The 288,358-nt window shown below is 43.3% G+C and overlaps 1 long non-coding RNA gene across 1 annotated transcript; it reads left to right on the top strand.

Annotated features, from left to right (window-relative positions):
* The first annotated feature begins 82,037 nt into the window (after window positions 1–82,037).
* Window positions 82,038–265,022, top strand: LOC144767050 (uncharacterized). Its single transcript, XR_013598041.1, has 3 exons — window positions 82,038–82,141; window positions 82,693–82,860; window positions 264,962–265,022. It is a non-coding gene; the product is annotated as an uncharacterized LOC144767050 (long non-coding RNA).
* The last annotated feature ends 23,336 nt before the right edge of the window (window positions 265,023–288,358 follow it).

Below are 288,358 nucleotides of genomic sequence, written 5' to 3'. Positions count from 1 at the left end.
CATTTGCCCCTTCGCTTTGGCCTCCTCTTGTCTCTCCATCCTACCGAGAGACAAGATGGCGGCCGCTACGAACTGTTTGGAATGTTTACAGACGCCGAAAAACCAATCAGCTTCGCAAACCTCCGTAACGCGAAAAGTACGCGAAGCGGAGCGCTGTTACAGATATATATCTTTTTTTTAACGTTAATTTCTCAAAATCCACTGGAGCACATATATTGAGACCTAGCAAAGGCACATCGGGCTACCAGTCCCTACAATTTTGCCAAGTTTCGTGCAAATCCATTCAGCCGTTCGATTATTATTATTTTTTTTTTTTTTGCCCCGCGGGGCCCTTTTAAAACCTCCACATCAAACCTAGGGGGTCAGCGAGGATCTACTATTCCCCCTTATGGTCATTTGCCCCTTCGCTTTCGCCTCCTCTTGTCTCTCGATCCTACCGAGAGACAAGATGGCGGCCGCTACGGACTGTTTGGAATGTTGACAGACGCCGGAGAACCAATCAGCTTCGCTTCACAAAGCTCCGTTGCGCGAAAAGTACGCGTCCTGGGACGCTGCCAGGTCCGCTGTTACAGATATATATCTTTTTTTAAACGTTAATTTCTCAAAATCCACTGGAGCACATATATTGAGACCTACAAAAGGCACATCGGGCTACCAGTCCCTACAATTTTGCCAAGTTTCGTGCAAATCCATTCAGCCGTTCGGGCTAAAAGTGAGGCCAACCGCCCTATGGAAATTAACATGGGAAAAACGCGTTTTGGGACCCCCCTTTTTTCTCGGCCCCCCCTTGACGAACCCCCCCAAAATTCTCAGGGGCTGCTCAGAAACAAAATGTGCCATTTTCCTGAAAATTTCAGCCAATTCCGTCCACAAACGCCAAAGTTATTAGACATAGAATTTTCAAAAATCCCATAGAGAAAAAATCCTAACTATATATACCTACTGGCGACCGCCAGTAGGTAATATATATATATATATTTCTCGAACTTCGCCCGATGAGACTGCCGTCTCACCCCTGTCCGTTTTCCTTACAAACAGTTCTCAAAGAAGACGAACAGAACAGACCCAGATTTCTTCGTGCATTTAGTGGTTTATTTAAAAAAATAAAACCCAGCAAGTCCGCATGACGCGTTTCGCCTCCGACACGAGGCTTGGTCACATGATCGCGTTGCGAAAAGCAAAGAGGATACTTAAGCATTTCCGTTAAGGGGTTTGGGAGGAGTCAAATTACATCCGCCCTGTTCATTTTAACCCCCTAGTCTCAAAGGCTGTGCAAAAACGAATTACAATCAATTAATGCAGAATACATGGCATAGTGCCAAACAGTTGTTGTGTTTTGAATATCATTGTCCCGACAATCCACATTTCGTGCAAATTACGCTTGATAAAACTTCTATACACTTAATATACAATTTGATAATGTACACAAATAAATATATCCATATATATACAGCTAATGTTATTATCAAAAATATACAATCTATCTAGAAAAAAAAACATAAATATATACCCAATAGCAAAACTATACATTTAAATTCATTTTATACTATCTACATATTATATACAGCGATCGACATGTGTCAGAACATGTAAAATAAAAATGCTTCTATTGTATATCTACAATCAATGCTTGCATGTGTAATATTATGTCGAAACAAGGATTGCGGCTCCTTCAAAGGAACCACTGCACAATTAATGTAACAACAACTGAACATCAAGCCTGCCAATAGGCATAAACTCATTTTACTAAATCATATTTCCACATTTCATTTGCAATTACCGTAAATCTAACTCCTAAAGAGCAATTCTTATTCAGTTATGTATCCTCTGAAAGACTCGCACCCTTATGTGTGTGAACCAATATAAAGTGCAAAACATAATTTTCCTCAAATTCAATACAATTCTTAATGAAAAGTTAAAAACTTACATTGATGAGTCTTAAGGAGAAGGACTAGATTTTATACGACCTTATATTACCACTGTGGGCCTAATGAGCACCAAAAACCCACATCTAGAATGACTTATTATCTCAGTTATTATTGGCTTTACACCAGGGAACTATATAGCCTCCTGGAATTGACCACTCCTTTGTAGATCATATTACCGGCACATTATACAATCAGTATATATATCATGGATTAGAGGCAAGTATACAGATCTTCACTCGCGTTCATACCTTGTGGAGTTTTGCTATCCAATTCTAATATATACCTTGTCTCCAATAGTCGAAGCTTGGCATTTCTGTCACCCCCTCTCTTCAGAGGGAGGACACAGTCAATGGCATAATATTCTAAGAAAGCGGGATCACTTTTGTGTACACTCTCAAAGTGACGGGCTACTGGGTATGACTGGTCTTTGCCCACAATTGCCCTGATGTGCTGCAGAACCCGTTTGTGCACCGGCAGGCGAGTGCTACCCACATACGGGAGAGCACATGGGCACTGCAATACATATACTGCAAAATCTGTCTTGCAGAACATTCTCTTTCTTATTTTCACTGGTTCTTTTTTGAAAGGTACAACATATTGTGTCTTATTGCAGCCATACTTACAGGCTTTACAGACTGCACATTTTTTGAAACCTCCTCCTAAGGCACCCCAAGTATCCGAGACTTGTTTCTCAAGGAAGTTGTGTACCAGCCTGTCTGCCATGGACCCTGATCTTCTAAAGGTTATATCTGGTTTATCATGGATATATTTGCCGATAATCGGATCACCTGTTATCAAATTCCAGTTCTTATAGAATATCTTACTAATTTCTCTGTGTTGTCTGCTGTATTTTATGATAACCCTTGGCTTAATCACTGTTTCTTCCGTATCGTCAGTCAAGGACTTAGCTTTAGTTTTTATATATATATATATATTTCCACCGACAGTCTCCCTTCTTAAAAGATAGACAAGGGGGCACGCCAGATTCAATAAAAGGTTCTTTATAGGCTTTCCTCGGATGCACTTCCTTGTTCATTGCCACTGCTACTGCGGTCCAAAGTTAAAGAGTTTTCTGGCATCTAAAGTAGATTTGTTTGCGCACATGTGTTCCAATTGGAAGGAGCCGCTCAGTACCCAACACGTAGAACTGCAACTCCCAGAGTGCAGTGTGCTTACACCAGCGTGCTGTGGTTTTGCGGTCCAAACAGCCAATTTCCTTCATTACCTCATGGTTGAGCCTGGCTGCAACTGAAAACAGGTAAGGATACGCAGTATCTTTCTGGGCGAGGTTTTTCATCCGTTTTGTTCCCGTACTATATATGTGTGTATTTATGGATATATATATATGGGTATGCCCTCTAGTGGGCAAGGAGACGTCAACTCTTGAGTAGAAAATCCAATGCAAATAATTTATTATTAGGATAAATCAGTTTACACTTGAATCCCTCACAACTGACAGACTCAAAAGAAGAATTATCCAACACCAGTAAAAAGTGAAAATAAATGGCATGTACAAAACCCACAATAAAAATGAAATGTATTTGGATTCTTCATGAACGATTGCATGATAGAGGCAAGCAAGGCTCAAACACGTGTGCCTCTATCATGCAGCCCTGAACCATGAATGCGACTTAACCATGCATTTCTTAACCACACATGCCTTTACCATTCAATTTTGTGGTAAAGGCGTGAATGGTAAGGGAGTAAGAGTGGCTAGGTTCACCACTATTCCTACCCGCCCTAAGTCCTAAATTACAAACTACCAACCTGCCTGACACCCTGAGCCCTGAATTATCAACCTCCACCTGCCTTTGCCCTAAACTCCAAATTACAAACCCCCTACCTGCCCCCTACCCTGAACCCTATAAACACCCCATTCCTAAAATACTCCCCCAAACCCAGCCCTTAAATCTACCTCAACCCCCTACTCCTGCTCTGAACCCTAAAACCTTCCCCTCTACTTAAAAGTACCCTGTCCCCTCCCTGAGCCCTAAAAACTTGCCACCGATCCCCCCCAAAGTGACCCCCGATCCAGCCCCACTTTCCTGTCCATTTCCGCTTCCCGTTATGATGCTTCTGTTCCTGTTTTGAGGCCCCACCCACCCCAAACACTAGAGCACATTTGCCTTAACCACGCATATGCGTGGTTTATGCAAATACATTGTTCGGAAAAGCATGGTTATGCTTGCAGGCTTCCAGAATGCGTGGCTCTGGCCATGTAGTTCCGGTTGTTTCCCTTTGTGAACTACTACATGTGCGATTTATCAGATCATAACTTTGGACTTCAGACAGAGACATTAAACAGCATATTATTTCAGGAGCTCCTCCAGGATGTCGTACATTACCTGATTATGGATTTTGGAATTCACTGGTTTCATCACATTGGAAATCTACCGCTGTGCAAAAAAGAACCCCCTGGTCTTGTTCTGTAGATCCTTTGTTCTGCTTCTGGATATACAGGATGATTTTCAGTTGCTCAGTAATCCTTGAAGCTTCAGCAGCAGTTGGAGAATATGTGGCTTTTGCAGGAATGATGTCTGTGAAGGTGGGATAGTGTCCAGGCTGATCATTCCCTTGTACTGCCAACTCTGTCATTCTATACGGATACTGTTCACTGATAATTCAGTACCCCCAATATGGAGGGTCAGATGTTGCAAGGACCAAAGGGACCACAATCGGTGATACGTGTAGCAGCCTTGGAGAAAATGCTGCAGGCATTAAGGAGGTGACTTAAGACCCTTGTGTTCCCTTACATCAGAGCCCACCTGTTGGTACCCCAGTAGCTGTCATTTTCCTTCACCTCCTGTTCGTGTGTACCACCTGCAATCAGGAGGTATGCCCTTTTTCATACCTGATATGCTTAAATAATCACCAGGCACAATCTACCCCCTGTGTGACGATTATAGGGGGTCAGTGGCCAGGCAAGCTCTGATAGATGCATATACATTGAGCACTTTATTTGGTGTAAGTGTACTTTTTGTGTATCAGTGTCATAAAGCAAAGTAAAATAAAACAAATAAATCACTTCCTCCTCTGATACTAGTTTTCTTTGGATGGCATGTTATCCCATTGTTTTTGCATTTATTTGATTAGGTTTTACTTGAGCATTGAGTGACATGGTAAGTATCAGACTGTCCAACAGAACATACAATGACTTTTGACATACATATTTGAATCAATGTAGATGAGTTTATTATCTCAGTATTAAACCAAATAATGCTGATACCAGTGCTGATTGGGAGTTTGGAAATTTTGACTATGCCTGTCCAATGGGGCTCTTTGTCTATGTTGAGTTGTACCAGGGAGTTTCACCGATGTTGGGTGTTTTGGGGTATTGTTCACCCAGCATTGCCATGGTTCTAGAGAGCAAGTTCACACCTCAGATTCCCTGATCAGCTTATGCATCCCTTTTCAGGGGGCTGCAAATGTCATTTGGGGGCTTTCATCATCTTTGTTAGCCAATTGCAGGAGAATGCATCGCATTTCATTAACAACATATTGCACCACAGCCATCAAGACGCAGCAATTCCCTCTTCTTCTGCCCATTTAGATAACTCTTTTTTCCAATGTATCAGCAGATACATTGTATCCATTTTCTACAACGTGGATATGTGTGTCTTAGCTACAATCAAGATGAGGTCTGTAAATTTGCAAGGTATCTAATTTTGTCATCAGCAGCAGGAGAGTGCTGTATGTGAAATTATGTAAAAACAAAAACTGAGAAACCACATTGGAGGAAACCAAATAATAGTAAACCAATTTCTAAGGAAATATTATTTTAAGGAAATATAAATAAATCAAAAATTAAAAGAAACATTTTCAAGTGAAGATAACTTTAAGGAAATATCCCAAATCACACACTTGGGTGAGGATTAGGTTTAGAGAGGGTTTTTGGGTTCAGGAATGGTGAATGGTTATGAGGGATAAAAAGGTTTTACAGTTCCAGGATGGGTAGAGTGTAGTGGTGGAGAGAGTTTTTGAGATTTTGTGGTATGATGGAGTATAGGGTTGTAGGAAGAAGGATCCTTCTGCCTGGTTACACCCACGTTTTGCCTGGTGCTTTGCTGTTTCTGACTAGTCTGACTGGGATCCTGCTAATCAGGACCTCAGGCTCTGAGCTTTCTCCCTTAAATTGGTTATGGTAAGTACTTAAGTATCTCCCAGATTGAATACTGGTGCACCCTTAGAGGTCCCTAGTATATGGTACTGAGGTACCAAGGCCAGAGGTACACCAGGGGTCCTCCATGGGCTGAAGCATGTATTAGACCGCGCATGGGAGACCACTCAAACTGTAACTACAAACCTGCCATTGCAGCCTGTGTAAGCTGGAGCTAGCACCACTTACAAAAGATATAGGTTTCCATATATCTAGTCACTGCACTTTAAACCTATAAGTCACCCCTAAAGCAGGCCTTTCAATCCTGAAGGCGGAGGGCCTGGTTCTAAGTGTAAGGGTGCCTCTGGATTGGCTGGACACCCCAACAACCTTCAGAGTCTATTCTCCCAGGTCATAAGTGCATCAGCCATTATGACACAGAGTGGCCATGCATCATTACGCGATGACCATCTCTAAACTGGCTGTGACGATTCCTGTCATGTTTGGTATCAAACATGTTGGATCATACAAATCCATGTACTGCAAAGCTCCTCCGAGAGGCCCTCAGTGCTCCCGGTACCAGTCTTCTAGACCCGGACAGCCCACCATGGCCGCTGCCGACCAGAGACACGATTTTGCTCTCCTGCTGCTGAGCCAAGCTCGAGCAGGGGAAAGCAAAACAATAGGTATCCTGTCACAGGAAGGTGTGACCACCTCCCAGACAGGGTTTAGTGTGTTGGAACCAGGTGGGAGCGCTTGCCAGTGCCACGCAGTCTGCTTGAGGGGCACATTTGGTGCCCTCCTTGCATAGTCCAGTTCAAATCAGCTCGAGGAGCCATTAGCTCCTTCTCTGGCTTGAAGCTGGACAAAGCACATTGGAGCATCCTCTTCACTGTCTGCCCCCTCCCCTGGGAGGGAACCCTGAATCGTCCCAACCCTTTCCTTAGGGTACTTAAGGGCTTACCTGTGTGCGGGTCCCTAGATTTTTCATGGGACAAGATTCAGATCAAGACATCACTTCTTTTTCCACCATCGGGGCACTCCCGACTTTGTTGGACTTCACTTTGGGGATTTAGGCTGCCACTGGGAAGACTCCTGCTGCTCCTGATGTCATTGCCCTGCTCGTCTGCTGCAATGTCCATGCCTTTGCTCCATACAGGAACCTTACACAGCCTGCGGACATCCAAGTCACCTGAAGTAATCTCCATTGAAGTGTAGGAGTCACATCTCTGCATCTGCAGGCCCCGCAACGAAGCTGACCTGTCTGCTGATCCTGGGCTCCCACGGACTCCGAAAGGCACAGCAACACAGGTGGTAATTATTCACATCCCTTGAGGCCTGCCCTGCCCTTCTACCAAGTTTGAGGCCAGTGTCCCTCATCGGAACCACAGGAACCGAACCCCTGTGAACTGCATTGACTTGCTGTTGCAATGGCTTTTTGGCTTCCTCCCACCAAGATCTTCAGGCTCCAAATAGCCCCAACCTCAAGCATCTCCTGTGACCAAGATCTTTGTCCTCACCACATCACTTGGTTTTATTATGTTTTACTTAAGCGTTGAGTGACATGGGAAGCATCAGACTATCCAACTGAATTTGGAAAGAGCTTTTTAAAACAGTTAATACCTTAGCCCTCCCAAGCTCCCCTACCATTCCAGCAAGTAAGAGCTATGCAACAAAATAGCTGAATTCTTTTTTGATAAGGTTAACAATATCTTTTTAACTTTCTCCGACTCTACAAACAGAATGACCAGCAACCCAATAACTGGCTTGAAGGGAGACAAAAAAGATACCCCTAGATTGCATAGTCTCGTCCCATTAACAGAATCAGACACCTTCAATATTCTTGCAAATATGTAATCAGGCTCCCTGTGCGACCCATGCCCGATAGCTATAGTAAAACTAGCTGTGGAGCCAGTGTCACATAAACTGACATCCATTATAAATAGGACTCCCGGTTTTATGGTATTTATTTTTTTATCATTTCCGTCTGTATTTATCCATATTTATTTTTTGTTCATTTTTCCTGTATTTATCCATATTTATTTTGTTGCGGGCAAAAAAAAGCACTGTAGTTAGTATTTATTCACATTTATTTAAAAAGGGAATGCACGCTTGGTTGTTATAAGTTCAGATAGATTTATGCAAATGGGTTACTGCTTATAACAAAGAGATCCTTTTGTTACTTGCTGTTAATAAATTGCAAACCTTCTAATATAAGACAGTGAGCAATGAAGGGCTTTGTAAGCCTCGCTGTCTTATATAACGTATCCTATACATTGATTTACACATGATTTATTGTATTGTAACTGCACTTATATAGCGCTTACTACCCTTGACAAGGCATTGAAGCACTTTTTTTATCCAGTAGCAAGCTATTCTGGAACTAACTCACAAAATCAGGGAGTGTGTATAGCATGACTTTCCGTTGGTGTCACGAAAACAACCAGGAAAACAATATTATTTGACTAGAGGTGAAAGAATTATGATTTAGACTGGATAAAATCATTCTTTGCTACTAAAAGAAATGCAGTTTTCTTCATAAAAACATATTAGATATGTCAACATAAAGGCTCATTATGAACCTTCGGACTGATGATTCACATCTGCTGATTTCACCTGCATCCTAAGATTGATTGAATAACAGTGAAGAAACTGTTTCTGGGCGCAAAGATAGGTAAGTGACCTCTCAGTAACCAATAATCTAAACTCTCTCACATGAGAACCTTATTTCAGTGCAGGCACGCAATGCCCAGTGTCCTCAAGGGGCTTCTGCCTCCCCCCCCCCCTCCTGTCATGTGTGTCAGGCTGAGACAGCCCGGGCTGAGAAGCACCCGAGTACTTCACAGGTCTTTACAAGACCATTTACTTTTTTCGAGGCTTTGTTGTTCTATTACCCCTTCTTAGAGCCCCTGCATCTGCACTCTGCCAATTGCTGGAAAAAGTCCCCCCACCCCGAAATTTTTATTAGCCCCCATCCCGAAATTTCACTCTAGTTGCACCTCTGTTTCAGGGTCACTGAAGGATATGTTGGTCTGACACCCCCATGGAGAAACCGGAGCGAAAGAAGGCGACACTGCAGAATGAAACTGAATTAGAGAAACCCGTATTAAAAAAAGAGATTGGAGGAGCACTACATATCGAAATGGCAAGGAGGACATTGAGTAAAACAAACATTAGTTAAACTGTGCACACCACACTATGGGGCCTATTAGGATAGCGGACGGACCTGCGTCCGTCCACCACCCCCGAGGTGGAGGGACCGTCCGCAGGGGCAGCGGCGGTCCCTCCGGTGCAATTAGGATGTGACCGCCACCCTGGCGGTCACATCCCGTATCTTTAACCTTGCGGCGGGTGCTGCTTAAGCAGCACCCGCTGCAAGGTTAAAAATGCATGTTTTACATTTACATGCACAATGCGGCAGGCACCTGCGCGGTGCCTGCCGCTTTCTGCGTGTAAATGCTGGGGGGTACCATAGGTACCCCCCATGTGCAACCCCACCCCCCGACACCCTTGGGGGCCGCAACGGGCCACCAAACACCAATGTCCACATGCTTTTCCACGGCGGAAAAGCCGCCGCGGAAAAGCATGTTTCCCTGCACTTCCTAATTTGGCTGACGGTGTCTTGCAGACACCGCCACCAAATAGCCCTCCACAACCCGCGGATCAGCGGCGGACGGACCTGCCGTCCGTCGCTGGTCACACCGCAATCCCACCGCCATCCTAATCTGGCGGTGGGTGTTTCCTGTGGCCGCGGCGGTGAATCTGCATCCTCCAGGCCGGAGGTGGCTTCCGCCGGCCCGGAGGATGCGGATTCACCGCCATCCTAATCGGCCCCTTGGTGTGCCACACTAACTTGTGTTTATTGGGAGCCAGAGAGCTGACAATCTTTTCTATAGTAAATAGCAAATATTATTATTAAACCAGGATGTGACAAGTAAAAAAAGAGTACTAAAATGATTTTCCAAACATTACACCATTTGAAAAACATTTTATTCTGTTGACTCCCTCATACTGTTTACATACATGTACGTTTAACCACATCGATGCTATGCATTTTCCCGCTGTGTGCTGGAAACAACAAAAACACATGTTCCATGACGAGCTGGGCTCGTCATCAGCGTAGCAGGAGGCTACCTCATGACGAGCCCAGCTCGTCATGAGCGTGGAAGGGGTTAAAGTAGTTCTCCAGTGCTACCGAAGTTTGTTTTGTCATTCGTGCTGAACTAATAATTCAGGTCTCCAACAGTTGTTCTAAAACTCAGAACATGAGTATTTTCTTGTCATATTTTTGCAGGTAGCAAACTAACAGGCGTGCTGCTAAGAATCACTTCTCCCTATTTTACCCCTAAGTGCACTTGTGATAGACGTATCCTACACCAAGCCCTTCTTACTGAAAGATGATGAGACGAAGTAGTGTAATCTTCCCTGCCCCTTTCATCCTTTATCTCCTGGGGCCATGTAATCAACGGACCCTTTATTAGCTCTTCAAAATAATTTATAGAGGAGGCCACACTGTGTGCATCCAGCCGCACCTCTGCTCCAAGCCAGGATACTTAAACAAAAGGAGGCCTAATGGCCCCTTAACATTGACCTTTGCATTGACCCGGCTGAGCCCTCTCCCCGTCTGCGCTCGGACTCTCCGTGAAGACCACAACAAAGTTAACCCTATTTATTGGCATTTTTCCGTTTTTATATATAAATGCAGACAAAGGAAAAATATTTTTCCTTCTGCATTTATATGTAAAAATCCGTTTAAACGGAAAACCGGGAGCCTTAATTATAAATACAATATATTTGGAAGGATATTTCTCTAGAGACTGGAAACAGGCTTCCATTCTGCCCCTGCTGAAAAAAAACAGTTTAGACGCCAAAGATCTGAATAATTTCAGACCTACCTCTACCGGCGAAAATCATAGAGAGAAACATGAATGCCCAACTCAACCAGTTTCTGCAACATTCTCAGGCGCTGGACCCAACTCAGTATGGTTTCAGAGAGGGTCACAGCACGGAAACCGCGCTCCTCAAGTCCACAGAAGAGATTAGGACCATTCTTGACTGGGAGGTTGGGCTGAATTGATCATGATGGATCTCCCAGCAGCATTTGATACGGTCCATCATGCCCTTGTGATGGACCGATTGGATGAGATAGTAGTCAAGGGCACGGCCTGGAAACTACTTATATCCTTTCTATCTGACAGAACTCAAACGGTTATCCTGGACAAATTCGAGGCAAAAGCATTCTCTCTGCCTTGTGGAGTCCCACAGGGATCTTCATTGAGTCCGACGCTCTTTAACATTTATGTGTCGTAACTGGCACCCCTAATTAAATCTTTTGGCTTTAGTCTGACGTCCTACGTAGATGACACCCAAAGCGTGATGGCAATATGGCCAGATGTATTCCAGGATAATGCATCCAGGTTGCAGGACTGCATGAATGCTGTGGGGGTATGGATGGCCCAAAATTTCCTAAAACTAAACTCCGACAAAACGGAGGTTGTGCTGTTCCGTAACAACCCTAATGTCTGGACCCCTGACTGTTGGCCGAATGCATTAGGCCTGCTCCCCACTCCTACTAGGATGGTGAAGATCCTAGGAGTTTTGGCTTCAGGGACCAGGTGAACACCGTGGCGTCATCAACATTGTGTATCCTCAGATCGTGCAAAAAAGTAATGCCACTACTACCTAAAGATGAACAACAAATTGTTGTCACTGCGTTAATAATGTCTAGACTGGACTATTGAAGCAGTCTTTACCTCAAGCTACAGGAAGGATCGATGAACAAATTACAGATCCTGCAGAATGCAGCAGCCAGACTCCTTACGGGCACACCTAAGTCTGCATCGGTCACTGCCGAGATAAAAAAACTTCACTGGCTGCCTGTCAGGAAGCGCACTCAGTTCAAGGCTTTATGTTTGGTCTTTAAAGATCTCCAGGGAGCCGGCCCAGACTTTTTAAAACAACGTTTCAGCTGGTACATACCTAAAAGAGCGCTGCGGTCATCAGATGCTTAATTGGTAATAATGCCCTTTGTGTAAAAAAAGCCAACTGGGGTGGCAGAAGTTTCATAGCCAATGCGGTTAAGGCTTGGAACACCCTCCCAATACACCTGAGATGCATGACCATTCTACTTGGCCTTAGGAAGGCAATGAAAACTTGGCTTTTCATAAACTAAGTTGGTCAATACCCACACTATTTGAGCCCCCAGCAGGTCTTCACACAGCTCCAGGACACCTTCAGGTAACAATATACACTTTACAAATACAACTGACATTAATATTAACTTGCATTGTGGGCCTGCATCTTTAGTGAGCTGCTCAAGGTCCTCTTGAGACTCCAGTACCTATAACCTGTGGGTCCTCTTGAAGGTCTTGTTTGATTTCAGTGGGCTCCCCTGATTGCTGTGGGCCTGCTCTGACTCTCCTGCTGGTGATGAGAAATCTGGACGTTGCTGGTCCCGACACTGCACCTCCTTCACATCTATGTTGTTTGCCGTTGCCAAGGCTTGCTGGTGCTCCCGCCGGAAACCGACCCCTAAACTCATGTCATGCGATGTGGGATACCTCATGAATGGCTCCTGGTCTTCCACAGTATCATCTGGTCTGCACAGCTGCAGCTCCGAGGTCATCCTGCAACACTCGACTTCGGTGGGCATTCGTCTTCCGGGCCTCATGGTCACTCCCAAGTGGCATAGACTCTGTTCCCTCTGCTGGCACGTACTTCTCATCTGAAATCCACCTTTGAGTTTCACCGGACACTTTCACCTTCTCCAGCAGCGGCATCTTCCTGAAGTCCTCCATTGAGTTCGACAGCGGTTTCTGACGTCACTTCACACCTATTCACCAGGCTTCCCTGTTGTACATATCCTGGTCCCTAGGGTATCTACTGGTGGGGTGGCTCTAAAACCTTCTGTCTTTCACAAGGTTTCTTCAGGGTCCACTGGGATGGGTCCTTCTTCTTTAAAATTGCAACCGCGACTTACCCGTTGACTTGTATTGAGTCTGCGGTTGTGTTGCCACTTTGTACACGGCCTCCGTGGCGTTCCTGGTTAGAGACCTTGGGTGGTTCCTTTGTTCCCCAGTACTTCTAAGTCTTCTGGGTATAGTCTTGTATTGAGTGGTTGTTTGCATACCACTATTTTAATATATGGATTGGTCTCCCCCTAGTGACAACTGTGTATCTGTGTTACTTACCTGTTTCTATTGCAAAGTATTGCGTGAATTGTGTATATCTCCTGCTTGGAAATATATGCATGTGTTAGTGAGTGTCTTATAATAAATATAGATATGTTACACTGTGTGGGTATTTTTCACTTAATCTATACCAATAAGATTATGCTCTGGTAAAACAAGCTGCTTTACACTCCTTCTGGACTAAGCCTGAAGGCCTGAAGGCTGCTCTCCACAGCTACCACTTAGCTTTCTAAGGTGTCTAAGACCACTAAAATCACTGTACGGGTTGTCTGGATTAGTGCAGTGTGCACACTTACATAAGTGTGCACCATATACTAAGCCTGCTTCTCACAAGGGTGGTGAGGGTTTTTTAGGGCTCATGGACGAGGGGAGTTTAGGGGTGTTGAGGAGTTTGTTGGGCTTAGGGAGGGATGGCATGTAAGGTGTTGAGATTTTTTAGATTATACAGATGGGTGGAATTAAGGGCTGGTGTATGTTTTTAATGTTCAGTGATTGTTAGAGTTTTGGGGTGATGAAGGATTTTTAGCTTTCAGGGAAGGATGGAGTATAGGGTGGTGTGGGGTTTTAAGGCTTCAGGGAGAGTTCTAGTGTATGGGTGTTTAGGGTTTTGGGTTGGGGAGTTATGGGTGGTGAATGGTCTTTAGAGGTCATAATAATATGGTTTTCAGGGGTGGTGATGGTGTTTTAGGGTTCAGGATTGAGTGGAGTTTAGGAGGGCTGCAGGATTTTAAGTCATCAGGGATGGGTGGGGTTCAGGCATAAAATATTTTTTTCAGGTTCAGAAATGTGTGTTGTTTAGGGGAAGTGAGAGGGATTAGGTTAAGAGATCTGTCTGGTTTAGGAATAGAATGGGCTTTAAGGGTTAAGGGATATGTGGAGTTTAGGGGTCGGAGATGGGTGTAGTTTATGCATGGTGAGGAACAGATGGAGTTTTGGGGTGGTGAGGGTCCAGTGAATTAAAAGCATCCAAAGTACTTGTATGACAATATAAAAGATATACATCCGAAATAGTGTCCTTTGACATGAAGGACTTAAATAAATACCTTTAACAAAGTTTTCCTGAAAAGAAGAGTTGCAATGATTTAATTAACAACTCACAAATAAGTATACAGAAGGCAATTTCGAGAAAAAAACATTATATGATCTGGTTTCCTGTGAAATGGTAAATGTCATTCTTACCGGAAATCTCCATTAAACTGCATGGATATAATGGTTTTTCACAAATAGTATTCCATGAAATCAATCTTATATGAAATCACACACAACCGTAGGAGATACATGCTTTAAATGCGGTCTACTGTGTCCAGTCAAGTGTACTGTGAACTTCTGGAAAATTATGCAGTCAGTCACAAAGTAGGAGCAAGACCAAAATATATGCTGAAGATCAGTATATCCCAATCTGCACCTAGGGCATGTACATGGTACAGACAATAATCATCTTGTGTAGGCGGATGGGTGACAGGTATGTGTGATATAGGAAGATGTATGGTAACAGTTGAGCATTGTGTTCCCAGATACGAGTTTTAGGTAACTATGGCCCAGATGTAGGTAATAGCAAATTACCGAATGGTAAATACCGAATGTTATCGATTCGGTATTTACTATTCGGTAATTGCTATGTAGGTAAAATATTCGGTAGAAATACCGAATCGGTAAGATTCGGTATTTACCGATTCGCTAAATACGGAATCGGTATTTGCTATTGAATCCTATGGGCCTTGAAGCCCATAGGATTCCATAGCAAATACCGAATTGCAAAGGGGACAGGGTGTCACTTTGACACCCTGTTGCACCCCTGTAACTGGCTTGTGCGCCATGTGGCACACATGCATGCCCTTAGGGCATGTCTGTGTGCCACATGGCACAGGTGTACATGCACAGATGTGCATGTACACAAGAATTCGTTATTTACCATACAATTGTATTGCATGGTAAATACCGAATCCTGAAAGCCCTGTAGCAGTGTTAAAAGTGCTACCTACATAGGAAAATACAGATTCGGTAATTTTACCGATCGGTATATTTACCGAATCGGTAAAATTTACAGATTCTGTAATTTTACAGAATCGGTAATTTTACCGATTTGGTAAAATTACCGATTCGGTAAAATTACCGAATCTGTATGTTTTCAGAGCCCCTACATACCAATGTCAAAATACCGGTCGGAAATGGCCTGAAAATCGGTATTTTCGGCCGATTCCGACCGGTATTTTGACACCTACATGTGGCCCCTAGTACCCTACACCATTTCCCCTCGGATGTTTCCACCCCCAGATCATCTGCCCATATCCACCTCAGTGCCATCAAAACGTTTTTCGTGATGACCACCATGCAGGGAATAGCTCTCTTACCCCTGCCTCTTGTTAGCTATGTTGGCTCGTGACTGTCTCCAAGAGCTTTTCTAAACAGGCTAGTCAGGGTTCACTGACAAAATATTGGCTATGAAAATATCCCCATACCAAAATATTGTGACTAAAATATAGATGTAAAAAATATTGCGATCCAATTTTTATAATGGTAAGTACACACATATTGAGGAAAAAATATTGTTGTCATTATTATCGCTATATTAAATATAGTTTTTTTAAATGTATATATACATTTAACTATTTTAAATAGCTACATTCATTTAATTGAAACATAGATTTAGTATATATTTCAACAAATAAACTTATTTTTCCAAAGTTAAAGAAACATATATATTTATATATATTTACATATATCTAATTAAAGAACTATTGTTAAACTAATCATTTTATTTATATCATAATTTCAATTTTTTTTCAAATAATGTAATACTATACCAAATAAATGTGAAAAAAAAAATATATATATATATAAATATATCAATAACATAAAATATTTAAAAAACAAACCATTTTATTTAAAATAAAAAAGAAAACAATATATGTTTCTTACAAATGTATAGAAATATTTTACTCATTAAAACATTATTATTTATAAATATTATAATTTGAAAGAAGCAAAAACATTATAATATAAATTATATAATTTTACCTTTAATACATATACTATTCCCACTACAATTGATACAAAAGTAGGCAAAGGGTTCTACTCAAGCTGTATAAAATGTACTAATCCCACTTCACACAATGGAACAGTAGGAAAACTATTACATCACATAGGGGCAACATTTACTGTTCCCACTTAAATCGGTAGAACAGAAGAGAAAATGTTGGATTGCTTAGGGTTTAAATGTACTATTCACACTTCAGTCAGAGCAACACTAGGGAAAATTTTGGATTGTGGAGGCATAAAATGTACCATTCCAACTCCAATACCTTCAACAGTAGAGAAAGTGTTGGATTACGGAGGGGTAAAATGTATTATTCCCACTCCAATGAGTGCAGCAGTAGGGAAACTGTTGGACTGCAGAGGGGTAAAATGTACTATTCTCGCTCCACTCCATACAACAGTAGGGAAAGTGTTGGATTGCGGAGGGGTAAAATATACTATTCAAACTCCAATAAGTGCAACAAAAGGGAAAGTGTTGGATTGCTCGGGGTAAAATTTACTATTCTCACTCCAGTCAGTGCAACATTAGAAACGAACAAAATCTCTTCAGCACAATAAAATAATTTTAAAAACATAGTAAACAAATAAAAATATAAATATTTTAAAAAAACATATATTTTATATTACAAATTATATAAAATAAATACATATTGAAATATTACATATATATATATAAAATAACTACAAATATAATCATAATTAAAGAGAAAATATGTTTCATTTAAATAAATAATTGCATTTAAATATAATCTATTTTTTTTGTAAAATTTTTATTTTAATTTTCAGTTTGCAAAACACAGTAAACAACAGTACAACAAGCGACACTGCTGAATACAGATCACCTACGGACAGCGCACTTTTAGTAGGAAGAGTCTCAACGGCATCGTAGCACAGATAATTCAAAGTCAGGGCCTGAATTCCCGTCCAGGCGGGCAGCCGGAGTGGAGGCAAGGTGTCATGTGTCCAGATCGCTGAACCCATCTAAAGGAGCGATGGATGTCGCACAATAGGATCAATCCACAAAGAACCCCCCTCCCATCCCTCCCATCCCACCCCCCTGTGGTGATGACAGCCTTTCATATACACAGACATACGTCTCACAATTAAAGTTGAAATAGGTGGAGCGCGGGCACCGAGGAAGGGCAGACTGCCGAGGGCAATTTGAATTTGAATTTGAATTTAAAAAGACTTATAAAGCGCACGTACACTGAATCAGTTTCATGGCGCTGACGAGATCACTGAGTGAGTACAAGGAGAGAGCTAGGAGCCGAAAGCCTGCTGGAATAGGAACGTTTTTAGTGACCTCCGGAACTCCATATAGGAAGAGGAGAGTCTTAAAGATAGAGGGAGGTCATTCCAGTGGGTGGGTGCAAGGACAGCAAACTTCTGCCCTCCTGACCGTTTCTTTTTAAAGCGAGGCGTAGTTAACAATGCCAGGCTAGAGGAGCGAAGGTCCCTGGGGGGAACATAGGAAGAGATTGCCGAGTTGATAAAAGCAGGGGCCGTGCCCGCTCTTGCTTGAAAAGTCAAACACCCCAACTTAAACCTGGCCCGTTGTTTTATAGGCAGCCAGTGTAGGCTTCTGAGCAAAGGGGTCGAATGGTGGGACCTGGATAAACCAAAAACCAGGCGGGCCGCCTGATTCTGTACCAACTGCAGACGTTGCAGGGCATAGGCAGGAGCTCCATTATATATGATATTGCCATAGTTGATCTTTGACAAGACCATGGCCATTAGGATCAGCTTTAATGCAGAGGTGGTAAAGAACCTGGCAACTTTCCGAATGACTCGTAGTGTAAAAAAACAGGAGGACACCACCGAGTTGATATGTGAATGAAGAGTTAGTTGATTGTTGAGCGTGATCCCAAGTGTTTTAACTGAAAAAGAAGGGAGAGGAGGGGACCCAAGTGAGAGGGGCCAAAAAGAGGGGGACCAGGGGTTGGCAGCACCGCCCGTCACCACTAGTTCTGTTTTATCCGTATTAAGTTTTAACTGATTGATGTTCATCCAGTCTCGGATAAATAACATGACGGACTGGAAACTGCCAACTCCTGAAGGGGTGGATAGATCAAAAATGAGTTGTAGGTCATCTGCATAGTTGTATACAGTGACCTCCATGTCCTGTAAAGCAAACACCAGTGGAAAGATATAAAGATTAAATAATAACGGGGAAAGAGCAGACCCCTGGGGAACACCACAGTTGACATTACACAGAGGAGCCGAGAAGGTGCCTAGGTGGACTGTCTGAGTGCGGTCCATCAGGAAGGACTCGACCCAAGCTAATGCCGGTCCCCCTATCCCCGCCGCCCTGACACGTGACAGAAGAATGTCATGGTCCACAGTGTCAAAGGAGGCGGATAAGTCCAGGAGGACCAGAATCTTGGGGGTGTTGGCGTCGAGTCCCTCCCTAAGTTGGTCCATGACCGAGATCACCACCTTCTCGGTTGAGTGTCGTGGACGGAACCCAGCTTGACACGGGGCCAGGTAATTGCTGTCCTCTATAAAGGAGCTCAGCACCTGAGAAACATGCGCCTCAGCTACCTTTCCCAAATAGGGGAGCAAGGATATGGGACGGTAGTTGACTAAGGAAGAAGGATCAGCCCCGGGCTTTTTTAAAATGGGGATAATGGTGGCAGATTTCAATGCAGTGGGGACTAGGCCATTGGCGAAAGTGTCATTTAAGACAGTGAGGGCGGGAACAGGACAGGCCAAGAACACCTGGGCCAGAATGCGAGCCGGGCAAGTGTCAGATGGAGACCCTGATTTTACGCGCTTGAAGAGCGGAAAGAGGGACTCACTAGTTAGCTCCGGGATATGAGTAAGGCACTGGGTGTTCTGTGGTGAAGAGCAGTCTAATGAAGGGTTTGATGGGAGAGGGATGTGTGCTTTTATTTGTGCAACTTTGTCAATAAAGAACTCGTTCAGTGAGGTACACAGTGACTGAGAGGGCATGATCGTAGGCGAAGGCCTGTCTGATAGAGCTAACTCGTGAACAGTTGCAAAAATTTCACGAGGCTGGCATTCTGCTGCCAGTATGCGTTGCGAGAAATAATCTTTCTTGGCCTCTTGGATGGCCTTTTTATACTCTGAAAGCAAGGTGGTGTAGTTAGTTTTACTAACAGGGCAGTATTTCGACCTCCAAGCCCGTTCTGCTTGACGATCCGTTAATTTCATTGCTCTCAGAGCAGGGGTGAACCACTTATTAGCGTGGTGATGGTGATTGATGGGAACTTTCTTCAAAGGAGCCTTTTGATCATGGAGGTGGATTAGCCAACTATCCAGAGTGGCCAACTGAAATTGAGGAGGCACATCAGTGAGGTCAGGGCAGGTGGCAGTTAAGGATTCGCAAAACGCAGGGATATCAACACGATTCCAGCTCCTAGCCCAAAGGGTTTTGGAACTAAGGGGGGCATTTCGCAAGCGAAGGTCCAAGGAGAAGGACAGTAAGTGATGGTCGGACCATACGCAAGGAGTAATGGACAGGTTGGTGGCGGGTAGGTTAAGGGTCCATATTTGGTCTAAGATGTGGCCCCGGGTGTGTGTAGGGGCACGGACGTGTTGAATAAAATTTAAACTTGATAGCAGTGAGGTAAAATCCTTGGAGGTGAGGTCTTCTGCGGGATCACTAGGCCAGAAGTTAAAATCGCCAAGCACAAGTACAGTAGCGTTGTTAACCACTAAAGGGGCCAGCAGCTCCGAAAAGCAAGGATAAACTGGGAAGAGGGTTGGGGGGGGCGGTAAACCAACACACAGGTTACGGGGGATTTGGATAAGACGGGAATCCACGGGAAAGGAATCGGACCAGAGGGCCCCAGCGAAAGATGAAGTTCTTAAAGTTTCCCAGAAAGATGTCTGCCACTCTCTCCATACTCAGAAGTCTCCACAGTCTCGCATGCCAGAGGGAGATCGCCGGGGCATCTGGCATCTTCCATGCTGCAGCAAGGGTGAGTTTAGCCGCCCCAAGGCAGAGCCAAAGAATCTGCTTGTCGGCTCTCGTTTGGTGTGCAAGATCTGGGTCCCGGAGCCCGAGTAGGACATGTTCCAGTGAGGAAGATATTGGATAGCCAAGTATTTCTTTGAGGTGGGACAAAATCTCCTCCCAGTAAGGGCGGATGATCGGGCAGTCCCACCAGATATGGCGGAAATCCCCCAAGAGACCGCAGCCTCTCCAGCATCGGTCCGATGAGGACGGAAAGATGCGGTGCAGTTTGGATGGGTACAGGTACCAGTCCATCATTGTTTTGAGGTGGGCTTCTCGTAGCGCTACCGAGCGATTGTGTGCTGCGATGTCCCGCCAGAGGCCTGCCCATTCGGGATCGGCGATGTCCCTCCCGAGCGTTTCTTCCCAATGTCCCATATAGCGTGGGCGGGGCGATGCCGCTGTAGTGAGCAGTAGCTTATAGAGAAAGGAGATGGCCTCTTTCATGGCGGATGTGCAGAGAAGGAAGGCCTCGAAGGTGGAAGGCGGCCTCGTAGCCGCATCGCCCGTTCCGGCAGAGGTAGCCCAGTGGAGGAGCTGGAGATGGTGATACCTCTCAGACGCGGGGACCCCATAGTCTCTCATGCAGTTAGCGAAGGTGAGGGGAACGGTACCATGGAAAAGGTGAGTAAGGGCTCGACATCCCCCCTCGCGCCACAATCGGAAGGGAGCCTCTTGCAAGGCCGGGGGGAAAGCCGGGTTAAAATAAATGGGAGTGAAGGGCGACGGGAACGTCGTCCACCGATTATCACCCGAGACCGTGTCCCACACCTTGAGCACCGTGCTGGTGGGGGTACTGATATAGGCATTTCTGGGTCTATCCCCCTTGGGCTTCCAGGCCAGATCCCATATGGACCGACCAGTGACACCCCTGTCCATATGCAGCCAGTGTTTTTCTGAGAGTTGCTGGGACCACTCCACAAGAATTCGTAATTGAGCCGCTTTATAATACAGGTGCATATCAGGAAGACCCACTCCCCCCTCCGACCATAATCGACGCAATGTAAAAAAGGAGAAACGGGCGCGCCCATCTAGCCAAATGAAGCGGAGCATCAAAGTTTTGAGGCGTCTAAAAAAATCCAGATCTAGTGGAATGGGAAGGGCCTGAAAAAGGTAGAGGAACTTAGGAAGGAGAACCATCTTAATGGCGTGTATTCTGCCGAGCCATGAGATGTATTTGGGCCTCAGGCGGGCTAAGTCAGCCCGGATGGACGTCAGAAGAGGGGGAAAATTTGCAGAGAACAGGCCCCTTACGGTAGGTGTCAAGTGAACCTCCAAATACAAGAGGGAGCCGGTCGCCCAGGACAGGGGGGGTCAAAAGCCGCACCCGATCTATTTCAGCCGGTGACAATGTGAGGTTTAGGATGTATGACTTCCCAAAGTTCACCTTAAATCCGCCTACCTCCTCAAACTCGGACAGGACCATCTGGACGTGTGGAAGCAGCGGGCAGGGTCTTCTATGGACAGTAGAACGTCATCTGCGAAGAGTGAAATCTTGTGTTGCTCTCCTGCGAAGGGGAGGCCCCGAATCCCCTCATGCTCCCTCACCACCAACGCCAGTGGTTCAATGCTAAGCGCGAAGAGCAGAGGGGAAAGTGGACAGCCCTGCCGGGTTCCGCGGGAGTGAGAGAAAAAAGGTGACAAGTGCCCATTAACGGTTACCCTGGAACGGGGGGTAGTGTAGTTCGCCCGGATCATCGTGATGAATTTATCAGAGAATCCGAAGGCTGCCAGGGTACGAAACAAAAACCCCCAGTCCACCCGATCGAATCCTTTTCCGCATCTAATCCCACCAACACCACCGGGATGCGGAATCTATTGGCCTTTTCCATCAAGTGGATCACCCGACGCAAGTTATCGTGGGTCTGTCGTCCCGTGATAAAGCCCGACTGATCCGGTTGGATAAGGATCGGCATCAGATCCTGGAGGCGCCGTGCAATAATAGCCGAATACAATTTCGCATCGATATTCAAAAGGGCAATCGGTCGGTAGGAGGAGCAGCTAGCGGGATCCTTCCCGGGTTTAGGAATGACCGAGATCACTGCCTCGGCCATAGAGCCAGAGACGCAGCCAGTCTCAGCCATCGCGTTGAAGAGATCAACTAGGTAGTCACAGATCTCGGTGGAGAAGGTCTGGTAAAAAAGAGCGGTATAGCCATCTGGCCCCGGCGCCTTGTGAGGTTTCAGGGCTTTGATGGCGTCTAGAATTTCCTCCCGGAAGAAGGGGGCCGCCAAGAGTTTGTTTCGGTCCGCAGAGACTTGAGGTAAAGCTAAGTCCGCTAGATATCGCTCCTGCGCTTCAGGGGCGTGAGCGTCGCTTCTATAGAGGTCAGCGTAGAAGCGGCCAAACAAGGCCGCCTTTTCCTCGTCTCGGTGGAGGGGGTCCCCCGCTCCGTCTCGCATGCTCCCAATGTATTCTCTCTCCCGTTTGTCTCGAAGTTGTCGGGCTAAATGTCTCCCCACCTTGTCACCCCGCGCATAGGAGGTTTGGCGTAGTCGTAGGAGAGTAAATTCTGCTCTGTTGTTGTAATGGGCCCTCAGCTTCCCCCGTATCGCCGTAAGGGGGCGAAGAGTGAGTCGGGAGGGGTTCAATTTATGCGCTGATTCCAGGGCAGCCAGCTCGGCTTCTAGCTTCTCCCGTTCCGCTCTCCGCAATTTGTTAAGATTAGCGTTTAGTGCAAGGCACGTGCCCCTCAGGGAAGCCTTGCAGGCATCCCAAGTTGTGAAGCTAGAGGTGTCCGAGACCGGGTTGAGGGCCCAGAAGTCACGGATGGCCGTACGCAATGCTTTGCATGAAGTGTCATCTCGGATCAAGGCGGTAGGGAAATACCATTTACGAAGTCCGTCACCCTTCGCCGACCAGCGTAGCCCAAGGACCAGCAAGCTGTGGTCTGAGATAGAGAGTGGAAAGATGCTGGAGTCGTGGACATCGTCCCGAAGGGCCTGGCTTAGAAAGATATGGTCGAGCCGGGAGTAGGAGCGATGGACAGCAGAAAAGAAAGTGTAGTCTCGGGATTGGGGGTGCAGTGCGCGCCAACCATCAATCAAACCCAATGTACCTATCTTACGCTGCGTAGCTGAGGAGAACGAGCCGGCATCGGCTCTAAGGGTGCCAGAACTATCCAGGAGTTTGTCCCACACTAAGTTAAAATCACCGAGAAGAAACAAATGACCCTCAACAAAGTTCTCAGTTTTACGCAGCAGGTCCTGGAGAAAACTATTCTGCCCTGAATTAGGAGCATACACCACCACAAACGTACAAATCTTTTCATGCAGCAAACCCTTGACCATCAACCCACGGCCCTCCCTGTCACTTTGCATCCCCAATGGTTGAAAATGAAGGGATGCTCGAAACAAAAGGGCCACCCCCCTATGTTTGGTGGAGGCCGAGGATCTATAAATAATCGGAAAGTGCCTATGTCTAAGTCGGAGCTCATCCTTACGCGCCAAGTGGGTTTCCTGCAGGCCCACCACATCTAGCTGATGATCAATCAGGTATTTCCAAATTTTTTGGCGCTTTTGTGGTGAGTTCAAGCCTTTCACATACCAAGTAGCAATATTAAGTGGCATAGCGACAAAGTAGATCCACCCGCTCTGCAGTCCTCACAACCACCCACAACCCCGAACCAGCCAGCACCACAGCCCAGCTCCCCCCTTCCTCCTGGCACTCAGTGCTCCTCACACCAGCAGCAGCACACACAACAATCCACGCATTCCTGTCATCACCACCCCGCTGAACAACCCACCCAACCACCCCAACCCCCAACCCCACCGTCCCCCCAACAACCCCTCATGCAATTAACACATCTGAATCCCAACCTCCCTCAAAAGCAATCAAACAACCCCTGATCGCAACAGGCCCCCCCCCACATTTAACCACCAAGTCTCTCCCAACCCACCCCGACCCCAACTCCATTCCAAGAACAAAAAAAATGTACTTAGCAATCCCATCGGGGAGTAAGTTGTCGTGGCCCTCCTGGGCCGGGGGTGCGGAGTCCAAGGAGGGACCCCACAGGCCACGGTACGGGGTGTCTTCTCCAAAAGTACACTGAAACCCACGATACCTGGCAGCACGTGCCCCTCCGGCACCAACCGGCTGGCGGCTCAATGATTAAGCGGCACCGGAGCTTTGCTGGGACGATGCCACAGTGACCGAGGCCACCGATGCCACTGCATTCCCCCTCTCCTGTAAGCTAGCCACACGATCAGGCCGCCCACGATCCCCGGCCGGGCCTACTCTCTGCCATGAGGAAGAACGCCTGCGTCGTCGCGGCGGCGACCCGCCAGGCCTTTGCGAGGGAGTCTCATCATCCAGCCCCAACAGGCCTTTTGCTTCCTGGAGAGATCGAATCTGCACCAGCCTGTTCTCCCAGTGGAAGATGATGCGGAAGGGATGACCCCACGAATAGGAGATGTCGCGGTCCCGAAGGAAGGTGGTCACCGGGCAGGACTCCCGTCGCTTCTGGAGGGTCGATGCCGCTAAGTCCTGGAACAGCAGCGGACGGTGTTCTCTGAACTGCAAGGAAGGGATAGTCCGCGCCCTTCGCAAGATCCTCTCTTTCAGCTGGAAATCGTGCACACAGGCTAAGATATCCGGGGGTGGCCCCCCGCCCCTTCTAGGGAGACCGACCCTGTGCACCCTGTCCATTCTGATCTCCTGAACATCAGCGTCTTCTAGCACTTGCAAGATAAGAGCCTGGACATACCCCCTCAGATCGCCTGCTTCTCCGTCCCAGGGCACTGCCCGAATACGGATGTTGTTCCGGCGGGAACGGTTTTCCAGATCCTCCGTATGGGCTTGAAGATCCAAGTTCTGCTCCGTGAGCCTAATTATATCTTGCTGCAGCTGATGGACATCGTTCGCCACGTTCAGGTCGTGGTCCTCCAACGTGGCCACTCTTTCTCCGAGGCCATCCACGTCCCTCCGCACTTCACAGAGGTCCGACGCTAGTTGGGCGCGAAGTTCTGAGATGTCCTCCTTGATAGAGGCAAAGAGTTCCGTCATAAAGGCCTTGGTCGCAGGCGCTTCATCGTCCGAGGTCTTGGGCGACGCACTGGGTCCGGGAGACGGTGGGTATTGAGAGTTCTTTGCTGCGCCATCTTTCCCAGGCTTCCCCCTGCGCAGTGTGGAGGAGATCGCGTTACCTCCGGGAAGAGTAGCAGTTACCTCCACGGTATTCACAAGGCTCCGCAACCCTGGTATCGGAAGAGCAGAGCTGTAATCAGGCCCTCCCCGTCAGGCGCCTGCCCCAAGGCCCGGAGCTCCACCGCCCCAATACCACCTGCACCTCCTTTTCCACCTCGTGCTGATCTCGGGGCCCAAGCCCGCCAGGCTCCCAGAGCCCGGCAACACAGGAATCGAGCTGCTAGGGAGGGTGCTCTCTCTTCTCCTCGCACAGCTCCCCCTCTAGATGGCAGTCCCTCTTCTGTGGGTCCACTCCGCCTCGCGGAGCAGGGAGCTTGGTCTCACAAACAATACAGGCCGGGGATCCCCAGGCCGTAGGCTGCTAAGTCTCCTCTGGGCCCTCCAGGGCTCCCGTCGGGCACCAAGCCAAGCACTCAGTTCAGGGGCCCACGACGGGACCTCGTTCGGGAAGCCGGCGCGGACAGGCGGCCCCGCGTGACCGGGCAAGTCAGAGGCGGCGGGGAGCAGCACCGCGGCTGCCGTACCCGCCGGTCCCAGTCGGCCTCCCTTACCGGCACCTGTCCGTCGACCGCCGCGGGGCCCCCAAGGCAGCTATCTCTCCCCAGGCGTGTGCGCAGTGTCCGGCTGGCAGCGGGACGAGAGCCGGGAGCTCCGAGTCCGCCGCGGCGCGTCGCTTGTGGCCGTGTGGCGATGACGCAGAGCAGGAAGTCCGGCCCCTCACCAACGTGAGGCCGGGGCTTGCAGGGCCGCAGACCGTCGCCGCACTTAGGACCGCCTCTAGGCAGCCTCCGCTCCCGGTTGCAGAGCCGGACCCTACCCCTCCGTTCCAGGGGACTACTACTGGGCTCCGGTAGTCGAACAGCACGCCGCTAGCAATGCTGGACAAGGCTAAGCTGGGTCTGGCGCCGGAGGGACTCGAAAGAGCGTCTCACTCCGTCGCCATCTTGGCCACGCCCCTAAATATAATTTATTAACAAAAAATATTAATTAAATGATTTTCCTTTTGTTACTTCCCACTATATACCCCTGCAGAACTCACATTCCCACACCTAAAACTTAACTTTAAAAAGCAAATTAATTACACTATTAACATAATTATTCATCAATAATACCAATTAAAATGAATTGCAAAAAATGATTACTTAATTGTAATTATTGTTATGCTCCTTGAAAGGCACGGAATTTGTAGAGCCTGGAAGGACCCAACCCCCCCCACCTTTACTAACTGTCTGAGGCATATTATCCTTACCAGCTAATCAGACATGGCATGCGATCCCACAAGTTTGGTTAAAATATGGGCGGCCCTTGTGACATGGCAAGACGGATGATTGGTTTTCCAATGATTTAACTGGGGCCTTGCTGGTTCCCTTGACCTCAAAGTAGCACAGGGCGCCAACTAGAGTGTGAAATGGAGTAGAGCTGGGAAAGCAGTGGCTACTTGAGGGATCAGGCCTACCACTTCGCTATTGGCCGACAAAAACCAGGGCTGGATCAGGATGACCAAATGCTTTGAGGATGACAGTTTCCCATCAAGACTTCCGAAGGAAAAAAAAAACCAATTAAAAAAAAAAAAATGTACCTCCCACAACATACCCCCACAACACACTCCTAAAAACAAAACAAAAAATGTATTGCACACTTAACATAATTAATTGTCGATTTAATAATTATTATCAATTAAAACTGGGAGCCCTCCCGCTCAGCCACTCTGAAACTGGTTTTTCCAGCCCTCCGTATGCTTAGGAGCATGCTCTGGGGAAAAGTGAGTGCTGCTGCCGGACGCACGAAACACTGTGCGAGGCTTGTTGGTGCTTTCTCACCATTTCTGTACCATGTTTGGAGCCGCTCTGCTTGGCGGGCGGTCTCCTTCAATAGCGGAACATTCGTGGCCGGTAGCAGTGCTCTCCCGGCCCCTATCCATACAATGCCTCCAGCCAAAGCAAAAACAAAACCAGCATGGAGACTGGGGCAGTTGCTAAGAAATCTACAGTTAAGATAGACCAGGGCAACTCCGCAAAAGGACCTCCTGCCGGGGAAATGGGCGTAATTTCTTTAAGAAACTCCCCCCTCCTCCCCGCACCAGTATAAGGGACTCAGGAAAGACCACTAACAAAAAAACTCCACCAGTGCTGGATCAGCCCTCCCCCACAAGCCTGGCCCCATGACCACAAAGTGGGTATCTCTGCAACAGAATGGAGTTGAGCTATCTATCTGGCTCCCTATTAGGGAACAGTGAGGTTTAAGGCCCTCTGCATAGGACATCGTATCCTAAACGGGAAAGGCCCTAGGTACTTGCTCAACTATCTTAAGCGGTATGAACCCACACGCCAATTGAGATCATGGGGCACGGGACTGGTGCAAGTCCCAAAGGTAAAAAGAGTAAGAATGGGTGGAAAATCCTTTAGAGTCTCGACCGCTAAGCTGTGGAACAAGCTGCCAGAGAAGATGCGACTGGAAAAATCTGAGCTGACTTTTCGCAAAGAACTGAAAACAATCCTGTTTCCCAACCCTTAAGGCCTCATATAGGGCTTCGAGCCACAACCAGAGTCCCACTACTAAGGAAACAAACAGCAGCTTCTAGCGCGGGGACACACCAGCAGGTGTAACCAAGCGCTTTATAAAATTTATAATTATTATTATTATGGCAGGAGGAAATGAAATATCTCAACCGGCTAGTCTTTCTGCTAAACAAGATGGGACAATAGGAGAGATTGTTGTCAATCGAGGGTCGGAGGCAGAAGTCGGAGATACATTTTTTTCCTAATCTGACATCTCAGCCTGGTCTAATTCGGACAGCCAGGGTCAGGTATCAGATTCCAGTAACTCCAACAGGGGGTAAGATGAAACCTCGGCTGCTGTTGACACAGTTAAGAAGGGAAGAAATCCTCATGATAGAGGTAGCAAAAAAGAAAAGAAAACTCGGGTCTTCTTTGGGATTACTCTGTTTCCCCAGATTTAGAAGGTAATATGGCCAGAGCTGGAAACAATTCAGGTAAAATTGAACTCACCTCCTTAGATTCTATATATCAAAGTATCATGGCCCATAGAGATGAAACACACATTGAAAGTTGGAGGGCCCAGACAGCGTGCTGGAAGATGCAGGGGGCCATATTGAAGATCTCAAAGGCTGGTTCTGAATTTCTGGGAAGAATGGATGAGGTTGGACGTAGAGTTAATGGGCTGGAAAATGAAGCCTCAATCCATAAAGAGGTGACAGTGTCACTGGAGAGTCAAATGTCAGACACTCATTGGAAGTTGGAGGTCTTCTAAAATCGAATGAGACGCAATAACTTGAGGGTCTTGGGCATTCCATAGGGGGCGATGCTTTAAAATTCACTGTTTATCTCTTGAAAGGGGCACTTCCTGAGCTGGGGAATTAGGAGTGGACTCAATATATACAGCTTGATCGTAGGTTCCCATTCAAGCATAGAAAACCCTCATCATCAGCAGGGAATAAACTCCTTGCTAACTTGATTTATGTAGGGAACTTTCTCCTTCACCAGGCAATTTATGATCTAGCCCTCCCAGACCGACTACTTTCTTTTAATAGCCCTCCCTTTTTTGTGAGGCCCGATTATTTTCATTCAACAGTAGAACGTTGATGGCTACTCCGCCAGTTGATACAACTGTTTCCTAATAAGGGAGCTCAGGTGGTTTTATTGAATCCAGCCAAACTTAAAGTAATTTTAAGGGAAATCCCTCACTTTTTCTCATTGGAGATTCTGGCTAAAAAATATTTGCAAACCCTTGAGTACATTTTACATATGTAGAAAGGAATGTTTTGGTTTTTCGCTCTGACCATATATTTGTGGTGTTTCTTCTTATCTGTTTTATTTTAAAATATTATGGGCAATAGCTTTTTTTTTCTTTTTCTCTCTTTTGGCTGGGGTGGGAATGCGGGAGGGCTCCCTCTCTATCACAGCACGTGGTTGGTCTAGCCGTTGGTGGAGGGTGGTGGGGCTCAAGGGGAGGGGAACATGGGAGATAGGTCAAGAGGAGGGGGAGGAAAGGGGTAGGGTGTAAGCAAAGGCTAAGGTGCTTATTGTTTAATATATGTCATGATGTTTATATATTGTTAAGGAAGACTGAAATGATTTCTATTGTTAACCGTAATTTACAGTACTTGATGGTGAGATTTTATATTGAGAATTGCCAACACAAGGATGATGGGTAAAATTTGTATTTGCTCATTAAATACATGTAGCCTCGGGAGGCGCTAGGGGGCGCACAGCGGAATGGCTGGGTAGCTACACAGCTCCGCCAGGCGACTCGCGGACATGCAAGATAAGTGTCCGTGTTGGCCACCCCAACTGCTGGCTGACACAAAATCGGATTTATGAAGATCCCGGGCTCAGTATAACGCAAACGCCGACTGCGGAGCGGAGCTGAGTCGCTCATGCGACGGTGAAGAACGCGGCGGCTCTGGGCAGGATCTCGCAAGATGGCGGCGGGCGCCGAGTGCGCTGGGCGCTTCATGAACAATTAAGACCCCCGCAGCCCTGGCGATTGCCTTTCCTATCCAGGCCAGGTGAGCGATTAACGGGGTGGTGCAGCCCAGATGAACTTTGGGGAAAACGGGAATAATAAACGCACTCCACTGGTGCGCATTTCGGCATGGCCCCTTTAATGACACAGGATCGGCCGAGCTCAAAATGGCGGCGCCCGTCTACCAGACGCGGTGCTAGGAAATGGACCGCGCCTGCTCTTGTCTGAGTCTGAGACGCCCTGCCGCGTATCCATACAAACGGCAAACGACTGCGGAATGAGGCGGGGGAGGAGCGTGTCGCAGCGGTCGGATTGAGACACGCACAGCAGACACTGGTGACTGACCTCGGCGGACCATCCTCCCTCCTTGCGGGTTACAGTGTCCTGTGATCCTGGGTTGGAGGTGCAGCGCATTCTCTACATGCTGGGGCCATAACTGGGGGAGAGGATTGGCGGGACAGTGCAAACGGTGAGACCAACGACCAACACCCGCAGCCCTTGGCAGATCTCAGAGGCGGATTAGCGGTACATCCCACAGAGGGATAGACAAGCGGATTTTGCCGGGCACATCACAGAGGGATTTCAGCGCGGTCCCGCCACAATCTCCCGTGGTGCGCCTGGTGGTCGTGTCCTGTGACGGCGTTACCAAAGGTGGCTCAAGATAGCTGACAGGTGGGGTGCTTGCTCACGGGTGGAATAATCACTTTCAGCACTGCAAAGAGAAGCGGTTTCCCCACGAATATTAGTACCCACAAGTGTACCGTAGTCTTGCCGGGATACGCGATGAAGGTAATCGCAGTTGCCACACAGGTATAAGCAACGGCCCTCAAGAGGGAAGACGACAAACACGGTGTTGCACATCTGGGATCGAGTGTGAGGGGTGCAGGGAAGCTGGAAACCCGCGGACCCACGAGATCTTCCACAAGGATCACTGCAAGGAGTACTGCCGCAGCGGCGTTACTCAGACCTATAGAGCAAACGACGAAGCTGCAGAGTAAGCAACCCCAGGCAACACCGGTAATGGGGAAACCTGATAGACAACAGCCGAAAATCTCTTTTGAAAACAAGAAAACTTTGAAAGGCACAGACCAGGCGCCGGAAGGAGAGGGAGCAGTGATGGCGGACACTACCTCCACCATGGAAAAAATATTGTTGTCCATTCAAGCTAATGTGCAGGATATCAACGGTAAATTAGACAGTCTTACTTGTAGAATGGACGGGATGTCAAGCAAACTGGAAAAACATGATGAGAGACTGGATGAAGCCGAATCAAGAATATCAGCGGTGGAGGACGAATCGCACGCCACGACCAGCAAATGTAACGGTATGGAGCGTATTCTGGAGGTGATCAAGGCACGGGAGGAAGATTTGGAAGCCCGCTCCAGACGTAATAATATACGCATAGCTGGCCTGCCGGAGACGACCAACACGGGTAAAATGGAGACCTACATAGAGCAGCTATGCAGAGACATTTTCGGGGCTGATGCCCTGTCCCATATCTTCATAGTTGAAAGAGCACACAGATCGTTGGCACCCAAACCCAAAGTTGGAGCGACACCGAGACCAATTGTGGCGAGAATCCTCAACTACCGCGATAGGGACACCATACTACGTCTTGCGCGCGAGAAGGGCAAAATCACACACCAAGGAAACAATCTGGAGTTCTACCCAGACCACACCGTGGCGGTCCAACAGGCGAGGAAAGAATTTGCATCGGCAAAGGCTAAACTCAGGGAACTAAACGTGAAGTACTCCATGCTGTATCCAGTGAAACTCCGAGTGGCATGGAAGGAAAAAATAGTGATATTACAATCACCGAAAGCAGCGCAGGACTTCGTCAAAAAAATTGTCCAGCACAATAAACAACGAGTACGAGAGGAGCAACTTGAGGACTCGGATGTAGCGGAGTGACCCTGCACGAATACTGGCCCTGCTTTGTGGACGGGTATGCAGTTCCCTCTTCGTGCTCCGGAGGCTCCACCTACGACGCACATGCTAGTTGCAGCCTTATGATCTGATGGGGCGCGTATAGGTGCACTGGACAAGCTTTGAGAAGGGCGGGATAAACATTACATGCACCTAGATACCCTACTGCGTTCGGGCCCAGATTATGAGGTCTACGGTTATGCGCATGCAAGACACCTGTGGACATTGGGTGTGAGACATTGAACCAGCGTGTGTTGAACCTGGATGTAGAGATACAAAGACTTCACAGGAGTGAGCTTGAAGGGGGTATGAACCAGAATTGTGGTAAGAATGTTCCTCTCTCTCTTTGGGTGGCGCTATGGGGCCTGCTGCATAGCAACTGCTGGACGCTGACTTCTGTATTTAATGGCGCGTGTGCGGGTGAACCACTCGGACTATGGGAGCGACATGTAGGACATTGTCTACACGTGGGCATTCTAGCCTTCCAGGGCTCTGGTACTTTTAATTTACGGATGTATATGTGCGAACTACATGCAAAGACTGGCGAGGGTTACTGAAACTCCTTGTTAGATTCATCGCTGAAAAAATAGGGCTTGGATGTCGCACAAACACTCATTATGGTACCTAGCTGTGTGGAGTGTACGGGCTGGGCAGGTCACACGAGTACAGGCTACCTGGGAGGGTTATGAGAAGGTGGTCAACTGCTAACATGTCTAATGGGAAGTGGGCCGGGGGTTGGCGGGAGGGTGGCAATAGGACACAGATGACTTGCATGGAGATATAATGTCATTGTGAGTCGTCTGCACCCAGGCATGTGGGTGTAGAGTTGTGCCCCAGGCGGACCTCTAAAAGGGTAACACCCACCAAAGTTGTTCATTTAGAACGGTTAATTGTAGGAGTTAAATATGGGTCTATGGCTTCGGCAGAATTGGGTTGCTGGAGTGGGTGGGGGTGGTGGGCAGGGGGGGATTGTTCTTGTTTTGAGACTGACAATGATTATGCGAGTGCATTTCTGGAATGTTGATGGGGTGGAGAAGAGGGAGACTCCACAACTCTGCAAGTGGAAATCGAAGTATTGTGTTGTGACCGGTAGACTCCGGTTGGCAGGAAGGCAATTACGCTATGATATATGGCACTGGTAACGGGTCGCAATAGTAAAATGCATCTTAACCTCTTAACGTGGAATGTGAGGGGATTAACTCAACCCAAAAAGATCAGACAGGTATTCGCATATCTTAAGAGGTGGGAGGTGGATATAGCAGTGATTCAGGAAACACATATTGCACCACACACACGTACGCTACTTGGTGACAGATGGGCGGAATCCACGTACTTGGCTAACTACTCCTCGTACTCGAGGGGTGTGATCACACTGATACGGAAGGGGGTGAACTTTGAAATCAATAAGGTGATATGTGACTCGGGTGGCAGGTATGTTATTGTGTCAGGCATGTTACGAGGTCAGAAAATAACATTGCTTAATGTATATGGTCCCAACACGGATGCCCCTGACTTTTGCCAGGAATTGTGGACGCATCTTCAGACACTGACAACCACACACATCATCTGTGGGGGGGACTGGAATGTGACATTGTTGGACGGGGTTGACCGCTCCTCAAATTCACTGGAACCACACAAACAGGCCAGGATTAAACTATTGCACATGATTTCCGACCTTTCACTGACCGACATCTGGAGGCACAGGTTCCCAGAGGCTCCGGGAGCGACTCACATTTCCGCAGCTCATAACAGTTGGTCACGCTTGGACTACTGGCTGGGCTCGGATGCCATTGCACTGTGGACACAGGAAGTTAAGATCTTGCCACGAACGCTATCGGATCACAACCCGGTACGGTTAACACTGGTGATACCCAATTACACTACACCTCCCTTTCATTGGAGATTCAATTCCCGTGCACTCACGGACACGATCTATGCATCCACTATACACAAAGCGATCAAGGAATACTTCCTACTTAACGGACCTACTGTGGACGACCCGGGTCTTTTATGGGAAGCATTCAAGGCCACAATCCGGGGTATATGCATGAGCACTACGATAGGCATTTTAAAGGATATCAGACGGCAAATCACACGCTGTGAAACACGGATGAGGGAACTTGAGCAAGCTTATGACACCACATGCGACACAGCGCATCTAGGCGAGTTGCGGACTTTACACTCCGAACATCAGGCATTTGTGGAGGATGAGATCAAATATCTGGATAAAAAAATAACAGGCAGGTCGTTCGGGGAGGGTGGTAGGCCTGGCAGTAGATTGGCGGCTAAAATATGTGATGGCAAGGGACACAACCCGGTACTACGCATTAAGGCAAAGGATGGCACAATACACACACAAGCCGCGGACATCTTAGGCTGTTTTACTTCTGAATACGGGGAACTATATAAGTCGAGGCCGATAGCGTCGAGAGAGGATACATTCGCCTATCTAGAAAATGTGGCGATAGGATGGCTCTCAGATGGGCAGAGGGAAATGTTAGCTTCACCCATAACGGTTGAGGAAGTGACAGACATAATAAAATCCCTACCGAACGGGAAGGCGCCGGGCCCTGACGGGTTTACTAATGAATTCTACAAACAGTATGCTGACCTCCTTGCCCCACACATGGTGTGCATGTTTGGTGCAGCGTTCGAGAAATCAGAACTTCCACCAACATTGCGTGAGGCGGCTATCATAGTGCTCCTCAAACCTGGTAAGGACTCGGAGATTTGTGAGTCTTACAGGCCACTGTCCCTTATTAACACTGACTCAAAAATACTAGCGAAATTATTAGCGGTACGGCTGAAACCACTCATGACACGACTTGTATTGCCGGATCAATCTGGGTTCATCCCTACCCGCTCTACGGCCCACAACACTAGATCACTGTTTGCATTGTCCCACTATCTTACGCCGTCAACCAAGGCCGTGGCGGTCATGCTAGATGCCGCTAAGGCGTTTGACTCCATCGAATGGGACTATTTAATCACGGTGTTGCTCAGGATGGGATTTCCCAAGCGGTTCGTACAATGGGTTACACTCATTTACACTAATCCAAGTGCGAGGGTGCGAATTAACGGGTACATCTCGGAAGCATTTAGTATCAAGCGCGGCACTAGGCAGGGATGCCCACTCTCCCCATTGCTGTTTGCGCTGGCACTGGAACCCCTAGCTTGTGTAATACGACAGAATTACAAGGCCTCAGCCTTACAGTTCCCGTCCAGACCGTTGCATATATCACTCTATGCGGACGACATGCTTCTGTATATACGCGACCCTGACACTCATTTGAACCCAATAATGCGAGAGTATATAAAATTTGGAGGCCACTCGGGGTTGACTATAAATTGGTCCAAGTCCTCCATAATACCTTTAACGGAAACAACAACCTCGCAAGCAACAGACTACCCTTTGGAATGGCAGTCGGACCCGATACGGTATCTAGGGGTGTTATACCACAGAGATCCAGAGGTAGTGATTAGATCAAATTATGGTACGGTTATATCCAAGCTGGAAGATAAAGTGACCCGCTGGGTACAACTGCCTTTGTCATTAGCAGATAGAATAGCGATCGTTAAGATGAATATCCTGCCTAAACTACTGTACCTCTTCAATAATATCCCTATTGAACCACCAGCTGCAGTCTTCCGCAGCATTAAATCCCTGGTTTTGCGATTGATATGGGCGGGAAAACAAGCACGAGTACCTTTACAAACACTCACACTGCCATATCACAGAGGGGGCTTCGGGGTGCCGGACTTTCTGCTGTATTATCTATGCGCGCAGGCACAGTACGCAGCGTACTGGTTCCACGAAATACCATATTTAACGCACACAGCCATTGAGGAGGGAGATGCTGCACCCATACCACTAGCGTCAATGCTCTCACACACTCGCCAGCCTCTACATAATCAGGACATCAATACAATTGACACCACTGTTAAAGCTTGGAGGAAATTGGCCAGAGTAGCACACAAAGAGCCATTATATGCGCCAGCAATGCCTCTCCCGCACCACCAGGCGCTCTCCGTCACAGGGGAGAAAGTGGGGATGTCGCTACTGCAACAAGTAGGCATTGAAAAAATGGGGGACATGTTCCAGGAGGGCAAGTTTCTAACTGCAGCGGACTTGCAGTATATTAAAAATAAAACTCCGCTGTTCCTATTTACCCACTACCGACTGCAACGCGCTGTGCAGGCCTTTTACCCGACGTTTCCGTTGGAGCCGGAAAGCCTGCAATCACTACAAATGGTCATCACCTCGCCGGACACCTCACATCTGGTGTCTAGACTGTATGCGGCAGCACAGGCCGAGATACCAGTAGCTGGGACCAGGGCTAAGGAGAGATGGGATGAGGCGATGGAGACTTCGCTCACGGAAGAGGAGTGGCAACAAACATGTGCACTTACACAGATCCTCACACCTAACGGTAATTTACGTATTATCCACTACAAGTTTATACACCAAGCATACTACACACCGGAGCGTATGTATAAATTTGGACTGCAAGATAATGACAGGTGTAAGAGATGTAATGCGGGGGGAGCAGGGTTCATACATCTGGCCTGGTGCTGCACAGCTGTACAGTCTTACTGGCAGGAGATCACTACCGAACTATCTGCCATGTTGCAGGTTGAGATAGAATGTACACTTAAGGTTTGCTTATTGGGAGTGGTCCCACACCTTAGGGCTACAAAACGTAAATTTTGTGCGATAGCGCTGCTGCTGGCCAAGAGGCAGATTGCACAATGCTGGCACAGCAGGCAGACGCCCAAAACAAGTAGATGGCTCCTGGATATGTCAAGTTGCAGGGATAAACTACACACCTACGAGGAGGAGTTGCCTGCCAGGGCTCGGCCCAAAGATTTCTGGTACTATCTCACAGACTATTTACTGTCACGGGACACAGGAGAAGAGGGATCGCCATGAGTTGGCATCAAGGGTAGACACTGGTATAGGAGTGGGTCCCGGGAAGTCCGACCCATCGACACCTAAATGCATACTTTTATTACATACGCAATACTGAAGAAGTCTCAATTTGGTTATGTTGTTACTGTGGTAAGTTTCTAGATCCACAACTGTCATGTTGCTGTTTTCTTTCGAAAATTTCAGACCTTAATAATGACGAAATTGTATAAATGTACGATATACAAGAAGCAGGGAATGTATGTATGATACTTCAAATAACGTGATTATGATGATTTAGCAGCCGGCCGCAGGGTTGTAGGCACGTTGCTGTGTATAACTGACATCGTACAATAAAGGTCTTTGTAAAAAAAAAAAAAAAAAAAAAAAAATACATGTAGCCTCAATGATAGAAAAAAGGGACATACTTGTTAAGAACCTTTGCCACATACAGATTGATGTAGTTTGTCTTCAGGAGACTCACATACCCTGGAGCAAGCGTTGGTGGCTTAGGACTTAGGTTTTGATATGTTAGCGTGCACTCAGCAGGGGATAACCACAATCGTGGCAAATACTGTTTGGATCTGTGCAAGATAGTTAGGGAAGATAAGCTGGGGTGATGGGACAAAGTGGAATACAAATTCTCAGCTAATACTGATTCTATTACAATCTGCTCCATTTATGGGTCTAATTTAGATGATCCAGATGCGTTACATTATCTAAGTGATGTACTTTCCCTATGGCCACACCCCTTGATCCTTTGTGGAGATTTTTATATTCACTTAGATAGTAATTTTAGTGAGAGAACAGGGTCTGATCGATAGCTGGCACAAGAGTAGATTAGCGGAACCAGGATTCACCTTTTATTCAGCTCCCCAATTAGTACGGCTGGATTATTTTTTTATCTCTGACCAACTAGTCAAAATAGCTAAAGTGGAGAGCTATCCAAGGACCATCTCAGATCATAATGCTTTGGTAGTTGAAGTCTCACTGCCCAGGGTTACTAGGGCTCAGAGGCCTTGGACTTTCGAAAGGAAACTTTTGGGTGATCAACTAGATCGGAATCATATGGCTAAGTGGATTGTCAAATTCTTTGATACTAACAGAGGTTTATCCTCTGAGACTATAGTTTGGGATACTTTTAAGGTGGGGATTCCCTGAGATTTTCCATTTCTCAACAGAAAGCTCTGTAGAATGAAACAGGGAAATGGTTCAAGCAGTTAGAAAGGGCGGAGCTTGAACTTATGAGGTAAGTTAAGTAAAGGGCTTGATAGCAAAGAGTGCCTACAGGAAATTTCAATTATTAAATCCAAAAAAGATCAACATTTTGGCTCAGAGATGACAGCTAAATATGTACAACATAGGGCTGAGCTATATGAACTGGGGGAAAATACCGGGCGGATCCTGGCAAAATGGCTTCGACAAGGAGAAGTGACGAACAAAATCATTTAAATTAAAGATCATGTAGACCAAATTCAAGAGTCCCCAACAGAAATATTGAATTTTTTCAAAAAGTATTACGAACAATTGTATACTGAGGGAGGGACTCCACCAGATGACATATCTTTGGCAGACTTTTTGAAGGATCTAGAAACAATGGAGGTCACAGACGCAGAAAATGAAATTCTTGTATCACCGATTACCCAGGAAGAACTGGAAACAGCTTTACCCTCTCTAGCTCTCAGTAAGGCCACTGGCCCCAATGGCATCCGCATGGAGTTCTATAGGGCATTCTCTAAATCATGTCAGCAAGAGATCCAGCAAATATTTCAAATGGCCCAAAGGAGATATGCCCCCAGATCATGGCAGAAGAAGGCCATAGCTGTGTTACAAAAAGGGGGAAACCTGATCTGATACCAACATTGTATCAACCCATATCACCTATAAACTGTGATAGTAAAATTTGCTCTAAAATACTCGCAATCAGACTGGGCAAGGTCATCATCCCTATGGTTTCACTCCATCAGCAGGGATTCATTCATGGTAAGGACATGACAGACCATGTCTGCCAGGTTATATCCCTCTTAGACTGGGCTCAGTCCACCTAATCACCACTTGGGATAATCCTGTTGGATGCCAAGAAAGTGTTTGACAGGGTCTCCTGGTGGTATCTGTGGTCTGCCCTATTGTGGAAGGGATTTTGTGGAGAATTTATCCAGGTGATCATGGCATTATATTCCTTGGCAAAAGCTGTAATCTGGATATCAGGGCAGAACTCAAAGGAACTTAATATTCGTAGAGGCACATGGCAAGGTTGCCTGTGCTCTCCTTTGCTCTTTGCCCTTTATATTGACCTTTTTCTACGGAAATTGGAGCTGGAAATTACCATCAAGGCGGTAAAGGTCAATCATATTTACTAAAGAGCATTGGCGTATGCAAATGACACCGCAGTGCTTACAACAGATGGTGTTTTAGCAATTTCAGAATCAAAGCTCTTAGCTGAACACTTTGGATTCTTTCAGGCTGTAAGCTAAATATCACTAAGACACAAATTCTTTGCTCTGGACCAACTCAAACTACAGATCTCCCGATCTTCCAAGAGGCAATATACCTGGGGGTTAGGATTACAGCTGCTATAAATAAAATCCCCGATATGAACATTATTCCAATAATGGATAATGTGAGCAAAATATTGAAAAGGCTAGAACATCTGCACCTCTCTTTATGTGGTCGAAGTAATGTTATTAAAATGTTGGTCCTCCCAAAGTTTTTATACATTTTTAGAATGGTTCCTCTAGAAATCTCCTCGTCCACCTTAGCAAAGATTGATAGGATCTATCAGAGATTCTTATGAGGGTACAGTAAACCAAGAAAGGCAGCCAAATGGATGACCCTCTAAAACAGCGGGGAGGCTGGGCAATTCCCAGCTTTTTTCTCTACTATTGGGCATTTTACAACACATGTGTATCCTATTAGTTGGGGATAAGGCTGAAATTCCAGAGGAAGCCAGACCAACAATATATGAAGTAGGGTTTGGTCTGAAGCTAAGGATAGTCAGGTCTGGATGCTCAAACCCAGCTATTATAAAAAAAAGCTAAATTTAAAATGTTGAAAGCAGCTTACAGGGTCCGTAGACAGGTACGGCAGAAATTGAAGATTTCAAATCTGAATGCATATACTCCACTTTCCGCTCTGGGTTTACTTCCACCAATCTTTCAGGACCAAGTTACTTTTAGAATGGGGAGAAAAGGCGCCTTAAGTGATCTATGTAGGGAAGGCCAGCTTTTGTCATTTATGAATGTGCAGGAAAGATTTGGGGTGGATAAAGGGATCTTTTAAAATATCTGCAGATACAGAGTTTTCTTGGTGATAATGAGAATAGGATAAAGTGAATATCTGAAAGGATTCCCTTGGTTGAGATAGTGAGGAGTAAGTCCATGATTGAGAAGATCTTTCAAAATGTAATTCGATCTTTCCCTTTATGGAAGCCCAGAATGCTAAATGGGAAAATAGGCTGGGAAAGGATGCAATCTATATTGAGGACTCACTGGAGCTGGCAAAGCAGGTGCTATTAACAGGTAGCCTAAGAAGCCAACATTTTATGTCTGTTTCTGATTTGTATTAAACTCCGTTAAAAGTAGCTAAATGGGCTAAAGAGAGGAGAGGAGGAAAATGCAATAGATGCGGTCTAGCTGCTGATGATACTTTACACATGTTTTCTTCTTGTCCAAATATGGACATCATTGTGCAGGACCTTGAGGCCTTCCTAACTAAGGTCTTAGGGTTCCCTGTATCAATTACCCCAAATATATTTATTCTGGGACTATTAGATAGCACAGAGTTAAACAATAGAGCTAGGCCAGAGATTGGTTTCTTGTTCCTTGCTATGGCTATTGCTCGCTCATGTGTTACTTCTCAATAGATAAGCTCTGTCCCTTCTACCTTCTCCAACTGGAGGTCTAGGATGCTGGCGATTTATAATAATGAATCTTCAGTGTATGTGCTAAGGTGTAGAAGGAAAAGGGAGTTTGGGCAAAAGATATGGGCCCCAATTAGAAATTTGGTGAACTAGTCCCTTTTCTATTTTAAACTAAGAAATCTGTAAATATCAACTTATTTATTGCACAGGCCCTTTTTTTCTTCCATACTATCAAAGGTAACCCATAAGGTGATTCAAGCTGCTATCTCTTGATGCTTCTTGTATATTTGTGAATGAATACTATTTTTTTTATCTCTGCTCTCTCCATATATATCATGTGTTTTTTATTACGTATCTAGAAAATGTCATGACATGCATTAATCTTTTTTCTTTAAAATAAAAAAGGAAAAAATGATCAATTAAAACATTCATTGTAACTTAATTGAAATTAATGTACCTCCCACCCTACACCCCTACAAAACACACAACCCACACCTAAAATTTAAATTAAAAAACTGTCATTGCACAATTAATATTTTAATTATCAAATAAATAAGTATTATTAATTTAAAACGTAATAATAATTACTTATAATTAATTTTATTCCCACTCTGTACCCCTCTAAACCCCACAACGCTCACCTAAAATTAGGCAAGGGGAAAACAATAAAAAAAGAAAAAAGTACACTTACCTTCCTACTACCAGCCACCGCCTCTATGATCCTCTTCTCCCATGCTTGGTCTTGTGCTCTTCTGTTCCTGGAACTGCAAACTGCAGTTCCCATCAGCACAGACTCCCAGACTCCCCTATGGCCAATACCAGCCGCTGGGATTGACCTGAGCGGGCTTGTTTTCTGCTCCAAAGGGGACAGGTAGCCTACGCCTGCTTTTCTCTCTGCCCAGCAAAGCAGCTTGGGTTGGGGAGAGGTCAGTGCACGTGTCGGTTTGGCCATTCTGAGATGGCTGGCCAACTCTACATGCTCACTGACAGCAGTGCCCACCACTCCTGATGCTGATGGCCCCGCCCCAAGACTCAGGTGACATCTGCGATTTCTAACCCACTCCTACAAAATGATAATGAAGCTGTTTTATTAATTGCTTTATTGTCATCTTATTTTATGTTTTCACGAGATGCTTCCAGAAATAGGACGACGCTCCTCTGCCATAATGGAGGAACGGCCCCTGGGTGGCTGCAGTTTGCATTATAAGGTTGTTGTACTTGGCCCTTTTTGCAGGGTTACCTGCAAACCTTTTGCTTCTACCTCCTATTTTTTTCCTGACCGGTTGTTATTGGCTATAGGACTCTGGGCACTTTACCACAGCTGATTAGTGCTAATGTACTAACCCACTCCTACAAAATGATAATGAAGCTGTTTTATTAATTGCTTTATTGTCATCTTATTTTATGTTTTCACGAGATGCTTCCAGAAATAGGACGACGCTCCTCTGCCATAATGGAGGAACGGCCCCTGGGTGGCTGCAGTTTGCATTATAAGGTTGTTGTACTTGGCCCTTTTTGCAGGGTTACCTGCAAACCTTTTGCTTCTACCTCCTATTTTTTTCCTGACCGGTTGTTATTGGCTATAGGACTCTGGGCACTTTACCACAGCTGATTAGTGCTAATGTACATATGCTCTCTGTATAAATTGTTATTATGGATTGGTGTTTCCTTGATTGGCATACTTGATTTACTGATAAGCCCCTAGTAAAGTGCACTAAGGGTGCAAGGGCCTGTAAATCGAATGCTACTAGTGGGTCTGCAGCACTGATTGTGCCACCCACATGAATAGCCCTGAGAAGATATCTCAGACCTGCCACTATAGTGTCTGTGCACAGTTTGTAACTGCCATGTCGATCTGGCAAGTGCACCCACTTGCAAGGCCCTCACCTTCCCTTTTCTTACATGTAAGGCACCCCTATGGTAGGCCCAAGGTACCCCCATTGGCAAGGTGCAGCGTATGTAAAAGGTAGGACATGTACTGGTATGTATGACATGTCCTGATAGTGAAATACTGCCAATTTTGTTTTTCACTATTGAAACGCTATCTCGCTCCGTAGGATAGAATGGAAAATACTTTATAACATCTTACAAATATAACTTCCCATTGGGACCAGATGGAAAGATGGGGAAATAAAGTTTAGGCTCTCAGAACTCAGATTCTAATAACAGATCTTTTGGTAAAAACGTTTTTTAAATTGTGTGTTTGAAAATGGCACTTTTAGAATGTAGACATTTTCTTGTTTAACCATTCTGTGTACCTCTGCCTGTTTGAGTATTGGCTGTCTGGTTTTGGAGTGTTAGGGGCCGGGGATGTGCATTCACTGTAGACATCCACTGGGGGCGTGGGGTGGGGGGAGGTTGAGGTGTGCCCTGCCTGGATAACTCAGAACTGAGCTAAATGGAGCATGGCTGCATTTAGAGCAGTGGGAGGCGATATCCTTGCACTTGAACAGGGCCTATCTCCCTTGCACAATGCTATTTCCAACCCCTGTGGTCATACTGCACCAGTGAGGACAGAACTGGTTTTGACTGTGCTCAGAGACCATTGCACAAAGAAAACAAAGACTTTCTGGAGTATAAGTATTACACCTGAAACCCCAGAACTTTAAATTGCCTCTGGACCGAAGAGGAACCTTTGGCAAGGAGAAAAGCTGACCTGCCAGGAGGTGTCTATTCCAGTTTTGGGCCTTTCGAGGTTGTTCCTCCTGTTGGAAGTTTGAAGAAAACCAAATGAAGCAATAAACCTGTTTTCGACGATGTCAATGATGCCGCTGTGACCAGAGGCACCGCTCATGAAGTGAACTACACACACCGTCCGCCTGCACCGCAGCTCCGATGCCCTTTGATGTCCGCCGACACCTGCAGTTATAGGCCATTGCCGATGCCAGCACTCACATCGGCTCCATCATTGCCAGCGCTTGCACCCTGTTATCGCAGCGCCAATAACCGCTGAGGGTGAATACATGAACTCGCAAACTTCCACTGTCCAGGCCACGTTGCCTCCTTGCGGACACGATGTCTCAACTCCCCCATGGCAGCCAGAGAGCCGGCCTCAACCTCAGCAATGATGTCTCACCTCCCCAACTCCGTGCATCGTCATAGACTTTGTTTCCAAGGTACTGTTTATTTGCTATCACAACGTTATAATAGCCCCAGGTGGAGCTATCTGTTTTCTATAAGCTTTCTTTTTGCAATAACTGTTCTAAAGTCATATCCTATTACATGTATGTTGGATTTTTGTTGTTTTGGTCTTGTTGAGTTTAAATAAAGATACTCTATTTTTTCTAAATTGGTGTGGAGTCCATTTGTGGTGTTATCACTGTATTACTGTGTGCTTTGAGTGCAAATACTTTACACATTGCCTTTGGGATAAGTCTGTCTGCTCGTGCAAAGCTACCCAGGTGGTGACCAGGGGTTATCTAAAGTCTGTATGCCCCTTACCCTGAATAGAAGCAATGGTCTCTATTTGGACAAAGGTATCTACCTCTGCCAACTAGAGACCCCCATTTCTAACATAGTTTCTATGCCTTTGCCTGCCCATTATAATATCTGCTAACATGCTGTTGATGTCAACTTAGAGATTTCTACGCAATTACCCATTGTTGCCAAAAATGGGTGTTGCTGCTGCAAACCGGTGTTGTGTCTGTACATTATATATTTATATAATCCACAGTTGCCATTACTCATGGCCACACGTCGTCATCCATATAGAATCCCATTGTGCATGTTTCATATTTACTCCTTCCCAGGGTATCATAGTAGCTCTGTTTTTTGCCAATACAAATTACTTTACAGCCACACAAGTGTTATTGGATTTTCTCGCTCCAACAACTCTGCATTTAGTTCATATTGTCTTAAGCCTGCAGTAGACCATGGAATTAAAGCATCAGCATGGCCAAATTTAGTGATACTGCCTGCAACCATTTTTTGGAACTCATTGGGGTATATTCTCAAGAATGTGTGATAATTATCGCAAAATTAGCTAAACGCAACTCTTCACATCGCAGTCTATCGCGGTAAAATATCGCTGTGTTAAAGTTGTATTCTCAACACTGCTGTACCATGCAATAGAATCACGATAACGTGTCAAATGTCCGTGTTAAAATAATGCGGCGCCTACAAAATGTGAAACGCGAACGTGAAAAAAGTGGTGATGTCCCAAACCGCGATATAAAAATCAGAAATAACCAGCAACAGGCCTGCAATTCCCACGCGTCATGGGGGAAAATGCACCATAAAAGCAGAGAAAAAAACTGTGAGATGACAATATTCAAGAACAACATCACATCGGTGATGTAGTACAAACGTCCACTGTCGGGCATCAGATAAGTATCTCCTCACAAACAGTCGCAATGTACATTGTCATGCAGTCTGTATGTAAACTTCGCCAATGTGTAAACATACATGGAACACACTGTGAAAATTCATCTCCCCTTTAGATTGCAGAGGGACAATCAACACCTCCAGCAGAGCAGACCCTACATCACGTCAGTGACGATGGAGACGACCCCCAGCACAATGACTATGACGAACTCCAACAGTTAATGGATAACCTCCGCACCCCAACTCCAGTAGCAGGGCAGCCCAGCACCATCGAGGTGAGCCCCCTCCCTGCACAGACCACACACCAGGAAGCACCCACCACCCTGCACCTCACCGAAGAACACATTCTAATGCTGTGTGTTAGACCGCCAGAAAAAGCTGGCTGCACAGGTGCGGTGGGGTTTGACCTCATGGCAGCCAAACTAGATGCCATACATGGGTGTCTAAGTCCCATCAGGGACCACTTACACTCCCTACCGGACACTCACAGTCCGCCCCATATCCTCCAACAATCCATGGCTGGCGTCACAAAGGGAGGATTATTTCAGAGAGGCTAAAATCCTCCAATTGAAATTAAGTGCCAGACAATATCCCCATAGACTAGTGAAACGGGCTCTTAAACGTGCATGGTACTACGATCGGACAGCACTTTTAGATGAGAACAAGGTAAAGGACAAGGCTGAAAACACTTTTGCCTGTGTCACTACCTTTGGAACGGAGTCCAACCAGATCAAAAAGATCATATCGAGGAATTGGCATTTGATGCAGAAAGTCGAACCACAGTTAAGTTTCCCTCGTTTTGCTTTTAAGAGAGCTAGGAACCTACGCGATCATTTGGTGAAAACCTACAGGGAACCATGCGTTAACACCTTACATAATCAATGGGGACTGGCACCGGTCGTGGGTCATTACCCATGTGGACAATGTGCAGCATGTGATACTACTGCAGTGACAAAATCTTGTGTTCTGAATGGGAAACAAGTGGTGCTGAAACATCATTCTAACTGTCTGACGAAGAACGTCATTTACTGTATACAATGTCCCTGTAGTTTGACATACATTGGAAAGACCACACAGGAAGTGAAAAAGAGAATAGCTCAGCACCAATCACGAATCAGATGCAAGGTACTGACAGCACCTCTAGTGGAACACTTCATCCACAAATCACATGGTCCGAAAGACATGAAATGGTTTGTACTAGAGGTTGTTAAGGGTTCTAAAAGGAGGACCAATGTAGATCGTCTGCTAACATTAAAAGAAAACAAATGGATATGGACCAGTGGGACGGTGGAATATGGATTAAACCAATACGTGGAATGGCATAGTTTAGCGACCCTGCGATTGTTTCATACGATAACATGTATGATGAGAATTCTGGCTATGATGAACTTGTAATTTGAATTGTAAATATTGAGGTATTCTTTGACTGGTCCCCTTTAGAGGGGGTACGCCCTATGCAATTAGCCAATTAATGTCCCATACATATACTGGCTTCAGAACGGTGCTTGAAAAGAGGCATCAGAGAAAGGTAAAATATATTTATTCATGTGACATTTGTGTGATTTTTGATTTATGTACAGTGAATTTGGCTGATGTATATTCCTTAATTTCACCGCTCCTATTCGCAAGTGGGGTTTACGATCATCACGTTTACCATTCCAATATGGCCACTGCAGGTTCGTCCAGGTTAATTATCATATGCGCATGCGTGAACCCTGCGCGAGTATGTCTTTCACCCTCACGCAGCTGTTGAGTGTAGACGCGGACTGAGAAAGACGAGGATTGTTTCCCGTCGTGAGTGGAGCATACGAGTGAGTACCTATACTGGGCATATATTAGCATTAGAGGTGTTTTGAATAACCTGGATTTGGTTGTACAGGTATCTGATAGTGGACGCCCTGGTTTTTGTTTTGTAGGTAAGACGGTATGCACATGGAATTATTTAGCGGACTTATACCCGTTTAAACCGTACTACCTTGACAACAGTGTGGAGGTAAGCTCCCGATATCATGTTGGTATCATATGGATAGTCAAGAGCATGTTTAAGGGCATACTGATTGGTTACACTGTGATTCTGTATCTGTATAGGAGCACGACTAAACTTGATTGGTCTTTATTGAGAAGCCTGAGTTCGATCTTGAAGACTTGGGAAATTTATATCTCTTCAGTGAGTATTGGACACCCCGATGGGGCTTGATTGAGTTTAGTTTGTCACACTGGGTGTGGTGACGGTTGGTTTAATGTTAGCAGACAATCGATTATATTGGACATAAGGAGTAGGTTGTACCTATACTGATTGTGTATATATTGTATATTTTTGTAGATATCTTGTGCAACATTTAGTCCTGATGATGGTCTTGGTGTGAGTTGTACGATAAAGACCGAAACGTCGACGCCTATACACCATTTGGTTTACAATCACCAGCAACAGGATTTGTTAAATGAACTGATGAATTAAGCTGACTGATGTCTCAGAAGCACTTTCTGTATATATATGCTTAATACATATTGTACCAACGGTGTAATGCACTACTGAAAATTTATTGAATATGGTAGTGTTTTTTGTGTTGCCTAGTCTTTGTATTAATTTTTGTAACAATTGATGAAATATATTTGTTCCAGGTACGATATAAAGCCTAACAAAGGATACCACGTCTCTTATGTTCCTTTCAATCAATGTACATATATATGACTTGATGTAAAATGAGTAATGATATGAAATAATTCCTCAAGGCGCCTTTTTCTATAAAACTGGCGTCACTGGAGTCATGACTCGGAGACAACAATAACTGTCTAGTCAAAGTGGCTACAGCGATGTCACCTGTGATTTGGCAAACATAAGGAGGGTCATGGAGCGGATGCAGGCACAAAGAATGGCTACCATGGCTGCACATGAGAAAGCTGAAGATGGGACCCTCCATGCCCTGCAGATCTTCATCAAGGGAGTGATGCCAATAGACATTGCGCAGATGAATGCTGCTGCTACTTCTACATCCACATCTCCACAGTGCTGCAGACCAACACTACCACCCACATGTGAGGCACATGAAATCTTGTTTATGCTTGGTTCTGCCCTCTGCATCATGCCCTGGAATAACACCTTCCACCATCCCCCGATACACTCTGCAACACTAACCTTGGACCTCAACATGGACTGCCATATTTTGTTTGCTTAACAATGACACAGCAATCAGCCTGCAGACTGGACTCTTCCCCTTCCGAGTAACTTGTCAGTCTCAAAGGCCTCTGTCTGGCCCTCCATGGGGCAACATTGTAAAGTGTTGTCTGCATGGTCCAGTACTAAGACTGCTTTAAAACTCCACTGAACGTGAATAATACATACTAATACACACAGACGTGTCATGTCTATGATTAATCAAGCATGAAAGCATGGGCGAATGTAGGGGCAGTGAGTTCCCCTTAAGACCATGTTGCTCATGTTGTGGGACTTGACTCACAGGGTACATCCCTGCATCGTGGTGGTACATATTTGACCCCAAAAGAAGCCCTGTTGTCACTTGTAGGTCACAAATGACAGCACATATGTAATGATTTAGGACAGATGTGAAATGCTGATGAGTGGGATTCCATACTATCTTTGACACACAGAAATGGCATTTAGAATGCGTGACACCCTATACAGCCTCTCTGTACAGAGGTGACACACCCACCATCTATTTTTAAATTATGAGATTGTTAGCACTACATGTAGCACTTACACTTGTCAGAGTGATGTGCTTGTACAGAGGAGTGAGATGCACTCAGGGAATGTGTGTTGTAATGAACTTGTTTGCACATGATGTGCCTGTGGTCATTTTGTACTGTCCCATGATTGCTAAGGACTGTGACAATTTGACGTGCTCATGTGAAGAAATTGTCAATGATGGTGTTCCTACGGGCTATTCCTGCTGCAGCTGCAGTGGGGTGTGGTCCACCTGCCTCCTCTCCCTCATCATCGTCCAGTGCATCTGGCACTTGTATCCATGGGGCATTGTTGCGTACACATATGTTGTGCAACACACAACATGCAACGATCATCTTGCACACAATGTCTGGGCTGTACAGGACCCTTCCACTTGTGATGTCCAGGCACCTGAAATGTTACTTCAACAAGCCAAATGTGCGTTCCACGATGCCCCTGGTGCGTTTGTGGGCCGCGTTGTACTGCCTCTGGGCCTATGTGTTCGGGCTCGGAGGGGTGTCATCATCCAAGGGCAGAGAGCATATGCTTGATCACCTGTGACAGTGCAGAGAGACATGAGTCAATAGTTGGTTCTGCATGATGTGTTGGCAGGCTCTCTGGTTTATTGGTGTGTGATATGTGTAACTTAGTGATTCCTGTTTGACATGTACTACTTGTAGCAAATGAGCGGAAACAATGTGTATTACGTAGCCTCACTGCTGCTCCTCCCTCCCCGGAGCCTATTAACTAGTGTGCGCAGCGTGGTTGCATCACTTGCACTCCTACGGCACACCATTGTCATGCCGGTCTGCGCATGTCCACAAGCCTGACAACGACACTGTGATGTTGTATGTTGAAGGTGGGCGGCCACATGAGTGTTGGCCTATGGTAAGGATAGAGTGGACACAGATGTAGACTTCATGGCTGGCTGAACTTGCGATGCAGTTGAGGGTAGACCGTTGGCTTATGCTGTGGTATCAGTGAAACACACAACAGTTTGCATGTATGATCCCCGACCCCGAGCCGGGTAGCGTCCCTTCCTTTGCCCCTTCGGCTGAGCCCGCACTCCAGGGGCATGCTACTTTGCAATATTGTCCATTGCAGGATGGGTGGGACACATGCATTAGTTACTGCCTTAGCAAGCCCAAAACTTGACCATGCTCAGGGCCCTGGGTAGATTTACCAAACCCCTATGCTGGACTGTCGTACATCAGCCCACTCCGCTTATGCTTACGGGGGGTAAGACACAGCTACATGTCCCAGGTCTTCCCCCACAGCCTTTTTTGTGTCAACGTTTTCACCTGTAACTTCTTCTAATTATAACAGCTGTTTGTAAGCAATATACTGTTACATCCGCTAGACCTTACTGGTTGTGGGGATATATAGGACTTGTAGGTTCACCAAGAACCCGACGAACCCAGAACCAAAAACTTAGCAGCAATTTGCAATGTTTTTTTATTATGTACCGGGTATATAGCAATTATTGTGGGAAAATCTATACATGGAAAAATCTGTATGAAAGACACCTATGTATTTTTGAAATAGGAACAAAATATAGGGTTTAGAAACAGTAGATATTTGCACACTTCCGAAATTGGGAATACTCATACTAGCATGAGAATTATTGGTCATTTTTCAAAATAACTTCTTTTTTACACATTGTCTTTCATTTGGAAGGCAGAAATGCATCGAAAGTCAATAGGTAATAACAAGTGCTTTACAAATCGGAATTACCCTAAGTCTCCCAATAAAAATGGTACTTCACTTGTGTGGGTAGGCCTAGTGCCCGCGACAGGAAACGGTGCAAAACGCAACGTGGACACACCTCAATTTCACAGTGAAAAATGACCCTTTTTTGGCAACGTGCCTAGCTGTAGTTTCTTAACCATAGCTCTGCCGGCACCTAGGGAAACCTAGCAAACCTTTACAATTTTGAAAACTAGACACCCAGGGAAAACCAGGGTGGGGAGAGTTGACTGGCTCTCACCAGGTTCTGTTACCCAGAATCCCTTGCATAGCGTAAAACAATTGTCAAAAAAGCAAATTTTGCTCACATTTCTGGGGTGGAAACTTCTGGAATCTGTGTGGATCCACAAATTTCCACACACCCTGCGTTCCCAAAGTCTTCCAAGAAAAATGGTACCTCACTTGTGTGGGTGGGCCTAGTGCCCGTGACAGGAAAGGGCGCAAAACGCCACATGGACACACCACAATTTCACAGTGAAAAATTCCCCTTTTTTGGCAAAGTGCCTAGCTGTCGTTTTTTAACCCTAGCTCTGCCGGCACCTAGGGAAAACTAGCAAACCTATACATTTTTCAAAACTAGACACTCAGGGGAACCCAGGATGGGGTGACTTGACTGTCTCTCATCAGGTTCTGTTATCCCTTGCAAACTTAAACAATTGTCAAAAAACACATTTTTCTCAAATTTCTGTGTGGGAAAGTTCTGGACTCTGTGTGGATCCACACCCAGCGTTCCCCCAGGTCTCCCGATAAAAATGGTGCCTCACTCGTGTGGGTGGGTCAAGGACCTGCGACAGGCAAGGGCCCAAAACCTATTGAGGCGACTTCAAAATAACCTATCACAAACCAACCTGGTTTTGCAAGGGGGGTCCCACGAGTATGTGGCCCGGGGCTCGGCGACCAACTTGGAAAACCTATCAAACCCACACATTTCTAGAAACTAGACACCTACGGAAGTCTACTGAGGTATGGCTTGCGTGGGTCCCCCAGAATTCTCCTACCCAGAATTTGCAAACCGCAAACTTCACTGAAAAAAATCACCTTTTTCTCAAATTTCTGTGTGGGAAAGATCTGGAACCTGCGTAGATCCACATATTTCCTCCCACCCAGCGTTCCCCCAGGTCTCCCGTGGCTGTCCAATGCAAAATTGGCTACAAACCTATTTTTTTTTTTATTTAGTGCTTAGAAATCTGACTGCTTTACCGTTATTCCCTATATTTTGGGCTCTTCCCAGTCACAGGCATTTGCCCCACTCACACAAGTGAGGTATCATTGTACTCAGGAGACTCATGGGAACGCTGTGGGGTAGGACATTTGTGCCGCCATGGTGATTCCACCCAAAAATATGTGGAAAATATGGTTTTTCAGCTAAATTTGAGGTTTGGATGGCATTCAGGGTAGGAAAACGTTGGGGGATCCACGCAAGCCATACCTCATTGTACTCCCATGGGTGTCTAGTTTTTAAAAATGTTTGGGTTTGGTACTTTCCCAAGATGGCTGCTGAGACCGTGGCCAACATCTCGGTGCCCCCCCCCCCAAAACCAGGTAGTTTTCTTGTAGGTTCTTTTGAAGTCTCCACAGTACGATTTGGGACATTTCTGTCGTAACCACTATGCCTACCCACACAAGTGAGGAACCATTTTTATCAGGAGACCTGGGGGAACGCTGGGTAGAAGGATATTTGAGGATTCCACAACTTTGCCACTCAGAAATTTGAGAAAAAAGTGAAATTAAAAACAAAATTTGCAGTTTGCAGGGGATTCTGGGTAGGAGAATGTTAGGGGACCCACGCAAGCCATACCTCGCTGGACTTCCCCGGGTGTCTAGTTTCCAGAAATGTATGGGTTTGGTTGGTTTCCCAAGATGGCCTCCGAGCCCTGGGCCCAAAACCTCATGGGACCCCCCTTGCAAAAACCAGGTTGGTTTGTGATAGGTAATTTTGATGTCGCCTCAATAGGTTTTGGGCCCTAGACTCACCCACACGAGTGAGGTACCATTTTTATCCGGAGACCTGGAGGAACGCTGGGTGAGAGGAAATATGTGGATCCACACAGATTCAGAACTTTCCCACACAGAAATTTGAGAAAAAAGCTATTTTTTCCAGCACAAATTGAGGTTTGCCAGTGATTCTGGGTAGGAAAACATTGAGGGAGCCATGCAAGCCATACCTTGCTGGACTCCTCCAGGTGTCTAGTTTTTAGAAACGCATGGGTTTGGTACTTTCCCAAGATGGCCGCCCAGCCCAGGGCCAAAAACCCAGGTGACTCCCCTTGCAAAACTAGGTTGTTTTGTGCTGTCATTTTGATGTCTAAATAGGTTTTGGGTCCTTGCCTGTAGCGGGTTCTTGACCCACCCCCATGAGTGAGGTTTAATTCGTATCGGGAGACATGGGGGAACGCTGGGTGGTAGGAAATTTGTGGATCCACATAGATTCCAGAACAGGGGTCTCCAACCGGTCGATCGCGAGCTACCTGTAGCTCGCAGAGGCCCTTTGAGTAGCTCTCCCCGGCATTTTGATTTTGTAACCCTTTATTCCCTTTTGCCGTTTTTGGCCATTTTTAATAGCTGTTTCCGCCCTCACCCAAATCAGCTGCTCTGATAGGCTTAACTGAGCTTAGCTGGGGAGTAGGAGGCGGGCTGAATATGACGACGTTGTTCGTCATCTGAGTTATCACTACGCCACCTGCCTTTCGCAGCGTAGCACCGTGTTTTCAATCTGCATGACATGGGTCGGTGCAGAAAGAGGCCAGAAATCTTGATAGCATGGGCAGTGACGTGGCGCAGGCAGTACTGAGCTGCTAACCTACCTAACCTTGCACCACTTGCCTTTTCCAGCCTGGCACAGAATCTCTTATCTGCGTGGGAAGCAGCAGATCAATCGGTAAGCCACGTCGTGAAATAGTTGTGTATGCTTTTTAGTTGTGAACAGTGGCAGATGGCGGGGCAGAGCCGGGGAAAATAACAAAAGCAGTCTGCTTGACCTCAAAGGGTATTTTCCCCTGCTTGGTGTTCCCTTGCCCCGTGATTCTTACGCTCATCTTATGAACTGTTAAAATTAATTTGCACCAGGTATTGACAGCAATCGAGCAACAGAAATATGTATTTACATATTAGAGAAGACCATTATTCATGTATTCCCGGCAGCAGGGGACAGAAAATGCATAATTAGCCCCTTCTACAAATAGTTTGGCAAATAAGCACTTTTACATTCTAGGGACCCTTGTTATGGCATTTGGGACTTCCCTCAACCAGATGTGCTTTGGTTGTGTATTCTTGGTAAGAGGCTTGTTAAGCGCCTGATCTAGTATCAGTGTCTGCTGGTCAATGTGAAAATAAAATGAGTCCGATAATTTTAAACATGTGTAGTGTGTCTTGTGCACGGATGGGTGTGCCCCTTTGAGTTCCATGGGTAGTCAGTTGTCCATTGTGTTTCCTGTACTGGTTGTTTTCGATACCACAGGCAGTTAGCGCTTACGTAATATGTTTCGCCTGCCGGTGTCATATATTTAGGTAACTTTATTTGAAAGGTTCTTAGATGTATGTTGGTGTGAAGAAGGAAAAGTACTTTTCAGCAGGTCAGCTGGCAGTACTGTGATGAGTATGGCTTCAGTGCTTGGTTGCATGGTGAGGGTGTAAATTGGTTTGTTTTTGAAAGGGGAATGAATAAATACATTGCACAGAATGGTGTCATGATACCTTATCAGTCTACCATTAGTCGCCCAGGTAATGGTTTGCTCTCAAAACTAAATTTCAGCTGGGCATATCAACAGTAGAGGGTTCCTGCGCAGTACACACTCTGGATTACTTATTGGTGGGCCGAAGTTGTTGAGGAGGATCACGGCAGAGAAGAACAGTGGGAGGTGCATGACCCAATGTCACCCCAGTGATATGTGATACAAAAATGTATCATCAGGTATTATGCTCCATTAATTGTCCGCAAAGCTTCATCTGGCATGCAAATATGAGGCCCTTGCAATTATTTGTCACCCGTGGCATCCAGGTCCAGCACGTGACTGGCAGTGTAGCAGCTCTTCTCCCTGAGGGCACTTGAATCTCACACACACAGCCATATGCTGTGTCAGGTAGGCACTTTCATCTGTGGAGCTAAGAGGCTCTTGGGGCGCCAGCAGCAGGTTTGGGCGACATGGCAAAAGAGACACATATATAATAACCCCAGCCTCAACAACAGCCCCAGTTGCTGTCAGCCCTCTGAGACCATGCACCGCCAAGTCACCAAGCAGAGCTCTCAACTAATTCAGAATCACTAGATCACCATCCCCAGGCACCACTAGCAGCAAGTTTCAATCACAAGGAATCTGCTGTACACCTCACAGTGTGTACAAACTGATTGGTTGAGCACTGCTTTCATGCAGTCATCATAAATTAGCGCCAGAGTCCAGATTCTTCCACCCTTTATGTATGTTTTTTAAAAGGTCCAAAATAATATTTTGTGTACTAACACAGAATTTGTCAGATGTAATAGAAAGAAAACAAGTGACAATCAATAATTGCTGAACTGAATTTTTCATTTTGCGGTCCACGGGGAATCAGTTGACTGCAGTGCATGTTCAAATCACAGTGTGGTCTCTGAAGAAATTAGGCTTAAAGTCAATGAAGCTGGGTATGGGGGGTGTCTCGTAAAAATTTGCAATTTGCTTGGCATTTAGTAGCTCACAATGATTTTTACTGATCAGAAGTAGCTCTCACTACAGAAAAGGTTGGAGACCCATGTTCCAGAACTTTCCCACACAGAAATTTGAGAAAAAGGTGTTTTTTTAGCTAAATTTGAGGTTTCCGGGTGATTCTGGGTAGGAAAATGTTGGGGGACCCAAGCAAGCCATACCTCACTGGACTCCCCCGGGTGTCTAGTTTCCAGAAATGTGTGGGCTTGGTAGGTTTCCCAAGATGGCCTCCGAGCCCCGGGCCCAAAAACTCATGGGACCCCCCTAGCAAAACCAGGTTGGTTTGTGATAGGTAATTTTGATGTCGCCTCAATAGGTTTTGGGCCCTTGCCCGTTGCGGGCGCTTGACCCACCCACACGAGTGAGGTACCGTTTTTATGCGGAGACCTGGAGTAATGCTGGATGGGAGAAAAGTTGTGGATCCACGCAGATTCCAGAACTTTCCCACACAGAAATAGGAGAAAAAAGTGATTTTTTAACAAAATTTGCGGTATGCAGGGGACACTGAGTAGGAGAATGTTGGGGGACCCACGCCAGCCATACCTCGCTGGTTAACCCGGGTGTCTAGTTTTCAAAGAAATGTGTGGGACTGGTAGGTTTTCCTAGATGGCCACCGAGCCCCGGGCAACAAACTCATGCGACCCCCCTTGCAAAACCAGGTTGGTTTGTGATAGGTAATTTTGATGTCGCCTCAATAGGTTTTGGGCCTTTGCCTGTTGCTGGCGCTTGACCCACCCACACGAGTGGAGTACCATTTTTATCAGGAGACCCGGGGGAATGCTGGGTGGGAGGAAATGTGTGGATCCACGCAGGTTCCAGAACTTTCTCACACAGAAATTTGAGAAAAAAGTGATTTTTTTCAGTGAAATTTGCAGCTTGCAGGGGATTCTGGGTAGGAGAATTTTGGGGGACACACGCAAGCCATACCTCACTGAACTCCCCCAGGTATCTATTTTCCAGAAATGTGTGGGTTTGGTAGATTTTCCTAGATGTCCGCCGAGCCCCAGGCCAAAAACTCATGGGACCCCCCTTGAAAAACCAGGTTCGTTTGTGATAGGTAATTTTGATGTCCCCTCAATAGGTTTTGGGCCCTTGCCTTTGGCAGGTCCTTGACCCACCCACAAGAGTGAGGTACCATTTTTATCAGGAGACCTGGGGGAAGGCCAGGTGGAAGGAAATTTGTGGAACCACACAGATTCAGAACTTTCCCACACAGAAATTTGAGAAAAAGTGATTTTTTCAGCAAAATTGGAGGTTTGCCAGGGATTCTGGGCAGGAAAACATTGAGGGAGCCATGCAAGCCATACCTCGCTGTACTCCCCCGGGTGTCTAGTTTTTAGAAATGTGTGAGTTTTTTAGTTTTACAAGATGGCCACCGAGCCCAGGGCCAAAAACCCAGGTGACTCCCCTTGCAAAAGTAGGTTGTTTTGTGCTAGGTCATTTTGATGTCAACTCAATAGGTTTTAGTTCCTTGCCTGCAGCGGGTACTTGACCCACCCACATGAGTGAGGTTTATTTTTATTGGGAGACATGGGGGAATGTTGGGTGGTAGGACATTTGTGGATCCACATAGATTCCAGAACTTTCCCACACAGAAATTTGAGAAAAAAGTGTTTTTTTAGCTAAATTTGAGGTTTGCAGGGGATTCTGGGTAGAAAAATGTTGGGGGACCCACGCAAGCCATACCTCGCTGGACTGCCCCAGGTGTCTAGTTTCCAGAAATGTATGGGTTTGGTAGGTTTCCCAAGATGGCCTCCGAGCCCCAGGCTCAAAACCTCATGGAACCCCCCTTGCGAAACCAGGTTGGTTTGTGATAGGTGATTTTGATATCGCCCCAATAGGTTTTGGGCCCTTGCCTGTCGCGGGTCCTTGACCCACCCATGCAAGTGAGGTATCATTTGTATCCGGAGACCTGGAGGAACGTTGGGTGGGAGGAAATTTGTGGATCCGCCCAGATTCCAGAACTTTCCCACACAGAAATATGAGAAAAAGTGACTTTTTAACAAAATTTACGGTTTGCAAAGGACTCTGGGTACGAGAATGTTGGGGGACCCACGCAAGCCCTACATCGCTGGACTGCCCCAGGGTGTCTAGTTTCCAGAAATGTGTGGGATTGGTAGGTTTCCCTCGATGGCCGCCGAGCCCTGGGCCAAAAACTCGTGGGACCCCCCTGCAAAACCAGGTTGGTTTGTGATAGGTAATTTTGAGGTTGCCTCAATAGGTTTTGGGCCTTTGCCTGTTGCGGGTTCCTTGACCCACCCACACGAGTGGGGCATCATTTTTATCAGTAGACCTGGGGGAATGCTGGGTAGGAGGAAATTTGTGGATCCACGCAGGTTCCAGAACTTTCTCACACAGAAATTTGAGAAAAAAAGGGATTTTTTCAGTGAAATTTACAGTTTGCAGGGGATTCTGGTTAGGGGAATTTTGGGGGACCCACGCAAGCCATACCTCACTGGAATTCCCCAGGTGTCTAGTTTCTAGAAATGTGTGGGTTTGATAGATTTCCCTAGATGGCCGCCGAGCCCCGGGCCAAAAACTCATGGGACCCCCATTGCAAAACCAGGTTGGTTTGTGATAGGTAAATTTGATGTCGCCTCAATAGGTTTTGGGCCCTTGCCTGTCCAAGGTCCTTGACCCACCCACGTGAGTAAGGTACCACTTTTATTGGGAGACCTGGAGGAATGCTGGGTGGAAGGAAATTTGTGGATCCACACAGATTCAAAACTTTCCCACACAGAAATTTGAGAAAAAGTGATTTTTTTTCAGCAATATTTGAGGTTTGCCAGGTATTCTGGGAAGGAAATCGTTGGGGGAGCCATGCAAGCCATACCTCGCTGGACTCCTCCGGGTGTCTAGTTTTTAGAAATGTGTGGGTTTGGTAGTTTCTCAAGATGGCCGCCGACCCAGGGCCAAAAACCCAGGTGACTCCCCTTGCAAAACTAGGTTGTATTGTGGTAGGTCATTTTGATGTCTACTCAATAGGTTTTGGGTCCTTGCCTGTACCGGGTACTTGACCCACCCACATGAGTGAGGGTTCATTTTTATCGGGAGACATGGGGGAACGCTGGGTGGTAGGGAATTTGTGGATCATCATTTCACTGAAACGGGGGCGCCTCATGAGCTGGGTAAGCTCTTCCCCAGCGTCTGAGGTCACAGTGGAGAAATAGGAATCCCTCTGGTGCCTGCACAAGAGGGATTTTAGGGGCCATGTGCCATGATGGCCGGGAGCCGTCATGAGCACACACCCACTGTGTCTCATTATGGGCTCCCAGTCGTCATGAGCACAGAAGGGGTTAACATATGAACTAGGCCATCATGATATCAAGACTCAATTCCATATGTGTTACCTACCAGACCACAGTGTAGGCCGGAGGCAGCGTTGGAGTACGTCAACGAGAAAGTAGTGCTGGGGACCTGTGTCGCGGACGCCAGCGGTGGCCTGAGGAGGCTGCCAAGGTTGCGAGCCTCAGGCTTGGAGCTTGCACCGGCACGTGATGGACCCTCTTTGACACACGCCATTGTTGCCAGGTGAGAGGTGAGGCCCGGGTGCGCAGGGGCAGCCAAGATGGGTCTGGGGACCAGTGACTTTATGTGCAGCAGGCGCACAGGATTGCAGGCACCATCGCTCACTGCGTTGGCCTCGCGGCGGTGTGAGAGGCACCGCCCTGGCAGACACATTGGCCATTACAGAAGAGAACCATGCCCAGAGCAACTGGCTTTTTATTCTCACGCCTACGTTGGCCTGGCGTACACTGAGCCAGCCCACTCAGCTCACGCTTACAGGGGGGACGTAACAAGCTACATTTCCGCGATCTTCCCCACTGCTTGGGGTAACATGGTTGTGTCCACTGTCCACTGCACTCCAAACACCAGCAGCATATATCGACATGGAAATGTTTGTGGTCTCCATACTGCAGTCTGGTCAGCACATCCACGCCACACTTGGCATTGTGTACATCCTTATTCATGGGTCACTTGCCTCCTTCGCACAAGCCTGGTTCCCACCTCTTTCGACATTCTGCTATTGTGTGGCTGAGGTGCCATGCAATTGATGGCTTGTGTACATGGCTAGCCCAGGTTACCACAGAAAGTTGTGATGTTGTGTTTGGTAGGTGGGCATGTTGTTTGGCATGTTGTATGTGAGTTTGTAACGTGTGCATTCCCAGAGTTGTGAGTTGCATGATTGTGGAGTTAAGGTGTGTGGTGTGTTCATTTGGTACTTACAAATGAGCAGTGCATTTCCATAGGTCCCATCCTTGAAGCGCTGGTTGATGATGGACAGTCGGAAGATGTAGGAATCATGCACACAACCTGGGGAGTTGGAGACATTGGTGAAGAGTCCCCGGGGGTCCACTAGTGCCTTCACATTGATGGAATGTGTGTGCTTTCTGTTTCTGTAATTGTGTGCAGTGTCGACAGGGAGCACAAGTAGTACATGTGTGCAGTCAATTTCCCCAACACGTATGGGAAGCCAGCTATGGCATAGAAGCCTTGCTTGGTCTCCAGCTGTTCCTGCGCAGTGTGGGAGAAGTGAAGGTGCTGGGGTACCAAGCTGATGATGGCATCCAACACAGTTGTGATGAACTTTGATAGGGCTGGCTGTGAGACTCGTCCAACTCTGGCAGTTGTTGGTTGGGAGGTACCAGAGGCCAATAGATGCAAAAACAGCAAGCAGCTTTGTCTGCGGAGGGATGTTGGGTGTCCGCTGTGTAGGTACCGTCAGCCTGTGGGCAATGATGGTCAGGATGCGGAGGATGGTTGTCCTTTCAAGTCTGTAGTGGGCAATGGCATCCTCTGGTGTTAGGTTTGTGAGGCTGGTGTGATTTCTGAAGGTCCGCTATTTTTGTCTGTGCTGCCTCTGTGGCAGTCTAAGAGGTGTGGGGGGTGCTGGGGGGTGGGCCGGGGGATGGTGGCAGTGGGTGTTGTGGCCCTCTTGGGGCTCCGAGCTGCATGATCAGTAGCTCCATGGCATCTGTTGTTCTTCAGGTGTGGTTCTTGGCTGGGCTCCCTTTTATGGTGCAGGTTGTCGTCCGACTTGACACCAGGTAAGAGCAGGTGTTAAATCCGTGCTGCTAACGCGCCTTATCACCTGTTTTGGGATCTTATCGCCAATCTGGCTGGTTGTTGAGAATGTTGCAGAGTGGTGTTGTCGCAGCTTTTTGCACGGGAACTCCAACTCTGTATATCATTAGCATTAGTTGCCGGTGTCATTGGTGGCGAAGTTTTTTGCGGCTGCTGTCGCAGGAAAACTGGTGATATCGGCTGTTAGCAGTAGCTCGTGAATAGGGGGATGACTTTATCGCCACTTTGGCTGTGATAAAGTGCGGATAACTCGGCGATAAGTCCTTGAGAATATGCCCCATTAAATTGCTGTAAGTGTAATAACTTCCCTTATGCACATATCAAAATCTCGAGTCAGTCATCAATCAATCAATCAATCATAACATTTGTATAGCGCGCTACTCACCCGGAGGGTCTCAAGGCGCTGGGGGAGGGGGGTCCGCTACTGCTCGAAGAGCCAGGTCTTGAGTTGCTTCCTAAAGGAGAGGTGGTCTTGGGTCAGTCGGAGGTGGATGGGGAGGGAGTTCCATGTCTTGGCTGGCAGGTAGGAGAAGGATCTTCCTCCGGTGGTGGCTCTGCGGATGCGTGGAACGGCGGCTAGGGCAAGGCTGGTCGATCGTAGCTGGCGGGTGGGAGTGTAGAAGGTCAGGCGGTTGTTGAGGTACCTGGGGCCCAGGTCGTGGAGGGCCTTGTGTGCGTGGGTGAGGAGTCTGAACGTGATCCTCTTGCTGACCGGGGGCCAGTGCAGGTCTCTCAGGTGTCCGGAGATGTGGCTGTGTCGGGGAATGACCAGGATGAGTCGTGCGGAGGCGTTCTGGATTCGTTGGAGTATTTTCTGAAGTTTGGCTGTTGTTCCAGCGTAGAGGGTGTTTCCGTAGTCCAGTCGGCTGGTGACGAGTGCCTGGGTGACCGTCTTCCTGGTTTCGGTGGGGATCCACAGGAAGATCTTTCGGAGCATGCGCAGGGTGTTGAAGCACGAAGATGAGATGGCGTTGACTTGTCTGGTCATCGAGAGGGAGGAGTCCAGGATGAAGCCCAGGTTACATGCGTGGTCCATTGGCTTGGGAGTGGTGCCCAGGGCAGGGGGCCACCAGGAGTTGTCCCAGGCGGAGGGCGATAAGCCCAGGATGAGGACTTCCGTCTTGTCTGAGTTCAGTTTCAGGCGGCTGTTCATCATCCACTCGGGTACGTCTTTCATCCCTTCGTGTAGGTTGGTTCTGGCGGTGGCGGGGTCGTTGGAGAGGGAGAGGATCAGCTGGGTGTCGTCGGCATAGGAGATGATGTTGAGGTTGTGTTGGCGTGCGCTGGCTGCGTGGGGGCTCTTGTAGATGTTGAAGAGGGTGGGGCTGAGTGATGATCCTTGTGGTACGCCGCAGAGGACTTCAGTGGCCTCGGATCTGAACGGGGGGAGGCGGACTCTCTGGGTTCTTCCGGCGAGGAACGAGATAATCCACTCCAGTGCCTTCTCTTGGATTCCGATGTTGCTGAGGCGCTACACTAGGGTGCGGTGGCAGACAGTATCGAACGCTGCGGAGAGGTCCAGGAGGATGAGGGCCGCTGTTTCCCCGTTGTCGAGCAGGGATTGGATGTCATCAGTGGCTGCGATGAGGGCGGTCTCGGTGCTGTGGTTGGCTCGGAAACCGGACTTCGAGTGGTCGAGGGATCCGTTCGTCTCGAGGAAGGCGGCAAGCTGTCTTTTGACGGTCTTCTCGCTGACTTTGGCAGGAAAAGGGAGGAGCGAGATGGGGCGGTAGTTCTTGAGGTCGGTGGAGTCCGCTGATGTTTTCTTCAGGAGGGCGCTGAGCTTGGCGTGCTTCCAGCTCTACGGGAAGGTGGCGGTGTTGAAGGAGGTGTTGATGATGTCCCGGAGTTGGGGTGCGATGATGGAGTCGGCCTTGTTGAAGACGTGGTGGGGGCATGGGTCGGTTGGTGATCCGGAGGAGTCATTACTCCACCTCCTCTGTAATTTTGTTAAACCGGACAACATTTACCAGGGTAAATGCCTTGTAAGTCCTGAATGCAGAATTGAATGCAATAAGCACCAAATCGCGCATCTTACGCCCTATATTCCAAAACAATACTCGCAAAAGAAGGTATTTACCACATCTAATAAATACCTAACCCTGCTGTGTCACTTTTTTTACAGGGTGGGGTAAATACCCATCCCTTTTGCCCCACTTGAGATTGGTGACAAAGTGTTCTAGCCCAGAATATACAGTTCATCACATCAAAGCTTTCCTTTGCTTTAGTAGACTGACAAGGATGCAGTCAACACTTGTGTACAGTTTGTGCAGCCAGCCAATGGCATAAATTAACATGAAAGGGACCCCTGCATAATGTAAGGAGGGACCCCTGAGGGACCCCTGAGTCTCCCAGATATCGTAGATATTCATTGGCCTTGGCCTTGATGGCGAGCCCCTGAAGGCGTGAGGGAGTGTCGCAAAGGGGGTCGTTGCCTCCTGCGCCACAGAGGCTGAAGGAACTTGTATTATACCACTGGTCTATGTGTGTCTATACCATTAAGAACCTGGGGAAAGATGTCAGAGAATTAAATGTGAACAACAGAGGCGGACAGTAATTTTACTGGGGTGGGCACACACACACCTCACTTACACACATATATTTACACACACAAACCCATGCACAATACTCATTAACAAATACACATATATACACATACACATGCACCAAACATAAAAAAGCACATAAAACTTATCTTAACTGCAACTCTCTGAGAGGGAAGCCTCAGAGTTCCCTGGAGGGTTGTGACTGCTGCCTTCCCTCATTGGCTGACATTAGGTCAACCAATTAGGGACGGCAGAAGTCCAAGCCTCGGAAGTCCCAATAGAGTTGGGACTGCTGCCTTCCCTCTGCTGGCCCAAGCCTAGAGGCCCTAAGAGATTTAGAACTGCTGCTTTCCCTCATTGGCTGGTCAGCCAACGAGGGAACGCAGAAGTCCCAACCTCGTCACAGAAAGGAATGGGGTCAGTGCAGCCAAGGCCAGTCCATTTGGGGCTGAGGGGTCATGCCCCCACACCTTTTGCACCTCAGGAAGGGTGTCTGTCAGACTGAGCAAAGGTCAGCCTGACAGACACTCCTATTTCAGGTCAGGCAGCCAGGGGCTAGACAAACGCTCCTGGCTGCCTGAGCTGAGCTTTGCTGGGCTAAGAATGTCACACTCGGTGTGACCTTCTCACCTCAACAAAGGTCCTTTGAGGCCCCCCCCCCTCAGTGAATAGAAGTAGCGTTACTCAATTGTCTTGCACCTAGACGCTTCAGTTTCAAGCCCTGAAGCGCCTAGGGTCGAGTATCAATCAGTGACAATTTGTCACAGAGTAGGGTCGGGTCAGCAGTCCCATCCCACTCTGTGACGACATAGGGAATGCTGCCTCCCCTCATTGGCTAGCCTTAGGTCAGCCAATGTGGGAAGGCAGCAGTCCAAACACTCCTGGGAAAGGAAAAGCTGCAGGTAAGTGTGATTTTTTTTAAAATAAATGTTTGATGCCTGCGTGTGTGTATATTTGAATATTTGGTAATGTGTGTTGTGAATGTATGTTTGTGAGTGTGCGAGCGCGTGTGTGAATGCATGGGTGTGAGTGTGTATGTGTGTGTGTGTCCCATCTGCCCCCCTCCCTCCTAAAATTACTGTCCCCAATTGGGTCAGTGAGACTGCAAACCCCACTTCACTCTGTGACGAGGTGTCACTGGTTGACACTCGGTCCTGGGCACTTTAGGGCTTAAAACTGAAGTGCCCATGTCTGAGGCAATCAGTGATGTTTTGAGGCACTGTTGCCAGGCAAGGACAAGGATCTGAGTGCACTGCTCAAGCGGTGGGAGTATTCTTACGCACTTGTTAAAATGTCATCAAATAACAAAGCTGTCAGGAAATGTGTGCTAGCTGTCCAGGCAGTATACTATTTGCACCACACTGACACAGGCACAAAAACATGCATCAATGATGCTGCTTACATGTGCTGTTCGTATAAACTCAAGACACACAGATGATGGACGGAATGCAGAGCGCATCAAACATTCTTCCCCAGTCAACAGATCTGGGTTAAATCCATCATTCTTCTGCTCACCATTCCACTCCAGTTTAGACCCGGCAATAATAATAATAATAATACAGAATTTTGAAAAGCGCGTACAGTTACCTCAAAAAGAGGTGTCCCGGCGCTAAGTGTGCAGGGCAAGTAAAAAAAGAAACCGCGTGATGAGACAGATGGAAAAAGAAAGCTCATTACTTAAAAAGCCACGTTTTCAGTAGCTTCCTGAAAATAGCTTCAGATGGTGCCCACTGTATAGCCAGCGGTAGGGTGTTCCAGAGCTTTGCCGTGCTGGCTGAGAAGGTCCTGCCCCCCAACCGGGCACGCCTAACTCGAGGAACACAGAGTTGGAGCAAGGAGTTGGAGCGAAGATGTCTCGTCTGTACATATCTAGGGAGTCGAGCCTTCAGGTAATAGGGACAGGTTCCATGTAAGGCTCTAAAAGCCAAGGTTAGGGCCTTAAATTTGATTCTACTAGCAACCGGTAGCCAGTGTAATCTGTACAAATGCGGAGAGACATGCTGCTTGAATGGAATATGCTTTACCAGTCTCGCAGCCGCATTCTGAACGGTTTGTAACCGTTGAATCAGATATTTTGGAAGGCCCAAGTATAAACCGTTAGCATAATCCAGCCTTGAGGTGACCATAGCATGGATTACCGTTTTACGGCATCCCTCTGGCAGAAGCCGGAGAAATTTCCGTAAGTTACTCAACTTACTTAAACATCCTCCGACCACCTGTTGGATGTGGGGCATAAAAGATAAACTATCATCCCACTGTACTCCCAAGTTTTTAGCCTTAGTGCTGGGGATAGGCGCCGTGCCCATCTCTGTAGGCCACCAGAGCTCCGCAGAGGGGTGGGGGCCTTTCCCAAAGAAGAGCACCTCCGTTTTTTCGGCGTTCAACTTCAGTTTGTTAGTGTTCATCCAACTAGCCACGTCACGTAGACACCCCTTGAAATTAACAAATGCTGCCTCTGACACCTCCGAGTAAGGAAAAACTAACTGGGTGTCATCGGCATACGAAATTGCCGTGACACCCCAGTTAGAAATTAAAGTAAAAAGTGGGGCTAAGTAAATGTTAAAAAGCAGCGGGCTGAGTGCCGAGCCTTGTGGTACCCCGCAGTCCAGCCGCCTAGAATTGGACACAAAGGTCCCCAATGCTACCTTCTGGGACCTATTAGTCAAATAAGAATGAAGCCAGCCGAGTGCCTGGTCCTGTATTCCTACCTCCGCCAATCGATGCAGAAGCCTTCCGTGGTCAACCGTGTCAAAGGCGGCCGATAGATCCAGGAGCACCAGCATAGCAGATGCCCCTGATTCCAACGACCACCTACCTGACTCGGCCACCTCAATCAGGGCGGTCTCAGTACTGAAACCTGCCCTGAAGCCCGATTGGGTTTCATGCAGGATTTTATTGTCCTCCGTAAACCTATTTAGTTGCCGTTGGATCAATTTCTCCAACATTTTACCAGGAGCTGCCAGTTGTGAAATTGGTCTCAAGTTGCTAAGATCCTCCGGATCTCCATTCAATTTCTTTTTCAGAGGGAGAAGTGAGGCATGTTTCCAACAGCCCGGAAACACTCCCGAGGAAATCGATGTGTTCCACACATGCTGGAGAATGGGCGCAATTGACTCCGCCATCAGACTCCAGAGCTTAGGTGGACAGGGATCATCGGGAGAACCGGATTTACACCTTTTTATTTCTTGCAGGGCGTCAGGTAACGAAATCACCTGGAATTGACATAGGAACACAAGAGGGCAGATGGCCTCGGCCGCATCCTCTTTTGTCGTGGGTCTTGGCAGGGAGAATGAACCGTAAACTTTCTTAATTTTATTATCAAAAAATTCCGATATGCTATCACAGAGTGTTACCGAAGGGACAACCTCTATCACGATACATTTGGGTTTAAAAAAGGACTGTACTATTTTAAAAACTTCTTTGCTTGAGTGATCTGCTTGCTGAATGGAGGTGGCAATAAAGTGTTTTTTAGCCTTTCTTATTGATTTGTGGAGTTTACGAATGGCTGCCCGGTAGCGGGCACTTGCCCATTCACAGTAATTTGCCCTCCACTGCCGTTCCAGTCTTTTACAAGCTGATTTTTCTGCCTTCAGTTCCTCTGAGAACCAGGGGGCCGAGGGGGATTCCCTTCGTGACAATACTCGTTTAACTGGGGAAACTGCCTCCACCATGTCACTAATCCATTGATTCACAGCATTGGCATCAGTATTTGTATTGGCGGTTAGGGGCGGGGGGTTCCGGGCTAAGGCTGGACCAATAATTTCTGGTCTCAAATTTTTCCACTGTCTCTGCAGAACGGAACGTTTTCCCCCCTCCAACCTCTCTCCCAGTGCTATAATGGTGAAAGGAATTAGGGCATGATCTGTCCACAGCAATGGCTGTGGTGCCTCCACTGACATATCCCTGATGTTGGAGAATATTAAGTCGAGCGTGTGACCTGCTATATGCGTGGGTCCAGTAGTCATGAGTAACAGGTTGGCTGCGCTTAGAGTGGAAATTAGCTGCTCCGCTCGAGGGCAATCAGTTCTATCAACATGCACATTAAAGTCCCCTACCACTAAAAAATGCGGGTGGAGTAGAGAACATTGGACAATAATACCCATAAGCGCAGTTGAGTTCTCCTCTGAACAATCCGGGGGTCGATAAATAGCAAAGCCCGCCAAGGATTGTTGAGGGGAAATTTGGAGACAGAAGTGCAAGCCTTCCACCCCTGCAATCATAGTCGGTGCGGAAGATGTAAGTTTGTACCAGTCTTTAAGAATGAGGGCCACACCCCCACCCCTTCTGTTTCCATCTCGATTAGAAAAACACATTTTAAAACCTAAGGGCACAGCTAAGGAAATGGCAGTCATGTTATGATCATTCAGTCATGTTTCTGTCAGAAACAGGGCGTCCCACTCCGCACTTTCTAGCAGTAGCCAAATGTCCTCAGCATGTTTTGGCAGCGATCTGCAGTTCAACAAGCCTGCTTTAAAACTACAGGCCAGAGGGCCAATTGGGACTTTAGGTTTGTGTGTACCGAGGGTCATCCCACAATGCAAGCATACCTGAGATAAGGAATCTTTCGATAACTCCACCCTACCGGCTTCACATGGCCGTACCGGCCTCAAAGACAGTAGGTCCTCACCTGTCCAAATAATCCTTTCGATTTCACTCCCCGACCGGGCAGCATAACTGGCCGAGGCCGTATTCCGGTCGTGGACGGGCGTAGACGGGCTTGCCTTTGGCGCGCCTTCGGTGCGCCATCGGCGCGCCCGCTGCGCCCGTCCGCTGAGCTTCCGCATCCCCATCTACCTTTAAGGGCGGAAACCCGGATATGAGACACCAAGAGGAGGAGGAGTCGCGTCCCTCCGTTCAAGCGGCACAACAGCCGTGACGGAACGGGGACCGACCAGGTAAGTGCAGGGGGAGACAGTGTAAAAATACAGTGTGAAGGAAATCTGTCAATCGACTTCACACACGCAGTTTAAAAAATTATTCCGAAGCTCCAAATGAGTCCCAGCAAGTTAGCATACAAATTGTTAAAAAGAAGGTCTCGCAGTTTTCAGGTCAACCAGCTGCTGCCAGATTACGCAAATCACCTCTCACTCTCAGCGCCTAGCTTGCGCTGCTCACACCAGCGTGGCCGATAACCTTGGCGTTTTTATAGGAAATGAGGGGGAGGAGTCGCGTCCCTCCGTTCAAGCAGCACAACAGCCGTGACGGAACGGGGACCGACCAGGTAAGTGCAGGGGGAGACAGTGTAAAAATACAGTGTGTAGGAAATCTGTCAATGGACTTCACACACGCAGTTTAAAAAATTGTTCCAAAGCTCCAAATGAGTCCCAGCAAGTTAGCATACAAATTGTTAAAAAGAAGGTCTCGCAGTTTTCAGGTCAACCAGCTGCTGCCAGCTTACGCAAATCACCTCTCACTCTCAGCGCCTAGCTCGCGCTGCTCACACCAGCGTGGCCGATAACCTTGGCGTTTTTATAGGAAATGAGGGGGCGGAGTCGCGTCCCTCCATTCAAACGGCACAACAGCCGTGACGGAACGGGGACCGACCAGGTACGTGCAGGGGGAGACAGTGTAAAAATACAGTGTGTAGGATGAAGGATGTGTGCAATATGCAAATCACTTGACCCTGTGCCTCATGGGAACAGACCAGACCAAACTGCCAAGCCAGGTGCTCCTTGGACCGGACATCCTGGGACAGGTTTTGGGGCATCAGTCCTCATCAGCCAGGCTTGCTTGAATCCAGTGGCACAGTGAGCCCAGGACCTGGCCTGGCTGTTCAGGCTGGACTGTTCCCATCCGTCGCAGAGTCAAGACTGATTTGCATATGGCTGGGTTCACACTGGATTGGCGTGCAGAGCAAAAAAACTATGCATTTAGGCCCAGATCTCTGTACTGGGGTGAATGTATGACATTGTTCTGCATTATGTTCATCAATTGTTGTTTTTGCATTTGTCTCCCCAAGTGGGACGGGTATGCCCAGACGTGCGTCTTGTACTCTCCATGCCCCTGGAGTCATGCTATCCTGTCTGATGAGGGGTGAAACCCAGGAACCGGTTCCACAATGCTTGTTTCCAGTCCAGGGAGGATCTGGCATGGTAGGTTGGGCTGGACTGTTCCCATTGGGTGCAGGGTCAAGATGGATTTGCATATGGCTGGGTTAAAAATGGAATGGCATGGGGAGTAAAAAAACGATGGATTTAGCCGAGATCTCTGTACTGGAGTGAATGTAGGACATTGTTCTGCATTCTGCCCATCAATTGTTCTTTTGCATTTGCGACCCAGAGTGGGACGGGAATGCCTAGACGTGGGACAAGTGCACTCCATGCCACTGGAGTCAAGCTATCCTGGCTGATGAGGGGTGAAATCCCAAAGCTGGTCCTAGTAGGCTTGTTTGTAGTCCAGGTAGGACCTGGCTTGGCAGTTCGGACTTGACTGTTCCCATAGGGCACAGGGTCTAGAATGATTTGCATATGGCTGGGTTCAAACTGGAATGGAGAAGGGAGCAAAAAAGCAATGGATTTAGCCCAGATCTCTGTACTGGAGTGAATGTATGACATTGTTCTGCATTCTATCCATCAATTTTTCTTTTTGCATTTGTCACCCTGAGTGGGACGGGAATGCCCAGACGTGGGCCCCATGCTCTCCATGCCACTGGAGTTAAGCTATCCTGGCTGATGAGGGGTGAAACCCGAAACTGGTCCTAGGATGCTTGTTTCAGTCCAGGGAAGACCTGGCCTTGCAGTTCGGAATGAACTGTTTCCATTGGGGGCAGGGTCAAGACTGATTTGCATATGGTTAGGTCAGGACCGGACTGAGAACCAAAACCGGCCCTGGCACAGTGCTCGGCCAGCCCCCTGGGGGTGCGACCGAGCTCTTTGCCGAGGTCGGTTTTCAGCCGATTTTGTTACAGGGCCGATTTTGCAGCAATGCTGCAAAAAAGGCTCTGTAACAAAAACGGCCCCCAGGGCCCAAAACCGGCCCCCACCCTTGCGGCGCACCGGGGGATTGCCCGGTGCCCGCAACGGCCAGTCCGGGCCTGGGCTGGGTTCAAACTGGAATGGTGTGGGGAGAAAAAAAACTATGGATTTAGGCCCAGATCTCTGTACGGGGGTGAATGTATGACATTCTTCTGCATTCTGTCCATCACTTTTTCTTTTTGCGTTTGTGTAAACAGCGTGCAGTAGGCATGAGTGTCCCAAATCTCACTTGATCATTATGAGCTAAAAATCTACTTTTTTGTAAGAACTATGAATCGGTGATTATTGTGAATAAATGTATGCTCATTACTCTGAATGTATTCAATGATCTACTTGAACACGAAGAAGAAATTCATTTCCTTAGGTTTACTTTGTGTCTTGCAATGAGATATGGACACATTTAGCTTCATCCCTCTTATTATTATTAATGCAGAGCACAGAGAGCAGACACCATGATTTCGCGAACACATGATATTTATGGAAATTTGAGAATAAAGGGATTATATTTTAGCGCATTATGATTCAACAAATGTTTAAAGATCACAGCTGGAATGCCAACTTCGCCTGAAGCCTGGCAAACTGTATACCAGCGATGGCATTTAAGATGCTTTTCAAAGTAAATTCTACTTTGAACATATTTGCATCTCTTTCATCACATTTAGATAATGGTCGCTAGCGAAAGTCGTCTGTTGTTCTTGTCAAACTGTAAGCAGTTTGAACTTCAGACGGATCAGCGAAAGAGTTCTGGAGCTATGGGCCACTGCACGAACATCCATACATTACATAAAGTTTACTTTTTATGCATCTTGGGAAAAAATACCTACCACCTATTCTCTTATACCTCGTGGGGGGTCACTGAAACATTACTGATTCTTCACTCAATGTCAAGATCTGCTATTTATATTTTAAGCTAACTGTTAGTATTTATTGATTTTATTTCTTCTATTGTAATATGCTAATAATATTATCCAGTAAACGACTCGTTTCATCATGCTGTTAGACATTGCCTTTGCCTATTCTAAACCTATAATGTTCTGTAATTAATTAATTTGTGCTCCTTAATTCATGTCGTTTTCAGTTTCCTAGTGGAACTCCAGTGGGCTTGCTGCAATGGTTTCTACTGGATCCCTCTACTGCAGATGATTTTTTGTACATTGAATTATACTGTCAATTATGCTGCCACAGAGAAAAAATTTATAAATTCTATGAGTTATTTCAAACACGAAATTAATTTAGAAGAAATTAATAAACAGCTCAAAAATATAGGATGAATCATTTTGAAGTGCTTTCCATGTACAAAGTGACACTGGTGTACATGACCCTGTACGAAAAATACAGCTGGATAAATAGCCAGATTGGCTCAACATGCTACAGGTCACGTCGGCCACATTGACATCTATAGGCTCACTTGGTAGGGGGTTCGATCTTTACTTATCCACAGAGCTGGTTGTCCTTCCAGCCTGGGTTTTGTTGTTTCTAGGTTTAAATGCTGAACACTAGGCTGAAGAGTTTGGTCTCGAAAGCCATGGAAGGGCTGCAGGGCAAGTGTGACAATTGGCTGCTACACTTCCTCTTCTGAAACCCCGAAGGGTTTATGCAGAAAATGTATGGCCAAGATTGGCTTAAATGTTTGGGACATGAAAACTTTTGTTGCTTTTAAGACATCTGTGTGGATACTCTCCCTTTTAAGCCAGCTTCCCTTAAGTTTTTTTAAGGGACCTGTGAAAGATGGTAAAGCTGGACAATCAGCAACCAGGTTTGATGGTGATTCCATTTCCAGGCTATGAACATTACAATTGATTCACCTTATATCAAGTTATCATGGGACAGGTCGAGTATATGGCCTATGCTTTAGCCATTGTAAAACTGGGGGTCCACCTCATGTTGTTATATCAGGCTCACAAAAACAAGGCGTTAAACCGAGTACTTGATCCTGAGGAGACAAAATGGCAGCACAAGGAGTTGGATCCCAGCTCCACGCTGAATGTCCTGCTACCCGCTCTCAGGATTAACAGTGGTTTCAGGATAGCCTGTAGGGAAAGGGAAATTGGACGAGAGAAAAGTAGATGGTTGGGCGGTCGGTTCTGAATTCGAGGAGTTCTGACTGTGGTCCTTTCTTCGCTGTCTATTCAGCTAGAGCTCCATTAACCCCACTGTATGGAAACAACAGAAGTAGCTATAGATAGAAGTGCCCTATTTTTCTCTTAGAGATCTCAAGTCACTCTTGACACCATCCCTTCCAATTGCCTGTTTTTCCTCTTCCCCCTCTCCGAGTTAAGAAATGTTTAGTGTGGGGACTTACTGGGGTTCGCCCTATTGGGGAATCAATAATATCATTGTGACTCTCAGGTTTTACAATTTTCAAAGCATGCCTTTAGACATACTCTGTATTATTTTTACTAAACTTTTCCTTAATTGACAAGGTGGGACCCTCTTCTAATGATTCTCTTAATGACATTTGCTTTTAACATTTCAAACAGACAATTAACTTCTGAACATGATTCTTTTTCAGAAAAATTCCCTGTAATGTTGCTTTGCCAAAATCTGCTAATAAAATAGTTAACGCCTTAGGCTTGAGGAAGCGCGTTACCAAACGTTCTGGTGGTGAATGTTGTTCTTTTCATTTCTGAAGTGTTTGACTTTGCCACGGTGCCCTTCCTGAAGCGATGCTGGAGTGCGAATGCTGCAGGGAGCTGTCCAGTTCTGAAGACCTTGACTGCGACGAGTGGGTCGAGGTGATGCTTTCAGGCAAGTAGACAAATATCTGGCTGAGGGTGGGCGTGGTCCAAACATGGCCGCCGCTCTCGTGAGACTATCTCGGGCTTGCGGGGCATGGCACTGGAAAGATGATTTCCGATGCACGCGTCGGTCAAATTCTCTTTAGTCTGGAGAATAATTTCTTGGGGTAATAATAATACAATTCACTGAAGAATACACTACGGCATATTATCATTTCTTACTGCTCTGGGATATACACCATGATGCTTGAGGAACATAATATAACCTATAGTCCTACATTACCTCTTGAGAAATATTCCAAAATGAAGAGGCATTGAATTGAGCGACAGAGTTAAGTGTGTAGGTTATTTCGGTGTCTCCTGGACAGGCGAAATGCCTTATGTTGATAAATATATTATTGGTAAGGCCGATCTTGGCAAAGGAAACATCAAAGCATCCACTGATAGTTGTTTTGGTGAATTAAATGACCCTTGTTAAGAACACCCAGGTGAGTATGCAAACCTAAAAGAGCATAATAATTAACTTTAGTGACTTCCATCTTCGACAAGTACTGTCCGCATAACAGTAATTAAGACGAAATGTCAGTTGTTGCATGTAACCTGGGTAATTGGCTTTCCTACCGTTAAGTGCCCTCGTGTCTTGATTGTGACCTTCCCTCACAAATGGATCAGGATGCTGTAAAAGCCATATTGATTAAAATCCTCATCATATTGATCATTTGAATGAATTTACTTGCCTTCACGACAGCAAACGTGGCATCCTAGTATTATTTTATTCGAAAAGCAGGAAAGCACAATGACCAACAAGTAGTTCAGTTAATCGGAGATTCAACAATTATCAAAGACGTTTAAAATGAGTGACTTACTCTCTAAATCATGAAGTAATAACGCTGGGTGTAATATAAATTAGGCAGCAGTAATCAGAGTAATCAGTAATTCTGACTAACTCTTTGATGCAGAATTACTGGTAATAATGTGATTACACCTCGTTGGACTTGGCATTTTTTGCAGGGTCATCTCAGAACTATTTGCCTTCCTCCTGCTTTTTTATGACTTGGTGTTGGTGTTTTTATGATTCTGGGCACTTTATCACTGCTGATCAGTGCTAAAGTGCATGTGCTCTCTATTGTAAACTTGGTAATATTGGTTTACACCTGTTTGGCATATTTAACTTACCTGTTAGTCCCTTGAACAGTGGTATGCTAGCTACCCTGGGCCAGTAAATCAAATGCTACTGGTAGGCATTCAGCGCTGTTTGAGTCACCCATCAAAGTAGCCTTTCAAACCTGTCTTAGGCCTCTGCCACTGCAGGGCCTTCGCACGCAATTTACTGGCGCTTTAACGTGGCACATTAAGTGGTCACCATGTCTGCAATCCCCTTTTACTACATACTATTCACCCCTAACTTAGGCCCTAGCTAGCCCTATGGGCAGGGTGTGGTGTAGGTAAAAGGTAGGACATGTATATTAACTGTGTGGCATGTCCTGGTAGTGACAAACAGCCTATTCGGCTTCTCACTGCTGTGAGGCTGCCCTCTCATAGGGGTATATTGGGAAACCCCTGATATGTGCTTCAGTGGTAATTCCTGACATGATAGGGGTAGCATGATCAAATTTGGTATGTTTGGAATAATAGTGATAAATCCTGCTTATTGGTGAAAGCGGATTTATTACTATTTTTGAAATGCCACTTTTAGAAGTGGGCATGTCTGTGTGCTATGTGTCTTCATGCCTGCCTGATGTGTATTGACCATCTGGTTCTGACTGACAGGAGAGAGGGGAAGTGTATTCACTTCAGCCAGTCCTTAAGGGCGTTTGAGGTGTGTCCTGCCTGCCTGAGTGGCTCAGCGCTAGGCGGGATAGACCTTGGCTGAATTGAGAGTAGCCAGAGGGGTTTCCCTTGGCACCTGAATAGGCCTGGTCTGCACTTGAAGTGGTGGGTGAAGTAGCAATTGCACCACAATGATGGCTCCACCCCCCTGTGGTATGTCTGGAGCCAATGCTTACACTAATAATGGAGGTGGTTGTGCACTTGAAAAGATATGCTAAAGTGCCCCCAGAACTTTTTTGGACTGGGCTCAGTGCCCTGTGACAGGGGGAAGAACAAAGACATATGGACTATAAGCATTGGAGCTGGGACCCCATGAAAGAGGAACTTTTTGAACTTCAGGTACTCAACTTGAGCTTGCTTGTGACTGAAGATACTGCATGGGACTTGTGACCGTAAGGCGGCTTTAAGCCTGGAGGAACTGCCTAGGGACTTTGCCCCTCTGGACTGCTGACCCGCTGCCCATTGGGCTTGGGAGAGGACTGCAGCCTTGCCCTGAGGATCTCTAGTGCTGGCCTACCAGCCACACCTTGCTGGTCTGTCCCTGGCCTTGAGGAGGCTTAGCGCAGGTGAAGCGCTTTCAGTGAGGGTATCTGGGAGTGCTGATGAAGTACAGCCCCTTTCTCCTGCAAGCGGAGAGGCAGCATGTTGAGTGCTGCTTATTTTTCATCCCTGCAGTCCCTGAGGTGCCGTGTGTACACCATGTGTCTAGAAGAAGAGAAAAGAGGAAGCAGCCGCTGCGCGTGTCAGCCACCTTCCCAAGAGCGTAGTGGGCACTCCATGATCCTAGGTGCCTGCGGCTGAGAACCGAAGTCGACGGGGACTTTGCTCTGTGGCTGCCGGAAGTCAGGCAGGGGAAGCCTGGTTGCGGGTGGGGCTCCCGTGGGGAAAAGGAGAGCCCCGCATGTTTCCCAAGCCTGGTTGTAGCCTGGTTGCTCAGGTTGGAGCCTCACGGACTCCATGTGCATCAGAGAGGAGCCAGAGTTGATGGAGACTTCGCTCCGTGTTTGGACCGCTCTTGCGCTTACCACAGTTGTTTGGAGACCGCGGCAGCAGTCCTGCACAATTGCAGGTAGCTGTCCCTTGTGAGGGGTGCCAGAGGAGAACGGGGTGCGACCTTGATGGAGGCTCCCCCGGGTCAGGATCGCTCAGCATTGTCAGGGTTGCACCACCTGATCGCGGGCTGCTGCTGCTTTACTTGCAGCATCAATGGCATTTTTCAGGAACAGAAGCTTATGAAAAGGACATCAAGTACCCTAATTGAGAGCACAGGTGTCGCGCTTATTTGGGGTGTTCATGCAGTAGGATGTGTGCATCTTATATGTGGGTATTGTGGCGCACTGTGGCTAAGAGTTATACCGACTGCTTTTTCCTAATGTGCGCACGGCTGCAAGTGTATGTGGTGCACTACTGATGTTGGTGCTGGATTTCTCTAGGGTGCACTGATGATAATTATGATCTGCATAATGTGTGGCACTCAGTGTAATATCACCAGTAGTTTTTGGTCAGCCTTAATGTAACGTATTATGACAAGGGCATGTTGTGCTAAGAATCTTGCGCTAAGTGCCAGGAATTAGCTAAGATAAAATCCTCCCAAGTGCACATTGAGTGAGTGCAAGCAGCTGCTTGCACTTGATGTTCATGTTCTGTTGTCTCTAGTGTTATTTCTTAGTGCATAATGCATCCTCGTGTCCATTTTGGATGTGAGGGCGAATTTTTGTGCTAAGAAAATAGTGCTAAATGAGGAATTACTCTTCTCCTAAACCTGTGAGTAATCTTGCACAACTTTTGATGATTCCACAGTTTATGTTACATGGAATTATGTGAGTTACACCCACCCCTAGAAGTTTTTCTCCCCAAACCTTTGAGTCTTAAACTACTCTTGATGTGATTGTTAGGCCTGGGATCCTGGGCATGGTTTCTCCTGTCTTTCTGTCCCTGCCGTCTGTGTTCATGCTGTGTTCTGGATTGATTTTTGCTGGTCTAGATGCTTTGGGCTCTTTGTTTCTGTTGATCAGTGCCAAAGTGCAAGTGCTCCCTATGATTAATGTGTTTCCATGATTGACTTATTTGATTTACCTTTAAGTCCCTAGTACAGTGCACTGTGTGTGAACAAGACCTGTAAATCAAATGTTGCAAGTGGGCCTGCAGCACAGGTTGTGCCACCACACAAGCAGCCCTTCAAAGGGTTCTCGGACCTGCCACTGCAGTGTCTGCGCACAGTTGTGACTGCCATGTTGACCTGGCAAGTGCAACTACTTGCCAGGCCCTAACCTTCCCTGTTATTACATGTAGGGCACCCCTCAGGTAGGCCCAGAGTACCCTCAGGGGCAGGGTGTCTGCATGCAGTTGTAACTGCCATGTCAACCTGTCAAGTGCAACCACTTGTCAGGCCCTAACCTTCCCTGTTCTTAGGTGTAGGGCATCCCTCAGGTAGGCACAGGGTACCCCCTTGGGCAGGGTGCAGTGTATGTGAAAGGTAGGATATGTACTGGTATGTGTAATGTGTTGTGATAGTTAAACACAGTGTATTTCATTTTTCACTATTGAAAGGCTACCTGTCCCATAGCAATTAATGGGAGATGCTTTGTACCATCTCACAATGCGTAACTTCTCATTGGGACAAGATTGATAAATGGAGTCTGGGCTCTCTGAACTCAGAATTTAATAACCCGTCTTTTAGTAAAGATGTTTATTCAATTTTGTAGGTATGAAAATGTCACTTTTAGAAAGTAATATTCAGAAAGTGGTACCTCTGTGACCACTGATTATCATACTTTTTGATCAGCATAGGTTTTAATTTATTGCCTATGCCTGTTTTCACAAGGCTCAACAAAATACATTACTTCATTTCACTACTATGGTAGACAGACAAGAACTACATTCCTTTACTTATTTAGCAGTAGTCAAGCACAACACATGGAAACATTCAATTTATACTTTTCGAACTTTTACTTTACTTCATAATTTCACTTCAATTTTAAAACACAAAATGTGTGCATTACTTTTACAAAAATTGGTACAAACTATCTTTTACATTAATTTCTCTGAAACTTGTGCACATGTCAAAGAAACCAGCACAAGAAATGTCAAACAAAACAGTGCAACATATAATCACAACATATTATTTTTAAGAACTCAACAATTTGGTAAGTCCTACTTGGTTTTGCTATTATATCGAGATATCTAGTTATCCTCAATAATGTATAATTGAGTGGTCCTAAAATATATGTGCTCAGAGATGTTTCTCAAGCTTCAACGGTTTAGCCCATCCTTTGTCTGCTAAACTTATATGCAATTTCCACTTCGCAGATTTGTGTATTAATCCTCTGAGTCACGTGCAAGAAAAAAACAGTAAGTGGTGGTGGTGCCGACACGTTTCGACCTTTGTGCAAGGGACCGTGAGGGTTTCAAAGAAGGTCTTCCTCAGGGCTGGGACTGTAAGTGTAGGACTTGGAACTCTGTTATAATTGGGAGGGAACTGAAAAAACAGTGCTTTTTAAAAAAAAAAACTTGCCAATAATAGAAACTGTTGTTACTATGCATACTGTATATGCACGTTTGTATTCGTACCTCAATGTCTTGGATGGAAGAAGTGTGGATTTTCTTGTTCTTCTGGTCTTCATGGCCAATTTGGAATGTGTCTTTTAGGTTTTCTTATTTCTGTGGGTCGAGAAATACCTAGTCAATGGCCTCGGTCTTTCATTCTAGGCTTAATCCTATTCGTCTAATATCAATACCCTATCTCGTTTTGTCTAGAAGGGCCTGAATGGTGTTCGATATCATGCATTATTGATTGTTGTGCTTAAAAACACTCTGGTGCCTTAGTTCGGTAATAGTGTTAAAGTTTTGACCTTACATCATATTTGATAGTACCTTGTGAGGCATCAGCATGCAGTTCTACTTGAGTGAGGTGCGTCGATGTTCTTTTGTGGTAGTCTAGTTAGCCATCAATATGAGAAATGGAGTCGCCACTGTGATACCTTGGTTCTTTAGAACTGTTATGAAAGTGACCTGGCGGCATGTTGGATATTACACTTTGAAGCTTCGACATACGATTGTACCCATGTGCGGTGTGTCGGTGTTCTTTGTGTTGCCTATTTTGATATCCTGGAGTGGTGAGAAAGTTTGTACGATTCCCCGGTGCATTGTTAGTTCGAAACATGCGGTATAACCATGTTCTTTAGTTTCATACAGGTCCTACCTTTTCAAGTGTAAGGCTGGATATCGGCAGTCTCTGCCGTCAGCAAATGCGGCGCATTTTCTGCATTTCTTTTCCGCATTTGCACCGGGGAATCGTACAAACTTTATCACCACTCAAGGATATCAAAATAGGCAACAAAAAGAACATCGACACACCGACACACCGCACATGGGTTCAATCGCATGTCGAAGCTTCAAAGCGTAATATCCATGTTTCCCCATGTTCTGAAGTCTCAGGGACACAATGACTTCATTTCCTCTGTCTTTCTGTATCTGAAACTGCTGTTTCAGCTGCCATAGAGGGAATTAGCAACTCAGACGCCAGCGAGCGAGAACACGGCCCACAATGAAGCCGTGGGCACCGCTCGTGAAATGTATACCACACCACCCCAACTTGCACCGCAGCCCCGGCACCTTCCAACGCTGCACCGTAAAGATTCCGGTGCTGTCAGTGAGGCCGCAGCCTGCACCAGAGCCAAGGGCACTGCTCATGATGCTCACAAAGCCCTGCCCCAACTCGCAACGCAGCCCAGACCTCATCGACACTGGTGCTTCATCTTTGTATCTTTGTCGTTCGTAAGGAACCGACGCTTCAAAGCCACCACAACTTCACCTCCCCAGCACCAGTTAGGAGCCGACACCGCCTCTCCACTGCATCGCAGTAAGGAACCAACGCCGCACCTTCCCTGTGGTCACAAGAAACCAACACCGCCCGGCACTAACGAAGCATCACCTCCCCTACACAGTGCACCATCATTGATGTCCAAATTTTAAAAGTAAAAAACAATAAAGGATATATTTTGGAATACATTTGAAGCTCACGGACTTCATTCTGGTGCACCATCCTTCCTCTTATGGATTGATTTATCTGGTTTCCAGTGGAGTGAAAGTTCGGCAAACTCCAGATGTGGTTGCACAGAAAATTCATTCATTTGTTTACTTTGAAACTGAGGTGCTGAACCGTGGTCAGACGCATTTTGTTTTTTCAACAGTGCACCATCTTTGTTTCCATAATTTGAGATGCGGTTCTGTGGGGTCTGTGTGACTCTGGGCTAAACACCGCGCACCTCGCGGTCGGCACCGTACTTTGGGATTTTCATCTGTCACGATGTCATACTAGCCCCAGGTGGAGCTATTTTTTGCTACAAGCTTTATTTTTGTGAATAATATATTTTTGGTGATATCTTGATATATGTATGGTGGATTTTTGTTGTTTTGGTCTTGTTTGGTTTAGATAAAGATTTTCTATTTTTCTAAACTGATGTGTTGTACATTTGTAGTGTTTTCACTGTGCTACCGTATGTGTGCACAAATGCTTTACAAACTGCCTCTGAGATAAGACTGTCTGCTCGTGCCAAGCTACCAAGGGTGTGAGCAGGGGTTGTCTAAGGGCATAACTTGCTTACCCTGAATAGAAGCAAGTGTCCTTACTTAGACAAAGGTGCAAACCATTGCCAACTTGAGACCCCCCATTTCTAACACTGATGAATTATGGAAAATTCAGGAAGGTTTTATGAGGGAAATATCCTTATTCACTACTTGGCCTTGAAGGAGAAAAAGCTTTGACTCGAAACTCTAACTCTTGGCACAATAAAGGGTGTTCGATTGTGAAATGTAGGTTCCTATATTACATGCCAAATGTAACATACTAGTGAATGTTCATATTTAAGTGCTGTCCATGAGCATACTGCACATTTACATTACAAAGAAAGAAGGGCAAGACTCATAATATCTGAAAAACACTACATGCCTACAGGACATAGTTAAAAATAGAGATTAGAATGATTTTTAGAAGATCATTTCTCACGGTGCCCAGTACAATGTAATTCATCTCACTAATTAGATTACAGATTATTAAGAGATGGGAGAGTTGATTCCAAAGTGCACCATGTGACCATCTCCCAAACTGCAGCAATGGCCTGCTTGTTGCTATTACCTGGAGAAGACTGCCGGTTCTGAGGGCCTGACTCAATAAAACCAACTTAATAACTGCAAACCAAGGGATGGGGAGAGCCTTATAGAGCTTTCATCTGAACCGCAAGCCCTCATATTAAGAGAGAAGGGCAAAGAGATAACTTCCCAACAGGGCCCCCAGGCAAATCTGCCCATGAGGGTGGATGCAGGGGGCACATGATGTGCTTACCAGCAAGTGCATGTTTGTGCGTGCACTGTGTGGCACCATGCATGGACAAGCATTCAGTGCTGTCATGGAGGCATATGAGCCTAACATACCATCGCTATCTAACTGATGCAGCAATACACGCCCACCCAGGATATTCCTTGTAATCCGGTGTGCGGGATCACCATGGCCTTGGTGATCTTTCTGAGACCTCAGTGGTGGCAGGTACCGCCAAAGACCACCAAAGCCCTTAGTGAAGTGAAAAATCACTTTTATTTGATCTGGTTTGAATCATAAAAGGCCGGTACAACCACCAATATGCATAAAATTCACAAGCAATTATTTCGATACATGAATTAGCTTGAATCACATTAAAATTGGCAATAAAACAAATTCGGAATGTGCACACTAGTTTCCTACAGACTTATTGGTAGCCAGCTATGCTATAAAAAGCGGGCTTCTTATGGAATTCTGCTTGAGCCGTACCCCAGTTTGAAATCTAGCCCTTTGTGGTTCCCAGTTCCAAAGTCGGCAGCTCTGGCTGTAGTGCCCCAGGCCTCTGTGTAATAATAATGTTTGCAGTCATTTTAGGTTTCGGGTAGTGCTTCGTAGTGGGAAAACACACCAATCACTGCTATCGCATTCCCTTGTGCTGCTTTCCCAAGCATTTATGTAAAATTATCGACCAGGCCGGCATGGTTTACTGTCCAGGTTATCTGAAATATGACTATGAAGATTCAGCACGTCGTACCTTTATTGCCTCGCGTTTATTTGTAGTAGTTATTTTACTACCTTGAGCTTTTGACTTTACTGTAAGTGTATATCCATTGATCTTCAAAGCTAATGTAAATGCTGCATTTCTTCATTTATGTTTTACTGCATGATTTTTTGTTTGACTGGTTGTTCTTTTTTGCTTATTAAGATATTTTTTTGTGAAGAAAAATCCCCAAATCATCAACTTATTGGTGTGGATAATTGCGTCTCTTTTCAAGAACACAGTACATTCATGGGTGTCTTGCCTTTCACGAATTCATGTCGAGCTCTTGGTCAGTCAGAGAACGTAGCGCCGAGCTAATGACCTTTTTTCAAAGCACTAGTGTGAAAGAGCCTCGTTCTCCTTCAGCGCGTTCGCAGCATCACAGAGCCGGTGGATTTGCTTAATGCAGTTTGAGCCAATGCAGACGGTCGGCCGCGTGCGCCTCCTGATGTGACAGGCAGCCGCGGATATTCGCACCTAGAGCGCCCGGTCTCAGGGCTGTCAGTCTCCAGGGACCTGCTACGGCAAGCCGCACGCGCCGCCTCACGGGCTCGGGCTTACAGCTCGTTTCTAAAGGAGCCGCTGCGCAGGAATCGCCTTCAGTTGATCCCGTCGGTCACAGCAGATGAGCCGCCCCGGAGCCGCTCAGCAGTACCGCTTGCAGGGCTTGTGCCGGTCATCCACACCGGTGTAGAGAGCGGCTGCTCCCTCAGTCTGCAGCAGCGTGCACGGTCTAGCAGTTCCAGCCTCAGACCGGGAGGGGGCGCCAGATAGCACCCTTCAGGAAGCCTCAAAACCACATAGCTCCCAGCTTTCCTTGCAGCAGAGCATCGGACTAAAATCTCCGAAAAACAACGGGCAAGACAAAGGAGTAGCGAATACCAGACCTGACAGGATCTGCCAAAAATGAAGGTATCGCTTATTTTATTATTCATTAAAATGTTTTTCGTATAAAAAGACTGTGATGCCAGTATTTGCCGCCCGTTCTTTTTCGTCTGCGTTCCCAGTGTTTACACATCTCAGGCAGGTGCAGGAATGAATGGAAAGAATTCAGAGCATGCTGTGAACGTAAACACTGTTTTTGGAAGTTGCCGGCTTCAGCGCCCAGCCGTGCGCGCGTTAAAAGCCTCGCCGGTGTGCATGGCGGATTTAAAAACATGCTTGTGTGAAGTGCCGAGTACTCCAGCATCCGAGAGGTGCTTAACCGCGCTTTAACATTCCCAAGTCTCTGAGGAGACTTCTACTTCGAGCAGACAGAAACAGCGTGGCTTGCACCGTTATACATGCCCAAGAGCTGTGGCATTTTAATGCTATTCCACATATTATAGATTCGAAATTGAAAGTGACAGCCTTGAAATATTTCCTTGATTATAAGCGTTAAAGTCCCACATGTTTTCTGATAACGATGCATCGCGGCTGTGCGTGAGCGCCCGTTCATTTTTGCGTTTTATTGTCCCCTCCAGGCGAATGTGGTGTTTGTGGTTTTCGCCTGGTGCTGCCTGCAAGTGAGAGCCAGGCACCCGGAGATCGTCGCCGGCACTAACAATAAAGGGCATTTCTTGGACAACGACAAATGGCTGAGCTCCGTGTCACAGTACGACAAAGACAAGTACTGGAACAAATTCCGGGATGTGAGTACTTGCACGTTTATGATTGGCAGGTGCCTGTTCACCGAGGTGTGGCGCGGGAGCCGGGGCAGGGCTGCACAGTGCGTGCTGGTGCAATCCTGTAGTTTACCGACATTTGATAGGCAGTACGCACCTGGGGACACGCAGCCGCAGACTGCCTCCTATTAGGGTAATTAATGCACGTAAGAAAAGGCAATCAGGCAAGTGTAAAAGGACCTGGCCTTCAGGACCATGGTTAACGTCGAAAGAACTTTATGCAGTTTGTAATGGTGGCTGCTAAAGCAGGAAATCAAGCTTTGAAGAATTGTTAACATTATTGACGTTAAGGACTGAGCGCCAGTGATTTTTCTAGAAATTCGGCATGGGTGCCATTTTTTGGGACTTTTCCTGTTTCTTTTTATAAAACAAGCATGCAAGCTCCAGAATGCGAAGATAAAGCTTGGGCTCGAGCAGCAAGTTAGTCATTGATATTGGAAACTTGGTGTGTCTGGGAGCATTGTTAGTAAACACGGGGAGGGCTCAGAGTTACAGGAGGACCAGTGCAGTGGAACTAGGGTGCAGCAGGCGTTGAAGCCCCCCCCCCCTCCAACAACTTTGAAAGAGTTTAGAAGGACAATAAACATTAAAAGGCTTTTCAAATGTTTTTTTCTTCCAGTACTATGTGTTGCGTTTTGGGAAAGTGCTTTCAAACATCCCCAAAGCCTTTAGTGTGGGGGCATTGATGTCCAGAGCCCCCTCTTTAAAAATTGCTCCAGCACAACTCAGGATGGTGTTATCATTAGAGACACCATGTTTCAGGTCTGTACTCATTTTGCTCAAATCACAGTTTTCACGAGTGTTAGTCCCATTAGTTCAGTTGACTTGGACCAGAAGTACAAGTCCCAGATGCAAAAGGCTGTTAAGGGAAAGTCCAGAGCTTAAAAAGGGTCTTCCTTATGGCACAGAGTGTTCTGGTGGCACAGTAACTTGGCGCTTCTCTGGTCTCAGAGTGGACATTAGGGAGGGTATCAGATGAGTCCATGTCACTAGAGATACCATGTTTCAGTCCTGGCCTTTCCTTTTACAAATCATTGTACTTATCTATGGCTGTCCAATTCATTCAGATGAAATAAACGAACACAACAACTCACGGAATGCACTAGTGTTGTTTCAAGATAAACCCCAGACTAGAAAATGGTGACGTCTGGTAACGTTAGTGTATATAGTTTGAAAAAAGATTCTGTAAACTGCTGAAGCAGTCAGAGTTCAAATAGACAGATGACTACAGGCTGCACAGGCAAGGATAACGTGAATGGAGATGCCACCCAGATGCATACAAAGTATCCGCTATTATAAAGCAGTGATCACTTTCCCATTTTCAGTTGATGTTTATTTCACTTACTCCAAACTGATAGAATGAAGAGCAAAGCTCTGAAGACACTATAGAGTGGCTGCCACGTTTGCAGGCGAGCTCGGAGGGTACAAATCATTATCACACTTCTCCGACGGGGATCAAAGATCCTTGACACTGAGAGGCCTGTCAGCTTAGCTGGTTCTTGTGGGATTGTGAGCCATGTGATGACCCTCAGCCTGTCAATTGCCTTGTTCGTCGCCAAGAGGTGGTGTTAGCAGTGGTCCTTGACAATATCCATCTGGCCATTGACTCCAGCTGCTGTGGCAGTGTCCTAACTTTATGTGATTTGTCATTAGACACTGTTGGCTAAGGGGTCTTGATCTCCAGCTGCGCAGACTCTGTGTGACTGGCCAACCAGATGAATTTGTTTTAAATTATTTTCGTCAGTGTGCACTCAGAAAGTGACAGTAGGGCGATTCACCACTAATGCCTCAACCATGGCCGGTGGGGTCCTCGGAAGATTGGCAAAGTGACACTACCTACTTAGCCTCTTATGTTATGTTATGTTAATATATGTTAATATAAGTTTTGTATAGCGCTCAGCTACTCCAAAGAGTGTCCCGGCGCTAAAAACCCAAGGAGGTGCAGAGCAGGAGAGATTGACAAATGTTAAGCCTTTAGGTCGCATTCACTTCCATGATTTCTAGGTCTGTATACATGCTGACGACACACTTTTTCTACTTAATATGAACATCATATAATCAGCTGACAACCAACTTACAGTGTACCATGCTCATGGACAGGGCTAAACACAGCAGATCTGGCTTAAACTAAACATTGACAACACTGATGTTGGTGATGGGTGGAAGCACAGACCCCTGGGCCGCCTCTCTCCGGTCCTCTTATATAGGGTGAAACACAACGTTTACACTTGTGGCCCAAAAGTCTTGGAGGTAAAATTGATTGAGATCAAAAGCTTTTCATTCAAGGCTCGACAGTCGCAGCACCCTGCACTATCAATCTTTTAGAAATAGAGTGACGTCACCTGACTGTATCATCCTTGATACTAGCACACCTAGATTAATGCTATGCAGTTTATCTAGGGATCAACCAAACTTTTTATCAACATAGTCGAGGTCTGCAACATCAGACAACTTGACTTAATATCTTTGTGCCCATTCTTTTTAGGGCTTTATCTATATTTTATTAGCTCAGTTTTCTTGCCAATGACTCAAGCATTATTATTAAAAATCATTTGCTTAGTTCACCTCAATTGAGTCTCAATGGGTTTGCCTCTATGTTCCTGCGAGAGCCTTTCACTTTCTAATGCCTTCCTGTTGAAAAATCTTCAGTTGCATGAATCAACAAATATTGGTAAAGAAATAAGTCTTCCCTTGGCAAGCTAGTACATTGGTTATATATTTTTAATTTTATTACAAGTACAAAAAAGTAAACACGCCACCACCCATACATGGCTGCCTGGTGCTGGGAATGAGAATGTAATAGTTAAAAAACATACACTGATGTGGATCTATTATGAGTAAAGTTATTAGGTAACAAGTCTTTCAGATGTGCCATGCATTTTGTTGTTATTATTTGTAAAGAAAGAATTCGGATTTCCCTTTTACTTAATGGTTCCCCTCACTCACCCGTAGGTGGCATGATTCATCATAGAGAAACCTCCTCACATCACATAAGAATATAGAAAAACACATATAGCGCACGCTATATGTGTTTCTCACTATTCCCTTGCAGGTAAAACAACCGCCAGTTGACCCAGGTCAGGGCGAAGATTCACTTCAAACACTGGTGGAGTATCTCATGTTTAAAGGTTGAGAATTGTGGTGCAATATTCGTGTAACTGTTTTTCCCTTTTTCTTTCTCACACTTTATTCTCACCCTCTATTTTTTTGTCCTGACGGAAGCCTCTGCACCTTCACGGAGAGCCTTAGGCGGAAACGTGTTGACTAACACACATGAATGACAGGTTGAATTCCCTCCTCTTATAGCACTTATTTTTTATTCCTGACCTATGGAGGCCCCATTAAAATGTTCTGGCCTACCCTAGAGTTAGTTCTATCTCACCCCCCCACTCCCACCTTCTTCTGTTAGTGTTCACCACACTCTGCCTACATCATTGGTTTTAGGAAACCTCTTATGAACAAATTGAAAACATCCCTGAGCTCCTCCCTCTCAGAGAGGGGGTTGTAGCCCATATTGCAACTAGGTTGCGATGTGAGGAGGTTTCCCTATGACGAAGCATGCCACCTACGGGTGGGTGAGGGGAACTGTCCTGTAAAAGGGATATCCCATATAGTCCCAGGTGGCATTTCGGTGTTTTTTGATATTATTATTTGGGAAGTTGGACCTTGCAGGTCTTTAAACCTCCTCAAGCCCTCTTTTTGTATGTTATTATATTATTTGTAAAGAGACAAGAATAAATACTAACTAACCAAGTTATTTTCAGATTGCTACACTGTTACAATGTCACTTTAAACACTGTAGAAAGAAACTTAAAAAAAAGACAGCAAAAATAAATCACCACCATAATGTGTGCCCAAAATGCAGGCTAAATAAATAGTTGGTATGTTATGTAAAAATACATAAAATAAAAAATACACTTGGAACCACCTTTCTTTTTGAAGACAAAAGGAAGTATTTTTGTACGAAGTGAGCAATGTGCACATGCTTTCAGCACTCAAAGTGAAGGGAAGCAGTAGGAAAATTGGGCTCATCTACTGTTCCATGACTTATGCTGTGATGGGCAGGAGCAAAAATGTGAATGGCAATTCAACAGACCACTGTCCAAAATCCCCTACATGTATGTAGGTATGCATGTTGACTATGTATGAAATTGTTTGCCAAACAGAAAATTGGTGATACAGCTAAAGCGATCTCTAAAGCTGACCCTAACATGGGTAGCTATTCCTCTTCTTACCTCATGCCTTGCACATGGAGCACACTCCCTCCTGAATATCAGAACTATTTCATCACAAATTTCCTCTGAGAAACAACTCATAACTCACAATGCCATACCCATCATTCTGCACTACTTTTATCCATACTTATTTAGTATAGAGTAACAGAACACGAGGGGTATTGGATTAATGGATTAATTGGAGGCAACCAATGCCTACAACTCCCAGAACACAATGGGTTGTCTAATGAAAGCCAGTACTGAAGACATGGTGCACTGATGACATGGATATGGGTGATAACTTTAATTACTTTGCAGAGTGTTTTGTTTTCTATTTTATTTTTCAGGCTCACAGTCTCAACATAGCCTGATCTATTGGGGAAAAAGTAGGCTCAATTCCAGTTGCGGACGGCATGGCTCATGGGTGGGGGCAGGCACCGGTTCACCGGTTCGCGAGGGTCGCATGTGTGAGTGGGTCGTAATAAAAATAAAATAATTACCTCAAGGCCAGGTCCCACTTCTTCCTTGCTCCTGCTTTCCTGCCTCTGACAGGAACAGGAAGCAGGCAGCCAGGATCCCTCCCCAAAGCAAATTACAATGCTGCAATGGAGAGCTGGAGAGGCGGGCATATTCTCCATGCAGGCTTCAATGCAGCCTCAATGGAGAAAGGGAAAGTTTACATGACTGGTTTGGGCGGCCCGAGAGGTCTGACCAAACAGTCATTGCTCACTCAGGAGTGGGCAAATCACTCCTCCGATGCCCTGCTTCATAAGCAGAGCAGCTTCGCCCACCCGCTCACTGGCAAAGGTAACATAAAATAGTAATAACTAAAAGTTATTACCAATTTATGTATTTGCCTCTTGCACTGCAAGAGAGCAGTGGGGTGACGCTCCTCCACCATAGTGGAGGAGCCACCACTGCTCAATGCCGAGAGATCCTATCAAGTTAAAAGGTGACTGAAAGGTTTGGATAGATAATAAAAAGTTTATTAGGACAATTATCCATAAACTATTGCAAAACAATACCAAAACTATACATTCTAAAATTGCCTTAAAAACCTGTTGGTCCCCTTAAAACAGCACACCCTATGCACACCCATCCCTAAATCTCTTTTTGTCAGTATGAAATTTGCGATTCCCACTGCCAAATAGAATAATGCATTTCGGACAATAGAAATAATGCATTTCAGACAACAGTTCCATTGCCTCCAGCATTTGATATGTTTAATATTTTAAAAAACAAATGGGCTATTTACGATGGCGGGCAGACATCAGTCCGCCCGCTATCATTGTGGTGCTGTGACCGCCCGCCAGATGTGCGGCGGTACCACCAGACATATTAGGATGTGCCCGCCATAGTGGCGGGCGCCTCCCGGGCCCTTAACATTGCAGATGGTGCTGCAGGCTGCAGCACCGTTTACAAAGTGAAAACGGCCAGCACTGCATTTCCCTGCACTGCGTGGCAGGCACCACACGGTGCCTGTCATGCAGTGCAGGGAAATTCAAGGGGGTACCATGGGTACCCCCCAGTGCAGCAACACCCCTCCCCAACAAGGGGGGCCGCAGCAGGTCCCCAAACCCAATCCCTGCCAGCCTTTCCATGGCGGCAACACCGCCATGTAGACGGTGCATGCTAGGCAGCGCCACCATTTTAGGAGCCATGCACTGTCCGCCAGACAATCTTTGCGATTGCCTTTGACGCTGAAGCGGCGGACGGACTTTGTGTCCGCTGCAGTACTTACCGCCATCGTAATTGGGCAGTGGGTAATATGCTTAGTGATGGCGGAAGGACCACCACCGCCAGCCTGACAGTGGCGGTCTTTCCACCATCCTAATAACCCCTTAAGGTCTTAAAAACTTTGAGGCCGATTAGGATGGAGGATTTTCCGCCTCCTCCGGGCCGGCGGAAGCCACCTCCGGCCCGGAGGAGGCGAAAAATCCTCTGCGGAGTCACCAAAGACCCACCGCCGCATTACGATGGCTGGTGGGTCTTGGTTTCTGTCCGCTGCTTTTCCGCCGCGGTCGGATTACAACCGCGGCGGAAAAGCTCTCATTTGGCTGGCAGTGTCTATCAGACACCGCCAGCCAAATTAGGATGCATTTGTAAACATGCTTTTCCGCGGCGGTTTTTCCGCCGTGGAAAAGCATGTGTACTTTTAAATTTGGGGGCCCGTTGCGGGCCCCCAGGGTGTAGGCGGGTGGGGGGTGCACATGGGGGGTACCTATGGTACCCCCCAGTATGTACATACACAAAGCGGCAGGCACCGCGCGGTGCCTGCCGCTTTGTGCATGTAAATGGTAAACATGCACTTTTAACATTGCGGCGGGTGCTGCTTGAAGCAGCACCCGCCGCAATGTTAAATATCCAGGATGTGACCTCCAGGGTGGCGGTCACATCCTAATTTGCACGGAGGGACCGCCGCAGCCCATGCGAACGGTCCCTCCACCTCTGGGATGGCGGACGGACGCAAGTCCGTTCGCCAGCCTAATCGGCCCCTTAATATGAACAGAAATATAAAAAACACAATCCATAAGTACACGAGACAAGAGGCATTTTACATGCAGAGGATATGTACAAAATCCATTGCCATTCCTTATCACATTGCGCCATTTACAGGATGAAAAGACTGGGTTACACCCCACTCTCACTTTTAAAATGTTGTCTCATAAGCTAGAGTCGGGAATCTGGGACAAGTAGGGGAAGGCCGTGTCCTGGCCAAGGGTATTTAATGAGAAGCTTAACAAAGAATTTCCCCTTAGATAGGCCAGGTCCAGAGAACTGGCAATCATTCCCAGAGATTCTCTGAAAGATGTGCACGCTGCTAATGGTTTCTTTTAGAAAGTGATGCTCTTACATTGTTAATGCTGGGCTGTTCAGGTTAGAGTCAGTTGTATCATTGGAAAGTGCCTCCAGGTCTTTGACTTCTTAGTCAATTGCATGTTGAATTCTGGGCCTTCTCATTTCATTTTTAATATTGCAGGATTGGACTCAGCAGAGCCCAATCATATGCACCCTTGGCTAAGCTGAATGTGTCACATAACATGCGACCAGGCACCTATTGTACCAAAACAATCGTGCAACACACCACGCACTGGGTGAATAAGATGCATTGTGGGTCCAGCTTGCATTTCTGCGAAATGTAGATATATCCTTAAGGCAAGCTCGCGTCTTAGCCAAGAAAAATAACAGGAATATTAGAACCTCTGTAATGTGTATAGTTCTCATTTTGTTGTTGCATTGACTAATTTCTATAAAACGAATATGTTTTTGAGGTTCCAGCTCTTACATTTTCTGGCATGGAATGATGCTCACTTTGTATCTTTGTGTCCTCGCTGTCGGCATCCATGCAGGAGTTTCTTGCCCCAGTGTGTCCGGCTTCTTATCCAGCATGTTCGAGTTCAGCTCGTCTCACTGTGTTGCAATGCTCACCCTTTGCAGCTCGTTCGATGCACCTTCACACACGCTGGTCTGAAGAGAAGGACATTGATTTGAGGCCCTGACTCCCGCGCCTCAGCAGGGCCGGGGCAGCTGGCCGTGCTGTGGGTACGGGATGCGGCCAGGGTCAATAAAGGCAATCTGCTGGGAGGCGCTCTCTGGAGCGTCGGCAGATCTGCCGCTGAGATTTCTTTGAAATGTGTGGCCAGACATGGCTGGGTGACCTTTGGGGGCTAATGAAAGCTGCCTCAGAAGTCAAACGGGCATGTGACTTCCATCAAAATATCGACCAGGCGCATACCAAACTACCAAGACAATGTTTATGCTAATTTGACAATGAGTATGCTAATTTGCTACGGCTGTGCAGCTGCTGTGGGCGGCTACAGTCTAGTGAGAACACATATTGAAAAGTAGAAATCAGCACGTGCTGTTGTATGAAGAGGTCACTGCCAGTTAAATATCCATACGTGTTGCTAATTTAAAATATGTTGTGCTCAAGCATGTGGTTGGTTGTTTCTTTTAGTAGCTCATTAAATGTTCGAGGCAATGTGTGTGTTCCTTTATGGTCTGCTGAAGTTTTTTTTATTGATCGGAGCTTCCTTTCAGGGCAGAGGCTGAAGTGAACATTATTAAGGACACTGGCATTTTGTGGTAGCGGAGAACTAAATTATGCGTCATTTTTATTTACATTATATGGCAAGAAAAGGCAAATTATGAGGCAGAATGTGTCACATTCTGTAACAGTATGAATTCACTATTTGTATTGCTTTAACACCCCTTAATACTGCCCTGGTAAAGTTCTAGCTCCCTAGAACCAGTTGAACACCTGACACCGGAAGTAGCAGCTGGAAGGTGTCCAGTTAACCGAGTGGAATAACGTAAAATAATGCACCCCCTGCAGAATGTGAAGAGAGACCCCAGAGTCTCCCATACCTCACAGATATTTATTGGCTTTAGACAGATTGGGGCCCCTCTGAAGGGTTTCGGGGTTCCTGAAAGGTTGACCCCCCCCAGACACAGGGCCCTGTGTTCTGCCCCCGACTTAACCTTTGCAAATTGCCTGCCACTGCACAGCACCAACTGGTCCCCTGCCCCCCCCTTTTTAAAGAAAAATAAATACACCTTCGTTCTCTTTGAGTTGGAAGCACATTTTGTTGTTGTTGAAATCTGCAATGATTCCAGTAGATGACAGATTGTGTGGTACATCCATAGTTATGCGGAAAGAGTAACATTATTAAATTGCATAATTCCAGTGCTCCTGCCCATTGTCTACCTTCGCTAAATTGAGTGTGCTGAAAAAATGGCATCTGCCATTTTGCAAACCCTTTGGGGAATATTGTGCCAATTTATTTCTGGCTCCACACTTTACATGTGGAAGATTGACCTAGTTTCATATGGAGTGCGAAGAAGCAATTATAGAAGTTCACAAATGTAGTGGAGATATTTCATGTGGCAACACCATAGAATGTTGGCAACCCCTGCGTTTCTGTTCATTCCACGTGTCCGGCCTTTATGGCGTATTCCACCTTGCTGCAGATAGCTATGAGTTAGCAACACGGAGATGTTGGAGGAGTGCACAATAGTCTGTGTCCCTCCAATTTCTGCTTGAAGAGTCTCCTTTTTCTCACCTCCCCCAGCCCTGATTAAACATTTGACCTAGCGCCATGTTGGCTGAGACATAACAGAGTTATCAGTGCTCTGCAAGTAAGGGGTACTGGAGCTAGGGAGTGGAATTTGGTCTTATTTCAAGTAAAGTGTTTTTAATTTCATTTATGACTTGATGTAAGAAGCAGCTTTATTCATTTATAGCTGGCTGGGAAATACATGCTAGATTGCATCAATCAAGCTTTTTTGGCTTTGATATCCAAGCTTCTCGATGCTTCCGCAGGTGTTGGGTAAGTGTGAAACAGTTTGCAATTAATGTAGTCACAACGGGATCCCTACAGACACCTAACGTGCTGATTAATTCTGTGGTGCTCCATGTGCACACTAGGAACACTGGAATTCGCAGACCAAATAAATATGACATCTAAGGCATACAGGGTGCTGGGAAAAATGGGAAAGTGCAGAGCTTCACAAGGGGAGCGCCTCATTGCGTGTATGCGCCCGTGGCCAAATAAGAGTCGCACATATGGATGAGCCAGTGGGTAGAGACCAGCGCAAGCAATCTTCCTTTGATTCCAAAACCTTAACTTCTGCCTACCACTGATATCCCAATCTTTTTTTTCTTTTTTAATGACTGTTTAATTAAATATCTGGTGCATACAAAAATTAAATAAGACATATATATTCCATGTAAACATCGTTACATTTCAAATATGTTACATTTGAGAATAAATGCCATTAAATTCATTCAAAAACGCAGCAAACACAACAATATACCCAGAGTCTCGTTATCCACAGATGATTAAAAGACATAAAAAAAATACTCTATCTTCCCTCCACTTTTGAGGGGGGGCCATATATTCTGCCCTAGCTCCCTCATCCTGTTGCCCCTTCGAGAATATAGAGATGCTTCGATGTTATGGATCCCTAACAATCTTGACAGCCACATCGGAAATGAGGGTGGCGAAAAGTCTTTCTAGCCAGTAGCCAATAATATTTTTAGCACTGCAACACCGATGAATACAAATGCTTCCTCCTCCTTTTTCAACCTCAGATTAGCATCTATTCCCATTACCATCAGGACCCATTCTTTTTTTTCAATCAGTACCTTAATTCAAGATTGTGATTTAGTCATGAATGATATAATGCTTCTAGAACTGAAGGTCCTTTAAATATCGATTATAGGTGATAAATTAAATGATTCCATAACATGTTTTTATAATCCCCCTTGGCTGTCACTGGCATAGATCCATGAGATGGACGGAGAACGTCAGTCATCGGCAGAGGTAAAGAACAGTGCTGTGCTCCTTGTGAAAGGCTCTAGCATAGGTTCCAGCACCACCTGAAACGTTGACCCCTCTTGTTGTCAGGCGGCAATCCCCCATTTGCTGGTAGAAGCATTTGAAGTGGTCCATGAATGCCTAACCTCATTCATCTCAACAGTTGTTAGCCCTGACAAATTCAGAGTCAGGGGAAAGTTCAAAGAAATAAAGATGAGTGATAAAAAAAAATCTGTATCATCTAAAAGGCAGTTGACAGATCAGGCTAGTAGCCAAGCGAGGTGCTATGAAGTAAAATGTAGTCTGATCAAAGGATCGGTTTGATCTAAACATTATCTGACTCAGCAAGCTAAAAAGATGGTCAACTCAGAAGATGGATTAACGGGCAGGACAAAACAACTGACTATTGAGCCACCAAAATGAAGCAATTTGCCAGAAATCTTATGGCACCACAAAGAAATGGAAAAAACTGTCAAGTTTGAAGCTCATACTGGACCCTGTGTTTCTCTTTTAGCCTAAATGAATTGAATGTAAATCTTTCAGGTGTTTTACCCTGGTTCTTTGACCAGTGATATATTGTAGGAGAACTGGATTGAAAATGATCAGTGGTCCCCCTTTGAAGTTTGAACTCACCATTGATTTATATTTTCTTTATCCCTAATCAGCTCAAACAACTTAAGTAAAGATCTGTACATTTTATTCCTGATAGTTTGCTCTGTGATGGAACCTGAATGGCAACGAGGAGCCTTTATTTGTCTCTCCTTTCTCTTAACCTATTCATTTCTTTTTTATTTTCATCAACATTCACCCAAAAATAGATAAGTATACAGCTGTACAGTTTCTCTCTAATGCTCCGGCCAGTGTTGAGATTCAAAAGAAGTAGATTATGCTCTGGGGGACTCATTCATTATTGTACTTCTTTGTTTTACGATTGTCTTCATTTTGTCAGCATTGCTTAGTCACTCAGAAAAATATTATGTTGGGTTTGGGGGAGATCGTTAACAGCAGCCTCTTTCCTAACAAGTCCCTGGAATGGTGTATCTGTCAATAGGGTTAAGTAACCTTACGAGTAGAAGCGTAAACTTTTTTTCTGTGCATTGACTGATTTGTTGTATTTCCGTTTTTGTGTGATAAATGTGTTCAACCTTGAGCCTGAATCCGATTAAATTGATTCATAATTTTGAATTCAGTTGGTCCTTCTAATTGATATTGTGTTTGAATTCAATGATATTGGTTAAAAACAACAGCGACCTGTCTATTCTTGATTTTCCTTTACTGCCTTTTGTTGTCTAGTTTCATTGCCACAATGAAACTAGACCCCAGTCATCCCTCCCTCATCCTCCCACTCTCACTCTTCTTATTCTCAAACTTCCATCTTTCTCCTGTGCACTTGAGTCTTCAACTTGATTCCACTCCTGGCACATCCTCTGTGGAGAGTGTTTATACACAAAAAAGGCTCTGGATTTTTTCATCATTGTCCTAGTACATTGTTAACGGTCAGACTTTCTAAAGTTTCTTCCAGGTGTGCGAGGAGGGGTGGATGTTGAGTACCATTGAACCGTTTCATATTTGTGTGGTCTGCCTACTATAGCTACAACGGATCCCGATAATACCATTCAAAACCTACTAAATGATAGAATCATTGGTGCAATGTAAAAAAGTGTTTGGTAAATAATATAGAATGATATTGCATAGTCTCCCAGGGTCAGGTGTGTCAGATTCTATATTTGGAAGAATGATCTTGACCCAATTTATGGTGGAATTTATTTTACCGAGTGTATTGGTTGAATTATTTTTAATTTTTAATGTTAAGGCTCTGATAATTTTGTAACATGAAATATATGAAACAATACTTTCCCTTCTCCCGGTTTTATTGGTAGATATCCTCAAACGAAGTCCCCGAATACGATACGCTGGTAGCCACTAGGTGAAATGCAGTTTTACTGCAGTCTTATGATGCACAGAACTCTTGATATGTTCAGCTTTAATTGGGTAGGTTCAAAGTCCTGCAGCAGGGGTCCCCCTCTTTTCTTTAAAACGATAGTACAGTGCAGCAAACACTGGGCTTCCTTTATATGAAATGCCATAAAATTATTCTTTAAAACCCTAAAGATCATTGTGCACAGGTGAGGCAGTGGCGGCTCCTGCCCCACCGCTCAGCGAGCAGTGCAAGAAAAGAAAATGGTAATAAGAGTTATTATCATTGTCTTTTTTTTTGTTGGTCTCGGAGCCAGGTCGGGTGGGGCGGGGCTAGGCTCCCGCCATCAGAGCAGAGCGAGAAGTGGTTTGCACTCCTTTAAGTGTGCATGATGGTCTAGCCAGCCCTCTGGGGCTTGCCAAACCACATATGCACTTACCATGTTCTCCACTGGGATGTGTTGCACAGCCCAGTGGAGAACATGCCCAGGCTGCCAGGCACTGCCTGAGCGGCCTGTTTTGCCCCTCAGACCAATCATAACGCGGCGTTGATTGGCTGGGAGAGGCAGGGAGCCTTGGTGCTTCTTGGTCTGTGACGGAGGAGAGGTGGCGGCAGCTGCGACGTCGACATGTACGTTTATCTTGTATTATATTTTCCCTGGCCTCAGGATAGTGCACCTTTACAGGCAATCGTAAGGCTGCTAGGGGTAGCCATCCCTATCTCAAAATGAATTTTTCCATGGCAACTCCTGTGATTCAACCAATCTGTCTACAGCTCAGTCGCCCAAATGACCTCTATTATCTGATTCACAAAAAATTGCTGAATTCCTTTTATGAAAAGTCTGCACTTTTTCCCAAAGATCGTGTGACATTCAAAGGCCAGCACACTCCCCTCAGCATGTCTGTCTGTTCTACTTACAGATGCTGACTGAGAGTGTTGTGCTGAGGGGTGGGATGATGGCACACATTCTGGTTACCTCTCCCATCAGTGCTCCTTCTGCTCTTACCTCATGCTGGAGTGTAACTCACTACAGATCCCTCAGCATGTCTTCCTCATCCTTGGGCAATGGGGCAGAATTGCCAAGGAAACTCCATCAGCGATGTTCCCTGGGCAATTTCAGTCAGTCAAAATTTCTTTATTCGATTAATTAAAATCATAAAAGAACGAGCAATACATGGAAACATTTAATCATGACACACAATAATACATTTCAAAAAATCTATTAAAATTTATATCAATTTTGTAAAAAACAAATATAAAAACCCTAAAAACACATTATACACGAATAAAATTGTACCAATAAAATCAATAAGATATAGAGGGTAATCATTAATCGGGGACAAAGTGCCTAGTGCTAAAGCGATGTTTGTTTATACGTGCGCCAGCAACCAAGAAACTAGCAACATGAAATGCCACTTTTAAATTGGGTAAAAGTTGCAGGAATAGCATAGCTGGCTTTACCTGTGTAAAACCCATATCGCACAATATTGGCAGCAAAAATTTTTTCCTACTCTCTTTATAATGGCCACAGAACAGGATAAAGTGCGTCGTGTCTTGAATAGAAAAATAATCGCAATCACAGAGATCAGCATTTTCAGGTCTAGTCCATTTTTTAAAATTGCCCAAAATAAAAGGAATTAAATCAAGACGGAACCTTGTTAGGAGAAACCGATGGTATGGTTTATGTACCGAGAAAAGGTATGGTTCCATGCCTAAAACCGATGTTATCGTACAATGTTTCCTAACTGTATGTTTGTTCAACTCTGTGGCTTCCCTCTCCAAGACATAGTGATCAGTCAAAAGATTTTTGACTATCTTTATGTCTTCTAAAGTTATCAAATGTGGGGAGGAGAAAAGTTCAGGACGGCCAACTAGAGTTAACTGCGTCTTGACATATTTTAGCCAAGGGATGTTATGTACATTATCCAGGGCTAAACAATCTTTAAGAATATGATGGTTTAGAGTGAGCTCCTGATTAAGCCACACTTTCAACCAACCAATAACTGGGGCAACCTTTAAGAGGTCGGTAATGTAGCCCAGACCAAGCTCTGTATGTGTTATGTATGTAGAGGTTGACTGGGGGACAGAAAGCAGAGTTCTCAAAAATTTATTTTCAACTTTCTGGATTTTATCATACTCATGATTAGTGTACCCCCAGATAACAGAGCCGTATTGGGCAACCGATAAACATTTGGATTTATAGACCTTTATAATGCTTTCCATGGGGCGAGCACCGAGCTTTTTAGCAAAGCCAAGCAGCCCAGCAGCCGCTCTAGCTACTGCGTTGCTTTTTGCCATAAGCTGGGGACCCCACTTACCTTTTTCATTAAAGATCACGCCTAAGTAGGGAAAAGACGGAACTCTCCTAACCTCCTTCCCCGAACAAAAGAAAGTTTTAGACTTTCTTTTCCTGCCTGCGGGTCCTGCTATCATTACATGGGATTTTTCTACATTAGTTTTCATGTCCAAAGAGGACATGAATTCCCCAAAAGCTGAGAGTAGTTTATTCAGTGCCACTCCAGAGCGAGCCAGAAGGACCGCGTCATCCGCGTACAGGAGAACAGGTATCTTTATTTCTCCTGCACGCGGAATGTCAGTATGGGACCCTGCCAAAACTGCCTCAAGACCATTAATATAAAGTGTAAAGAGAAGGGGTGCAAGGATACATCCCTGCCTAACCCCTCTCCCTGATTCAAAATGACAGGTACATCTTCCTTCCCTAGTCACTCTGACCGACGTCTTGAGGTCTCTATGTAACTCTGCCAAGTATCCCACCAAGGGGACATCAAAGCCCATGGCCAAAAGGACCCCCCACAACTTAGCCCTGTTGACCAGGTCAAAAGCTGAGGAGAGGTCCATAAAGGCCATGTACAGAGAGCCCCCCTTGGCAGCCACATATTTACTTATGATCAGTTCTAAATTCAGACACTGATCTAAGGTTCCCCTTTTGGCTCTAAAACCATATTGTGCGTTTGATAAAATGCCCTTCCCTTCTAAATGCTGAGTCAGTCTACCTAAAAGGACTCTTCCCAAAATCTTAACACTTGAATCGATTAGGGAGATTGGCCTATAACAGGCTGGGTCTGTTCTTTGTCCTTTTTTGAAAATTGGTATAATAGTAGACTTCGACCAGCTAGTAGGAAAAACAAAGTCTCTTGTGGCATTAAAAATGTTGGTAAGAATCTTGGCGCTTAGTTCAGGGGCGCTCTTAAAAAAGTCAGCGGGAACCCCATCGGGGCCCGGAGCCTTTTTAGAATGTGTGTCGCTAATAGCTTTTTTTACCTCTTCTATAGTAAAAAGGGAAATGGGAGGGGCAGTTTGCGTGGATTGCATTCCACAGCCTGAGATATTATCAGGACAACTGTAGATATTACTGAAGTGTGTGACCCACTGATCGTCCGGTATAATGCAATCTGCTCTCTGCTTATCTAGATCGACAAAAAAGGGATGATTTATTATCGCCCAGAATTTTGAACTATCTCTCTGAATATCGGGCGACAACAAGTCATTCCAGGCCTCACATTTAATCTCTGATTTTCTCTTCCTGATAGCGTCATTATAACTTTTCCTTAACAACGCTATCTGTGCTTTGTCTCTAGGCTCAGCTTTTAAAGCCTTTAGGAGAGTTGAGTGAGCCTTTGAGCAATCTGAGTTAAACCACTTTTTGGCCCTAGATGTCCGGGCCTTATTCCTTACAGTCAGATCTAGATCAACCTGTTTACAGATAATGTTAAATGCTTCTATCAGGGTAGTGGGCAGATTATTATTATCCAGACAGATTGCAACCTCGCCCTCAACCTTGGACAAAGTGTCCTGTATAAAAGTGATCGGGGTGACTTGATCCCACTTCAGCCTACGGTTTTGGTCTCCCAGGACTAAATTAGTCGCACATGAGACTACAGCCTCTCTTTTTCCAAAAACTCCCTGAGATAAAATCTCTAAAATTACTGGGTTGTGATCACTGAAGACTGAGGTTACTACCTTATAGGTTGAAACCTCAGACAAAATACTAAACGACAAAAAAATATAATCTACTATTGTGCTGGAATTGTTACCCACAAATGTTGGTAGCCTCGGAATACAAGGAAGGGAGGAAAATCTTCGTATTCCTCACGGCAATTCATATTACATGGGTGGATATTATAATCTCCCAAGAGAATCACCTCATAGCCGTTAGCACTATTTTCGGTATGGGTGGACAGGAAATCCTCTAAAGTTACCAAGTGCTCGTTAAACAATTGACTGGCAGGAGAATTATAAAAATTAACTAATAAAATAGGCTGTGAGTTAAGTGTAGTTAATTCAACCGCTAATATATTTGATGAATTAGTTTTAATTTGTCTTGGCTTTCCCTGAACATTTAGGGAAATATATATAGCCAAGCCTCCCTTGGCCCTTCCAGATGTGCTAGAAACAGCAGGTACGGAGAACTGGGAAAAGCCGTCTAAGGCAAATCCATCCGACGTCTCCCAGGTCTCCTGAAGTACAAGAATATCATATGATCTAACCATTTCCAACCAGTTCTTATTACTAATTTTAGAACTAATACCAGCAACATTCCAACTCAAGATGGAACAAACCCTGTTACTGATAATTTTTGAATCAGAAAGTACAGGGACAGATAAAGAAACAGGTAAAAAACCCTCGTTGTTGGTATCTTCTGGGGGAATGAGTCAGTCATTCTGATCCATGAAGGACAGTGGGGCAAAGCGATTGAATAACTGGAGAGGTTCAGCAAAAGAGTTACGCTGTGGTAAAAGGGGATATTGGGCTACAGAATTATGCCTTATATCCTGCCCCCGTCTAAAGTTAAAATCCCAGGGTCTATCCCATCCCAACGCTGGAGTCCTTGGATAAGTAACATTATGTTGCTCCCCATAAAAAAACTTCAGAGTTAGAGGAACAACAGTACCTTGTCTGCGTTGGGGGGGGAATAGATTTGCCAGTATGTTAGGGAGAACATCTTGATTCGAAAGGGTCACTGCCACACAATCCTCTTTAAACTTTTTCGGGCGGTTTCCCAGCCAAGGGACCCTTGACGCAGACTTAATGACATTTGCCAGATGCTGTTTCCCCCCGGGTGCTAACCGCATGTTATTAGTTAGCCAGTGCAGAGCCTTACTTGTTAGAGAAGTAGGGCTTTCAACTGTTCCCCCTTCCAAGGGGGGTACATTTGCAAGCACCAAGACCACAGGGGTGGCCTCGACTAAGAATTGGAGGGGGGCCGTGGTATGAGTAGTTGCTAGGGGTGGTCTGACGGAGGGGAGATCATCTGTTGAGATGGTAACTAAGAGAGAGCCCTCAGTGGTGGTAGACAAAGGTATTAATGGTTGGGGCAACAAATTTTCAACAGGTAACTGAGTCCCTTCATTGTCACAAAAAACTTCGTTAGTCACATCTCCACGTGTGTTATTGGGCAAATTTGTGACCAACTTGGTAATATTTTCCACCCCATCTACAACCAGGGTAGTTAAGCCCCCCAACCTCTTAACCTCAGCTTGCAACTTGTCTAATTTAGATATTAGGGGTTTAACAATGGCATTAATTTTTTGTTCCAAAAAGTCAGAGATCCTTTCAAAAAAAGCATCCTCGGAAATGTGACTCTGATTGTCCTCCACGACGTTTGCTTGTTTAGTCTTTGGAGTGGTGACCCTTTTCTTTCTTGCCCCTATACGCGGGCCACTCAGCTTAGGAGGATTTTTGGTGCATAAACGTTTTGGCCTTGTTGCACGCCCTTTTGGTGTCATCTCCTCGGGTGCAGCTTGTGCATGTCTCTCTTGATCAGAGTCAGTGTCAATATCAATACCACCCTCGATCTGTATGTCAGGGGGCTCATTAGCCATAACTGCATTTTCCGGTGCACTACTAAAATCTAGGAGAATGGGGCCGCCATTTTCATTCTCCTGACCAGTTTCCTGCAGAATAGTGTCATCAATCATAGTAGAAGCAGTAGGTGACAAACAGCGAAGGTTTGGTGATTGACTTAGCCCAAGAGAGTCTCTCCTTTGAGCGTTAATTTTCCTAACTGTCTGGACAAGATAATTATCGAGGGTATTCTGTGGGGGTTCCTTTGTTTTCACAGGCATGCTGCTCAATGTACTCACAGCCAGCGTTAAAATAACTTAAAATACTTAGTTTTGTTTAATATGGAACTATATTGCTTACTTGAGCAATTTGATAGAGATCTTATGGTGCAACAAATAAATAAAAAATAACCTGTCATGTTTCAAGCGCATAGAGGGCCTTATGTTTCCACTAAGCCTAAGTTAATTGAATCTAAATATTTGAAGCGTTTCCTTTGGTGTTTTGCTCAGTGTTGTTTTTACGAGAAATGGACTAGACTGAAAATGTGTGGATTACTTACCGATAATCTTCATTACTCTAATTCTTCCTTCCTCATCCCAGTACTTCAATGTTTAGTTAGGTCAAGCTTCTGCCAGACAGGTATCCCATATTAAAAGACTTCACATATTAAGAGGTCTCTCTGCTTACAAAATTAGCTGAAAAATGAATTTTACCATCATCCCCAAATATGACCAATGCCTCACTTAGGGTACAACAGGAAAAATGCCAAACAAAAGTCCAAGATTGCCAATGAAACTCCACCAGGTATCGGTGTGGAGGAAGAGATCAAACTCCAGCTGCCTCCGTCTATCCTTCCTCCTTTTTCTCCTCCTCCACCCTGTTCGGCAGCTGCCTCCTCATGTCCGTTCCAGGCTATGACAGCCAAGTCAAGTGAACTAGTCTAGTGGAGTCAGGACACCTACTTGCTTTTCCTAAGTCACAGCTATCCAGGACTGAATCATCTTCCATTCAATTATGCTGAACCCATCAAAGAAAGATATGTCTTCACCGCAAACACTGCACCCGAGTTCCTATTACACAGATTGCCCTGGAGGTGCAACTGGGATTTGCGCCCACTTTGTGCGCCCCCTGGTATTACAAAAGGGGCCACAGCTGCCAGTGCAGCCCCTTCTGTAATACAAATGCAGACAGTGCTGGTGCACATGTAGTGTCAGCTCTATCACTAGAGGGTGTTTCCTCATTTGCACATCACTTTGTCTCTGTGCCTGCGTCCTTTCACCGATGTTGGCACAGAGGTAAACATGCCTTCACTGTGCCTCCTAAAGGCAGCCCTATGTAAGAGAGAAAGTGGGTCCCATGAACCCTGAGACATCCACTTGCAGGCGGGTGCAGTCACTCACTGCACTTGCCTGGAACGGCATCTCTAATCCCCCTTAAAAGTCCAGGCCGGTTGCTGTCTGCACACTGTAACACGGAGCAGCTTATAAGCAGCTGCTCCGAATTTCACTTCAATGGGCTGTCCTGGGGGCAGCACAAGCTTATGGCTGCCCTGGGGGCAGAGCATTCATTGTAATGTGGTACACTTTCCATGTTTGCTCAAGGGGGGCACCTTTTGAAAGGTGTACCATGGCCAAAACAAGGAAATTGCACCGTACCTGTAATACGGCCCCAGGATCTTTAAGGCACCGTTTTACCCCTGGCACTTTCATCCTAATATCTTCAGCTAGAAACCTTTGTGCATACTTTAGTCCTACAGTGCACCTGAAAACTATCATAACTGCTGCAGCTGCCGCCAGCAGGTACCAATTAATGCCTATCCACAGCATCAGGTCTAATAGTTCCTTCCACACAGCCAAAACATTGATCTATGCACTACTCCACCATAAACTAGACTATTGCAACCATTTAATAGTATATTTCACCTGTACTCATTCTCTAACATTAAAGTTACAGGGCTGGATGGCCATCACCTAAAAACCAAGATCTATAAAGTAGGGCGGCTACCTCCCTCCATGTCATTACATACACTGTCTCTAGTCCTGAACTCTTCACCCACAAATCATTGATTTAAGTCTAATTAGTTTAGTGAAAGCAAAAAAAGACTACAACACCCATTATACATTTGACTATAAAAACAAACAAAGTCAGGGACTGACGACCATGTCTGCATTAACATGGAGGGAGGTGGCCACCCCTTCTATATGTTACTAATCCTTGTGCTTAACTCTATGAACAGATTATCCCCCAGCCATGTAGGTGATATCCTCTTCAAGTATATACCTCCACCACAACCTTCAGTAAGCAAACCAAACCCTTTTGGGCACACAGAAACTTACTTTCTTGGACTCAAAGTTCTGGTTGTTGAAACCTATTTAGAACTCATCAAGGAGTCTGACACCTAACTGACTTGCGCTTTATCTCCTGATGTCACACTTTCAAGACCACTCTCAAAACACACCTTGACAAGTAAGAAAGAGATGACGAATCGCCCCATTCTATATCCATTTTCCCTTCCCATTGATTATGTCCTCCTATAAATATGTATTTCTGGTATGGAATGCATGCACTTTCATTGTGAAACAATACCCTGTTGTTATAATATATAGACTATATCATACCCAGTGAACACCTGAGATTTGTTAAAGGAGATCTCAGGACCTTGAAATTGGTGACTGTGACGTGCGGTTTTGCAGTAGTCTGTGGCATGGGTTTCAACTGCAATGCGATGGTAGATAAATATATAGCATAATGGAGCGGAGCGTCCTTTCATGTGCCGCAAAATGTCATTTGCTGTGGAGCAGAATGTGTCTATGCACTCTGCAGGACTATTGTGCTCTGACCGATCTTTTACATTTGCTACTTTTGTAGCAAGTTGTTTGTGGCCTGACTTTGGTGCAGCACTTTGTCAGTCACTGGTAATTACTATGCTGTAACCTCGAACTTCTATAGCGCCTGTGTAAGGATTGCCTTCATCTGCCTCGTCTCCAGGATCAAAGTTAGGGTGGGTTCTCTTCCTGTGTCTATTGGTCACTTGTAGTAAGCATACAGCTTGATTTACTTTCATAAAATATATGTGCTTACTGTATTATCTTTGGGTATGTTAAAAAAGTTATACACGTTTCTGACATTGGTTTTTTAACAAACCCAGCAGCAAAATGTATCTTGGTTAAAATGAATATTCTGCAAGGCAGTAACATAAGCGGAATTGAATGATGTATTATTACTAGTAGTAGGAAATGACCTCGGGTGTTAGGTTAATGCTTCCAGTGTTACGTATAGCTGAGAAGTAGAAGTCGCAGCGAAGCACACACTTTCTAGCAGTTCAGGGAGTAGCTATTATTACTGTAGTATGTGCTGTGATCCTCGCCCCCCAGGACCGAATGGCACCCTTCACCCCTACAATGACTGATTTTAATAGCCAATCAGAAGACAGAAGCAAACATCTTCCTTGTATTAGGGCACCCTACACCACGGGTGCAGTTACAACTCATAAAATACTGTTTGGCCTAAAAAAAAATGATACAGAGTTGAAAAAATACTGGCAAGAAAATATTTTGAGGGTTACCATTGGATAGGTTCCAGCAAAACATATTTACTATTAGGTTACTTTTCTTGTTGACAATGGTTTCATGCACTTACTTTTGATATGCATTCAGTTTTATCTACAGTAAGCACATGGAAGATGGATACCCTTAAAATAGAATTCTCCATAAGTGGGGAAGAGACACGGATTTTGGGTGCTTCAGCACTTAACTCAAAACTATGTGAGTCTGGGCTAATCAACTAATCTCTTTGTGGCTAAAATATAAATAGATGAAATGCAGTTCTAAATATGCGAATTGCACTCAAAAGTAGACCCTGGTAATATTTTAATTACGCTGACATATTTTCAGGAATTTTGCAATATGCTTGCTATGCAAAATTCCCCAAATTACTACATTAGGCCATGTCACTGTTCACAACAAAATTATATCATGGGAACAACGCCAAAAATCAGAATGTGACCAACTGTCTTTTGCAGCAGTTGTGCTTTTTGTGATTTTCTTCATAGCTCAAAATACATCCTCGCGTCAAAAATTGAGGCAAGGATGCATTTCATGATAAAATTTAGTGCTAAACGATGACTTTGCATGTTGCATATTTATGCATAAATTCCCCCAAATTTTGCGTAATTACGCAAAATCAAATTATATTAATTTGTCACACTCGTAATTAACATTTTTCAAAAACGACTTACCTTGCTCCTGGAGAGTAGCCTTGCCTCGCGTCATCCTCTTCTGTTCCTGCTTGAAGCAAGAAGCAAAGCAGGCTCCCCCAGCCAATCACAATGCTGCAGTGTAGCGTTGTGATTGGTCGAGCACCGTGGTTTGGTGCTCAGCCAGGCAATGGGAGCCTATGCATGTTCCTCCCCAGGTTGTGCATTACAGCCTGGCGGGGAATATGCACGCCTGAGTGGCTGGTCCAAAACGGGTGGCCAAGCAGTCATGCCAACTTAAGTGCCCACCATTCCTCCCCTTGCTGGCTGTGACACAGCCAAGCCCCGCCCGGAGACCAGAATTTTTTTTATAACCTAGAGTTATTATCAACTTTTTTCCTTTTATTCGCTGCTCGAAATGCAGTGCGGTGACGCTCCTCCGCCTTAGCGTAGTAGCCGTCGCTGCATTGCGTATAGATTTATTCACAACATCCTCCCTAATATCTTGTGCTAGGTTTGCGCTGTAAAAATATCCATACATACATGGTACCACGTAGTAAGTTAAAACTGGGTCAAAGCAAATGCACTCATTTCTTGTCTAGGGAGTAAGATATTGCTTTCTATTTTCATTCTTGTAATATGCAGTTTATTACTTGTGCATTCAATCTGACATGGATTGCACTGAATAAAATCCTTGAAGAGAATTTTATGGAGTGATATGCCCTTTGAGTTTTAGTTGTTTTGATGTGGTAAATAACGCAGGCATAATAAAGCAAAGCTGAATTTTTACAAGCCCAGAACAGAATAAGTATGTGGCAGACATGTTAAAATTAAATGTGTATACATTGCGTCACAAGAAATGCATTTTTCATACTCGTGGGATTCAGCAACTTTGGCTATATTTGACAATTCCTGGGTTCTTGCTGCCTGTACTTCTTGATGCTATATATGTTTACGTTTGCTAAGCATTGTCGGTATCTGGAGATGTGTACTTTTTAAGACATAGACTTATAGAGGCATTAAAGAGAGTGTGGCATCCCTCTTCATGACCAGGAAGGACACGAGGAGATGCTGGCTCATGTGAAGGGTTTATGGATAAGTTTGTTCGTAACCACAATGTGGCTAATTAAAAACTGATTAGATGAGTTCTATTTTGTGTCACCTGGAGTCTTCTAATCTTAATTCTCTAAAACCTCAATTGTAAAAAACACAAAAAGGTTATAATTAAAACGTGTAATATATGCACTCAAACTGCAAAGAATAAGAGGTTACTTCGGTCCCTTGATTTCAAGGAATATGGGCCAGAAGTAATGAAATGAAAGATGTTTTTGTATAGCGCATGGCTACCCGGAGGCATACCAACGCTGCTGGAGGTGGCTAGAGGGCAGATGGGATTACGGAAATAGCCATGTTTTCAGATGTTTGCGGAATGTCAAAAGGTTGGTTTCCTTGTGGATGGTGAGAGGGAGGGAGTTCCAGAGTTCTCAGGAGGGTTTCTGATCCGGCTGTCTTCAAAAAGAACTTAAAAACACTATTGTTCTAAGCCCATTCTTTTAGAGGCTCTTCCTGCTTAGCTGGTGGGTGGGGGTTTCAGGGTAGCAGCGCCGGGATACTCTGAGTAGCTGTTCGCTTTGGAAATGCAGTATAACATAACATAACATAACATAACAGAGTTTGGAGGGGTTATAGGAAAAGAGGCGGCCACCTGTCCGTGCTTTCTTAATTCTTGGGGTGTCGGCCAGGTAGAGATCGTCAGAGCGAAGCTTTCTATTGGCTTTATATGGTTTGATCAGGTTTTTTATAATAGGAGGACCCTTGCCCTGAAAGATTTTATGCGTGATACAAAGGGCTTTAAAATGAATTCTCTCCTGTATCAGGAGCCAGTGGAGTGATCTTAAGGCAGGTTTAGTAGAACACCGTTTTTTTGTGCCTGTGAGAAGTATTGCTGTTGAGTTCTAGACCACCTGTAGCTTAGCAATGACTGATTTGGGGGCACCCAGGTAGAGGGCATTGCCCTAGTCTAGTCTGGAAAGGATAAGCACCTGAATTAGGAGCTTTCTTGAGTGGCAGGGTAGGAGAGGCAGTATTTTCCGCATGGTTCAGAGCAGACCATAGCAAACAGCGGCGTTTTTTCTTGCTTGGGTTCTGAAAGAGAGGTCCTGTCGAGCCAGATGCCCAGGCTTTTTATCTCTTTTTTTGGCAGAGGAGCCGGTCCCATAGAGGTAGGCCACAGGGTGTTGGGGTTAAAGGTTGATTGGTTGCCCAACAGTATGAGCTCTGTTTTTTCGCTGTTAAGTTTAAGGTGTGATCTGCTCATCCAACTAGTGAGTTCTTTGAGGCAGGAGCACAGATCCACTGGGGACTGTTCCGCCTGTGTTAAGATTAGTTGGGTGTTGTCTGCGTAAGTAACCAGTTTAATTCCGAAGGGGGCTACTATTTCTGCCAGTGGGGACATGTACACATTAATAAGTGTAGGGCTCAGAGACGAACCCTGGGGAACCCCACCGTGGCGCGGTACTGGTTGGGACCGAATGTTACCTTCAAATACCTGGAAGGTTCTCTTTTCCAGGAACAATTTCAGCCAGGCTAAGGTCGCGCCTGTCACTCTTACTTTTTTGAGACGTATGTACAGTTGCAAACACTCCGAATTGCTGTTTGTGACCGAAATAGCGATTGTTTTATTTAAAGCAGATTAGGAGTCCATTCGTTTCTACGACTCCTAAAATGGTTATGAAACACAATATCATATTGCCATTTGGAAGGGAGATGTGTCTCTTCTAAATAGTCATACGGTACGATATGGGTTAGTAAGGGCCTTGTCTGCAGGGTCACCCCCAAATCTTTTGCCTTTCTCCTCCCCTTTTTGCTGAATTTGGTTTTCTTGGCTTTAGGACTGTGGGCACTTTACCACTGCTAGTCAGCGCTTAAGTGCTTATGCTCGGTACTCAAAACATGATAACATTGGTTTATTCACAATTGGAATATTTAATTCAACTTATATATCCCTAATAAGGTGCACTATATGTGTCCAGGACCTGTAAATTAAATGCTACTAGTGGGTCTGCAGCACTGATTGTGCCACCCACTTCAGTAGCCCTTAAAATATGGCTCAGGCTTTCCACTGCAAAGCCAGTGTGTGCAGTTTAACAACTATTTCGAGCTGGCAAGTTAATATACTTGCCAGGCCCAAACCTTCCCTTTTATTACATATGTCACCCTTAAGGAGGGCCCTAGGCAGCCCTGTGGACAGGGTGCAATGTATTTAAAAGGTAGGACATGCACTTTTGAGCATGTCCTGGTAGTGAAAAACGGCTAAATTCGTTTTCACTGCTGCAAGGCCAACCTCTGCCATGGGTTATCATAGGGATTGCCTCAAAATATATTTTAAGTATAATTTCCAATTGGGAAGAAATAGAAATTTTAAGTTTGATGTCTCTGGACTCCCAATTTAAAATCACAACTGATGGTGAAGTCAGATTTTAAATTGCAAGTTGGAAAAAATGGCACTTTTAGAAAGTTGGCTTTTTCTTACTTTAACCATTCTGTGCCTCTGCCTGTTTCTGAATACACATCTGAGTTGTGTTACAGCTGGGCTTTGTACATACCCTCTAGGCAGTCACTCAAAGGGAGCAGAGGTGTGACATTTATGCCTTCATGGCCCATCACCAAGATGATGTGCCTTCATGAGGTAGATTGGGAGGGAGGAGCTGACACTTGCACCTGAATAGGGCTGTGCCTTTCCCCACAAAAAGAGCTACATCTTTGAACCCAAGTTTCTCCAAGGGCTTGCTGGCTTGTCCCCTGTTCTTGAAGACTCTGGACTATCAAAGACATCTTTCAACTATGCTTCAGATGCGGGCTCAGCTATCTGCGAGTACTCTCTTGCTTGAGGTGTCACTACAGTCCTGGGTCTCAGAAGTGGGTTTTGCAGCTGTTTGTGCTTCAAATCTGACACAGTGACGACTTCATGCTTATCAAACAAAGCAGTGCCATTTGATGCTGACGCAGTGCCAAAGACCTTCGAGCATAGTTCAGCAAGACGTGGGTCCCGACTGTTAGGTTCAACGCCTGCGCAATGCTGATCAGAATACAACACCCTGAGGTTCGATGCCGAAGACATCACCTCAATGACTGCAAGGCTTGACAATGACACAGCGTTGATCAGAAGATACAGCTGAGAGGCTCGACTTCGGAGCACCGACCTGACTGTGTGAATCGGAACTAACGCATCGAGTCATCGGCTCCGACTCTTGCTCCATCCAACATACTTTGCGTGGGTCCTGTATTCAGTCCACCCACCATCGTGGTAGGCCTGGAACTTTGGATTTACCCCAGTTGTCTGGTGCAGTTTGAGTGGCTGAGGGGCTCGGTCAAAACGTGTGATTTCTTGACCTATCCAACTGTACAGTGTATGCAATATTGGGAATGTTGTGTTTTATGCTAATGTGATAGTGAGAAAGTGTAATACCTCTGAGCAGCCTGCATATATATTTCTGTCGGCTCTTGATGTGAGAGGGATCGCTTGGATCATGAACACCTCGGTGAAGTAGGCACATGGGTTTATGTTGCTTATGCGGCTGAGGGGCTAATGGGGCAAGTGAATACCTATGACTGCTCAATAAATGTTTATGCCGTTCTGCTGCTAATGGGAGAGTTAGACAATTGCATTTAACTGTAATATATCCAATGTTTTTGTCAGTTTGATTTTCATGTGTGTGTAATACAAAGAGCAGTGTTTTATACATAAGGTGTGGTGTCTTTTTGTAGTGTACTCAGTGTGTTGTGAGGGTGGTGTTGTGCCAATACTCTACACTTTGACCATGAGGATAAGCCTGACTGCTCTGTGCCAAGCTACCCAAGGAAGAACACAGGTTCTCAGACAAGTGTATCATACTCATCCTATCTAGGATGGTGGATTCTGTCTGGCTTCGATGCATCCCAGCCAGCCAGAAATCACTGGGTCTAACATCATGGTAATACACTTGTTCTTTCAAGTACACATACATTGAAGTTTAAGTTTTTTAGGGCGTGACTTTCCCAAATACCCTGAAAACTCATTTACTTCCGCCTTTTACTGGGAAAAAGTATTGATAATTACCCACAAAATTGTGAGCTTCTGGGTGCTGAAATACTTTTCTCTAGACCTGTTTGCCCATAAGCTTGTCCGTGTATCTAGACCTGCTTCGAGGAAATTCCACTATAACCAGATGTTTCACCAGACAAAATCTAATTTGTGATAATATCCCTACATTTCAGATTCAGTGAAGCACAATGGCTTTGACCCTCACAACTGACGTTTTCTGATCTGATAACAGCATTTAGACTAAAAAACATTTAAGAACTGGACTCTTTATTTCATAAATGTATTTTATCAACCCAACTGCCTTTAAAGTGTTTTTTTTTGTTTTCATTACTGGTGACCTTGAACACAGCTGTTTTGGTTAAATGAATATAATGGGGCTCATTCACGAAAAAGATTAGACTTAATTCTATATTTGTCATATATATGCATCTATATCTTTTTCAGATGATTTTTAGACACCCATCATACATAAAAAAGCTGTACTGCTTATTGCACGCAGGTTTGTGCTCCAGACTGTTATACAAATATATATAAGTGGAATCCATAGGTTCTTTCACTTGATTAACAGTGGATAGCATTAAACAAGACCACCGCCTTGTTTAATTTGTTGTTAAACATACTTTAATATGATTTTATTATAGGTGCCCCAAGCGATTGCCACCTCTATCATTAATGGTTGCTCATCCGTTTTCTCAGAAATTGATTACATTTTGTTAGTTAGCGCCTCAATTTATTAAAATTAGACTGCCCAAAGAAATAGCTCCACATCTTTGCAAACAGAAGCCATTCTACTTACATTCCATTGTTATTGTACAATTACCATTTAAAGATTGACAATAAAATCTTCAAATTCAGAAATTGCAAGGTCTTGTTCTGTAGCTAAGAATGTACTACCCACCTACTTCACTAGAATGTACATTTCCATCAGAAACACTATCTATTTTAATTAGCTATTGATTGTAATACATCTTTTCCACTGTACATTTATAGTGACTTCCTTGCAGATGAGTTTTATCATATACCCTTATAACCCGCTGTTGAGGGTTATACCAGTTGTTAAAGGCCCTGAACCTGAGTCATCGGCCCAGACCGCAGGAGACGAAGGATCTATAATGTGGGAGAGGGCCTTTAAAAACTGGTATAGCCTGAGGCATAAGAGCTTTAAGGCTATTAGAACATTTCCCCAACTAAGGGTAGAATGTTCTAAATTAAAACGGGAGAAACATGAAGATGAACATTGGAATGTTGGAGCTCTGAGCTTATACCAGACATTATACGCCTGGAGCTACTCCATCGTCTTCAGTAGAGCTCTCAACAGTCCAATATTCAAATCTGTGTTATGCCTTCATCCCACATTCCAGAGAGCTGCTTTGCCCATTTTGGTACTGTAGTCTAGTAATTGTAAATGAAATTTACAACTACATGTCCCAGGGTTGACAAAAGGTATTGCAAATGTCACCACACAGTCAATATCTGATAAGAGGTGCAAAAGAGAAAGAAGAAGGGTGGTATATTTTTAAAACGCCCAACCCAGTCATTGCAAACAGAGCAAATTAAATTAATAATACTAATTTCTGCTTGTTTTTAATCATAGCCCTAGTTTACCTTAGCATCAGCACCTCTAGTGTGAAAATGCCACTTGCTGACCTACAAAAATGTAAGTTTGAGGCCCGCTTTATGTTTTTTTGGCTTCCAGTGCTGACAGACCGGAAATGTTCTTGTGAGTTGTGGTGCAGTCATCAGTAAGGTGGGGGAGGGAGGTGAATCAAATGGGAAGCAAAGTGACACAAGCTGCTCACAGGCTTCATTCAATTCCACAGTGTAATCACTAGTTTGGGCGGGGGCAGTGGAAAAGTCTACATTCTACCATTATTGGCCTGGCAAGAGTAGACCAGCACTGTCCTATCTCTACATGCCTTCAAGGTCATTTACTTATTACAAGCATTTTCTAAAGTATAAAGCTAGTTGTAATAAGAAAATAATTGAAAGGCATTTGTAGTACAATTATAATCTCCCTCCCATTCAAATGCAAAACATTTGAACCCAACAGTCATTTTTATATATTTAGCCACAGTTCTCTAACCAGTGGGCCAGAATGTCATACACTGAAAATCTGAAAATACAGCTGGATGATCACATTGATGTTATATTCTCTCTTCAAGCATATTTAGACTCTTGATCAGGTAGAAAAGCATAACCGAATAGGTGTAATAACCTCCCAGATCTTCTCGATCAGAAGAGAATAAAACTGAACTAATGTTGAACAACGTCCTTCCAGGGTAGGCTTTTACAATCTCAAAGAGCTGCGAGGGGTTCATCAAAATCTCAGCTCGAATTGCCACATTTACATTTTTAATGACCTGAGAAAATTAATTATGACATTTCTGAGAGAAAATTTATAAACGTGCACCAACTACACATTCAACTAACATGACAAGATAAGAGAATTTTTAGTTACTGCAACGTAAAAGCATGCAGGAAAAGTGTAGTTTGTGTTATATCATTAGTACATTAATATAAGCAGTGATTTATTATTCAACAACATACTATATTTTATTAACGAGTGATAGAAATGTGCAAATGTTGAACTCACACGTTATGCAGTATACCACTAATCATTCTTTATTTCCAGTTTTATGTGTGCATAACTAATGGCAATTAATCAAATATTAAGATTTAACCAGAATATGATGATGAGTCCAGTTTATCTTTTATGTGTAAATGTGTGCACCTTAAAGACAAAAGGAAATAGGTGCTACACATTCCTAATTAATGATGTATTCATAAAACTTTCTGTGATTTTATTTCACAATTGTACTAATGTTACACGTCTAAAATGAGTTTTTTTAACATTTTAATGTAAATATTATTACACGTTAGTACTTTCAAAAGTAGTAGTGTATTTTACTGACACATTGTGCCTCGGTAGAACCGAGGCACAAGAAAACAGAAAAAGAAACACGAAAAACAAGAAAAGGGGGCAGGGCAGAAACACCCTGACCCCCTAGGCCTGCTTAGGGGGTCCCATAAGGACCCCCAAGGCCTAAAAAATAAATTTTATTATTTTTTTTAAATCGCAGGATGCGCGTAGGGTACGCGTATCCTGCCGATCCCCCAAAACAATTAAGTGCGTCTCCCGCGCTTTAATGTTAATTAGCCCCCGTGGGGGCCAAATCCCGGGGGCTTTATAAAAATAAAGTGTGGGGGGGCCCAATCCCCCCACACTGCCCCAGGGACCGCAACCCCCGGGGCAAAGTATGTATTATAGTGGGGGGCACAAGGCCCCCCACAGCCTCGGGGACCACCACCCTTAAATGTATAACAAGGGGGGCCTCTAAGGCCCTCCGAGCCCCGGGGACCGCCACCCCCTGGGGCTTCTTTAAAAAAAAATTAAAATAAAAAAACCTGTGTGGGGGGCTCAAGCCCCCCACACGACCCGGGGACCGCCACCTCCCCGGGGCACTACATATTTAAATTAGGGGGTCCATGACGGACCCCCCAGCCCCGGGGACCACTACCCCCGGGGTTTTTAAATGTTGGGAGGGGGGATGCGCGGTCCCCTTCCTGGAGCCTTGTGGTGGCCCTGGGGAACGCCACCCCCCAGGTCCGGCTCCTGCAGTGTCCCGTGGTGCCCACCCCCGGGACACTGTAGTTTGCTATGGTTTTTGAAAGAGAGAACAGGAAACCTCTCTCTTTCAAAAACCAAAGGCGATTGCTTTTCTACGTAGGGAGCAGCATGTTAGCTGCTCCCCATGCAGAAAAGCAATGCCGGCTCCCGCAGGATGCGGGGAGCCGGTAGGGACCGTGGAGGGCTTGGGGACCCCCCCACTGTCCCCAACGGAGAGGGCCAGGCCCCAGGGGATGGGGTCCCCTGGGCCAGAAGTGGCCTGGGATGGGGACCACGTGGCCCCCCTCCCCAAATAATTAAAAAAAATAATAATTTACGTGGCCTGAGGAGGGGGGCTATGCAGCCCCCCTCCTTAAAAATATTTTTTAAAATGTGGCATGCCCCAGGGAATGGGGTTCCCGTGGCCTGGAATTAGCCACGGGAGGGGGGCCACGCGGCCCCCTTCCCATTAAAAAAATTAAAAAATAAATATTTGGGGGTCAGGCCCTGGGGGATCGGGTCCCCAGGGCCCAAAAAAGAAAAAAAGGGGGGCTACACAGACCCCCTTCTTAATTTTTTTCTTCAAAAAAACGGGATCGGGGAGGAGGCCAAGCCCACTCCCAGCACCATTCTGCAAATGCGCCCCCTGGCACATTTGCAGAGGAGGAAGTAATTCCCCTTCAATACTGGGGGTCCCTGGGGGCCAAGTAGCCCACCAGGAACCTCCAGTATGTGCCAGGGGGCTGCGTTGCAGAGAGGTGTAATGAAGCCATGCCCCTTTTTACACCTCTCTGCAATGCAGCCCCCTGGAGCATAGTGCAGGCTCCTGGTGGGCTAGTTGGCACCCAGGGACCCCCAGTATTCAAGGGGACTTAATCCCCCAATTTAGAACGCACCACAGGGCGTGTTTGCACACATGTCACCTCAGGCCCCACCTCCTTGCTTCACTATTGAGCAAAATATTCCTCTAAACTCTGCCAAACTACGAATTCCGATTCACTCACCTGTTATCAGGAGAGACCTCAGTGCTACATCTTTCAGGCCACTACTGATCCTGAAAAGTAATTCTAACAATACTTACAGTAACTTGAATTTCCTTCCATAGGCTAACATTGACTGGTTTCACTTGGAAATTCTTCTAAGTGTGGAGTTTTGTAACTTTAAAAAATTCCTCCAAAATCAGCCGAACTACGAATTCCAATTTACTCACCTGTTATCAGGAGAGACCTCAGTGCTGCATCTTTCAGTCCACTACTGATCCTGAAAAGTAATTCTAACCATACTTACAGTAACTTGAATTTCCTTCCATAGGCTAACATTGACTGGTTTCACTTGGAAATTCTTCAAGTGTGAAGTTTTGGAACTTAAAAAAATTCTTCTGAAATCAGTTGAACTACGAATTCCGAATTACTCCCCTAGAATCAGGAGAGACCTCAGTGATGTATCTTTCTGCCCACTACTGATCTGGAAATGTAATTCTAACCATACTTACAGTAACTGGAATTTCCTTTCATAGGCTTATATTGATTGGTTTCACTTGGAAATTCTTCTAAGTGTGAAGTTTTGGAACTTTAAAAAATTCTTCTGAAATCAGTTGAACTACGAATTCCGAATTACTCCCCTAGAATCAGGAGAGACCTCAGTGATGTATCTTTCTGCCCACTACTGATCCGGAAATGTAATTCTAACCATACTTACAGTAACTGGAATTTCCTTTCATAGGCTTATATTGATTGGTTTCACTTGGAAATTCTTCTAAGTGTGGAGTTTTGGAACTTTAAAATATTCCTCTGAAATCAGCCGAACTACGAATTCCGATTTACTCACCTGTTATAAAGAGAGACCTCAGTGCTGCATCTTTCAGCCCAGTACTGATCCTGAAAAGTAATTTGAACCGTACTTACAAGTAACTTGAATTTCCTTCCATAGGATATCATTGCCTGCTATATAAAATATATATAAATTAAAAAAATATATAAAATTAAAAAAACAAATATTACAATTTCAATATTTAAAAAAACATATTTTTTTCAATTTATATTAAAAATATGTAATGTAATTAAAAAAAATTATTAATCTAAAAATAAATACTTTAAAACAATGTAGTAAATCAGTATAACAAAATATAACAATTAATACATTTAAAAATTATCATTTACAAAACCTTTGAAATTCACTGAAAAAACCATAGGTTTCAGCAACGTTATAGTTAGGAATTAGCATTTAAAAAACCTTAGAAATTCACTCAAAAAAAACATAAGTTTCAGCCACGTTATAGTTAGGAATTAGCATTTAAAAAACCTTAGAAATTCACAGAAAAAAACATAGGTTTCACACATGTTATAGTTAGCTGGACATTTCACTCATACAAAACCATTGAAATTTCCCCATTATAGTTAGTTCAGCTAACTATATATCGCGCGCCAGCTGATGACGTCACATATTACATCACTCATGACATGGTCAGTGACATCACTCATGACATCACTGATGACATCTCAAATGGCATCACGGATGACATCACTGATGACACCATCCTTGTGAAAGAGTGGCAGACCTCCTCTCACCGTAATATAACCTTTGATACACACATTCAAAAATGGAAACAAACATTTTCAAAAAAATGGAGATACCAATACCAGTTACAACAACCTATTCAGTAATTCCAACCTCTACATACACATACACTCATTCACCAACAGTTCTATATAGTCACTCATACATGTACTCACTCATCATATGTACTCATACACCTATACATCCTGTTACACACCGATACTCATCCATAGACTTACTCACACACATTCTCACACATGCAAATAAGCTATCAAACATCCATTTACTTGCATATACAGCTATACACACACCACTACACTTACTTCTACAGAAACGTACACATACTTACTCTCTTAAACAATCACTTAAAGAAACACATAGTTATTTATACAGGAACTCTTCCAATCTCTCACTCTCACATATACTCACTTATATACATCAATACTCACATATACTAGTTTAAAACTTATGTAGTTACTCATAAAGATACTATTGAGACCGTCATTACCTAGCTAACACACCCATACACACACCAATACAGTGCTGCACACATGCTGTCTTCAAAACACATACACACAGTGAGTCAGTCATTCATGCATCTGTGAGCTAAGTAATACCCCCACCAAACCATGCAGACACTCATACTGATACTCAAAAAAACAACTAATAACCCATATAGACACTCATGTAGCTACTCACCAACCCATGCAGCCACTTATACACAAAGTGAGACACTGATACAGATATTTACATATTTAAACATTACTCGCTAATACAAGTATTTACTAGGATACTCTTAATAAGTCAGTTATACAATCAATTTTACAAAAAAACCATCCATTTAGACACTTCTTTATCCATTTATTCTTCCATCGACCTTTAGATATACATATATAAAAAATATTTATTTTCCAGAAAGACACACATTCACTGGATGATGTCATCAGTGATGTCAGTTGTGATGTCATCAGTGATGTCATGAGTGATGTCACTGACCATGTCATGAGTGATGTAATATGTGATGTCATCAGCAGTGCATTGCGGGCGGCGAGTTATAGTTAGCTGAACTAAATATAACAGGGGAATTTCAATGGTTTTGTATGAGTGAAATGTCCAGCTAACTATAACATGTGTGAAAGCTATGTTTTTTTCAGTGAATTTCTAAGGTTTTTTAAATGCTAATTCCTAACTATATTTTGGAGCTATTATATATATATATATATATATATATATATATATGATATAAATATATATAATATTACGTTAAATTAGCTCAATTTAACGTAATAGCTTAATATTGTGGGCCTGACTGAAATGTGAAATTTCTCGACTAGCTGAGTCTACTATTTGTGAGAGAATTCCCTAATATAACCAATAACGTTAAACAATGTTTTCTTTCCTGAGTTCTCATGTACTGTACAAGACATTTTGTTACGTTTTTCATTACAATCCCAAACAGCTGCCTGAGAAACTGTCCTCTTGAACATTGCTTATATGGTCTTGCTAAAGGGGTATTGTTCCAACATGTCACTCACTGGATTGCTTACCCGCATGCGTGCAGTGCAGATTTCCGCACTGCGCTGAAGTTCGCAAAAACCAGCGGTTCATGACGAGCTCAGCTCGTCATGAGTGTACGAGAGGTGTACCTCATGACGAGCTGAGCTCGTCATGAGCGTCGAAGGGGTTAAGGGGACTGCTTAACTATCCCACCTATTGCTCCACATTTTGTGTCTTCTTTGAGTCGCCTGACACTCACCGTATACAAACTGACCAATGAACAGAGTGGTCTGATCCAGTGAGTTGACTCCAGGAGGTGTCACCCCCCGGAACTCTAAGAATTGCCTGATTGAACAGAAGTAGAGTGGATTGGCAGTTGCTGGTTGGTGCGAGCACACATTCTAATGGTGATGGGTGGGTTGCTGATTATGCATTACGTAGATTTCGCAAATCTCCAACTGTGGATACCTGGTTTTGTCTAACTGGGATAAAGTCACAAGTTCAGGCCAACTGCAATGGACCACAGGTCTACAACAGGGACCCAGTTAACCTGCTAAACAGAGAACATTAAATCCTGATTTACGTTGGGTTGTGAGAATACACGTCAAAGATGCGTCGTGCAGCTTAAGCAATGCGTCAGTTCCGAGATGTTGCAATGCTACAAGGGCCATATTGTTATTGAGGATCCTGTTGACAGGGCTTGTGATGTGAAGTCTGACATTGGTGATGCGGCACGCAGGCATGGCGATGCGTCGGTTCCGAGGAGCTGCGAGGCTGCGATGCAGAGTCCTGATTATCATCAAAGCTGCCGTTGACGAGGGATATAAGGGTTTGTGCTGAGGATGTGTCATGCAGCAGCAGTTCTGGTGGGACTGTGAAGATGATGCAGGTCTTTGTAATGGGTCCAATCCTTGCAGCAAACGGCGGTGCTCGGGTTTGCGCAGCAGGTAGATGCATCAGTTCCGCTGGATCCATAGAGGCACCACTGGACTTTGCCATCTGCAAGTGCAAAAGTCAGCCAATGAGGGAAGGCAGCAGTCCCTCACTCGTGTCAGAGTGGGATAGGGGTAGTGCGACTGCTGACCCCACTCTGTGATGAGGTTTAAGAGATTGACACTCGGTCCTGGGCACTTAAGGGCTTAGAACTGAAGCCCCCATGTCCAAGGCAGTCACTGACGCACCCCCTTGCCATGATGGGGAGGGCCTAGAGGTGCTGTGCCAGAATGAAAATGTCCCACCAACAGGAGCTGTGAGTTCTACAGCCAGGCAAAGTTCAGCTCAGGTAGCCAGGAACCTGCATCTTTAGCGCATGTCTAGCTCTTGACTGCCTTTGCTCAGCCTGACAGACATTCTTTATAGTGGCCAAAAGGTGAGGGAGCGAGGAGCTGCCCGCTAGGAAGGGTACGGCTATTTGTGTCAAAGAAAAAGCTGAGACATTAAATTAGCTAATAAAGCTTGTGGATCTGCACACAATTACATTGTTGGATGTAGGATAACTTACTGTGAGTCCTTACATTCTAAAAAAAACCAAAAAACAACGATTTGTTTGTATTTAGTGTATTACAGCTCACACCTGCTGTTTCCAGCAGGTGTTACTATCACCCAATTTATTTTGATTCTTTTACTGGTCTGAGAAAGATGTAAGGTTGATTCTGGCTTGCCTTTGACCTTCCGATCACCGGCGCATTTGTGAACAGAAAGGGTTCAACACACAGACTTATCCTGCCAACTGGAAGAGGGAGAGCAACCATGGTACAGTACAGGTGGTGTAAAGAAAATTGATGGGGGCTCCATGCAAGCTACGTGGAGGGACCCCCTCCAGACTCAATCAGGAGCTCTCTGACCAGGGTACTATGCTGAGGAGGGGGCCGCCTGGAATTTGGGAGCCCCCCTGCACCGTGGGGGCCGCAGGGACCTATGTTGCGTCACTGTCATTCAATCTTGAATGGCTGTTTGAAATTGATGGCAACCAATTCTGGGCTTCTTGAGAGTGTTACAAAAGAAATGTTTTATTACCAGTTGCATCTATACACCTGTTCAAGAGAGATGCTTTTTTTTCTGCTGCCCATTTTCTATAGTTAATGAAAAATTCACGCTATACAGGACCTACTGCAACCGTGAAGGAGTGAAATTATGCACTGACTATGAAGTTCATCTGGCAATGATTGAGTATCGTGATGGGCAAGCAACAGATGATATATCCATTCACTCCAGGTCTCTCACAGCCAAAAATGAATTGACTGCCATGGCATTAAATCCTCTCATAGGCAGGGAAGTATCAATATTAGAATGCCCTTGGGTGTAATAAATATTCATCTGAGTTTATTTGTGACTCGATGTGCTGTACAAGTACGCATGACATGTTCTTAGGTATAAACTTCTCACAGAAATGCAAAGACCTAGCTTACATGACAGAGTAAGTGAGCAGTGGTAAACACAGTAAAATGGTGCGAAAGGCCAATTACAGGGTGGAATGTAATAAATGAACCCCTTTGCCTTTAGCAGCCAGTTGACCTGTTCCAATAAATCTTAGATGAATTACTGATAATAACGGATTAGCTTCAAGAGCCACTAAATACGTTTGGCAGAAGTAGTCCAATCAAGAATCTCACAAGCTATTTTGGCCCACTTTTATACTTTAAAAAAAAGAAAACCTGACCACAGAAAATCACTCTTGCTCAAGATGGGTTAGGGTTGTGCGATTTAAAGCATTCGGGTACAGCTTTGCACACGTCTCTAGTTCCTACTGAGAACAAAAATAAATCAAAATAGCAATATAAGCAACTGCAGACATAATATAATGATCATTAAGTACTTAATCGATAAAAAACCGAAACTCCTCTGCAGTCTTACAAAGACACAATGACGACCAAATACTAACATAGCACAGACATAAAATAACTGGCAGTCTTCCATTCATCACCTTCCCTTATATGGCTACATTCTGCGCTAGTTTTATTAAAAAAAGCACAAAGACCAATGATAATGTATATCCACTTTTCATGGCTATGTTGTTCAAGGCCTCAAAATCCAGGTCTTGCAATCAATACATATTAGTAATTTTACATTGGCCTTGTGTGGAAAGAGCAGTGTTGAAAACGCCAGTAACTTTGAATCGTGTACAAACATGTTTGCTAACTAAATTACCTGTGAAGGCCAAAGATTTGTTCCTAGAATCTCTGTGCAGAGATGTTTCTACAAGTTACAGTACAGCTTCGACTCATATATACCAGACAGTCCTATAGATGGAGATGCAATATATTTCAGGAGTTCTTTTTGTTCATAAAAGCACTGCAGCAAAATGCTGATATTTCTTTGTGAATTGTTAGACCTTATGTAGCTAAAAGGGAGCAAGGAATTGATTTTCCATTCCTCTAGAGGTTTTCTGTGCTGGTATGGCAAATCTATCAAAGGTGAGGGAAGAATACCCTTAGGGAAAATAGGTTCACCAAGATGGGCCCTGGTGATCAGGTAGTTTGGGAAGCTCAGCTGCAGCTCACATCTATACTGCAACCTTATCTGCAGCTCACATCTAGACTGCAACCTTATCTGCAGCTCACATCTAGACTGTGGCTTCTTTCCCCAATATCCCTCTTCTCATATTCCTATAACCTATCCGTTTCTGAAGTCCATATTAATTAACACAAATCCTATTTTTCTGTGGTACTTGCTGCCACAGCTCACATTGTTGTGAAAAATTGACATTGCTGCTATACCCCGTGTAGGTATTTATTTTAGGAACCTAAAATGGATGGCGCTGAGTTGTACCCTCTTAGATCCAACCAGTTTACTTGTATGCTCACCAGCCAGAGGGCACGTGTTACACAGCTATTCCTCCTGCTTGCTGAGTTGTGATTTGAAATACTAGGGAAACAGCTTGTTTCATACATCCTAAGCTCATTATTTATATATAAATGAGACTAGCCAGGTATCTGTCGGCAAACCGAAAAAGTTCAAATCAAAGGTGGTGTTTGAATATATTAAAAATCAAAGAAGAAGGAAAGATTAATTGGTGGACGGGAACAATATTTCCTAGCTTGATTTAACAATGTCTTTTCATTATCTTTAACTGGTATACTAGACAGTCGATTGTGTAAGTGAATAACTATCTAGATTTAAGTGACCAGTCAGATAAAACACTAGTTATGTATTCATGGAGCCTGCCTTTAAGTTTAATTGGTCACGTGGGATCCATTACCTGCATACTAAAGGAACCCTTGAATGTTTCTACTTCTGCTACGCTTTGGAGAGGGGTGCTACTATATGCTACTATTTTTTTAATGTATTGTTATCATATTTACATCACTTTGTTGTTAATATAGTATTTTACATATTGCAAAAATTGGGTTTATACCCATTCTTAAATTAGTAGTCCAATTTGTGAGACTCAATTGAACAAAAAATCTACTTAAAGTCGGTGCAAATTCTTGTAAATCACATAAATAAAATTGTACTTTAATCCGGATGTTTGATCTTAAATGCAGCTATTTAGCACTCATTCAGTCTTATTTCATTTTAAGCAGTTGCATTCATTTTTTATTAGTTCAAATATGTCCTTCTTGGACTTCGCTTATCATAGTGTAACATTTCCCTTTTCTCTGTAAGCATCTGTCAAACAGCCTGCTGATATTTAGGGGCAATTAAGTTAATATAGATGGAAACTTAGAAGATGAGGTCCTATTAAAGCATGTTTTATTAAGTAAGCTGCAGGAAATTAATTATTTCATAAGCAATGCTTGCGGTATTAATACAAAATGTATTTTTTGTCATTAAATTTGCCAAAGTCTTTGTGCATTCGGGACAGAAATTATAATTTGAAGACGACTGTGTATTAGCAGGAGAAATTGTTGAATGTTTTAACACAAGGCAAATGCTTGAAAAACCAGAAGCTGCATCTAGGATCATTTTTTTCACTTTTGTTTTTATATATAAGTATTTTCTTTGTTTTATGTGGCCCAGCTCCTACTGGGAAGGTGCTTCAAGCAACATCAATGTGTCGCAAATGCAGTTCTTTGTGCTTGTTACAAACGAAAGAAGTGCATTTCCTCATATATGATTTGATTTTAATAATTCCTTCTCACACTGTTTCATTTTATGTAATTATAGTGAAACCACATTGTGCAATTAACTTTTGTTAATGTGTTCTGCAGTACTGCTTCACTCTCTCCTTGAGTGCTTAATTTGAAATCAAATAAGTGCTGGGGCTCTCGTCAGGTGGCCACCGCAGTTTGTGCCACACATTGCCACATACTAACACAACTACTGACCATTACACTGCTACAAGTGTGAAAATTCAGACTGGTCGAGGCTGGCAAAGCTTTAAGAATAGCTTGGGTGGCAGGTATTAGTTGTTTTTCATGCGTGTTAAATTAACAAACAACAGTTTTTCTGTTCGTCTTTAAAACTGCACATACAGTGCCACCATGTGGCAGCTGTCATGAGTAAATGTAAATGTAAATGTAGTTGAGCTTATATAGCGCACAGCTACCCGCAGTGGGTGTCCCGGCGCTTGCTTAGGGAACCCTTCCTGGCATTCCCCTGTGAGATAGCAGGGTATCCACAAGGTGAAAGTCAGGCACCCCGCCGCGAGGGGCCGTTGTGGAGATTAAGCAAGCTATTGCCCAGAGTCGCAGAGTGTGAACCCGTGAGTCGAGGAGGCACCGGGGCGAGAATTATCGAGTCCGTGGAATTTTTAGCCCAAGACCCCGCCGAGGCGGGGAATTGAACCCTGGTCCAGGACCGATCTCAGCTACCGGGTCTGCTGCCTCTAACCCCTGAGCCACACTTCTCTTGAGTGCAGGTTCCAGCAATTAAGTGTTGGCACCTAGCACCGGAAATCACTGGCTCATATTAAGCACTGCCCTCCTTGCACGTAAGGTGATGTTACCTTAAGTACGTAAGAACAACAAGCAGATGACGAAAATGAAATTGTCTGTGAGAACATCATCTGTATAGTCTGTAGTTCGGTTGCACTAAACAGAAACATTAATATAACATTAATGTAGGACCTCCTTACAAGTGGCCGGTAATACCGATGGGTCCAGTTATGCAAGTAACCACCTCCAAGCTAATTGGAATTATAATTTTTTTAAGAATAAACCAGGTCTGTTTCAGCCTGGAGTCGTCAACTGCTTTAAGCATGCAAAGACCTCAGGTAACATCCCAAGGAAAATCATGCAGGAATTGGCATGGTAATCCATTTCCTGCATGCTATTTCCAAAAAATTATCAATTACTGTTATTTCCCTTCCCTTGAATTTCCAGGAAAAGTAAAAGGACCTTTAGGAATTACTTTCTTAATCCATCCACTATCTACAAAATATAAAATATACAATATTAGCCCTGTAGCATTATTAAGCAACATTGGGTATACTAAGACCAGATCTCCCCTTCTTTAGACAGTCCATGCTCTGATTTGCCACGTGGTTACTTGACTCCCAGGTTCCTTTCTCCTTCCACTGAAGCTATCTACTCCCTGGGATCAGGATGTATACAAATCTCACCTCTGTTGGCACAATTGTTTCTCTCAAAACTATTAACACTTAATTAATATTCTTATGCACTTCTTTTTGGGCTCGGCTACCTTGTGTAGGTCTGAAAGCAAGATGATCATATGATATAGATAAACTGTATTAAAACACTTAAGACAAGGTTCAAATTCAAAACCATGAAGTTTAATTAAAATGTATAATCATTATAGAAGGCAGAAATAGTTCAAATCAGGAAATCTCAAAATACATATAGAAGGGAAGTATCATAAGGCTCTGTCTCCATTCTAATTGTACACCAGAACTAAATACATTCTAGCAAAAGGGAAATAACACATTAGCAGAATACAGACAAGAAATAAGCACAGTTTAACAGCAAAGGAAAGGTCCTGAAATATTCCAAACGTGGAGTATGTTCTCTAAGGAAAGGCAAGATGTTCTGGCTCACAACCCCCAAAAAATATGTAATACAGTTTTCAGATAGAGAAATAGTTATTTCCGCATGATGTGAAACAAGGTGCGCAGTCAAAGTATTGTTTTTTTTATATCGACCTACATTTTTATTGAGTTTTAAATATCGGAGGGACAGAATATCGACAGCAAAATATCGGTGACCAGAATATCGACCTTAAGGTAAGTAATATTGTTTTTATTAATAGTAAATAATATTGTTTGCAATAATATAGATATTATTAATATCAAGATTTATATTAGTTTTATGTATTTTAGTATGTATTTTATATGTTTAACATTTATTTTCAAATATACGTATTACAAGTTCTACCTTTTTAAAAAAAAAACTTTTTCGTTTTAGTATTGTACCGGGTTGTGGGTTTATAGGGGATTAGGGTGGGAAGTAATTTAATTATAGTAAATTAATTAATATTTTTTATGAAATTATTAATTATGTTTAATAAAATTTTGCGTTTTAGTTCCGTAGCGGGTTGTGGGTTTATAGGGGAATAGGGTGGGAAGTAACTTAATTATAATTAAGCAATTAATATTTTTCATTTATTGGTATTGATGATTAATTTTTTTTAATTATTAATTGGCAATTATTTATTATTAATTGATTAATAGATGATTATATTAATAGTGCGTACATATTTTTCCGGAGTGGGTTGTGGGTTTATAGGGGAATAGGGTGGGAAGTAATTTATTATAATTATTTTGTTTTATTTGTTATTTATTGTTATTGATAATTAATTTTGTGTTCATTATTTATTAATTGTAATTAATGTTTAATAAATAAATAATTAATAATGATATTAACTGTTTTTTTACGTGGAGTATGTTGTGGGTTTAGAGGGGAATAGTGTTGGAAGTAATTTAATTAGAAATAAGTAATTATAATTTTTTTATTGAATGGTGTTCATAATTAATTTATTTTAAAATATTTGTTAATTGGTAATTATTTTTTACTAATTGATTTTCTTTTTATTGTTATTTATGGGTAATTAATTATTATTTTTTTACTTAATTTAAAACAAAAATATAACTAATAAGTATTTTAATTTAAACCCCCTGCTATCCAACACTTTCCCTACAGTTATACTTTCTGGAGTGGGAATAGTAATTTTTACCCCTACACTGTCCAACACTTTCTCTACAGTTGCACTCTATGGATTGGGAATAGTAATTTTTACCCCTACGCTATCCAACACTTTCCCTACTGTTCCACTTTCTGGAGTTGGAATAGTAATTTTTACCCCTCCTCTATCCAATACTTTCCCTACTGTTGCACTAACTGGAGTGGGAATAGTAATTGTAACCCCTAGGCTATCCAACACTTTCCCTACTGTTGCACTCTCTAGAGTGGGAATAGTAATTTTCACTATTACGCTATCTAACACTTTCCCTACTGTTGCACTCACTGGAGTGTGAATAGTAATTTTCTTCCCTTCGCTATCTAATATTTTTGTATTATTTTAGTTAATGTAGTATATCATTAATTTGAAAAAGATTAAAAATAATTTTACTTTTTTAAGTTTGCTATATATATTTATTTAATTTTTATTTATATTATTGTTTTATGTGTATTAATGTATTTATAATTCATAAGATATTTGTTAACAATTATTAGCATAATTATTAAAAAAGATTAATAAGTAAGTATATATATTATATATTATATGTGTATGTTGAATTTTTAAACATTTTAGAATATTTTTAACTCTGTTTATTTAAATTAAATGTATTATATACTTTATTTTACATTATTTTTTAACTTTAACACCTTCGATGCTGGTGACGGAACTGTTCCGTCATCAGTCACGGCTGAGCTGTGCTGATGACGGAACGGTTCCGTCACGACCACGCCCTGTTCTGGAATGTCCAGCACAGGGGCGGAATCGGCGCCGCGGTCAAGGTGTTAAAAAACAGATATTTTTAACAGCGATATTTTTGACATTGATATTTTTTTCAATATTTTTGTACTTACCATAATGTAGATAGGATGTCGTTATTCTTGACTTCGATATTCTTGGTTTGATATTTCTGTAGCTCAATATTCTGACTCTCGATATTCTGTCAATGATTCATGAACCAAATGATACATCACAATATCCAGTGGTAAAAGCAAAAACACATCGCTTGCAAAATGCAGCATTTTGTAAGATCTGAATTTTGTTGATGCAGTTTTTTTTTTAAGTTGACGAAAACGGCATTACAATAATCTATTCTCAAGAGATCAAGGGAAGTAGTCACTGTTTTCAGCAGATCCTTAGGAATGAAAGGAAAGAATTTCCTAAGAAGTTTGATAATGAAGAATGAAGCAGATGTGATAGAGTTTGCATGGCACTCAAAGGAAAGTTTACTGTTAAAGACCACTCCTAGGTTCTTGACCTTAGAGGAAGGGGTAGGAAGAATGGGAAGTTCCGCAGGCCACCATGAAGGGGACCACAGGAAAGTATTCTTACGGAAAGGCAAGACCTCCATTTTACCGGAGTTAAGCTTTAAACAGTTGTGGGTCATCCATTTCCCAACCTGGCGCATGCCATTATAAATATGCAAAGCCGTTTCCACTGGGTCGCTTTCCTTGCAAACCATGATTTGGGTATCATCGGCATATAATACTGCTGAGTACCCAGAGGACCAGACTAATTTGGCCAGAGTTGCAACATAAATGTTTAAAAAGGGTAGGGCTCAGGTAAACATGTGCATGTATGAGCTACATGCACTGGTAGTGAATGGCACCGGACGGTGTGTTCGGTACAGGATGGACCGCTCCTTGCTTTGGATTGACATGAAGGATCTGTGGAAAGGCTATAGAGCTGTACTTCCTATATGCAGAAGAGTGGCAGTATAGTGTTTGATATCGATGAGTTAGTAATGACAAATCCTCTCCGGTGGTGCGAGTGGATGTGACATTACTAATGTGGAAATACCACTTTGGAAAGTTGGCATTTCTGTGCTTATGGCTGTGTGTGCCTGCCAGCCTGACATCTGGGTGCTGGGGAGGCAATTACATCAGTTCATTCCTGATTGAAGGCCAATAACTAGGGGATCAAGGGAAACTCCAGAACTCTGACTCTGAGGGGCCATTCTGGGATAGATACGCAGGTGTGGAATTGGCACCTACCTTCCAAGGGGCAGGGTCTTGGCCCCAATAAAGATATTGATTAAGACTTCTGGGATAGGATGGCAGACACAGCAATGTTTAGAGCTGACCCGTGCATTTTAAAGGTGGCCTTTTGAACTGATCTTAACTTCAAAGGCCATTGAGGGTATAACTACTGGGTCTTTGCCCTCAGGAGTTAGAGACACTTTTGGAATTTGAACCATAGTACACTGGTTCGACACTGGGACGTCAACAAGAGGAACCATTGGGTCAGGAGGGAATGCAACTGGATTATTCGCAGACTTGTGGTGGCCTGGGGCTGGTCGTCCTCCAGGAAGGGGACTATTACTTGGTGGATTTTGCCTTGATGATGCTGGACAGAAGCTAATTGCCAACTGTCATGGCCTGTGTCCCTAAGCACTCTCCAAGGGCTGGTTGGCTGGCCTCCTGTCACCGAGATCCCAGTGACAGAAAGGATCTCATCGTTTCCATGCAATTATAAGGACCATGCAGGGTGCGGCAGAAACAGGAGGAAGTAATCACACTGTTCAGAGGAGTGTGCTTGTAAAGATCAGTGGCCCTCCTGGTGGGCTTCAACATGAGGAGTGCAGGGGAGTGCTGGGGATGTTTGCCGAGATCAAGGGACCCATGCTTGCCACCAGAAATCTGTTCTCGCTTGCACTCCGTAACGTTTGGTGTCCAAATGGTTTTGGGGGATGTTTGCCGGGACCTGAGCTAGAAGCCTAGACTGTCTCCAACCTCCAAATCAGGAGGATGATGGGGCCTTACATTGCAGGCTCCGTCCAAGACCACTAGCTCCCTGTACCCATGCCCATGCCACAAGCTACACTGTTGTGGAGAATATCATGACGGGACCCAAGGAGTTTCGGGGGGCCTAGTGAGCACCCATGGCTGGCTGCCTGGAGCAACTGCAGCTCGCACCTCCACCAGAGGGGAAACCTTTCTAGAGTTGGGAAGCACAGTAGGTTCTGGTGTCACAGTCTTTTGCCTCCCTCGGAGATAGTAATCCCTCGCTCGTGCAGTTGTCGCTGGGTGCCGGAAGGTCTAATCTGGATTGACAAAACCCAGTAACTGCGTCCTTCCGCTTGTGGTGGTCCCGATAAGCTAATCAAAGTGTTATCAGCAGTGGCAATGTGTATCCTTGGCTGATGCAGTTTAAGTGACTGAAAAGCTGGATCACAAGGTGTATTCTAAACCTGTGATTTCATAAACATTGGAACTATGGTATATGCGATATTGAAAATGTGTTTTATGAATACCTATGAATAGTGAATATATGTTCACGCAGTTCTGCTGCTAATCGGAGAGTTCTACAATTGCATATAACTGTAAAGTATATATCCAATGTATATGTTGTGTTGATTTAAATGTGCGTGTGAAATACAAAGACCAGTGTTTTATACTTACAGTGTGGAGTATTTTTGTGGAGTACGCAGTGTGTTCCGATGGTGGTATTTTGCCAATATTGTACACTTTATACTGAAGATAAGCCTGACTGCTTTGTGCTAAGCTACCCAAGGGTGATCTCAGGTTATCGGATAAGTGTATTATACTCAACCTATCAAGGACTGGGGATTCTGTCTGGCTTCAATTCGTCCCAGCCAGCCAGAAACGGCTGGGTCTAACATCAGGGAAATTATGACAGTAAAATATCTTGAATTAAATGTATCTTACAAAATGCTGAAGGACACTATTTAAACTCGAGCTGAACAAAAAGAGAAATGAGAAACTATTTAAAATGTAGAAATGCACAGTTGAGAGTGTATTTGTGACCTAGTCATGTAAACATAAAGTGCTATGTTATGTCAAGTACAGCTCAAACATATCATTTATGACCCATTCATGTTAACACAGCACACATTATGTGTTAATTCTAAATGTGCCTTCTCATCTCATGTAGGATTCAATTCAATAAGGCCTTTCAGTTAAACCTTACTATATGGTCCACAAACCAATGTAATCGCAAGGTTCAAATTAAATGCAGAAAGCACAACATTATGGAGCAAAGAATCAAACACAGTACCCTAGTGAATGATTGCAAGAAGTCCATCCAAGAAAATAAAAAATGTGTCAGTTCAAATGCCAGATCTGCAGAGCAACAAAGTGCATCGCACATTGCCGTAAAACTATCTTAATTTAAAAAAGTAATTTTAAAAAAACAATAGAGCGCTGTTCTCTTTTTATATCTGACATGTATTCTACTTCTGAAAAACATTTGATTGACCCAGGAACTCTGCGAAATTATCAACCTATTAGTGCTGCTATTTACTGCCTGTAACCCTGGCTGCATAGAGATTAAGCTTGTATGCCCTTCAAAGGACTCATTAAAGCATACATAATTTACACATTGATCTTCTGTGGGATGGCATAGTGATTATTCTTAAGAAATAACTCTCTTTCCAAAGTTACCATCCTGTGCAGAGACATAATAGCTGGAAATTTTTTTACCAGGCCCCCATCACTAACAATCAACAATAGTTGGCATGCTAGAATGTTGCCTGACTGGACGGCCCCTTTAATCTTTACCTATAGCGCCTTTTTTTCTATTCTGCAACGTTTTGCCCATCATGCAATGACATCAGTCACATTGGAATCCAATATAAGTTAATCATTTACTATGCTGTCCACAGGTTACCCGCTAACCTGACAGAAGACCCTAGTTCAAAGCATCAAAGCAGAAGGTGTTATCCTAGATTGAAAGAAGCCATCAGGGTGCCTTTCCTCGCCATGTACTAATGCTTATTTGCAGCAGACTTAAAAACCTAGGCTTTCTTTTCAATGCCAATATCCTTTCCATTCTAATGGTTGTAGTAAGGAGCAGATGAAGCAATAAGGGTGCAGGGGGGCTGTCCGCCCAGGGCAGCATGAGTTTTGGGGTAACGCCCCCCACACTTATCTGCGGCCGTCACTGGGCGCGAGGACAGAAATCGCTACCACTCCCCCCCCACTCCTACATTCATGGGCAGCAAAAGGTCTTGCTACACCACTGAGCAGATGTCCCTTACAGTTGTCCAATCTATAGAAAAATTAATATATGATGGCACAATGCAAGGAAAGACATTGCATGCCTTAACCACACATTTTTTACCCCGCATTGTATATACCAAGGCCTATGCTTTTACAACGTATGCCATTAACACACATTGTTTATATAAATAAAAGCAATGTATTTGTGGGGGGAGACAACCCGTACCCCAACTCACCTTAAATGCATGGTAAAGGCAAGCTTAGTAAAAAACGTACTCATGGTAAAGGCCCCATGTGGTAAAAACCTTGTTGTGAAGGCTGTTTCCCTAGAAAAATAAACCACCGTTATCTGCAAAACAGGGAACAATCGTAGTTGGGATTGTAGTTAATTATCTCTCATTTTATCATAATATTTTCTTTCTACTGGTTTCCATGTGCTTCAGCTGCCACTAATGCTGACTGTTGATTTCTGGCATTCAGAGGCGGTCGTGCCTTCCTTGTGTCAAGACATTCTTACAGGCTACATTTGTGGATGGTTCACTTTAACATCAGCGGTCTGATATTTAGATGCCAATATTTATTGTCTTTTCAACCTCTTAAATAAAATGAAGCTCTACACCCCCACCCTTTTCCTTTGGTGTATGGGTCAATCCCTGCCTTTCATTCCACTTATCATTGATCGTCCACAGGGGCAAAATGATTTTAAGGCAAGGATATCAACACCTGGAACTCTATACCCATGGAACTATATCCACCTTCTCTGTAATGTCCTACAGCAATTGGCTAACAATCCATCTTTTCTAATAAGCATATCATACCCTCTGTTCCCAGAACATGTTTGAGGGAGTGTGCACTACATAAGTGGAGTTAATTAGACTTTACGTTCTTCCAACACTAAGCAAAGAGAAGGGGAAAAAGACATGTTTTAAAAAAAAGTCCCTCGCAACACAATACCCATCCTAAAAATAGACTATGCAGGGTTTGAATTGGCCATCCACATAGTGATAACACTGATTTTCCTGGCCAGTGTATTCACTTGAGAATGAATGGTTCTCCCACTTTACATGTGACAATGAAAATCGCTGTTTTATATATGTTGATCTTTACTCTGCCTTCCCTTTTCTTTCTCACTTGCTCAAACTCCTTTAATTTAATCTTTGGCAATTAATTGTATCTCATGAAGCAACCAAACCAGGCCTCTTTCTGTCTGTGTGATGCACTAAAGCAAAAACCTGCATGTCTGCATTTTTCTTAATTTAAAAAATATTTTTATTAAGATTGTATATGAGCAAAAGAGTACAGTACAATTAAATACAGTATTATAGGCTTGGCAAGAAAGACAACTAGTAAAACAGTGGGTGTTTTAACCATAAGTGTGTGTGGGTGATGAAGAGGGTTCTACTAGTGTTCCTGTGGAGAGAAACAATGGGGTGATTGGAGGAAGTCAGGCGTGGGATACCCATCTAATCTCGTATTGTGAGTGAAAAAAAAGAACAACGGATAGAGAAGGGTTAGGACCGGTGATAGGAGAGTAAGTGCAGATTCATGGGAGCCATATGTAAGTGAGGTATATGGGGGGAATGGAGTGACAGCTACTTTGGGGACAAATTTTAAGTTTTTTTCTTGAGGTAGTCTTTACGTAGGTGTTTAGAGAGTTATCCGCCCCTCTGTCCAATCGTACCCATTCCCTTCAAATGTGAGATGAAAGTTTGGATAGTTCTTTCCATTCAGAGAGAATGGCTTTAAGGCCGGTTGAGACAAGGATGTCCCTTGAGAGGCGGTCTTCTGTATTTAGCATAGCGTTTGTATCAGGAGGGAGGACTCCCAAGTTAATGAAGGCTAGGTTCCATGTCCAATTCATATTTAGAATTAGTTAGAGGGTTTTACCTAGTTCTACCCAAAAGTTAATTTGGCATTTCCACAGAGCAACAGAAAATGCCCCCCAAATATGTCAATCTTGTGAACTTGCAATAAATTATTAGTTTATTGAATAATGTATTTGAAGAGAAGATCTAACCTTTGTTACCATATTGATAATGTTTGCAGCTTTACAAATGTTGGAGGGGTCCATATCTACAGTGTAGTAGCTAGCCGTTCAGAAGGGACCACAGTATAGGAAGTAAATGAAATAATGCACTGGAGCAGAATGATGTAATAGAAAAACTATGTATGCTAATAAGACTGATTGCCATAAAAAAACATTGATCCTCATTAGGTGAGCTCTGCAAAGTTAGGGCAGACCTTTTTCCACAGGAAATCAGACACAATCTCTAGGGAAATGGAGAAGTGTGAAAAATTGCCTCGGGAATTGGCCAATAACTGCCCATTTCCTCAGGATTCTCATTACTCTACCCAAAATCCTCATTAATTCAGCACCCACGGAGTTAAATGGACCCCTGAAATTGTGAATAGTGGAAGTGCATTCCCTGCTACCGGGCTCCCTTATTCAGGACTTTAATGGCCTACTCTGAGTAGCGTTTATACGAACCAGATACCAACTTTGCTGTGTTCTCACATGAGTAGGTCTTTCAAAACAAGTAGTGAGTACAACTTAGATCCTAGATGAACTCTGTTGCAACAATAAACCCATTGCCGGATTGGTCCTTCAATATTGCGGGCAACAGATTGTGAAGTGATTAGGCAATACACTGAAAGAGATACAGTCCAATGGGACATGAAGGCGAGGTAATGGTGTGTTAAAGTCACAAATTACTATGTGCAGAAAAGGGGGGAGGTTTGGAACAGTGGTGATTGCATCAACAGTATTGGATGTAAGAAAGAAAGTGGGTCCTTTACAATCAAACATGCTGGGCAACAAAGCTAGTTTGACAGCACAGGTGTGTGCCAGTAAAGGAGATGCTGAACTAGCAGCCATCTGACTCTTGAGATGGGCGAAGGTGTGTGTGCGTAAGAATGGAGAGTGCAGCAAAGTAAGTAATGTAGGCAGGGGAGTGGTGCAGACATGAACCATGAAAGTGGAGAATTTAGAACAATAAAGTGAGGAGACTCCTGCCAGATCTCTGAACAACAGTGGACCAGGAAGACCGTGTTCTTAATCTGTGTGAGAAACTGAAAGTTGAGGTAGAACACCCGACGATTGTGGATGACAACAATGGCAAACATATCCACATTCAAAGTGAGAAACTTGCTGTATCATTTGATTTTTTCTATCCCATTTCTTTTTACAGTAGTGGTGAACATTACATTAAAACCTCAACAGGGTTGTGATGGCACATTACCATTCCCAGTGCTAAAACTCAGCCTAATGCTCATTTTCCTCCAAAGCACAAACTAAAGTATGAATTTATTCTAAAATAAATCAGAATGATCAGTGCTTCATCGCTTTGATGTGCACTTTTTATTCTGAAATGCGTTTTCTCATTTGTAATAGACACTCAGTTTTCAGACACCTCTTGAAATATGCTGGGGAAGATTCTGACACATAAATGTCACCCCTTGCAATCTTTACCTGATCTTTTGATTAATTAGGTCGATATTCTGTCACCTAATAAATCACCATATATAGTATGCTTGTTACGTTGTCAGGAAAATTCTTATTGCCCTTAGTATTACAGTTTTTTCATTGAAAAAAATGTCTGTGTTTATTAAACAAAGACAAACAACCACCAGGTCAAATTGTGCTAAATGTGTGTGTTTCCGATAGAGAAGTCCCCTCAAATTATCTGGTTAGGTTCCGTTCCGAAGGGCGAACTTTTTAAAGGCAGGATGGGCTGATGATGTTGGAGCTTCCTACTAATAAAAGAAGATATTTAATGGATCAGGCTATGTGAGTCCCAAAGGACAAGGGACCTAGTCAATCATGGAAGATATAATCCACAGAGGATAGTCCACCCAAGACAAGTCTCAATGTCCAAACCACGAAGGTTTATTAAACAACTATAATTCTTTACAGAAGGCAAATAATCAATTCAAATAAACACATCACTAATATCGAGTGAAATAACACACTGTCATCAAGCCTGCTCAGTTAAACAAAAGTCAAGGAAAGGTCTGGCCACACATCCAGAAGACAAGTTATAATATAGGTTTTAGAGATTAGCAAACCACATGAACCATACTAGTAAAAGTTACATGACAATAATCTACATTGCAGAAATTCTACTAGTTATCACGGGCTTACTCTAGAAGCCTCCCAAAATTAATAATATATCAGCACCTTTAACCTACATGCAAGGCGAAATGGCGTTCAACTGCTGGAGGATAAACCACTGAAAGACAGAATGGAGCACTGTCTGACCAGCAAAGTGCATCATCCTTCAACACTGAAAGATTACAAACATGGTTCTTCCTAAGCAAATTCGTTATTACAAAGGGAATAAACAGTACTATGGGAGGAGCAGAATTGCATCTATTTTTTGAGAAGGAAAAACACAGAAATGAGTGAAGTCGAGCAAGCAGTGCAACTTTTTAGAAGCCACATTTCTTCATTTGCAAGTGAGGCTCAATATATTTTTTCTGTGGCCTTCAAATGCTAACCTGAACACCGAAATTAAATGTAATCTTTATTAATAAATACGCGCGCACAATGGCAACTACCATAAAGGTTTTGAGCAGATTGCAGCTACCATGAAGATTTTAGTTACCATTTTTATATTCGCACACTGATACTCATTTTAACGTCTCCCATCGTCTGGCTGTGGCAGAGACTCGACATTTCACCGAAATCACATTCCATCCATCCCTGAATGCAAATGTATCACATACATGGACAAAAGACTGCATATGTGCTGAGGGAAGTGTTTCAGAACTGGCAGATCTTTTCAACTAGGAACACATCATGTCTGTGCAGTGTATTTTCTCATTCAGGTTTCCTAATTCATGGGCTCCATGATTCAGTAAATGCATAGCAATGCCTGGGAATCCAGCCCTGCTACTCCATTTGCTATATACGTGATGCCAGCTCCCAGGGAGGCTTTCTTTTTTCCCTTGTCTTTTAAGAATACGTGTGATCCTTTTCATTGGATCAAGAACACCTTCCATACATCAACAGAGAGACCATGCAGGGACAATTTAGAAACCGAAAGAGCATGCTGAGGCTTTCATCTAATTAAGGTTCTGAATTGAAGGCTTCCTGATATATAGATTCACTGCTTGCATACACACTTCATACCCATTACAGTAACAGAAAAGGCTGTGGAAAATCCAAGATGCCGAACAGCTCGAGATGAAATGTGGAAAAAAGTGCTCTGCTCTGTGGCATGGGTTGCCAGCATGTGGTGCATCTGTGGTGCATTTGTGAAGAGTCCTTGTGTGCCTGAGAGCTGCAGCTAGAAGTACTACTAAATAAAAACCATTTGGTCAACCATGTGGTAGTCCAGAAAATACCCATCAGTGATGATACATTAATTTCTGTCTGTGTAAAAGAATGTCCATCATTTTAAGAACTCTTCAAAATCTGTTCATCCCTATAGTTTGTTATTTGGAATTTATGGATGTTTTCCTCTGCAGTGACACATGCCTTCCAAATTTGTCTCCCCAAGCCTCCAATTATACCATGGTGAATGTTTCTATCTTCTATTGCAGTTTTTTTCATTTGACACCTTGCATGCGGGATGAGCTTGCATTATAGGCAGTTTTGCATGCAGTTTCAGTACTTGAATACAAACTAGAGCCCCCTCCTCCCCCAGTCGAGATAACTGTAACTGTGGAGAATTCAGTCTGCTACTCTTAGCTTACTTAGCATTCTCCGACTATCTTCAGTAGTGATGCATGAATTTAAACCAACCACAATTGAATCTGTCAATATAACATCACTCACAGTGCTCTTATTGGCCCATAGGCTATAATGAATGTCCTGTGGCCAAGAAGGTAGCTGGACTTGTGCTAATGTGACCTCTGGCCTCCTAACCCCCATTGCATTTATTCTGGGCAATGAGTGACACCACCTGCCGGTTGGCTCAAGGGACTGACCGTGACAATGCTTTTGAGCCGTGGCAGCATTCCTTAGGGCTTTCAGGGCCACAGCAGACATTAGGGATGGCAGCCTGGTAGTGTCCTGCAGGTTGAGATGCTTGGTGCTACCCCGCCTGAGCTAAAGAGGCAGCGCAACAAGAAATAATGCCCTGGAGCTACTGAGGCCTCCTCTGCTGAGACTGTCAAAACCTGCAGGGATGCTTGCCCACTCCCTGGTGTGAGCATATGATGCAGGTTTGCCAGGTCTGTCAGTTCTGAGGGACCAGCATCTGAGAAGGGCTGACAAACTGGAGACGAGGAGGGGGCGAGAATTGTGGGTCACTGCCTCCGAACAGATTGAAGCACCACAAACGCATGGTCTTCCAGCAGAATCAGTGGGGCTGGTGTATTATGGTAGACAGATCCGAGCCCTGCTCTCTCGTGACTTCAAATTGCCTGCAGGGACTCCAGAAATGTACCTGTAAGTAAAAGCTGTGAGCCCAGTGCTGCCTGAGACTGTTAATAGAGAGGGTTTTTTTTTTTGCTCCCCCAGTGCCCTGCAGCGCAGCTTTGGATGGCCTGGCTTCGACGAGATCTGAACACTGTGGGGGTAAACAGCCTCAGTACCGGCCTGTAGTGTATGGGTGAGGACTCCATATGACACGTGGTGGAATGGACACTTGCCACAAACAATATATTGGAGGTGCATGCAAAAGACCTTGGGCCACTGAAGTGGACACATTTGCCCAATCATCTTGCTGTGCACTGGTTCTGTGGCCGAATATCAGGCCTAGAGTGGTTAGCTCCTAACCATAAATTTCAACATTCACTGGCCGGGTGGGAGGGCCCTCTTGCTGGGGACCTTTCTTGATAAGTTGCCTCTGGAAGTCATGGAGGAGTTGGTGTAGCACACAGGTTCTCAATCCATTTCCGCTCACATTCCATTATATCTTGTTTTGCTGCTGACACTGCGTCAGTGGCAGATCGAGGAATGTCCACACCTTGGTTGTTTGTGCAACTTTTGAGATGTTGAGACCTAAGGGCCCCTAAATAGGAAGTCCTCCTGGGACACATCACGATTGCACTGAACTGGTCATGGGGACTGCAACCTCTTCACCCACGGAGGCTAAAGCCCTTTAGGAGCACACAGCAAGATGTAGCATACTCCAGCAGGCAGCACAGGATATCAAGACTACTTTTGAATCTAAACCAGATGTGAAGGCTTGCTACAAGCAGATCAGAAGAAGCTTAAAGAATGAGTTGAGATGACCGAATCCACATTGGCATAAGTGAGGCCCTCTGTTTTGGACATGAGACCAAAATTAGTGATGTACAGGGGGAAGTACGCCTTCTGAGATGAAAGGTAGAGAACAATAAGGGGCACTCTCGATGCAATAATATACGTGTTGTGGTCCTGTCAGAGGATGCAGAGGGTCCCAGCATCAATGTGGTTTTGGAGGACTGGTTGGCCATAACAGTGTTGGAGGGTAATCCATCAACTTTCTTCTCAGTGGGAAGGGCTTACAGGGTCCCTTGTAGACCCCCACCACAGGGCTCCCTGCTTAGGCTGGTGGTGTCTCAGTTGTTCAGCTATAGGGATTGAGAGCATTTTCTCCACGGTGCAAGAGCAAAGGAACCCTGGTCAGTGGAGAAGAGTTGAGTTAAAAATTTTCCTAATTACACTGCAGAAGTGCAGAAAAAATAAGAATTATTACTAGAAACCAAGGCACTACTCCAACAGCTGAATATCCATTATGTCCTCATGTTTCCAGCCAAGTTGAAAATCATGGATGGAGAGATGATGTGACTCTTCTTGACATTACACGAAGCCTGGGCAATACTGGCAATGGGTGTGGCTGAACTTAAGCTCCAATCTGTCTCTTCTGGGGGCCCCACTTCAACAGTCTCAACGTGCTGCTGGGTAAAGAGGAGGAACTTGGTCATCACTCTGATGACCGCTGATATTATCAGTGTGTATGGAAGTGGTCCAGAGATGACAGGTTGGGGAGGTGGATGATGGTGAGGTGCAGTGAGGTGGATAAAGGGATGGATAATAATGCTGTAGGGGTAGCAGGCTACCAGCTAGGCAGTTGCACTTGTGCGCATGTTCCCAGGCACCCCTGCAGGTTCCAAAAGGGAAAAGTTGTAGGCCTGAGCTCAAAGTGTTCTGGTTTTGGCTTTAGGCTACTCTTCAGGGAGTAGTTTTTTTTTAATTGTTTCATGTTCATTCCAGGACAAATGCAATCTGCTTACAGGTGGTTTGGCACTGTGGAGGTATCAGACGTGTTCCTTGCTCCCCCTCCTTGGGCCTTCCTATTGCATGGCACACCACATTGAGGCTATCCAGATGACTTATATATATAATAATTTAACCTGGAATATGTGGGTATGGTGTCACATGTAAAGAGACACCAAATTCAAGCTATGTTCACATGTAGGCATATACACCTTCCATAGTGGTGACTTGCTACTCTGGCTATGCCAGAGACATGTTGGTTTGGGTATCACCAGGGGTCCCCTTCCCAGCTCATTACTCTAGGATAGATTGGGAGAGCAGGTAGTAGGAGTGTTGAATGAATACCCGCTGTTACGGGCGGTGCTTTAATCACCCGATGACTGGCGTCTGGTAACTTTGCAATGGTGGCCTCCAAACATTTGAAGCAATGGGCTGTAAATAATCTGATCTCGGAGAAATGGCTCTTTATACACCTAGAGGCCATAGACAATTTATTCTGCTCTGGCCTACATTCTCTCAAGACTAGACTTACTTTATTGTAACTCAGCAGTGGGTTCAAGGGTGGCATACCTATAGTATTGGGGACTCACACTGTCAGGCCACCATCCCTGAAATGGTCCCTTGATGGGAGGTTGACATGCCAGAGGATACTGTGGAGGTTATCTGTAGAAGCTCTGCAGGATCTGTTATTCCGCACCACTATAGTGGAAAACACAGTTGTTTTTGCCTTTGCCCTCCTGCTTTCTGCAACAGTTTTTGTCGGGTAATACGACTCTGTAATCTTTACCACTGCTAATCAGTGCTAAAGAATTTGTGCTCTCATCTTTAAGTATGGTAAAATTGGTGTACACCAAATTGGCATACTTAATTTAATTGTAAGTCCCTGGTACTGTGGTAAACCATTTACCCAGGGCTGTCAAATTAAATGCGACTAGTGGGCCTGCAGCCCTTATTGTGCCAACCATTTAAGACGGCCTCTGTAAAACATGTCCCATGCCTGCCATTGCAGCCTGTGTGCGGTTTTAAGCTGCCATTTCAATCTGGCGAAATAAAGCTTTTGCCAGGCTTAAACTGTCCTTTTTAATACATCTACATCACCCTTGTGGTAGGCCGTAAACAGCCAATGTGTATTTAAAAATATGTACTGAATGAATTTTTCACTGCTGTGAGAGCTACCTCTCCCATAGAATGATATTGGGTTACCTTATTTCATTTAAAAAGTGATAACATTTGTGTGGGAGCAGGAAGAAATGTCGTGTTTGGTGTCAAAGGAATTGTTATTTAAAACCTTCTGTACTGGTAAATTCAGATTTTTAGTCTCAATTCTAATAATGCCACTTTTGGCATTTTGTTGTCCAAGCCATTAGGTGACTTCAGCCTCTTTCCTAGGTCCCATGACTGGGTGTAGTTGGCACTTAGCTTTGTAAATTGCTACCAACAGTATCACAATAGAGGATGTGGGTGTTGGCAGGAAGGGGCATCCTGGCTTGATGAAGGGGTGTCACCTTTCACACTTGTACTTCAGACACATTGTGTCAACTCACACACAGAGGACTTCACACTAGCCAATTAAGCCTGCAGAGACACTGGGACCAGGACAGGGAGGCAGGACATTCCAGACACTTCTGTAGGGGGAATACTACAGACATTTCTTTCACTTCAAAGGGGGCACCAGGTATAAAAAGAGGGTCTTCACACCAAGTCTTTAGTGCACCTGTGAACTCTACAGAAGAAAGACTGCCCTGCTGCTTGAGGCCTGTCCTGCTGTCGGAGAAGGGGGATTTGTCCTGCTCCCTTCATCCTAAGCTACCTGAGTGATTCCAAGGGCCAGTTAGCTGGCCTCATGCTCTGATCTATAGGGACCCAAAAAGCTTCAGAGGCCTATCTGCAACTGGCTTGCTTAGCTGCTGTACTGGACATGCCTGGTCCCTGCTGGCTCCTGAATATCAGCCAAATGTGCCACCCAGCTCCTGGACCCATGGTGTGGCATCAGTTGAGCTCCTCCCAGAATAAAAGGAGTAATCCTTAAGATTTGGCATCTTCGCGCTCACAACCAGCCCCTTAGTGCCAAGATCTTACCACCAGTGCTGACTGCCAATATGAAGGTACAGTTACCCAACTCTTCACACTACAGTTACCACTGACAACATAAGATCTGCACTTCATGTGACAGTATTGTGACTGCCAATGCGAAGATCCAGCTACGCCCGACTGTATTTACGTGCTACATCAAACACTGCAATGCCTGGCCTGCTCTTCATGCTAAAGCAATGACCTTCCACAATGCTCTCCTTGTGGCCTCCTCCACTGCAAATGGACGTCTTCCCGCTGGACTTTAGGTGGTAACTTTTTCAGCAAGACTAATCTGGTCCCTGTACCCGGCCCACATTCTGTCAGGATTGGCCTGAACTTGCGACTTTCACTCAGGCTCGCAAGACCAGCTAACCATGAGTGGTGCTTTGTGCATTTAAGCAGTATACTTACCTTAAATCTTTGTAATTACATATCTCCAGTCCTATTGATTGGATTTCTGTTGTTTTAGTGTCAAATAATGTATTCCATTGTACTCTATTTTTGAAAATTGGTGAGAGATTATTTTAGTTTTTTTTCTTTATTGCTGTTTGTGTATTACATAAACACTTTGCACATTCCCTCTATGTTAAGCCTGGCTGCTTTTGTGCCAAGCTACCAGAAGGTTCAACACAGGCTAGTTTAGTGATTGTTTGTGGTTCACCCTGACAAGGATTGTGACTGTTGCCTGAGAAGGGCTCACACTCCCTCAACCAACAACTTCATTTCCCACAATAGACCCCTATTTTACTGATAATGATGGTGCTGCGTATGACGCCATAATGGAATGGGGCGCACTTGAAGTGGTTACGAGGAGTTTAAATGTTAAAACAATATCTGAGATAAAAATGGCATTGTTGAGAGAACGGGGGAGGTGGGAAATAATGTCCAAGGCCTGGTATTGAAATTGTCCCAGGACCCCACTCTAACCCAACTACTGGCAAAATATAGATAGGATTATAAGTCATCGCTCCATAAATTGGAGTGCATTGAGTATAGGGAAAATGTGTCTCACCAACAAACTGAGGGCAAACTGAGGGCAACAAAGCAGGTAGGATCATAGCCTGGTTACTCCATTCAGAACAGTTCACAACCACTATACGTGCAATACGCACACACAAGGGGATAATAAGCATACTCAGGAAGGCATAAATGGCATGTTTTGAGATTATAACAGCTGCTTATATGCAGTCCCACAAGTGGAAACAAAGGGCAATAGTGATGGAATATCTAGATGGGATCATACTACCCTACCTTGACACAGGCATCAACTAGAGAAACTGCTTGCAGTTGAGGAGCTAAACTTGATGCTGATTCAGCTTGCAAGAGGTAAAACCCTGAGCATCAATGGCTTACCCAATGAATTCTATGCCACCTATAGCGCATGTTTAGCCCAACAATTATTGCCTGTCCCAAAAGTGGCCAAAACCATGGAATCACTACCGGTGTCAATGAAGGAGGCCTGATTGGTATTTCTTCCCAAGGCAGAGAGAAATCACCTAGAGGCGGGCTCATAATTCCTCTTGTGCCTGCTTAACCTCGACGGCAAAGTGATGGGGAAGATCTTGGCTAACCGCTTCATGCTTGTTATACCAATATTAGTACAAAATGTGTAGAATGGCTTTATCTCAGAAAGGAATACTTTCCTTAACTTAGGGAGGCTCTTCATGGTTATGGAGTGGGCCAGATGGGGAGTAGTCGACCACAGAGCTCCCTGGATATTGAAAAGGCATTTGAAACACTAGGCTGGCCATACTCATTCCGCACAGTATCTCTGGCAGGTATGGGTCCGGTGCTTCTGACCTTTTATTCCATCAACCATTTACCCAGTGGGCCGGAGCTATTGGTAGCCAGTTTTGAAATCCCTAGAGCTGCTGGCGGTGCCTTTGTCACTTTCCCTAGCTTCCCAAGATTATTTGCAGCAGGCACATTGTGATTGATGAGATAAAGAGAAAGAGAGGAAGGGGTGAAAGGAATAGAGAGTGAGCAATCAGAGAGGGAAAAGAGAGTAGGTGAAGGAGAGGATGCATGAATGAAAAGAGAGCTAGAGTGAAGAGAGTAGAGGAGCAGGGTTGACTTGAACATTTTTACCAAGAATGGTTTTGGTTTCTCACTCCATCCTGATGAGAAGCCACTGAGCTCAGCAACCTGGCAAAGTTTCCTGCCAGGGCGCTGCTGTAAATATGAGTGTATCAACAGGTTTAGGAGCACATTTCGCATCTCTTGCCATGATTTGTGCAGTCCCAAAGAAAATTACACTTTCGCATATGTGCTCCCTTATCCCTGCTGACTACACCCCTACATTGTGCTCACTGTAATGTGGTATTACCCATGTCCAGCTGCCATCTGAATTCCTCTCTACAGGCCCCATGTATAAAGCCTTTTTGCGATAGCAAACCCAGTGATTCTGAAAAATTATAGAGTTTGCAGCAGCAGCTAAATAGCTTTTATTTTTGTGCACAAGCCCTTTTATGAGTCTGTATATTCTTTCCTACTCATAAAAGTATTTCTAAGACCCTTTCAGAATCTCACCTAGGAGAGGCATGAAAGGGGCTTCCATCTCCAATTTCGGATTTAGAAAGCAAAGTATCAATGACTTTCTAAATCAGAATTTTTGGATCCGCAATTGTAGTTGCAAACCATTGGTGAGAGACTGACCCCGAGCTGGGGTGGAAATTGAAACTCACAAAGGGCTAAAGATCCCCTCATGATCTCTACTCGTTTGGGAATCATGTTGGCTGCTTCTGTGGGGCGAAGGCAAAAACCCAGGGGGGCATTGCCTGCTTCCCCTGAAGAGTCCCATAACAGAATTGGATTTCATTTGAATAAAAACAGCATTAGTTCATTTACGTAACATTGGCTGTTCCATTTTGGAATGCAGCAAATCACGAGGTGTTGCAACTTGGGACCTGCCTAACGGATATTAATTCTACAGGTCATTCTGTGACACCCCGTTGCCATTTGTGTTTGGTCACCCGACCTATTAGTACATAGGTCATGTGTCTACAAAATACTATTCCATTCGAAAATGGTGCTCCATTTGTGCCCACTCTTTGCACATGGAATAATAGTAAGTCAGGCCCGAAATCGTCAAGCAGTACATAATAAATATGTGAAGATACGCCTGTTGCATTCAGTTGAAGTGTTTTGTTAAATTTTTCACTTTCTGACTGATTAAAATGTGAGATGTGGATATCTCAATAAATATAATCAACCTTCAGTAGGCGAGAAAGCTTTTCTCTCTAGCATTCATTGTCATAGGTGAGTCTGAAGTAGGTACATTTATTTCGACATTCAGGATGACTACATTGAATACATCAGAAAGGGGATTTCTGAAAGTAAAATGTAAGTTCTTGACTTCTGGAACTTGTGCAGAATCCTCCTAAATTAAAATCACTAACGAATTGTTGTCCAATTTAAAGTAAAAGGTGTATACTACACCACCTATTTTAGCCTCCAAGGGCCTGATTCACAAAAGTAATCTGAGACAAATTCCTAACTTTACGACTTTCAGTATTCACAAAAGGCATTTAGTAGCAGTAAAGTTAGGATTCCTATCTTTACTGCTACTAAACTGAGAAAAATCCTAACTTTACGACTTTCGGTATTCACAAAAGGCATTTAGTAGTAGTAAAGTTAGGAATCTTACCTTTACAACTACTAAAGGCATTTTGTGAATATCGAAAGTCATAAAGTTAGGAATTTGTCTCAGATTACTTTTGTGAATCTGGCCCCAAGGGCGCAACACTGTAAACCCTGCTTAACCACAGAATTAACGTTTCAAAGGTTGAATTTGGATATCTGTACAACACTGCTCAACGTTTTTACAGTGACAAGATTCTCACACATGCACAAATTCAAGATTTATTTACAACCCGATCTTGATAGTTTTTGTGTCTGTTGACCCAAAAGTAATGAAAGACATTAAAAAGTTAATATTTTAATCATATATTTATCTGATATACATAGAGTGTAATTGTGGAAATACTTTCTTTTTCGACTTACATGCAAAACAAGTTAAGAAGCATTTAAGGCATTGTGCAATTACAAATTCAAAGCCAATCACTAGATATGAAATTCCAACCTATATATCACAACTCCCACCACTCCTGTTTATTTTGGCCAACATTTCTTTCTATTCCATTACTTGTATTGTTGTTCCTGCCAAACATATTATATGGTTTAACATCATACCATATATTGATTTGTAATTATAGGCATCAAATCTGACATGGGACTAATAACCTGATTTAGCTTCACACCATACAAGCAGATCCTTTGGCTAATGCGTGTATTGTTAGGTGACAGTGCGAGTGGGTCAACTACAGTATTTTTCTGTTGCACTATGCAAGTGACATATGTAGGGATTGGCTAGTTTTATGTTCCCCTCAGAAGATCCAGACTACAGATCGTTATATGCATGTTTCTTGTGGAAAGCCATTTCACGCTGACATGGGTGCCTCAGGACAGCATACCAGACCAATTGGTTAGAAGTGCCAGACTGGGAACCCAAAGCAGCCCTAGTAAATTTTGTCATACCAGCCCCCGTATAGTATATAGTGAGTGCAGCAAGTGAGTCTGACACTACAAGAAGGGTTTGGGGTTCTCCCCCAAAGAAAATGTGGTAAAAAATGGCACATTCTACGACAAATGTATAATTATATATTCATTAGTATTAGCTTATAAGGCATAGTAAATGATGTCCTTACTGTGCACCAGGATACAACATTCTTTGTTGGGGCTCTTCAATGATTCCCTCACTATCACCCTCCAACAGAGCCTCTCATCTCTCCATACCCCCTCTCTCACATGTATTTTATTTATTTTATAGCGCCTCTCATACCAATGTAGGGTGTCGGAGCACTTTACATCACATACAAATACAGAGGTAATGAATAATACATGTGTAAATCAGTTTATTAAAAATGTTACAAAGATAAAGGTTTAACGTCATCCATACTGGCAGGCTCTTTTGTTAAGAGTGTTCATTGTTGGGAAGCACAAACCCAGGTTTCAGAACGTAAGACAGTGGTTAGGGTTGGTTTTACTTTTACAGATGTATTTCGAACCAAATAAACTCTTTTTAGCATTATTAGTATAATTAAAGACTCGGAAAATATACAACTTTCTAGCCTGTACCATGAAGTTTGCATGCAGCTCTTTCATGACACTTTATAGCTCAATGTGATGGATTATGTTTGTAACTTATGAACTGCACAGTAACAAAAGGGTCTCTGTGACAAAAGCAGTAACACACAAAGCTATGCATATAAAACACTGTTTAGTGATCTGCATGGTACACGTCCTGTGCAGCAGACATTAACCCTTTGTTCTCCCTTAATGAGTCAATACTGGCTCTAGACACACTTTTGATCCCTCTCCAGCAGGTACATTAATCACCAGAGTTATCTTGACAATTTTATTGTTGCCTGAACACTACTGGATATGCAAGGAACTCTACAGCGGGTGCTTTCAAAACTGCTGCACTGCTACAAAAAAGTCCCCCAGTAACAATATCTGCCCCCACCCTTCCAGCCTCCTGGAGAAACGCCTGTTGCCCAATTTAGCCAGTCTGGCCTTGGTGGTTAGTACCATTTATCATCGATATTTAATTGCAATATGTAATTGATAAACATCATAACGGGCAAAATTAAGAAAAGGAGGCGTGCATCCAGGTGGTTACTCATATCTGGGTGTTTTGCGCTGACATATATTGGAGCCCGAGATTTGAACAGGGCCCAGTTTTGAGGTTAGTATGTAAGACCTAATGCAACCATGCCAAGACAATCTTGCATTTGCATCTCAAGGGTGTATGAATGATTCACTGGTGAGAACCAAGGCATCGAGTATGCGACCTCAAGACATTGAAGGTCTGCACAATGATACTAAAGAGGAGTATGCTCTGTTGTCTGTATAATGAGGATGCATAGTAAGCCTGTGTAGAAAGGGTGTGCATTAGTGCATCAAGTTGTAATGAAATAAATAAATATGTCAGTCATATTGGGCATGTGTTCCAAGAGGATCACTTCTTGTAGTGTAAAGTCTACATATAATTAGTACTACTTGATGTTACTCGACTTATGCCTTATACACATGCCTAAAAATGAGCTCTTCTTTTCATACAAGCACCAACTAGTCATATTAGTATGGGGATTGTGAATATGCTGCACAATGCTGACTCCAGAATATATATACATATATATCTATATATCTATATATGTTTCAAATCTTGCACAGTCACTTTATAAGATGTGGTCTGACGGGATCACATTGTCATGTGATCAAGGCTTGGAGGAGCCGAAACGTTAAGGCGGCATACTGCACAGAATAAAATAGTTTGCACCTACCTTTTTGGTCCGTGTCCATAAATGCTGGAGAAGTGGTGAGGACTTTGCTGCTGCTCATCTGCTGAGTGTATATAATATATATATATATATATATGTATATATTTTCCCAACCTTCTTTTGACAAGAAGAAGTGGAGGCGCACTCATGGGCACTTGCACATTCATTTTTCTTTTTATTTAAAATCCATACGGGTCATCGCACAACCAACCCGTTTCGGTGTCCTCCAACACCTTGATCACGGTCGATTTTGCACGCTGAATTTACAATGTTTATACTTTTTTTTTTTAAATCCAACATTTGACTTCCTGTTTCCTCAACCGAGGAATTATGGGACATGTAGTGTCAAAACATTGTTATAAACAATAATTCATTCATTATCTATTCTGTCCCTGTTTTGTAGCATTATTAAACCCTATTTACATTTCATTGTTTGTATTGTTCTATACAAAAATGATGGGTTAATTTAATTTTTAACTCTTTCCAATGATTCTTTGTTTCAAGAATCTTACAGTTTAATCACAATGGATGTGATTTCACTGTACACAAACATCAAAAACGACATAGGAATTACAGCTTGTGAGCATTTCCTCAAGAAAAGAAACATCTAATACATTAAGCATAATCAGATGATTTTAGAAATGATTAAATTATGTCTAACACACAATGTACTTCTATTAGGAGAGGACATTTTCAGCCAATCAAGTGGAACAGCGAAGGGATTTTCCTTCAGTCCCAGCTACGCGTGCCTGGCAATGGGCTGGTAGGAGCAGCACTTTGCCTGGCACCCGGACAACGACACACATGTGGAGAAAACCATAGTTTGGTTACGTTTCATTGACGATTTAGTAATCGTCTGGGATGGCAATGAACAAGAATTCAGGGATTCTTTTTCAATACTGAACACAACAGAGGCTGGATTTAAATTCACATATGTCATGAGTAAAGAACGAGTAATTTTTCTGGATACAGAAATATACATTAATCAAGGGCAAATCCACACCACATTACATCGAAAAATAACATCAACTAACTCGGTACTCCATGCCAATAGTTTTCATCAGAGTTCACTAATTCGAAGTATCCCTTATGGGGAATTCATGAGGATCCGAAGGATCTGCTCAGAAGAAGGAGAATGGGACAAACACAGTAAAAGAACTGTAACAAATTTCAAACGAAGAGGCTATCCTGTAAAGATAATTGAAAAAGGTTTACGAAAATCACAAGAAAAACAGAGGGAGGAAATATTAAAGGTGAACCCACCTGAGATTGAAACACAAACAATAAGATTCATTACCCTTCTCACAGGAGTCAAGCCAAGTAACGAAAATACTGAAAAAGAATTGGAAATTTTTGAAATTAGATCAAACTGTAGCGGAAATTGTGGGAGAACGCCTCAATATAACATATAAGAGAGCAGGAAATTTGAAAAACAAACTGGTGCAGAGCCATTATTGGAAAAATCAAAGCAAGAAAAAACAGTGGTTGAAGGCGACCGGTTTTGTCAAATGTTCAAATTGCAAAGTGTGCCAAATCGCAAAAAATACAAAGGAGGTGATTGGTATAAACCGGAAGACATGGCACATTCGACAATTAATAAATTGCAAAACTCAATATGTTGTATATATCATTGAGTGTCCATGCCCATTAAGATATGTGGGAAGCACGATCTGTGAAGTTAAAAAACGGATCCTAGAGCAACTGTGAAAAAAAGACAGAAGTAATGCCGTTGCAAAACATATAGAGGAGAAAAATGGAAGTGATTGGAAACTCTTGAAATTTTATGGTGTGGAAAGTATGGAAAAACATGAACAGGGTGGAGATCGCGAAAAAAGACTATGAAAGTGTGAGTCGCATTGGATTTTATCATTCAGAACCTTTGCCCCACACAGGTTGAATCAGGATGAAGACATGTATGTACATCTAGATTAAAGAGTGTTCACAGAATTAACTCTCAACAAGAATGAATTTTAACATGAACTGGAAAATCATGTGCAACCTTTGGTCATGTACCAAATTGCAAAAGAATGTCAAACAGAGTTAATTTTATTGGACGATGGTAATGTAACAAAACAAGAACACAAAGTAGTCTAATCATGATTTCCTTTTGACTATATCCCCTCTTTATTTCTTACTATTCTGAAGAAATTTTCTTTTCTCCTTTTCTTTCCCTCTTTTCACGGATTTTGGTTAATTAGTAATTTTTATTGGTACAGAGTAATGTTGAACAAAAAAACTTTTACAGAAAATTATGCAAATTAATAATTTATAGTATGGGTTGAATATTATTGGTGAATATGTCTGTGATTCCATGAACATGTAATTATATATCTGGATTAATTTGAACTAAAATATTGCAATCACAGCATTAGAAATTAAAGCATGCCCACTGGAGGGCTGGAAACAAAGAATCATTGGAAAGAGTTAAAAATTAATTTAAACCCATCACTTTTGTATAGAACAATACCACAATGAAATGCAAATAGGGTTTAATAACGCTACAAAACAGGGACAGAATAGATAATGAATGAATGATCATTTATAACAATGTTTTGACACTACATGTCCCATAATTCCACAGTCAAATGTTGTATTTTTAAAAAAGAGTATAAACATTGTAAATTCAGCGTGCAAAATCGGCCGTGATCAAGATGTTGGAAGACACCGAAACGCGTTGGTTGTGCGATGACCCGTATGGATTATAAATATAAAGAAAAATGAATGTGCAAATGCCCGTGTGTGCACCTCCACTGAGTGCCGAATGCAGTGTGTGCCTTGGCCTGGGTGCGTCTGAAAGGGCCGAACGAAGTGTGTGGCTTGGCCTGGGTGCGTCTAAAACACACTCGGGCCGAAGAGCGTCGGTGTGGGTCATGAAAAAATAAGAACAGCGGGAAACAATCATTCAAGACTCACACAATTGTAATTGTTAGACGGTCGCCGCTGGCCCTCAAGCGGGGGCACACGCGACTGAGCGTGTCTGCGGGGACAATTACTGCAGACTCTCATGCGCGCTGTTACTGAACTATCACATTAAACCGAATTACACGCGCCTGCTAACATCAGCCAGGGCTGTAGCCGGGCTCGGGCGGCGGATCACTACACTAATTACATGCGCCTGCTAACATGAACCAGGGCTGCAGCTGGATCTCAAGCGGGGGGGAACACGCGCCTGCTAACATCAACCAGGGCTGCAGCTGGGCCTCAAGCGGGGGAACACGCGAATGACCGTATCTGAATACACACATTACACACATTCTATTTCATACCCGGACAACGTCGGGACGGGTTGCTAGTATATATATATATTGATACCCCCTGTGTTCCTTTTCGCCAAAATTTGCAGCGCTCTCTCGCCGGTTCATAAATGTCCGCGGCAGAACCACGCCACATTTAAATCCACAACCAATTCCCCCAGCTGGGAGAAAAACGGGACTAACTCGCGTTTGTTTTCACTTATGTGCTTTTTTATTTAATCCTCACAGCATGGAGTTTCTCAAGCAGGCAGGCACAAATCTACGCGTTTCGGGATAGCATATCCCTTGTTCACGATCAATTTGGCTCCAGGCTCTCAGTCTCAATATAGTGAGTCACATTATTACATCATTTCCTGTTTGATGTTATTTTGGCCCTCGGCCTTCTGGATGATGTAGTTTTTTGCATTTTTTTATACATTTTTTTATCCGTCTGCATAGCCTATGTCCTTCTGCTGCAACTGCCCTTTCCAACGCTGTATTGGGTGTTGTGATTGGTGCTGTGGTTACTGAGATTACCTGCCTCAAAGGTTTGGGCTCTCTCTTTATAATATTAGTATGGATGGATATATATACATAAAGACACAGTTTAGTCACTAACCCATGCATTCGATAGGACACATTCAATCACTCACTTATACAGTCAGTCACGCACCTACTAAATAATCCCTTCAGGCACTTGTAAATCCACTCATTTTTCAATACACCTTGGCATAGATATATATAAAAATATTTAAACTTTACAGAAACACACATATTCACTGGATAATGTCATCAGTAATGTCATCAGTGATGTCATTTGAGATGTCATCAGTGATGTCACTGATCATGTCATGAGTGATGTAATATGTGACATCATCAGCAGTGCATTGCGGGCGCGCGAGTTATAGTTAGCTCAACTACCTATAACAGGCAAATTTCTCTGGTTTTCTATGAGTCAAATGTCCAACTAACTATAACATCCCTGAAACCTATGTTTTTTTAGTGCATTTCATAGGTGTTTTAAATGCTGTTTCCTAACTATAAAGTCTGTAAAACCTATGTTTTTTTCAGTGAATACATATAAATATATATAAATAAATACATAAATATATATATTACCTACTGGCGGTCGCCAGTAGGTATATATAGTTAGGATTTTTTCTCTATGGGTTTTTTGAAAATTCTATGTCTAATAACTTTGGCGTTTGTGGACGGAATTGGCTGAAATTTTCAGGAAAATGGCACATTTTGTTTCTGAGCAGCCCCTGAAAATTGGGGGGGGGGTTCGTCCGGGGGGGTCGAGAAAAAAGGGGGGTCCCAAAACGTGTTTTTAACATTGAGTTTTCCATAGGGCGGTTGGCCTCACTTTTAGCCCGAACGGCTGAATGGATTTGCACGAAACTTGGCAAAATTGTAGGGACTGGTAGCCCGATGTGCCTATTGTAGGTCTCAATATATGTGCTCCAGTGGATTTTGAGAAATTAACGTTTAAAAAAAGATATATATCTGTAACAGCGGACCGGGCAGCGCTCCAGTTCGCGTACTTTTCGCGCAACGGAGCTTTGTGAAGCGAAGCTGATTGGTTCTCCGGCGTCTGTCAACATTCCAAACAGTCCGTAGCGGCCGCCATCTTGTCTCTCGGTAGGATCGAGAGACAAGAGGAGGCGAAAGGGAAGGGGCAAATGACGATAAGGGGGCATAGTAGATCCTCCCTGACCTCTTAGGTTTGATGTACCATTTTGCCAAGTTTGGTGTAATTCCGTTCAGCCATTCAGGCTGTAGACGTATCTAAATGTCAATAATCGAACGGCTGAATGGATTTGCACGAAACTTGGCAAAATATTAGGGACTGGTAGCCCGATGTGCCTTTGCTATGTCTCAATATATGTGCTCCAGTGGATTTTGAGAAATTAACGTTCAAAAAAAGATATATATCTGTAACAGCGCTCCGCTTCGCGTACTTTTCACGTTACGGAGCTTTGCGAAGCTGATTGGTTCTCCGGCGTCTGTCAACATTCCAAACAGTCCGTAGCGGCCGCCATCTTGTCTCTCGGTAGGATCGAGAGACAAGAGGAGGCCAAAGCGAAGGGGGAAATGACCATAAGGGGGCATAGTAGATCCTTCCTGACCTCTTAGGTTTGATGTACCATTTTGCCAAGTTTGGTGTAATTCCGTTCAGCCATTCAGGCTGTAGACGTATGTAAATGTCCTATGGAAAATTGCATGGGGAAAACACATTTGAAAGTGTTGAAATTTAGAACCAATTAAAATGTTACTTTGGTTTTGTATTTGTGTGTGATGAAAGTTAATTGGTTATGTATATATGTCAAATGAGAGGAAACCACAGCCATTTTGTGATACTACTGTCTGAGGTACATTTGTGAGGAATTTTTGGTGGTGAATTTCTGGTGTTTGATTTACACAGTACTAACACTTCTCCTACTTTTAAAAAGGTGAGTTGTTAATTTGTAAGGGGAACTATGTTGTACACTTGAAGATAATTTGAAAAATGTTTTCTGTTATTTATTTGCAGTCCTTTCTGTTATACTAAATACTTGATAAAGTTAGTTTTATATTATGTATTACTAAAAACGATAAATGAAAGTGATTATTTTTTTCTGCAATTTACAGCAAGCAATTTCAAAATAAAATGGCTCACAATGAAGAGACCGTGGCAATTTCTTTTGAATTGTCCACTACATTGATTGAAATTGAGAGCACCAATAATGAAATATTGTCACATGGAGGAGATGACTTGTATGATTCCATTAGATTGATTGAAATGGACAGCACCAATAATGAAATATTGTCACAAGGAGGAGATGACTTGAATGATTCCACTACATTGATTGAAATTGAGAGCACCAATAATGAAATATTGTCACAAGGAGGAGATGACTTGTATGATTCCATTAGATTGATTGAAATGGACAGCACCAATAATGAAATATTGTCACAAGGAGGAGATGACTTGAATGATTCCACTACATTGATTGAAATTGAGAGCACCAATAATGAAATATTGTCACGAGGAGATGACTTGAATGATTCCACTACATTGATTGAAATTGACAGCACCAATAATGAAATATTGTCACAAGGAGGAGATGACTTGAATGATTCCACTACATTGATTGAAATTGACAGCACCAATAATGAAATATTGTCACAAGGAGGAGATGACTTGAATGATTTTTTTGATCAATCTGTTGATGGCGAATTTATCGAATGTTTGGAGACCATAGAGTTACAAGAATCATCATTGCAGACTTTTCATGAGGAAATTGCTGATGAGGACATGTTACTAGTTCTTTCAAATTTAGAAAATTCTGAAGAATAAATTTATATTTAGAAATCAAAAATTGTTTGAGACATTATTCATTTTTATTTTTAATTTATGAGGTTGTAGCGAAGTGATTGTAGTATAAAATGAGACTTATAGTATAGAGTGCAACATTTTTATGTTACATGGTAAGTTTACTCATATTTACTTCCCTTCTGCCACTATATTATCTCCAATGTGTATTTGACATCTCTTCTTCATCTCCGGCCTCCTTTCTCTCACTGTGTGTCTCCGATGCATCTTATCGCTGCTATTTTGTGTAATTACAGAAGAGAGTAAAATAAAATAGTTCGGAACGTGAAAAGGGGGCAAAGTAGAGTACCCCTCACCCCGTAGGCCTTTTCAGGCGGTCCCAAAAGGATCAGTTTCTGCTTTCCTGAGAGATTATGGTATGAGTTCCATATACCACAATAATTTGCATTACAACATGCAAGATATCTATCTCCTATTACCAACTTTTGGAGATATTCGCGCTAAGCGCGAATATCTCCAAAAAGTTATACCTGCCCTGAGCAGTTCTTAGCCATGTTATCCAATGGGAGGTGGATAACATGGCTAAGAGCATTAGCTCGGTAATGCATGAATATCGCTGACTTTTTAGCGATATTCATGAATTGCGGCCGTTTTTTATCGCATTTGCGATAAACCTTGATAATAGCAAGGTTTATCTTCGATAATTTCTGACGATGCTTAGCGGTAAAAAATTCGTTGGTAAGCATCGTTAGCGATAAATATCGCTTAACTTTGGTAATATGCACCAACGTCTGTTAACGTTCGATTCGAAGGAAATGAGGAAGTGTTGAAAAACATTGTTTGCGCCATCTTGCCTTTTTTGAAATGCCACACTTTTGTCGTGCACGGCAGCCATTTTAGATGCCTTGACCAGACCCACTCTCTGCACGCTGTCGATTCGTAGCATGGCTCCCCACCCTCGCAAGCATCTTCCCCAGGCACTGGTCACCCCCGCTCTCTGTCTTATGCATGGGCAATAAACCTCCCCCCATCTGCGCTGCTCTTCCCTGAGAATCACACTCTGTGCCCGCCCGACACCTCCCTTTCGCCCTATTCACTACCGCACCCTCTGACACTCCTCTTCCTCTGTGTCCGATTGTCCAGGCTATCAGCTAGCCCTGCAGATGTAGTTTATGGCTCCAGCTGTAAAGAATCACCCCTCTTTAAAGGAGTTATAGTAGATCAAGGCCCACACCCGATGAGATCCGTCACACCACACGTGTTCCTACTATCTGAAAACCATCCTGTATTGTGATTGGGGAGGGGACCGAGCCTGAAGCGGAAGATTCCAGGAATGACTCTTTGTACATCAAAGTTTTTACAATTATGTGTCACATTAAAAATATATAGCACTCCAACAAAGTAGTAGGAATATAAAACGTTAATAACATATAAATATATACAACAAAACAAAAACAGTAAAAACATTTAAACAACGAAGAGACCGTGGCAATTTCTTTTGAATTCCTGATGAGGACATGTTACTAGTTCTTTCAAATTATGAAAATTCAGAAGATGTTGCCTGGGGGTGGGTCGTCAGTAGCAGTCTGTTGTGCGAATAGTTCCAAGGCAGCAAAACGCGCTGAAATCTAGATGGCACGAAAGTGATGTCTAGTAAGTTGCCGCCCAGCAAATAACGGCGTGGGGCGCCGCGGGGGTGAGTGAGTCCAGTAGGCACCACAGCTATTCTTACCGGCATTGCAGAATTACTGCTGGGGACAATGCCTGTGCTGTAGCAGGGTCACAGCAGAAACAAAAAGGATTCTGTTGAAGATGTTGTCGGTTTTCAATTTGAAAACAGTTCTGGTGTCAATTGCTATGCTAATGTAGTGGTTAATGTTTTGTTTTCTCTAGAAAATGTAAAAGAGGGGCAGGCAGTCCAAAGTTCCGTTAAAAGGGCAAAGGAAAGGATCGGTGGTTTGAACTATCAGTCAAAAAGGGGAGGGGGTGCAACAATTTTTCCTACCGGGTCACACTGTGCTTTCACCGGAACTGAGGTCTGCAGGATTCTAGTAATTCAAAGTGAGGCTGGCGCCAGCATGGGAGCGCCGACGTCCCGCGGATACAGTTTCGTCACTCCACGGGCGATCATGGCAGTCATTCCCCATCGGGGGTGTCTGCGGGGGTCGGAGACTCCCGCGGCTCCTGTAGAATCTTCAAGGTCGTGGAGGACTACGGTGGTGGAGTCAACCAGTGACCGGGCATTTCTTTATGCTGGGCCCGCTCTTGCCAGGTCGACCGCCATTTTGAGAGTTCGGTAGCTACTGGCGATCGCGGGGTCAAATGAGCGGACGGGCTCCACCCTGCCGGGCGAGACGTTGCAGCATCGCCACAGTGGAAGAACCCTTTTCCGGGCGCTTGGAGCGCCGAGGGTGCAGGTGGGAAGCCTCCACTGGGGAGGCGGGAGAGGCCTGTTCGCATCGTCTCTCCCTCCCAGTGCACCCCACGGCGTCTCGCTTGAGATTTGTTATGGCCGGACCAGGCGATGAGAACGAGGGGGGGGGGGTCGGAGGCATGTGCAAGACATCCCCCCCCAGTGTTGTCGCAGCCATTATTCAAGAGAGAAGAAGTGTCCCGTCCGTCTTCGGGCCGGGCTTCCGGTGGATGTCGGCCGGACGCCCCTGGCTCTGGCCCCATGAACGGGTTTCTTGGTTTATCGGCTGCAGCCGGATCCCGTCGGCCTCGGCCCCCCGACCGTTGGTGGCCGGACCGGAAGAGCATGTGGCGGGACTACCTGCAACTCTCAAGGGCCACCGCGGCCGGACTGGGAGAGAGAGGGGAGGGTCGAGGAGACATTCCCCCCCCCTGAAACTCTTCAGCGTTGTAAAGGCAATCCCCTGGCCGGGTCCCGCTGGCCTCGGCCTCTCCTCCGGCTACACCCTATGTTAGGATCTCCTGGCCGAGGCGTGGCAGCAGGATCCGCCTTATATGGGCTGCTCCCGGCTGGGCGTAGCCGCAACCCTGCCCCACCTTGGAAGTTTCCAGAGTGGGGGCGGATGTTCTACTGACTTGCATTTTCCCTAGTCTATCGATTTTTTTGGCGTGGCAGGCGGTGGGACAGCGAGGGGTGATTTGGTTTCTCTTACTGTTTTTCTGGTCTCTCACCACTGGCATATTTCTAACGTTTTCTTGTTTCTAGGACATTAATAGGTTTTATCATTACGTTATGTTATCGTTTCTTTGTTCGTTGTTTAATAAAAGTTTATGTTCATCAGTGGCCTACTGATTTTCGTTTTCCTATTCTTTTCTTTCCAGGTTGTTTCATGCTAAAGTTTCTGTTAACAGGATACAGTGATCACTTCGTTATTATTGCATATGTCCTTTTCACTAGGGGTGCTCTCTGGTCGGGCCAGATGACGTGTCTCTAGTAAATGGTCCGGGTGAAACAGGTGCATCAATCAGTGGGGAGTAGATAGGCATGACAGATTACAACGGGGGAGAAAGGTCCGCATTACGTACCCTTTCACTATTTGCAAAGATTTTCCTACGTATATTTGCAAACAGGGAATACCTCCAAAAAGAACCAATTCCCAAACAGTCAATGTTTGGGGAAACAATCAATCAATGAGGAACGAAATAGGCACGACGTGTTAAAGGTTTGCGTTACCTACCCTTCACTATCTGCAAAGGGAGAGAGAATATTCCTATTCTTCCTCGTTTGCAGGCAGAGAAGATTCTTAAGAGAACCAACTTCGAACAATTCAATGCTCGATTCAAACAATCAAGAAGGGGTACTGTGAACACAAATGAATGCCGCTTATGTACATACACATTGGTATTATCAACAGGTTGTTCCTAATGTTTCTATTTTAGGGAGGTCAAAAAGAGATCCCATTAGTGGCCTACTGATTTTGCTCGATTCCTTTTCTTTTTTTACACGATTTTTCGCTATCTGCAAAGACTAAACAGAGTATTGCGACTCTGTGCTTGTTTGTAAATAGAGAATGAACCAAAGAGAACAATCAATCAAATGGAGAGAGAAGCAGGCACGACGGATTACAACGGGGGCAAAGGCCTGCGTTAACTACCCTTCACTATCTGCAAAGAGAGAGTACTCCTAATAGAAATGAGGGGTGGGGGGCAGCATTCAAAGCAGATCAGTGTGCATAAGCACGAAAATGTTTTTACTTACCACGTACTTGACATTCGACAGCTTATGATATTTGCTATTAAAAAACCATTGAAATTCACTGAAAAAACCATAGGTTATAGACCATATATAGTTAGGAATTAGCATTTAAAAAACCTTATTTTACTCACACAAAACCATTGAAATTCCATATATAGTTAGTTGCACTAACTATATATCGCGCACCCGCAATCCACTGCTGATCATGTCACATATTACATCATTCATGACATGGTCAGTGACATCACTGATGACATCACTGATGACATCTCAAATGACATCACTGATGACATCACTGATGACATCTCATTTGACATAATTCTTGTGCTAATACGATAAACCTCTTCAGACTCTAATATAACCTTAGATACACTCAGTGTATACAGACACTCACACACTGCCACTCATCCATGGAGTTACTCACACACCCAGCCAGTCATGCAAAGAAACAATCTCACCTCCATTTCTTCAACTATACAGTTAAACACACCTTACTTATTGAAACATATACTAACACATATTTACTCTCTTATACAATCCCTGATACAAGTTCACAATGATCGATACAACCACTCACTCATTCAGTGGCTCTCATGCACAGTTATTTATATATGCCAACTCTCACATGTACTGTGTTTTACATATGTATTTAGTATGACATGTAGCATTGAGATATCCATTCACTCATCAATACACTCATGCACACAGTCAACTGCCCATGTAGCTGTTTCCACATGCACTCTTGAACTCATACACCTAGTGAATAAACTGCTCACACATCTATGCACAGAGTCACACACCTTACAGCCACCCCCACACAAACTCAATCTCCCATAGAAATACTTGGGCAACCAATTAATAACACATATAGCCTCTCGTATAGCTAATGATCAACACATGCAGCAGTTTACATCACAACAGACATAATGATGCACAAATTAAGACAGTTTAGTCACTAACCCATGCATTCAGTGAGACATATTTAATCACTCACTCATACAGTCAGTCACGCACCTACTAAATCCTTCATCCAGACACTTATACATCCACTCATTCTTCAATATGTAAGACATATTTTAACTTTACAGAAACATACAGTCACTGGATGTTGTCATCAGTGATGTCATCAGTGATGTCATTTGAGATGTCATCAGTGATGTCATCAGTGATGTCACTGACCATGTCATGAATGATGTAATATGTGACATGATCAGCAGTGGATTGCGGGTGCGCGATATATAGTTAGTGCAACTAACTATATATGGAATTTCAATGGTTTTGTGTGAGTAAAATAAGGTTTTTTAAATGCTAATTCCTAACTATATATGGTCTATAACCTATGGTTTTTTCAGTGAATATATATATATATATATATATAAACACACACACACATATATATATATATATATATATATATATATATATATATATATATATATATATATATATATATATATATATATATATATATATATATATATATATATATATATATGCGGTTAAGGCATTTGCATGGTAAAGTCATGCATTCATTTCTGAAAGTTGCCTGCACCTGTGTGGTCTTGAAATGCCAAATGAGCTGTAAACCTCCACAGCAGGAAAAACATATGGCTGTCTTACAAGTCACTGGCAAATTTAAATACCTAAATGGACAGATATGATGTAAACCATGCTGACAAGGACCCTTTCACATTCCAAATTCAGTTCCGCGTGACATAAAGATCCACGTCTCGCAGAGTAGATGAAGTGCTGAGAAACATCTATCCATTTATTCCACCCCTATTACATTATTGAAATAAATCATCAATGACCCGAACAAGCTTCAGGATCTTCCTCCTTTTGGAAGAGATGACAGACAAGGCTTTGTGTGGGCGCCATTGAAGTTAGGATGCGCCTGAAATTGGGCTGTCACTGGCATCTCCATGTCATTTATCAAACATAAGGAACTGTAGTCATGGCTTGATCGGAATCTAAACTAAATGTAATCAGGTGTGGGCGGCCGATGCTTCCTCACAGAAGTCCTGATAAATAATTGGGGCGCTGGAAAGTATTCCAGAGATGGTACAACTGTCAGAGTAAGATGAATAAAATGAAACTTAACTTTGGACACAAACCGGAAAAGAATGAAGGGCCCTTACCATGTCATAAGTGATGTAATATATGAGGTCATAAACACTGCATTGCGGCAGCGTTAGTTATAGTTAGGTCAGCTAGCTATAACTGCTCGATTTGACTAGTTTTGGCTATAGCAGGATCCGGCCCAGGAGGGTGATGGTCCCAGGGCCATTAATAGCTCCAGGATTGGATGCCACATGCCCCCCCCTCCTTTACTTTTCACAGAATAGCCCTGGGGAGGTGGTGGTCCCTGGGGCTGTATATGGCCCGGGGGAAGCCACGTGGCCTCCTCCCTCTTTTTCAAGTTATTTGCCCCAGGGAAGTGTTGGTCTCTGGGGCCTGTGGGGGGTCCCCAGGACCCTCACTGTCTAATATTTTATTATAGCCCCCAGAGGTAGTGGTCCCTAGGACCTACCCAGACTGCAAGGGCCCCCCTTAAAATATACATAAACCCTGAGGAGGTGTTGGTCCCTGGGTCATAAATATGCACTTGGAGGGGGGCCCCTGTACCCCCCTCCAATATTGCTCATGCCCTTGGGACCTGGGCTACCTGGGTGCTTAATTAAAAACAAGTGTTGGAGACTCTGCTTGTTTTTTTTTTAATTTACAGCGATATTTGTGAATATTTCATGAAATTCGCTATGATTTGTTTTTTAAACATGCTTTTTTTGGACTGTCAGGGTCCCTCTGGGATCAGAACACCAAGGCTTGGGGGTCAGTGTATTCTTTCACTGCCCCCTTTCATTTATTTCACATTTTATTTTGGGACTCAGCTGAAACCCAGTCCCAAGATGGCTGGCAACACTTCCTGGTTGAAGTGCTGGCAGCCAAATTAGAGCTCTGCAGACCTCTGCATGAGCTTGTTATTATTCACAAAGTCGTCGTGGTAAAACAGAAAAGCCGCACACCAATTCAATCAGCCGATTTTATTCATGCTCAAAACAAAACAACCATATATTTCCCCAACATGACCATTGTTACTCTGACAAAGGTCCGCAACCTCCATCAATATATATATTTTTGTATGAAAAAACAAATTGAGCTGCACTCTGTGAACTTTAAATTAGTGTCTTTTATGCAAGATAATAATTGTAATTGTTTACTTGAATAAAGGACACTAATTTGAAAATCACGGAGTGCAGAGCAATTTGTTTTTGGAGACTAATTCAGAGAAAGCGGTCAGCCCCCCATGCTTGCACCATTTGTTGAGTGTTCCACTCATACCTTGACCGCATTGATACTATATATATATATATATATATATATGTATATATATATATCAAGCAGTTCCTCTCGCAAGCCGCCGAGAACGCCATCTCCCTGCCGCTTGCGGTGGCGGCTCGTGGTAAAGGGGGCGAGCCTCCAAATAAATCCAATAACACTGTCACACTTTTCAGGCAAAAACCTTGAAAAACAGAAGCCACAAACTCTTGCTCCAAAGCATTATTTTTAATTATTTCAGCAAAACGACAAAGCTCTTGATCACGAGTACATATATATATATATATATATATATATATATATATATATATATATATATATACACATATATACATAAAAATATATCTATATAATTCTATATTGATATATTCTGAAGCTCAATCCTCTTCCTCACTATGTGAGGATATCTCCGACTTCTTTGATAATAAAATTCTGACCATCCACAGCTACTTCACAGATTAAGTTGCAACGACTAAAACTGATACGACTGAGAGTAACCATCCACAAGCTTTGCTTAGCGAATTCTCCCCGATTACGCTGCAAGGTGGAATGGCTCTGATTCTTAGCTGCAAATCTGGATCTCCGGAGGACCCCTGCCCCCCCAAACTCTGGAAGGTAGTGGCACACTCAATAGTAAAGATCCTGATCCACATTTGGAACACTTCTCTAACAACTGGCACTATCCCTGAGTTGTGGAAACACGCCATTGTTCTGCCCCTCAGGAAAAAAATCAATGGAATGCCTGGCAACTTGAGCAATTATCGACCTATCTCTCTTCTTCCCGCCACCGCAAAAATGCTGAAGAAGTGGTTACAAAGACAGCTATCCTCGTTTTATTTGGCATCTTGCAAGATACCCAATCTGAGTTCAGACCGGGTTTTAGTACCGAAATAGCCCTCTTGGAGGTATCAGAATCTATAAGAATGACAGTGGACGGACGGGGCATCAGCGATGCTGATGCTCCTAAATGTATCTGCTGCATTCGACACGGTGGACCATGCAATACTGCTGCATAGACTCAAGGATATCGGCGCGGGGGGATTGGTTTTCAGATGGCTGAAATAGTTTCTCTCCAACCGGACACAACAGATTACCTTGCAAGCACACAAATCCAAACACAAGCAGATCTGGTGTGGAGTCCCTCAGGGATCAGATCTCAGCCGGCTCCTTTTTAATATCTATATGTTGCCCTGCTGTTTTCGCTCATAGCCAAATGGGGTGTGAAGGCGATATCTTACGCCAACGACACCCCGTTGGTGTTTTATTTTAAAGAACAAGCGGACAATGCCTTTAAAACTTTAAGGGCTGCTTGACAGATATCTCCCTATGGATGAACAATAACAAATTGAAGCTTAACACAGAGAAAACTGAGGTACTATTTTTTGAAAATACTCTCCCGCCGCCCGCGGACCTATGGTGGTCGCAGGAAATGGGTCCTCCTCCCACCCCGGCAAAATCTGCTAAACATTTGGGGGTCAAATGGGAGACAAACCTCTCGCTTTCAGCTCAGATCATGCAGGTCTCATCAACATTTTTTGACAAACTGAAAAGCTTACGAAAATTCATGTGGCTCCTTTTCACAAGTTTGCACCGGGACACTCTGTTGAGTATCTGTGCACATTACAAATTGATATAACATAACATAACATCCATCTACTACCTGAGGACTGGCGCTGAGTCATTATACATGCCATGGTGACAGCTAGATTGGACTACGCGAACAGTCTATATGTAGACTTACCTGCATATTTGATTAAAAGACTGCAAATGGTCCAAAATGCGGCTGCGAGAATGATTAGGCGAGTACCTTACCTTACCGCCATCATATCTCTCCGCACATCAAGCTCCACTGGCTGGCTACGGCCAGGAGAATTGAATTTAAAGCCCTGACATTTGCCTTCCGCTCCTTACATGGTAAATGTCCGAGCTATTTGAAACAGCGCTAATGCAGCTAAAAACAGAATAGAATCCTGAGATCAAATTCCTTGAACCTACTATGTGTTCCGAGGTTCAAGAAAGCGCGGATTGGAGGGAGATCCTTCATGGCTATGGCCACTAAGCTATGGAATGTCTTGCCAAACTTCTTGCAACAGATAGAATCTGAGCCGCTTTTCAGGAAGTCACTGAAAACCTGGCTTTTTAGCCTAGGATTGAATGACTAGGCTATCGTTAGGAGTTCTCGGTGCACACACTTCTGTCTTGCTTTAGCGCCGGGACACCTCTGCTTGAGGTAGCTGTTCACGCTTTTACCAATGCCGTTATCGTTATTATTATTAGATATATATCGTTCAAAACTGTTACCCTCCGTAACAAAAAGGAGTCGCACTCCAGATCTTTATGATATAATGTGGGTGCCTGTATATATAAATATATATTTCTAAAAATCTTTTCCTTTTTTGGGGGAGACCCCAAACCCTCCCTTTTTTCCCCCCTTTTTATTTAATTAATCATAAATTTATTTTTTCTTAATGCGGGGAAACCCCAAACCCCTTTTTTTTTTAAATTACCTTTAACACACTTTACCTCTACCCACTCTAATCCTCTAAGTCCTAAAAAATACCCATACCACCCTATACTCTTACCGACCCCTAAAACTCTAAAAATACCCTTACCATCCTATACACTTATCCACCCATAAACTCTAAAAAGAGCTTTATCACCCTAACCCCTTACCCACCACAAACCCTAAAAATATCCTTTTAACCTTATACCACCATCCGTATACAAATGTTAACTATATGTGGTACATACATGTGCATGTTAAAGGAATTGCGTTGTAAATACAGGGTGGCAAATGTTGATTCCATTCAGAATTTATCCCACATGTGACTAGTTGTTAATTCTATAGTTCTTTGTTAATTGCAGATGCGAGATTCAAGTCACAGCCTCAGTAAATAGGCTGACCACCTTCCTCTAGATCAATATGGATGTTGTAGTCAGTCCTGGACTTTTCTGCGAAAGACTGATGCACTTTGGTTATTCCAGTCTTTTTTTTGCTTCCATTTAACTAGTTAATGGCACATGAAATTGTTGATTTGTAAGAGAGGTGTTCAGGACTGGAGATGTTCCCATAATGGCTTAGACTGAGGGAGTCACCCAATGTTGTATTTCACGTCTCAATTTTACCAGCTAAAATAAATGCATTTTTTACTCAGTGCAGTTAAGTGACATGGATTTCATCTCTGACCACTAAGCCTTGCTTTAGCATTGCTGATAGTGTTGTTTCTGATTTGTATTCACCATTTTCACAGAAGCGAACCATTCCTCTGGTACTTATGAGTGTGCATAATGTAAACGACTATAATTACACAGCAACTCATACCAATTCATTCACGAAAACTGAGTGGTCTTTCTTTCACTCCCTTTCCACTACTACACTATAAAGCAATGCAACTCAAGAAAGGAAGACAGACTTCACCACTTTAGTCACTCATGCATTACACCAAAGCACTTCTCACATACACCACAATTGACTACATCACTCCACCAACCAAGCGCTCTGCCACGGTGTAACATGCCCATCTAATCATTCACTTCAGTGCCTCATCAAGGGTGTAAAGCAAACACGGGCCCAAGCTTTACACTGCTGTGATCCGCTGCCACCTACTCCACCTCATGTCCAAGTCACGTCATAGCCATGAGCCATATTCAGTATCTATTTACGATGCGTCACGCAGGCACGCTGGGTTTGGGGACGCCGTATCCGAGCGCGCTTTGGACAATAATGGGAACATAAACACCGACATTGCCATGTTAACAGCAGAGCCATAATGAAGGCACACATAAAACCGCGGAGCCATCTGCTGGCAGCCACTTACTGACGGTAGGGGCTGCAACCAGACAGATTGAGGGGTGGGATTCACGGAGGGAGGGGCAGCAGTGCACCAACATCTGATTCTTCCTCCTACATACAAATTGTGGTGTGGCATCTAGCCCTCGACAATCAGACTGACTGTTATTCTGGAATATTTACTCAACAGCTAAAAGTCGATGTCAACATAATTGTAACATTACACTGGAAGCAATGTGATGTATAGGTCATCTGCTAGCTACTCTGTATTCCTCCTGGCAGGTGCATCAGGTCTATAAAAAACCAAGAGCTGACTCATACTTTACCTGCGAGGAGGAGAGAAGTATTCACATCTCTGGCCCTCCCTACACTCATGCATGTCGCATAGTCTCAATTTACACAAATCAGACCTCCCCTTTATAGGAGGCCTTCCGAGGGAAAAGCGGGGGTATTACATTTAAAATGAAATTGTCAGTAGGCCCTTGATGTCGGTTTAATCACTTATTTACGAACATTTTTTTGTTTTTCAGAACAGTGTTTCATTATGAGAGAAGTGTGCGTGCTATAGTAATACGTAACCCCATATAACCCCTCTATGAGTACCTTGTTGAATATAACTTGAAAAGGTACATTTACTAATAGGTACATATGCGATGCACCGAATTTAATATGGATATTACATACCATTGCTGAGTATTGGAAAGGGCAAGATTCAAAAGAGGTGGAGCCTTGAGTGTGTTTCAAGGGCTGCCCCCTCACTCAACAATGGTGATAAAATAATTACTCTGAGCATATACATGTATGATTTGTGCCATGCTGATTTTTCATGTGCAGTAGTTTTAGACAAAGCTGTATAATCTAAGCCATAGTATAATGGGTTAAATATGTGCCGTGAGATAGAATACCAACAAATAGGCCTTGTGACTATGGGCAGTAGTTTGTTATTCATAGTGATTATAGAGTAAAATCTGTGAAGCATTAATTATTAACTTACTTAAGGTCTTTTTATTTGTTTTGGGGTATGTGTTTGTGTACGTATTTGTGATTTGGTGTGAACCTATTAAAGTTTTTGGAAAATGAAGGTCCAAAATATTGTATATTTCATGCTGCGCATCTATCGCAGACCATTCGAGTTGGATCCTGCTGTGCGCTGATTTGTTCATCATGGCTATCCATGGTGGATCCGGGAGTCTGACCACAGAATCCCATTGGCTGGCCACAACCTGAACAAAATGTTGCGGCTGTCATATAGTTGTAAAATAGCATATAAGGGGGCATTGTAGGAGTACCCTGGCCCCCTGGGTCTTGGGTCAAATTAATAAATATTTTTTTGCCATTTCAGGGATCTGTGGATCCACTACGATGCCCTGCGTGGCCCTGCGCCCAAGTCATGCACGGCCCAAGCCACACATGGCCAAAGGCCATGCGCAGGGGTTGGTGCCTGAGGGCCGGTTGGGTGCAGGCCAGGGCTTGCATGCAACCCAACTGTGCGCACGGCCTAATGCTGTCTTAGACATCTGAATTGAGAGCCTGCAGAAGCCTACAGTGTCCTCGGGAGCACCAAGAGAGGCAGCTCCCTCTAATCGTGCCGCTTCTCTCATGCTGGTTAACAGCATGAGAGAAGCGCCAGGATTGGGTAAGTAGGTTAGATTGGGCCCTAGACGGGATGTCAGGAAAAGCAGAGGACCGGAGTGAGATGGACGTTTTGGTGCAAGCAGGTAAGTGACTTTTTTATTTATTTTGCTTTTTTTTAAACTATTTATTTTATGCACCTGCCCCTCCACTGCCTCAGTTGCCAGCCACCACTGATCACCAAACTTGTTTTTTGAAGTTCGAGTTCGCAATTAGAATGAGTGGTGAATATCTATTTTTCCTTTGCATTTTTTAATAAGCTATTGCTTTTAAATATGCTTTAGCTTTATTATTCAACATTTTATTTTGTTTGTGCCTGTAGTGCACTCGAGCATTCCTGATTTCTTATGTTGATCATATTTCTGTTAAATTTGATTTTAATGTTCAATTTAACTTTCCCTATATATCCTTCTATACTCTTATATTTCCTGACATTCTATCAGGATATTTTGTAACCCCAAAGACACCTTGATGACTTTTGAAAGTATACTCAAAAGGGCCGACTGTTCCTGTTTGCCCCACTGGCTGAGACAGACTGTCAAACACACTGTGGACCAACCGTGGTTGCCGAGACATTTTCACAGTAAATTGATTACTGTTCATCACTGTTCTGAAGGTTACGGCGCTGACTTTGTAGGCCAGTATGTATCAAGAGCACACATTAATTTTCCTTACCCTCGGGTACTAAACCCTCCCAAACTGCTTTATTACTCTCATTTGCCACTGTCACCCAGATGGGATCACGCAAAAAGAAATAATACATTTGGAAAATACATGCCTATTATGATTGTATGTCTCTGGTTTCTGTGGGCGGTTAACTCTCTCACTACCGCAATCCATCTTTCGCTCAAAGGAGGGGTATTAGCCCGTTTCTCCAGAGAAGTTTTATGATACACTTTCTCAGTTATACGCTCTTATTAGCACATCATAGCAACCAATTAATATTATCATGTTACTGGTCATTTAGACTAGTTATAGCTAAAATAAGCATACATATAAAAATAGAGTTTGATTCCTATGATATTTGTGGTTTTGGCACAGGATGACTTAAACTAGACGGGCACGTCTCAAAAGGAGAATGGCTGTGTTCGACAAACTGCACGAGTACCTTACTTCCAACTTTGTAATATTTACATATAAAAATGTATACGTACATAGACAATACAGTGTGGTTTTATGATAAATGGCTGAAAGCACTACTTATCATGGCATTCTCACACTTAGGTTCATGTCAGAAATGCTGCTCACCCAATTGCGAGTGGCCTTGCTACTCAGTAGTACTAGCTTAATGTAGATTTGGTGAAGAGTGAACAGTCTACAATGTAATTTGTTAGGATTTGTTTTGCATAATAATTATACTCGCTTGGTGGTATGGGTTTTGTCAAATGCGTCGCTGTAAACAGCAACAAAAAAAACGACAGTCAATTTTTCATATTCGTTGTTGATGTGGTTTAGTTTTGCAATTTCTAATTTAATTTTTTGCTTATTTACTAAATGTTCCTATGAACCACGGGCTCCCCAAATATATACAGTGCATCCGTTTTTTATGTTCTTGCGCATAGTTTTAACTTTTGCCGGCCTGCATTTCAGGAGCCTCATGCAACGGCCGCTGTGACAATTTTCAGAGTAGGGGTCTTGTTCAAAGACCTCACCTGACTTAAGCTCCTCAATGTACCTTCCAAACTTCTGGTGTATATTTTACAATATTTGTACATTCATTTACAAAGCCGGAATGTGGTAGCCATATTGTGGATTTCTGCAAAGGAAATGGCCCAACCGCATGTTTCTGACTTTTGATTTTCCTCACTGGAAACATAACTATGAAAAATAATCCCGTACTATATAAGTGTCTTGGGAAAAGCAGTTGGTCTTTGATTGACATGAAAAAAATAGATGTTGGAATATATTATGCTAACAAGTTCCTTTAAGTCGCATGAATTTTCTTGTTGATGCGCAGTAATTGGGATTTTACGTGGCATCTATAACTGCAAGAGCAGCAGAAGGTAGGCGTGTGGTTGAAATCAATCCATTGCATTATATGATGCTGACAGGTGATTTGTTTCCATAAGAAATATACTTCTCAGAATACAGGTCTCACAGCGTCAGAAGCCATAGCCAGAAATTGCAAAAGCCTACAATATGACCCTCAGCTTCTGATTACCTCAACAATATGCTCAGGGTCGGCCGAACTTGTTAGGAAAACCCAGGGCCAGGGCCGGACTGGGAATAGCGGGCACCGGGCGTTTCCCCGCAGGGGTGGGTTTTTTGGCCGTGTGGGCTGGTTTTGTTACAGGGGGCCTGGAACAAAAGCGGGAGCGGTGCTTCATACGAGGCCCCCCTTGCCCCCCCCTCCCGCCCCCCCACACACACACACACCGGGCCAGGCGAGCAGTAATCTGCCAGGGCTGGTTGCTGTTCCCAGTCCGACCCTGGGAAGACCTAGGTTGCCTTGGTAGGTATTATCTGTTGAGGCTTGTTCCAGTAAATGACCCTACCTGCTTTTTTAACACCCTCGCGGGTGAGTAGTTGCGCTATATAAACCATGATTGATTGATTGATTGATTGAATTATTGAACACCATTCTTATTTCTATGTGTGTCAATGAGCAACCCCTCGGGCTAGGTCTGTCAGCGCTTTATCAATACTCTGAATAAAACTAAGTAAAAAAAAAAGTCATGTGTCAAAGCATTTGCCATGGGACCTCATGATATGGCTACTACGACATAAGAGCATCCTCATTTAAAAGAGGATTTTGTCAGGCTTTTCCAATGGCACTTGCTTCCAACAGAAAAGCCGGAGGGCAAAACATAGTGTCGTCTCTTAGTTTCTTTTGAAGACAGTCGTTGCCTTCCGGTTATAACCATAGAGTTCCGGCTGTGCTGCTGCAATATTTAGGATGATCAAACCTAGCGCAACGGGATGAGAGGAGCCACAAGATGTTAACTGATTCCAGGCTTAGAACACAGCTAAATATCGCGCGGATAAGATTCTTCATTCTATATCAAAAATAAAATATCTCAGAAGATACTTTACTGCCATTCATCTCCTGAAAAAGAAACCCTGGATCCTGGAGATATCTGTCTGCAGTATGAGATGTATCATGTATCATGTATCATATAAACACATCTTTATGTAGAGTATTTACATTTGTCAGTAAAATCTACATTTTATTCACACAAATACAAATAACAAATGCCGGTATTTTTCCCATAAGAGGACATACTATATATTGCAAATATAAGAAAGAGAACTTTACATTTTTTCAAAAGATGCATTAATGAGCTCTGACTGATAATTAAATTGAAAAAAGATAGAAAGTACACCATTTTTAAAATGATTACAGACGATTTTATGGAATGGTCTGTTTACATTTTGTATACTGGCCATTGCAGAATCTTAAAACGTAAAGAAATAGCTAGTATTTTATTCTGGGACAAATGGAAACCCTAGGCTTGGTCACTTGTCCAAACGTGTTTCTCTGAACTAATCCTTTTACATAACTGCACTGAGTGGCCTTTATTACAGGTAACAGATTTTAGGCATGAACTTGGAAATATTCACTGGGTCAAGGGGTAAGTCAGTTGTCATTTGCAACTTATTTGTGGCCCGGTTGTTGCTGTAGAATGAGCAACATTATGGTATATCAAATCAAAAATGTAATATGTATTGAATAACATAGCTCACTTTGGGCCATATGTACAAAACTCTTGTGGTCGCAAACGGGACGACTCGCTTAATCGGCCAGTTTGTGGCCTCGTAAAAGCATTTTGTAATGTATAAATGTCAAATAGTGATTTGGTAACTCATTACCGAATCACAATTTGATTTAGCGATTCATATTTGGAAGGGGTGTATTTAGGGCATCCCTTCCAACTACAGAATCACAGTGGTATGTATTAATGTTTTGCAACCGAATTATGGTTACAATTCATTAATTTCAACAGACTACTGAAAAGACTACTGAAAGTTAGTGGTAACCATTCACAAATGGAAAGGGGCCGCCAAGGGACCCATTCTCTTTTCAGAATGTAAACAAAAGTCCACTGCGAACTCTTCAAAAAATATGCTTAAAAGTTTCATTTTCAATTTTTTAAATGCATCCCTGTAAAAAAAAAACGTATTGCAGTTAAAAAAGAAAAAAAGATTGTTTTATTAAAAAGAAATCATAGACATGATGGTCCGCTAACTCCAGCAGGCCATAATTCTTAATGGGTCGCAAACTGCGACCAACCTCATTAATATTTCTGTAGTGTGCCAATTTGCGGCCCACTAGGAATAACTATTTAATATTTGGAAGAAGGAGTGGCTTCCGAGATGTGGTTAGGCTGCAGTGCGAGTTCATGTGTCGTCGTTGAGGATCCCGCTGGTTAGCACATTTGTTGTAAAGTCCGGCGTCGAGGATGAGTCATACAGTCAGGGCGATGCATCAGTTTCAAGGAGTTGTGAGGCTGCGATGCGGAGCCCGCCATCCTCGTTGAGGCTGCCGTCAATGAGGGATGTGATGGTCTATGCAAAGGATGTGTCATGCAGTTGTGGTCCCGATGCAGCAACAGGATGTGATGCATGTCTTTGCAGTGGTTCTGATCCATGCACTAGCAGTGATGTGTTGGTTTAGGTTGGGCTGAGCTGAGCAGCTGAGGAGATGCATTAGTTCTGCTGGATCCACTGTGGCTGGAGAGAGCACCTTAGGCCAACTTCCAAGAGTCCAGGACTGGGGTAGCACCACTCACAGATGGCAGAGTCCATGTTCAAGGGTATTGGAAGCCTGTTGTGTCCATGAGGCTTCAGATCAGGAGGCCAGCCAACTAGCCCTTGGAGTCACTCTGTGGTTCTGGGCTCAATAGAAACAGGTTCAAACTTTCTCACCCAGGGAAAAGGGCAGCAGGCAGCAGGTCCCCACAGCAGTGCAGCAGTTATTGTTATTGGCCAGTGCATAGCTGCCTCACCCACAGGGCGTCCCAGCGCTGGATCCACAGGTTACCCGACCAAGAGTAGGAAGCAAAAAAGGGGTTATTCAGGTAAGAGCCAGGTCTTAACTGCTCTCCTGAAAGCCCCATGTCCTGAATGCTCCTGATAGGGCATGGGAGAGTATTCCATGTGAGGAGGCTAACGCCCGGAACAACCAGCCTCCCGCCCTTGCTTTTCTAACGCGGGGAACAGATGTTGACTGAAGGAGCGGAGGGCGTGTTCTGGTATATAGGAAGTAAGATTGGCCCGAACGTGAGGTGCTTGGGCATGAAAACATTTGTGGGAGATACACAAGGATTTAAAATTAATTCTTCTTTCTACCGTGAGCCAGTGCAATTTAGGTATGAATTTGGAAGTAGGGCAGGCTTTCAGGAGTGCAGTGGCGCTCGGCACCCTCTGAAGCCTTTTGTGCCAGCTTTATTAGCACACAGGTACAGGGAGTTACAATAATCTAGTCTGGAGAGGATAGTTGATTGAATGATGGTCTGGAGTACTTGAGCATCGAAAAACCCAAGCAGTGGCTTCACTCAGCGTAGGAGACCTAAGCAGCTGCCAGGCACAGATGTTGTCTGAGCCTGGAAGGTGAGAGCACAGTTGAACCAGACATCCACGTTTTTGACCACTTCCTTGGGGGTAGGTGGGCTCCCAAAGCGACAGGCCACCATTGATCACTCCAGAAATGCGTGTCCCTTCCTAGAAGGAGGATCTCAGATTTACTAGCATTCAGCTGGAGACAGTTGGCTGTCATCCATCCTGCAATGGCCAACATGTCATTTTGAAACTTGGGGATGTGTTCATCAGAGGAGTTAGATAAAGAGATCACCAGCTGGGTATCATCAGAGTATGAGACCACGGAGAGGCTCCCGCTTTTTGCACCGCCTGGCAAGGGTTAGACGTAGATAGTAAATAATGTTGGGCTCAAAGCCAAGCCCTGTGGGACCCCTTGATGTGCGAGCTGCACCTGAGAGCCGTAAGGAGGTGAGATTACTTGAAAGGATCTGCCTTATCTTGATAAAAAAGACATGAACCAATTAAGAGCAGTATCTCCTAATCCGATCTCTTGTAAGCATTGCACCAGGATTTTCTGTGATACAGTGTCGAAAGCGGCACTGAAGTCAAGAAGAATCAAGACAGAGGCATGACCCTCATCCAGTGAGCTCCGCAGATGTCCCTCAGAGCAGCAACCCAGCAGAGTGACAGTTGTTTCAGCAGCACAACAGCCCTTCTTCATGTCAGAGTATCCACAGGTGCAGAAGTGTACAGCAGTGTTGGTGTCTGAGGTCCACCATTTATACCGAGTTGTGCCTTTGAAGTTGGGGAGAAGCTTCTAGAAGTTTACATTTGAAGTCCCCAGGAATCCCGCCTCCGTGTCCTGGCTCCAGAATATCTACAGGGGGTATGAAGCCCTTTGTGTGGGGGTAGGACGCAGCCTATCCAAGTATAAGGGGCGCTGTGTCCAACTCCTCCCTCCCATCCTGCCACTGATGTCCCATCCAGGCACACCTAACCTTCGATTGTGTGTGGCTGTATAGGAGGAATACCCAAAGCGCAACTGTCAGTTACACCCAGTCATGTGACTCAGGTACAGGGACTAAATGGCTAAGGCAGGAAAATGACAACTTTCTAAAAGTGGCATTTTCAAAATGTAATGTAAAATCCAACTTCACTGTAAGTTAGGATTTTGTCATTACAATTCCAAAGACACCGAAAATGAACTGGTTACATGCTCCCATTTTAAATTTGCAGATTATTAAATGTAATAAGGTAACTCCAATGTTATTCTCTGGGAGAGTTAGGTATTGCATAAGTGAAAAATACATGTAAGAATTTTTCACTACCAGGGCAAAAAAAACATAAAATTATATGCCCTACTTTTCAGGTGCACTTCACCCTGCCCACTGGGCTGTCTAGGGCCTACACTAGGGGCGATTTATAAGTATTAACAAGGAAGTTTTGGGCCTGCAAAAAATTTAGCAGATCCAAATAGCAGTTGAAAACTGCACACACAGACTTTAATGGCAGGCCTGGGACAAGTTTAAAGGGCTACTGAAGTCGGTTGCAAAATCAATACTGCAGGTCCACTAGTAGTATTTAATTTGCAGGCCCTGGTCACAAGTAGTGCCACTTTACTAGGGGCTTACAAGTAAATTTAATGTGTCATTTGGAGATAAGCCAATGTTGCCATTTGTTAAAGAGTGAGCACATACACTTTAGCCCTGGTTAGCAGTGGTAAAGTGCACAGAATCCTAATGCCAGCAAAAATGAGATCAGCAAAAAAGAAGGAGGGAGGCAATACGTTTCAGGGAAGACCACCCTAAGGCTGACTGGTCTAGCAATATCTGTAAATGTTCTCATATTAGGAATTGTGATTTTCTAATTGCAATTCTTACTCACAATTCTTACTTTTTGTACATATGCCCTTTGTATAAAAGTGGTTGAACACTTTTTGCTGGGACCTGAGAGTCAGATGCTTGAATACCTATCCAACCTTTTATCCATAAGACAATTCACTGTACATACAAAACTCAAAAATGGCAAACAACTGCTACAGTAAACACGTTGTTATGACAAAAGTAAGGCCAGTACAAAGTAACCGAGGACTGCCATGATTTCCCATCAGTGTACATGGAATGACATTAAAACATCTATCAGCAATTTATATACATATTTTTTAAAATGGTTGTGCACACAAAGTTTATTATGTCCACCTATCCGTCCTTTCATTGAACCCTTTTTGTTCACATCCTCCAATTTTTCTATCACTCTTTCACATTTATTACACCAATCAAACCTTGTTAAAACACACTTGATGTAAGTAAAGTCTCTTTGTATTAGGCTTTGTATTCACCATTGTGGATCTCACTCTACTACTCAGTGCAATATTTAAAAAAAACTGGATCCCGATAGATCACTCTAAAAAGGAATATTTCTATGTTTAGTCCTTGAATGTGGTGGCTGTCATCATTTGGACCTATACTCTGCAATTCCCTATCTCCTCTATGAGCTCTTCAGTCTGGACACCTTCAGAAAAATATGTTTTGCAAATGTATCACTTGATATTCTTGCTTTTCTCCTCCACTTTGATTTATGTATGGCGCCGAGCTTTGCTGCTTTCTAAGTTAAATGGGCTTGCAGTGTATGCAGAAGTCTGCATATCCTCAGGCCCAACATCTATCTCAATAAGATCTTGACCTAACATACACAAATCCCATCTCTAGTTTATGAAACTTTAGGTTCTAGAAAGGTTTCCAGTTGGCATGTCTACTTTTCTCTAGACTCTCCCAGAGAGGTGGCACAAGTACATGACTCAAAATAAGGCTCTGGCATATATGTGGGGCAAAGAACGTCAAAGTATGGGCATGTATAGAATGGAATAACATGGACGACGGGTGATCAAGGACTACTCATGCTGGATATTACATGATCTGTGAACAGCCATCTAGAAATAGGGAGTGAACTTTTGGTGGAGAGACCTGTGGATAGGAAGATATTTGGCTTAGACGCGGCTGAAGAGCCTCAAAGGGACAGAAATGTGCAGTGGAAATTTGAAAAGTGAGTTTGCTCTGGAAAATTAAGGAATGTGAGAGAGAGAGAGAGCAAGAAAGAACAGGACTGTTTTCTTTGAAAGTAATGTCTACATAATTTAGAACCACAAAAAACGACACCTTCTACAACATATTATTGCACACATAGCCAAATGTTTGCAAATGTATCACAGTACTATTAGTCATTGATATAATTGGCTCATTGACAACAAGGATATTTATTTAAGATGGCATACTATACCATCATTTCCTGTTAAATAAGGTTCAACAATTTCAAATTGTGGACACAAATATTCAGATAGTTATTCTTCAAAGATTTTTGGTTGGTTTTCAAATAAGTCAAAATCATTCTTTAAACCTATAGCCTTATACCATATTTATTTTTCTCTATTTGATACCTCCCTAACATTTTGCAACTATCCGCATCATTCACATGTTATTTTACCATTCATTATTTTTTTTATTCTTAAATGTAATTTCTATGTTTATTGCAAACGTACTACGTCCTGCCCAACCTCATCTTCCACCAGTTCACCGAAATAATTGACTTGATCTCTGGAAGGCTAAATTACAGGTCATATCATTTACCCATACCGGTTTCTATGGAGCTAACATAATGCACTAAAAGACCTAAGATCTGATATAAACTGGTATGAACCTGGCTGAATTTCAGGGCCAGACTGGCTACCGGTCAGTTGTGTGTGCTGCTGTCCTGGGGGCTAATTTCGTTGATGGGGACCTGCGTGTGCAAAACGAAATTCGTTTTGCTTTTTTTATTTCAAATCGCACGCAGGTCCCCATCAACGAAATAAGCCCCCACTACAGAGAAATTAGCCCCTAGCTCGCCAGCACACACAACTGCCCGGGAGCCAGTCCGGCCCTGCTGAATTTAATTAATTTGAATTTAAGTTTTTTTGTTTTCTGACTTTGTATTTCATGGTGAATTTGATGACTGGTTTGATTTCACATATGCTACATAAGTCAAGTGTTAACTTTTGATTAATATAGTGGAAATTAAATCTATGCCACTTGGGTTTACATACTGGCAGAACAGCCATAACGGCTCTGAAAAAGCAACTGACTGAAATAGGCTGTAATTTTCGTGCACAAACAGAAAACCATTTCTGTCTTTTGTACTTGGTCTTACTCACCCAATGTGCATCATTACAGCTCTACTCTCCAATATAGTGCTCTTTGCTGCCCATTAATGGATGGTGGCTCTGTGAGAGGGCTGCCTCCCCTCTCTCAACCAATACACCATCTCTTCTTCTATACACTCACCTGCATAACATTCAGTGCCCACTTCAGAATGGGTTGTAGTAAATTGGGTAAATGGGGTATTGATTGGTGAAGTTCCAAAGTCGTACATTTAATGGCTGTGGAGGTGGAGCTAGAAGGACGGGAGTTAATGTAGCACCCTCATAAAGCCTGAATACATTTGGAAGAGAATACACCATAAAGGTGCCCTTCTAATATTTTTCATTTGGAAGCATTTTCTGTGTTTTCAAAGACAGACTGTCTCATATGCCTTATGCCATTAGAAAGGTGAGGTTATTGGCCAACAACCCGGTCTAAACATTATTGTAGCACCGCTCTTCCAAGGGAGAACTCTGAGCCTCCATCTTATTTTCATGAATGTTGAGTCAACAACATGCTAGGGTTAGCAGAAGTGACATCACAGGCTCTTACATACCTGAAGATATCACAGGAAGTGACATTACAGGACCTAATCCCCCCATGATATCACAGAAAGTGATATTACATGACATTTACCCTTGCGTATATCACAGAAAGGCACACTCAAATAAAATAAAGTAGAAGTGAAAAATGAATAAAATGACAAGAAAATTACAAATGCTGGTATATGTGTATTTTTGTACATCTATCAGCTAGTGGGATGCCAGGATATGGCCTAGATTCAGCCATGATACATAAAAGTACTCTAATTATATGCCTTCTTATAAGTACATATACCCAATTATTGCCTGTAATGTCTAGGCACAATCATCATACTGTTATGTGGTCACATTTGGCCTGGCCGAATACATCACCATTTTACATGTTCACGTTTTAAAGTTGTGTGCTACACAAACAAATGATGGACAGAATGCTGAATGAATCATACATTCACCCCCAGTCAAGAGATCTGGGTTAAATCCATCGTTCTTTTGCTCACCATGCCACCCCAGTTTAGACCCTGCCATATGCAAACCAGTCTTGACCTTGTGCCTCATGGGAACAGTCCAAACCGAACTGCCAAGCCAGGTCCTCCCTGGACCGGAAACAAGCATCCTGGGACCGGTTTCAGGATATTACTCTTCATCAGTCAGGCTAGCTTGAATCCAGTGAGCACAGTGAACAAGGAACCCACGTCTGGGCATACCCATCCCACTTAGGCCAAAAAGTGCTACGCAAACAAATGATGGACAGAATGCTGAATGAATCATACATTCACCCTCAGTCAAGACTTCTGGGTTAAATCTTTTAAAGTTGACATCTTTCTTGAACATGACATTTGGGACAAATTTGGGAACTTGCTTGTGTGGGAACTATTCTCTGAAATGACTTTTGCTTACATTTAGATTGATTCGTAGGCATATAACCAGAGCATCGAAGTTTCTGTACGAAAGTTAAAGTGCACTGTACAAAATGATGATGTTGGTTATTGTTCGCTCTGTGAGACCTTTGTAAGGCTAGAATTAATAATGATGGCCTGACTGGGGCTTGGACATGGCAACATAAGGTGAAGTTATTTCTATAAACAAGATCACTTCTTTGTTTAGTTAGAGCAGCATTTGGCTGGCACTGTAAAGGTCACCCTATGCTGCATTTCCAGCCCAGCTGAATTCTGTTTACCTCCTGAGAAGGATGGTGTCCAGCGCTACATCAAGATGGGCTCCCAGACAGTGGTGGTGCGTCCATTGGTGCTTTGCCCCACAAACCAAATAAACATTAAACAAAACATTAACAAACAACTTCATTCTAAGTTAAATTCCGTCCGGCCGGTCACCGGGCCACGTGCGCCCCTGCAATCAGGACGCTGAAAGGGGTGGGGCAGCACTCAGGGTTTGAGTGACTGACACAGTGAAAACAAGCAAGGGTAGTGACGTTGGGTCTAGCGCACTAAGCGCAGCAGGCAGCAGTAGTGCGCATGTTCAGTTTTGGGCTGGTAATTTTTACGAACAGCCCGAACATGCGCACTAGCCAGCACATTAGGAGAGTGAGGGTTCCTTCATGCCTCAGCCCTCAGTCTCCTAATGGGCGGGGGAGTATCCCTGCCCAAGCCAATCCAGACACTGCTGGAGCAGCATCTGGATTGGCTGAGAGGCACACGTTCACTGAGCAGTCAGTGAAGCATAATTGTGTCGTCGTCGCAGCAGACCGTGCCACACACACGAGTGCCTACTATATGTTGTGTTTTAACGAAGGCTTCATCACTTAGACCACACTCAAAGAGCTTTGGGTGTTCTGTCACTCAGAGTTGTCCTTCCCTCGGTGGAGCTGCAGGAACAAGCCACAAGTTTAGTGTGCGGTAAAGTAGCCGTAGCTGCCTGCTGAGTCCTTGTTGCGAGGCCGTATTGTCTGCAGGCGATGGGGCTACCTTGGTGCAGAAAACACAAGCCTGGCTATAGCATAGACCCTAGAACACTGTGCTTTACTGACCCGGCAGGAGGAGGTGTGACAAGAGCCGCGCTCCGAAGGGTCCACTACCGAAAGGAAACCCCTGGGCAGGTGATGCAGTTAGAGAAGTGCTCTTGCGTCAGTCTCAGGACGGACATGGTGTGGGATTAAGCTCCGCTCTCACGGGGGTCCATCTGCAGCTGCAACTCCTGGAGGTAAGGCGCTACCTGGTGGGGGCGTGTAGATAATGGTGCAAAGTGACTTGTGTGGTGTTTGCCGAGGCTGGACTTGTGTTCCTGAGGAAGGTAGACCCCCTGTAATAACAGACTAGCTGCGATTTCATTTGCAGATAGTCTTCCACTGCCAAGCATATGAGCGTAGGTGACTTCAATTCCAGTTTCCCTTACTCTTTTTTGCCTGTCTCCCTTTACCATTCTCGGTGTTTCTAAACCCCCTCTCGTTCTGTCGCCGTTTTCCCCCTTCTCTCAGTTTCAGCATTCCCACCCTGTGCTTTTTATTTGTAGATCATCCATTTTGCCATCTGTTAGCATGTCACTCCTCCCTCTCAGCTTGATACCGCTTTTTACTCCCCACTCTGTTTGTCACCCCACATCTGCAACTCTCGGAGGTTGTAACCTTTATCCCTTTCTCAGCCTGGCAGGCCCGAATTGCCTTTTCTCCGTGCCATCCACACTCCCAGCATGTAATCTCTCCCCCTCTCCTAGCCTGCCGCACCCTGCGCCCTCATTCTCATCATATAAGAATCCCACCCGCTTTCATTCATTCACCCACTAATTTCAGATCTGTCTTTTACCCCACACTTTTTCAGTCCGCAAATCACTTTCCACTTCTCACATTAGTTTCTTTGTGGCTATAACGAGTTCCTTAGTGGCGATAATGCCTGGGCAGCACCCCATGGCTTAGCACACACAAGGAGCAGCGTGACGTGTAACAGAGGTGCGTTACGCAATAATTTGTGTTTGTGGTGCGGGAGGATAGGCGTGTACACACAACAAAGTGCCCTGTTACCTGATACTTGCCTTGAGTGCTAACTCGTGACCAACCTGTTGTCGGGTAGCACTGCTTAACTCGTGGCTTGGCAGAGGTGGCATGGATTATCTGTCAAGATATATTACACCTCTTTCAGCAGGGGGCCGGGTCGTATACTACATTGCACATCCCAACGACCTGGGTAGTGCTTGACTGTGGTGTAGGATTCGGTGCCATTTGTTTATGAACAGGAATCAAAATGCATGTCTGGCAGATGCTGTTAAATTGGTAATCAGTGGGAGTCGGTGACTGAACAGAAGTTTGATGCTCCTTTTCAGTTTTTTCCTTTGGCCCCCCTGTCCTGCATCCCTCAAATCAAGAAAGGGACAAACTGTGTGTTTTGTAAAGGGAAATGTTTGCAGAAAGAAATCGGTAAAGCAGCCTCTTGGTGGGAGGGATGTGACTTTATTGCATGGAATGCACTTGGTATTTGTTATTTTTAGGTCTGTGATGGGCTGTCTTTGGTTCTAAGGCGGAATGGTGGGCTAAGCGTTGTTGATCCCCAATTATTATGAGACGAGTTGGTTTACTGAATCAGTATCGTATATCAGGCGTTTGAGGGTAGTGAAACAGGCTTTCCAAACATGAGGGTTGCTAAGAAAGGTGCAACAGGCATGGCTGGCGACTGCACACCAAGCTTTGTCACCCAAGTATTGTTGTTTCAGTTTCCTTTTTTTTAAATTAAGAAAATATTTTTCACACAACTGTACTACATTTGCAGTTTGCAATTCTGTTTTGGGCATTCACTAATTATGATAACCATATTTAGCCTTTTGACTTTTGAGGTTGAATACGTTTCAGTCGAGCATCTACAGACAATTTGAATTCTAGTGTGTGCTACGTAGTCATCAGTAATTTGCTTGAAAATGCACCATTTGTCCACTCTTTTTTCAAAATTTTCTCACCCCCCTGTAGGTTGTTCGGGCTCGCTCGGTACGCTTGCTCGCTGCAGTGCAGTACAATAATTATTTTACACCCACCTCTTTCAAATCTCACCAGCCGCCACTGCTCCCAGATGAAACATACCCAATCAATCAATCAAGTAATTTGTAAAGTGAGACTACTCACCGGTAAGGGTCTCAATAGGCTGCGGGGCTGATCTGTTGCAGGCATTGGGGTTCAAACGAAGACCCAGGTCTTGAAGACCTTCCTGAATTGGGGCAGTAACAGTGATTGCCTTAGGTGGAGAGGCAGGGTGTTCCATGTCTTTGCTGCGAGGTAGGAGAAGGATCTTCCCCTGGCCGTGGTCTTGCGGATATGTGCGAAAGGACATAGCCTTGAGAAAGTCGCAGGATGATTTCCCTTTGTAAGCAACAAAACACGTGTTGTCTGTCCTAAGCAAGACCAAAAGGATAAAGAAAGAAAATAAGAATTAAAATCACTTGTGTATAATTTGTGCTTACATCGCCCACTTAACGAATTGTTGATACACCTATGACGTGCACTGAGGATTTCTTTGCCTCAACAGCAGAGTTAATACTCATGATACATGAATCTCAAAGTTTAATGCGGAGCTATCCCTCAAGTTGAATCAAAGTTTTGGGCTACGACTTCGAACAGCAGACCTTTTCCTCAGGTTGCTCAGACCTTATAGGGTCAGGCTTCGGAGCCATTGCTATACTTAACTCACAGTGCTCTTAAATTTAGAGTTTTGGCTGCAAAGCCATTCCTCAGGTTGTATAGATCTTGCGATCCTAAGCTTCAGGTATTTTCAAATTTGAGCAGATACTTAACAAATCTGAATTTTGTCATTATTTTAGGTGCTTATACACTTTAATCTGTGATTGTTAGGCTTGAACCTATACATGGAAAACATAAAAAAACTACAAGGCTCAGAATGCAAAGTCCTGTTGACTAAAAGGCACAATTGTATAATGTATCACATATGATAGATGGCTACGGCTTGGTTGCATATGGTACATTATGGTGAACTTGCACATCATCAATAACATGAAATAACCTACCTTCCTGGAAATTGCTGTTTGTTGCCTAAGCCTTGGAAAGTTTGCATTGGTTTTCGCCTGACCTTGTCCTTCACCTTACTACATCCTTGATAACTAAGAGATTCAATACAAAATATTTTTATTGTTGAATTAATATAAATCATTACAATAAGAAAGGTAAGATTAACCAGTGTTTGCAACGCAGGTTACATTATAAAAAACAAGAAGATAACAATTTAAAATAGAGTTAAAACCAGAGCTCTACGCGAAACCTGGCCCCTCTTACAAGATAAGGATTTATAGAGTGGGCTGGGGGTCACTAGCAAAGAGGGTAGGGGCAAGGCAATATGTAAAATGATCATTGGGAGGCCTGTAGCTGCTTTCTAATTTCCATCATAAATTTGAGACCCCGACAGGTCAGTATTGGAGATGAACCTCCCAGCCAGAAAATAACAGCCTGGCGACATGTTCTTATTTTCAGGTTGTTCAATATGTCCCGTATAAAGCGTCTTCTAGACTAAGAGATTCAATCTTACTAGTATCACAGGTCTCCACTGGTGAGCAGTGAGGGACTATTGAAAGGAACCTATCCTTAGGCTTTACTAAGTGAACATACTCTCCCAAGCAACGATTCCCCTTCCTTTATATTCAGTCTTTGTCACCACACAGGCCATTAACAAGTATGTGGAGGATGATTGTTTTTAGAATATGAAAACAGAATGTATTAAAGGTTGTTCATGTGCATGTCTTTCAATTTGTTTCAAGTGGCCGTGTAACATATTGATTTCTTGAGACACGTTTGTGACATAATCTAGTGTCACCTGTATCTAATTTGTAAAACTAGAGGATTGTGCATATTTTAGTCACTTCTGGAAAGGAGAAATCAATTCTTGTTAACCTCTTTTTTATTAAATTACCACATTGTTACCTACAGTAACCAAGCAGCTAGAATTCTGCAGTTTTGAAAAAAGATAGAATCTCAAAGAAAACTACAACTTTGCTTTAATTTCTAAACTATCCCATAATTATTGAGCGACTGTCTATATTCAGTAATCATTTCACATTGCCTTTCAATTGTAGGTAAATAGAATAATAAAAAAGCATTTTTAAGAAACACTTAGCCAACAAATATATTTTGCTCCACTGCCCCCCAGTATACAGGAACATACTGCTGGCATCCAACCGAGATTAATTTAGGGACATTAATAAAATAAAGAAACCTGTCTTAAGATCTGTTTGTGTTGTGCTGCTGCTTACTCTGAGCCATGTGTGATGACGTGAAGTTTAGTAGGTAGAATTTAGAATGTAGTGAGGTCTTAGGTGTGCTCTGGCTCTGTGAGTCAGTTACTCCTGGGCCCCTTCATGGAGGTGACTGGGTAAAAGATAACATGGTGATCAATTCAACAAGAAAAAGCACATGCAACAAATGTGTACTAAAGAAGTGGAAGGATTTCATTGCACATTGAGTTGGGTTTTTTCATTGTGTTTTCTGTGCAAGTATATCATATTATTTTTTTGCTACTGTAATTACTCAAGCTCTGATTATAAGTTTTAAGAAATTTTATGACATATTTAGGTTTTTTCTTAGTTTAAAGGAAGGCGTTATGAGGAAATGTCCTTTTGTTGGTGGGAGAAAGTGTTTCATGCTTAGTTACGTATTAGGATACTGCAACTTGTTTTATGCTAGAAAGGTAGAATGTAGTGAAGTCATAGGTGTGCTCTGGCTCTGAGTCAGTTACTCCTGCGCCCCTTCATGGATGGATGTGCTCTCCCAAATTAACAGATACACTCTCTCCAATAACGTCTGGTCTAACTATCTTCGCGACACCATAGTCACAGGGACAGTGGCAGGGAAAGCAAAGAGCATGCGATGGTAGCAGCTGCTACCATTTGCGATGCCAGTCGACGTCCATAGTAGCACCCACACAGTGGTCTTCCAGTACTGGGACACAAACATTGTTCTACCATACTCTTCATTACTCACATCCACTAATCACCTACTTTTCAACCAAAACCAGGAAGCACTAGCAGTTCTACAGAACATTTCAATATTGTCCTGCAGCACCCTATCTACTATTTCATTTCTGGACCCCGAAACATGTATCGAGCTGTCTTGATCTGCAGCAACTACCCAGTACTCTTGTAGTGCTTACACACAAAAACAATACATCCCACTACTCTTTCTCCAATACTGGGAACTTCAACCAGATCTGACACACACTAATGTCCTGGTCTTCTTCACTCACTGTTGTACTCCAGTACTAGGACCCACATGCAGCTCTACTAAACACCCCATTCATGAGACACAGCACCCACCTCCTGCTCTCTTAGCCCAGATACACTCACTGTGGACCATACATTTCCAGGCGGACGTGCAGACACACTGGACATCCAGTACTGGGATATTCACTTAGCTTTACAAAGCTTCTCATTGGTAACAAGTCTGCATAAACACTAGAGAGGACAGATATACGCCACTTCATACTCCTGCTTTGCGCGGGGCTGTCTAGTGTGGGAGGCACCAGGAACTCCATTCCAACACGTTCATCATGTTTTGAATCCCGAGGGACGATACGTAGTAGTGTTTGGGAGAAGAGGGAAAGGAATTGTGCATAATTAATGTCTACGCACCTAATTTGGACTGCCCTACCATTTATTCGGCAGTCTTGAAAGCGACAACAACATATATGGGAGCCGAGATCCTCCTGTTTGGCGACTTTAATTGTATAACTGATAGACACCTATACAGAGAGCCCCCTAGAGACCACACACAACTGCGCATGACGGACTCCCTCATGGGCATTACAAGGAGGATGCAATTAAGGGATGAATGGAGAGTGCGTAACCCTGCCCATAAAGAGTTCTCTTGTTTTACCCCTGCAGCTAATGCCTGGAAAAAAATGCTTCTCATTATTGCAATGCAACATTCTTGCACTGTTCGACCAGTACCGGGTCCCACCATTAGATCTACAACACACCTAAATACTGACATGCAACCGTCTCCCACTCACAAGATAAGTGAGTGTTCTACAGCACTGGGATGCTCCAACACCCAGCTTCTCCTGTGAAGACCACAGTAGCATTCCATACCAATACTGAAAGCCATCAGGCTAAGTCTTCTCATGCTTGACGCTGCCCGGGCCTGCGAGAACTTCAGAGTTTGTTGTTCAGAGACACCTTGGCAGTACTGCAACAGTTGCAGGTTGTAACTATTACAGTCTTAAGCAGTACGAACAGGTGCTGTCTTTTTTTAAATGTTACCATTTTCCCCAGTCAAAGTCACTGTCCCTCTCTTTCTGGTGCTGTCTTTCTCTCTTTGAGTCCAGTGGAAGCAAGGGTAGTGTCAGGGGTTGCAAGGACAGTGCCACGTCTCGCATTTAGGACCCTTGATGTCAATTATTTTAGTAAAGGGCAGCATCCATATATTCGATTTACAAAACCTTTATTTTTGGTATGAGTAATGTAATATTGACTGGAGTTGTTTTTCATACAGAACACTGTTGTATAACCACAGATTGTTACAGTAAGTGGGCTGTTAATGCATGCAGTTGATATATTTGAAACATTTCAAAGATTGTAGCGGATAATTGTCTGTTTTGCTTATGGAAATTGAAAAGGAATGATGTTTTTTGCTATGGCATTGGCTAAAGGTGCTTTTATGCATATCTTGTATAAGTGCATGTTTTGCAAACGGGCACACAATGGCCAAGGTCTTGCTTGCTTATAAAGAAAAAGTTCTAAACATTACAGTTCCGTTGGCAGTTGTGCCGAGCATTGCAAGGACACATTGCTGAAATAATTGCCTTCTTTTGTTAATACACAGTCAAGCCATAAGACATTTAGAAAGCTATTAAAAATGTCTTTTCAGGGTTGCTTATCAAAAGAAATCAGTATTTTCTTTGAGATATGTCCGTTGCATTTAGTGCATGCTGCCTTTTTAATATTACTTTCTATCACATTGATATTGGGTTGTGTTATCTTGACTTTATTTTGACTTGCCTGTTACCTGCATAAAAAAGGAGCCCAATATAGGTCTGTGATGGGTAATGCATATTGTGCTAATTCAAATGACTAGACCACATTAGATCAATTTGTCCCTCTTGAATCTATTTAAATAATGCATATTTGAGTCAATCGTTGTTGTACATCAACTAGGAAAACAAGCAGCATCTCATTACATCTTGATTCAACACGTTGCACCAAGTTTCTTTAAAGAGTAACTGTCTAAGTCCACTTTATCTCTGCAGCAGCCTTTAATCCGTATTTGCATTAATTGATCTTTTAGCTTTTAAGAGAATAATAAAAAAAGTGATTAGTAGAATGCAAAAATTAATCTCAGTGAGTGGTAATTACATTTCACCGCATTCCAGTCATCTTTTATTTGCTCACTAAGCTATTGCAGACAGGTAACATTCTTGTGCAAATCACCATTGCCTGAATAAGAACAATATGAGCTGGTTTACCAGGCCGCGTTCCCTGTCAATGGTAACAAAAGCAACCCGCACTTGTTTCAGCCTTCTTGGGCCTCATCAGTTAAAGGCAGCTAGATTATTGTGATGTAGCAAGTGCACAAACCACTTTCAGGCATGCCATCAAACATAAGCTACCTCGCAGGGCCGTCTTTAACACTGGTGGCGCCCTGTGTGAAAATGTTTGATGCCCCCCCCCCTATGACCACCTCTGCCACGGATTCCCTAACTAGCACCCTTTAACAGTGCCCCTCAAGTCACCATAACCACTGTCTCTCAGAATCATTTAGTTTTATAGCACCACTCATATTAGTGTATGGTGTCAGAGCACTTTACATCACACATTTTACACAGAGACAATCGTGTGTAAATCAGTGTATAGGAAATGTTACATCAGGCAGTACTACAAGGTGTAGTGTAGGGGTGACATGCCATCGATTCTGGTAGGCAATATAGTTTAAGAGTCCATATTCTGGAAAACCACAAATTCTGAATTTAAAACATAACATCATTGTTAGGGGGTCTCTTTAATAATAATAATTGTTTTCTACCCAAATGAACCCTTTTCAATCAATCAATCAATCAATCAATCAATCAGGCATTTGTAAAGCGTGCTACTCACACTTGAGGATCTCAAAGCATGCTGTGTGGGGGGGAGCAGCGACTGATTAAACAGCCAGGTCTTGAGGAGTCTCCTGAAGGTCAGCAGGTCCTGGGTCTGTCAAATGTGGATGGGAAGGGTTTTCCATGTCTTGACGGCGAGGTGGGAGAAGGATCTGCCGCCGGTGGTTGTCCGGTGGATGCGTGGGATGGTGGCAAAGGCGAGGACAGCTGAGTGGAGCTGGCGGTTGGGGGTGTAGAAGGTGAGTCGCTTGTTGAGGTATGCTGGTCCGGCAGCATGAAGTGCTTTGTGAGCGTGGGTGAGGAGCTTGAAGGTGATCATTGTTGATGGGAAGCCAGTGCAGGTTCTTCAGGTGGGCGTGATGTGGCTGTGGCAGGGGATGTCGAGGATGAGGCGTGTGGAGGCGTTTTGTATGCGTTGGAGTCTTTTCTGGAGTTTGGCCGTGGTTCCTGCGTAGAGGGCATTGCCGTAGTCCATCCTGCTGGTGACGAGGGCCTGGGTGACCGTCCTTCTAGTTTCGGTGGGGATCCCTCTGTAGATCTTGCAAAGCATTTGGAGGGTGTTGAAGCAGGAGGAGGAGATGGGGTTGACTTGTTGGGTCATTGACAGAGAAGAGTCCAAGAAGAACGCCAGGTTGCACGCGTGGTCGCTGAGTGTCGGCGCAGTTCCCAACGAGGCTGGCCACCAGGAGTCGTCCCAGGCGGAAGGGGTGGATCCGAGGATGAGGACCTCCGTCTTGTCTGAGTTCAGTTTCTGGTGACTGCTTTTCATCTATTCGGTGACAACCATCATTCCTGCGTGGAAGTTGGTTTTGGCGGTGGCTGGGTATTTGGGGAAGGAGAGGATCAGCAGGATTATCCTAACCCTTTCGGCAAGATTAGGATAATGTAAGAGGGGCAAAAAACATATAGCTCTAACATATACCTTACAGTTTGCGTGCAGCTCTTTGATAACATTTAATAGCTCAATGTTCTATATTAGAATTTTGATGACAAGTAACAAAAGGGGCTCTCTTACAGTAACAGTAACCCACTGATCTATTTACATTATGGGCACTTTGTGATCATCAAGGTACATGTTCTTTGCAGCAGGCATTTTAACCTGCTGCACTACCTTAGGATGAGTCAAAACTTCCACTAGACAAACCTCCGGTCTCTTTTGTGTAAGAGGATTAATCACCAGAGTTATATTGACTTTTTAATTGATGCCTAAAAATTGCTGAAGGCAAGGAACCCGGCAGCAGGTACTTTTAAAATGGTAATATGCTTGCAAAAATGATGCCCCCACTCCAAGTCCTGTACAAAAGAAGGGTTAACCCAATAGAGTCACTGGGACCTGGGTATCTGGCATTAAAGAGAAGGGGTCCCAGTAAAGTAGACGTCTAAACAAAATTAAATAAAACAGTTGAAACGTAAATACATCTATAATGTTTAATTCACATTATAGGGAAAAGGCAAAGCAATTACACAAATTACAGTTGTATCGGTGCCCCTGTTGGGTGAGGGGGGAACGTGCAAGTGTGAGGATAGTGTGGAAGGGATAGTGATATTAAAAAACCACGTATAATTCAAACATTTGTATCAATTCAATGTCAAACAGACATTAGTAGAACCACAAATCAACAAAAGAGTTCACAATACACATGCCCCAATGTCCATACTGAGCATAAATTATGGGTTGGAGGAGGCTGTGTTTCAGGGTGAGGAAGTCGACGTTTCGACCCAGGAGGTGCAGGAATGATTAAAAGTCCTTGCTAGTGGGTCTTCATCAGGACGAGAACAGGGGTGGGGCAGACAACCTGAATTTAAATAAATAAATAAAGTAAGTATGTCTAAATTAGAATTGGCTAAATCGCAATGCATAGTAGGATATTCACAATGTCACATAACACATACCTGGTTAGGTCAGTGCTCGTCTTTAATAATTATGAAGAATTTAATAGTGGATAGTCAATCCTACAAAAACAAAATCAAAATAGGGCCAATCAGGATGGTGGTTGATTTAGACATATACCTGAAGGGCTGAGCGAAAAATATCAACGACTTACTTGAGAAATAAAGCCCAATATCCCAATAGGGTATGGCGAAGTGATCCAATCGCTGGCAACCGGGTGGTGGGGGGAACCACTCAGCGTATCTGATCAAAGGGAACAACAGTTAGATCGATATGTCCCGGGTAACAGTATCAATGGAACTGCTCAAAAGCAGTAATCGGTACAACTCACCGACTAGCGTGAAGTGTGTGCTCTGTCCCCGGCGCATCAGGTAAAAGAAGAAGCCGTCCGACTAAATCAGATTCCTAGTGGGAGGGACAGGGGGAGATGGTGTCAATCCGATATTTCGTCTGGATTGAAAATTACATCAAGTAAAGCGAGCCAATTTGGGGAGCAGGAAGGCTTACCGGTATGTTGGCTCAGCGGTAATGAAGCGTCTCTCTCGGCTGCCTCGAGGAGAACGCCGGTCTTCCTGTTGTCATGGTCGAACGTGAACTATTGTCCTATTCTGAGGATTACATTGACCGACTCCTCGAGAATCCCGACCATAACTTTCTAGCCAGTGATATATCTACCATAGACTTTAGTCTGAAGGATAAAATTCAACGCCTTGAACGCCTAGAAAAGAAGCTGATCCGTACCCGCTGGCACGGACACCTACTCACGAAATATCTCAAAGAGAACATTATTCCCATTGGCTTACAGATAAAGATCGAACCAGCTATCTTTGTGGAGGTGCCCAAATTCAGGGAAGGGTTCAGCCATATATCCAACAACTGCTCCCGCCACTGGATGGTGCTTGGGGTAGAGACGGCTGCCCACCAAATCCAGCTACTGACCAGTGAAATCAAGTCGCTCAGAGCCGAAATCGCAGCAGATGCTAACCTGGCAGGCGCCAAAGAAACCCTCAATAATCTGGAAGCTACCTTAAAAGACTTCGACCTCACCACACAGAATAAGAAATTAGAGAAACTTGCTAGAGATATCAGACTCTACGACAAAAAGAAAACCTACCCATATCTCCAAGACGATTATTACAAGCAAGACCAACAGGGCAGATTCACCAACAGGGGCAGAGGAAACTTTCGTGGTAGAAGAAATTACACTACCTTCTCCGATTCCTCCTATAGCTCCGAAGGTGAGCAGGAATTTGCTGGCCCGAGTCGCCCATACAACTATCCGGATTACAGCTACGATCTGCCACAATACGTTCCTTTTTTAGGACCGCGCCCTACACGATGGCGCCCCCCGAGAGGGAGAGGGAACTATTTCAACAGAGGCCAAACACGCGGGCAGAACCAGAACAACACCAACTGGGACACCGGACGTGGCCAAGCACCCAAACAGGTTCACTTTCAAGAGGAACAACACGGGGAACGAACCACCCGGAACAAGACCTACCGGTGGTAAGAGATACAACCACCACCAACCCTATTGTCAATATCTCGCAGTATACCCTTAATGAACATGAAATACGTGCATTGAGTAAAGGGCTATCGTATGTACCCACCAGCAGACCAGACCCTTTCACAGTACGGACGGAACTTTTCAAATTCTTCAGAAAAGTCAGGCTCAAATATTTTTTCAGAAATACTGGACCCTATAGAAACCCCTCACTTACGGGCCTTAGGATCCCTTCCACCTTTGTGCCTCCTTCATGTACAATGACCAGCAAAATCCTAGCTTATGAGGCGGTTGTATGGCGAGATGTCAACTCTACTCTGCTCAATCACACATATACTAAGTACAATACTAGTAAAATTGAAAAAAACGCCCTTCAATCATTGGCGAATAACACGGAGGTTGTGATTAAACCTGCCGACAAGGGCGGAGCCATCGTCATCCAAGACATTAAGAAATATGAGTCTGAAATCCAACGTCAATTAACAGATGGCATCAGCTACAAGAAACTACGGTCTGACCCCACTCAAGCAATAGCACGTGAGATCTTAGAAATAACCAAACTAGGACTTGACCAGGGTTTTCTCTCCAAAACTGAGCATGAATTTCTTAATCAACAGCACCCTCGTCTGGCAACCATTTATACACTGCCTAAAATACATAAGGATATGACCGACCCTCCTGGACGTCCGATTGTTTCTGGGTGTGGTTCTATCCTAGAACCACTCGGACGATACATTGACTTTTTCCTAAAACCTTTGGCAGAGTCAACACAAACATACTTGAGGGACACTTTACAAACCATCAACCTGGTTGAAAACTCACCTTTTGATCCGTCAACTCAATTGTTGGCCACCTGTGATGTGGTGTCTGTGTACACCTCTATCCCACAAGAAGTAGCAATAGCAGTCATTACTAGATATTTAGACTCACGTCCGACGCCCATGCAAGTTCCAACGGAATTTATCATAGCATTATTGCGCATTGCGATGACTATGAACTTTTTTACATTTAAGAATGAATTCTTCTTACAAATCAAAGGCGTGGCGATGGGGGCTCCCTTTGCTCCGGACGTAGCCATCCTGTATATGGCAGCCTTTGAAGATACTAACATATTGAATATTCTCAACCCGTTTCGAGACCATCTGAACGTGTGGGTTCGGTATATAGACGACATCCTAATAATCTGGACCGGCGACCTGACCACATTCACTGAGTTTCACGCCTGGCTCAACCAACAATCACCCCATTTACAATTCACTGTCAAATCAGACAATCTAAATATTGACTTTCTTGACATTACCATCTACCACCAACAGGGTCTACTTCTAACCACTCTTTATCGTAAACCATCTGAGAGGAACTCCCTACTTCAATACAGCAGCCATCACCCCCGCGCACTGAGGGATAATTTGCCTTTTGGACAGTTCCTGCGCATTCGCAGGAACTGCTCCACTAAGGAACACTACTTCCAACAATCAGAAGAACTATCTGACCGCCTGAAGACGCGTGGCTATCCCAAACGATTGGTGACCAAGGCTCGCAAGAGAGCCTGGTTCTACCCAAGAGAAGAACTTCTGAAAGGCAAAGACTCTATTATTAGCCCGATGGACCGCATTGTATGCGTCACCACGTTCACTACGAAAAGCAACCAAATCAAGAAAATTGTGAATCATCATTGGCAACTGGTTGCAGATGATATTGGCCAACCCACTAACCCTCTCCATGCGTTCAAAAAATCTAAAAGTGTTAGAGACTATGTGATACGTTCCCTCCTACCCACCAAGCCGGAACCCACTGTAAGAACACTCTGGAATCTCCAACCAGTGACAGGACACTTTAAATGCGGTCACTGCAAAGCCTGCGAAAGCACGATGCAAACCAAGGAGTTTCAATACAAACAGAAGAAGATCCAACTCAAAACTCTTACAAACTGTAACACCTCTACGGTGATATATGCCATTGTGTGCCCATGCAACATGATTTATATAGGCCAGACCCAACAGAAGATCAAACAACGTATCTTACAACACATGAGCAGAATAAGATGCGAGGTGGCGGGGGCCCCGCTAGTAGACCACTTCAGATCAGCTGCGCATTCACCTGAAAGTCTAAAATGGATTGTAATTGAAAAAGCCACCCTAGGCCCCAGGGGTGGTAATGTTGCAACTATATTAAACATCAGGGAACTTAAATGGATGTTCTTTTTTAATTCCATCCAGTCAGGTTTAAACGAACATGATAGCTCCTTCTCTCAACTTGCAACGCTACCCTGAATACCATTGACTTTATCTTCTGAACCGTAACACCAGTTAATTATTCATCTAGTCCCCTTGGGACTGGTACTGCTTTACCATCGTGTGATAGGTACGCAGTCGCAACAATTTTGTGTGTTTACCTAGTATTTACCTTTCACCGGTGTTATACATTGTAGTTAATTAATGCGTTGATACATGCATGTTTGTCGATTATCCAGTGTGAACAACATCGTGTTTCTAATGTAATTTTATTTGTGATGTATACCCCTTGAGATGATCTTTACAGGCACTGCCTTAACCATCATGTGATAGGTTCGCAGTACTACCACACTGACTGTATATATATACCACATTTATAGGTTAGTATACATTGTCTAATCCTTGACGACGCCTCGGGTGTCTAGGGGGCCTGAGTTCTGCCTGTCGATATTCGGGTTGTCACCCATTATGAACCTGATCCCTCATTATGGACTTATGACCCCGTTTTCCAATTCCCTTTAATTTTCCTTCTAACTGACTCATCCGGCTGTCTTATTCAGTCTTGCCAACTCAATCGATCATCTCTCCCGTAGGCGTCACTATGACTACCAGTGACGCCTCTAGTCTTTCTTCAATGACCATTAACACGTGACCTCCTCCTGTTGCTATGTCATCGCTGACAACAGGAAGACCGGCGTTCTCCTCGAGGCAGCCGAGAGAGACGCTTCATTACCGCTGAGCCAACATACCGGTAAGCCTTCCTGCTCCCCAAATCGGCTCGCTTTACTTGATGTAATTTTCAATCCAGACGAAATATCGGATTGACACCATCTCCCCCTGTCCCTCCCACTAGGAATCTGATTTAGTCGGACGGCTTCTTCTTTTACCTGATGCGCCGGGGACAGAGCACACACTTCACGCTAGTCGGTGAGTTGTACCGATTACTGCTTTTGAGCAGTTCCATTGATACTGTTACCCGGGACATATCGATCTAACTGTTGTTCCCTTTGATCAGATACGCTGAGTGGTTCCCCCCACCACCCGGTTGCCAGCGATTGGATCACTTCGCCATACCCTATTGGGATATTGGGCTTTATTTCTCAAGTAAGTCGTTGATATTTTTCGCTCAGCCCTTCAGGTATATGTCTAAATCAACCACCATCCTGATTGGCCCTATTTTGATTTTGTTTTTGTAGGATTGACTATCCACTATTAAATTCTTCATAATTATTAAAGACGAGCACTGACCTAACCAGGTATGTGTTATGTGACATTGTGAATATCCTACTATGCATTGCGATTTAGCCAATTCTAATTTAGACATACTTACTTTATTTATTTATTTAAATTCAGGTTGTCTGCCCCACCCCTGTTCTCGTCCTGATGAAGACCCACTAGCAAGGACTTTTAATCATTCCTGCACCTCCTGGGTCGAAACGTCGACTTCCTCACCCTGAAACACAGCCTCCTCCAACCCATAATTTATGCTCAGTATGGACATTGGGGCATGTGTATTGTGAACTCTTTTGTTGATTTGTGGTTCTACTAATGTCTGTTTGACATTGAATTGATACAAATGTTTGAATTATACGTGGTTTTTTAATATCACTATCCCTTCCACACTATCCTCACACTTGCACGTTCCCCCCTCACCCAACAGGGGCACCGATACAACTGTAATTTGTGTAATTGCTTTGCCTTTTCCCTATAATGTGAATTAAACATTATAGATGTATTTACGTTTCAACTGTTTTATTTAATTTTGTTTAGACGTCTACTTTACTGGGACCCCTTCTCTTTAATGCCCACTCCAAGTCAGCTTTTTTCCAGTATGACTAAAAGTGGACCAAATCTCTACTCTCTTGAAAAAAACAACCTCTTGATCCAGAGAACTTAAAAAACTACTCCTCAGTCTCTGTATTCCCATTTTTTGGCAAAGTCATAGAAAGTTGCTTAGCTCGCTTCACACATTTTAACAAATACCACCGTAGACATGCTCCAATCAGGTTTCAGCCAGGGTCACAGTATAGAAACTACAACCCTCCAAATAGTCGTTGACTCCCTCAGAATCCTCGACTCCGGTAACTCCTGCCTCCAGGTCCTCTTGGATTTATCAAATGCATTCAACACTGTCTACCATCTGGACCTTCTTCATACTCTAGAGCAACCCGTAGGATGTGGAGGTACAGTCTTCAACAGGTTTCCTCATACCTAACCAAGCGTTCCCAAATTGTGAAAATGGGCAACTCATTCTTGAGACCAGTCACCAAGAAGTCCCTTGTTAGAAACGGGATCTCTGGCTGGCCAAGGCTTGCGCCAACGTCAGTCAGAGACCACCACTTCCAAGTCAGGGCAAGGGAGTCACACACCAAGATAACCCCTGCTCACCCTCTAGGTAACGTGACGCGAGCAGCAAGGCCAATCTCGGAGGCGATGTGTAAAGCGTTTGCGCGCGCACCCCAGCGACAACACCCTAGGCCCACCACAAAGGAAACTCCACACAAGGTTATATCAAAAATAGCCTTTATATTATAATAATAAAAACACATTAGATAACACACACACTTTACAATGTGCCAACAGGCATGGGCAAGATTTACAAGGGATTATGTACAGGACAGGGCCACCTGGACCACTGTCAGGGGTATGCACTTTTTAGAGATAATACTTGTAGGTATAACACTTAGCACATAAACATATAATGAATGTAACACAGAAATAGTAAATGTAGCATATAACCAGTAACTACTGGTAAAGGGTAAATACCTCCTACGCCACCCTAAACACTGTAGGGAAATCACGCAGGGAACTAGGACCTTATCATCAGGACCTATGGAAGGAAAACCTATCACCTAAGCAAGTCACATTTAGCAAAGGGAAGGAAACCTAAAATAATCACCTAAGCAGGTCACATTTAGCAAAGGCAATAAACCATCAATATTCCTCTAAGCAGGTCACTTTTAGCGAAGGGGAATAAAAGCATAAAGGTTTACCTAAGCAGGTCACTTTTAGCAAAGGTAATATCAAACAATCCTCTAAGCAGGTCACTTTTAGCAAAGGGGATAAAACATAAAGAACATGGCACATGAGGTATTAAAACACATTCAGAGGTGCAGGTAGAACATTTGCGCAAGAATCACATCAGCAATAAATCATAAATTGCGCAGGGTGCACGTAGCACAACACTAGAATTGTCCCCCAGGCCAACTGGCCTCGAAAGGGCTGAAATGCCCTGAGTCTTAATGTCAGGGGAGGCTGCGCAGGCAGCACAGAACAAAAGCCTAAACGTAGCAACTGTCCACTAAGTGCTGGACAGTTGTAAATCAAAGATGGCCAACGTTGGAGCCTCGTGGGCTCAAGAACACAGGTGAGGGCAAGTACTGCGTGGGAGCCTGGGGGCTCTGACCACACTCGTGTCCCCAAGGGCCTCTCAGGCTCACAAAGCAAATATGCTGGCACTAAAGAGCTTCTGCGCTCTAAACCAATGATGGGCGCTCAAGAGCCTCTCTGGACTCGTAAAACCAAAATAGGGGCGGGAGCCTCTCGGGGCTCAAAGAACAAATGCAGGTCCCTGGAGCCTCGTGGGCTCTTAAAACAAATGCCCCCTCGAGCCTCGGGGCTCGTAAATATACTTAGGGCGGGAGCCTCGCAGGCTCGACAAAGAAATGCCCAGAACGATGTGGGAGCCTCTCAGGCTCAAGATACACTGCGCCCAAAACGTTGGAGTCCCTCTCGGGGGACTCGGAATCAATGATGCCCCCAGAGCCTCAATCGGCTCTTCTCACTTGGGCCGCTCTCAGGCCCGGCCCGCACACGGAAGGGGAGGGGCGGGCACCGACAAAGTGCCCCGACGCCCTCCTCCCTTCCCTCGCTCTCCCGGGCCCCACTCTGCACTCACCGGGTGTCTGGTATGCTGGACGGGGAGCTCTCTCTCCTCGGCGGCTCTGGTGCCGCGGGCGGGCTCCTCTACCTCTCCGGGGCCTCGACCAGACGCGGCAGGCTCTGCTCCTTCTCCCGGGGCTCCTCTCTCCACTCGGGGAGCCTCGGGGACCCGGCTGGCTGCTTCATTTCTTGCTGCTCGGCTGCGGGGGCGGGACTTCCGGTCACCCTCCCTCGGGCCGCGCAGCGATTGGTTGGCCGTCCAACCACTTCCGGGTCGCCGCGGGCAGCGCGGCGGCTCGCTTCAGATAGGCAGGCGGGGTCCCATTATCCGAGGAGTGGGCTCCCTCGCGATAAATTATTATCTCAGGACGGGGCAATGCCGGGTGGGCACCGGCCTTTAAATTAAAAGATAAAGCGAGGTAGGCACTCGCTCTGCCAGATATCGGCAAAACCCAACGGGCAGACGCCGGGTGGGCACCGGCTTGGCAACCACGAGCAGGCACAGCCAGCAAAGCGCTCCCAAGCGCTGTAAGTCAACTGAACGTGCTTCCAGGCGCTAGGGGACAGAATCAAGCGCCCACAGCGCTAGGGGTCCAAACAAAGCTCCAGCAAGGTCTGGAGGCAGGCAGGGGGGCAAGGCTGGGCCAGAGCCAGCACACTGGGTCTCCAGGCAGGGAGACAGTCCAAGTGGCGGTCCTCCTGGCCCCAGCAGCAGCAACAGCCCCCTCTGGCAAGGATCCAAAAGTAGATCAGAGAACCAATTGTATGGGGACACAGCCCCTTCTTATACTGTGAAATCCTTTGTTTCAGGGTGCAGGGTGAGGGGAAACCAGTTGCAGCTGGCTTGGGAGTACCCTTGATGGCCCAACCACCCCTTTCATTCACTGGGGAGGCTAGGGTCATTAGACACACCACAGGGGGGCGGAGCCAGCATTGTGTGGGGAAAAACCCAGCCCATCCAGGACCCAGGTGCACTCCTCCCACACATCACTCATGCTGATCTCACACTCACCACCGGGCAGACCCATCCAGACTTCCTGGAGCCTGGCATGCCAGCCAGCTCCAGCCAATCACGCTCCAGTATCCTCACTGCACACATACATCAATGTCCAGAAGTAGCACTTCCCTTCTAGACACATACATGCCGCATACACCATCTCGCAGCATTCACTCTCACGAGTTCACACATATCAAACTCGAGCCTGCACTCCCCACACATCAGGAACTACCAGGGACACACACATTCCCCATGCATTCCTATGGGAGGACAGGCCAGCCATACTACACGCACGCACTTTACTCTGGGACACAGGGAAAAAGTGCGCACAGACCCAAAAATCACTAACACAGGGTCACAAATAAAAGCAAAAAGATTAGGGGTGAACCTGCCCTAAGGGCCAAGTCCAACATCCCTCAAAGTTTGATCCTCTCCCCAACCCTTTTTCACCTCTAGCTAGAATGATTATGACTGATTCTCAGAAACTCTGAGATTCTCTTCCACCTCCATGCCAATAAAACCCAAATATACATGAAAATCTCAACCCCAAAAGACATTGCCTTGCTTTCAAAACACTCTTTAAGATTCAAAACTGGATGCTCAACCACCATTTAAAACTCAATAGAATTTCTTGTGACCTCACCTATGAAAGCAAACACTCCAGTATATGGGCTGCCCCCCATCGTCCAGAGTGCCAGATCAATTGGCATCACCCTTCATAATCTCCTCAGTCTTCACAGCCACATCGCAGCCAAGGCCATCAGTGCACAACACCAACTGAGTCAGCTTTGGGGCATCAGACAATTGATTCTGGGACAAGACCTCAAACTAGTGGTGCAGTCTCTTGTTCACTCCAAACTAACTTATGGAATTGCCCTTCTCTCAGGCTTTCCCAAAGTGTGCCCAGGCCCACTAAGAGGAGCACTCATGCTGAAGCACGCTTCACTTCAAGCCTTAAGAAAGTTGACCATTTTTCCCCTGCTAACCCTCCAATGGCTTTCCATTGAAGCACAAGCCCAAATAAAAAAAAATTCCATTTCACACAGGGTGCTTCACTCCTCTTCACCTTCCTATCTAAAAGAGAAACTGAAGATCTCAGGGGCAAATAGGGGTTTCAGAAATGCCCAATCCCTGCTTCTTGAACCCACCACCATTAGGCAAGAATGATACATAAACCAATCCTTTTCTGGTAGTGCCACTAGAATTTGGAACTCTGTGTCTCCCTCCCTACTCCTAACCACCTTCAAAAAGGACCTCAAGCTCATCCTATTTGACAGACATCTTGGTTAATCACCCTCAACAAAACATATGTACTCTCTCCATCACCGTCTGAACTATTAATGTTACATGACCCTACCATCTAAATCGATGCTTTAACTGTTTATGTTCTCTGACCAACTGCTGTAATTTTCTCTTGTGGTAACTCCTTCACACATCTAATGATGTAAACATCCGGGTGTAATTACTATAACTGTACTCTGCTGTAACCTATGTATCCTGCTGGTTGTAAAGCGCTCTGATGCCTTTTATCCTTGTCCGCGCTATATAAAAGTGAAAAAATAAAAAATAAATAAGGACCTTAACTCGTCATGAGTCACGGTAGTCATGTGCTCATGATGGCCGGGAGCCGTCCCAATGTTGCCGCTCCGCCCACGCGCGAATAATTCCCCGCCTGTGCGGGCGAAATAATCAGTGGGCGGAGTTCAGACGGCTCCCGGCCGTCATGAGCACATGACTACCGTGACTCATGACGGCCGGGAGCCATCATGAGCACCGCGCCCACAATCCCCTCTCGCACCGTGTAAAAATTAACACCGCAGCGAAGGGGTTTAAGCACAGAAACGTTTGCTCAACATTGCACTTTTTTATCACCTTTCACTGCAAAGCGACTCTTTCTGTCCTGAGAGTACCCACACAAACCTTCAGTAAATCTGTAACCTCCTATTATAGGTAGGAAGGAACAGGGCATTCTATAGAATTCTATAGAAAAAGGTGTACACCAACAAACTCATACATTTGCTTATGTGTACTTATCTCATACAAGTAGCTACCCGACATGGAAACAAATGAGTGCCAGAGTTGCCAACGTTTGAGCTGGCGAACCTGGTTCGAGACTCCGTGTAGGCTCAAAAGATTCTGGGCAAACCACTAAATTAATGTGACCTTGTGTAATGTAAGTGATGCTCATTTGCTCCAGAAATTCTGGTCGCGTTCGCGATATGGAAAACTGGAAACATAGATACTCATTCCACAGCGAAAAAGGTTAGAGAAATAAACACGTATTTGTTGGGGTGTATGTGAATACTTTTCTTCAAAGGCAAAAAGTATTTTCCATCCGCACGATGCAATATAATTGTGCAAAGGTCTTTCTTGCGCATGGTTCTATCGTCTTGATTTTGAACAAACGTCAATATTAGACTAATTGTGGTGCTCCAGGAAATCCCATAAAAGTAGGAAATCTGTCATTGAATACAAATTTCAGGAGTAACTTTTGAAACAGTGCATTTGTAAATCGAGCTTTCTGTATCCAGGAGAAGTAAAACTCGTGTACTGAGGCCTTGGTAAACAAAACCAAGAACAAAGTGAATTGTACTCAGCGTTTGTCTTTTAAACTGCAGTGTTGATAGATGAACACGATTAATATAGGAATGCACGATCCCACCATGAAACTCAGTGCATCATTATTAAGAAGTAGCATAGTTAATAATTTTCGTAAGAAAATAATATCAATTACAGTTGTACTTTGCGGTATTAGTAAATTAAACAGGTAAGCGAAATTTAGGAGCGTTTACATGGTTTTAAAATGCATTACGTACTTGCACACTCTATTTTCCCCAACAATGGCATCCACTAAATTGAAAATGACGTAAACAAAGTGAGGTAAAGGAAATGCTTTATAGTAAGGGAAATTATATTAGACATAGATGATGGTGATTGGCTGCTGTACTAGAGATGAAGGACACCCAAGCTCTGTGTCTCGATGTAATGCTGTCTGAAGAATGGCAAACATGCTCCCTATGGATTTTAGGATTGATGTGTGTTTAGGCACATGATGTGTGTTTTTAGCAATGCCTTTTTTTTAGCACGAACCTTGATCAAAGAAGCCATAATCACTCTGTACAACTAGAGGTATATCAATAAATTTTCAACAGAAGGTATGCATAAAATGGCGGTATTAAATCAAAATGATTACATTGTTTTCAACCTGAAGGAGTTAGCACATCAATGCTTTTTAAGTTTTTCAATAAGTAATACTTGGATGTAATAGTTGCCAAAATAACATTCCACCCTGCTGTGCATACAAAATACACCAAGTCAGCAAAGTCTGGAAATAACTGCAGTTCTAAGATAGGGCTTCAGTTTATTTATCTAGAGGGACAAAAATTCCATCAACAGACCATGACTGAGATCACGGGAATAGGCTTTTCATGAGGTTTCGAAAAAAGCTGATACATTTCCAGAGACTTTAAGTCATTCTTTAAAGTAGTGATTGCATTTTTAAGCGGTTAAAGAATGTGCATTGTTGGTATACATTACAATATAGAACAGACCATTGCTTGAGTCTCTTTTTTATTTTAAAATGTCTTTGTAATGCACATGATGTATTCAATTTTATTGTTAGAGTTCAAAAGTGGATTCCCAAGTTTTATTTATGTAATATGTCCTAAAACAGAGCATATTGTGTGAATTTCTGTGTCTCTTATTATTATCATAGAAAGTATGTCTAAGGGTTATTTCTCAAATTATTGCTATTTTGGCAAAAAGCTGTTAGTTCTTTTATTAGCTATTGCTTTCCAGCAAATAATAATCAATTGGAAAGGCTCTCTGAATATTTGATTTAAAGCTTCGTTGTATGCAGGTTACTATCACCGTAGATTGGCAGGGCCGGCTTTAGGGCGGTGCGACCGAGGCTGCTGCACCAGGCACTGACGTCGGGGTGCTGTGTTTAGCGATAACATAAGATTGGCGAGATGAGGGGCAGTTTTTCCTGGTTGTAGTGAGAAAATCTGTGGCGGCAGTCATATGGTGCAGGGCGCCAAAAATTATTTTCACACTGTTATTTTATATTTTATTTATTTAAATTATTTTCAACAATGCTAAAGCCGGCCCTGTTTTTTGTATAGTGTTTGTGGGTTCCTCTGGTACTAATCAATAGAGAATTATTTTGGCTCCCAATAGCAACCCATTTAAATAGAGGTGGTTCCTCTTAACCCCTTGCATGCTCGTGACGGAACCATTCCGTCACGAGCCACGGTGGTGCTGTGCTGGTGACGGAATGGTTCCGTCACGGCCCGCCCGCCGCGCCTGCGCTGCAGTGATTTTGCGCCTGCGCGGCGCGTTCTATTGAGCGGGTGGGCCGTGATGGAACCATTCAGTCACAAGCACAGCGCCACCATGGCTCGCGATGGAGTGGTTCCGTCACGAGCATGGCGGCGCCGCACAGCCCCCCATCCCCCTAGCAACGCGCCGGAATTACTGCCGCGGCCAAGGGGTTAATGGACAGAGGAGCGTCGCCCACCTACTGCGAGCGCAACGGATGAACACATATAAATTAGTAAAATAAATGTACCATTTTATTTATCTGACTGTGTGCCTCACTAGCTCGAGTGTGATGGTGGGGGTGGGGCACATTCCTGTGGATTTTAGGATACATCTGCATGTGCTCAGTGTGCTTGACCAAATAGCCGGCTGTCTACAGCCAACCAATCTGACATGTGCACTTCGGAGCCAGCAATCCCAGCACTGTGAAACAGCTGGGGAATTGCTAGTACAGGCCAAGAGCCCCAAAATCAGCGCTGGGTGAGCGTGCTCCAATCAATCCCAGAACTTTTCTCTGCAGCATGAAAGCAGCTCCAGAATTGCTTGGATTCAGCACTTGGCAGGAAGTCAACCACTTCCCTTTCCTGCTCGTCACTGCTGCTTCTATCCCTGGGGCATATTATCAAGGGATTTATCCCCGCTTTTCTCCCTATCAGCAACAGGGTGCTAACACGCAAATTCGTATGTTAGCACCCTTTTTCTCTACGCTTCCCCTTGCATCTCTAATGAGATGCAAAGGGGGCGTTCCAGAGAAAAATAATAGGAGAAATGTTGTTGAGCGACATTTCTCCTATTATCAAGGATTTCGCTAACCCTGTTAGTGATTAAAAAAAGCAGCGTTAACCGCGGTTATCGCTGCTTTTTTTACACCTGGTATTTTCCTGACTTAGCCATGATATCCTATGGAAGGTGGATATCATGGCTAAGTTTGTGAGCCCCTATCATCAAGCTAACGCCAAACTTCGAGAGATTATCGTTGGTTTTCCAGCGATAATTTCTCATTTGGCAGTTAGCGCGAGGATTTTTATCACTTCTGAGATAATCCTTGCTAATAGCAAGTTATCTCTGCGATAATTTCCAGCGATGCTTAGCGATAAAAAATCGTTGCTAAGCCTCGTTAGCGATAAATACCGCTAATTGTTGGTAATATGCTCCCCGGTTTCTACCCACCTGCTTCTTACATGGAGAGAAGAGACACAGAGGCCCAGAGTAGCAGCATCTCACTAACCCTTTTTTCCATCGCGCACTCCCACTTTTGTAATGTAACTAGCACCCCTGTATTTAAATACTATTTTGTTTAAAGGGGTTGCATATTTCCACTGTTAAATGAGAGCATTTTAAACTGCCTTGATCATGTACTGCCTCTCTCCTACAGCATTATTTAGTTTGATATTTATTTATCAATACTCTTTAATTTACTACCCAATATTACTACCTTCCACGATTTTTGCTACCTCTGCTTTCTACCTGGTCTTCACAATTCCGGCCCTATTCGATTCTGTTTTTTTTTTTACTGTTTAATACAGCTTTCTCTACATTATTCTTCTCTACACACTATTGTTCTAATGATTTAACATATTGCTGTATGATGCATCAATTTTCTTATAGCTCTTGTTTCTTGTCTTTTTTGGTTAACACAAGCTTTTGAAACTACATTTTTTTATAAAGGGCCCTGAAATGCTAAAATGTAACATCAGAAGGAGATATCCAGGCCTGGCATCTCACTATGTCCAGTGGCACAGTGACTCTGCTAAGCAGCAAGCTGAGTATGGCCACGATGCATAGAGAATAATACTACACTACGGCCCCTCGCGGCGGGATGCCTGGCTTTCACCTTGTGGACACCCTGCCGGGGTTTCTCACAGGGGAATACCAGGACGGGTTCCCTAAGCAAGCGCCGGGACGCTTACGGGCAGCTGTGCGCTTTACAAGTCCAGCACATTTACATTTACAATAATATCATTATTCTCTAGATGTCAGAAAGCTTGAATTCTCAAGGGTAGAAAAAAGGGATAGAAATACAGACAGAGACACACACTGTAAATGACAAGATCAGCCACTCTGCAACATTTTCTCCAAGAAAGGAAAATCATCAATTATGCCCACACACATCTCTTATGGCTGCAGGCTCTGCTGATCCTCAGCAACATTTTGGCTGCCATCTCCAGTACTGCGACTGTGCTACCACTATCAGGAATACTTGTGGTCAGCAGTGGGGGATGGCAGGATCATCCCATAGGAACAGCCTAGAGCATGGGACTGGTGAGAGCAACTCCTAGGTAAAAGACCCTTCCATTTCCTGGAGCATCCAACCGGTGCTTGAAGAATATACACAGCATTTTCTGGGCCACTTATCCATCGTATTGCATCAGACTGGATAGTCCTGTCCAGGGGCAACACTGGCCGCTTGTTTCATAGCTATATGTATTACTTTAAGGATATCTGAGTTGATACTTTATTCTTAAGCATTGTTCCAGCAGACATCAAATCCATATCTCACGCCTTGTCGGCAGGTCCTCCCCTCAGGAGAGAGGGGCGCAACCCCCAGATGCAAGATTGAGCATTCCGTTTTCTGGAGCAACCAACTCGTGCTTGAAGAATCTAGATAGAACTTTCTCGTCATCTTTCCATTTAATGAAGGAGGCTAGGTGTTCTATCCAGAAGCCACATTGGTTAGTTTTTTCATGGAAAGCATACCATTGTTAAGCAGTGCTCAAGGATACCATTATTAAGCACCACTCAAACAGACATCAAACATAACTGTCAGCCCTTTAACTCCAAATTGTATTGTTCTCTGAAAACTCTGTGCATTTGTGTTTTCCATACTGGGCAACAGGGCGAGGATAAGTGGGCATTGTCAGGGTACCTTCCTTTGAGTAAATGTCTTAGTCCCCAACCTATAAGCGGAGTATTTTTAGTATAAGTTGCAAGAGTGGTATATTTGTAACTCTGCATACAAGGCTGGTGCTGTTTGGTCACTCGATTTTTTATTGTAATGGTAAGGAAGGCAACAATGAACATAAAACATAGTTTACCAGGCTTATTTTAAATCTTTCTGTACTTATGCTTTTTATACATCTGAATACATTAGTGTGTCCTTCTTGTAATTAAGAGCTATATTACAGTAGAAAATGTTAATTTAGATTTAATGAACATCTGCTCATATGGATCCCTCCTTTTCTTACATAGTCAGGCTCTAATCTTTTATTTAGTATAATCTTCACACTTTTCGTTTTTGGTCCTGCTCATTAGGTAAAAGTTGGAACGGTTACTCAAAGGAAGTTGACATAGGAAAATGAAATCTGATGCTTAATTTAGTTGTGCAGCTGTTAACATTTCTATTTTTAATCTCCGCAAGCACAAACAGATCATTTAATCTCACTTGCAAAAGGTTATCTGTGATGTGGGAAAAGGCAACGTCTGCAAATGCGTGACTGACGTCCAGCTGTCTTCTTTACCCCGTGGTTATTCTCAGTTAATCAGTTTTGGGGGTTTCACGTTGAGTCACGGAGAAATGCCTCCTCTTGGGCTGGCAATGCTTCACTGCCATTGTTTCTCTTTCATACATTTAAAATGGCTGCTGAAGGCAAGAAAAATATGGCAGAAAGGTGCCCGACAACTTATTATCCCATGCTTTGACAGATTGCTCATCTAATTGATGATATTTGCGGGGCACACTGGTAAATTGCAGCTAAAGGGCAGATAATGATGTGATACTTGATCATGGTCAGAACATATTCTGAACAATTGTAATTCTGAGACGTGCTCTGTACTGGGCTATTATGGAAACCCATGTAAACAGAAGCCACACATACAATAAGAGTGGGATGCATTTGGCAATTTAAAGTCTGCTTGTACTGAGGGGTCCTTTACATTCAGTCCTACTTTAAATAACCAATTTGTTATGTTGTTATGTTTTGCAGAATTGCAGAGCACTGTGTCACCTGGGAAGGTATCCTGGTGGTGAGCAGGTCCACATCTAGGGCCTAGTGGTGCTACTCGACAAGCCAGGTCCTCAACTTCTTGTGGAATTCAAGAAGTGAGAGGAGGTTGTTAGGTGAAGCGGCAGAGGCGGGTCGTTCCACGCTTTAGGAGTAATGTAGGAGAAGGCTCGAATGCCAGAACAGATTTCCGTATGTGAGAGATGTGTGCAAGTAGGAGTCCAGACGAGCGGAGGTGTCTGGAAAGTTTGTGAAAACAGATGTGATTGTTGAGGTATGCTCAGCCAGTGATATGTAGTGCCTTGAAAGTGTGGGTGAGGAGTTTTAATTGTACTTGTTTGTGAACTGGGAGCCATTTATTTTTTATTTGTATCTGTTTATGGCCTTGTGGGCAGAAATGCTGCTTATTAATTCATAAACTGTCATGTTCACTGTTAGCATGGATACCATGCAGTCACAGGTGCAGTCTCTCTAAAAACATCAGTGTACAGGCATTGATTGAGACCTTCAACTTGAAGACCTGGTTTTGGGAGATTTAAATGGTATCTCAAGCAGCAGGGCAAAGACCAATACTCTGCCCAAACCTGGCTTAAAGGTTGTCGGAAGTTGAGTATAGAATGCCCACAATCCAGTAACAGGAAAGGCTTTTCAGTGTATTATCAGGAGTATAGGACTACTATTGTTTTTCTCTAATGAGATCCTGCCGAATTTTAAAAAGTTGATTAGCTGTAATACAAAAGAAGGCAACTTTAAGGTGACGGTAGTACATAAACGTATGAATTTGCAGTCATTTTAGGTTTTGCGTTTTCCTATTGACAACCCTTGAACAGTAGCGTCCGCTTAATTTTTATTTTTTAGTACAATATTAGATTTTGTTTTTGTTGAAATCTCAATCTGATAGCGTCATAGCATAAATTCTCTTGGACTTTCATTTAGATCAAGGTCACACAGCAGGAATAAGCTTTAATGCATCCATGCACCATTGAGCATTAATAGCCCCACTCAGTGAATATTAATTTCCCTAAGATCACGGAACCTGAATGGGCCCAAACATCACAGTAAGTAAAACTAGCTCTAGTCAGTTATGTACTTTTAATGTCCCATGCATGTATAAAGATCAATGGCCCGGACACCTGACTCCAAAACTGCCTCCTACTCAAGCAACACTAGCCAGCCCGCCATCTCCTCCTGGACCCCAGTCACCACGGAGGACACCTCCTCGACCATGAAAGGCATCCACTCTGGAACCGCCACATCTTCCACAGAACCACCATCGCTCCGGAACTACGATGCACCATCAATGCCACTTTTGAGAGCGGCATCTTTCCTGATGACTTGAAAGACACAGACGTAAGACCCCTGCTCAAGAAGCCCATGGACCTCAAGAACTACCAACCCAGCTCCCTCCTCCCCTTTGCGGCCAAAGTAACTGAGAAGACTGTCAACGCCCAACTAGCAGAATTCATCGAAGAAAACGCCATCCTCGACCCCTCCCAATCTGGAGGCCGCAGCAACCACAGCACTGAGACCGCTCTACTTGCCGCAACAGACCACATCCGCACCCTCCGCGACCAAGGCCACATTGCGACCCTGTTCCTGTTTGACCTCTCTGCAGCATTCAACACCGTCTCCCACCTCACGTCAATGCCAGATTCCACGACACTGGCATACAGGGAACCGCCCTTGACTGGATTTGCTCCTTTCTCACCGGCAGAACCCAAAGAATCAGCCTGCCACCCTTCCTCTCCAAACCTACTGAAATCGCCTGCAGAGTACCACAAGGACTGTCGCTCAGCCGCATGCCCTTCAATATCTACATCGCCCCCCTTGCTGCCATCGTCAGACAGCACGGACTCAGCATAGTATCCCACACTGACGACACCCAGCTCATCGTCTCCCTCACCAAGGACCTCATCACCACCAGACTCCATTTCCATCAAGGAATGAAGGACGTTGTATACTGGAGGATCAGCAGCTGCCTGAAGCTCAACTCAGAGAAGACAGAGTTCCTTGTCCTCGGACCCTCCCTTCCGCATTGGACAACACCTGCTGGCCGATCGCCATCGGCAGCCCTCCCACCCCCACGGACCACGCCCGAAAGCCTAGGCACCGTACTCGACTCCTCGCTCTCCATGACCCGACAGCTCAACGCTGTCGCCTCCAGCTGCTTCAACAGTCTCCGCATCCTCCAAAAGACCTTCAAATGGATAACCCTGAATCAAGAAAGACTGTCACCCACGCGCTCATAACCAGCAGACTGGACTACGGAAACACACTCAATGCCAGGATCAACAAGTTTCTGCTCCGCTAACTCCAGACCATTAAAAAAATCGCATTCAGACTCATCCTCGGCATCCCTCGACCCGAACACATCACCCAAACCCCTGTGGAACCTCCTCTAGCTCCCTGTTGAGGAAAGAGCAACTTTCAAGATACTCACCCTACAAATGCCTCCACACTATGGAAACCAATACCTCAACTAGAGAGTCTCCTTCCACGAACCCAAAAGAAACCTCAAATCCGCCAACCTCGCTGAAACCCCGCATGCCCGCTGAGCCAGAACAGGTGGAAAAGCCTTCTCCTACATCGTGGCCAAGACCTATAACAAGCTCCTGATCGACATCAGATGTGCCCCTCCCTGAACACCTTCAGGAAGACACTCAACTGGCTCTTACCGAACGGAGCAGCGCACCTCCCCCCCCAGTGTCTTGTGACCCTCAAGGGTGAGTAGCATGCTTTACAAACCCCCTGATTGATTTATTGGATAATAAATTACCATTAATTGCCATCATTCCAGTATCAGGTCTAGGGGAGTGGTGTTTGGTACCTTGACGAGGAGTGTCTGTAGTAGACCCTTGCCTTACCTCGAGTCTCTAAAAATATGTGGGCAAGCACTAAAATTCTTACCTACATTTTGCTAGGTAATTCTGTTTCCTTATTACAGACTATTAGAACACTAAGGGCCATATTATGATGCCCGTAGGTGGCGGTCCGGCAGCCCTTTGGTCCTACCGCCTATCATGATACTGGTGGTCAGACCCACAAAGCCAAATGATCTCTCCTAGCCTTCTGTTGCCCTCTTTTCATAAAATCTCTAAAATGCATTTATTCTAGAGGAGGGTGAAGCTTATCCTATTCTTGTGCATTTGGTGAAATCTAATCATATTCATTAGAAGTTTTCAGAGTTAATAAAAGATACATATGCGCTGATTAAAATAAAAATGATTTCCACATCTATCAACGTTAAGATGCCTAAATAAAACATTGCATGCTTTTGTGAGAAAAAAAATATATATATCAGTACATGGATGTGGTTGTGTTGCACTCATACATCACACAACATGTATCATGAAGGTTTTAAAGTACATGTATCTCAAATCTTCCAAGCTATATAAACTTTAAAACAGTATTAATTTGTACATATTTTTAAGTGGGTGAGTGCAAGTCAGCACAAGAAATTTTGTTTTAGTCACTTTTTGATAAACCAGTAAATGGAGACTTTCAGTAGCTGAGCTTGTGTGCGTTTGCAACATTTCTTCAAGGCCAAAGGGAAAGACTGTAGTTGTGTGGTAAAGTCGCCACCGGTGCTATTTGCAAATTAATCAGGTCATGTGTTTTTGTTCATTATCATTGGGATGCCTGTGAATTTTGTAAGTTACAATCCTTGATTTATTCAAACTTGAAACCTAGAGTAGCTGTAAGATATTGCAACTAAAACAAGTGGAATGTTGAGTCAGGCTATTCCTGTTTTATAGATAAATCCTGATGGATTTAACTGCATTACATAAAACTGCTAAAATGCACTCAGTTGGACAGGGGACTATTTTTAAGATAGTAGGAATCGAAGTTCAACTTGTATGTCTTATAAGTATGGCACATATGGGTGAATTTGAAATGAAGATGTGCTAGCATTTTTTGATGTTTCTCTTTTTGTGTTGTTAATTTTTGGCTATGGTGGATGATGACAACTGTTTTATGTGTTGAGTGGCATTTCATGCATTTGTGATACAATATTAGAAGAAGGCAATCCTATGGAAGCATTCCTTTGGGGCAGCAAGATAAGAGATGCTACCAATGAAAGTAAGTAACTTGTTTGATCAATGAACTATAGCTAACATGATCAAAATAGCTGGTTTTTACCTAAGTTTAGTGAGTGAAATAATGTATTGGAATGAGAGAAGTATTTCATATTAGTCATTAGGATTTCAATCATGTAATGAAATTAATATAAATTAATGATGAAAAACTACTTGTTCAACCGCCTGGTAAATCAAGGATAAAGAAATTTGAAACTGTGATTGCTTGTAACTGTTTACCAGTTTTTATCTTGCCGTAGGTGGAACAAATGTTTATTAGCAATTACTATACATCCGGTGACTCATTTGAGTAAGGTATTCTCCACAAAGCTCGCAAGAAATGGTTGAAATGCCAAATTTAGTTAATTTAATAAATGTTGAAATAAAAAAATGTATTTTAACATTGTTGTTTTATTACTGACTCTCTCATAAACGTGCTGTAGTTGTGTGGGGATTATCCTGTGGTTCGGATGGTAATGGTTAATCATAGAAGCTTTCTGTATTTTGCAGAATTCAAGCTATATTCATACTGAGACCGTAATATTGTTATAAAGCATTGGTAAAAAAAGAAGGTCTGGTTTCAGGATACACTTTTGTTGAATGAGCGCAGGTGGGTCATTGTAATGTCCGCATGCTCTTGTAGAATTGACAAATGGGTCAGATTCCTACCCTGCTCTGCTGTAACTGAACAAAATATCACTAAGCACTACATCATATCAACTGTCCTGCTACTCCTACACTTGCCTCTGTACAGGTATTGTCTCACTCTTGTTTCATTCCTGATGCTCCCATGTCTGATTCTCAATGTTCCAGTGTCCCCTGTATCACTTCTTTTGGCATTCTCCCATCTGCCTGAATAAAAATGTTTCAACATCATCTCATTATTCATAATCTGGGATTATTCCAAGGATTGACCAATACCTCACACAAACTGTTGTTTATCCCTACTGTATCACAGGAAGTACTGGCGATGGTCTCTGCATCCAAAACCTAAATAGCAGTGCTGAAATCAAGTGTTCAAATAAATCAGAAAACTAACAAGGTTTAAATAGCAAGTACCTAACTTCCATGAACCACTTATTTTTGTCACTTTACATCTGTTAATAACAATGCATCACCAAAGTACGGTGGTACCCTCTTGGGTTATGACAAAGGGGCCCATTACAATGACGAGGAGACCGCCACATTCAGCTTGTCGGTAGTGACCTCACTGTCATCATGTGCAGGTTTACCGCCCGCCATATAATAATTGTGGGCGGAAGGATGTCAGGCACCGTCGTAGGGATTATGAGGTCCCTCCCTTCCAGATGTTTCATGGTGGTTTACCCACCATAAAAAGGCTGGCGTAAAGGGACATTGATGGACAATAGTGGGCTCCCCTGCACCTGGCCCTTAGATGTAGGTTTTGGAGGGACATATGTAGCACACAGCACCCGCCACAATACAAAAGATAGACAGTGTGACTGCCTTGGAGGCGGTCACATTGTAATCACAGTGACGGGACCGCCGACAGCAAGTTGGGCAGTCCTGTTGTCCGATAGCCATCCTAATCACCTCCAAAGATATTGGATTTTCTGTTCGAATAATGTGGGGCCATCTCTAAAAGAAGCTATATAGAAACACTAAATAATGTTGGAAACAATTTTGCTCTTTGAGTAGCAAGGTATTGACTTCTTTTTTGTTGTAACGCTTTTGTTAGTGTTTCTAGCTACCATTCACAGAACTGATCATGGATTATAAAGCTATCTAAATGATTTTGAGACTTTTATGTTAACCAACAAGCAAAAATATTGACATAGTAATTTAAATACAAAATGTTTAAAAATGCAGCAGTATGCCACAGATTTAGAAACAAACAATTAAATGGTCAAACTCCTGCCTGATTAATTCTGCCCAGCACCTAAATAAAGAAGACAAAGCTTTGCTATACATCTTGTTTGTGCTTTGACTAGAGCAAAGTGAAGGAAGTTGGGGAGAAGAATGGAGATGAGTGGAGTGAGAAAGAAACACATATGATGGAGACACAGATGTGGAGACAGAAGATAGAGAACATGTCTTTGAGATATGTGGGGGAAGAGAAGCATGGGTCCTTGAAGTGAGACTGAAACATGGAGACAGGTGGACCTTGTGGCATAAACACTTTTGAAGGGAGGTCATTGACAAAATATTGAAACCACAAATATCGTGGGACTTAAATGTATGTGTCAAATATAGCAAGCACAAAAATATAATTATCCTATAATTATAATGTAAAAAACTAAAATATTGTAACAAATATTGTCATACACTAATTTTGAACACAAAAATATAGTTTTTTTAATATAAGCACAGTTTAACATAGTAAACATTACATATATTAACATTAAACAGCAATATAATGTAAAATAAATGTATTTAAATATTTTAAATTTATATATAAATGTTTTACTTGTTAAAAACTCATGTGTATCCTTATTTAAACATATATAATTTAAAACTATTATTAAAATAATAAATATAATGTATTTTACAATGTACACATTTTTTGCAAACTTTTATAAAATAAATATATATATGCAATTTGGTATATATATATATGCATACACAATAATTTACAAACAGTACAAATATTAAATGTACCAATTTAATTACACATTAAAAAGTAAACAAAATAAAAAATGAAATGCTACTTAAAATATATTACTTCTTACAAATATTAATGCATAAAAATAATATAATGTAAGCACACAGAAACATCATAATATAAATCTAAACAATATAAATAAAACTCTAAAATTGTAGGAATAATACATATAGTATTCCCACTCCAGTCTCTGCAACAATAGGGAAATCGTTGGACTAAGGAGTGGTACAAATGACTATTCCCACTCCAGTCACTGCAACAATAGGGTAAGTGTTGGATTGAGGAGGGGTAACATTTACTGTTCCTACTTCTGGCAGTGTAACAGTAGTGAAAGCGTTGGACTCAAGAGGGGTAAAATTAACTATTCCCACTCCACTCTGTGCAACAGTAGGGAAAGTGTTGGATTGCGGAGTGGTAAAATGTACTATTCCCACTCAAGTCTGTGCAACAGTAGGGAAAGAGTTGGATAGTGGAGGGGTACTATTTACTATACCTACTCTAGTCTGTGCAACAGTAGAGAGAATGAGAAGTTCACGTCAAACAAATACAATATTTTAACAACTACATTAAATGACAAATATAAATATTTAAATCTAAAATATATAATACATTTATATTTTTTTTAAATGGGAAAAATTACATATTTATTACAATGTTTAATAAATATTTAAAATTATAGCAATTACTATCATTGAAATACCGTACAATATTTTCAGAATTAGGACTACCAACAAATATAATGTTATTTGCAATTAAAAAGCATAACACAATTAAAACATAACATAATTCATAACACACCATTTTTAAAAGAATAAATAAAAAATGTTATGTTTATTGTTACTGAAATACCGTCCTTCTCTATACCTCTACAAAGTAAACAACACACACCTAAAATATATCTTGAAATGTTAAAAATATCAAATTTTCCATAATTATCAATTAAAAAAGTTAATAGTAATTCACTGATAATAAAATAATGATATTTAATTAACTTCCCACCCTTTCTCCCCAAAAACCCAACAAAGCGCATCTTTTGTCTTAATTACATAATTTACATAATTATTAATTAAACAATATATAACAAGCAACTACTAATAAATAATTATATTTAATTAACTTCCCACATTTTACCCCTACAAACACATCAACCTGCACCTCATATATAACTTAAAAAATGTCTTAATGACACTATTTACTTAAAATTTAAATAATTCATAATGAACACTCATTTTTATAATTAATTTCCTTTGCATCCTTTACCCAGTTTACACAATTTAGATAATTATCAATTAAATAATGAATAATTAAAAATAAATATTTAAATAATTTAACTCATTTAATTTCCACCCTTTACCCCTACAAACCCCAAAGCCCATACGTAAAACTTAACATAATTTAAAACAACTATTACACAGTTAACATAATTATTAGCAAATAATTAATTAATTAAATATTAATTATAATTAATTTGCCTCCCAACTTGACCCCTAAAAACCCCAGAGCCCGCTACTGCACTAAAAATGCAAATAAACTGTTTAATTTAAAAACAAATAATTTCCACCCTTTACCCCTACAAACCCCAAAGCCCATACATAAAACTTAACATAATTTAAAACAAATATTACACAGTTAACATAATTATTAGCAAATAATTAATTAAATAAATATTAATTATAATTAATTTGCCTCCCAACCTGTACCCCTGTAAACCCCACAGCCCGCTACTGCACTAAAAATGCAAATAAACTATTTAATTTAAAAACAACAACAAAAATGTATAAACTATATTTAAATACATTAACAATAATTATGCAAACAATTTAAAACATATACACGTAAAAGATATACTAAATTACATAAAAAATCATTTTAATAAATGATAATAATAACAGCGATATTTTTGTAAATGATATTAACAACCTGGATATTTGTAACATCAATGTTAACAACATAGATAGTTTTAATATTATTAGTACTTACCTTAAAATTGATATTCTTGTCAACAATGTTTTTTGCACGCTATATTTGTGCATTAACAATATAGATCTTTTTAATATCGATATCAATTAACTTAATATCGATATTCTTGTCAACGATATTTTTGCACCTTGATATTTATTTTTCTATATTTTGTCTAAATACCATAAAGGGCATAGAGTGCAAAATAAACCGGATTCCAAGGCATAACAGCCCCCTTTTAAAAACAATTCTGTCTTTGCAAGGACTATTTGACAGTTATAACTTTGGAGTTATCTAGATGTATAGGTTGGTTTACATTACTGCTGTCTGTGTGCCTGTAGTATTATATGTCTAATCATACTTGTCCCTTTTTGGCTAAAGTTCCGTAAACATTATGATTTCCCCTAGACCTTTTTTCTGACATAGTGTTGCCATGTTGTTCTGTCAAGTGCTCTCACTTGCCAGACCATACCCTTCCCTTTCTGTGCACATCAGACACCCCTATGGTAGGTCCAGGGTACCCCCTGGGCAGGGTGCAGTGCATGTGAAAGGTAGGACATGTACCAAGGTATGTCCTATGTCCTGACAGTGAAATAATCTCCATTTCTTTTTTCACGGTGGAATGGCCATCTTGCCCATAGGATAGAATGGGTAGCCTGTGTAATATGTTTTCCAGCCTATCTTCCCAAAGGCTTAATATGGAAAGGTGAAGTTTAGTATGCCTGAACTTACAATGTAATAACACATCTTTTTACGAAGGTGGTTTTTGCATTGTGTGTTTAGAAGCCACTCTTTTAGAAGTGGCTGAGTTTTTGTGCTCTAACATTTCTGTGTGTCTCTGCCTGGCTGTGGATTGACAGTCTGGATTTGACAGCGATCAGATCTGGGGAATGTCTTGACCCAGGGGCGGAGGTGAGACAGCAACAGGCTGACCTGCATCTGGAGTGAAGGGGGAGGAGAAGCCCCTAGAGGAGAAGAGGCCTGTGTTGTTGCTATAAAACAATTGTCCCATATGCTGCTGAGTCATTGACAATCCAGACCTCCACTAATCAAAGGAAGAAAGGTGTCACTGGCAGGGAGGCACCCAGAACTGGTTTGAACAGGAGTCAGTGCCCCCTGAAACACAAAAACTTCAAAGACATTGAGGGGTATAACTATGACAGCTGAAGCCCCCGAACTTTGGAGAATGGCTTGATCATGTGTGAACAAGACTGGAGCTACTTCGTGGTCGAGGACCTTTGCCAAGGAAGAAACAACTGAAGAGACTGAAGGATAGGACGGACCCTTGCTGTGTGTTCTGGGGCCGGCCTGCAGTTTGTTGTTTTAACCAATGAAAGGCTAAAGGGACTTTGCTGGGTGCTGTGTCCCCCTGCTTGAAAGGACTTTGCTGTGTGTTGTGTGCTGAAGTAACCTATCCCCAAGGGCCCGAGGTGAGCTGGCTCCCTGTTTGGAAAAACAGGAACACAAAAGTTTCCATGAGAGTCTCAGCGGCACAGTGTATACATGCTTGCAGCAGCCTGATACCCTCGTAAAGGCATGCCCTGTGATCGTGGGCACCTGGAGTCCAAGCAAGGATCAGCTACGCTGTGTGCGTGTGCTTTGTGCAGCCTCAACCCCTTTGTGAGGATTTTCCAGTGATCGTGAGCACCGGAATCCAAGTGAGTCTCATCGATGCTGTGTGCGTTGTGCACGTTAGACCTACGTGAGGATTTGCCTTATTATCGTGTGCACCAGAATGCAAGTGAGTCTCAGCGACGCTGTGTGTGGGTGCGTTGTGCACTGTGGGACCTTCGTGAGGATTTGCCTTGTTATCGTGTGCACCAGAGTTAAAGTGAGTCTCAGCGACGCTGCGTGGGTGATCTTCATGCAGCCTGAGACCTGTGTGAGGAGTACTCAGTGATTGTGCACCCGCAGCTTAAGGAAGACTCAGTGACGCTGTGGGTGTGTGCTCTGTGGCAGCCTGAGATCTTCTTAACTGTAGCGGCTTGAACTGGCAGCCCGAGCCCGCTGTTGCCAATTCACAAAGTTGCATTGGAGGCCCAGCTGCTGGACGATGAGAGGAGAGTGGGTTCGCGCCCCCCAGGTAACGTGTGTCGACTCCTGGGGCGGGGCTCGGAGGGAGATGCTCTCAGCCTCTCTCTCGTGTTGGCAGCAAAAAGCCTCTGCTTCAGCTTGAATTGCAGCCTGTATTGCCAAGGAAGTGGCAGTACAGGGACCGGAGTGCTAAGCAGCACTTTTTGATTACATCGTACCCATGTTGGTGGCAACTGTTGAAAGGCTGACTGCAAGTCAGAAGGAGAGGCGGAGACACCGCCTAAGGCACAGTGATCGGTACCTGAGTGTATTACGCATTATTCCATTTCTCAATAAAAGAGAACCAGACTGATGTATTACACATTGCATCATTTCTGCATAACAGAGTACCTGTTTACAGTATTACGCATTGCATTCCTGCATAACGAACTACCTGATTAGTGTATGACGCATGGCATTTTATCGGCATAACGAACTACCTGATTGTTGTATGACACATTGCATTGTTTCTGCATAACGACCTAACTGATAAGCGTATTGCACCTTGCATTATTCCTGCATAATGAATTACCTGATTATTGTATTACGCATTGCCTTATTTCTGCATAATGACATACCTGGTGGTTGTATTACGCATTGCATTCTTTTTACATTGCAGGGTGTCCGATTGCTGCATTAAGCCTTACAGTATTTTTACACTGCAAAAGTCCCTGATTCTAGCATTACGAACTGTATACGATGGTATCAGGATTACAGAAGAATGTTTAGAAGTGCTCATTAATATCACCGGAATTTGCAAGGGCTGGCTCGCCTAACAACCGGCCAGAAGAAATAGTACACAACCTCATATGTTGGATTTATATCATGTAGTCTTATCATATATCTTTTTACATAAAGTTTATACTCGTTTTTATAAAACTCATGTCTATTTGTGGTGTCATCATTGGGTTGTTGTGAGTGTGGTTGCAAATACATTACACATTTGCCTTGAAGATAAGCCTGTCTGCTCATGTTAAGCTACCGAGGGGGTGAGCGGTGCTATCTAAGAAGGTGACCTTCCTCTCCCTGATGTTGTAACGCAGGTCCCTACTTGGCCTAAGGTACCTACCTCAGCCAACCAGGGATCCCGGGTCTAACAATGCCTAAGTTCTAATAGTTTTTCACTACATTTGAGACTTTAAATTGAGTTTTTAAAATTATTTTCAGTGTTCATAGTGACAAGATTGCTGCTGTCCGCATCTAACAGTAATGAAACTTTGATATTCCCAAATAGATCTCCGGAAATATGTAAATTAATATCTTAGTTCAATCTGATTATTCTTGCTTTCTCAGACACAAACACATAGCTGCACATGTAAACACATATTTTTCATATATTGGAGTGAACTGTAAGGGATCATTCAATCATTCATTCATTAAATCTTTATTTCGGCACAAATGCCATAAAAGAGCAATGCATATATTACATTACATTTCATTATAATAAAACATTACAATAAATAAAACATTAGTTTAAAAGGCAAAAAAAACTACGGCAATTAAGGAGCTGGATGGAACGAAACATTACATTCATAGGTCAAAATAGGGAGCATCTTAGCAATTCCAAGCAGATTAATTGTATTACATTACAAACAGTGCCCCAATTTTTTCCTTATATAGAATATGGAAAGTAGGAATCTACTAACACTAAATGTTATTTGTTGAGAGGTGTTAGTTGTTAGGATTCTCACCGCCTGTGCACTGGAGCTCAGGCCTAAAAGAAGGCAAATGGGTTTAATCCATCTCTTTCTGGCCTGTTTATAACAAGGACAAAAAAGGAGGATATGTTGCTCGTTTTCAATCTGATTGTGAGTACACATAGAGCAATTCTCATCCATTATCGGAGTTCCTGCAGCACGATTTCTAGCCCAACGGGCCAAGGTGGTTTTTATTTGTAAGTTTCCATATCTAAATTTTAGAAATAAAGTTTTTGCTAGTGGGGGCTCTATTTCATCCATAAAAGTCTCATACATAGGTTCATTCTTAAAGTTTAGGAACCTTGAAACCAAGGTCCCACTAGTACTATTACTTGTAGTCCTATTTAGTATAAAACTCCAAAATGCCCTTTTTAATATTGATTTGGGGTTTACGGGTAGATGTTCGGGGTTCTCCCAAAAATGTTTCAGCCCTATATTACTTAACCAAATCTTGATGTGCCTTAACCATGGGATGTCACCCTGATTATCAAGTCTAATAACTTCTTTTAATCCATCTCTATAATCTTGAAGTTCAGGGACATGCCATAGTCTGACCCACAGCATCAATGGTCGAATCAAGACTTGGTGATCAGTTCTTTTGAAGTTTAGATCAAGTTCCAGGGGGACTAAAGGAGTGCCTCTCGGGACCCTTGCTAAACTTCGCATGAAGTTATTGTCTAGGAGACTGAACGTTTCCTTTGAACCGGGACCCCATATTTCTGCCCCATAAAGGACCGCTGATTGGACCTTGGCTTTAAAAAGTTCCATCACGGGAGAAGCTGCTTTACTTGTACTTAAAGTTTGCTCCCTAAGAATAGGTTTAACATTCTGGACAAAAATTAATTTGCTTTTATCCAATTGGGCTTTCCAAGTAAAGTTGGAGTCCAAAGTCACCCCCAAATAAGAAAAATGAGGGACGGATTCCAGCTTTTCACCGTTTAATATAAGGCAGCCTCTGTCAGGTTTTATGGGATTCAGGGCCATATATTTTGTCTTCTTCACATTGATTTCAAGCCCCTTCTGACTGCAGTATTCATTAAAAGTATCTATAATTATCTGCAGACCATTTTTCGTTTGAGAAATCAAAATGGTATCATCAGCAAATAGTAGCGATGTCACCTTCTCACCATTCAGTTTCGGGGAGTCATTTTTACATCTCTCCAAGAATTGGGGAATATCGTTTACAAACAGGGAAAAGAGCGTGGGGGCCAGGACGCAACCCTGGCGAACTCCACGCTCGATGGGTATCTTCTGGGTTAATTCACCATTTGGACCCCATCTAATTCTAGCGAAATTCCCTGCGTGTAACTCCCTTATCTGAGTGACAAGGTTATTTGGCATACCTGCTGAACTCAAAGTTTTCCATAGTAGATTGCGAGGCACCAAATCAAATGCTGCCCTTAAATCGATAAAGGCAACATATAAATGGCACCTTTTAATCACCACGTACTTCCAATAGAGGCAGCAGAATCTAAAAATCTGATCTATTGTGCTGATGTTAGATCTAAATCCTGCTTGGAACTTAGTCAGTATTGCATTTTCATCTAGCCAATTGTTCACGCGTAAAAGAATATGGCGTGAATAAATTTTTTGTAAAATATCCATTAGACTTATTGGCCGATAATTGCAAGGATCCATCCTATCTCCCTTTTTAAAAATTAAAACAATTTCCGCTCCCTTCCAGCTCTCCGGAAATTCTAAAGTGCATGAGAATGCATTACATAAAAAATTAATATATGGTACCCATACAGCTAAATCATGCTTGTATAGGTCCCCAGGAATTTTGTCCAAGCCTGGTGCTTTTCCTGATTTAATCTGGGTTATTGCCAGTTCTGTTTCACCTAGAGTAAAGGAGAGTTGGTCTGCCGGAGATTCATAATTTGTTGCATGCATATCCAAACATGGGTCATCATATTTTTTGTATAAATTTGTAAAATGGGTAACCCAAGTTTGTTCATCTAGGAAAACATCCTTGACCACCCTGCCCACCTTATTTCCATTTGCCACTAGCCTCCAAAAGGTGACGTTGTCACGTGCCCTAGCTGCTTGCAGCAAATTGGCCCATCTGTCTTCCTCCCATGCCATCTTTGCGGCCCTTTGTACATATTTGTAATTGTTCCTCGCTTGTTTTACATCAAAAGGAGATTTAGCCTTAATTGCAATCAATAATTCCCTCTTTGATTCTCTACAGGATCTGTCGTACCAAGGTTTACTGTGGGACAGATTCTGGGTCTTCTGTTGGGTTTTTTTGGGCATCTTGGTAACCAGTAATTTTAATTCTTTAAAAAATTTTTGGTGTAATGGCAGGAATGCAGTTGTTATTGCATCCTCGCCCATTGACGCCAAATAAGGGCCAAACGTCCCAGCCAGAAGTGAATAGATTTCACTAAGGATATCATTACGGTCCAATATGAGTGGCCATTTCAGAGATCTTCTATTATTACTAATATGAATCTCAAAATTGGAGTTCACCCCTTCCTCAGTTATGCTTTGTTCGACCGTATTATTAAAGAGTAAAGCCTCTAATGTCAAAATTAAGGGAAAATGATCGCTTTCAAATCGCTCCAGTACTTCAAAGTCCAGGAGATTTGGCCAGAGAGGGATAGAGACGATGACAAAATCTAAGTTACTTTTATAAGTATTTCTAGAGAATGTTGGTTTCTTAGAGCTGTCAGATGGTAACCTTCCGTTGCAAGCCCTAAGAGAGTGTTCCGTACATAAACTCAACAATTGAAGACCCAAAGTTGAGCATTTAACTGATTTGACATTCTCTAAAGTAGGGCTTTTGTTCGCTTGATCTTCTTCATTGAAGATTTCGCTAAGACACTCAACTGGCTCAAAATTACAATTTAGATCTCCAGCCAAGATAACAAAACCATGGCTGTGATCCAGATTGCTCAGAATGCAGTCTAATTTTGCAATAATTGGTGATTCTCCAGATAAAGGTAAGGGCCTGTTGTAAATGTTTACAAGGAACAAATTTTTCCCGTTGGATAATATGACTTTTAGCACCAATATGTCTACAGAGTTAGTGGGCACCACCTCAATCTTTACCTTTAGATTTGTTTTCACCCATATCAAAAGACCCCCTGATGCCCTTCCACTTCTAGAGGGAATCGCTTCAATCCCATAAGTCTTATAACCCACCCTATGAGGCACCTCAACTGCCCAAGTTTCCTGAAGAAAACAGAAATCAAAGGATTCTATAAAATTTGACCACTCAGGACCCCTCAGATTTTTTACAACACCAGCTATATTCCAACAGATCATTTTTATCGACACAGTGAGATTTGATGGCCTTTCAGCAGCAGCCCCAGAGATCTCATCAAAATTGGGCAAAGGCACCGCTGGGGGCAACAAGGGCGCTACCTCAACAGTTAAGGTACTCCCCAAGCTGGTCATGGCTAATACCTGTTCTCCCATAACATTTGTATCTTCAGAAACATTCATATCATGGAGTACAGTTTTGCCCGAACAGGGAAGCACATTAATATCAGATACATCAAGCTTAACTGTAGTACCCACATCACCCACAAACATTTTCTTTGATCCCTCATCCCCCCCGAACAGATGGCATCAATCACAATCATCTAGACCGCTAAAGATGTCAAACCTGTTAAAGGTTTCTAGGGGGGTGAAGGGTTTTAGGTGATCCATCCTTCCATTCTGGGGATTATATATTTTGGGCATTACATAGTGCCATACCCTAGGATCTGAAGTTTCCACCGGGTGTGGTGCTTGATACATGTTATTTGTGTTCTGAAGTGATGAAGAGTGCAGGGCATGTTGGATACTCACAGCGTCCTGGACGCTTGGATAATTATTTTGTTGTAGATGCTGTATGCGCTGAGGAGGGCAGTACTGAGGTGGGTGATATTGAGATGAAAACACCAAAGATCTAGGATAGAAATAGGTGAGTGGTTTGGGGATTATTGTATTATTAGAGGCACCCAACTGCCAGTTCAAAATGAACTGTACTGCATTGGGGTCTCGAAAATTCACAACCACTATATCTCCTTCGATATCTTTAGGTTTGCCCCCTAGCCATTCTAGACGTCGGACATGGGTGATATCCCCATTGATGTGGTTTGCAATTGGCCTGTAGATGCTCAGCCAATGCATAATTTTGTTTTTTAATTGGGCAAAACCCTCCCGCTTGTTTGGACCAAGCACAGGCACCCCTGTTAAAATTACCACGTAGGGTACAGCCTCTGGGGGAAGTTCGGGTAAGGGAGTCCTTCTGGGTTTCCCCCAGGTATGTCTAATTTCTCCCACCTCCCTCACTGGTTTTCTCAAGAGTGTTTTGTTATTAGTGTTGTCAATAGTCTTATTTGTGACACTTATAGCTGGTTGGTCAACAATTTTAGTTTGAGAGGGCTTGGGAGGAGAATGGTGATGGACCAGTGCTGTTACCGTTTTCCCCATGGGTTTTACAGAAGGTGCAATCGTGGGTGGAATTGTAGTGCGGTTTGGGATGTGTGTAGATCATTCAATCAAAATGTGTATCTTGTTTCAAGGTCAATGTTGGAAATGATCATCTTTTGTTTGGTATTCACCCAGATTTTTGCCTTCTGTTGCTTAACCCATTTTTGTTGGCCATACAACTTTGTGCATTCTAACCTTGCTAACCAGTAGTAAAGTGTTTGTGTTCTCAAATTCAAACTTGCTAAAATTGGTATGCACAGTGTTAGCACATTTAATTTGCTTTCTAAGTCCCTAGTATATGGTACCATCTATACCCAGGGTATGCAAATCAAATGTTTATAGTGGGCTGCATCACTCTTTGTGCCACCCACTGCAGTACCAAGGTAAAGCATTTCTCCAGGCCTGCCACTGCAGGCTTGGTGTGCAGTTTTAAACTGCTATTATGGCAGCCGCAGTCGGTAGGGGAGTACCTGCCGGGCGGTGACGTGGGAAGGGGGAGGGGCAGGTTGGGGGGTAGTAATCTATGGATAATGGACATTTACAGTTAAGTAAACATATAAATAAATCAAACGAATTTCGTTGCGTGCACTGCATTGCATTTAGGGATGCAATGCACACAACGAAACTCGTTTGATTTATTTATATGTTTACTTACCTGTAAACGTCCATTATCCATAGATTACTACCCCCACCCTGCTCCTCGCCCTCCCCACGTCACCGCCCCGGCAGGTACTCCCCTACCAACCACGGCTGTATTATGGCAAAATAAACCTGTCTGCAAGGCCTAAACCTTCCTCATAAATCGTATAAGTCACCTCTAAAGTAAGCCTTGAAAGCTGATTAAGCCGAGTGCAGGGTAGTTAAAAAACAAGGACATGTACATTTTATTTTTTGATGTCCTGGCAGTGAAAACCCTCCATAGTGGTTTTTCACTGTGGCAAGCCTGTCACTCCCATAGGCAAACACTGGTTTACACTACTACATTTAATATGTGCTAAATGTAGTTTGAGAATAGCTAGGAAAATGGTTAAAGGACTAATTTTAATAAAAAATTAAACCCAATGTAATGGTCGATATGGATTTTATATTACTATTTTTGAAATAACACTTTTAGAAAGTTGCGATTTTTCTCTTAAAACCAAAAGACTTTCTTGCCCTGTGGTGTGATGTGTATTTCTCCCAGACAGTGGACAAAGGTCTTTGGGATTGTTGAAGGGTTCTCCTCTCTTGATAGGATGGAGTTTGGGGCTTGGCCCAGCCCCTTCCTGAGCTTCAAACGATGCCTATCTTATCACTGACAGATGAAGTTAACATATAGGCCTGCCCCCTTTTTGTCTCTTTAGTCAGGCTGGCTCCAAGCCCAGTGGTTTAGGGATGGTCATAGGCTTGTGCTCCACACACACAGAATGGTTCTAAAGACTACGGTCCCAAGACAACGCCCCAATAGTGACAGCATCATCCCCACTGGTTGGGCTTCTGCCTGTTGTTCCTTGTGCATTTCCAGCGCTTCATCCCCTTCAGGATAGAATCACGGTCAGTGCCCCTGTGCACCACAGACTTTCGTTCCCCAGCCACGGAAGATATTTATAGGATACCCTCTATCACTACCCATTAGGCGATTGTATACAGGCATGTTAACTTAAAATGTCCTGATGATGATCCCAGCATTTACTTAAGGGATCGAAACAGTGTCAACACTATGTACACCATACACGTTTCCCAGATTGTTATGTCTAATTTGTAATGGTGTCTCAACTATATTTCGTTTGTTCCATTTGAAATGTGTCCCTCAACAGACAAACTCTTTTTGCCTGAACCCTTTACTTTATGTTGTATGTTCCTTTGTGCTAAGTTGGATGCAGGGTTGTGTCTGTGGTATTCCATGACTTGATGTCATCTGGAATTAACTCATGTCACTTAGAACTAGTCTAAGTCATTTAGAATGTTTTGGCTTGAATTTACACTGTTACAGTAAAGTTGATGTGGAGAAGACTTCTCCTCCTACTTGTGGTTGTTAAGCTGTTCTTCTGAAGAATAAATCTACTTGGAACCTATATCCTGTGTGGTGGAGTTACTACACAATTACTGGTGACGTTTGGGATAGATTTAAGAAGAAGACAGCGTTCACTTGTTTTTCCTCCAAAATCTACAAATTTTCTCTCCATCAACTAAAAAAAAACTTTTCTTCTTCAGCTGAGAGAACTGAGAGAAGTTCCTCCACGATGTACTTTTGAACCTAATCAAAAGAACCGCTTGATTTTCATCTACAAACGTAAGTTTGTTTTTCTTTGTTTCCTTCTCAACCAACTCTGGATGTAAACCCTGCGCCTGCACGATATTCAGTGTCTTTTCGACCGCACTCATCGAGCGGTGTTCTCTTTCAGTCACTGCCGATTACATTATTGGATTAATCTATCGTGTGCGTTTTTCCCGAGTTGTTTACTTTCGAAGGAATACTTAAAAGAACTCACCTCGAGCCTCCCGGAGTTCGTTTATTTCTCGGACTGCTCACAATGCATTCTGGGATACCCACGTCATCGCGCATGTCATCGCGCACAACAGGACATTCATGGCGGCCATCTTGGTAAGGATTGAAGTCAAAACTTCGTGTTTATCCTATATTTATTGAAGAAAGAAACGTTTATTTTCGCAAATGTACTAGTTTGCTATCTTCACTCAACACGCTTAGCTGCAAACACCCACAGTGATTTGCACACTTTGTTTTCAAATTAAAAAAAAAAAAAAAAATAAAATTCATTTCAGCAAATCCATAACTACGGTGATTTGCACACCAATACTGATATTATTAAAAAAAAATTCTTATTCTTATATTCAATAACTAATTCACTCACAGAATGTCTAATATTGCTGCACCCCCTCATTTTCTTCAAGTTGCAGGTGATCCTTCCATAGAATGGGATCTTTGGTACCCCATGTTTATTGCATATGTAGAGGTATTAGAAACAGATGGTTATTCTGCAAAAAGGAAACTTGCTCTTTTGAGACATTGTCTCGGAGGTGCTGGGATTAAAGAGTTTGATAATTTACCACCCTTAGAGGATGCTGGTGACATGAATGTTTTTGATAAAGCTGCTAAACAAATGAAGATTCGCTTTGGTAGAAGAATAAATACAGTAATGGAAAGGTTCAAATTTTACTCTAGGGAGCAGAAACCTGACGAAACAATTGAAGATTACGTTGCAGCATTACGTTCACTAGCTTGTACTTGTTCTTTTGAGACTATATCATACGAGCAAGTTCTTAGGGACCAAATTATGATGAAGACCAAAAGCAAAAAGATCCAAGAAAGACTTTGGTTGGGCACTGAGACTACATTAGCTGCAGTAGTGAATATAGCAAAAGGCATAGAACATTCTGAAATATTTGTGTCTGAAATTAGAGGAAAAAGTCAGAAAACACATGTTCCTGATGTAGAAGTAGCTATCGTCAAAAATCAGCCCACTTCGGGTGTTTCCAGTAGTAAAGCTAATTTCAAGAAAGAATATGTAAGAAATGCTAATGATTATAGAAGTTTTGTTAAGAAAGGTGCAATACTTTGCTATAGATGTGGAAGTTCCAACCATGTGGGCAATTACAGAAGTTGTCCTGCTTGGGACAAAATCTGTGTAAAATGCAAAAAAAAGGGCATTTTGGGAATGTATGCAGGTCAGGTCAGAGAATCAACTACATATCTCCTGAAGAAGAGGAGGTTCTTAATAGTTTGAACTGCATACTTTCCGTTGATGAATGTATTCAAAATAATTTTCCTTCTTGTACAATTTTTATGGATGATAAACCTGTTGAGATCTTTGTTGATTCTTGTGCATGGTATACCATTATTGGTAAGAACATTTTTGAACAATTGTGGCACCAAAGAGAATTATTAAGTCCAGATATATATCCTGGTGGGTACACTGGACAAAAGATTGCCCTAGAAGGTTTTTTTCTGGACGAAGTTAACTTTTAAAAATTGGGACACCAGAGCAAAAGTTTATGTTTCCACTAAAGGTGTATCTATTCTTGGTTGGCCTCACCAACGTAGTTTAGGAATCAAATTGGATCCTAATGCTGATCCTCCGGTTTACGTTGATGAGCCCCGTTTGGAGAAGTCAATAAATGATTCTACGGTGAATTTAACCCGAGATGTAGCTAACAGTGTTAGTTTCACTAAAATGATACTTGCAAAGTTTCCTGAAATTTTTAATGACAAGTTAGGAAAATACATTGATTTTAAACACAAAATTATTTTGAATGATAACGCTGTTCCCGTTAGGCACAGAGTAAGAAATGTTCCTCTAGCTTATAGGCCCAAATTAAAGGAAATGTTAGATGATTTGGTCAAAAAGAACATAATTGAGCCTATTGAATCGTCTCCTTGGGTTTCTCCCATTGTGATTTCAGTTAAGAACTCAGGTGAACTTCGCTTATGTGCGGATCTTCGCAGCCTTAACAAGGAAATATGGATAGACAAGCATCCTTTACCAAACATACACGAGCTCATTGCTGCATTATCTGGGGCTACTGTTTTTTCTTCCATTGATTTAGCTAGCGCCTACCACCAAGTGGAGTTACATGAGAACTCCAGGAAGTTAACTGCATTCGTTACTCCAGAAGGGATGTTCCAATATTTGCGCATGCCTTTTGGTTTGGCGAGTGCAGCTTCCGTTTTTCAACGTCTTATGAAAGAGTTGCTAATAGAATGCAAAGGAGCTATAGCTTTCCAAGATGACATTTTAATTTATGGGAAGGATTGCATTGAACATGATGAGAACTTAGTTTCTGTTTTGGAGAAAGTTAGGTCTAAGAGTCTTACATTAAAATTTATCAAATGCAAATTTAGACAAGACAAAATTGAGTATTTAGGCCACGAAATCTCAAAGAATGGTATCAAACCCAAAGTTAACCACGTTCAGAGTATTGTCAATTCATCTGCACCTAAATCAAAAGAACAATTACTTTCTTTTTTAGGTTTGACTGAATTTTATGGTAAATTTGTAAAGAATTACTCAGACATTGTACATCCTTTGAGGGTTTTACTAAAAAAAATGCTAAATTTGAGTGGGGCAAAGAACAACAAGAATCCTTTGAAATTTTGAAACGTAAAATTGTTGAGGCTCCATTTTTGAAACCATATTCAGTGGGCAAAGAGTGCATTGTCTATGTTGATGCGAGCAGCGTTGGTTTAGGTGCCGTGTTAATGCAAAAAGACAAATCTGGAGAGTTTGTTGTGTCATATGCTTCTAGAGCCCTACGTGACGCTGAAAAGAATTACTCAACCATTGAGAGAGAGTTACTTGCTTGTACTTGGGCATCTCAGCACTTTAGACAATTTCTGTGGGGAACAAAATTCTCTTTGAGAACTGATCACAAGCCTCTGATTACCATGTTATCTGCAGGTGGTGGAAGAGTACTTACCGCTCGTCTAGCTAGGTTAGCGGCCAAATTACAAGAATATCGCTGTGAGGTTGTGTACGTCCCAGGACGTTTGAATGTTCATGCGGATTGTATGTCACGTTTTCCTGCAAGCATAACTGTTGGTAAAAGTGTTGATTGTGATGTTGCATACTCATTTGCAGATGTTAACGTAATCCGAAGTCAAGAAAGTTCTCTGTTTTTTTCCGAGAAAGATTGGATAACAGCTATGATTGATGATAATGTTTTGAACCAGGTTAAGCAGTTCTTGATTAAAGGTTGGCCTGAAGAGAGGAAACTTTTTGGTGATTTGGCGTCATTCTACAAAGTCAAAGATGAATTAATGTTGTGCGAGGATATTATTGTCAGATCTGATAAAATTATTCCTCCTTTGAAACTAAGGGAAACGATTTGCAAGTTGGCACACAAAGGACACATGGGTATGTCCACTACTAAAAGGAGGATTAGAGAACATTACTGGTGGCCTGGTGTTGATGCTATGGTGGACAATTGGGTCAGGAACTGCTCCCCTTGTTTACTGAGTGACAAGTCTGTGAAAAGTATGTCCGTTGACTTGACTCCCATTGAGTATGCCAATGGCCCTTGGCGGAGACTAGCTATTGACATTATTGGACCTTTCAGTTATCAATCTGGAAAAGAATTGTTTGCTTTAGTTCTTATAGATTACTTTTCTAAATGGCCTGAGCTGAAGATTGTTGAGAAAACTTCTTCAGAACATGTAATTGAATTTCTTGATGAAATATTTGCAAGAGAAGGTTTACCGGAAGAGCTTATCTCGGACAATGGTCCACAGTTTATTAGTAAGGAATTTGAAGATTTCCTGAGTGATTGTGGAATTGTACACAAAAGAACTTCAAATTACTTTCCACAATCCAACGGCCAGGTTGAGAGGTTTAACAGGGTCATCAAGGAATCTTGCCAGTTGGCTGTGAAGCAAGCACATTAAAGGCAGCAGGAGAGGCAAATTGGGCGGTACAAGCACTTGAGAGTAGAGGCAAAAGGATACTATCAAACAGCTAATAGTGAGAGATACATTCTTCAAAGTGCTATTCTAAAACTTGATTAACAAAGTCTCAATGGCTAAATGAGGCTAGTCGAAGAAAGATAATGGTTGAAAAGGGTGTTCTCAAAGCTCACTCTGTGTGTGTTATAATAAATAGGTCTGTGCTGTCAAAGCTATGGCCTAAAAAATATCTAATTATCTCCAAGCAACACGTCTACAAGTAAAGGTGTTATTTTATTAACGGTTTTCTATTGTATCATTTGTGCCTAGACTGCAGTTGAAACAATAGTTTAAATCTATTACAACAATAAAATCAATTTCTCAGCATCAAATGACACAAGAAAATTGTTTTTAACAACACAGAGAATTCATTATCAAACATAATGACTTTCACTATTGGCAAAGAGGGGTTGGAAATGGTTCATGGAAATTTCAGTAATTTACAATATGGGATTTGCTTCCTGTATGTGTCATTTATTCAGTTTGGTTAATCTGTGTACATTTTCTTGAGTAAATGGCATACCCTGTTCATGCATTTTATCCTGTACCTGGTAATTGTATTTTTACAATAGGCATTGATTCCCCTTTCAGAAAAAATTTTATGAAATTTCTAAATACAATACCAATTGTTTCCTTAGATTTAACCACATGAAACAGCAGTAAATTGATATCAGAGTTCAATAAGCAACTCATGCGCTTCTAGGTGGTGACTCGGAAAACTAGACTTTAGTTTTACTTCAGTATAGGTGTAGACCATTGTTAACATTGTCTGCCTTAAACTACCCCTTGGCCTCTCTGAGGTGCTCCCATTTTTCATAACTAAGTGTGAGTAAGTTACACAAGAGGTAAGATTCATAATATAAAGAACTTATTCTGATTAGTAGTTATTACCAATATTTAATAACATCAGTACCCAAACTGCTGTATCAAAAGAGAAAATGGCAGGACAATTTGCACTCATAGGGCTAAGATGGATGGGGCTATTGTACACTTAGGTCACGATTCCGATCTAGGTCGGAAGGGCTCCGAACCAGATTTGGATTTACCTAAACTGATCCAGAGCCCTTGTTTCCGACCAACTCGTTCCTAATTCCAGACAACCAAGTACGATGCCTTAAAACACTTAGCGCTGACCAAATCGGTTCTGGAAGGCATACGGAGAGATAGGGCCCTCTGGAGCCGAATAGTACAGCTCTATTGAGTAGGTTTTCCAAGCGAGCAAGTAGAATGAACTATTCGAACAACCTTTACGATTCATTTTGCCCGGATCAAAAAGGCTGCCGGAATCGGTTTTTGGGGGACCATAACAGGCCCCCTTCACTCAGGGCTCTCCAAATCGTGCCCGTGGGGGTACCCATGGGTCCCCCCTTTCAGACTATACACAGTGTGGAAGGCACCAAGGGGTGCCCGCCACAGGTGGCACGATGATCCCCAACCACTTTTTTTGTCAATGGGAGGCTGTGTACGCGTTCGGTACACAGGCTCCCATTAAAGTCAATGGGAGTCCGACCGAATCATATCCGGATGCGTTCAAATGCATTGTATTTGTTTGGTCGGACTTCCCTGACACAAGTCGTTAGGAACACCTTATGAATGTTAGTTTGGTAAGTACTAGGTAACAATTGTAAAAAATGTTACCAGTATTTTCAAAACCAGCCCCACCTCTCACAGTGGGAAAGGGCATTTTTGTGAGTTTACAATATGTCATATGCAAATTTCCACACCCGCTCATCTAGCAGGCCTATTGAAAATATGCGTTTTGTTCTGTCAATCACAGACATTTGTATAATCAACTGATGCCATTTGAAATTTAGGCAAGCAACTCAAGACATATTTAAATGAGAAAAAAATATATATTAGTCTAAAACAAAAGAGTAAACTTCATATGGACTTAGTTACTCATATTCAGGAATCTTTGTAAATCGTCTGGAATAGAGTTAAATCTATCACCCATGACATTGCTTGAAGTAACTTAAGAATGTAGTAACTTATTAATTTCTCTGAAGACTGTTTAAGGTGCCTAGCCATGCTTATTTGAAGCTTAGTAACTCCAGTGTCTAGTTTATAATTAATTTGTGCATATAAAATGATCACTGCACAAGTCAGTGCACAACAAACTTCTTACACAGGTTTTATACATTTAGATCAGGTGTGTGATGAGAAGGAGATACCCAGGACATGTTATCCTTCAATAATACTTTTCTTTAGACAGATAATTTTGCACGTCATTTAGTCACAAACTAGTTCCATTTAAAGTTGTGTATTGTTGAGAGATTGTAGTGGTTAGCAGAACGTTGCTATTTTCAAACCCAGACTGTTAACCACAAATGGGCTATCTCTTAATATGCATCAGCAAGTTGTAGAGTTTCTTTGAGCATTTCCATTTCACATCTCTAATGTATATGCTGATTTAACACTCCCCATCAAATTCATGTCTTCTCCAACACATTCATGTTTTTAAAAATAACACTCAGTTGAACCACAGTTTGGAATATAGGAAACAACTCTTGCTTGTGTCCTCACTACATAAACACTAGTAGAATGTGTCTGGGTCCTAATCCATCTCACTGTGCTAATGAAGGCCATTCCTTTCCACCATAAGTCAGTACAATGCCACAGGTAGAAGGGATAAGCCAGCATAAACTAATGGTCCATCTGGTAATCTTCAGAACTGTATTACTGGGGGTTCAATAGCTGTGGCAGCTCCCAGAGTAGCCTTAAACAATGTCATACATTGAAAATACGTTACATTAATGCAATCCTTGAAGATTAACTGGTAATATTCAAAACCAGTATGTGGGAACTGTTGGGAAAAATATAAATCTTGTCTTAGGCTCTAACACCTCTGGCAAAATATTCTTATTTATTCCTGAACGCATTTAAGGCAATTGTTAAATTAAATCCTTGAATAAAACCAATTATGTAGTTTATTTTCATATAAATTTGGAGCTCTTTTCTTCAATCTATTGTGCATTAATTGGCCCTAACAATCGTCTGGCATGTTTTGAATGAAATATCTAAGGGGTAAAAAAAATGCACATTTTCCATAATCCTATATTTTTTTAATGTTTTTATAGTGCTTGAACACTGGCCACTTCAAAATGCTTGTGCGTGGGAGGGGTAAAAAGTGAAAACAGCAATATTACTAAGAATGTCAATAAGTGAAGGAAAGACTAGCCAAAGTTTGGTCAATTTGCTTGCCGATAATGGACTGTCTTCAGCGGGGAACAGCCTTTACAACGTGGTAATTACCACGCGCTGCCATTACTACGCTGCTTTTACAACGCAAGTCGTTTCAACGACTTGCGCTGGAGGGCGCTGTTTGTTCAAGGAATAGTTTCATTTTCAACACCTTCCCTACTGTAGTGTGGGCTGGAGTTGGAATAGAACATTAAACGATTCCACTATCCAGCGCTTACAGTGCAAGTAGTTGTAATGACTTGCGTTGTAAAAACAGCGTTGTAATGGCACACGTGGTAATAGCCCACGTTGTGCTGACATACAACCGTCTTCAGCACTTTGCCAAACAGGAATGGCGCAGTGAGCAAGCCAGATCTCTGTACTGGGGGTCTGTGTTTGACATAGTTCAGCATTCTGTCCATCATTTGTTCCTTTTGCATTAGTTGCACTGAGTGGAACGGGTAGGCCCAGATGTGGGTACTGTGCTTTCCATGCCACTGGAGTCAATCTCTCCTGGCTGATGAGGGGTGAAACTCCGAAACCAACCTAGGATGCTTGTTTTCATTCGGGGGAGGACCTGGCCTGGCATTTCAGGCTTGACTGTTCCATGGGGAAAAGGGTCAAGCCTGATTTGAATATGGCCAGGTCCAACCGGGAACGGCATGGGAGGCAAGAAAAACATGGATTGAGGACTAAATCTCTGTACTGGGCGTGAGTTATTCATATTGTTCAGCATTCCATGAATCATTTGTTCTTTTTGCATTATTTCCTGACACCAGGCTAAGGGAGAAATAGTTGTAGGGAAAAAAGACCATAGGTGTGTGCCTTCTGCATCCACTGATCTTCCCATTATCTATTGTTTCCTAATGGGAAGTACAGGAGGCAGCTGTGGATTACAGACTGTATGTAGCTGGTTGGGAGGTATGGATGAACTATCTATGAGAGTGAGCCGGAGCCTAGCCATGTATTACTTTATATACAAAGTACAGAGTTTTTAACAAACACATCATTTGACAGGGGTTTGACAACCAGCATGACATAGTCTGGCCTACGCAGACCAAGGAGGAGGCATGCTTTATAGTTTTATACCTTTTGTTCCCAGCATTGTGGTGAGCAATCCCAAAATGCTTCAATATTCAATTAACGATAGGATCACTGTGATGATGAGAGTCAAGCAGTGGTATGTCATGGTGGGATGCCACTTCTCTTGTTATGATGCACCCCCCCTCCCGATAGGTTCTATCTAAAATGATTAAAATTGGAGCCTTACACAATAGGCGAGCCAGTCAAATATGTTTCAGTTTTTGCTCCATTAACACTTAGGGCCTGATTATGATTTCAGTCAGAAAGCCTTCGACCTAAAGTCAGAGGCTTTCCGACTGAGATTGTCGGTTTCACTTTCGACTTCCTAATTACAATTTAGGGCATTGTAAGTGAAACCGGCCGGTCATTTTGGCTGGATTCTGTCAGTTGGAGACCGGCACATAATCCACGCCATCCAGATTGCAATGTTCGGTTTCCCAATTGCTTTCCATGCCATGGAAAGCCTGTCAGAAAGCAAGTTTGGGGGCCCCCAGCAGGGGCCCTTACAGCAAGCAGCCTCCAGTTGGTGGCCCCCTGTTCATCCTTGCACCGTGTAGCCATGAGGTGCAGGTATGAACACAAACTCCCTTTTCTGTATGGGAGCTGTGCTGCGGCCAGTTTCCAACCACAGCACAAGCTCCCCTACAGCTAAGGGAGCTTGCAATCGCACCATGTGCGAAATCGTAATAAGGCCCTTAGTATGCTGAGGGCCACCCATTTATGTGTATGTGTGAGGTGATGTACTGTTGACTTGTGGTAAGCCTGGGCTTCAGTTGTTGTTATACGATTCTTAGAATTTACAGAATTATGTGATAGCCAAAGTTCTAAGTCCTTCAGTTGATGGAAAACCCAGAAGGCTTGCTTGTGAGAAAACTACTGTGGTATTTCTCTAAAACCTTTATTGGAATGATAAAGGAAGGCATTAGGTGTAGCCTCATTTTTGCAGGTTTTACCATTTTAGTGCTGTCCTGTCGACTCTGTGAGATGGTTCAAGGCAGTGGAGCATGGTAATACAATAAAAGCGACTGATAGATCAAGGGGTGTTGGAGCGCTGCTTTGGCTCTAGGAAATTATCAGCCTTTCTAGTATCTCTAGGAGGGTGGTTGGAAACCAAACTGAAAGTTTTGCTTTTTTACAGATAAACTGGGATTGTTCAATCTGACCACCAACTAAATATTATGGGGTCCATTATGATGTCGGGTGAATTTCCTCCGTCAGGCTGGCGGAGGATATCCGCCCGACATCCACTGCCCAATTCCCCCCCGCCATATTTGGATGGCGGGCGGGACCGCGGCGGTGTCAAAATGAGTAACATGGTGGCGGTGTTTGTTAGACACCGCCCGCCATATTACTATGGGCATTTTCAACTGCTTTTCCGTGGCATGCTGGGGCCCCCTGGGAGTCCGGGACTTGGGGGGTGCACATGGGGGGTACCTATGGTACTCCCCTGCCTGTCATGTTGTGCTTTGACATGCACAACGTGCATTTTTACCCTTGCGGCGGGGGGAGATTTCAGCTCCGCCCGCCGCAATGGTAAATATACAGGATGCGCCCGCCTGTGTGGCGGGCGCATCCTAATGCCAATATCGGGACCCTCGCCCTGTAGGCGGGCGGTCCACATTCCCGAAAGGGTGGCGGAGCCCGCCCGCCATCTTAATAAACCCCTATGTGTAAGTAACCTCTTCAGTGTTTTGATAGCCTTATAAAGATAAAATAAGAAGGTCGGAGTTAGAATAGGTTGGCAGGTCATTGCGAGGATGTTGTATGGTGTTCTGGAGGGAGGCTATAATGGAATGCTTGGGGTAGTGGGGTACCACCCTGATCTTAAAATATGTAACTCCATACTTGTGCTGAATAAGGTGATGGCTCGAGGGGAGAGTATGATGATTGTTGCACTGCATATCTATTGAACTTGTAGCCATAATAGTTATTTTAGCGACAGCAGATTCAAATAGTGAAGTGAAGTCAGAGATTTGGTTGCTCAGTGATTCAACGTTCTTTGTCGGGAGAGTTGTCCTAGAGAGATCACTGTCAGGAACATGATTTTGTCACTTTAAATGGTAATGACATCTTTGTGTAACTTCTTTGGTTGTGTAATCTTGTGCATTGCTGTTGGAGGTGCATTCAATGCTTGGAAAAGCTCCTTTGTTTTAGTTGTCAGATAACATAGCGGATTTCAGTGATTCAGCTTCTTGCTTTGATCTTGCTCTTGTTTCATCAGAGACTGCTGGGGTGACTTGATACATTCAAAAAAGCATCTCATCTCGGTAATCACTTGGCGAACAAGAAGGTGACTTGTAGATCCTAGAAATGGGCTTTGTTTGCATGCTATTGATGCAGTCCTGCCAAGTATCACGCATTGGGCGTGATACAAACGCATTTCAATGTGGTAATCCGCATTACCGCATTGAAATGCATTGTCACGCATATCAATCTGTGTAGTGCCGATGCAGCTTTCACTGATAGGGCCAATGCAGAGACAGCGCACTGCCCGTGGCGGGTGCCCTGCGCAAGCTGTGCTCCCGTAGGTGTTGGTGCAGCTAAGGCAGTACGGGCAGTCAAACACAAAAAGTAAAAACTGAACTACAATGCCAGATGTACCATGGATTATATCAGATTCCCCATAGCGAGGCTGAATGGCAGTGTGCAGTCATGATTCAAGATTATGTCCGGTTGTTCCTAATTGCGCCGCAGGGGACGTCACTTCCGCTTGACAGGAAGCGGGAAGTATTGAGGAGGGCGCGGCTTCGCGCTTGCTGGTTTGCGGTCCACAACCACAGAATGCAAGCAATAAAGAAACCTGTTGGGAAGATATTGTCTCGCATTAACCTTAACCAGAAAAACGTCCTAAGCTCTGGCAGTATCCAACTGGAAAAGTCGATGAAAATGGGTCTAAGGCGCGCGACTGATACCAGGCAGAAAGTTTTTTAATTTTGCTAAATACCAAATGGGTTCCCTAACTATCGAAACTGCTGCCAACCAGAGCGGGACACTCCTCAGAAGAGGAGACCTATCTGTGACCCTCCATCTCAAAGGCTCAAGATGTGTAAACAAAGCTGCTGGCCGAAGCGCTCAGCTTTGAGCCCCCAGGCACGTGTGGAGTGGCAGCAGGAAGGTTAGTCACCCGCTGTGCCCTGTGTTAGTTAATTTGATACCGGCAACATGTACAGTACTTAACTGTAGTAGGTTAAAACAAGTGAAATGGCATAAGTATATGAGACGTGCTCAATGATAATTTCTTTACCTTTATGTTTTGTGCACATTTTATTACTGTATCCATTGCAAATTGCATTCTATTTAAAACAGCTTTAAAGTTAATGCCAGATTTTACTGATTTCCTCCTTCTGCGGCTATTGGTCAATATCAAACATTTAATTTGGTCTTTGCAATGGAGCATATGAAACATTTTGAGAACTTGCACGTGCAGCCATGAATAATTTCTACCTGTGTTTCTTGTTGGAGTGAATCTTGTGAGAGATGTTGCAGATAAAGTTCCACTCTTTCTGGATGTTACTCATGAGCTACTGTCTCTTTCATCCTGCTTGGCTTACATGTTTTGATGATGTTAATTTACGTGTAGTAACTGAACACCCTACTCTCATCCTGCTTACCCATAGCTGTCTCCACAGTTGTATCCTTCAGACAAGCACAATTGCTATTACATTTCTGATTGCTACAATGTGATATTGGTGCCCTAAACAGTTGTCTCATTGGTATCGGATCTTTGCCTTTTATTTCAGGGGTTTTGAGCAGTTCCCAGTATTTTAGGGCTTCCCATTGACATAAAAGGCTGTAATTTCTAATATTTCGCTCTTTCCATGCACTTAATTTTGCTCGTGAGAAAGTGTCACTCATAATTTTTTAATGTCACTCATAATTACACTGAATTTATGAAGATGTCACACAGAGCAATCTTAAACCTTGGCAGCTATGTTGATGTTTTTTGCCCGGTGAAATGAAACCTTGTTTTCCAAGGCTGCTGAATTTGAATTTTGCTCCTTTGACCTGGTGAAGTGTATGAGGTCAATGGAGATCAACTCAGGGGCTGATTAGTATCCACTTATAGTAAGAACAGGGTGCGATTGTGGTCTACGTTTTGAGATGATGTTAAAAAAAATCCAGCACATTGCTACTTTTTCAGCCTTAAAGAAACAGAGTGCCATAGAAGTTTCTAGCTCGTATGTTTTTCTTATCTAACAACCAATGAATTCCAAGCAGGAAAAAATTTGTGAAGGACATCAGAACAGCTATTATAGTTCTTGAAATGTACCTTATTGCATGTTACCCGATGCAGAAAAATCATTTGAATCGAAAAGGTTAACACATTCAAGAACTGAAAAATATAAGATTATCGTGTTTTGTACCGAAGGGTTTCATTAGAAAATGTCAAGATACCTTTAATTAAAATTGAGTTTCTTATTGCGAAGGTAACATAGAATGGAATGAAAAGAAACCTTCTGTTGAATTTGGAATTATTACAAAATGTCATGATGTCAGTTTAAGACATCCAAACACGTTTACTGCTTGACGGGTTGCCCCTGTAAAACGTACCATGTACAGAGGCATTCCTTATTTCCTGAGAATGCACCCCTGTGCAATTTCCCTAGATTGCAATCAAGCATAATTACCAATCATAATAAACAAAATAATTAGCTTTCTGTTTTATTTCATGAAAACGTACCTATTCATAGTTCAATAAACGCATTATTCCTCGTCAAACGAAGGTGCAGTGGGTGCTCAGAGAGTGAAGGTCTGCATGTTAGGCTCTTCTATGAGCCTAACACCGCTGTTAGACCACCACAGGACCGCCAGCCAGACCAGCCAGCCAGACCAGGATTTAACTCATAATCTGGCGGGCGGTCGAACTACTGCTTTGGCAGTCATACAGTAGGACTGCCTAAGTCAGAATAAGGCCCTAAGTGTTGGTCCTAAAGACGCCCACATTTTTCATTAATTACTTTAATAATGTAATATAACTATTAATGGAGTCTCCCTTTATTGGTATACTTAATAGAGTGGTTTGCTTATGAGGGGGTTCTAAAAACACTGAGGATGGCATAATAAAAACATTGTTCTATCACCAGACATAACATTATTTTTTTTGTTTTATTTTTTTGCAGTTTATGTTGTGCAAACATAACCCAAGGGCATAGAGAAACAAGCTTATGCTTCACTTTTTTTGTTCCTTATTTTTTTAGCGGCCAGTGAGCATCCTATAAGCAAGCCTCAGAAATGGCTAGAAAGTCTTGATGGTGTCCTTAATGACGGTCACATATCTCCTTAATTTCATTAACAGCTTAATACACCCATTGATGCTTTTCCCCTTTATTGGTATATTTAATAGAGTGGTTTGCTTACCAGAGGGGCGTTATAAAAGACCAAAGGGTGCAATAATAAAAATATTGTTGTATTCACAGCTATAACATTATATATATTTTTTTCAGTTTTATATTGTGCAGACTCGACCTGAGCTCATAGCGAACCACCTTTTGTTTCACATTTTTTCCTTTCTATTTTTTTAGGGCGGAGAGTTTGTGATTTGTTTAAAGCCATAGGATGTTAAGCTGAGGCTGTGATTCAAACAGATTCTCCAATTCCAAAGTCGACAGCGCTAGGCTACATCTCCTCCCCTCTTATCTGCACTTGCAAGTCATATCATTCTTTTAAAAGCGAGGGACTCTTACGATTACAGCTATATGATGAGTTTTCTCTTTCCTTAACAGAATGTCTAGCCTCCTTTGGCGATTATCGCTAACCATACTGCAATCTACGGAGGCTCCAATGGCTTGCTTTCTCCCATGTTAAAATTCTAAACAGTCTCAAAGACAATGAGAGTTACTCCTTTATAAACCCGAAGGGAATGGAGCATCAATATACGTTCAGTAAACACAAATGTATCCCTTAGGGTACAAAGACTTATATCATAAGGTCCTATCAACACACTTAGCCATGAGTCATTCGATTTCAATCATACACCCTGATGCTCTACAGTGAAAATTTCACAAAAAGATTAGGTTATCAAAGAGTTAGTTGAAAAAAATATATATATATGATTATATATATATATATATTGTTTATTAAAAAACTTTAAAAACACATATTTGAATACAAAAAATTCTAAACAGGCCTGTGTATCTCAAAGAGGCGATGCCTGGTTTATATCTCTGATATAACAAGATTGCATGTGCTGGCCAACTAGGTTAAGTTGAGGACATTAGGGCAGATTTACAAGCCCCTTGCGCCTCCCTGCGCTGCCATTGCGTCACTTTCTTTGACACAACGACGGCACAAACAATGCGGCCAATTTATAACGTGATACATCTAGGGAGATGCATCACGTTGTAAAGCCCTGCGTCACATTATACCTGCACCAGGTATAATATATGCAGGGTGAGCATTCCCACTCAAAAAGCCATGTAGAACTGACGCAGTGAAATTTACATTTTATTGCATCACTCTACGCCTTCACTGCGTCAAAATCCCTATGCCTGCACTGACCTGTCGCAAGGATTGATGCAGGGCTTTTTGTATGGGACTCACCTATCTGTTGTGGCACATTGCTGCAGTTGCGTCACTTTCATAAGCAACTCCAGCAATGCAACAGATGCCCGAACTGCCAAGCCATGTCTTCCCTGGACCCGAAAGAAGCATCCTGGGACCGGTTTCGGGTTCATAACCCTCATCAGCCGGGCTATCTTGAATCCAGTGGCAAAGTGAGCAAGGTACTCACGTCTGAGCATACCCTGCCAACTTAGGGCGAACAAAGCGATACAAAAGGGGATGATGGACGGAGCGTTTGAGCAAATTAAACACTCACCCCCAGTCAACTGATCTGGGTTTAATCCATCACCATTGTTTCGCTCACTCTGCCACCCCAGTTCAGACATGGCCATATGCAAATCAGTCTGACCCTGTGCCTCATGGGAACAGTACAGTCCGAACTACCAAGCCATGTCTTCCCTGGACTGGAAACAAGCATCCTGGGACCGGTTTCAGGTTCATAACCCTCATCAGACAGGCTATCTTGAATCCAGTGGCAAAGTGAGCAAGGGACTCACGTCTCAGCATACCCTGCCAACTTAGGGCGAATAAAGCGATACAAAAGGGGATGATGGACGGAGCGTTTGAGCAAATCAAACACTCACCCCCAGTCAACTGATCTGGGATTAATTCATCACCATTCTTTAGCTAAGGCAGTGTTGGATTGTTTGCAGTAGGGCTAACAGGAACTGCTGTAAACATGGGTAGGATCACCCCTGAGAACATGCTCTCTATCGGTTAGGAAGCGACCAGGAGCCATCCCCACCCACAGGCGAGTGCCAGGTATAATTGTGGCACCCCAGGGCACACTCATCAGAACACTACTGGACCTGTGAAAGACAGAATAAGGATTGAACTTCAAGTTGAGACCTGTGAGGAGAACTGAAAAGCTGAACCTGCTCCTACCTGTACCCACAACTAAGAAGTAGACTCCAGGGGTCATTTGGCTGACCTCTTGTTAAGCTAACAGGACAACACAAGCTTCTAGAAGCCCTTTCCTAGCTGATATGGAGAGATGTCTTTCTTCAGCTAGATGGATTAAAATTGACTAACAACGGAGTGCGGACCACCAACAATGTTTATTTCTTCAGCTAGAGCCAAAATGACACTGACCCCTACCTACAGTTATCAGAGTGGCTCTTTGAATGATAATAGGTTAGGCCATTGACGTTTTGAGACAGTGAAGGAAAATCTATCAGAATTTAAATGAGCTTGTCAGCACTTATGCAGCAGATTGTGAGGCCATATGCATTTTCTTCTTTAGAAGTCATGCAGTTTAGTTTATTACAAATGTTATCATATGGTTAGATGACAATTCAGAGGCAGATAGGCATCTGTTTGAACAAATTGCATGTCCTGTCTAGTAGAAGGTGTTTTGCTTACTGAACTCCTCATGCCAGGCTCGCTGGTGCCCTGTTAGTTCTACTGGACAGGAGTTACAGTTTTTCTACACCTAGTTTTACCTCTTTTACCATAGCGCCAGGTTACCCTTAGGGTGTCAGATGCGCTTTATAAGCAATTATAATAAAGATGAGGTTAGAATTAGGCTTGGTAAGGCAAACCTTTTTAATTCAGTTTTCCCCAGTAAAATGATGCTATCAATTGCCTTATTGTGAACCTTACTTTCTAGCTTCTGAATGACAAGAATTGAATTGAAAAGGGATAGAGGGGATTCCTGGCAAATATAGCTCATGGTCATTGTCAATGAAAACTGCTTCAGTACTCCTGACAATATTTGGACTCAGGTAGCAACGTTTTCACAGTTTAAAAAATGTTACAGAAACTAATGGTGGAAACCTTAAGGACAAATTATACTGCAGACTTTGCTACCAAATAACATTCAGACTACAGCATCTCCTCATATATGTGAATGAGCAAGTAATATTATCTGTCAGAGTTCCTTTCGCGCAATGCATGCCATAACATTTTTAGATAATGTTTTCTTTTAACTACCTGTAGAATTAAGGATACATTGGACTTCTTTTGCTAATAAGTTAGGAGCCTACAGTTATCAACAGTGACTATGTTTGTAATGTAAGTTAAAGTAATGGGGCAACTGTCACTACTGGTGAGATTCCTTCCTTGCCAGGTGATCAAGGGAAGATTGGACCGATTTATTTTAAATATGTATGCTAGCATCAGGCTTTGAAAGACTGGCTGATGGTAGAAAGCAAGATGTGTTCTTACATTACCTAAGTAAAGAAGGTTCAAGAATTTACAACACATTACCAGATGTACAGGTAAAAGAAGGAGACGATAATTTAACTTTGTATGCATGTTCATTGAGACAGCGGGAAGCCTATTTTGTAGCTAAAACTAATATTATTTAACAGAAGTATAAATGACGTTCATGAGAGCAAGATGATAATGTATCCATCGATTAATGTTTTACAAATCTATGAATTCTATTGGTTAATTGTGCATTTACTACTCTGCATGATGGCTATATCGATGGTCAATTAATCATGCATACATCTTACAAAGTTATACAGGAATAAAATGCAAAATGTACAGAAGCCTGCATTAGCCCAGGTGTTAAATATTGCCAGAGGTGAGGAGTTAACATGAAAGTGTGTAAAGATGATGAATGAAAAATGTCATGATGAAGTGATATTAGTGGAGGTACACTATAAATACAGTTAAACTGTTGATACAATAATTGTCGCTAAGCAAAAAGTGTGCAGTTCAACCAGAATAGAAGCTCAAATAGATTGAAAAGGCAACATTTTAATTCTCACAATGTATGTATTAGATGTGGTAGTATGAGCCAATGCAACAATGATAAAATATGTCCTGCAAGAAGCGTCGTCTGCATGAAATGTAGGAATATTGGTGCCGCGGCTTGGGCGACTGACACTGGACGCTGGGGATCACGGTGCGATCCCCGGCAGGGGTCTGCCCAGCAACATGCGACTCTGGGCAATAGCTTGCTTAATCTTCCCAGCGGCCCTCAGCGCCGAGATACCCCTTTGGGGGTGATTCGTGCGCTATACAAGTACTGGATTGATTTATTTATTTATTGGTCACTGTGTTCGAATGTGTAAAAGTAATAAACTATGATTAAATCTATGTGTAAAGTCAAATAATGCTACACAAATGCCAAATTATTAGGAGAATAAACATGTATTATTGAGTGTGGTGGAAGAAGATGATCAGTTGCAAAAGACGTTGAGTAATAGGTAGGACGTGTGCGATCACTGGCCAGGAGAATTGACTGAATATGATGAGATCAGAGAGAAGCAAATCAAAAATCCAAAATGTAATATTATTATTGTTGTAGTACATCTGTGAAGTACTAGTGTATTCTGGAGCGAGATGCAGTATTATATTTCAAAATGATTGTGAAGGCAGGTTGAATTTGGCCCAAATGCAAGTTTGGAAATAAAATGTGAAGTTAAGAGGGCATGGATGTTAGAGAATTGAGATTACTGATTATTGCATTGCGGAAGTAATGATTAAGGACAGCAAAAGTAATGGAAGAGTGCATGTGGTAAAAATGGGTTCACCGCTTCCTGTTTAGATAGATCAAGTGGTTTTTAGCATGTAACTAAGTTTGTGTTTCAGAGAACATATATTGCTGGTGAAACCAAAGAGTGAGGCGGAGTGTTGGTTTATGAACTTTCCTGCAGCATTGTCAGACAAGTTAGGAAAATTAGAGACTTTTAAACACAATTTTCTGTTGAGGAAAGGTGTTAAACCTATGTTACATAATGTTAGAACCATTCCCCTGGCTAAAAGAGGAAAGAGATTGATACGTTATTGGTAAACAATATTATTGAGGAGAATTGAAACTCAGATAGGATGGCGCCTACAGTGGCTACACAAAAACTGGATTTATCAGTGAGAGTGTGCGTCGCCTTATGTAATCATTCTAATCTGATGTGGACAGATAGGCATCCCCAGCGGAACATAGAAGAGATGGTTGCGATGTTCGATAAAGCAAAGTGGTTTTCCACTACAGATTTATCCTCTGCTTATCGCCAAATTGAATTACATCCATCATCAAGACATTTGACGTCCATTATAACACTTTTTGCTACATACCAGTTTAAATGCAACCCTTTTTTGTTTGGTGGTTGCGTCATTTGTTTTTCGAGGTTAATGCTGACATTTTTGTTAATATGATCAGTGTTGTAGTTCAAAGACGACATCTCAATTTATGCAGAGATGGATGCTGACCATGATATGAGGTTAATCGAGGTGGTTTAGCTCTAAAGATGGAAAAATACAGATTGAAGGTGGGTAGTGTAACCTATTCTGGTCATACCATTGATTGAATGGGTCTTAGATGAAAAGATAAGTTAGCAGGAACCATATTCAATATCTTGGTATCAGCATGTAAAGAGGAATTGATATTATTTTTAGGAATAATTGAGTTTTAAACAAAATTTGTGGGAATCTTTTCCAATAAAAATCAACGCAGATACATAACTTGAAAAACCATGTACAATATGAATGGGGTGAAAAGTGTCAGGAAGAGTTTGAAAAAAATGTAAGAAATTTCGGATTGACGGATGTCAGTGCTTATGGCTTAGTGCTGTTTTGAGTCAGATACAGAATTAAAAAGAGTTTGTCATTGTATATGCATCATGCACTTTGAATGACACAAAACAAAAATATTCAATCTTTGAAATGAAAGGCATTGGCAGTGTTTTGGGCCGTTAGACATTTCAGAAAGAATTTGTGGGTATGACCATTTAGAATTTGTATGGATCAACAACCTCTACTGAATCTTTCAAACCACTGAAGGATCAGGTTTAGTATTTCCAAGAATTACAAGATGGTTAGTCGCGCCGAAGGAGTTCAATTTTATTGTAGAATATGTTGCTGGTATGGGGCAACAACATAGCTGATAGATTATCCACTTAAAGTATAGGAATGCACAGACTTGAAAAATGATCATAAGCAGGGTGAAGAATGTGAATGGGTAGCAATCATTTGATGTATGGCAAATGAAGCCATTTCAGAAGCATTGTGGAAACAAGAAATGGCAAAGAATGACAAACCAATACTCATTAGTTGATGGTTATGCAAGTTTTTGCCAGCATGTTATACATGATTTGAAAAAAATGGCTGTGTTAAACATGAATTGAGTGAAGACTGAGATGTGAAATTTACCTATAAGGTTTACATGGGGTGCAACAGGATGAAATAGAAGACTAGGGATTTGTTTTTGTGTCCTGGTATGATAGAAATGCAGAAAGAGGTGTTAAATGTCAATTTTGCAGTAATGGTGATAAAGCTTATACAACATCAGTACAACTATTCCAGCCGGTTCAATCCCTTGAAACCATGGACCAAGATAGCTCTCAATATCATGGGCCCTACTGTTGTATTAGGTGGGCAAAATACATTCTTACTGGTTATAGCTGATTATTTTCGAAGTGGTTTATAGTAGAATTTGTTCATTAAATGTCGAGTCAATGGGTGGTAAGGATTTTGGGAAGGATAATTTTGCATGAAGGTTACCCAGAGGAGATAATTTCCAAGAACAAAGTGCTGTTTTATTCTGCAGAAATGAAGAATTATTTGCTGAAGCAAAACATCAGACAAAACAAGACAGTGGTTTAAAATTCAAGAGCAAGAACTTTTATAGCGGGTTATTGAAGACAGTGATTGAAGACAGTATTAAATTAGCTATAGCTAATAACAAGCTGATTTTAAAAAGTTTAAATCAGATGATGTGGGCCTACAGAACCATCACACATTCTGTAAATGGGTATGCTCCATTTGGTCTCCTGAGGGGCCTAAAACCAAGAACAGTGCTGACAATAGAAGATATCAGGGTGCCTGAAAGAATGAGCAAAGTGTAGGTAAAAATATATCGAGTAAAAACAGGGGAGGTACCAATTGAATGATGAAAATAAATGAATGAAAAGAGCGTACGAACAAGTTTGACAAATGGTCAAAATAAAATGTCCACCTCCACCCCTTAGCTCATCAGCAGATGAGTAGTATGCGTAAATAGTGTATGTATTTAGTTTTCTATTTAATTTGAAAAGAAAAATAATATTTGTGTTTGCTCTAAAATCATACATCTATTGCATTGTTATTGCTTTTGCACATCAGATATTTGACAAGAGAGATATGTATTGTATAGCGCACTCCTATTCATTCAATGTTCTAGAGAATGCATTGATGAAATGCAAAATATTAAGATAGAACTGCTAGAGGAGAAGCTGATGGCAGTTGATGTAAAAAGATGCATCTGATGGCTGCACTGAGAAGTAGTAAAAATCCTATAGGCAAATTGATACATGACCTTGAGGTTGAAGATGTTATTTAGCTTAAATGTGTCTACGTGAGACACTCGGTCCCTTGTTTAGACCAAATGTGAATAGTGACATGAGCTGTGTGCCTGCAAAATCTGGATCTCTTTTGGTCATTTTGTGTTATATGTTGACTAATTCACACCTTTCTTCTTAACAATCTTCCAGGTGTTGTTCGAGCCCTGTCAACAAAATGGCGCCCATGTCAGGGATATCACCTGGGCTCCATAAAGTGTTCAGCCACTAGCAAAGGAGCCTTTTAATTTATGCATCAGCATTGCTAATGACAAGCATGACCACTGCTTCGTGGACCTCCAGTTGAGATTTTGAAGGACTGGATAATATTTTTTTTTTATTTGAATGGTGTAGAGGTGACATGATTCGCAAGCAATGTAGATTAATGCTGTGTTTTGTATTTGTATTTGTATTTGTATTTTCAACTTGTAGAGCGCCTTATCACCCCGGGGTCTCTAAGCGTTTTAGATAGTAGTGTCTTGTGTTACAGCGAAATAAACAAAATCCTCACTCATTATTGCTGGGATGTCTTAGGCTGCTCAAATAGAATTAGGTGCAATCGAATTCTTTTTAACAATTTGAGTTTCCTGTGGAAATAAACTCGACACTGGTATAGAGTACAACAGTACAGCGCATGATGTATAGGCGTGCGCTGTTTCAATGACATAAGAGCCGTTTTATATTTCTTTTTTTATTTCTTCACTTTGTCATGTTTTAATTTCTCACTGTGGGGAACAGAGCAGTTTTGGGTGAACAGAGGTTGGTGCTCGGTGCACGATGGAGAGCAGGAACATAATGTGTACATTTCTGTGCCACCAAAGATGGTATTTTCATCAGTTTAGTAACTGTGTAGCCCGACTCCTCGGTCTTCCCTCGCCTCGGCGGCATACATTTATCTGCGCCACCGAAAAACTGTAACGTAAGTAATAGAGGTTGTGTGTCAGGCACAAGCGGTGTTCGCTTGAAATTGTGTAATTTAGCTGGAGGGAGTCTGCCATGGGTTTTCAGTGAGTTGATCAATGCTCTTGAATGTGCTGATGTCAGCCCAACTGTGTATCACCTCACGCTGTGAGTGATTCAGTCTAAGGAGTGTGTGTATCAGTCTTCCTAAAGAATGTTTCCTCGCAAGGAACCGCCCCTCCTAGTTCTCACCAATGTGCTGACAATACACAACTCTTTGTGAGTGAACATGTCCACCGTGCCAGAAATCCTCGGCTGCAAACACTTCATCCACACCTCCAAACACTTCATCCACACCTCCGAGCCAACCTGAAGCTCAGCTTCACCGAGACAAAATTCCTGTTATTTACCAAGAATAACAAACAAGAAATAGCACAAACCTAGGTCAATGACATGAACCATGACACTTTAAAGAGGGGAGAGAGCTCCCCTTGCAGGTACCTTTTTGGGATGCACTGTCAGTGTGCCTCCTGACAGCTTCTTTACCTCTGCGCCCACGTCCATAATAGAGCCTAGGCACAGAGATAAAGATAATCCCTCCTTTGCAAGGGGTCATGGTCCTAAGCAAACGAGGGAGCGCCCCTTGAGATAGCACTTGTGCAACATATACTCAAGTGCTATCTGTTTTACAGAAGGGGCCACAAACCCGCCTGTGACCCCTTCTGTAATACCAAAGTGCCCCGGGTACGCTCAAAGCAGTCACAAATGTCCGTTGCACCCCCGGGAAACTTCTGTAATATGGACCCAGGATTCCAGATGAGGGACCCAGGATGCCACCTCAAAAGGAATGGTCAGGAGTTAGAGGTAAGCAAGAGATAGATATTTAAAGGTATCAAATGCAAAAGCCACAATATAGGGAAAGGAGGCCTAAAGGGGAATCTAAACATGAGGGACAGATAACCCATATGAGCTGGTAAGAAACAAAGAGTCACAGCACTTCACAACAGAATGCCAGGTGAAAGCTGCATGTCAGAAATGGTCTCAAATATTGTCTGTACACATAGCGCCCCAGTGTATCCATAACCTGAGAGCAAATATATGCGTGAGCCAGTCAGTAGTCTAATGTTCCCCCTTCACCTTCAGTTTCCATTGTGAAGTTCTGAACAGTCTCCACTCCCAGTTATTCTTATGCTTGACCACTGTGAAATGTGGTGCCTGATTCCTGATTATAAATGGTGAAATTGTGGGATCTCTTCCCTTATATCTCTGAGGTCCAAAATGTCACATTATAAAGGAGACTTTGTGGGGGACATGCAGTGCTTTGTTGACCAGCTGGTTGCTACTCAGAGCAGGAGCAGTGCAAAATTACTTGAAGTTGAGATTTTCCATTTTGTGAAACCTATTCTCAACAGTTGGCAAAACTCTAGAGTTCTGTTATTACAGACGTTTCGAAGCATTACCGCTTTGCCTTAAGAATTAGAAAGAGTTACAAGGATTTGAGCTTGCAAATACTTGCAGTGAGGGCACTCGGACTTGCAATAACTATTGTAGAGCAGACTGCCCATTTGTTACATTTTAACAACAATTTTAAATTACCAAAGGAAATGCAATGTGCAGCAGAACCTTCATGAATGCACAACCAGTAACTAAATGTAGACTTTAACAAAAAGCTGGTTATCAATGTATGTGGGGGTAATGCTGCAAACTTCAGAAGATTGCAAAAAACACAGTTGATGGACAGAATGTAGAACAATGTCATACATTCACCCCAGTACAAGGATCTGGGCCTAAATCCATCGGTTTTTTTGCGCTCCACACCACCCTGGGTTAGACACTGGCTATATGCAAATCAGCTCTGACCCTGTGCCTCATGGGAACAGTCCAGTCCGAACTACCAAGCCATGTCTTTCCCATACCGGAATCAAGCATCCAAGGACCGGTTTCTGGCTATCAGCCTTCATCAGCCTGGATAGCTTGACTCCAGTGGTTTGGAGAGCCTGGGACTCACGTCTGAGCATACCCAGCCCACTCGGGGTGAAAATTGCAAAAAACACAGTTGATGGACGGATAGCCAGAAACCGGTCCTTGGATGCTTGATTCCGGTCTGGGAAAGACATGGCTTGGTAGTTCGGACTGGACTGTTCCCATGAGGCACAGGGTCAGAGCTGATTTGCATATAGCCAGTGTCTAACCCAGGGTGGTGTGGAGTGCAAAAAAATGATGGATTTAGGCCCAGATCCTTGTACTGGGGTGAATGTATGACATTGTTCTACATTCTGTCCATCAACTGTGTTTTTTGCAAACTTCAGAAGAGACATTTATTTTTAAAGTTTTAAGACCAAGAGTGCCCAACATGGACGTCAATTCACTAAAATGCCGGGGGTAGTGAAAGTGACATCACAAACCCTTTGACCTCCATTATAACTCACATGTACATACTTACACATACACTTAAATTCACACATATACACTCTCCCACACATAAACACACTCTCACCCGCAAGCATGCACACAACATACATTTGAAAGCATTTTTTACTTACCTCAGCTGTCCTGGAAGGGCGTATTCCAGCTTATTGTACTCCATTTTTATTACACTATTAGTGAATAATATATTTTAATTATTCACTATTAGTGTAATATAAAATTTGCAGAAAATGAAGAGAGTGGAGCCTCAGCTGCCTCTGTGTTCCTGGCACTGAAGTTGCCATTTCTGAGGCCAGGGGCTGCAAAGGCAGTGCCAGGGGTAGCAAAGGACAAGCCAGGGTTTATATCTGAGGCCCCTGGCGACCCCTAACTGACTTCCATGTGTACAAAGAAATGGCACAGTGCCAGTCAAAATCAATGTTCCCTATGGACTGCAACCAAGGCATACCACAGTTGAGGAGTGTTTGGGTAAGCCTTGCAGATCATGCAAGTCACACTTTACCTTATTGCAAAAAATTGGGTTATTAGTGTGTTGTCTAAAGGGTTTTTGGGTCCCTGTTTGTAACAATCAAACCTTCAGATAAGGGTTTCGCACATACCAGTTTAAATATATTTCATTCTGAGGACCCCAAAAATCCTTAAGACGAAACCAGGCAAAGAGAGACTGAGCTAGAGGAAGACAGAGGGAAGAAGATAAATTCATATCTAGAAATAAACAGGTGTGAGTTAGAGAGAGAGATGTAAAGTTTACTTTCCCATCGGGCCTCTTGGGTGCTAGGGGTCCTGGCGATTGCCCACTTTGTCCATGCCTTAAAACATCTGAGAAGTGTAGAATGTGAGGCCTGCTCAAGTAATAGGCCCACAATTTCCCCTTACTTGGAGCCTAGCACCACAATGTAGCACTTTAATCTCTTATGGTATCCAAGCAGAGCAGTCCAAGGCCTACTAGTGTGAACTAGTACTCATCATTTGGTGGCACGAAATAATAACACTCAATAAATGTTTATCCCATCGGTGCTTTTTATTTAGAAAAGGAAAAGTGCATTTATTACACACACACTACTAAATACTATGCATTAATTTATAAATATATATAATACAGATCAAAAATACATTGGATTACAATATGAAATCACATTTAACCTCAAAGGGTCATGATCAGGGCCTCTAGAAATATGTGGCATGGAAGGGCACCATTATGTGGCAGGGTTGCCTAAATTATGTAGCAAGAAACAATAAATTACGTGGCACATTTGCTGATTGTATTATGTCATTATTTTGTCAGTTTTACAATTGCTACCACTGTCTGGGCATAGGCTGACCCTCATTGGTACTGGTTTAACAAAATATAGGAATTAGCAACAGAAAGCTAACCAGTCAACCTTTGCAAAGGGCCTTCAACTGCACAGCAACATGTGTCAGTTCAGTTTTTTGTAACGTTTAAACCATTTGAGTAAGAAACAAAATTCATTTTTGTTAATATCTGCAGATTATGCAGCAGATGATGGATTATATGGCATATGTGGCAAATCCATAATTATGTGACAAATGCCATGGCAGCACAATCTCATAATTCCAGTGGTCCTAGTCATGACCCTCATAATCACAGTGCTCTCCCACCTATACAGACAATACATCACAATATAAGGGGCATCACTTTAGATAAAACAAGCCTATTTGCTTTTTCGAGGGCGTACTATATTACAATAAGAAACCACATGTTAAAACCCCCATCAATTTGTGCGTAAATGCAATAAATCAATACTGAACATGTGTAAATGCAATTATTAATGTCAATGAATCATCTCTACCTTGATAAGTAATCACTGTCCAACATTATTATTTCAGTAAAGCATTTTAAAATGAACACATCATGTGTCTGTTTGTTTTTATGTATACCTTTAGTCTATATAAACTGTAACCACATAAACAGCCCCTAGAGGCAGCCACCTTGAGGCCACATACAATATAACCATAAAGGCAGCCTCTAGAGGGCACTACACTTCATTTGTTTTCTTTGTTGAATTTCAGGCCACATAAAATGCAGCCATAGAACCAGCCTTGAGAAGGTGTTGGATTCCCAGCTGTATAGTAAAAGCACCATCTGTAGGGATTTCTTACATTCAACCTTAAAGGACAAGGGGTCATAGATTCTTTTCCCATTTAAACTTAGGGTCAGTTTCCAAGAAGCTAAGGGGAGGGGCTGCTGTACTCCTACAGCCCCCCACACACATTGTTTGTTCTTGGTGGTGCCCCTGTCCTCCTGTGGCCACTACAAGAAGGTACGATTAATGTAAATAAGCCCTGCAAGGCATTATGGGGTGCTCCCTTGAGGAGAACAGTGAATATTTCATGAGTTGCTCTCCCACTTTCTGTTTGGCCTGCTGCCTTGCACCGCAAGCCTCTTTTGGTGTATTTTTGAGGTGCCTGGTCCCACTTGGGCACCCCACATGGAGGCTTTGTTGGGAGCAGCTCAGGGAGCCTACCCCCAGCTGCCCCGCCAGCTCTCAGCCTGGTCAGCATTCTCCTTTGCTGGAGAGTGAGCTCCTGTGGACAGAGGTCTCTTCGGCCTGGTGGCTACCCTCCTCCCTCTGACATGGACACGGGGATTGGAGCATAGGTACACCGCAGTTGGGGGGTGCAAAGGCACTCCCCCAGTCCCCATGTTCTTTTGGGCCTGGAGACACGGTCCTGGGTCCCTTCCATCTTCTAGGGGGCACAACATCACTCCTTATTCAATATGCATCAGTCCCTGGGGAGATCCCCCCCGGAGCAAGAATAAGCCTGGGAATGGGGGTCTAAGCATGACCGCTCCCCTGGGTAAAAATAACTAATCCTCACACTGACCCCAGGGCCCTGGCACACCCTGGGGTATTATCTTGCCGGGCAGTGAAGTCCCATGTACTTGATCCTTGCTGGAGGTCAAAGGTCATCAACATTGAAACTGCAATAATTCGGGCCCTGTTGGGTGGATTCTGACAATCTTGTGCTTGTTGTACTCCTTGTGGTGAGCACTAGCCACCGGTAGTAGTTACAGCCGGTGTCTTGGCCTAAAAAGAAACTGTACCTTTCAGGTAGCTGGTTCCACTACCTCCCTTAGCCAACTTTCCTCCTGGTATTTTTCTCTGGGTGTAGACGTCCAGATCTTTTCCTCAGGGCAGTATGGGGACCAGCCTCTCTAGCCCTTGGAGAGACCCACTGTTCCTGGGTCAACTGGGGCAGTCCTTCATTCCTTTGGGTAGCAGAGGATGTCTCGTTCCAGTTGTCCATGGCTGTTGCAGCCTTGCGCTCCCTTGTGCAAGAATCTTTAAAGGGGGAGTGAAAGGTTTTAGAAGCCAGGCACCCACATGCTGATCCTAGGATGCCACATTATCTCTCCTCCCTTGTCCTATTTCTCTTGCACAGCATGCTGGGAAAATGTAAGATTGGGTCACCCAGGAGTCACTAGTTATCTCTGGTCTAGAGGCATCAACTTGACATCCCTGCCTGGGCCTTTCCCACCAACATTTCATAGAGGAGGCCCCTCCTCTGCTGGTTTTAGTTGCCTGGGCTCCCTCCTCTGTTCAGTGGACCCGGGCTGCACTTAGCCCATGTACAGTGTGACAGATAATTAAAAGTTGCAGATTTCCATTCCAACCCCTTGTTCCTCAGGACCTGAGGGAAGCAAAGCTGAGGGAAAAACTGTTAATCACTCATTTTGTGTGGGGCAGACTTTGGTCCCTCTGCTGAGTAGAAATGAAATTACCTTGGCCCAGCAGGGTGACAAATGGCCTGAGCTCTGATCCTGTGCGGAGCCGGAAAAAATGACAATCCTGGATGACTCATAGGATGTACAAGTATGGTCATAGGCCCTGCAAATATGAAGTGGACGGATTTTTTCATTACGGTGTCATGCCTCACAGGACTTTGTAGGCCTAAGGGTGAAGAAAACTGCACTCTGAGGCAGATTTCTCCCTTTGTATATAATGAAGTGTCACTCCAAACAAAACATCTGTATCACTCCCCAGCCAGAGCACCCACAAGAACCAGTGCAGTTCACTCCCAACTGGGAGCTTGTTCTTTCAAACAGGATAGGACGCTTCTTCAGCCTTTTATGTTACTGAGGCAACAACTGGAGGCCAGCCATTTGACTCTTTGAGAGCATCTCCAGTCCTTGTATGCAAATAGAGATAGGAGAGTCACTGATGCTCCTTTCCTGCGTGGACTAGGCAGAATTGGTCTTTTTAGAACTGGGGGTCTCTAGTTGGCAGGAGTAGGTACCACTGTCCAAATAGGGACCCTTGCTTCTAGTCAGGGTAAGGAGGAAACACTCTTCAGATAACCCCGGCTCACCCCCTTGGTAGCTTGGCAGTCAGGCTTATTGAAGGCAATGTGCAAAATATTTGTACTAACCCTCACAGTAACACAGTGAAAACACCACAAACTGACTCCACAACAGTTTAGAAAAATAAAGGTATTTACTCTAAACTACACAAGACCAAAATGACAAAAATCCAACATACACAGTTCAAGAATATGGCTTCAAAAGAGTTCTTAAGGTTGCGTTAGAATTGTTCACAGTTGCGTCTCTCTTTAGCCAACAGTACCTTTAAATGCAACAAAAGTTCCAAGTGAAAGCTGTGGCGGTGAAAAGCAAGAGATGCATCACTCCTGAGACCCTGAGGAGTCGATGCGACAACCCCGCTCGATGTAGCGGGCGTGTTGCGGTGACACCTGTCTGTATGGGGAGGGATGCGATACCTTGCGTGGATTCCGGTGCACAGGTTTCGGTGGAAGCGGCTCGCAAAAGGTACGATGTGATGATCTTCGAGGCGGTGACGATCTCTGGTGCGGCGACGATGCGCGGCTCAGCGGCTATCTTCTCCTCTCGCAGCCCCTCGATGCGATGGCTCTGCGACGACTTTCGCAGTGACGTGATGGGGTCCGCAAGCAAGCGGTGCGACGATCTCACCCAGCGACGACAGGCTCTGCGACAATACTCGCACCAATAGTAATCTTCCCGCTCCGGACTGTTGCGTCCCGCAAGCAAAGGATGCGACGACTCTGGCAGCGGCAACAGGCGCTGTGACGATCTCGGCCTTCGTGGCGGCGTGAATTTCCTCGCACTGACGGGGATGCGCTCCTTAAGGGAGCGATGCGTTAAAACTTGCAGAAAGTCTTTAAAATCTGGGTTTCCATCTTCCCAACACAGTTACAACTTCCAGAGGCACCACAACTGGCCCAAGCACTGTAGGAAGAACAGAACTTTCTCAGCAGAGTTCAGTGAAGCTGGTGGTGAAGTCCTTGTGTTCCTGAGACTTCTTAACAGGGAGCCAGCTCTTCTTCAGGCCCTTGGAGATTCCTTCAAGCAAGGGGACACAGCACAAAACACAGTCCTTCCCCTCTCCTTGGTAGCAAAACAACTGCAGGTCAGTCCAGCAAAGCCACAGCAGTACAGTCTTCCTTCTTCAGTCTTCCAGCTTTCTCCTTGGCAAAGGTTCCTTCTTGATTTCAGGAAGATCTTGTTTTCTGTAGTCTGGGGTCCTATACTTATACCCCTAAAAGTCTTTGTTCTCTTTGTGCAGGAGGGCTCTGAGCCCAGTCTGAACCAGTGCAGGGTGTTCCTTGAGCACTTTGTTTTCCTGGCCTCTCTTTTCCTTTCAGAGAGAGGGGCAGGGTCGTCAGCCGCCCAGCAGGAGGTGGAGCCAGCATTGTGGAAGGCAGGCACAGCCCTATTCAGGCCCAGGTGCTACCCCCTCCCACCACTCTAGATGCAGATGGAGCTATTCAGCCCAGGGATGGCCCACTCAGCCTCTGGGAGCCACCCAGCCCCTGTCACTCACAAACCAGACAGTCAATTCACAAACAGGCCAAGGCACACAGAAAGGTCAGACAAGAGAACAGCAACTTTCTAAAAGTGCTGTTCTCAAACACAGGATTTAAAAAACACCTTTCCTAAACTATGTGTCAATAAATTCTGAGTTCAGGGATACCAGACTTTTATGTCCTATCTTGCTCCTATGGGAAGATATGCTGGTAGCCACTGTAGCCAACATTTCCCATGATAGCCTAAGGGCAAGGTAGCCTTACAATAGTGGAAAATGAAAATGGCTGTCATTCACTACCAGAGCATGTCACCTGCACTAGTGCATGCTCTACCTTTCACATACACTGTACCCTGCCCAAAGGGGTACCTTGGGCCTTCCATAGGGGTGACCGATGTGCACAGAAAGGGAAGGGTTAGACCTGGCCAGTGGGGACACAGACCAGGAGAACATGACAGTTCACAGACTGCACACATGCACTGTGGTGGCAGGCCTGAGACACCATTTTAGGGCTACTCCTGTGGGTGGCACAATCATTGCTGCAGGCCCACTAGTAGCATTTGTATCACCAGCCCTGGCACACTCAGTCTACTTTACTAGAGACTTCTTGGTGAGGCAAATATGCCAATCATGGATAATCAATTACAATAGCAATTTACACAGGGAGCACTTGCACTTTGACACTGATGAGCAGTGGCAAAGTGCCTTAAGCATCTAAACCAGCAAAAACGATATCCAGCACAGCGGGAAAAATACAGGAGGCAGAGGCAAAAAGACAGGGGAAACCACGCCAAAGATGCCAGGTCTAACAGTCTTCTTTAGATATTTCTTCCAGGTAAAGGAATGGTCTGAGAGTTTAGGGGAGGAGGGGTGCCATTGGTATCCAGTGGACTATTTACTGATAGTAGATGCCCTTAGATGCATTCCTAAGAGAGTTAAGACCACAAATGCAAACCTCATTGTTTAGCTCTTCCCATTTCACCTAACTGAAAAACATCCCAGAGGCCTCCATTCAAGATAGCAGTAGCCAGTCCTCCCTTTCAGGAGCCCCCTCACAGAACCAGCTTTATGAAAATGAAGAATCACCCCTAAAACCCATTGTGACCTTCTGCCCTGCAGTGGGCAAAAATGAATATCTGAGAAAACCCTCTCTCTGCAAGACTTCTTTAGTGTGTTCCCTTTAGCATTAACGTGAAAAGAAAGGCCATATTGATCTGGTATTTTGTGATATTATCTGTTTCTGTCGCCTCAAAAATGGCTTATCCCAGATAATTGATCAATATTCGCACCACTACATTGTACCTGGCTTTAGATGTGGGTGTGCTGTTGCTGGCAGGGCAACACGTTATGCCTATTAGGAATACTAATTACAAACATTGGAGGAAGGCAGGCCATTACATGGTGTAACTCTGCTTGACTTTCTGGAAGCACAAAACCTTTAAAACTTAACAAAACATTCCAGCATGTTTATACGATTTCCCCAGGTGAAAGTGCAAAAATATGTCTTTATTCATATCTGGTCCCTCTCAAAGCAAAATGTAACTTTGCCTGCACGTTGACAACCACCACTTAATATTTCTTCACCATGGGAACGTACTTTTTCCAAATATTTAGCATTGCCCCCTTTTATAAATCAGGCACCCAAGTGTGTGAGCAGAGAGAGTACACTGAATGATGATTTTTATTTATGTAAACAAGTTGATTATTCGACCTGGCAGAGCACCCACGCTGTAACACATTTTCATAATGCAGAGTCCTAATGCCGGCAAAATCAATTTAAACAAGTTGTGGGACCACGCTACAAAGAAATCCTTCCTTAGAGCCTTAAGCATCATATGTGCTGCCTCTAAACTATTGTAGTACACAAAGTGTTAGTTCTTTCACTATACAATGACATGGGTAGATTGAAAAAATGATCAAACTCATTTGCAAAACATATACTTTACACATTTGTGCCATTTTATATCACAAATAAGGCTCACTGGTTTCCGTTTTTACTGTTTTTTTTTTTTTTTTACAAATAAATACAGACAGAAAACCATTTAATTTCCTGTCTGTATTTATTTTTAAATTTGGATAAAAACAGAAAACTAGGTTGTTGCTGAGTGATTCTAATTGCTCTCGTGTCATGACTGCCAGGCCAATAGACCTGCAGATTGACAGGTAAGGCGGGGGGGGGGGGACAAAAAAGAAATATATTTTAGTAATGAGGTTTACACAGGTGTAGATATACACAAAGTTGTTACTAAACTATGCATGTTTTTATATAAGTACATTGACTTGTCATCTGTAGGTGTTCATACTACTGAAACTCGTTGGGCATTTAAGGAAGCCTGTGCATTTATTGGGTCAGTAAAAGTTTAAATATACCAGTTTCAGCTTTATTTTTTCCCAAAACCCCAACATATATGTGAATAACTGCAATCAAAATTAAGTTAGACAATGTCTGGTACTAATGTGTGCACAGAGAAATTCTCCCCACTTATATGCTCTGATCGCTCAAAGTCGTGTTGTTGTGCTCAACCCCTTAGGGACACACTGTCTACAAGTCCCTCACCATACTATACATCCTCAAAATGAAAGAAGGAGCACAAGCAATATAAATAATGCATATAATCAATACAATTTACACAAGTAATGTTGGGAGGTCTTTCTCCCCAAAAAAGTTTTCCAACGAAGTAGTTCAATTCTTTTAGATTTTTATTCGGAATATCTTGTTGGTGACGGTCAGCATCCAACCATAATTCAATACATGTATCATTCGATCAACAGCCAACGCGTTTCGTCCCCACATGGGACATCATCAGGGCTCTTATAAATCATTCAGGGAGTCTAAGTCCTCAGTCGCCCTAGTTGACTCTGTCCGTTCTAAAATGCACTTCTTTCTCCACTTAGAGACTTATGAACTATAGAGAACTTCGAGTCCTTATTCTTTATCGTGAATACGAAATCTGATCTCATGTCCTTTCTATGGAACCCCATACATCATTCTGTCCCTTTGAAAGTTCAATCATATCCATCCAAACACTATTCTCCCGAGTCCAAATCTATTTTAGCTTCCCTTCTTAGTTAAAGTCCATATTCTTGTGCCAAATAGCAAAGTAAAGATCACGGGTCTCGACGCAGGTCTGGCTTCTCGGCTCGATAAATCCGATCTGCATATATGTGGATAATTACAAATAAAATTAGCAAAAAAAAATATGGATGAATACAGACGGAAATGTCAACAACAAAAAATACCATAAAACCGGGAGCCCTAATCGCAAATAAAACAAAAATGGTGCAAATCTCTGCCATTTTTTGAATCGTGCAAGGTTTCAGTGACTTGACCCTGTATGCTGTGTCTGTGTCTGTGTTTGATAGGGCCTATCTAAATGGTACTTGTCTACAGCTGTCTCAGAAAAGTGATAGCCTATGTTTTCTGTCAGAAATTACTGAATGTGTGTGTGACCTGACAAATGAATGACTGAAATATTTCCAGCCTGTCTCACTTGCAAGAAAGCATGTAATAGGAAACGGGCTAGCTTGGCTGCTTTTTATTGTTCTATCCACGGCTAGTGATTTATGTTAAAAATCGGATTATTTTAAATATGTAAGAGCGACGCTGTCTTGACAATAACAGATGCTGAATATATATTCCGAAGAAGGAACAAGGAGGTGATGGAAACATCCATTTTCTTTATCACACTTGCCCCTTTCATGGCATTGCTGTTTTACCGTGTGTGCTCATATCTTTTAGGAACGCTTATCTGCCCCACTGTGTAAAAGCATTTTTCGTAATTCATATATTTTAAAAGTGCAAACGTACTTTTCCAGGAAAAGTTCTAGTTCATTGTAGCACCAAGGTTCTAGTCTGTCGGTCCATGTAATAATCTGTAAAAGCCCTTCTAAGTGATTGAAACTTGTGTCTCCAGCGCTTCCTTGGTCTTGCAGTCCCACCCCATCCTTGAATATGCAGGAACATTGTTGGTGAGCCCTCGGATAGCATTCCAGCATGTGTGATTGGCAAATCTCAGTCTATAACTAGGCCTGGGTGAAATTTTAATTATGGCAGAGTAATCAGAGTAAACTCAATAATTACGCATTACTCTAGCGATGCAAAATTACCAAAATGGTGTGATTATGCCAACTTGAGTAATTAGGAGTAGTTTGGGGATAAATTCTGCCACAGGAGCACAGGAACGATAATCTAAGAGAGAGCAAGTGGCTGCTGGCTACCGCTGTTCATGTCCTGTAGCAATTATTGATATTTTATTAGTGCAAAATGCATCCTCTGGAACATTTTTAACACAAGGCTGCATTTTGCACTAAGAAAGTAGCGTTAAATGCTGGATTACGCTTCTCATGTAGTTAAGTGTAATTACGAGGGATTTTGCTGTAAATACAAGTAATTATGTTAAAGAGAATAACACCGGTTACACCCACCCCTGTCCATAACCATCAACAGGTGCGTAATTTTGAGAATTATTAACATCCAGGGCCTGTATTGTGTATCAGGCCGCGCTCCTCATGTTTGCACCACAGCCCACCTTCGGACAGGTGTGCTAGGCGCAAAAAGGGATAGTGCGGCAGATTCACCGGTCAAAGCGCCTTAAAAATGTGTTGGGGAACGGCTATCCTGAGTCCATTGAGGGCTGGGTTAGTGAGATTGGGGGCGGGGTGCAAGGAGTGGTTAAAAATAAAATATTCTGTAACTATTTTGTTGATCTTTCCCCTTTAAGTAATTGCATATAAAACACACGCCTTAAATGAAAAGAAAATACAGGTAAACTAATCAATGAGAGATGCACTATTTTACATTGTGAAACATATTTTGAATAATGCGATCACCGCTGATATCTCTGTCTGTAACCAGAGATCCACAGAATGGAATTCTGATTGGTGCAGTGTGTTGAGTTTTTAATGTTACAAGGCCCCAGCTTGTGACACAAAGCACTGCGGATATGTACGGCATTACACACAGTATAAAATAGGCTGCCACAAAATGCAGTAAAGAATTTAGGTTTAAGATTAAAAAACGTGCTTCCAAAATACAGCTCTGACCTAGTGCAAACATTTTTTCTAACTTACCCCTAAAACACACACTCCTCAGCTCAAGTCACCTTTCAGTTCCTCCCAAAACGACCATCAATTACAGCAAAAAATAGCTCCAAAGCAGCCTTCCCATCTTCAGATTACATAAATGCGCACATTTACATTTCTTTCAGGCAGCAGACACCCTGACAAGAAGGCCCATGTTTTTTTTCAGCTGTCTGCCCTCCCTAGGCTTCACCCACAGGAGACTCTCTCCCCTCCACTTCAGCTGCATCTCAAATGTCATAATTAACCGTCCCGGGCCGATTGCCTTTTAACAAAAGTAGGGGTACTGGTTTAGTCTCACCCTCACTTCGAGTTCTGGCCAGATAATAATAAATCTACAGCCATCAGGGCAACCCCGAATTTGGGGCTGTCCTGGGGGAAGCACATTCAGCGAAGTAGAGTGGCGCTTTAAGCAACCACTCTTTTTTTCACTGTGTAGGAGGCACCCACCTTCACTTTAGAGAGGAGACAGAGATCCCCTTGCAGGTGAATGAAGGGACTGCACCTGCTTGCAAAGGGATCTCAAGGGGTTCCTGGGAATCCCTTTGTCTGTCCCCTGGGTGCGCACTGACAGTGCACCACTTTTTTGTTGAGCACTGTCAGTGCACCTCCTGATGGCTACTTTGCCTTTGATCTCATATCTATAATATGACGTGGAGGCAGAGGCCAAGAGATTCCCTAATTTGCATATAGTCACACCCCATTCAAATGAGGGAGTGGCCTCCCGAGGTAACACTGGTGCTACATATACGTCTGTGCTATCAGTATTATGCAAATGAGCCGCACAAGCATCTGTGGCACCTTCTGTAATACAAAAGTGCATTGGGGGCCACGAAGCAGGTATCCCCCATGGCACTTTGCGTAATACAGCCCCCAGATAGGCTTGTTTGTTTGTCAAATGCATGCATTTGTCACAGTGGCTTTCAGCCCACTTACCTGACTTTGCCTATCAAGGCCTCACCATCCAGCAGGATTCGTGCAAGGAATTCTGCCCCGAGGAGACGTGGCCTAATGCCACTTAATTACCCTGAAGGTAGCCATTGAACGTAGAAGGTTTGATGTGGTGTCTACTCGTGCTCCTCCCCCCAACCCCTGCCACCGACTGGAAGGCGCCCATCTACTCTCACCTTCTTTAGAATCAGCTGCGTCTTAGAATACATTTAGAAAAATGTTTGCGACAGTGTTGTCTTTTTCACAATGAAATGGATACCTCTCATGTTTTAGACAAGTTATCTGAACAAACAACCTAAATATCTTGGCCACTGCTGACACTTTTAGCACCCAAGTCCTATACTCTGATGAAATGTTGAGCCTTCCCTTTGAAATAGACAATCAGCTGAGGGTTAGAGCTCCTCATTACAACCCTGGCGAAGGAGCCCCGTCCTAGCAACAAGCTCATGTCGGCGTCTCCTCTTGGCCCCACAGGAACGTCTATAATTAGCCCTGTTTGTACTGGCACTGCCAGAGCTCGGGCACCGAGCAGTTACTTAGTACGTGGTGTGAAGATGTTAACATGCACACACGGGCCCGAGGAACAAAGCACAGATGCATTTTACCATGCAACCCATTCCTTAAATATTTGCCAGCATACATATGCTACGGAGTAGTGTTTCTGCAAAGTTGTGGCATGCGCAGTGTTGTTGCCTCAAAAAATTCCCTTCTGAGTTGATTACATGCACGGAGGGAGCCCCCGAGTGCCTGGTGTTATGAGTGTTTGAAAGCAAACATTTCATTTCATCAGCACCTGGCCTTGAGTTGCTCGTTGTTTGCTTTCCTTGGGTCCTTGGGCAGTCACCTCAGCGGCGTGCCTGCTGCTGCCAGAACCCTGCTATTACCCGAGCACATGAGTGACACTTTCCATTACAAGGTCCTGCGCTGTCATTTACAGAGAGCATTTTCTCTGCCTGAAGAGCCCCTCTTATAGATTTTCCTTTGTAATCCGGCGCCTTTTGTGGTGGTTGCTGATCTGTTACCTGTGGTGGCAGTCGGGTAGACGTGCTGTCAGCTGTGATTAATATTGCCTTAGTAAATAATGTGTGTGGCAAGGAAAGTAAACACTAATAACTTCGAGATCATTTAAATGTTTATTGCAACTATTTCTTAATTACATTATTGTGGGCAGGGGAAGATGTATTTAAACAGCTGCATTGTGTGAAACATGTATTTATGCAGTTGCATTATGTGAAACATCAGTGCATGAACATGCAACATATAATCTATAAATAGAAACCATATTTAGAAAGAGAGGGAGATGTGCATTTTTATGTAAATGATGTATTATGTATTTCAAAACATAATAGCTAATAAAAATATGACTTCCAATCACGTGTTTATAACTGTTTTAACAGTAATCAATGTAATATTACACGAGGATGCCAAAAATTAACACAGTGTTAGCATTTCGGAAAAAGAAATGTTCTCATGCAGAGTTGTAAATCTAGAATCAGAAACGATTAAAACGGTGACCATTTTGCGGGTACTTTCAACCCACTGCCTGGCTTTGAGTCCAGGGGTGTCACACAGGCAGATATTCTGTTACAAGACAGTCTTTGAGCTGTCCCTCCCGCCCAAAGTAAATGTGTGTTCTTCCCCTTTTGGCTCACTACAAAAGCGTGTGCCGATTTTCCCTAAGCTAGACTTCCCAGCGACATTTTTAGGTCAAGCCTAGGCAGTGCATGCGCTGCATTGCGACACATGCTGTATTCGAGTATGGACTTGAAACTCCACCCACTCACTGCCCATATTTTTAATTGGCTTGTGTCTTTGTCATTTGTAAATGTTGGCTTCTGATTCGTTAATAGGCTTGTTAGTCCCTCCTTAGTACCTCCTTGTCTTCATTTGTAACCACCCAAGAGGACTGGCCTTTTTACTTCTTTTGTTACACAGTATGTCTTATTTATTCTGTAGGCACTATTTTCTTTAATGAGTTTCTCCTCCTGCAGGCACAACATGCATTTCTGCACCATTCAGCGAGCCATGCATGCTTTCACTTTCCAAGCAGCCCGGGACAATGCCGGCTGCTTTTTAGAAAAGGAAATAGGTCTTGCATTTACAAGAGTTTGAGCTATTGGCATTGTAAATGACAATGCTTTTTATTTATGTGTTAATTATCAAAACAGATAAATAAACAGCTTTGTAGTTTACAATGCCAACTGCTTAAACTCTCGCAAATGCGAGACCTATTCCATTGCAAATGCTTGTTATGACTGCAGCGGGTTTGATTGGGAACAAAGGACTTTTTGGTGCAGTTTTAAATAGACCGAAGTTGGTCTACGATAATTAGAGTGCTATGTGGTGGGAAGGTCAAAATATGTACATGGTTGAAGATAACTGATTGCATGACAGCAAAACAAATTGTAGAGCAGGCGAAAATGTCTATTGGTAACACATGTATCTAAGAATGGGAGTGCACATGTTCAAGACAAAGACAGAACAGCTAGTTCAATAATGAGAGCTATTTCAAGGTCAATAAAATCAGAGGCAGGAAATTAAAACATAGAACTAATAGGTAGGATAGTTAAAACAGAAGTGAATAAGAGCCACCTATGGAGTCAAGAGAAGGAGGCACTAAGGACAAGCCGAGAAAGTGCAGAGAACATGATTTCTCGTGTCAGGTGTAAGGGACAAAGATTAGAAAAACACACCAGAGTAAAAGATCAAAACAGGAAGAAAGCCTAGAAGTCATCATGCATAGTATTTAGGCACGTAGGTAGTTGGGATAAAAATCACAGATCATTTAGTGCTAGATTAGAGTATTTTTGGAAAAGGATACTAAATAATCTCTTGATTTGATGCTATTAGGGGCATATGGTATTTGATGTCACATCCACCATCCCACTGATTTTATTGAAATCAGGTAGTGAATACGTTATTTTAGCTCTAATCTGCAAGAACTACTTCAAGCCCTATACCATTTTTCTTCATCTATGAGAGGTTTAAAATTCATGATGGAAAACTTGTAAATCAAGACTTCTTGAACACGATTGGATGTAGATGAAAGAGTTCCAAATAGGCAACAGTTTTTACTCCCTCTCTTCTGTGCATGAAGCTATTGTACGAGTCTCTACTGTACTGGAAACATGCACCTTTTATGTTTGTTTTTTTTACAAAAGTTTCTATTGGATTGAAACTTGTTGCTAATTGTTCAGTTACCTTGCAGTAGACTTCAATTAGACTTCATTCCATTCAGAGGGTGCTCTGGCAAGCTAATTTCATTTTTTTTCCAGAAACCTAAAATACAGCACTGCTGAGAACCGTCTGTTGGCAAAGGCAGAGAGTTGCCGAAACGCACCTGAGAGACCATTTGCTGTAGCTGGAGTTAAATAAAATTAATTTTACCTGTCGCTGGAGTGCTGAAAATTCCTTTTTTACTCATAAGCAGTAGTGTCCTTATATATATGTGTGTGTGTGTGTGTGTACATATATATATATACATTATATATATATATATATATGTATATATATATATATATATACACACACACACACACATATATTATATATAGATATATGTATATATATACACACACACATATATATATGTATAAATATATATAGCTGGGTAGATATTTTGTCATTGTTCTAGACTCCTTTTATTTTACCATTTATATGATATAGGAATCTGCACCAAAGATATTTTTGTAAAATGTCTTTCTAACCACAAATCTTTAACTCTTGCACAATAACAGGACAGCGCACAGTGCAGTCCTCTAGGTGATCATGGAGGTCCTAAGATGAGGGAAAAGTCTGAAACCTGTCTTTTTAGCTCAGAAAATGAAATGTTTGCCAATTTAATCCATACGTTATTGTTTTCTGTCTCTCAGGCATAGATACTGGTCACATATGTTATGTTATGTTAAGTGAATTTGTAAAACGCATAGCTGCCCAAGGGCTTCCCAGCCCTACATGAGTAAACTGAGAAGGGTAAATAAATAAGTCTGATAAAAGTACTGCGGAAAGATTTATGTCTTTAACTTTTTCCTGAAACTAGATTCCACTTCAGCGAACCTTAATTCACTTGGCAATGTGTTCCCCAGCCTAGGTGCCAAATGTGAGAAGGATCTGCCTCCCCATCTTGCTCTCTTAATTCTTGTAGTTCTGAGAAGGAGTTCTTGTGATGTTCTAAGACTTCTGTTGGGGACATATGGCACAATCATGCCTCTGATTTTCAGGGGACCTGTGTTATTTATTGCTTTATGGGTGAATCAAAGCAACTTTAATTTTATCGTGGCATCGATTGGGAGTCAGTGGAGCTGTTTCAGATGCTCCCCCACTGGTTCCTGAATTGGAACCTCACACAAAAGCCTAGCTGCATCGTTAGGCACACTTGCAGTTGCTTAATGACCTATTTCGGGGTGCCGAGGTAAAGAGAATTACCATAATCAAGACGGGAAATCGCCATTGCAGGAATTACTAATTTCCTTAAATGTTTAGGAATCCGCTCTAGGACCTTTCGAAGCATTCTGAGTAATTCATATATAACACATAGAGAGAAAACAAAGATCCCGGGCAATAAGCCAAATGAAACTACAGAAGATCAGGGGACATGTTTCCTTTCAGACCCATATTATTTAACTGTCCCAGAGTATGACGTTGGGTAATTACAGTCATTGTAACTTACTCTGCATGTTCCAACTGACTCCTCAAAACACTGGGCAGGGCCATTAATAGAGGCATTGCTGCTAAAAAAAAACAAAGGAAACATTTCTTCTTTTAGGCTCAAACTCGCCAATAAAACTGGATGCCCCATATATATTTAGGATGTTCGAAGGTATGTCGGTTAAGGTGGTTCAAACGTTTGGTCGGGTAGTTTTTTGTGCCATCAACTTTTATGTACTCTGGTAATAAATGACATGGCTCATCTGTGTGTATTGTCAAAATATAATCTGTGTTACTTCTGGTCCACTGTTACTACCTTATACTTGGATCATATTTACAACATGTCATGACTTACTAGTACTATTGTATAACTTTGCAACGTTCAGCTAAGAACCAGGTGCCATAATACAACCCAACCTTCTAGTGCTTCCTCGTAGTTATTATCTGAACAACATAGCTGTACTGGGTCACGTATCACAGTTATATATAGAATATTATATGAGGAAGCCTGCATTGTGTATGGTTGGTGCATTGACTCTTTGCTGACAGTTCCTCCTGTTGACACACATACAAGTTGACTATTTGGACATGTGTGGAATTATCTAGACTTGCAATATTCCCTTTCCACGTCTATATTCTACTTTCTATCTTGGTGCACCCCATTTAAAAATTTCAACGTAGCTGTCACATCTTGCTCATTGTTCCACAACCAGAGTCAGAAACACTAAGGGGCCAATTATGATGAAGTTCGTAAAATCCGGAGGCTTTTCGAGCCTCGTCACAATTTCTAAACTGACATGGTCCTCTTATACATAACTCATCTCTCTGCATAAATTAAGCTAACCAATTATCTACATCCCAGAAAGTGTGCTCCTGCAGTTCTTTCCTGGATAAGACACCTGGGGCCAGATGTAGGTGGGTAAATACCAGTCGGTGACGGTGAAATTCGTTAAATTTCACTGTCACCGACCGGTATTTAGCCATGTGGGATGTAGGGAAGGAATCTGTAATTAGGAATCGGTAAATACCGATTCCTTAATACCGATTCCTTATTGGCCTTGCTTTTAAAGAATCGGTAATACCGATTCCTTAAATGCAATGCAGGTAGCACTTAAAACAGTGCACCTCAGGATTAAGGCATCGCTATTTACCACCAACTTCAAGTTGGTGGGAATTAGTGATTTCCTTTCAAAAAGCACTATTTTGCATTTTGAAATGTGCCATGTGGCACACATCCATGCCCTTAGGGCATGCACATGTGTCACATGTGCATACATGCACATTTCAGGGGTGCAACAGGGTGTCCTTGGACACCCTGGCATCCTTGAAATACCTCCCGGTATTACAGATTCGGTAATACCGAATCGGTAATACCGAATGTTTTCAGATTCATTCCTATGGGCCTCCAAGCCCATAGGAATGAATGGGTAGGTATTCGTTATTACCGAATCTCAATTACCGATTCGGTAATAACAAATATTAAGAATTCGGTATTTTTTACCGAATTCTTACCTACATCTGAAATACCGATTTCTAAATACCGAATCAGTAAAATTGGATATTTAGGAATCGGTACTTCCCTATTACCTACATCGGCCCCCTGGTCTTGGAGACCCTACCAGCAGAAGCAACGTACTCTATAAAAGTGTTGACAATTTGTGAGCAGTCGTTTTTTGTCAGTGCACATACTCCTGATAGCGTACTCCAGTTGCAAGTGGTTGCAAAATGCCTCATAATTCTGAGTGAAGTAGACAATTTTGCAAACTGCTATTAATGTACAGGTTCGGCAACTGATGAGTACATCAGTCAGTTGTAAAATGAGTCCCTGGGGGGCCTTCTTATGCAAAGTGCTCTGGGGCGTTATAGGCATGTGTGTGCACTTTCTGTGCTTTCAGGGGACAACGGAATTACAGAAAGGGCCATTGATGCTTGCAAAGCCCATTCTGTAATATGGATCATACCAGCACTATATGTGCACCAGCACAATCTCAAGGGGGTGTGCCCTCATTTACATGAGGGTGTAGCCGCATGAAAATGACGAAAGCATTGTGCGCTCATGTGTTATTACAAGTGCAAGCATAGAGGCAAGGAAGTAGTCAGCAAGTGTACTGACTGTACACTGTACACTACATGGAGGTGGGTGTAGTCAATGTGCCCCGTATGGCTGCCTCTTGGGACGGGGCATGAAAGTCCCCCTTAGACCCCTCTACATACATCTTTAGGTGGATTCAGTCACTCACTGTAACCTGCTACAGAGGGATACCTCCCCCAATCTAACAGTGAGGCTGGTACACCGTTTGCAGTGAAGGTTGACCAGTTCAAATAGCTGGTCTGCCTTTCAATAATGTGTTGTTCAAACTGCAGGAGAGAGTTTGCACTTGCATTGTGAACAGCGTATTTACTGTAATGGGGTAAAAGTCTGCGATTTCTTTGTCTTCGCACCACAAGCTTACTTAAGGTTGTGCCGAGTGGACCAGTGCACATGATCTGTAGTTTGTCCCAGGTACCAAGCCATTCACTGTACAAAGAAACACTAACTGTTTTCAGTGGTGTAGCTAGACCTACTGCCACACGGAACAGCCCCTAAGTTTGCGACCCGGTGCAGGTAAGAGGAGGGTGTGTGTGGCTGACGCACAACTTGTTCTGGGGGAGGGGTAGTGAATGCCGATGGGCAGCTTGTTATCGGGGGAGGGGGATGGTGGTAGTTGACAGACACAACTTGCTCACCTCTGCTCCCCCAAAAAGAGTGCTACCCGGGATGGACCACCCTTCAACCGCAGCTACGCCACTGACTATTTTGATACCTTGGCTTTTTATATCAAGCCCATTTTTCAGTAGTGGGATAACCAGATGCTAATCCATTATTTGCCGCTCCACATTTTATGCAGCAAGTAGTTATGGTGCGGTATAACCCCAAGTGTCAGTATTTGGCACGCACAGCGGCACATTCTGTCACTATCTCGATTTGATCTGCAGGCATTCCCTGATGGAGAGCCTACTTGGTTTCTCTCTAGGTGAAAGGGTCTTATTCCTGCCTAAAGTAGTACAATTTAAAAACTAAAAGCATGCCTGTTCCTCTAATTAAAATGGCTCTGTCCCAACTCAAAAATCATATATGTAGAATGAACAGCTTGCTTCCTCGTGCTTTCAACAAGAGTTAATATCTCCCATTGTTTTTTTTATTTGATTTGAATTGATTTAATTAAATTTTGGTTCTATAAAGTGCTTATTTCCCTGGAACAGTGTGTACTAGTACTAATAACACTTTACCTTAATGTAACATCACATCATAGAAAGAGAAAGTCACGTATGAAGAGGAAAACGAAAATGTTTTGAGGAGTTTGTGAAAATGGAAAGTTCACCCGTACTTTTACTCCTACCATATTTGCAAACTAGAGACAAATTAATCTAGGTGTGAGGTTGCTGTTTTGTATTCAGTATGTATGTGCTATTTATATAGCAAAAGCCTAGCAAGAGGCAGTTACGTACAGTACAGCACATGTGACACAGATTGAATGAGTTTCTAAGTTAGCGGAGGTTTGGCTGCTGAGTTGTGGGACAGTATGGGGACTTTCTGTGGTATTCTTTGAAGAGATGTGTGCTCTGCTGTTTCATGAACTCATGGAATGTTGAGATGGCCCTGATGGATATGGGGATGACATTCCAAATGGCATGTCTTTCCACATCTTGGGTCATGACAGAAAAGACCTGTTTCAATGATTTCTTTTCATATTCCATTCTCTCTATTCATGCTGGCAATGCCTACATGTGTTTAGAGCCTGCAGAAATGATGCGCTTTTCGCCTAAATAGGCGTGGGTGCTGATAATCAAGAATTTGTAAGCTAGTCTTGAAAGATGGCACAGGCCGATAGTTGGAGCCACTTGAGCTCCATTAGAGTAGGGGAGATGTAGTTAAATTTATTCAAGCCCTGTGTGAGGTGTGCTGTGGTGGATAGGATGAACTATGGTCTGCTCTAGTCTAGACTAAAAAGTCAACATTTGATTAATAATCACATAATTCACAACACTCTGAAAAACATTGTGCAAGGCAAATATTTAGACATACAAATTTGCATAACAAAGTCTCCATCATAATTCCACAAATCTAGGACTTTCAGGTTACACACATTTAATCCAGAATCAACAGTGGTTTCACTCTGATATTTATGGAAATTTCTTTCACTTAGGGAGAATGACACATTTAGGCGAGGGGAGGTTTTGAAGCCAGGATCCCAGTGCACTGTGATCCACCAAACAAGCTTCAGATCCGTACTGGAAGGAAATATTCACTCCTTAGGGTATACATGCAGGAAAGTCCCTGCCATCACAGTGACTCAGCTCAAGAATGGAAACTAACAAAGGTAAATAATAAACAACGCAATGCGGAATCACCTACTCCTGGGCATTAATGGAACAGAAGGTTTCTAATCTCGATCTTTCTGGCACAGTGTGTTGAGGCCAAGGGTTTTGGTTCCCTGCCCAGAATCAGGAAGCATTTTACTCTAATCCTGCATGTCACCTCATGTGTTGGACCAATGTATTATACAAGACACATCAAAGCGAAATCTCTCGCTTATACGTCCAACATGATTTTTTTCAGGACCAGTGTCAGTAAGGTAGCTCTAGCTAGTTGACGTTCTAAATTATCTGTGAGTGTGACCCCCAAAATGATAAGACTAAACAAATGTGCTAAGGATATTAAAGTAAATCTGCACAGGTGGCCACTAGGGTGGCGTCTTCTTAACTTTAGATGAAAGAGGTTACAACAGCTCGATCCTGAAGTCTTTTCCTTGTGTCCCTTGTGATGCAATAAGCATATTATTCGGTCACTCGAATTGTAAAGCAGTGACATATAATCAATGCCGATCTGTTAATCGAAGGAAGAGGAAGTGGACACAGCAAATGAATCAAGATTGTAGCAGACTAGAACATCCCCATCATTATATAGGGGTGGGCATCTATAAAGGGTAAAAACGTCACTCAAGGTACCTGGTGCCCACACCTCTTTTCCAGGTGATGTTGGGAGAAAGTGGAAAGTGGGGCATGCTCAAGTCAATAATCTTCCCTTTAATTATTTTGCATTATGTTGTGATGCATGAACTTGATGGCTTTTAGCATCACTTCTAATGGTATTTTACAAATAAAGAGAGCTGCAATCACAAAAGGCACTATCCCACTGAATTGGCAGTATCTAACATTGTCCCCTGGGTTGTGACCACTTAACCAGTGTTCTGGGTGTAGCATGAAGGCCACATATCGTAATATCTCATGGTGCAAACCTTTGCATGATATATGCCTCGTACAAACAAATTATAGACAGGAGACTCGTTTAAAAAATAAATGTTTATCGTCAAGACATTTTCTGCTCAAGCCAGTCTCTCGCAAATATCATGCACAGGTTTGCACCATGAGATATTGCAAACATGTTGCAAATTTCCCATAACACGAAATGTGGAAATTAGGTATTAAGCTAGCATGAACATTTTTTCACACAGGCCTAGTTCAAAATAGACGTTTTTAAGTAATAAACACCTTCTCAAATGCTATAAGAAATAAATTGTGAAATTAATTGTGATGATTGGTTAAAGTCTCGTAAAATATTATAAATGCATACATCACTTTTTAGCGCTTGAAGAGATTCTTCTGCAGACAAAAACCACATAACTGTTTTACGATTATGAATTTCAATGTATGCTTACACACCTTGTTGTATTATGCAATACATTTCTTTTTAAAAGAACATTAGACTTTGTCTATCAGTCAGAAGGGCCATTTCCAAAAAAAGCTCTACAAAGTAAATCCCTTTTTTTACACTACCATACTTCTAACTTGCCATGTAAAATTTATTGGATGGGTGAAGTTCATTGCTTGAAACAATTTTGCACCATTGTGCTGAACTTAACAGAGTAAGGAGAAGCAGCTTTTAGTTTAACATTACATTGGTGGTGAAAATAAAACACTGGGTTTCATTTAGTCCTGAGCCTTTGTTGCTTAAAGTAAGAAGTTATTTCTCAACATTGAGATATCAGACTAGGATTTTTTCATCTGCTTAGCCACAGTCATTTCTGCCTATCTCGGAACCTTACCAATTTTTTAGGACTTTGTTTTTATCTCTAAATATGTAGCTCCCTAATATAGTTCCTTAGATACGTGAGCAGCTTCCTAGATGAAATTTAGCTATTTAGAAGATAGGATCACCAACATACTTGGAGAAGAACAGTGGTAAGAGCTGAATCATGACTTTTCGTGGAAGTATTGTTATTCACTTTACACGCTCCAATTCATTAGATAATATTCTGAGATGGCAAGGATCTTTATGAAATCAGACCAATGGTTTCTGTTCCATACACCAGAACTAAAATACACAAATAAAATGTTGTTGTTTTTTCTCATCAATTAGAGGTTCTGTTTGTTTGAAAGATAGTCTTGGGTTACTCTCTGTCAATGTTTCATAAAAAGAAGTTATGCTCTCTCCTGTCTCATCCTGATGGGATGAACATTTGGTGTACACAAGATTTTCAGGGATCGTACACTAGTAAGTCTTGCAACTCTGTTGGCATAATGAAGTATCTAGCTCACCTAGGTAGTTGAGCATAGGTTAAATTTTTCCATTGGTTCCAGGTTTTATGTCTCAAGTTGCATTTTAAATCTGAATGTAAACATTCTGCGAAGGATGGCTTAGAAGCAGATAAAATGTATGATAAAATAACATGACTTAAGTCGAGGTTGAAAAAATATGTAGTGCTTGTTACTCATAATGTGCTAGTGTAGCATGCTGATTTTTTGTCTTGCCATACAAAAGATCCCCTGTCCCCATAATTCTATCATTAGTTTGGGTTAGTTGATATGGCATCCAAATGGTTCTGTCTCTTTCATATCTGAAACTATTAGTGGTTCCGTGCTAGCATGTTGCCAACCTGAACTTTCCGGTTTGATTTAGACCCATTTCAATAATGGGTGCTATAAAACCTTTCCTGTATAGCAGTACGTAGGCTTTCCTTCTCATCAACATAATATTTTTGTAAGCGATTTAGAATCTTGATTTAATGGCTTTGTATCCTATTTTTCTACATTATGCAGAAAGAAGACCAGGCCACTCACATATATCAATGTTTCGGCCCTCATCACTAACTCCAAGAGCATTTAAATGGTTTCTGAGGATATTCACATATAAATCATTGGATGATTTACACAAATAAAGCAAACTTTATAGTTTGTGATAAAATATCTAGTTTGGTAAAATATGTATGAAAAAAAATGCTATGGCTGATAGGAACAAATGTTTTAAATATTAGCAGCATCTTATTATATGTTAGGGTATATAGATTTCTGGAAAAGGAATTTAATTTGGATATGGTGTGTTGCTCTCCTTAATAGGTCTGGCTTTAGCCAAGACCTTTTAATTGTATTACAATTATATATTTTTATATGATATACGTATAGGGACCATCAGCCATCCCTCTTCATCCACTGAACTGGTGTTGCATCATTCACATTTTTCTTGCAGTCATTACAGTATATAGTATGAGGCAGTGAAGGAGTCTACTTTAGTCATTGGCTACCTGCATGATCGGTGGTGGTTATGCTATGTTATGTTAATAGTACTTATAGAGCGCGCGATTACCCTTGGGTGTCCTGGCACTAAGCACTGTGCCTCCTGGGAACCAGATGGGGTGTCACTGTGAGAAAAGCCACGTCTTCAAGCTCTTCCGAAATGTAAGAAGATTTGGAGCATTTTTGAGAGTCGATGGAAGCTCGTTCCAGGCACTCGAAGCGCAGTAGATAAAACTCCTACCTCCCCAATGTACTTTTTTCATCCTGGGAACTTGCGTTAATTTAGCACTGGCAGATCTCAGTGTCCTCCTGGGCACATACCATTGGAACCTTTGCCTGAGAAATTCTGGACCAGTACCGTTAATAGCCTTAAAGATCTTTGTTTTATCGGTAGCCAGTGAAGCTTCCTGAGCTCGCCTTTTACGGAAGCAAATTTAGGGGTACCAGACAGCAGCCTGGCTGCTGCGTTCTGGACTAACTGAAGCCTATACATCTGACGTTTTTGCAGATTCAGGTATAGACTGTTACAGTAGTCTAGCCGCGATGTTACTAGGGCCATGACCACTGTCTTCAGATTGCTTTCTGTCAGGAAGAACTTTATTTTCCTTATGATTCTGAGAATCATAAAACAGGATGAGGTCACCAGGCTAATTTGGTCCCCCATGATAAGCCTATCATCCACAATTACCCCCAAATTTTTAGCCTTCTTGGTGGGTGTAGGACAGGGACCCAATTCTTCTGGCCAACATTCTGGTGTCCACACCAGAGGATTGTTCCCAAACTTTAAAACTTCGGTCTTGTTTGAGTTAAGTTTTAAACAGTTGGAGGACATCCAGCTGGATATTGCACTCATGCACTCATGGAAGCGCTCCCCAGTCTCTTTCTCACCTCCCTTGCTTATTGACAACACAATCTGTGTGTCGTCAGCATAGGAGGTGAGCTGGAAGCCAAAAGATCTAATAACTCCCGCTAGAGGCGCCACATGTATATTGAAAAGCATAGGGCTCAGACAAGAGCCCTGAGGCACCCCGCACGGGAGTGTAAATGGCTTTGATGAATTGCCATCCAGATCCACTGTTTGGGACCTGTCAGCTAGAAACGATTGTATGAGTTTCCACGCAAGTCCTTCCACACCAATCCCAAACAACCGGTCCATCAAAGGTTTGTGATGGACCGCGTCAAAGGCCGCTGAGAGGTCTAACAAAATCAGGGCAGAACTTCCTTCTCCATCTTCGGCTTCTCTGATTTCCTCCGTAGACTTTAACAGAGCCAACTCAGTGCTGTGGTCGGCCCTGAACCCATATTGTGAGGGGTCCAGAGAGTTGTTACGATGGAGAAAAGCACTGAGTTGGATGTTCATCACCTTCGCCAGGATTTTAGCAGGGAGAGGGAGCCGCAAAATAGGCCTATAATTATTGGGGTCTTTGGGGTCCAAATTCTGTTTTTTCAAAAGCGGAGGAACAGAGGCTACTTTCCAGATTTTAGGAAATATACCGGAGGCAAAAACATTATTAAGCACGGGAGTCAGGGCCATTCCTATCACCTCTGGTATTTGTTTAATGACCCAGGCAGGACACGGATCACTGGGGGCTCCTGATCGAATCAGGGTCAAAACCCTGATTAATCTGATACCCCCATTGGTAGAAATTGATGAAATGTTCTTGATGAGTCTTTGCTGTCCAGTCTATCATTGTTATTATCTGACTGTGTCTTTTCATTGACCTCAGAGAATGAGGAGAATATCACTTCAACTTTTTGTTTGAAAAAAGCGGCGATTTCGTTACAAAATGAGGGGTTACTGTGACTCTTAGGACTGATGGATGTAGTCCGTTTTTTAATGGTAATGAAAAGTTTCTTGGGGCTGGACTTAGCCAGTGCAATCTGCATGGAAAAGAACTGTATTTTAGCTTCAGATAAGCTTTGTTTGTAACTTGCTATGGATTGTTTATATTTTTCCTTATCTATGTCAGTATACTTTTTGCGCCAGACCCTTTCTAACAGTTTACATTCCAGTTTCTTGGCTCTAAGTTCTTCAGAATACCAGGAGGCTGATGGTATAGCTCGTTTAGGAAGCCATTTTCTACTGGGGGCTAATAGATTCCAAGATGCGGCAAGCCATTGATTGTAGTCGGCAGCCGCAGTTTCCGCTTCAGTTGGAGGGGGTCGCATCAAGCTACTAAGGGAGTTCTCAAATTTATTGATATCCAATTTTCCCCAGGCTCTGGTCATTATCCCCTGGTCTGGTTTAGTTTTAGCTGGCTGATTCCTGCCACCTTTAAGTGCAAACTGAATAGCACAATGGTCTGACCATGAAAGAGGAAGAACTAAAATACACCCCAAGTCATGGTTGTTTGAATATATCCATCAAGGGTATGTCCCTTTTCGTGTGTGGGAGTAGTTACCAGCTGATGTAGGCATCCAGCCTCCATAATTTGATCCAACTGATGCTTATCTGGGTCCGAGTGGTTTTCTAAATGAAAATTAAAATCCCCCATTACTGTATATGAATTTTGACAAAGCCCTTCTTCGATTAAGGTACCCACTGTCTCCAGGAACCCTTTCTCGGGACCGGAAGGGCAATATAACAGTAAACTTTTAAAAATCCTATGATTCTTAGAGTGAATGTCAAAGGCTAAGGTTTCACACGTAGAGTTGGAAATCAGGAAGAAATTAGGTTTTAAGGAACGGTAATAAATTACCGCAAGACCTCCTGCTTTTTTATATAACCTATCCTGAGTATAACAATGAAACCCTGGGGGTGTGGCCTTCACTAAATCTGTCCCAGAAGCCGGATCTGTCCAAGCTTCTGTGATAAAGGCTAGTTTAATCTCTTGTTCCTCCAGTAACAAAGCACATTCTATGCTGTGTTTAATTAGAGATCTAGCGTTCAGTAAAACACATTTCAGATCACCTGACCTATTTAAGTTCGACTTCTTGAGTGTTGTGATTCTAGCCTCATTTACCGTTAAGTTTAGAAGTTGGGGAAGCTGTGTCTGGCTACTGGGGCAGGAAGTGCTTTCCATACCTCGCTTGATGATAGTCCTGGGGTTTAGTGAACAGCATAAAGTTCCTTTACCAGGATTCAGCTTGTGTAGTTCCTCGATGGTATATCTGGTTCGTTTTCGTTTTGGGGCCAAATGGCCAGGGGGACAGGCCCTGTGCCTGGCCTGCGCGAGGACGGGCGCAGTCGGGCACATTTGGGCTTGCCTTAGGCGCGCCTTCGGCTCCGCAATTTCACAAGACGCATATCTGCACACAACATACTTTCCTTCAGTTACGGGGACTTCAATGGTAATGTGTGCTTTTTGTGAAGAAAAATATATATTTTAAGTTTAACCATTTTTTAATATTGATGAGGGCCTTGCTCCCCCCTCCAACAGATGAAAACATGATAAAATAAAGTGAGCATTGACAAAGAAAATGGCGGACCTATTTGTTGTGCCAATGCTAGTTAAGCTTTGTTACTTGTTACTAAATTTGGTTTCCAGTATGTTGGTGGGGGGAAGGGGGTTCTCTTGCTTTTCCATGGAAAAATCAATGGGGTAAGGTGGTACCACTTATTAACTTTGAAACGTCTAAATACTTACATATTATGCATGGTAAAATGTGAAGGTACTCCAATTGTTTATGATCAACAGAAAATTAGACACTCACCCTGAATTTGCATGCAGGTAAACATGTTATGTCCTTTGTAAGAGACCAACATCTGAAAGGCAACTGCACACTATCACAGTCTCTCCTTGAGCAGCAACATTTAATTGAGTTTGAAGGTTATTTCGAGGTAAAAAAAAGATTTGTTGATACACTTTGACCAATATAACTCTCAGATATGTCACCAATAATAATCTGAAAAAAGTAATTGATCACCATGGGAAAATCAAAATGATTTAACGTTGAATAAGTTGCCAATGATGATCTGCTACCTCAGGCTATCATACTTTTGCTGTCTGGAAATTAAACTGGCATTTTTTTTATTGAGGATGGGTGGACATCTACTTTTTGTATTGGAACTTGGAAACTTTTTCAAGCACAAATCTCAAATGCTCCAGTGACTTAGCGGGACCGACCTGCATCAGTTATCCAGCTGGTAGTTTGAAAGCAGTGGCTACAACTTCAAAAGACTGAAAGTTTAACAGACTTTTTGACTTCTGTACTATCACCAGGGCTCGTCTACTTGGTGCATCTGACCAGGGCACCACTGCGGTTAGCCTCACATTGTGGCTACTTCCTCATCTTCAACAATCATTAATTTCCGATGGCACTTTGCTTTTTGGTGCTACTTTTTTTACTTCCATTTTAAAAATTCAAATCTCCGGTTCCTCGTCCTTTTCGCTTCATTTTTAGTTTAATGAAATCAAAATTCAGAGCAATTTTGCATTTCGGCATGTCATTATTTGTTAAGCTGTGCCCACTGCACTTTTTGTGCCAAAGGTTCAGTAATATCAGCTCGCAAATCTGTTAAACCAAACCTCCATGAGTTTCCCTAGATTTAACACGTTGTTTGTTAAAACAATAAAGGTTTTTATTTGTGAATATGCTTTTTGAAAATAAATTGCTAAGTAACATTTAACTTTTGGTGGCTTTCTATTGCTAATGATTTGGTCTGATTAGGGCCTTATTAGGAGTCTGGCAATCTGTGGACCACTTTACCGACGGTGGCATCCCGCCCACAGTGAGCTCGTGGGTCCAACAGCAGTATTACGAGTTGTGCGGATTGGGTTTTTGAAGTACGTGGCTGACCTGCCGTGACCACCAGTGGACTGCTGCAAGGGCCGCCGCCATATAGCAGTACAGGGGAGCTGCACTGCCGTACGTGTTACAAGTTGCCTTTTCCACAAGCAGCCTGACCGCCTGCTTCAAGGTAGCGGACACAAAGGATTTGGGGTGCGTACTTAACCCTTTCTTGTTCTTCCAGGCACAGTCCGACGTGGATCCCTTTTTCAGGTCCCACTTCACAGCAGGATATTCACCTCAAGGATTACGTCCCTGTTTGCTACGATCTACAGATAGGTCCCTTTTGTACCATATACCCATTGTCAGAACTGCCCACATATGGGCCAGATCCCGACAATGGGTAGTTGGTATGTTTCCACATGTATGAAGCATATGTGTGTATCGGACACATATGCAGTCGAAATACACACACAGGCATTGATATATAAGGAAAAAGTACTCACCACCACCGCAAGGTCTCTTCATCTGCATATCCGGCACTGTGGTCAACTCACAATACGGCAGTCTTAAGACTAGAAGTGCTATGCTCTACTGGCGGGCGCGGATGCGGTTCTCTGGCCAAACTCATAATCAGGTCCTCAGTCTGATCATTACATTTGCATATTGCTGCAATACAATCAATTTCTTTAAATGATTCAAACCTTACCGTATGTGTCAGGAAAGCTTCACAGAAATATTATCATCTTATTGAGATTTAAAACTGTGTAATTGTGGATTACAACAAATTTCAAATGGATATTTCCCTAAGCTTTATAGTAATTTTTAAATAACTCTAACAATTCATTTTTATGTTACCAGCACATGAAATATACCTTATTTTTTAATAATGGCAACTCAAACTATTTAGGCATTTATTTTATTTTCCTGTCTCAGTTATATATAGTATGCCATTATAGTGAACCTTTGCAGTTCTAGATGCTGATACCAAAACACAGCAATTGAAATCCAATAAGAAAGGTAAGCCCAATTCAACTCTGTTCATTTCGATTCTCAGGTTTGTAAAATTCCTTTTCTCTGCATACTATTTAGAAGCATCAGTAGTTGTCCTTGGGGGAGTCAGACAGAATTATTTCTATCAAGAAATATTTGCTTGCATAGCTCCCTAGGCCATTGTGGTCTGTCTCTGCTCCAATTCTTTTGTCCAGCTCGTTATTCCTTGTTGAAAAAGACTTGTCCTTGTACAATACAGCATGTATGCTATCGAGCTCTGCTTTTCAAAGGTATGCCTGTTTGGGTCCTTGAGCATCAAATCATACTGATGACAATGTAATACAATCTTGACTCCTTGTGGGGCAACCTATTCTGATTCCCTGCACTGTCAAAATCCTTTGTATGAAGCACTCCCCGCTGGAGAGAAAACCTGTTGATTCATCAAGGACCTGGAACAGGAAATTGTGAGAAAGATACAGATAAAAAACGCAGATTGTAATGCTGCAAAAAGATCTAACCAAAAGCACTGGCGAAACATGCCTACATACACCCCTCAGTAGGCCTCCAGGGATCAATCAGATGTATGAGATATGTCCAAAAGCTGAAAGTGATATCCCCAAATAAACTGAACCAATGGTTAAGCTTTATCAGACCCTCATCTCCATGGCGATAGATCCTGCCCCTTGCCCAGGATCCTGCACACATGTGCCTATTGCCAAAGGTTCTGCCCTGGGCACTATCACTTCTCTTCAGTAGGCCAGGCCATTTCTGTCCCATCACCCCTCAGAGACTCTGTGCCTCATGGCTAAAATGGCTGAAACCAGCTCAAACTGATCTTTCCTACACTAGTCGCCTGAAACATCACCCCTGCGATATCCCTATACCGATGGAATTAGCAAAGCCACTGACCAACAGTGACCACGATGTCAAGCATCCTTCCTTGAGGACAGAGAGTCTAGATCTAAAGCAATGTTGAGATTAAGGGGTGTTCATTTTTATCTGAGATTGAGCTGTTCTATCAAGTAAGTGGATTACAGCTCCTAGAGGAAGGAGTGGGATTAGGAAGAAGGATGTGTAGTTAATGTAGTATTAATAGCTGCTTCGGTTTATTATGCACATTTGTCAAGTGACCTGGTAGGGTATGCATCCCATGGGAACAGAAGCGATGCCACCCCACAGTACGACTGTGGCCCTCTTTAGCTTCATTCGACCTTTAAGATGAGGCAGGACTATGTGTTGCCATTGTAGGTATCTTGCCTTGTCGTTTGGAGGTCAACACAGCATTAATGTTAGAAATTCTCTTAATGGCGTGTCTAATTTTATAGCCATAGTTCACGTGGATTATACATTTGTTTCAACAAATAAATCAACACGAGCAATATTATTTCCCATTTGCATGAATAGTGATTTGTATTTTAAATCTCGTTTTGCTGCGAAATTTCTGTTCTGAACCTGCACTTCTCAGCTCTTGCTCTCGACATTCTGCAGCACAAAATCTGTGTTTTAAGACTTTGCTCGTTACACGGCACACACTCTAATTGAGGTTCTCGGGAGCTGCATTTATCTGCTGTTAATTATTGACAGGCGAATGAATGAACGAACACAAGACAAATAGGAAAGGACAGACATTAAACCTGCTGTGGGATTTTATCTGAAGACCACGCACCAGCTGGTTGAAATGTGCAATAAAGGCCAGCATCTTGATGCAGAGCCTGTGAGCGTTGGATGTCAGAAGCATAACAATGAGATTAGGACTGCAAACTTTAAAAGGGAATAAAATGTTATGCTGGCTATCAGAATCCTAGTACAACAGGGGAATAAAAGTGACAGTGTAAGTAGAAAGAAGTGTGATAGAGCTAAAAAGATTCACTTTCCCTGGTAATTGTATTGTCATGAATCAAACGCCTCCTGCCACAGACACTATCTATGGCAAATAAAGACCTAGCCAGGCTCCCCAGTCATACACTGGGCTGTGCAGCCGGAAGCAGTGAATCAAATGCTCTTTAAAGGAACCCAGTTGTAGATGTATGACAACATAGTGGGTCTGGGGGTCCTCTGGGTCTTGGGTCCCTTTACGGAGGGTTAAAAGGAAGACCATGGCTAGAACTGCTAAAGCAATCTATGATGTTGCCAGTATGACAGTGGGTACCTGTGCAGGCCCTCCTGAAAGTGTACTACTCAAAATGCATTTCCATCCAGTTATGGTTGTGACCTATGGGGTCACAAGGTCAAGTCAGATATGCAGATTGTGGAGAACAAGTTCCCGAAAAGGCTACAAGCTATACCTCCATTGACAGCGTCCCTTGTAGTGCATGAGGAACTAGATGCCAGCTATGACTCAGATCTTTTGGCCCTGGGCCCACTGTTAAGGTGGGTCAGAATCTGGAGTAGCCAAAACCGGGAATCCAGGAGCAGGAAAGAGCACGTGGAAAGCAGAAAACGAACAGAACAGGAAAGGCTCAGAGGCTAGTTATGGGGATTTCTGAGCTCATTAGTGAAGTTGTCTAAACATAGCTGTACAGTGTGAGAATTGTGCCATGGACTTGGCAGCCAATGGGAGCAAGCCTTCAGTGTAGCTTCTACAATGACATTAATTTTAAGATAACCTCGTGATCTCTGCTTGCTTTGTTGTTTATCGAAGCATAACATCCTAGATCTTCATAGGGCACTCTCTTAGAAGGGGGTGAAAGATAATGTAGTGAATGCAATATTAATCTACCTCTTGGAGTGATAGCTGCAGCTCAAATAGCTTGTCGTGGTAAGTATTATATATTACAGGCCTTGACCTTTACTAACAAGGTTTCTGTTATTGTTTTGAGTGTTTTCCTTTATGTTTGGATTAGGCCATATTGAAATGCCTAAACGTGAATGTTAGTTCATTGCTCCATTCATGGAATTGTGGCAGAATAATATTTTATTTTACGTTTATTTTATATTTTATATATTTAGATGTTATATTATTTTTAACAATGTGAATGCTCAAAACTACTCTACCTGGGTTTTAACCGGAGAATGCTATGATGTTTTGGGCCCCATGTTCCAATATTTTACAATGGGACCTTAAGCAATTAAGCTTTATATATAGGAAATGGCAGACCTGTGTCATTTATACACAAACCTGTACCACAATTATGTCCTTGAGTTCAATTTATTGAGTTTAGGCTCTGCTTGAAAACAGTGCCAATGCTTAGGACAGCAGAATGAAGAGCATATGTTGGTAAGTGCAGAACACACCATCAGTGACAGGTTGAATTGCATCTAAGTGAGGTGGTGATTCTAAGACCTAAACTGCTCTTCAAGGAGGGCCCTGAAGGCCCACACAAGTGTGAGTGTAGTCTCTAAATATTCCCACTCTTATGGGGTCCTCTTGGTCCCTTGGAGCCTTGGGTCTTGATATGCATGTGCTGATCCTGGTAGCACAGTTCCGATCACACTGTGTACATACATGGATCCCCAATCCCTTAATAGATTGGGAAATGACTGCTTCTATGAGGGCGATCAAGGGCGACTGATTGATTCTCCATGTTCCCTCCACAAGCTTCCCTCCACTCCAGGAAGGAGCGTCATTTCTGTTTAATTTGAGGCTGATGTAATTTCTCTAAATTACACTTCATAAAATATCCTTGCATTCAACCATCATAAGCTGGTATTTCCTGTAATATGCGCCCTGCTTTTTTTAATTTGCAGCAGAAATGGACACTTCGCACATTTCACCTTAGAGTCATGTGAGATTGTTGACACTTGTTGGGCTTGGTGGTTTCCCTGAGAGTTTTATATAGAGTTAACATGGCCCGTTATAGTATCAGAGTGCTGTACAAATAGCAGACAAGTTGTACATATAGAGAGAGATGCAATAAGGTATTAGCACGCAGCAATACAGTCACAGTATAACAGACGGGTGGCAGATATAAGATCCGGAGGTGCCCACAGCAAAGTCAAGCTAAGGGGCTTCAGGGCTACTATTAAGGAACCTATTCAGCATAAGTATTAGTACTTCTTTTTTGGAATGAGGTAGTCGAGGGGTTTGACCTGATTTCATGAGGCAGTGCATTCCATATTCTTGGGGCTAGACCAGAGAGGAAGCGGTTGTATGTTTTATTTTTGTTCAACTTCTGTGGTTTCAGTAGTAGGCAGTTGGTGCTTCTTAAGGCATGACTGCCACCAGACAATTCTGCCAGGTAGACAGGAGTAGTATGGTGAAGGGCTTTGTGTGTCATGCAGGCTATCTTCAGATGAATCATTGCTTCAAATGGAAGCTAGGGTTTGGTTGACTTTGATTCTTTGAGCTTTGTCATTTAGGAATATGGCAATCTAATTTGCTAATGGGACCAGATAGCCTCATCCTTCACTCCAGAAGGTCAATCATAAGTTGTGTTTGACCTGCACAAACTCAGAGGAGAGATCAAGAAGTTTAAGCAGGCATGGATTGTTTTGATCAAGCCTATTCTGAAGCCAGATTGGCAATAGTCAAGGAGCTGAAACTGCTTGATGTGTTTGCAGATTTGCAAGTGTATGCATTTCTCAAGTAACTTTGATAGTGTCGGGATGCTGGTAATTGGATGGAAATTGTTGCGGTTGGACAGATAGGAATTAGGTTTTTATTAGGATACGGGTTGACAGGACCTATCTTTTAGCAATCAGGATTCATGCCATGAGAGAGAGATGCATTTACAATCTTATTCCAAAGCGGGAGTATTGATGATCTAAGCTCTTTGATGACCTCACCAGGCAGAGGATCAATGAAGTAGGTGGAGGGTTTTATTGATAATATTGTTTAGAGTATACCGGCTTTGTCTGGAAGTTTGAAGGCATTTCAAGTAGCATTGTTTTTTGCAGTATACACAGTAAGAGGGATCCCATCGGGGACTGTACTGGAAGGTGATTGGGCTGGATCTGGCCTAGTAGGCCCTCTGAGGTGAGCTGCAGTTCTGATTCAATATTCTTAGTCTTTTCACTGAAATAGGTGGAGAATTCATCTCTGCTGGGCAGTGACACATTGACTACCAAACAGTGGTTACGTTTGCAAATGATTTGTTGTTTGAAAAGTTCTTATGGTTTTTTGAGTCTGCATTTAGTGTTCTCAAGTTGTGCCCTAAAGTAACCTGCTTTTGATCTATGGATGAGTTTGTTGTCGGAGCTTATTGTTGACCTCAGGTCTTTGAGGTACGCTAGGGAGTGAGAGATTCTCCAGGATCTCTTGGCAAGCCATACATTGCAATGGTATCAAGAATGTCAGACATGGATTGTATGTAAAGTTCGATACAATCATTCACCTTTGTCATATTTGTAGGAGGTTGTTGCTAATAGAAGTGAAATCAATCAGGTTAATATTTCTCAAGTCCCTGGACCATTGCATGGGTTTAAAAGATTAGCCCTGTCTAATTAGTTCCTTTTCCAGATGTGGGGCATATGGATTCCAGTCATATGACATCATCTTTGGAAATGATTAGACTAAGGTTGGAGCGTTTATTGTGTGTTGGACTATTACATGATTGTGTAAGTTTGAGATCCGAAAGGAAGGCCCTGAAGGTGTTTAGTACGGGGTAATTTGTGTCATTCCAGAGAATGTTGAAATCCCCAAGGAAGATCTGGTCGGTGTGTTGGTCTGCATTGAAGGAGATGGTCTCCATTATTTGTTCGATGAAAGATAAGGTATTTCCTGTGGGTGGTAGATGTCTGTAGTTTGCACACAGAATTGTCATTGTTCCATATTTCTGTACCTAGGTATTCACAAGGGACATTTTTAGCAGTTGTGCAGGTTTCAAGGTGTGCATTGAGTGGTAGATGCAAAAGTGCCACCACCAACGAAATCTATCAATTTTGATGAAGTCATAGCTGGGTGGTCCTAAAATGGCTGAAGAGGTTTCATTGAGACACGTTTCAGTTAAGATTAGGAGGTCAAGATCTTGTGCAAGGATAAGACTGGTGATGTCAGCTGCATGTTTTACCGCAGACCTGAAGTTAGAAATATAGGCTTGATATGAGATTTGGTTACTAATGTCTCTTGGTGTGTTATGGAGACATGCAATAGAATTATGGTTGTTCAAGGTTCTGTAGTTGAGACTGGGTTTTCTGAGCGAGTTGTAGGAAGTAGTTTAGATAGTGAGTGGCGAGGGTGATGAGCCCTTATGTGTAGTGGTAGATGATAGCACAGGACTGAATGATTGTCAGCCTCAGATACATGGCCTGTAACCCCCTGGGGTCTGGAGGAGGGAATCGGATGAGGTCTAGACCTCCAGTGCAAGATCGGTGTGTTCTTAATGATCGATGTCCTATGCCAGGAGTAGTTCAGCCTTCTCCGTGTGGGTGAATCATATAGTTTAGAGTGTGGGGTTCTGTTAATCCCAGTGGTCAGGTTGGTATTACACAGCTTCTCAAGCTTCAAGGCGATGAGTAAAAAGTTCTGGAGATCGGCTTTAACTAGCAGAATGTCTTGATTGAGATCAGCTAGTTGGTCCTCAATAGAAGGAAGGTCAACAATATAGATGGGAGTGTGGTGCACCATTGGGAAGGGAGGGGAGTCTGGTCTCTCCAGGGAAGGGGGAGTGGTTAGCATACCGGAAGTGTTGTAAGCAGCCGTGGCCCGTGGAGGGAGTTGCAGTGGGTCAGGGAGGCAGGGCGGGGGAGGGGCAGGGTGGGGGGGTGATAAAAACCGGCATATGGATATTTGGAGGTAAGTAAACAATTTAATTAATAAAACGAATTTCGTAGCACGCGCTGCATCGCATTTTGCAATGCAGGGCACACTACGAAATACATTTTATTAATTAAATTGTTTACTTATCTCCAAATATCCATATGCCAGTTTTTATCACCCCCACCCTGCCAATTCCCCGCCCACCTTCCTGCCCCACCGCAACTCCCTCCACGGGCCGCGGCTGGTTGTAAGTGGTGAGGGATGAAATAAGTGAAGTGATTGGAGGATGAGGCCTAGTGTATGTTGTACTAGAAGTAATAACTATAAAAGAGATAGGAGGAAGTCTCATAGATGCACCAGCGGCGGGCCTAATGTACTGTTGGGAGGACGGTGCGAGCAGTTTGGAGGTCATAGTGGTTGAATGGGTCATTCACTGGATCACAGATAGGATAGACAAGAGGGTGTTCTTGAACGATAGAAAATCTCAGGGTTGAGCTGGTGACAGTTTTCGTACACTAGGCACCATACTGTAAGGGAATGGGCAGTTCTGATAAGTGGATTTTATGGGAAAAGCATGAGTCCTCGCTTTAAATAGGTGATCTGGGGCCAACAGGGTGTTATGGAGATTTGTAAACCATATGGTGTTTTCTCAAATGTGTTGATTCAGAGCATAGAGGCTTCCATTGGGGTCTTCTGCTGGAGGAGAATATTAAATCAATAACCATGAGTAATTTATGTTTGTAGCTCTCGATTGTGTTTTTAGATAGGTTGGGGGATATTTGATCTTGAACGCATTGCGGCCCACCTGTGACAGTAAACTATTGCTAGTACTTGATTTATATAGCTCCATGGTGGTTCTTAGTGTGTGAATTAATGGTAAAATTGACCTAATATTTTTAAAATTTAGCTACTATGAGCATATCTGGCTGGAAATAAATGTATAATGCACAGGAAGATGTGACAGATGCTAGAGCGCTGTCATGGGAGGTATATTGTAGGGGAATAAAATGTAGTTCATACCCTTAATATGAACATTCATTCAAATTGAAATGAAGATCATCCCCTGAAAACTCTTCAAATAAGGCAGGATTTTGGTGGCCATAAGGAAAAAGGCTGCCTATTAGGGCTAGAAGCTCCCTTCATTAGGATTAGGCCTAATACCATTGCAAGATGGCCGCCCCATCAGTGCCACTTCCCTGTTGGTGCACAACTAAATCCTTCTTTCATTTCCATGTATTGTTGCATCTTCAGTCCTATATTGATTACTCTTAGGCGATAGCGACGCCAATTTAGGATGTGGCCTTAGTGTAGGGAAGGGGAGGGGAGCCAGGGGACCCCCCAAATGGAGGGCTAGTCAAGTCCACAGTGACCACCACTAATAATGGAAAGCCCTAAACAGATTAAGCATACTTTGATCAGGCGTCCTTCGAGCAGGCAAATTCAAAGAATAGAGAAAGGGAGGCTCCCAGGTCAGATATGAGCAGTGCTCCTGTCAAGTTAGGCGCAGTTAGAAAAAACACTGGGGCGGGCTTTTAATTCAAAGCGGACAGTGCTTGAGCACCAAACTAAATCTTCCTGAGGAGATTATTTATAGCCATCATAACAGACAAACATTGCAACTTACGTACGCCATGTGTCTGAATCCTCCCAGTAGAGGACAACCCCCGTAATGACCACCACATGGGTGAGTTGCGTCTAAACCAACGCTTGTGCCTGTGTAGTCAAAGGGGCTTGAGAAACCAGACAAGAAGTTTTAGGAGGGGGGCCCTCAGAACGTTGCAGCCTCAGAGATGCCACAGCATCACAAGGCCAACTGTGAGTGCCAGTTCTGCGGGAATCTCCAGTGGTGGCTCTGGAAGAGTACAGTGGCCCTGGAGAGAAGCTCCTCAGGCATGAGCCAGCATCTAGCAGCAGGTCGGCTCTCGAGATGGGCAGCGGCCCTTGACAGAGAGCTGCAGGCATTCACTGGCCCCTCACAAGGCAGCAGGGACAGTGATGATTGCCGCTTGAGGGCCAGACTCATCCTCTGAGTAGTGAGGGCACACAATTGGGGGCAGGTCGAAGGACATCAGGTGGTATTGATTTCCCCACCGAGGCAGATCAAGGTACGTGGGGAGGGTCCAACAGGGGAGGGCAATTAGAAGAAGCACTCACCAAGTCTCTTCTCATG

This window comes from Lissotriton helveticus, chromosome 7 (genome assembly GCF_964261635.1).
Source record: "Lissotriton helveticus chromosome 7, aLisHel1.1, whole genome shotgun sequence".
Lineage (NCBI taxonomy): Eukaryota > Metazoa > Chordata > Amphibia > Caudata > Salamandridae > Lissotriton > Lissotriton helveticus.
Note: the sequence above shows the minus strand (reverse complement) of the source record. Positions and strands in the feature narration are given on the sequence as shown.